The sequence below is a fragment of the Gymnodraco acuticeps genome, unplaced genomic scaffold, assembly GCF_902827175.1.
Source record: "Gymnodraco acuticeps unplaced genomic scaffold, fGymAcu1.1, whole genome shotgun sequence".
Taxonomy (NCBI): domain Eukaryota; kingdom Metazoa; phylum Chordata; class Actinopteri; order Perciformes; family Bathydraconidae; genus Gymnodraco; species Gymnodraco acuticeps.
Window position 1 is genome coordinate 1,557,027 of NW_022990125.1, and position 215,995 is coordinate 1,773,021.

At 40.5% G+C, this 215,995-nt stretch overlaps 9 protein-coding genes across 13 annotated transcripts; 3 read left to right on the top strand and 6 right to left on the bottom strand.

The window, feature by feature from the left end:
* The first annotated feature begins 5,026 nt into the window (after window positions 1-5,026).
* Window positions 5,027-51,347, top strand: LOC117546419 (protein yippee-like 1). 3 transcript variants are annotated; one of them, XM_034216642.1, is made up of 6 exons: window positions 5,027-5,151; window positions 18,396-18,526; window positions 24,609-24,893; window positions 44,005-44,048; window positions 44,699-44,807; window positions 46,349-51,347. In XM_034216642.1, exons 3-6 carry the CDS (start codon window positions 24,777-24,779, stop codon window positions 46,436-46,438), a joined length of 360 nt encoding a protein of 119 aa, XP_034072533.1. In that variant the 5' UTR covers window positions 5,027-5,151; window positions 18,396-18,526; window positions 24,609-24,776; the 3' UTR covers window positions 46,439-51,347. The 3 variants fall into 3 exon arrangements, with proteins under 3 accessions (XP_034072533.1, XP_034072532.1, XP_034072531.1); XM_034216641.1 differs by lacking the exon at window positions 5,027-5,151 and adding an exon at window positions 7,545-8,101; XM_034216640.1 differs by lacking the exon at window positions 5,027-5,151 and adding an exon at window positions 10,762-11,104.
* Window positions 51,348-74,325: 22,978 nt separating this feature from the next.
* Window positions 74,326-114,700, bottom strand: ppil2 (peptidylprolyl isomerase (cyclophilin)-like 2). The gene is made up of 20 exons (XM_034216667.1): window positions 114,512-114,700; window positions 114,247-114,296; window positions 112,498-112,543; window positions 112,062-112,124; window positions 111,753-111,804; window positions 111,026-111,077; window positions 110,699-110,790; window positions 109,894-109,983; window positions 109,723-109,798; window positions 109,423-109,583; window positions 105,869-105,944; window positions 104,816-104,922; window positions 94,447-94,536; window positions 90,516-90,549; window positions 87,504-87,621; window positions 86,723-86,779; window positions 81,064-81,136; window positions 80,570-80,632; window positions 78,032-78,174; window positions 74,326-74,560 (listed from the first exon to the last, which is right to left on the bottom strand). Exons 1-20 carry the CDS (start codon window positions 114,541-114,543, stop codon window positions 74,458-74,460), a joined length of 1,578 nt encoding a protein of 525 aa, XP_034072558.1. The 5' UTR covers window positions 114,544-114,700; the 3' UTR covers window positions 74,326-74,457.
* A 722-nt stretch (window positions 114,701-115,422) lies between these two features.
* LOC117546455 (STAM-binding protein-like A) lies at window positions 115,423-129,320 on the bottom strand. The gene is given in 11 exon segments (XM_034216694.1): window positions 115,423-116,409; window positions 118,184-118,283; window positions 119,323-119,435; window positions 120,823-120,960; window positions 121,459-121,583; window positions 121,780-121,868; window positions 121,870-122,180; window positions 123,786-123,881; window positions 123,973-124,048; window positions 126,761-126,985; window positions 129,041-129,320. Coding segments are annotated over 10 exon segments (1,308 nt in total). The 5' UTR covers window positions 126,964-126,985; window positions 129,041-129,320; the 3' UTR covers window positions 115,423-116,352.
* Window positions 129,321-130,780: 1,460 nt separating this feature from the next.
* On the top strand, window positions 130,781-134,181 carry LOC117546451 (52 kDa repressor of the inhibitor of the protein kinase-like). The gene is made up of 2 exons (XM_034216688.1): window positions 130,781-131,078; window positions 132,579-134,181. The coding sequence occupies exons 1-2, from the start codon at window positions 130,966-130,968 to the stop codon at window positions 133,414-133,416; spliced, it is 951 nt and encodes a 316-aa protein (XP_034072579.1). The 5' UTR covers window positions 130,781-130,965; the 3' UTR covers window positions 133,417-134,181.
* Window positions 134,182-134,691: 510 nt separating this feature from the next.
* On the bottom strand, window positions 134,692-151,777 carry LOC117546450 (outer dense fiber protein 2-like). The gene is made up of 18 exons (XM_034216687.1): window positions 151,405-151,777; window positions 149,830-149,932; window positions 149,082-149,198; window positions 148,805-148,944; window positions 147,682-147,811; window positions 147,466-147,597; window positions 147,293-147,367; window positions 147,147-147,218; window positions 145,917-146,033; window positions 144,401-144,598; window positions 143,336-143,445; window positions 142,628-142,763; window positions 141,982-142,092; window positions 140,934-141,197; window positions 137,894-137,994; window positions 135,948-136,110; window positions 135,019-135,144; window positions 134,692-134,941 (listed from the first exon to the last, which is right to left on the bottom strand). Exons 1-18 carry the CDS (start codon window positions 151,767-151,769, stop codon window positions 134,795-134,797), a joined length of 2,607 nt encoding a protein of 868 aa, XP_034072578.1. The 5' UTR covers window positions 151,770-151,777; the 3' UTR covers window positions 134,692-134,794.
* Window positions 151,778-152,770: 993 nt separating this feature from the next.
* LOC117546452 (protein SET) lies at window positions 152,771-156,335 on the bottom strand. The gene is made up of 8 exons (XM_034216690.1): window positions 156,037-156,335; window positions 154,939-154,996; window positions 154,599-154,741; window positions 154,370-154,473; window positions 154,176-154,289; window positions 153,845-154,015; window positions 153,543-153,674; window positions 152,771-153,459 (listed from the first exon to the last, which is right to left on the bottom strand). Exons 1-8 carry the CDS (start codon window positions 156,107-156,109, stop codon window positions 153,436-153,438), a joined length of 819 nt encoding a protein of 272 aa, XP_034072581.1. The 5' UTR covers window positions 156,110-156,335; the 3' UTR covers window positions 152,771-153,435.
* A 1,383-nt stretch (window positions 156,336-157,718) lies between these two features.
* On the top strand, window positions 157,719-185,327 carry LOC117546453 (serine/threonine-protein kinase N2-like). Its single transcript, XM_034216691.1, is given in 21 exon segments — window positions 157,719-158,090; window positions 158,362-158,506; window positions 161,590-161,735; window positions 162,831-162,919; window positions 162,921-163,033; window positions 166,821-166,946; window positions 170,820-170,929; window positions 174,306-174,449; window positions 175,607-175,682; window positions 175,783-175,975; window positions 176,061-176,196; window positions 177,054-177,106; window positions 177,191-177,248; window positions 177,338-177,429; window positions 179,049-179,225; window positions 179,535-179,597; window positions 179,681-179,757; window positions 180,101-180,243; window positions 180,775-180,882; window positions 181,182-181,262; window positions 183,744-185,327. Coding segments are annotated over 20 exon segments (2,328 nt in total). The 5' UTR covers window positions 157,719-158,090; window positions 158,362-158,367; the 3' UTR covers window positions 183,948-185,327.
* Window positions 185,328-187,398: 2,071 nt separating this feature from the next.
* On the bottom strand, window positions 187,399-193,153 carry LOC117546454 (probable palmitoyltransferase ZDHHC12). 2 transcript variants are annotated; one of them, XM_034216692.1, is made up of 5 exons: window positions 192,831-193,153; window positions 191,452-191,585; window positions 190,975-191,055; window positions 190,046-190,215; window positions 187,399-189,334 (listed from the first exon to the last, which is right to left on the bottom strand). In XM_034216692.1, the coding sequence occupies exons 1-5, from the start codon at window positions 192,925-192,927 to the stop codon at window positions 189,019-189,021; spliced, it is 798 nt and encodes a 265-aa protein (XP_034072583.1). In that variant the 5' UTR covers window positions 192,928-193,153; the 3' UTR covers window positions 187,399-189,018. The 2 variants fall into 2 exon arrangements, with proteins under 2 accessions (XP_034072583.1, XP_034072584.1); XM_034216693.1 differs by having other exon boundaries at window positions 189,019-189,334; window positions 190,046-190,212.
* A 384-nt stretch (window positions 193,154-193,537) lies between these two features.
* Window positions 193,538-200,901, bottom strand: slc25a25a (solute carrier family 25 member 25a). 2 transcript variants are annotated; one of them, XM_034216707.1, is made up of 10 exons: window positions 200,362-200,901; window positions 198,677-198,803; window positions 198,462-198,549; window positions 198,267-198,378; window positions 196,866-197,024; window positions 195,989-196,141; window positions 195,786-195,893; window positions 195,506-195,673; window positions 195,192-195,342; window positions 193,538-194,897 (listed from the first exon to the last, which is right to left on the bottom strand). In XM_034216707.1, the coding sequence occupies exons 1-10, from the start codon at window positions 200,521-200,523 to the stop codon at window positions 194,716-194,718; spliced, it is 1,410 nt and encodes a 469-aa protein (XP_034072598.1). In that variant the 5' UTR covers window positions 200,524-200,901; the 3' UTR covers window positions 193,538-194,715. The 2 variants fall into 2 exon arrangements, with proteins under 2 accessions (XP_034072598.1, XP_034072597.1); XM_034216706.1 differs by having other exon boundaries at window positions 193,538-194,900; window positions 200,362-200,523.
* Between the last annotated feature and the right edge of the window lie 15,094 nt (window positions 200,902-215,995).

The window sequence follows — 215,995 nt, forward strand, 5'->3', positions numbered from 1 at the left end:
AGTTGGGATTGGGACTTTTAATCCGAGGTGCCTGCTGGGACTTGACTTGCCTGTAGATAGTCTTTTGTTTTTAGATTCTTTTTTGGGGGGGGGGGTTGAATTAGAACATAAAGGGCACTGGAAACCTTACTGGGACTAGTTGTAAAAAAGCTTCTGCTGAGTTCTTCGTGAGCCTGTCGTTTGTGCCTTTTTTGTAGTCTTGATATCCAAGATTTGATGTGCAGCTTTGTTCAGTCGGGAATCCGTTTGTAATCGCAGTATACGCTCTTAAAAATGAACACAATCAAGTCTGAGGGTGGGAGGAGTCGCGGGGGTTATCCTTCTCTTCAGTTTTGTAATTTTTTTTTAAAAGATTTGTGATTGTACTGAAAATGCTAAAAAGCAAACATTTCAATTATTATGTGTTACCCTTTTTTTTCCTTTTTTTGGGGGGGGGGGGGGGGGGGGGAGTTTTGTGCTGATATTTTTTTTAATGTAAAATGAATGTTATGTTTCTATCAGACACTAATCTTGTTTGAGTTATCTCCAGTAGAACCTCTTCACTGTATGTTTTGAAAATCAGTATAAACCTTTAATTGTGTAGTTAACATTTCTGAAAGAGAAAAAGTAAGATCCTTGGTTGTATTTGAAAGGTCCCTCTATGACCTGCCATAGACAATGTTTGAATTGATCGGTCAGTTTTATTTTGCTGTCGTGTGAAGGATCTGACTTGTACGAAGCATTTCTTTGCTATTATTAAAGACTGACTGCCACTTTGAAAACCCTGTCGTTTAATGTTTGTGATTTTAGCACATTGACATTTAGATAGAGGATCAGTATAAAACACTATATTCCAAAAACATAATTTCAAAATGGAAGCAGACAATCATGCATTACAACATAAACAAAGTTATGTTTCTTGAGGGCTATGTATAGAATTGGAAAAGTGTTTATTTGAGGTCACCTTTTATGCAAAATCCGCTTTTGTCTTTTATACATAAACCTCTGTGTTAAGAGATTCTGAAAGTTTCAGGAAAAAAGATTCTCTCTCTTTTTGTCCCGATCCATTTATATAAAAACCTGTCTGAAAATGAGCTGATCAGATGTTGTCCCTTTGTGATGTGACGAGGTTTTTTTGGTTGTGTAACCATTAGCCAATAACCAACCAAGGTAACCCCCCCCCCCACCACCACCTTATCACCTGAATCTCCTCCTCCTAGAGAGCACCAGTGTTTTTTTAACCAATCATCATTCAGAAGGGCGTGGCCAGCAGCAGCTCTTTAGCATCTAAAAAGACAATAGAGGTTTCTCAATACTCAAATTTCCCCTCCTCGACTCCTCGGTCCTCCGGTAGTGACCCGGGGCCCTTCTCACTTCAGTTAAATGGATTCCTTGCGTCCCTCACTTGCGTCGTTTCCCTGTGACTAGTAGTCCCTCCCACCAGGGAAGCATGGAGAGACGCACGGAAACCACGAGAAGCAGGGGGCCCTTCTCACCTCTCTTATTTTTCATTTCCTCGCTCCTCGGTCTCGGTCTCACCGGAAGTTGATTTGTCTGCGCAGAGGCGCGGGAAGGTATTTTGAGTGGAGGTGCTGAGGTGCTGGACTCCAGTGAACACTATTACGGGCACTGTATAGAGCACGCACAAAAGCACTCCCCACACGCAAACACACAGTACACCCGCGACTGTTACAATGAAGGCTCGATAATCAGCTCACGGCATATAGGCAGGGGTAAAGTGCTATCTTTTACGAGTGGGGAGCGGACCTCACCTCCTCTAGGGGGGTCCTCACCTCCTCTAGGACCTCACCTCCTCTAGGGGGGTCCGGGGGCAAGCTCCCCCGGGAAGATTTTTTTTAAATATTGAAGTTGAAAGCATCAATCTGGTGCACATTGAGAGCAACATTAAGAGATCTATGGATACATCTCTCAACACCCAGATGAAACACAACTGTAAGCAGATGTTCTTTTTCTTTATGGATATTTTACAAATCACTCCCCTTTCAAACTGTATTCTTGTTTTACTGCCATATAGTATTTCATACCTGTTTTTGCTTTATTCTCTTATTTGTTTTATAACTATAATGATCATATGAAGGTGTGCCGCGGAAATAAATAATTTGTGACCAAACCGTTTGAGACCCACTGAGATAACTTAAACTAAAGTTAACTATCTAAACACTCAGAGAGTCCTTTAGCTCACCTGAGCTAAATGAATCGAACGTCGCTTCACGTGACGCTCCGGAGGAAAGGACGTCCCATTGCTCTTAAAACTAATTTCCCTGCTTCTCGTGATTTCCTTGCATCACTCCATGCTTCCCTTGTGGGAGGGACTAGTCGCAGGGAAACGACGCAAGTGAGGGACGCAAGGAATCAATGTAACCGAAGTGAGAAGGGCCCAGGGAAATGAGTTTCAAGAGCAATGGGACGTCCTTTCCTCCGGAGCGTCACGTGAAGCGATGTCCGTTTGTGATGACGCTGCACAGCTGTTCGTCTGACAGCAGCTCTGTCCCCGTTATTTCCACACACACCTCCGCCTCTGTTAGTACACATTTACTGACAAACATTTGTATCATCTGTTGTAGACCCAAATACATTAAATAAAATAAGAACTCATTCACAAAAAAGATAAACGCCATTCTTAAAATGTAACGAACAATAGTTTGATTAATATTGATTAGAGTGCACAATAGAAATACAAATAATTGAGAGAAGAAAAAGAGATATGTTATCTATCAAAACCCAGTTAGATTAACATTCATTGAAACAAAACACGGTATAAACTGAGGAGTGAGTCCCGTGAGGTTCATGTATTTTCTTCACTCCGCTGGGAAACTGCTCTCATGTCAAGAAGCATGAGATCAGTGCATGCACTGCATCGTCCAATCAGTGATACACAGTAAGGGGGCGGAGCGAGTGTCTGAGGATTTCATCGGAGGATGGATCGGTGGTTCCTCGGTTATCGCTCCTCCATTATCGCTCCTCGCTCCTCCGGCAGAAATAAGCACCATGGGACGGTATCAAGATGGCGCAGACAAATCAACTTCCGGTGAGACCGAGGACCGAGGAGCGAGGAAATGAAAATAGTCGACCTGAGACAGGGCCCTTGCGTCTCTCCATGCTTCCCTGGTGGGAGGGACTAGTCGCAGGGAAACGACGCAAGTGAGGGATGCAAGGATTTCATTTAACCGAAGTGAGATACAGAATCAGCACTTTAGAAACAGGGCTGAAACAGAGGGAATTATGGGACGCTACAATGCATGATCTGTTTGGTATTTCGAGCCAAACACTTCAGAGACATGTTTTGTATATAACTGAGGCCTATAATATTTGTTGAAAAAAAGTATAATAGAGGACCTTTAAAGTAACATTTTTCATGTGCACACAAAGCGTGCTGTTGGCAAAAGAGAGTACAACAAACAGATATGACCGCTCAACAATGTGATCCTTTATATAGTCAATTCCTTGAGAGGAAAAGCTTGGGAATACTTGTAAACAGTGACAACAAATATATTTGCACATAATCAATTTCATCATGGTTTTAAAATAATACTGTTCGTCTTGTGAGAAACAAAACAAACACCATTGCTTGCCAAAAGTAATATTTTTAACCATAAAGAGCAAGCCTACCAAACGCACACAACTTCAAAAACATAATTGATTTGGGTTCATGTTTATGAATGCGGCGAGGACAGCTTCTTACAGCTCATGATTACAAAGGAAACTGTTACACATCGAAGAACTGCCATGCTTTGAGATGTTTGCAAGTTTCTTTATGCACCACAGATGCAGGTAATATATTTAGGCTGGTGCTGGTGTTCTAACCACTTTTTTCCAGAAGTGTAAGCGATACTGCTCAGATCTATCCTTATTACTCTAAATATATGTTTTGTTGTTAAACTTATAGTCTCAAGATATCAATCAGAATCAGAAACAGGTTTATTGCCAGGTAGGTTCACACGTACGAGGAATTTGACTTGATGTCATGGTGCATACATACAAATTTAAAACAAACATTTTAAAAAGTACACAGATAGTGAACTATATTAAGCACTGTAATACAAATATAGTAAGATAGCAATAAAATAAAGCAGTAATTTACATCGAAATAGAATGCAATCAATTATAGAATATAAAATATGTGCAGTAAGCAATATTTAAACATTGTGTGCATTAATGTAATGCATATAGAGTCTGCGTAGCCAAATATACCATTCATCTCAGTATTAAAGTCTACTCCCCATAAAAATGTGGCTCCTCCCAGTTGAGTAGAGTTTTTAGAAGCCATGAATCATCGCTGTCATGTAATGATGCAATTTCAATCATTTAAGGATTTTAATTGTGTATCTATTTACAGTTTTTCTCGATTGCTAACACACTAAAATTCTACATAAAGCACAATTATTTTAACTGACACTCAAAGAGCAAAACATCGGCTCAAATCTCCAAAACTCTAAACACGTTTTCAGCTTTTCACACAATTTGCAAATCAACATGGCACTTTTTTCTACCCACTGCACACGTTTCTCCACGTGAGACACAGGCATCCAACATAAAGTCACGTGTTAGCAGGTTTAAAATACTGATATTTCAAATGCCTCACACATGGACCAATGATCAAGAAACACGTTCCATCTGACCAAACACCTGATAGCATAATTGTTGGCTCATCAATCAGGATGTTAGCACTATAAAAAGACCACAGGTGAATACTTTCTTACAGCAACAATATGGAAGCAAGAGCAAGAGCAAGAGCAAGAGCAAGAGCAAGAGCAAGAGCAAGAGCAAGAGCAAGAGCAAGAGCAAGAGCAAGAGCAAGAGCAAGAGCAAGAGCAAGAGCAAGAGCAAGAGCAAGAGCAAGAGCAAGAGCAAGAGCAAGAGCAAGAGGAAGAGGAAGAGGAAGAGGAAGAGGAAGAGGAAGAGGAAGAGGAAGAGGAAGAGGAAGAGGTGGGGTGAGAGTTAGAGGAAGAAGAGCTGGGCTGAGAGTGAGAGGAGGAGGAAGAATGAGAGGTAGAGCTGGAGGGAGAGGACGTGGACAAAGAAGAATACTCTCTAATGAAATGAAATGTTATCAACCATGGTGTGACGATGAGAGGCTGGACAGAGGGTTCAGCCTAATCTAAGCCGATTTACTGTCGCCTCTGTAATCCGGACACTTAGACTTGAAAACAGGTTAGTTACCAGTTTGTAGCTCTGCATAATTCATGATATATCACTCTCAGCCCAGCTCTTCCTCTTCCTCTTCCTCTTGCTCTTCCTCTTCCTCTTGCTTCCATGTTGGCTTCCATTGTTGCTGTAAGAAAGTATTCACCTGTGGTCTTTTTATAGTGCTAACATCCTGATTGATGAGCCAACAATTATGCTATCAGGTGTTTGGTCAGATGGAACGTGTTTCTTGATCATTGGTCCATGTGTGAGGCATTTGGAATATCAGTGTTTTAAACCTGCTAACACGTGACTTTATGTTGGATGCCTGTGTCTCACGTGGAGAAACGTGTGCAGTGGTTTGCAAAAAGTGCCATGTTGATTTGCAAATTGTGTGAAAAGCTGAAAACGTGTTTAGAGTTTTGGAGATTTGAGCCGATGTTTTGCTCTTTGAGTGTCAGTTAAAATAATTGTGCTTTATGTATCATTTTAGTGTGTTAGCAATCGAGAAAAACTGTAAATTCAATTTCAAGTAACCCTAGCCCTAAGAATTATGAATTATTGGAACTTCTACTTTTATCTTTCATATTTGATGCATGCTTCTTAATTAATAATCTATCTTTTGGCAACAAAATATGAAAATAGTAGTATAGATAATAGTGTCTCTATGGCACAACAAGCCTTAATGTTAATTAAGATGTTACTATCTCACTCACGTGTGATGTAGTGGAATGCCACAGTGTCCTCTAGGGGGCGCTGTTGTACCAGCTATAACATCTACTGCAGTCTGTCCTTTGTCCATTCAGCAGTGTGATTCATAAAATAATGTCATTCAATTTATGTTGCCTGCAAAACATTAAAAGGTTCAGTTTTCAATAAATTGTTGACACAGTTGGGTAATCCTCTGTCTTTAAAAAAGAATAGCAAATAATTAACCTGCTAAATCTACAAACATGAATACCAATGTGTGCCATTTGCTTTACAAACGCTGTATAAAAAACAAAAAATAAATACAGTTAAATAAGAAAGTTAAGGAAATGCAATCAAGATTAAATAATAATATATTTGTGAGCAGTAGGCTATTCTGAAAATAAGATTGTAACCCTGACAATTATGTATCATACATCTACAGTACAAATGTATATTTAAAAAGAATCAACTGTATTGATTTAAGGGGTTTGTTTACTTGCCCTTCTTGACCACGTGCTTTTAATGCGGCCACGCATGCGCGCTGTGGGAAACTGGCTTTTGTCACGCGTATCAGTGGCGTGCACAACCAAAACAAAACTAGCCACGCCAGCGCGCTGTCGAGCGTCTGGCCTTGCGTTGATTGGCTGTGGGTGTGTAGCCCCGCCCTCAATCTCAACGGATTAGTCCGATTGCAAAAACCAAGGATCTCATATTTGAAAACTAGAAGAGGTTCTACAAAAAAGAAACGCCACTAAATATGACTGGAGTTGTGTTCTGCTCACTTCGCTGAGAGGTTTGGAATCGGGCCGGACTCGAGATTCTCCCTCTCGCTGATTGGTGGCTATTTGTAGAAGCGGCTGTGTAGCTAGGCTGCTGATGCCTTCAAGTACCTCTACAAAGATAAGATATGTTAGAGATGAAGACGTGCTTTCAGTTGTTTGGTCGGAAGTAACAGCTGAAAGTCACCCAGCAGCCGGAGTGTTTAACCTTTAAGAGGCTATAAAATACACGATGAGTAAAAGTTGAATACTGAAGCACACGATAATAAGGGGGGAAGATTGACTTTTTAACAGGTTATCAGCTGTTGACATGGCATAGGCCTACATGATTTCTCCTATATCGTTATAACAAAAAAACATGAAATATCCACGTAGGCCTATTGGTGACAAAGTATATTCGAAAGTTTACAAACCCCCCTTTAAGCCTGAAATATACGTGTACAGTTAACACTATTAATATCTAATTAAATCATACTCCAAACTGTAATCTACTTTGGCTGATTAGTTGATTCGTATTTAGGCCTATAACCCAGACTTGACTACAACTAAAATATCCCAATGAAAAAGGATCTACTCCATCCACTATGAGAGAAACCCAGATGTGTTAAAGCCCTCATCAACAGGTAGGCCTAGAATGTTCCCTTGTTGTTGGTAGGCCTACCAACAGGAATTCTGACGTTTTTTAAAACCATATTTTTAAGTGCGTTGCTGATTTTTATTTTCGTTGAATTCCTGTGATGTGGTGATGAATGGCTACAACCCAAATGTGCTTTGGGGTGATTCTTATGTTGGATATGTTCAGACCTATGGTTCAGACAGACATGTTCCATTTGTTGTTTTGTGCGCTCCATTCCAAACTCTCCTATGTCCCGCAGCACGTAAACGCAGCACCGGTAGAAGAAATGAAACAGCCCTTATTCTGCACTTTAGATATTTGTTTTAGACAGAAACCAGCACACCCAATGAATCCCCATCCTAGTATAAACACTTTAAACCCGAGCAGACAGTCTTCTTTGAAATATCCGGTGTCGTGAATGTGTGTCTGCATTATTCAGAGCGCGCTGCGCATCACGGAGCTGATTAGGATTTCAGTATAAATAAGGCCGCAGACGGGACAGCTCGGCCTGTCCTGCCGCTGATGTCGGAGAAGCTATAGAGGTTAAACCCCTTCAAAGAGCTGCAAGCTGCTCCAACATGCACACACTCTGACCCGCCTCACGGATGGGACTATACTCGAACCGGACCTACAGAGAAATCCCGAGTTGTTCACGGTTCTACGCAAAACTATTTGGCACAAGAGCGCAGTGAAGATCCATCGATGTTTTTGCAGACTTTTTACTGGCACGTTGCGCAAACTACACAGACTCCCAATAGCTATATGTGACCGTGAAGGTGTCATTATCATTTTTACATGTTTTGTAATAATATCCTGCAGCTCCAGCGGAGGAAGCGACTCCTTCACCGGGTTGTTTTGGTTTCCAAGAGGGGGAAGGAGAAGTGTTTTGGGGGTGAGTGCCGCGCCAGTGACCTGCTCGAGGAGACGCGTGCGTTTGTCACAATAATGACTGTAATACCTGCTGTTATATCACATCAGACACTTTAAACTGTGTCTATTGGAAGTGACTTTCTATCTGTTTTGTATGTTTGTTTCCTGTTGCACAAGGGGATTTATAGCCTGCTGTTTATGTATTTGTGTTGTACAGCTTACATTAATCGCAGGATTAGGTTTCTTGTGTGTTGTTGTGATGCATGTACATGTAGGGCTAATCAACTATTCACTGCAGGAAAACCATTTTAACATTCTGGTAACAATCACATTTGCACAATACTCTCTGTAAACTCTAAGAGTGGTATTTTTGTCGTTTTTTCTTATGTATTCCTGCTCCTCTAGGATGACAGTTCAGCATGATTTAAAACGGTGGGTCTAAAATAACCCACTTTATTATACTGCCAATGTCTCTTTTATTTAATGAGACACGTTTTGCAATTTGATCCTCGAGTTGCGCTACATTCAAGAGCAATGAAAACACCGATGTGCTTCTCCTTGCAGCGGATGATGATTTCGGGCTATTATCCCCATCATCATATCCCTGGATGCAGATCTCGGTCAGTTTTGGGGGGGCTTATGATGCCACGTGAACAGGCGACAAAAACACAGTCAAAGGGATGGATTTCATAACGCTCATGCGCGCACCATGAGGGAAGCTGCAGTGTGCCATGTTGTTTACATGCGTCCATATGGTGAAGCAACTCTTTTGGGGAGTATTGCAACACAATAGTCAACATATTATTCATTAATGGCAGTAAGAAATGAATAAGAGTCAATGATGAGTTATGGCTGTAGTCTCGAAGCGGAAGCGCGTGCTCGCCGCCAGGACAGCAAGGACGAGGGCAGGCTTCTGTTAGGGAGAAAAGAACCGGATTGGTGTTTAATTTGAGTTATTTTATTCGTTTAATGTCATTCTTAAAGCATTTAGGCATTATTTCAGATATGGATCTGTTCAATGTCAGGATGATGCAGTACTGAGACAAACAGTGCAGCAGGAGGAGGAGGAGGAGGTGGTGTTGTTGTGTGTGCCAGGCTGCTGTTTTGTTCTTCAAATTGTAAACGAAAAATGAGAGCGTCAGCTATGTCTCAATGGTCTAAATATATAGCCTGGCAGAGGCATCTATTGATCTATTTCTAAACTTAACCTGTAGTGTGTGTGTGTGTGTGTGTGTGTGTGTGTGTGTGTGTGTGTGTGTGTGTGTGTGTGTGTGTGTGTGTGTGTGTGTGTGTGTGTGTGTGTGTGTGTGTGTGTGTGTGTGTGTGTGTGTGTGTGTGTGTGTGTGTGTGTGTGTGTGTGTGTGTGTGTGTGTGTGTGTGTGTGTGTGTGTGTGTGTGTGTGTGTGTGTGTGTGTGTGTGTTCAGTTTGCATGTTTTTCAATTTTTGACATCCTTATAAAACATGGCAGGATCCCATCTGTTGAAAGATGTGAGCCCACTCTGCTACTTGATCAATCCACAGTGGGATTAATACAGAAATAGCAATTGCTCATTTAAGTGAAAAACGTGCCAAAAACGTAAATAAACAAAAGGTGGCTTTCCCATACATAATACAAAGAGCTTTAGGTGGACCCTGACCATTACAAACCACCATGGTATGTTTTTCTATAGAGAAAGAAGTCGGATTTATATTCTAATCTTGTATTTATTTACACATCCGGGTAGCTTCGCACTCCCTCCTCCTCTCGGTTAGTCACGTTCATGCCGCATGGGAAATATGCACTTCAGCTATGTCAAATCATAATAATAAAAACGTGCAATGCTTTTGACCCAACATTTTAATGATTTAGTTGAGTGAATCCCTCTGACACATCAACACTTAGCATGTGATGCTTTTGACTAAATGTTTTAAAGCAGTAAACATTGGTGTCAACTACCTAATGCTTCTTAAACATCCAAAATATAGTATCTTGGGGCGGACTGGGACTAAAAATCAGCCCGGGAAACTCGACCGGCCCAACTCGGTACCGCTAGTCAATTGTCAAGGGGGGTGCTAGTGAATTGTCCGACCGGACCACATCGGTACCGGCCCACCGGGGAAACTCCCGGTATTCCCAATGGCCAGTCCGTCCCTCAACTAAAAACGTTTTCATGGAAAATAATAACCTTTATTAACCTTAATAACTAAATAACGATAGGCTACATATGTCATAACCAACACTTTATAGAATAGGCTAGAAATAGTCAAAAACAATAAAAGGTAGGCTACATCATGAAAACAACATAGCCTACACCAGCTACATACATAGTAACTAACTGTATTGACACGAAAATAATGTCACAGATAAACACACAAATAAAGTTCAAGGTGTATTTATTTGTAATTTTACAACCCAATGAAATATAAGCTCTAGCTCATTCACACTACACACACGATACACATATATAAATTACATTGTTATTGTAATAAAGCAATGTTTGTGTAGACCTACATATGTTAGGAAGTTGCAATACATTTTAATAGAAGATTTGCACTAAGTTGAAAATGCTTAAAAACACATTCAATATGATATTCATTCCTAATACAACATTAGATTAACTCCAGACAAAAAAACAAAAGACTAAAAACATGTATTACCACCTAAATGCTAATCTCTTCCTGGTTCCCATCTTTCCCACGGGAGCCTGAAGGCTGCGCAACCACCCATTGGTCAGCCCTGTCTGTCAGTCAAAGCTCCATCTCCCTCCCACGTGGTGACGTTTTCTTACCAAAGTAACGAGCCAGTCCATTACGCACACAAAAGACACAACAAAAGCCCGTTTTGTGAAAAATGAGATCCGTCAGCACCTAAAGGACACAACAATAAGTTCCCATCTGGCAGCATCACACATGGACCACAGCCCGGGAAGGCGACAATTATTTATTCAACTTAAAAAAAAAACAACAAACTGAAAAAAAACCTCTGTCTTTCTTCGGCAAGCAGTTTTCCACTCAGCTGCTTTCTGCTCCGAACCGACCCAGGTGGTGAGTACCGCATCAGGTTCATGTCTACCGCAAAGCCTGGTTCTGGTGTCGTGCTGGATTCACAGACACTGTTGCACTAGAGCTCGCGATGCTGCTCTTTGTTGGGGATAAACACATTTTAGAAAAGGGGGGGCTGCACGAGCCTGCCGTGAAATAATTAACTTATATGGAATATAATAATGTTGGTATAATTACATGTCGGGATAAATGTGCTGTTTTCTGAGGGGTAGATAGAGTGGTGTGTTGAGCGAGTCTTTGTCTGGACACTTCTTCCTGTTAATGGTTACCAGACACGCAGTGTGCTCTTTGTTTTCACCTCGCTCAGTTTGTAAATCAGCTGTTCCTGCTGTGTTACTGTCGACTCGACTTACATTACCCCTAAAATACTCTTTTGATTTACCCCAATAAAGAAAACATCGTTGAAATCCCAAATGTAGTGCTGGTGGTCTACCATGTGACGAGGAAGCCTGTAACAAAAGAATCACGAATTCTCGTGTCAGGAAAATGTTTTGTAGGATTCAAGGAATCTTTAAACGTTTTTTCAGCTATAATGTTCAAAGAAGCATACAGTAAATGATAAAGTAAGACCATACAAAGTTAACACAAATAAGACCATGGGCTGACAGATGAACTGAAGTGAGCAACTTGGCTTTACAGGGACCAAAACAAACGTGTGTGTGTGTGTGTGTGTGTGTGTGTGTGTGTGTGTGTGTGTGTGTGTGTGTGTGTGTGTGTGTGTGTGTGTGTGTGTGTGGTGTGTGTGTGTGTGTGTGTGTGTGTGTGTGTGTGTGTGTGTGTGTGTGTGTGTGTGTGTGTGTGTGTGTGTGTGTGTGTGTGTGTGTGTGTGTGTGTGTGTGTGGCTAATTCAGAAGGGGATTGTGTCCTGTTCATTCAGGGATTATGCCCTGGCACCTGTGCAGATTATACAGTACATGTATGTAAATATGTCTCGTCTGGGGGCCACAGGGTCAGTCTGACAGATTTCCTCCTGTCTTGGGCAGTCCAAGTTGTGTAAATATGTTTGTGTTTACAGGGCAGCCATGCTTCAGGTCAGGGCTGCTTCCTGTTGCGTTGCGGAAGCTCTTTGTTTTCTGTCTGGCTGCTGTTCTGTGTCTCTCAGTGCTGTTGCAGTTTATTGAGCTCCACTGGAAACTTCTGCATTGAAGCCTGTTGTGTTTTCACTGTCAGGATGCTGCAGGGTGATTGTTGTCGTCTACTCAAAGACAATAGGTAGTTTTCCCATATTGTATACACTTGCCATTTTTTGGACAATGTTTAGTTTTTTAAAAATAAATAAAAATACTCTTTTACAGAAGTATCAGGTAACAATTGTGTACATTGTAACCAATTGGATGCAATCTGTAATTCTGTACTGAATTGCAATTTTGAAAAACTTGTACTTTCCCTTGAGCATTTTCATAATATGATACTTTATATTTCTACTTCACTACCTTTTTTAACGTTGTCCTTTTTACTTGTTTACTTTATAGTTTTGCGACTCATATTAGCAATACACAGTATACTTGACTTCTAAACTGCCTTTACATTAAAGTGATTAACATCTCACTCTATGTATGTATGTATGTGTGTGTATATATATATATATATATATTAATATACACTCACGTTATTAGGTACACCTTGCTAGTACCAGGTTGGACCCCCTTTTGCCTTCAGAACTGCCTTAATTCTTCATGTCATAGACTCACCAAGATGCTGGAAACATTCCTCAGAGATGTTGGTCCATATTGACATGATGGCATCACGCAGTTGCTGCAGATTTGTCCGCTGCACATCCATGATGCAAATCCCTCGTTCCACCACATCCCCAGGGTGCTCTATTGGATTTAGTTCTGGTGACTGTGGAGGCCATTAGAGTAAAGTGAGCTCATTGGCATGTTCTAGGAACCAGTTTGAGATGATGTCACAGCAGAAATTGAGACTCATCAGACCAGGCAACATTTTTCCAATCTTCTATGGTCCGTGCAAATGGTAGCCTCAGTTTCCTGTTCTTAGCTGACAGGAGGGGCACCGGTGTGGTCTTCTGCTGCTGTAGCCCATCTGCTTCAATGTTCAGCGTGTTGTGCGCTCAGAGATGCTCTTCTGCATACCTTGGTTGTACAAGTGGTTATTTGAGTTACTGTTGCCTTTCTATCAACTTGAACCAGTCTGGCCTTTCTCCTCTGACCTCTGGCATCAACAAGTTAGTATACAAATGAATGCATGACTTAACAGAGTTGTTGGCAGTGGGATGATGTTAAGGAATCACATGTAGTCACTTGTGCAACTCGATTTTGACAGGATAACAACTGGTGACTTCTAGAATTGTGTGAGTAACATTCTGTCTTTAGACTTCTCTGTTTCAGTGTGTGTACTCTGTATAAATGCTCTGTAGTTGATCTGACTGAAATTGTGATTTTAAATCTCAAAACCGCTACAGTATCTGTCAGGCAGAAACTTGGGACAAGTAATTTGACTGAAACCTTAAAACTGAACTAACTGACTGCTAGGGTTAACTTTGATTTAAACATTTGTAGAATACAAAGAGCTTTATTGAGTAGGTGTAACTGTATTAAGGGTTAAACTCATAACTTTATAACTTAGGGTTTAATGTAATTGTAAAACCATTGGGCCACTGAAAAGACACAATAGCAACTCAGGAGGGAGCCAGTCTAGATTTCCTTTTGAGGGCCACCAGCTGCAGAGAGTTAACTAATTAAAGGGGCGTGGCCCCACAGCTGTGAGAACTCAGCAATCAGGTGTCCATTTTTAGGTAGCACTTTCCTGGAGCGTCAGACGAAGACTGACAAAGACAATAGAGTCCTGCTGGAGTAAGACTGACAACGACAATAGAGTCCTGCTCGAGTCACGAGGGTGGCAAAGAGGAGGCAAATCCTACTTTGATTGAACTAAGTATCGCTGGTGTTTTATTTTATTTGGTTGTTTAGCCCCTCATGCTATAATCATGTGTATTTTCTCCATTCCTGTTCATGTGTCTTCTCGCAATTATCACTGGCCCCGTGTATCTCGTAATCGATATAACCGGCCTGCTCTCGTCTATCCCACATGCTCCACTGACATCCAACATCTAGTTACAGGCGGCCTGTGGAACTGCCAGTCAGCTGTTCCTAAGTCCGACTTCATCTCTGGCTACGCTTCCCTGCAGTCTCTGGATTTCCTTGCTCTCACTGAGACGTGGATTACTCCATCCAACACATCCACCCTAGCAGCTCTCTCCACAGCATATTCCTTCTCCCATACACCCAGACCCACTGGCAGAGGAGGTGGCACTGGTCTCCTGCTCTCTCCCAAATTGAGCTTTTCCCTCTTCAAGCTACCTAACTTCACTCCTTCCACCTTTGAATTCCATGCCGTCACAGTAACCCATCCTATACAATTAACCATTGTTGTTCTCTACCGTCCACCAGGCGCCTTGGGGGACTTCTTGGAGGAATTAGATCATCTCCTCTCACACATCCCTGAAACTGGTCCTCCCGCTGTACTTCTCGGAGACTTCAACCTCCAGACAGGGAAGATAGATGAACTAACATCTCTGTTAACCGCCTTTGCTTTCTCACTGTCTCCATCCCCACCAACTCATAAAGCTGGCAATGTCCTTGATCTCATATTCTCAAGGAACTGCACTACTTCTAACCTCTCTGTAAACCCGCTCCACACATCCGATCACTTCTTTATTTCATTCTCTCTACCCCTTTCCAAACATAACAAACTAATCTCTTCTCATCCTGCACCTGTCCGCCGTAACCTTCGTTCCCTCTCCCCCTCTACCTTTGCCTCATCGGTGCTCTCAGCCCTATCTTCCTCTGACTCGTTCCAACTTCTGCCTCCAAACTCTGCTACAGAAACTCTCCTCTCTACTCTCTCATCCTCTCTGGACTCTCTCTGTCCTCTCACATCTCGGCAGGCTCGTCAGTCCCCTCCTGCTCCCTGGCTAAATGACGCACTGCGTGCTAATAGAACCGTCCTTCGGGCAGCAGAGCAGAAACGGTGGAAATCCAAACACCAAGACGACCTCCTAACCTATCAGGCTCTCCTCTCCTCTTTCTCTGCTTCGATCTCTCAGGCAAAAAGCACTTTCTTTCAAGATAAGATCCAATCTTCCTATTCCAATCCCAAGAAACTATTTTCCATCTTATCCTCCCTCCTGGACCCCCCCAAAGCCCCTTCCCCCTCCTCCCTTCCGTCAAGCGACTTTGTTAACCACTTTGAAAAAAAGGTTGATGATATTCGCTCTTCTTTTTCTGACTTACCTCTACTCACCGCCTGGTCACCAGACCCTCCTTTCACCCACACACTGACCTCCTTTCCCCCTCTCTCTCCAAGTGAGGTTCTTACCCTCATTACCTCTGTCCGCCCTACCACCTGTCCTCTGGACCCTATCCCTTCAAACCTCCTTCAGACTATCGCTCCTGATATTCTACCATTTCTCACCCATTTCATCAACACTTCTCTAACTTCTGGTCACTTTCCAAACAGTCTCAAGGAGGCAAGAGTAAACCCTCTCCTAAAGAAACCCACTCTCAACCCGTCTGATGTTATAAACTACAGGCCTGTCTCTCTACTCCCGTTCCTGTCTAAAACACTTGAACGCGCTGTCTTTAAACAACTCTCCTGTTATCTCCATCAGAACAACCTTCTGGATCCGCACCAGTCTGGTTTCAAGGCAGGTCACTCCACAGAAACTGCCCTCCTTGCTGTCACTGAGGAACTGCACACTGCTAAAACATTCTCCCTCTCCTCTGTCATCATCCTTTTGGACCTGTCTGCTGCATTCGACACGGTGAATCATCAGATCCTCCTTCGCACTCTCCAAGAACTTGGAGTTTCAGGCTCTGCACTTTCCCTCATCACCTCATACCTCAAAGACCGCACCTACAGGGTTAATTGGAGAGGGTCGGAGTCCGACCCTTGTCAATTAACTACAGGGGTCCCTCAGGGCTCTGTTCTTGGTCCCCTCCTCTTCTCCTTGTACACAAACTCGCTCGGATCTGTCATTAGCCCGCATGGTTTTTCATACCACTGCTACGCTGACGACACCCAATTAATTCTGTCCTTTCCCCGCTCAGAGACCCAGGTCGTCGCACGCATCTCTGCTTGTTTAGCTGACATCTCTCAGTGGATGTCACCTCAAGCTCAACCTTGACAAGACTGAACTGCTTTTCCTTCCGGGAAAAGATTGTCCCACTCTTGACCTAACAATCAACATCGGCACCTCTATTGTTTCCCCGACTCAGACTGCAAGGAATCTGGGTGTGATCCTAGATAACAACCTGTCCTTCACTGCAAACATAGCTGCTACAACCCGTTGCTGCAGATACACGCTTTACAACATCAGGAAGATACGTCCCCAGCTGACCCAGAAAGCGACGCAGGTTCTGGTCCAGGCTCTCGTCATCTCACGCCTAGACTACTGCAACTCCCTCCTGGCTGGTCTACCTGCATGTGCCATCCGACCTCTGCAGCTCATCCAGAATGCAGCGGCTCGTCTGGTCTTCAACCTTCCTAAATTCTCCCACACCACGCCGCTCCTCCGCTCTCTCCACTGGCTTCCGGTAACTGCTAGAATCCACTTCAAGACTATGGTACTTGCGTACCATGCTGCGAATGGATCTGGCCCTTCCTACATCCAGAACATGGTTAAACCGTACACCCCAGCACGTGCACTCCGCTCTGCATCAACCAAACGGCTCGCTGCACCCTCGCTGCGAAGGGGACCCAAGTTCCCATCAGCAAAAACACGTGGGTTTGCTATCCTGGCTCCAAAATGGTGGAATGAGCTCCCCATTGACATCAGGACAGCTTACACACCTTCCGGCGCAGACTGAAAACTCATCTCTTTCGACTCCACTTCGAGCGATAGAACTATTAACAAAGCACTTATATACTAATAAAGGACTGGCTTACCTAAAGCCAGTTGAGTAGCACTTGAAATGTTTTAGCTCTATGAAACCTGATGTACTTATATGATTCTGTTTTCTTCAAGTTTGTATTTTGTTGGTCGAACGCACTTATTGTAAGTCGCTTTAGATAAAAGCGTCAGCTAAATGCAATGTAGTAATGTAATAATAATGTAATAATTGTTAGCCAGGCCTATTCCAAGACCCATAAAAGCTTCCAAATTAAAAGTGGGTAAATTAACTAACGTATTTTATGTCGTAAAAGAATATGTTAAAATGTTGTGTTAGCCACTGAGCTTGTATGAGGTTTTAGGAATAATTCCTGCAGCACTTTTTATGTTATCTTTTTTTTATAGCTTCTTCTGCTGCCCCCAAGTGGCCAACTATTTAATAATGCAGCGTTATCAATCAGTTCATCAAATTGTATTTTTATGACTCGCATGCTACAGGTCGGCACTAAAGCAGGGGCACATTTTTTCAATTGAAATATGATCCAGTTTCACCAAAATCAAAGTCGTGCCATAAAGATCAGAGCAGCATCAACACGATTTTAAAGCTATGATTTGATGATAACATGGATACAAGACACTAACAGCTTACATCTCCAAACACATATTTACAGGGACAACACTTTCTTTGACAGCTGAGGTTTCATAACCCTCTAAACAACGGACGCAAACACACAAACAAATCTGATAAGTCAATAAACAAGATAAATGATAAGGGTCTTAAAGGGTAGAATACATATTAAAGGAGGGAGCGAAAATATATTATATGAATAGGTTGGATAAAACCTAATGTGTCTGACGATGTTAATGTTGGTTTAAAAGTGTTTTGCTTTTCGACAGTAAATCATGTTGTGTGTTGAAACACAGTATTTTTTTGTACGCCTGAATAGATGTTATTGTAAACCTGACTCCCCTGCAGGCATATTAAACTCATCTCAGCCTGACAACATGAGGAAGCTTCTATAACAGTATTTTCTGTTATGCTGTATTTTTCTGTGTGCTTTTTGTCTCCCCTGTTTTGTTGTGTATGCGTTTGATCAAATCATGTTCCATTTGTATACAACTTGGATCACATGTTTTATAATTTGGGTTTCTGTAAGTGATGACAATTGTATCGAGTAAAAAAATTGCTGGAATATATTGGGGTACTTTAAATGTTTTTATTAATAACAAAATATATATCATCCAAAAATATTATTATTGATATATTATATTAAGCAATATACAAATTCATTAAATCATCATATAAGTGAGGCCATTAAATCATCAATAATTATAATCCAGTGATATGTATATGATTCTGAAATGTGTACTTCTCATAGTACATTATGTATGTTTATATATGTTCTTGTTTCTTCACTGCAGAGTTGGAACTTTCACTGGAGTAGAGGACCTGAACACTTCTGCAGAGATCGGGGAACGAGGACACTAAAGAGGAGTCCGGCGGGGCCAGAAACACGAGCAGATGATCCGACAGTCCGTAAACAAACCCAGAGGTTAGCCAATCTCATTTGTAAAGGACTACAAAGGCAAACAGCAAAGTTATAACTCCAATTATTTGGGTTGGACATCAGTTACACTTTCCAGACTGTCCTCCTGGTTCAACTTGACGAACTGCACTCGCTGCTGTAGTCTGCACGTAGTTCTCCAAACACGGGGGTTATTAACAAACCAAAAGATTTCTGACAGTTGAACAGTACAATCTGTTCATGATAATTGCAACACACTCTCACTCCCTAAGCTTCCAGGAGCGACGTTTGGTCAGTGTCCGTGGCGTCCAGTTGTGACGCTCCTAGGCTCCTTCAGCGTCATAAAGGGACGCAAATAGCTTTCAACTGATTGCAATGTATTCCCATCTGCGGCGGGATTTGACGCTCATGGAAGCACGGCATTCGTTTGTGTCGGCTGCCCTTAAAGGCAATGTGAGCGTCCATTCCCATTGGATAACGGAGAATTGTACACCCGGAAGTAAGTATTCCTCTTACTGTCGATTGATTTTACAGTGATATCTGCACTACTCATCGACTAAAAACACCAGATTATCCTTGTTAATTACACAACATTGATTGGTTTAAATTGTGTGCAATGCTTTTGTATTTTTCCCCTTCGATTCGGAGAAACAAATATTTTTTCGGAGTAAAGGATGGCAGAAGACACTACACTACCCTGAATCCCCAGCTATCGTTTGGACTACACCATGTGCTCTGTTTGACAAACCCCGTTTTTTTCACTATTCATTCCAATGGCTGGCGTCTATGTCACGTGATCTTCAAATTTCTCCCTGCAGAAAAAGAAAACATGGCCGAACTTCGTTTTATTCTCGGTGGAAAATGCCAATTTTAAAGTTAGTTTGGCCATTAAAATGCGTTTTGATGTCATTTGATGCGAGAAATATGAGTTGTTATTTCAGATTATGTGTGCAGTGGATGTCCATGATCTTTAGTTTGCTAGTTATTACGAAGATTACTTCAGGAAATCACGACGTTTTCATTGTTACCAAGGTGGTTGCTAGGGACGCTGCTATCGATATTATTTCTGTTATGTTGTGTAACTGTTTAATGGTGTTATCTTTATTGCTACCCCCTTCCCCGTCAATGTATAGTGTTGGTCCACAGCGCAAACATATTAGTTTAACAAAATCCGCATCTAAAGATAGCCTACGTTATTTCCCCCTGTGCAATTCCAGTCTCACATCTCACAGCACATCGTCATTAACAAATACCGGAAACAGACCGAAAACTTTTTTTTAAATAATACTTTATTCCGAGTGTGCTTGCTTTTCTCTTTGAAAGTCATCACATAACGGCATTGTAATACACAGTTCGGCTGCATTAAATATTACATATCTGCCGTAGTTCTGTATTTATAGAGCCCTGATGAGAAGACTTCTAGACAAACATGAGGAACTGAAAACGTGACGTGGATCATAAATATATCAGCCATTAAACAACATCTTACATTTCTTTTCACACAATACGTCTCCTTGCAGTATCAACACTAATTCAGCTGACTTTTATATTTGATCCAATTGGTAGATAGGCTGTATTTACACCATAAAGGTGCACAGCTGATATAAAGGGACACCTAGTGGTTAAAGCATGTTATTTAATTTCATTATTTTTATTATTAGATATTAATAGGATCCCTATAAAGTATATTCATTACTCGTTATTCTCTACTAATAGTTAATTAAAGACTGTATATAATGACTATTTTGCACATCCCTTTCAAGATTTTCTAAGGTTTATTGACATATCATATAGGCCTACACAACTATGGTGTAGTTCTGCATTGAATGAAAAACTTGGGTCGCAGGTTTCTCAATAGTGCATTACAAGACATCTATCAATATTTGTGCATACCTCCAGCAATGTTAACTATGTTGAAGCACTTATTTTAACTGATATTATGCATAATGTATTATACTCTTATAAGATGTATGTAGATATTTCATCTCCGGCCTTGTCAGGTATTGAACAATCAATAAATAAAGAACACAGAATTGTTAAATATAAAACACAGAATTTGTGTGATTATACTAAATGATTTACAAATAAACACCACGGCATATTTACAACTGTTACACATGCTGATGTAACGCAAATGTTCCAACTTGGGATCAATAAAGTATATCTTATTTTAAGCTGATCTATGGCTACTGCCATATTTGCAAAAGTTGCCTCTGAACCTTGACAAGTGCATGTTTCAGGCTTATCAATTAATGTAATGTAATGTTATCAATTAACAATAGGGGTCACAAACATAAGACCAGCTGTTAAATAAAGCTCTTCTGACCTTAGCTGGCATGTGTGTATATATATTAATGCTGCCCATTATGGGCACAAGCAATTTTCACCCATTTATTAATTATATGTTTTAAATTTGAGGGTTTCCTATCCCCTAAACCTCCAGGGATGTACACAGTTTAATACTGGCAACTTCTTATTATGGGAAATACGAAAACGTCTTTTAAAACTACAACTCCCAGTAGAGACGTGCCATAGATAGAGAACATGTTGCGAAACAGAATAGCCAGCATGTGTAGTTCTGGGGACAGGGTGGGGGAGTGGGGACAGGGTGGGGGAGGGGGGACGTGGTGGACCCGTTCAAATCCAGTTTTGGACAGTCTGCCGTGCATGGTTCCATCCCATTTCAAGTGCTGTTCGAGCATCGGCGTAACCCTCGGAGCACACTCTCCAATCACAGAGCTTGAGGACTATCACGGGGTTTGTCAAACAGAGCACATGGTGTAGTCCAAACGATAGCTGGGGATTCTGTAGTGTCTTCTGCCATCCTTTACTCAGAAAAAACATTTGTTTCTCCGAATCGAAGGGGAAAAATACAAAAGCATTGCACACAATTTAAACCAATCAATGTTGTGTAATTAACAAGGATAATCTGGTGTTTTTTAGTCGATGAGTAGTGCAGATATCACTGTAAAATCAATCGACAGTAAGAGGAATACTTACTTCCGGGTTTACAATTCTCCGTTATCCAATGGGAATGGACGCTCACATTGCCTTTAAGGGCAGCCGACACAAACGAATGCCGTGCTTCCATGAGCGTCAAATCCCGCCGCAGATGGGAATACATTGCAATCAGTTGAAAGTTATTTGCGTCCCTTTATGACGCTGAAGGAGCGGCACAACTGGACGCCACGGACACTGACCAAACGTCGCTCCTGGACGCTTAGGGAGTGAGAGTGTGTTGGATAATTGATAGAAATGATAGCCCAAACTACAAATATAAAATAAATAAATACATGTATTCTGGTTGATTAGAAAACCTAGCACATATCAATTGATAGCTTGATGCTACCAAAACAAGTACCATAAGTAACATCTTGTTAAACTGATGTCTCGATGTACTGTAGTGTTTCCTGTGTAATTATTAGGGCTGTCAAGTTAACGCGTTAATAACGCGTTAACGCAAAAAAAAATTAACGCCACTAATTATTTTAACGCGATTAACGCATGTGTATTTTTTTTTCCTCGTCCGCCCCGTAGTTTCAGAGCGCATCGAGTTTAAAATACCATCTACAAGCTGATGCTGACAGCCCCGCTCCTGCTGCCCGCTTGCGGCAGACCACACTTCCACGCTCACCGGCAGGCACCGACTGGCCATCGGGAGGACCGGGAGGGTGTGTGTATGTGTGGCCGGAGCGAGCGAGAGAGAGACCTTACGTGCATTGTTGTTGTTAGCATCTGGTGCTAGCTAGCTGCGCTAACGGATATGGAGCTGTTTAAATGAAAACAGAGCGACATTTCGCCACAACTGCGCCGAGCACTTGACTTAATGCAGGAAGCCAGACAGTGGGACATTGTACGAAAAGTCAGCACACTCAGCTCGGATAGTGCGCAACATGATTGCAGCGTCCATGCAGCTCCCGTTAGACTAGCATATGCCTTGAGTTTAACATAGCTCCAACGATCCATCATGATCACACACACACACACACACACACACACACACACACACACACACACACACACACACACACACACACACCATTTGTATTGTATTATTGTATGAGAGAGGTTCCAGGGGGGTATACTACGAAGCAGGATTTTCGCTTAGCCGGCTAAATTCAGGGAAAACTCCGGCTTTCCGGTCCTACGAAGCTGGTTCTCTTTTTAGCAGGCTAGATCTCCATGATAACTTATGCTTAGCGGCTAACCTGGTCGGGAGCAGGTTAGGTTGCAGGCTAAGAGATCAACTCAGTGAAAGCACCGCCTGCTGACCAATCAGAGCTCAGTGTGCGGAGTTTAAAGCGATCAAGTCATATTGCAGGAGAAAGGAAATACAGAAAAACTGCCATTGCAGGAAAGACGGCCGGCAAAAATCACCGACTGTGTCAACGTGAACATTAATAGAATATCACCTCCATCTTCAGAGCAATCTGACTATTATAACATTAGCGTTAAGAAAGCTTATTTAAATATCTGCCACAACATAAGTACACTGAGTGCAGACGTCGATGTGTCCCATTATCATTCATATCACATCATAATGTATCATATATCTCCTTATCTGAGTCAGCTTCTTGAGCCGTATCTGGCCGTGCAACACTTACAGTGTCACATACTGTATGCAGAAGTATTATTTTAAGCAACACATTAAGTTGACGAAACACTCGAGACAAATGTAATTAAAGTCAGATCGTGTTTTAGACGGGGCATTGATATCATAAACCTGTTAAAGTATGCATTCAAACACTTTTTCTTTTGCCAGCTGTATTCACCTTGCAGGCCTATGTGGCTTTTATCCTGGATAAAGTGTTTAAGTCATGGATGTTTAAAGTTTAACTTCTTCATTTTTGACTAGTAGTAAAGTTCACTTTTCATTCAGGAAGTATGACGCTGCGCTGTCAGTAGGCTTCTCCATGTTTGTGATTGGTCGAATGCTCCAAATACCACCCCTTTCATGTGAACGCGCACCTAACTAGATAGGAAACGGCTGGCTTGAGCGATCCACTTGATAACCAGCGTCGTAGGACCGTTTAGCGAGAGCGCGTATGTTTTGGATTAGGCCAACCGGCTAACTCAAACATATCCAGGTTAGGTTGAACCAGCTTCGTAGTACGGGCCCCAGGTTGAATTGAGGCGAATATTTGTAATGTTCAGAGGTTGTTGTTTAATATTCATGAGGATATTTGTCATTGTTCAAATGATAATAAACATTAGCATAAAGCATATTTGTCCACTCATATGTTGATAAGAGTTTTAAAAACTTGAAAAATATTCCTCTAAGGTACATTTAGAACAGATCAAAAATGTGCGATTAATTTGCGATTAATCGCGATTAACTATGGACAATCATGCGATTAATCGCGATTAAATATTTTAATCGACTGACAGCCCTAGTAATTATCAACAGTTCAAGGACATATTTGTTATTATATTGCATGCCATAATAATTGTGAATAAACATGATAATATAAATTCTAAAATTGTACTTTAAATACAGTGATTCACAGATCCCAATAATAATATAATAATTACATTACTTGTTAGACGCTTTTATCCAAAGCGACTTACATATTCAATACTGTGGACAATCCTCTCGAGAGCAATTTGGGGTGAAGTGTCTCAGGGACACAACGACATGCAGTGGGGTTTGAACCTGCTATCCCCTGATTCAAATTTCAGCGCCCTATCCCACTGAGCTACAGCCTCCCCAGCCTACTATAATAAAACACAACGTTGAAGTGAATGAAGTTGTCTTGCTTTAAAGAGATTTTGTGAAAAACATGCTTTTCCTGTCATGCAAACAAACAGAAAAACCTGATGCTCCTGATGTAGACTTTAAATAAAAAGTAGTTTGTGATCAAGTGAAACGCGTTCTGTGGCTTTACACGAACAATGGTTGGTTTGGCGTGTCATAATATTAGGTTGCATCATCGCACAGCCCCGTTGGTAGACAACAACATGCGGGTGTGATCACATAATAGATCAAATGCTTGCTTCTGAGGAACAAGCAGAGTTTAATATTGGGAAGGCAATACAAGTAATGAGCTCTAAAAATAGAAAGTATGGGACTCGTCTCTCACCACATTTTCTTTTCCGTTTGGCCCTGCAGGTTTGATTTTCTCCTGTGGTGTTTGTGTGGAGCGTGCCACACACCCACTCCACAACAACGGCGGCTTTGGCTTGCATCTTCCAGTGCTTCTTCTGTCAGCAAGTCCAGCAGAGCTGCAACTCTTCCAGTGCCAGCCCGGACACCAGCGAGGAGCCCTGCCCCACTGACATGGTGAAGATGACCAAGTCAAAGACCTTCCAGGCTTACCTGCCTAGCTGCCACCGCACCTACAGCTGCATCCACTGCCGGGCGCACCTGGCCAACCACGACGAGCTCATCTCCAAGGTACAGCTGCTTCACTCTGCTGCTTCACCCTGAGACATTTCATATGACTCCCTCTGTATCTGTATATAGAAATAACAAAGGCTAAAAAACAGCAGAACAAATTATAATATTAACAAAAAGAAATGCACTATATTAATCAAAAAAAGAATGAACAGTTAATCAAAAGTGATATTTTGTATAATATTTTGGAAACAACAATATTTTAAGACTAAAACACTTGTATTATAGGTACTTCAATATAACTTGAATTTAAGATTGGAACTGGGCAACAAAATAAAAAAAAATGTAAATAAATAATCCCCCTTTGTAATCACCAGCTTTTTAGTAACTTGGTTCAATTACGTATTTTTCTTTCAGTAATATTTAGTGGTTAAAAAATGACAGATTTTCAATTTGATAACATCATTTGATAACGTATAATAAATTTTATAACGAGTTACTCCCCAACCCTGGTAGCACGTACTCTACACCTCTTACATTTATTACATATGGATTGAACTAGCTCAGCACTATCAAGGGTATGTAGCTAGCTAAATGACAGTTAACGTTGACAGACAAGCAAGTTAGCAGTTAGCTCCCCGGCTACATTACAGTGGTGCGCCTATAGCCCACGATTCATCACCTAATCCAACTTCCATCACAAAATACACACCCAGTTTCCTGTTTACACACGCAACAGTAATGGAGCTACTTTCATTATATTTTTATTTTAGCTCAGATTTGGTCTCCACCAACTCCTGAAAAGGATATTTGTCTCTGCTAAACAGTTCGTTGTCTTTAGGATTAAGTTATATTTAGGTGTTTGGTGATTAGTGGGAAGTGTGCAGTGGGTTTGTCTAAGGTTGTTCATTAAGAACTTGAGTTCCGGGAAACAAGTTGAATAAGAAAGAAACCTTGTTGTAAAATAGCTGTAAAACCAAAACAATGAGCTTAAAGAGGCTACAAGGGCAATTAGAGATGAGAGACTTTCTATGGGTTTGTTTGTTATGGCCAACATTGTTGGGTGATCAAATGTTAATATCAAACATTTGATCAATGCTTTAAAAAAGTGGTAGTAGGAGAATGCGAACGTAAGCAACATTTAGCACTTAAATGTCTCTTTAGTCGGCTTTTGGATGACATAATGAGCCTTGAAGATGAAGTCCTTGTGAAAGTTTGGAAATAAATAAGTCTGTCCTAGGCTTTATATATACAGTCTATGGTCCTAGGCTTAACTGTGACATCTCAGCAGTGATTGAGTTGTTGTCCTCTGGTATTAGTTGGGGAAAATGTCACTTTGGGTTTGACAGCATTGTAATTTTATGCTCACCGACCTTATTGCATCTTCAAAGCCTGGTCTTGCATCTGGGATTTATTTCAGTCGATACATTCTCAGAGGCTTTGATGACAGCCGCTCCTGGTTTTATTTTTGGAGTCAATTTCTGTGGTGAGATTTTGTACTTACTGCTTTGGCTATTTGTGTTTCTGTTGCTGTATTTGATTACAATAATTAAAGGGAAAATGTGAAAGTGTTGCTGCTGTGGCTCGCTTAGACCTCGGAGGTTTTACTTTCCGAAATAGGTGATTTGCTTCACTGCCAAAGTGTTTCATATGGACTGCACTGTTTTGTTTTGTTTTGTTATAATTGCGTCCGCGTTGATCTCAAGATACTCAACATTACTAAAGTTAAAGCCATGATTCATGATTTATTTTCATGTTTTCATGCACATTGCAAGTTCTCACCGTCCATTGTGCTGTTTTTTAATTGCTTACAAATTAGAAAACCCAAAGGGATTTATGCTTCATAGAAATAAGATGTGACAGTTGTTTAATTCAAGCGTTTTTAAAGTTGTGACAGAAAAACATCTGCAAGTGATAGTTTGAATTTAAAAGAGATCTTCTTAAACTCATATTGAAGTAATATGTAGCAGAACATATTTTAGATTTATTGTGAACAAAACATAATGCTTCATGTCCCATTTAGAAAGTCTCAAGTGCAATATGATTGTGCGTAGACTTGGTTCAGACTTTAAGAACATTTTGTTTTTATGCAGGGCTGAGATGGAGGAAGTAAGCTGACTCTTTTAAATTGACCTTAACGTCTATGTACTGTGCTTCCTTTTCTTCTGCAGTAGACAAAACATTTACTATGGCCCACAAATATAAGCATTCACTTCATGAAACCCCCCTAAAAAGTGATAAGAAGCGTGAATGTGTCAGGGCTTTGCTTTTGCTGGAATGCCTGTTCAACCTTGTATAGACCTCTGAAATGTCTTCCTATGAAGTCAAACTATGGTGTAAAAGTAATTCAGTTTTAGGGTCTTTGATCCAGTTTGGAGTTATTTTTCTAAGTGGCCACATTCTCATTAATAGCGAAAAAAGTTCAATTAATTTCTATTATCAGACTCTCTCAATACAATTTTTCGGAATGAAATAGGCTTGAAGGTGAAGTCCAACTTTAAAAAACATGTTTCGCTGTGATCACCAAGCCGGCCCCTTCATAACGTTAATACATCTTCATAAAACCCTGCAAGTATGAAGTGCATAAGATAAACTCAGAAGGGAAGCTTTGGTGTTTTTTTTAACAAATGCCTGCACAATTCTTTCTACTTTGTGGAATTGCTCAACCTGAATAACAATAGTAAAAACTAGATTCAAACCACATTATTTGTAATTGCTTTTTATTATTTGTAATGTATTAGCTTAAAACTAAATGTGGTATTATGAGACTGAAACTGTATTGATGCTCACCGAAAATTCATCTCTATTTACAATTTTTCTTCAATTATACAACCACGTTTTATGCATTTATTAAAGTTTAAATTGAAATAAAAATGATACAAATGAATTTTCTGGTGAAACACCTAACCTCCAGGCAAATTACTGCATGATAAACTATTGATAGGTTTTGCACTCACCTCCAAATAAATCCTCCCACATCCTGTCCTCAATAAATATCAATCCTTGCAGAGACACAAACAGACAAAGAAATCACATGTTACAGTCACACATGCTTTAGACTCAGACAATTTGACCAAAATGAGATTGTCCTGCCTGGTATGCTCGTTTACCCGCCCACAGAAAGTGACAAATCTGGGCCTTACTGAAAACGAAACAATATCCTCTGGTTCTTTCGCTGTGATGCCAACAGTATCAATTTGTTACAGGATTTCTGGGTATTGAAGTCCACGTTGTCCAAACCGTTTTTACATTTGGAGCCACAGAGTGCTGCTTTAATGCAGTGTGTGAATGGACAGCCGGGGAGCAAAGAGTGAGTGAAGTTTATCAGATGAAGCCGAGTGTCAGGGACTGAAGCGATGACCTTTGTGCGTAATAACAAGATGCTGACAGTGTGCTCTCCCTGCGTCGCACTCTCACCTCGCACTAAGCTGATTATTCAAATGGCAAAGATGGTCAATCTGCACGACGCCATCTCCATGTCACAATCCATTCGCCTCCTGCAGCTCAGAGACTTGGAAGCTCACAGCCTGTTGGTGCAAGCAGGAAGAAGAACTTGGGAAACAGCCCTGCCCCCAGACTGCTGTTGGTCCTTACAGCGCGATCACAGAGGCTCATCTTGGAGGTCTGAATGTCGTAAATAATGCCAATGAGTCTTTGGCCCAAGAAAGTGACTATCCTCGCTGATAGGCCCTTCATATAACCTCCCGGAGGCACAACAGAGAAATAGAATAATTGTCACGCAGCAGTTTTATGATGAAGTGAGGTGTAATTGTGCGGGAAGTTATATTGTTACTGCAGCAACTTTGAACTGGATGCAGAAAATAACAAAGGAGGGTTTTTTGGCATTAAACCAAGAATAATGCAGAATAATCATGAAAGATATAAAAGGAGGCTGTTATTATATCTTTTTTTATTCACAGCCTCTTGTTTGCAATCCGTAAGTTCATTTGGTTTTGAAAAGATACATATAACCAGAAAGTAAACGTCACCATTAATATTTGGATTTACTCACAATGAGGAGGAAACAACAAAAGGGGACACATGATGAATTCATGTATAATAATTATAAAATACTTTATGGCTATAAAGAACGTAACCCTAAAAAAAAAAGCTAACTATAGGAACTATTTTCCTAGCAATAAATCCTGTGTAATGTATTTCATGAATTGATTTGATTCATGAAATATCAGAAGATAGTGAAAGGCAAGATACAGTTTATAAAACTTTGAATATTCATATATTTCAGATATTTTTGCTGAAAAATAACAAAACAAGGATCGATCATCAAAACATTTCTGTCGATCAAAGCCATTAAACCACTTCTGCCACATTGAAAGACAGAAAACGCCACAACCTAAAACACTTTCTTATTGTCCGAACTGACGGCAGCTTTCTAAGTGACAGCGAGATATTTCCGCACTCAGGCGTCAGTGCTGCTGAGGTCACCGTGGGAGAGGTTGAAGGTGATAAAGGGTGATGAGTTTGTGTGTCTGCTTTTATTAGAGTCTCGCCACATTGTCCCCAGAGTTGAGAGCGGAGCGGGAATGCAGGAAAACTAGAAGCACCACTGAGCCTCCAACTGCAATTAACTGCACAGTAGTCAGGGAGTTCCCCATTGTAGTTGCTTTTTACATCATCATAAATGAAACTCCTTTTGTGTTGTAGTTCATTTTGAGACTTTTTTTGGTCCCCTGCTATTTGTAGGGATAAAAGAGACACTCTTGTATCAGGCTAGACAGGCTAGCGTTTGTTCTAAAGGGACTTAAATTGTTATGACGCACGGCTGCAGTTAAACAGTTCAGCTGTCTTCAAAACCCTGTAAGAAAAAAAAGAATAATTATTATTTCTAGAGCAGCAACGATAAGTCGACTAATCTATATCTCGTTCGCCCCAAAAATTAATCATTGGCAACTTTTTGTAACTATATATAGTTAAAGTAATTTCAATAATGGATAAATTAGTTCGGAAGGCTACCTCTGCCAACGTCAGAACAAAATATATATAATAATGATTATAAATTGTATTTATCAAGCACTTTTCAGGTGCTCTGAAGACGCTTTACAGAGGAATAAGATAAGAAGTCAAATTTAAAAGTCGAGCAATAAAACCAGATTTATCACAAAGACACAGCATTAATCACACATTAAAAACCTGTCCAAAAAGGTGATTTTTGGTCAGTGTTTTGAAGGTGGGGAGGTCGGTGCAGTCTCTGATGTGATGTGGGAGGGAGTTCCATGCCAATGCTCTGTCACCCCAGGTTTAATAATTAAAAAAGTTATATATAAAACAACAGAAACCATGTATTTAATTAGGCCTTTGTTTCAACATGTACTGTTGTCATAGAAGAGACTTCTCATGCTTTGCTACATGTAGCAGTGAAGCGTCTGAATCCGGGCTTCACTTAGCTTTGCTATTGTAACTGTTTGTTATCTGCTTTGTTGGCAAATGTCTCGCCCCAGTGCACTGTTGGATTTTGTCTCACTGTGCTACGACTGTGCAAACCCTTGTTTAACTGCAGTTCAGCGCACCAGTTTGAATACTTTTTATCTCAGATATTATAGGGACGCATACTGAACACGTTTTGGAAACACGTGTTCAATCCACTTTGTTGTTCGGACCTTTTCATTTGTGGGTTACGAGGCCAGTAATAGTGAAAAAACCAGTTTCCCAGAAGTCATGGGATTATTAACAAGAATGCCAATCCTATATTTATTGATTTGATTGCACTCTCTCAGTAGAGTTGGCATCAGTTTGAAAGTGGATAAATATCTGTCTTTTTTACATTACATTACATTACTTGTTAGACGCTTTTATCCAAAGCGACTTACATACTCAATACTGTGGGCAATCCCCACAGGAGCAATTTGGGGTGAAGTGTCTCAGGGACACAACGACATGCTGACTGCAGTGGGGTTTGAACTTGCTATCCCTTGATTCGAAGTCCAGCAGACCCTCCACTGAGCCACAGCCTCCTTTTCATATACATTTTATATTCTGTAAAAAAAAAAGCAAAATCGGGAATTCAATTAGTTGAAGCTTAAAAAAACGTTTTATTCTTTTACAATATACTACATCAAATGACATGCAGCTATTGGAACTAAAGCTGAATTGATAAACCAGTTAATCTGGTTGATGACGCACAGAAAATAATTTGGGCTATTTTTAATTTAAGCAACAGTTTTGATATCTTATTAATTAATATATATGTAAAGCTGCATTTGGGTATTTTTTCTGACTTGTTATGGACCAAATTGTTTTTTATTAATTAAGGAAATAATAAGCATATTGATTGATAAATTGGAAATTACACATAAAACATGTACAATCAAAGCTGTCAAGAAGCATTTCCATACTAAACAAAGTAAAACAAGTTCTAGATCAGAAATCACTGTTCACTAGTCTTACCATATCTGAATTACTGTGCTGAAATCTGGGGCAATAACTACAAAAGTTCTATACATGCAGTATCTATTCTACAAAAAAAAGCCCTACGAATCATTCACAATGCCAAATACCTTGATCACACTAACAAATGATTCCTGCAGTCAAAATTGTTAAAATTCTCAGACCTGGTAGAATTCCAAACGGCACAAATCATGTTTAAGGCTAATCATAACGTTTTACCAGGAAACATCCAAAAAGTATTCACTCAACGAGTGGGGGGATATAGTTCAAGGAGACAATTTCAATTCAAAATTCATAGGGTCCATACAACCAGAAGAACTTTGTGTATCTCAGCCTGTGGAGTGAGACTATGGAACAGTGTGAATGTGGAGCTAAAGCCATGTCCAGTAGGGATGTGCATCTCCATCACTGAGGCCGATGCGATGCGCATCTCGATACGTTGCCACGATACGATACATTAACGATACATTTGAAACACCAGGCGATGCGATACGATACGATTCACCCCTGTTGCGATACAGTTCGATACGATTTGATTCAACATTATGCGATTCGGTGCGATACGATGCGATTCAACACGATGCAAAAATAATGATACTTCAATTTGGTACGACAGAGGATTTTTGTTTTATTCCTTATATGCAGCAAATCATACATTAACAAAAAAGTGCTTTACATATTTGGTACTGCACATCCCATCATGCCGTTTATTTTTTTACCTTTAAAAGCTCTCCAGAGTACAATTGTATAACACCTCACAGTTACACAATGTAAGGATGCATTGCTCATGATTAACAATGTGCAAATAACAGCTACCATAGAGCAATGCCCATACAGCTGCCAGCCTGATGTGCTTAACACTCATTCATAGGCTAACTCACCAGTGAGCAGAAAGCGGTGGGTTCTATATGAACAATAAATAATACAAATAACCTTTCACAAACAGGTATTTCATAACTGCTTACAGTGAGGAAGACATTTAAATTATTATTGGCCGTCACAGGCTGCTGTAAACTAAACACCACTCTCTCTGACAGAACACCTCACTGAGTGATTTAACTCATATGTCTAACTTTGAGGTTTCTCTTTTCAGCCGCAGACCCCATGTCGCCTCTTTATGTGCGTCGCTAAGTTCCTCGTACTACTTGTGTACTTTAAATCGGCTCGGCATCGTTAACAATTTGCGAGCGATTTTTCAAGTTGACCGTCTGTGCCGTGCACATATACCATCAGGACGTTACTGATGGGGTGCGGCTGCGGAGTGATACTGTGTGTATGCAAGCCCGCATCTAGGACGGATCTATGTATCATGGCTGTAGACCTGTTAAGTAATAAAGATACCTCATACAAAAGTCTACGGATACCTTATTACTCTCCATGACCTGCGGTCAACTATATAGCATAAAGGACTATTACACCGTCTTTCTTGAACAATCCGAAGTGTTACCAAACGTTTGATTTGTAGGTATTTTTCGGTGCGCTGTGTTTCTCTTTCTCCTCGACTTCCGTGTGTGTTGATAACTGAGACTCTCGGCCTCCGTAGTGGCGAAGCAAATATCAAAGATCGTCTCTGCTGAGCGTTGACAAGATGAGGGGATTTTATATGAATGAATCGGTTTTTTACCGATGCAAAGACGCTACGCCATCGATGCATCGCGAGTTCAACCCGGTTCAACCCAAACTGTAGCCGATGTGCACTCTTTCAACCGGTGCACTCGCATCTTGAACGTTTATGCCGGTGCACCGATGCGAATCGGTGAATCTTAACATCTCTAATGTCCAGACATTAACCAGTTCAAGAGGAAATACAGAGAAATTATTTTCTCGAGGTACAGGGATGGGGAAGGTGTTTGTGTATGTGTATATGTGTGAGTATGTAGGTGTGTGTGTATGTATATGTATATATGTCAATCAACAGGTAAAGCAGATTAATAACACTAATAATATCAATAATAATGCAAAAAAATGATCATTATTGCAGATTATAGATTATAAATAAATCATTTAGGGACAAGGGGTGAGATTAAATAAGTTATACTTCTTCTCACTCCTTTTCGAACACTAGATGTGGCACTGTTTATGTTGCTAATGCTGTTGTTGTTGTTGTAAATGTCATTTTTTTGTTTTGATTTCTCTTACATGACTATGCACTGCAACATTTGTTTTGTAATTATTTATTTTACTTGTTCGAAATAAATGAATCAATCAATAAATAAAATGGTTGTTCAGTGACATAAAAGCTTCTCTGAATCCATAACCCAGAGGCAACTGCTGTGAGGAGTAAACTGGGCCAAAACCATTGGATGACTCTTGGCAGGTGATACAATTAGTCTGAACAATCCACTTTCACAATAAGTGGATTGAATTAAGGGATCTGACTTGGATTTGACTTGTTTTCTTCTCCTGTTGGATTCCCAATGTAAACATGTGTATCACTGGTGTAGAGTAGTAGTCTGATCAGGTAATGCGTAATAGTGGAACATAATCCGCTGCATACAACATAACTTTGGTAAGGGCTGCAACAAATGATTATTTCATTAGTTCATTTAATTAAATGTTCTTTTTTTTTTAAATATAGAAAAAAATGTAATATGTTACAGGTTTCCAAATCATGAATATGCAGTTGCACATTTTTTATTTTCTCAGACAGACGGTACACAACCAAATATATGCAATTTAAAAGGATATAACACAAAGAAAGCAGAAAATACTCCTATTTGAGAAGCTGTAAATGGAGAACATTTGCTTCATGTTTGCTTGATAAATAACCAGAATGCTAAATGACAATTTCCAAGTTGATAACAATTTTATTTTATTTCTGATTTTGCATGTATTCTCCATATAATAATAGGTTATTAAATAAAAATAGTTCTTAATAATATCTGGATATAGATTGTGACCACACTGTCCACAGATCTCTTAATAGGCTCTGCCACACCTCTTGTGTGTTTAGCGAGGCAACATCCCCGGTCCTCAGCATCATCCCTTCCAAGCCGATTATGTTCCTTAGGAGAAGATGACTCCGGGGTTTTCCACGACACGCTGCCAAGCACCATGTTTGATTTTTATCTCATTTGAAATTTGTGAATATCTAGTTCCATGTGTCCTGGTAACTTTTTTTCACTTTGCATGCCAGGAAGTGGAGAAATAAGAACTTAGTTACCATCCTAACAACAGTGGGATGTGTTGGAGGAGCTCTGCAGGTTTCGGCACATTTGTCTCCACAGTTGCAGTTTTAGTTCTGTAAATCTCCTGAGCTAGGTATACAAATCTGTTTCTCCTCCCCTAGCTTATGTCTTGGAGGCATGCCAGCCGGCGAGCAAAGATGCAGACGGAGCAGCCTGAATAGAGGATTAACCTGAGCATACAGGCTAGAAGGAAGAATGGCAAGCAGCGCCCCCTTCTCTCTTCCACTAAACTCAATATGGGAAGCTTCTGAAAATGAATGGATGCAAACCAGCAGCCAACATACTTGGCTTATTGATCAAGCTAATTTCATTAACAATAAATATGTCATTATTTTCTTCATTACGTTGTTTTTTAGGGAGCTGGGAGTTGCCTTAGCGAGGAATATAAATGAATGAATACATTCATGGATAAACAAATAAATAAAGGCCATGATTTATGTTTGTGTGCCCACAAGATTTAATTTGTGGCCTTAATTTAATGAAACCCTTGCCACATATTGGTTAATTCATGTGCTCAATATAAGTGTGTACAGTGAGCCAGCCTCAGACCAGCCTTGGCTTTGCATCCTGCTGGCAATACAGTCAACAACTCACGTAAAGTATCATATTTAATTGCCATTTTCTCGCAATAATCCATAAAAGCATGTGTTGTCACATGTCTTGATAACTTATGCACAAGCTTAATTAAGGAGTTATTATCCACGGCTATACAACAAAGGACAAGTGCAATAAGCACGTAGCTGCAACCAATTATATGGCCTAATTATACTATTAACTCTAAGGTAGTAGCATCTTGGCCTAAACTAATCAAATATCCCCATTCTGCAGGGTTTTTTTCCCAAGAAAACGTTATTTCTCAAATTTCAGTTATGAAAAACAAGGTTAGCTAATGTAATGCACTGTAGGCTAAATCACTACTGTAAGCTAGTTAGCCAGGCATGCTAACTTAAGAGCTTACAAACACGCAGAAAATAATGAGTTCTTTGCAATTTTGGTTGTGAAAAGACTTAGAAAAATACACCACCTTTCTTTCACTATTTTTAACAGAGTATCACTCACTTCAACCCCCTCCGCTATGACTACAATAATGAGCTAACAGTCAACTGGACGAAGCTTGTTTTAGCATAAAGACCAACATATTCGACATAATCACACTCTTGGCTTTATTTTATTTGTTGACGCCTGACGTTGTCAACCTCAGAAACCTTTTCGAAATCAGTCTTAGCTTGGTTTTTTATCAGATGTTGGTTACATCCAACAGCAGATAGGAGCACTATCCTGAAATCAGATCGCAGTGTGAGCGACAGTTGGAGAGCCGAGGCCTGCGGTGTGAGCGTGGCCCAGGAGAGTGACGGCGCAGCCTGAATACTGAAGAGGAGGCAGAGAGTTTTATTCAGCACCATGGCTTCGTCGTCCCCATCAGGCTGATTGAAGCCCCTCTAATAAATTGATCACACTTTTTGTTTCTTGACATTAACAGACACTATTCATTTAATTTATTTATTTATTTTCACATTTTCCAGCTGCCAAATATCTGATGCGTTTATGTGCTGTCACAGAACAGTCAAATTGTTACTATTCCCCTTCTCTTGTTTTAATGTTAATCTGGAACCTTACTTCTGGATAGGGGTTGGACTCTATTCTTCTCCGGAGTTGCTCAAGGTGTGAGGCGCCGGGCGGGTGTGGGGATACTCACAAGTCCCCGGTTAGGTGCTTCGCTGTTGGAGTTTACCCCAGTGGACGAGAGGGTCGCCTCCCTACGCCTGCGGGTTATGGGGGGGAAAACCCTGACTGTTGTGTGTGCTTATGCACCCAACAGCAGTTCAGAGTATACGGCCTTCTTGGAGACCCTGGAAAGAGTCCTGTATGGGGCTCCTGAAGGGGACTCTTTAATCTTGCTGGGAGACTTCAACGCACATGTGGGCAATGATAGAGACACTTGGAGGGGCGTGATTGGGAGGAACGGCCCCCCTGATCTGAACCGGAGTGGTGGTTTGTTACTGGACTTCTGTGCTAGTCATGGATTGGCCATAACAAACACCATGTTCGAACATAAGGATGCTCATAAGTGTATGTGGTACCAGAGCACCGTAGGCAGAAGGTCCATGATCGATTTCGTTATCGTATCATCGGACCTGAGGCCGTATGTTTTGGACACTCGAGTAAAGAGAGGGGCGGAGTTGTCAACTGATCACCATCTGGTGGTGAGTTGGGTCGAGTGGCGGGGGAAGCCTCTGGATAGACCTGGTAAGCCCAAACGTGTAGTTCGGGTGAACTGGGAACGTCTGGAGGAGGCCCAAGTTCAGGAGGCCTTCAACTCACACCTCCGGTGGAGCTTTTCGGGCATTCCTGTGGAGGTTGGGGACATTGAACCAGAGTGGTCGGTGTTCAAAGCCTCTATTGCCGAAGCCGCGGTGGGGAGCTGTAGTCTCAAGGTCCTAGGTGCCTCAAGGGGCGGTAACCGTCGAACCTCCTGGTGGACACCGGTGGTCAGGGAAGCCGTCCGACTGAAGAAGGAAGCCTTCAGGGATTTGCTATCCCGGGGGACTCCCGAGGCAGTTGCAAGGTACCGACAGGCCCGAAGGGCAGCAGCCTCATCCGTGGCCGAGGCAAAGCAGCGGGTGTTGGAGAAGTTCGGAGAAGACATGGAAAAGGACTTTCGGGCGGCACCAAAGTTGTTCTGGAAAACTGTCTGACACCTCAGGAGGGGGAAGCAGGGAACCATCCAAGCTGTGTACAGTAAGGATGGGACGTTGTTGACCTCAACTGATGGAGTGTTAGGGCGTTGGAAGGAACACTTTGAGGAACTCCTGAACCCGACAACTCCGCCCTCTATGTTAGAGGCAGAGCTGGAGTATGACGGGGGATCAACACCAATCTCCCGGGGGGAGGTCACTGAGGTCGTCAAACAACTCCACAGTGGCAAAGCCCCGGGGGTGGATGAGATCCGCCCAGAAATGCTGAAGGCTCTGGGTGTTGCGGGACTGTCATGGTTGACACGTCTCATCAACGTTGCGTGGAAGTCGGAAACGGTACCGAAGGAGTGGCAGACCGGGGTGGTGGTTCCCCTTTTTAAAAAGGGGGATCAGAGGGTGTGTGCCAATTACTCAGCCTCCCCGGGAAAGTTTACTCTAAGGTACTCGAAAGGTACTCGTGCGTGCGTGCGTGCGTGCGTGCGTGCGTGCGTGCGTGCGTGCGTGCGTGCGTGCGTGCGTGCGTGCGTGCGTGCGTGCGTGCGTCTCTTTAATCAACTCATCAGAGCTCCTCATATCTGTTCAGAAACTGGACAAAAGTTAAAGATGTACAAACCACAGACTGTCTGTGTCATGACGAATACAGTCGCTGCTTTAATTCTGTCTTTAGGACGTTGTTGTGAGTTTGGACGGAGCAGCTACAACGTTAGTTTAGCCTGATCGATCCAATCTCCATTCACAAAACACGCATTTTAAAAGGTTTTTCGAATGCCGTCTTGTCTGCACACGTGTCAAAGCATTAAAGCATGGTTTTTACTAACCGTTATCAGTATTTTGTTACTTCGGCATCATTTTGAAACGTGTATTACAATGAAATCACGATAAAATAGGTTAATTTGGTCGTAGTTGATTTCCACCACAGTATTTACATGGAGATACGCCCCGCCCCCTCTCCAGCGCGTCCCGTTTGAATGACAGGAGTAAACACAGCTGACAGCCGCGGTGAAACTCCAGCGGTTAGAGCAATGTGAGTATTCGCATCGCGTCCGTTGTGAACGCAGCATAATGCAGTTCAGAAACCACTGTTCTGACGCTTTTAAAGCAACTTTTAACAGTGCGAGGGGCCCAAAGGCCATGGTGGCCGTAGGACGTACAATTATTTGTGGGGCATAACGGCCAGACCGAGGGGCTATGGCCGTCATGGCCGCCGTGAAAATCCCACCCTGATGGGGTGAGGGGGTCTCTACTCAGGGCCATCCAATCTCTGTACTCCCAAAGCGAGAGCTGTGTCCGGGTCCTCGGCAGTAAGTCGGACCCATTTCCGGTGAGGGTTGGCCTCCGCCAGGGCTGCGCTTTGTCACCAATCCTGTTTGTAATATACATGGATCGGATTTCGAGGCGTAGTCGTGGGGGAGGGGGTCTGCAGTTCGGTGGACTAAGGATTTCACCACTGCTTTTTGCAGATGATGTGGTTCTAATGGCTTCATCGGTCTGCGACCTTCAGCACTCACTGGATCGGTTCGCAACCGAGTGTGAAGCGGCTGGGATGAAGATCAGCACCTCCAAATCTGAGGCCATGGTTCTCAGCAGGAAACCGATGGACTGTCCACTCCAAGTAGGGAATGAGTCCTTACCCAAAGTGAAGAAGTTCAAGTATCTCGGGGTCTTGTTCTCGAGTGAGGGAACAATGGAGCGTGAGATAGGCCGGAGAATCGGAGCAGCGGGAGCGGTACTGCAGTCGCTTTACCGCACCGTTGTGACGAAAAGGGAGCTGAGCCAGAAGGCAAAGCTCTCTGTCTACCGGGCCATTTTCGTTCCTACCCTCACCTATGGTCATGAAGGATGGTTCATGACCGAAAGAACGAGATCGCGGATACAACCAGGCCGAGATGGGTTTTCTCCGCAGGGTGGCTGGTGTCTCCCTTAGGGATAAGGTGAGAAGTTCGGTCATCCGGGAGGGACTCGGAGTTGAACCGTTCCTCCTTCGCGTCGAAAGGAGCCAGTTGAGGTGGTTCGGGCACCTAGCTAGGATGCCACCTGGGCGCCTCCCTAGGGAGGTGTTCCAGGCACGTCCAGCTGGGAAGAGACCAAGGGGTAGACCTAGGACCAGGTGGAGGGATTATATCTCTTCGCTGGCCTGGGAGCGCCTTGGGATCCCCCAGTCAGAGCTGGTTGATGTGGCCAGGGAAAATAAAGTTTGGGGCTCTTTGCTGGAACTGCTACCCCCGCGACCCGACCACGGACAAGCGGGAGAAGATGGATGGATGGATGGTATTTTGCTGGTGAGAGATTTTTGTTGCTTTAGCGTGAAGCTAGTAAGCCTACCATTTGATTTGTTTTAGATCGGCACAACATGTTTCATATGCAGACCTTATTTTCCTGTTCCATGTTCAAATCAACCATTTTCAGTGGTACGCTGAGAAAGAGTAATGTTTTTGGTCATGGAAAATTAGGTAAAGGTCATGGAAAAGTCATTGAAAATCATTGGTGAAAAAGTGTATGAACCCTGCATTAAGCTAATGTCAAATGGGACATATATATTTTTCTTTTTTAAATACTTGTGCAATTTAGTATCTACAGTGCCTACCAACCATAAACGTTGTTGTGTAGCTAACAACAATTATTGACCATTCAAATATAAATAGAATATTTTTTAGTGATATCATTAAAATGTTGGGGTAATGTATGACTTGTGAGCAAGTTGGCAGTTATTCATTTCAATTATAATAACTGATAATCAATGAAAATGTTAGCATGAAGCCACTGGCTTCCTTCAGTTTTTCTCTAGTAAATAATATCTATATACTCTTTCTCAGTATATCTGTTAATTAGTTATGGCCAAGGAGCCATTCAAAAAGCTCAAATATAACAAAATAAATAAAAGCATTGCATAACAAAGTTTAAGATTGTTTAATCCGTAAAAAAAAAAACCTTAAATTGAATCTCAAATAGAGCTTTGGGGTTTAACAGGATGCATTTAAGTTTAGGCTGAACCCTCACCTAGCACAGCCGGGCATCTGTTGGGACAGATGGTTCAAGTCAACTCAGCAGGCTTGTTAATAGCTTTAAGTTAATCTTCATTTCACTTGGACCGTAATAAAAATCATGTTTTTCTTTATTTTGGTGAAATCTGATGTTGTGTTTCTATTAGAGAACTCACTGCAGTCGAAGCATGTTAGCCTCTGCTGGCTTGGATTTGTATTTTGTGTGTTGGGCTGAAGGGTTGGATTTCTCTGTGCGAGGTATTGTTTCCCTCAGTCCCGCGTGGTCAAGAGGATTCAGGGATTTTGAGATTTGCTTTGTAGAATTCATTTCTTGGGAACAAGCGGTTTTAAAACAAATGCAATTGAAGCAGCTTAAGGAAAACGAGCTCTGTAACTGCACTCCTGTTTGCTCATGGTTTATTAAGCAAGACTCTTACATTTTGGAAACAGTCCTTGCCTGATCCTGTTGGGCCCGCTAATAGGATTGTTGGGAGTCTTAGTGCAGCACCAAAAGCTGTCTGGCTTCCATCTCCATTAAAAAAACATGATCCAAATATTTCCTTTTTTTTACTGTTCTTGTAAGAATTTGCTTTTTAGATTCTAAATGGGCTATGTAAGAAGCATACTCCTGCCTCCTGGTTTTTTTTGTAGCCCAGTAAAGCTTGCTCTGGTAGAGAGACAAAAACACTGGCAAAGTAAAAATAGACTGTGGGAAACAGATAAGGGCAGCGAGAGATGGAGCCGTCCCTTTTGGCCAGTGGTTAAGTTGATGTCGGAGCCACAGTGAGACGCAGATATGACACACAGCTCTTGTCACATGTAGTAACCCCTCCTTCCCCTCTGTGGATATAAACACTGCGGAGAGGACTTGTTGTTGGCTCCACGGGGCCGACCTAGTTCCCTCTGGCAGCTAAGGTCACATGTCTTGTGGCTGTGGACTGTGAACAATGAACTTGGAGGATGTAACAGTAAGAGCTCAACACCTACAGTGAGCAAAGACGGGGGGCAAACGGAGTAAAACAAATAAATAATTTGTATCATTCAGTTCCAAGACAAACTATCTGAAATCAAGTTATCCAACACTCGAGCAGCTGAGAATCGTCCCCTGAGCGTCAGTGGTGGTGGTGTCTGTGGTCAGAGGAGGCAGCTGGCGCTCCTATTAGAGGTATTAGCTCAGTGCCCTCAACCACAGCCGCAGACCTATCTGCCGCACTCATTTGCAATGGAAAGAAGCAAAGCCGATTGGGGCCTGTCTGCCGGCCAAGGATGTCGGTTATAGGAAGAGAAGTCTCTGTCGTCACCCACTGTGCAGGCTTTACAGCTCCCTGTTTACATGAATATACAGTAACGTCATGTGTGTGTGCTCAACCGCGTGCAGGCTGCAGGATATTTATAAAGATAGACTTTGTTTAACCTCCTATATTCATCAGGGGTGTGTGATTGATTTGTGTTGAGTACAGTTTTTTTTGTTATCATATGCATGTGAGAGAGGTAATTCCTCAGTGTTAGTCCAGTCACAATTATTACATTGTGAACTTATCATACAATAGCTGCCTTGATGATTTTTACTGACCTTGATATTGCCTGTTCGGCACATGCGTGTTTGTAAACTTTACATGTTTAGCTTAAAGTGGACCTATCATGCTATAGTTGAATAATATATTGTAGGGCCATACCTATATAAAACATGTCTGTGAAGTTTTTTTTTCAAAATACAAAACAGATCATGCATTTTAGCCATGCCTCATTTCACTCTATTTGCTTTTTTCCAGCCCTGTTTTTGCAAGGGCTGATTCTGTGAGAAGTCTTCTTCGCTGCTTTTGTGGCAGACTACAGCGCCACTTACAGGCCTGGCATATGTACTACAGCGTCTCCAGCGCTTTCCAGCAGCAATGGCCGTGGCCCAACCCCACATTCCCCTGATAGGTGGAGAGTTGCCCATATAGGCGGAGCACCCCTTTTCTGACGTCAGAAAAATTCAAATCTGTACCAGTCTGTATCAGCTCCGTTGCAGCCCCGTTTTTAGAGATTTGGGTATGGAGGAAAAGAGAGAGGGTTGTGTTTTCTGACACATGGTGAGTTCCCTGACACACCGGGGACACATATTCATGTATAAAAGACGTACAAAAGTGCATTTTGCATGATAGGTCCCCTTTAAATACAGCCAGAATAAACAACGGTTTCCCCCACGTTTAAGGCATTGCTCAGAATTGAGAATTTTTGCCCAAGATTACATGGGCTTAAGAATCAAAGTCTTCTGATCTTTGAAAGGCAGTATTTGCAGAATTACGCTAGTTTATTATCATATCAGTGGCAAAAAGTGTTCCTAATATGACAATAATATTGTTTATTAAGTATTTCTGAGACACTTGCTGTCTGTCGCACGCACGGATAATTAAGTTTAGATTTAATAAATAAAAATGTTTGGATCGATTTTTATCTTTTACAGGTGCTCAAAGACAAAGTACACCCTGTACAGCGAGTAAAACTCTAACACAGAAAAGACCTGTCTATGCCTCGTTGGAGATTTCTCATTTTCCATTGTTTGCTTCCTGGGTTCTGTGACGTGTGAATACCCAAATTAACAACAAATCAACAACAAATGACCGGATTGGCCCAAATGGACCAATCCGCGGAGCACCTCACACACCAGGATCCCTTGGCTAACTAACAGGGAGTCCCCATTGACTTGCATAGAGCTCCCTGAATGCAGGTAATAGACGAGTTGGGATGGCGGAGAAATGCTCTCCTCAGACCCATTCTCACAGCGTTATAAACCTTTTTCTTACTCAATATCAAGCCACACTTATTGTTTTTACTTCGGCTGTGAGTGTTTGTCGGTGCTCAGGATGAGTTTTGCTTGTTTTCGCTGCATCGCCGACACGGAAACCTGTCCGCTCCTCGCAGCAGCTCGCAGCGTCCCGACCAATCAGAGCACAGTGGGCTCACAGGGGGGGGGGGGGCAGGAGCTCCGACAAGCCGTTTAGGACAGAGAGTGAATACACATACTATACAGAGATGCTGTATGAGAAACCAATGTGAGTTTGGAACATTGAACAATTTTAATCTATTCTAGTAGACCTCAACAATGGAAACATGATCAGTAGAAATGGCCATGACATGGGACCTTTAAAGGTTTTACTGCTTTAAGGCTGAAGTACTTGGCAGCATAAAGGAAAAGTTTGTCTGAAGGCATTTGAGTGGCTTTATCTTTGCTACCTGTAGGAACTTGGACGTGTTTTTCGAACCCTCCTCGCTGGAAAAGTTGTTGAGATGTGCACAGTGACTTTTTCACACCGTGCTCTCTTTCTCTGCTAAGACATTGACATGTATCTTTGTTCCAAAGAACAGAGAGTGCAAACAAAACAGTGTTTGTTTAGAAAAAGTCTCCAGGGGACCTTTAACATAATGCAATTCCTCCGAAATATAGGCAAACATATTTCAGCATGTACTCATTTGGAGTTGACGAGGATTTAAAAAATGATTCAATCAGGACTCGTAATGGGCTGTTTGTGTGCAGTAATATCCTATTAACTGTATCTCGCTAAACATTATTGTCAAAGCTTCCCCTCTGAGAATACACTGAACATCTGTAACGCTGCATTCCCACAATGAAGCCTGGCGCCCTGAGTTTGCAGCAGGGACAACTCGAGGGGAAAATAAGGAGTCCAACAACAAACAACATCTCTCTCGTCATTAAAGTTAATAGATAATAGACTAGTTTCGATGCCTCATTTTATTCCTCACCTCCAGCCAAATGTGTGTGTGGGACTGTGACAAGGTGGATAACAAGTATGCACAGCAGATACTGGGAGAAAAGCACCCCAGGGCGGCAGTTGCTCACATTCTTGTACCGTGTATCGTCTGCTCACATTATGTTTCTCTCTCTTTCTCATTGCAGTCATTTCAAGGCAGTCAAGGAAGAGCCTATCTGTTTAATTCAGTGTAAGTATGAGACCCACACACACACACACACACACAATTTCCACATTCCAGACGATTATTTATCAAAAATGTCATTGTGTAAATATCTTATTGAAGCCACAGTAGTCAACCTTATATCATTACAATAGCAATATTAAGGTTATTTTCCCCATATGGTCAAACTCACCATATCTTACAACAGTAACTGTGCCGTAGTTCACCAGTGTGCTCTGAGAGATCGTCAGGTGTGCCTTGGGATATTGTCCAATTTGACTTAATCGGTTTCTGCAAATGCAATCCAACAGTCTGTGGTCTCAAGCCAGCTAGAAAACTAATCTCCAAACAAAACACCCTTCACTTCAAAAACAGAACTCGGACTATTATCTATCTGAGAAACAGGTAACTATAATGATGAAAACCACAAAGGTGTCTGAGAGAGCTCTCAAAGCTAGTTCCATTGTAGCAGAACCAAATTGAGAGACTCATCATTAAACTGTAATTGTATATGCTGAATGGCTGGGCTACAATGGGGCACCGTTTTGCTTGTTTTTTAATGTAAAAAGTGTACCGCTGTTCAAAAAAAGATGAACAACGCTGTCTGAGAGGAAGATTCTTGCTGCTCTTCTCCCGCTCTCCCTGACCTCCACGTCCCTCTCTCCCCCCCCCTGCAGGGTGAATGTCGGCTGCGGGCCAGCTGAGGAGCGGGTTCTCCTCACAGGTTTACATGCTGTGGCTGACATCTACTGTGAAAACTGTAAAACCACCCTTGGCTGGAAATATGTAAGTCCTTCAACTTTCATCCCAGCTCTTTTCCTGTCCCATCTAAATGTCTATTGATGCACCGTTTACGCCTGCCGCTGCGTTGTTGGGCAACTCAGTGGCTTCCTGGCCTGCTAGGGGACAAATTATGCTATAAAGGGTCGAAGGAACACGGTTTCTCTCGTTAAAGCATTGCTTGTTAAAACCACGGTGACAGTTTTTCTTATTTGCTCAGGGTTATATTTAGGCATAGAGATTAAGCACTCTGTGGTCTCCTAGTGTCGAGGTAATTACAGTGCTTAAAGGTTGGCTCCAGACTGGTACCTCTGAGAGTCTACAGTGATTAAATACCAAGCCATTTCGAAGAGGCTCGTCCCGGTAACTGTCTGACGAGACTATCGAAGGGAGGAAAATAACTCAACAAATGATAAGACAGAGACTCACTTAAAGCTGCTCCATCAGTGACAAAAACAATTAGACTCTTAAAAAAAGCCTCGCAAGCAAAAGCAGAGCAAAGCTGGTTTACAAGGCTGAGCAAATAATCCAGGAGACAGACTCACATGGACAGGAGTCTCTTGGAGCTGAGCGGAACTCATCCAGCACTTCAGGATGTGCTCTCAGACATGGAGTCAGGACATTTGAAAGAGGTGGTTTGGTAGCTAGGAAACGTGTCCTGTTTATCTACAATAATGCATAATGTGGCCAGATAAATGACTGTGCATATTTGTCTTTCTGCCTGTTTGACCCCAAATTAAATGTACTGCCTAGTTACTGCAAACTTTGTTATGTTATGTTAAAGTCAATTAATTTGTTTTTTAAATTCCCTTTGTGGGTAGGCTTACCTATTTGTTTTCCTCTGAGCTTTCAATCATTATCATTAAATCATTTTTACTTTTGCATTAATGTGAAAGCTTGATTTTACTGTCTGTTAAGGTTGAGTGATTCTTTTAGTTTTTTTCTACAGATTAGTGAGTATTATTTTCTCAATATATGTTTTGGAATATAAGGAATGGTGAATCACAGGTCATCCCATGTATTACCTTGCATCCTTCTTTATTTATTTTTAACAAGATCCCCCTTCACCCACCCTCAGGGAACACACCTTGGCAGGTGATGTGTTCACAATACAGCATTTCACAAGTGCACGTTTTCACTTTACCACCATTCTCTTTATCATTATACATGCTTCTGCTGCTTTTGATTAATTGGTTTGTTAATATTTTAAATTGGTGAGAAATGCCTTAGTCACACCTTCACAGTGTGCAAAATGTACAAGCCCTTTTTGATATTGGGCTATAATAAACTTTAAGAATTAAAAAGCAGAAAGTCTTTGCACTTTAGAAGATGGTATGACATATTTTTCTGTCCAATAACAAATGAATGAATCTACTAATGTTTCAGCTTTACTTGTACGTATACTGACGGGTACTCTATTAACAATATATAGGAAATGTATTGGAGCAGAAGTAAACAGGGTATGAAAAGAAGACTCAAGTACCTGAGTATATGTACTCACCACTGCTTGTAACTTTGTCCCTTTCCTGTGTGTTTTTATTTGACAGGAACACGCGTTTGAGAGCAGTCAGAAGTACAAAGAGGGAAAGTTCATCATTGAGCTGGCACACATGATCAAAGACAACGGATGGGAGTGATGCTCCTCTTCTCACTCTCTGACCTTGGAATGCTTTTTAGTGAACTGCATAGAGCGATGACCATCGACCACCTTGCCCCCTCCCGAGCCCCCTTAAAAAGAAAAACTCCACGAACCTCCACCCCATCGCCTCTTTCACACGCACACACACACACCCAGCTGCTCATCGTGAGAGTGACAAAATGGCGACAGAGGAGCAACTGGTGTGCTGTGATTACTTTGAAGAGTGTGTGTTCTCCTTCACAGAGCGGGATTTTTGGGGTCTGCTTTCCTCACTCTCACCCTCCCCTCACCGAACCACGCTAACAAGTGACTGTGGTGTCATGGCGACCACTATGCGAATGGAGATAGACTTCACTGAGAGGACATGTGTTTGTTTTCTTTATGTTGCTCACCCAGCGAGACGGGTGACGATTTATTTTTAATGTTATTTACTATATCTTTATCTTCTGGGTTTAAGGACTTGGTTTGATAGCAGATGGGTGTTACTGGTTAGCATTTTATTTCCTGTCAAGTCTGTCCTGTTGTGTTTTTTTGTTGTTGTTGGTTTTTATTTGTCTCTTTGCCTTTAGCTGAGCATGCTTTTCTTTGCTGATGTCCAAATGAGCAATCAGGGACGGGTGGGGAGCGGAGGGGAAAGGGAGTTTTTTTGTAGTTACAAATATGTAGCAGCATCTTGCTTTAAAAAAAAAAAGATGAAAAAATTGGCGAAGGATGGGATGCAGTAGTGTGGGATGTTATTCCTGATATATCTTTATTGTTTTATCTTTTTTTCTTTCTTGTTAATTTTCTTAACTTCTCTCCCCTTCGGGTACTTCTCAGCACCCAAAAAGCATAAGGAGCAGCACCTCCGATGTGTTGGACATAAATGGATATGTATAACTATAAATATATATATTTAAATATTTGTAGTGTTTGGCTAAGTGCGATTGTGGCTGGTCCCATTTTGCAGCAGTACAACAAGTTAAAAGAAGCGAAAATAGTTTCTAGACTGGGGAACCTGACATCAGTGGCCACATGTCATAAAGCATTAAGGCTAGTAATGAAACAATCAGAGAGACAACTACATATGAATATATATATATATATATATATATATATATATATACACACGCATACTATGGTTACATATCCATAAATGCTATGAAACTGTTCATAGTACGTAAATATTGGAACATGGATTCTGAATATGTTTGCTGTCGTGCACATATGACGTTGTGTATATGCATTGTGTGTGTGTGGTCATGCATTACACAGTGACGTACTTGAACGTTGCTATTTCGTTTGCACTTTGCAGAGGCCTTTGGTTCATCTCAGTTTAGAGGCAAAACTTTAGTTCGCTCTTGTCTGTATTTTTATACTTTAGTTTTTTTAAATGGCCTTTCTCACAGATGAACGACAGATTGTTGTAGACGGAAAGAAAGTTTGACCTGGACAGTTTGAGGTGTTTTCGTAGTTTTTCGTTACGACTGAAGCTAGATGCTTCTACAAGTTTTGGTTTTATTTCAATAAGATCAACAACTGATGCTTTTCCTCTTAGTTTTTCTCGAGAAAAGTTTAGTTTCCGATTCTTTGCCGCTATCGTAGAAATGCGGCCATTTCCTTCTCGCTCTTGTAGGTCTTTTTGCACTTTAAATGCTTATCCGTCTCTCTCTCTTTCTCTTAGAGCATATGAATTGTCTCTTTGTGATTTGCCTCTAAGCCGTATGAATCTTGTGCCTCTTCAAATCTCCCCTCTTATTTTTCTGTTGTGCAGTGCATAACTTGAAAAATCCTTTGTGTGAACGATGTGTCTTCCCCCTTCTGTGGCCCTCAAAAGAATTGTTTTTCACATAGATCCTCATAAAATGTATCTTTTTTCTTTTCTTTTCACAACAGAAACGTATACATAAACACTTTTATTTTCTACATTAAGATTTAGAGGTGCAAAAACAGATGGATATTTCTCAGAGTAAAGCATAGAGGAGGAGGTTTGGAGCATGCGGGATGCCTTAGGCTTGTTGTTTGACTTTTTATTGTAAGGATAACAAAAAAAGTTGGCAGCAGGTGGAGGTTGGGCGGGATGGGAGAAATTTAAAAATCAGCAGTGATTGATTACTTTGCCGGCAAGGTCAGTCAGATCACATGACCTTTTATCCTAAAAAACGATGACAATGCAAACCCATACCTACTTGAACATTTAAAGACATAAACAGCTGAGATATTGGCCCGTGTTAAAGTTTTTGTACATAAACTAACATATTTAAGGTTTTATACGTATTTCTACTGGGTTGGTTCTTTTACTTCCCCAACTTGAAGCACTTTTGTTCACTGTACCCTGTACCTCTGACTGTGTGTGTCTGTGTGAGTGTGTATGCAGGCCTGCACACGAAGGTGAATGTTTAGTTTATTTTCCGCAGACACTTTATTTGTTTCTCTTTTTTTGGTTTGGAAGCGTTTTTATTTGTCCTGATGTTTTCCTTCTTTCGCAGCTGTTTGGTTTCTCTCCCGGTGATCCGTGAGGTCGAGAGCCAGGTTAGTTTGTTTGGAAGTGATGTATCATTGTTTTATGTTGCTTTTCTGTTAGCTTGTTTATTTAGCCTGTTTGGTGAGAGCCCGTTAGAGGGCCGATGTTAAGGTCCCTGCTGAGCCGTGTGGACATAGGGGGGCGAGCTGGAATCTCCCACCGTGTCACAGGGAGACCCTTTCACCACTAGTCAGCAGGGCTTTCAGGGGATGAGACGCACCCTCTGGCGGCCTTTTTGGAGGTTCTTAGCTGTTGTCACCGCTGGCTGTATGTATCTGATTGTATTTCTTAATTTTGCTGGTTGTGACCGAAAATGAATGGTTACTTCCCTGATATATTTGATTTCTTGTTTTGATAAAGTTAGCTTCTTACCTATCGGAGCTCAGTCTCCACATCCAGTTGTGGGACTATTTTTAACTACTCTTCAAATAAAGCACTCAGTATTCCACAATCCACTGCGCACATGTCTTTTTAAAGGGGAACTGTTTTGGCTAACAGTCAGTGTTTCAAATGTTCACCTGGCTGCCATGATTCAGAAGTTTACTTCAGGGGGCGTCGATTGTTTTTACAACTCACTTTAGATCAGTGTTTCTCAAACTTTTTAATTCCAAGGACCACTTAACCAATAAAAAAACACTCGCGGACCACCTAACTCCACAAATATCAAAAGACACATCGTTGTTCTAGAACAGATTACAAATCGCCTGAAAATGGTACAAACAAGTGGCAACATGTGTGATGAAGGTGTTGCGCTGGGCTATATCATGCAATCGAAAGTGAAACTTAACCTCGCTCAATTGCGGAGATATTCCCGCGAGAGTGCGGGAAACTGACATTTATTTATTTATTTATTTCAAATGTGAAATGTTACCAATATACTCACGGACCACTAGTGGTCCGCGGACCACACTTTGAGAAGCACTGCACGCACGCTAACTGCGTTCCTAGAGACACTGCACTCGGAAAATAGCGATGTGAATATTGAAAAATAAATGAGCTAGCCAGCTCCCAACGGAGTCCGTTTAACTAACGCTGGCCAGCCGCCTGCGGTGCTGCTTATTTCTGTAACCAGTGTAGCATGTTAGCATAGTGGAATTGGCTAGCTAGCTTAGTAATATGTTGCAAAAACAATGGATGCCACCGAGGGTGTGTCGCTACCCCTTGACGTCAGTGTCTGGTTGAGTAAAAGGTGCAACAGAGTACATTTCGGACTACACTAATCAGTGATGCAGGGTGTAGAACCTTCAAACAGAAGCATTCAATCAAAACTCCTCAGCCTGGTGTTGTGTTTCTCTTTAATGGTGCATTTAAGCGATTACGAAGGGATCTCATTGATATTTGTGTTCTTGTTTTCATCAGTGCTAGTTAAATGGCTACATTTCATGAACTCTGGTATTCACCACTTTGTGGACCATTTCATGGTGATACACTTGAAAACTACTGAGACTGAAAGTTCAGGTTTGGCTGTCTGTTTTTCAAGAGTCTGATCATATATCATGATCTACCCAAGCAAACAGGAGTTAAAACTGTTCAACCTACATCAGACTCATATCATAAAATGTCTAAATCCAGCCCTTGGTTTAGATTGATAACTTTATGAACCTTTTCCAATGACACTGGTAGATACATTTTTCTACAAACAAACAAAAACTACCTTACCAGACCATTCATGTCTGCCTATGGTAATTGAATGGACTTGTTAGTTGTTCCATGCACAGAGCCAGTTCCTCCAACGGACCAAGGCGCCAGCAGTGGTTGCTCGCAGAGCCTCTTTACTCGCCCTGCGCTCAGTCAGTTTAAGTTGAATCAACAAAAAGCAGTTGCCAGTGTCACCGCCGGTGTGTACCAAAAAGACCCAGGTTCTACCGAATGCATTAGTGTCATGTGTTAATGGCGGGAAGGAAGTCAGGGGTCGAGCGTCTCCTGGAGATTCAAATTCTATACCAAAATGAAAGAGGAGAAATCCTGTCTCGTATGACATTGTCTTTCGGTAGAATGTTTTGATTCTCTGAACACAACAGTGTCAAAGCAGCCTGGATGAAAATGCTAATATTTGCTGCTGAAAAACTGTTTACTTTTTATTGTTATTTTTGTTTTATTGTGACACTGGCTACCAACTTCATAAGCTCTGTTACTTTCTATATCTGTACCCAAAGCGTAATCAAAGGCAAGATTGGTATACAGGGGAAAAGACTGTACAAGTTATTTTCTTAGGGCTTTTAAACCACAGTTAAAAAGCATGTTGTATTTATAATGGCTATATGTTGTGCCTGTTTTATTTTATTTGTTTCCTAAATTTAAAACAAAACTATGATATGCTTTTCATTTGACTACATTGCTTTGCATTCTGTCTGTTTTCACTCTAATGTCAACTATCAGATATCACAATAAATTGTCAATGGCATTGAGTTGTGGATGTGTGAAGTTGTGAATTGTAGGGACTGTTTTGTAAAGGTATTGGAAAGTAAAGTGTGAATATTTATTTAAAAGCATATACTACCTTGTATTTAATCATCAGAAGAGTTTGAATATGTCACCTTTTTTTGCATCTTTTTTATAATAACTAAAGTGTTGAGCAAATTGTCTAACATTTAAAAAATATCTAATATATTTGAGGTCATTTTGATACATTTAAAATAGAGCAAATGTGAAAGCCATTTCACAGTCGGTAAATGTGTGAAAAAGCCACAACACATGACACATTATGAAAACAAACATAATTATGTTGCAGAAGTACAGAGCTAAAAAAAAAGAGGTACTTGTCTGGGGCGGTTGTGCGATTCCTGTGAAAGAGGATCAAATGAACCTTGTCAGTTTCAATATTACAGGCCTGGCAGGAAATATGTCAGAAATTGCCCTTAAAGTATAGAACAATCAGTGGAGCGTGAAATTCACTTGTTGCCCTGCTGATGTGTGGGACTCCGGGAGAGAGGCTGGCAGACTGTCAAGTAATTAGTTTAAAAGAGAGAGACCTGCACAGTTTCCCTAATGCTGCTTCTTTTGTGTTCTTGCTGACCCAGAGGTCAGCTGTAGTTTGCAGCCATACTTCCTCTTCACAGGTTTACACTTCTCAGAACTTCACTCTGGTTAAACGTTGCATATGACCCAGACAAAGCTGTTGAAAAAGGGGAACTAGTTATCTTTCATGGGTTTCAAAGTGTATTCCTCAGATATATGTCCACATGATTTTCTTGAAAACAATTAAGGGCTTACATCAACAAAACTCTATTTAAATACTTTTCTTAAAACTGCTGGAATGTAACTAAGTACAATTACTCAAACTACCCAGCATTATATAATGTAGTTGCAAATATCCTTACCAGCTGTAAAGTTACTACGAAGTTCCTATGATTACACATTAATGATTCAATAATTACATTTCTACATTGTGAAATGAAGCATAATACATATTTTAACTTGTACTTTAAGTTTATTTATTTATTTAATACTTCTACTTAAGTAAGATGTAAGAGTATTTTTACACTGTACAGCTACTTGTAATAAAGTAACATTTGCAAGTATTTGAATACCACTGTATTCCAGAATAATATAACCTTTTAAAATGTCAGGCCAAGATATGAATAAATCAAATAAAAGATCAAATACAATTTGGTGGAAAACAGGTTGTGGTTGTATCCTATATTTGGTTTTTACATACACAGTTTTAATTTTGGTTTCAGGTACTCCACATGATTGAAATGGGAAGGGGAAATGGTCAATGGACTTTCTGAGTCTCTCCAACCCCTCAAAGTGCTTTTTGATACGGTAGTCAGATATACCCATTGACACACATTTATACAGAGGCCACCTGCTTAGAAAAACGTACATTGACAAACATTTACAGCAGTCAATTGATAAACCAATTTGAGTTTAAGTTGTGACTTGTTGACTGCTGGGGTTTGGAATCGAACCACTGACCTTACAATTGGAGTGACCATCTACCTCATGAGCCACAGCTGCGCTACAGGTAAAAATGTTGTATACTGTTTGTGCAAGCTTAATTCATGCAAGTTAGAAACTTGGGTTCTCATCTGTTATCTGTTATCATCGTTTTCTTATTCTGGTTAATGATTCTGTATTCAGATGGGTTATAGCAGACAGCTCAAACAAATATACTTCCTGTTTGGTAAACAGTTTTCCAACGTCTTTGATGATTCATTCATCTGTGAGGCTGCAGCTTGTTTTACTGTGAGTCATCTTGTTTTATACTGAGGGGTGTTTATTTTGACATCGCACTTTTTTTTAAATGAGGACGAGGTCAAATGTATTATAATTAATAAAAAGATCTTTGAAAAATAATTATGATATGTTAAATAATTAGACAATAATAACTAATACATTAATGTGTGCATCACTTTTATCTAAATGTAAACTCAGGAGCGACCGTGCCTTTTCTATTGCAGCCCCAAGACTGTGGTACAGCATCCCCCTCCCTATCAGATCGGCCCCCTCCATTGACTACTTTAAATCCAGGCTAAAAACGTACTTGTATTCTTTGGCGTTTGACTCCTTATCTGGCTGATAGTGCCTATGCCTTTTGTATTTGTTTATTTGTGCATATGAGCTGTGTGTATTAAAGGTCACCTATTGTGCAAAATCCACTTTTCCCTGTCTTTTAAACATAAACATGTCTCCTCTGTGTAAAGAGATTCGGAACGTTTCTGGAAAAAACATTTGCTCTTTTTATCCTGATCCATTTCTATAAAAACCTGTCTGAAAATGAGCTGATCAGATTTTTGCCACTTTATGATGTCATAATGTTTTTTTGGGTTGTGTAACCACTAGCGGCTAGCCAATAACCAGCCGGTAACCCCCCCCCCACCTTATCACCTGAATCTCCTCCTCGAGCTCCATTGTGTTCTTTTTAACCAAATATCTCTCAGTGGGGAGGAGCTCCTTATTTTCATCTAAAGTAACAGACAGAGAATCAGCACTTTTGAAACAGGGCTGAAACAGAGGGGATTATGGGATGCTGCAATGATCTGTTTGGTGTTTGGAGCCAAACACTTCAGAGACAGGTTTTATATCTGAGACCTATAATGTATTGATGAAAAATAGTTTGATAGGGGACCTTTAATGTTTACGTCAGTGTTTTTTTTACTTTTATTTTTTATAAAATGCTCTGTTCTGTACAGCACCTTGGTTAGCGTCGGTTGTTTTTAAATGTGCTCTATATATATATATATATGTGATTGATTGATTTTGGGTGCACTGACCTTTAAACTGTTTGATGGTAAGCTCTGCAGCTGCTCTCATGACTTATGTATGTCCTCATGGCTGCAAATGTTTAACATCTCTGATCCTAAAGTATGATGGGATATCAATAACTGTGGATCCACTTGGATCAGTTTTGTTAGTTCATGTTTCTAAAGGACTGAGATGAGTCCTGCTGCAGCACAGTTATGAATCATCTAATCAGACTTGAGACTTGTTGTGGAGTTGCTATGGCAGTACATACTTAATTCTCGCCTGCATAGTGCTTCCTGTCCGTCTCCGCACTTGTGTTTCTGAGGCTCACACAGCCTTGTTTTTTGATGTCCTTGAGGTGTCTGGCAAGTCTTCAAGCAAAGAAAAAAGCAGCCTGTCAGCCTTTTATTTATCGCACACTCCCTGTCTTGCTCTTAAAGCTACAACACGCAGCATTTTTACATTAGTTTAATAAATCCAAAAGCAGATTGTGTTTCTTATCGATGTATGCTATGAGTGTAATAAGTTCATAGAGTTTTGATTGTTTCAGAATTTTACCTTATTTTGTATGAAATTGTTCAAACTATGTGAATTCTTGAGTTATAGTCAGAAACGTGTTTTTTTAAGGTCACAGTGACAATGACCTTTGATTCCGAAAAACGAATCAGTTCATATTTGAATGCAAATGGGTGTTGGTGATATAACATTTCTGAAGTGGGGTGTTGGGGCGCATAATTACTTTCTATCTTTCGTACTCCCAAGCTGAAAAAGTGTGGGCACCACTGCTGTCCTGGATGGATATCCTCGTGGATTCATCTTCCTATTATACACACACATGCATTTCCAAACATTTGGACTACCTATGCTGTAAAATGTATTATCTTTTCAATTTACACACGGCATCTATTGCACGTCTGTCCGTCCTGGGAGAGGGATCCCTCCTCTGTTGCTCTCCCTGAGGTTTCTCCCATTTTTCCCTTTAAACTGTGGGTTTTCTCCGGAAGTTTATCCTTGTACGATGTGAGGGTCTAAGGATAGAGGGTGTCGTATTGTCATACTGATATTCTGTACACACTGTGAAGACCACTGAGACAAATGTAACATTTGTGATATTGGGCTATATAAATAAACATTGATTGATTGATTGATTGTTATATAGGTTTTTGTGCATTTAAATGGTCTGCAAAGGCTATAATTTCAAAGTTCCCTCCAGAGGGAGTTTCTCTACCACACTCCACCCCCCCCTCCATTGGACTACTTTGTTTACTTTAGTCGAGTAATGACATCTAAACACAACAATCACGCTTCTATTGGCTAGCTTTCCAACAAATTGTACATGATAGGCTAATTATCTCTAAGAGGTTGACCAATTACATTTCATTTAGCTGACGCTTTTATCCAAAGCGACTCACAATTACCAATTATAGGGACATTCTCCCTGGAGTAACTAAGGGCTAAGTGCCTTACTCAAGGGCACACTAGTGGTGGTGTTCCTGGCGGGATTTGAACTCACAACCTTCCGATCTTCACCCCACCTCACTATCCATTAGACCGCCACTATCCAATCTCAGGAGAGCCGGCCAGCTTACCAATCAGAGCAGACTGGGCTCTGGTTTCAGACAGAGGGTGAAAAGAGGTGCTGCAGCACAGGCAGTGTGAGAATAATAAATGCCTTTTTGAACATGAAAGCATGGAAACAAGTCACAGTAGAGGCACTAAATACAAGTATGAACCTGAAAATGAGCATCATGGGGCCCCTTTGAATAAAACACCTGAGTACTTTGTCCATCTCTGCATTAATCTTGTATATTTCCTAAATAAGATTATATTCAGTGTTCAGGCCTGGTTCTCTAGAAATAATATTGCATCTTTTACAAAATACTCAGGCTGGAGGCGACTGAGCGGTGGATGCTTTTATTCCAGGTACCCCGTGGTACTTTGAGTGCATATATATTTCAGAGCTGCAGGCCCCCAGTGTGAATCAAATGTAACCTCTACTTTGTGATGAGCAGACACTGTTTACACAGAGAGGGGGTCGGGGAGTGGGTTTGTTGTGATGGCTGCAGAGAGACAGGATGCAGTGGTGTTGGCTGTCTGTCGGCGGGTGTTATTCTCATGCTCACAGTCCTCATGTCTCCTGACCTACTTCTTCGCCATGCTCGGTCACACAGCCCAAGCTCCTCCACAGGAGGGTCTCTCTGTGGGGGGTGGGGGGGTTCCACGCTGGGAGAGGGTGGTGTCATGGCTCCAGGTGGCGTCCAGTGTGGCTTTTTTGTCCTGTGTACGAGACAGGAAGGAGACAGATAAGGATAAACAGTAAGTGTTTGGGTGTGAGAGAAACCAGAGGAGTGAGAGGGAGGGAGGGAGGGAGGGAGGGCAAAACTTTACTCACCAGCTGGCCTTCTTTAAAGTATCCATACACACATGTTTGGCTCTACTCTACTGCCATATGGTAGCAGTGTAGTACCACTACCACAATGTAAAAACACAACAAATAAGACACTTCATACTTAAACACAAGTAATAGCAAAATGTACTATAAATAGAATAAAACTATTTGACTCAAATACCATTTGACTCAATTTAGCAGGGGTGGTTACTAATGGCCCACTGCAGGGCCTCGCTCGACTTAGTACGGTATAGTTAGGCCTGGCTCACTTTATGCTGCGTTTCCATTACAGTTTAGTAGCTGGGGTAGTAACTATAGTAACGCAGTGTAGGCGTAGCCGTGACGTCATCTTCAATGCTTAACACAAAACCAACATCAGCAGTTAGCTGTTAGCCCTCAGAGCCACAGCTCCTCATATCTGTTCAGAAACTAGACAAAAGTTAAACAAGTACAATCCACAGACTGTGTCATGGCGAACACAGTCGCTGGTTTAGTCCGGTTCCCAACCTAGGGGTCAGGCCCCTCCAAAGGGTCACCAGATAAATCTGAGTGGTTGTGGGATGATTTAAGGGAGGGAAAATATTTTAAATACACAGATTTCTCCTATTTCATTTGACTTTTTTGTAAAGTTTTTGCGAAATGTGAAATCTTTAAGCCTCAATAAAACTAATTACACATCTTGTTAAAGTTCAAAAGCCAAAAAGGTTTTGGTTTCATTTGTAATTAGCTTTCCACTTTTGTGGTTACATTTAAAATAATGTTTTGTAAAAAGTTGTATCTATGTTTATGTAAAAATTATCTTTCCAGCATTCCTTAACCCTTTAGACTGCTTTACCATCCTACCAAGTTTACTGGACCTCGGTAGAAATGGTAGTTTGTTTGTAGCCTTTATTTAACCAGGTGAAATCCCATTTGAGATCAACAATCTCTTTTTCAAGGTTCAAGGTTCAAGGTTTCAAGGTTGGTTACACATGAAAAACAGAAAAACAACAGAAAACAAAAAGGACGTCATACAACATAATTACAGGGGTACAATTTACAAACCTATTTACAATGATAGGTACCAAGAGTATCAAATAGCATTTCATCGAGCCAAGCTTTAAAAGGATGCAGGGGAACCAAAATGCTCAGTTTCAAAAGAAAATGCAGAGTGTTCCATGCTAGAGGAGCTGCGCACATAAAAGCTTTAGTACCTAAAACAGTCCTAGAACTTGGCACATGTAATAAAAACACATCCTGGGATCTTAGGCAATAGCTACTTGCGACTCTCTGTGATATCAGTGAGCAGATATAAGTTGGTAGTTTACCCAACATGGCTTTATAGATAAACATGTACCAATGACTGAGTAACAGTTAGTGAAGGCAGACCTGCCCTGGCATACAGGGTGATGAGTAAGTGCTTTACAGTTAGTAACAAATCTCAGCGCACTGTGATAGGCGGCATCTAACTTTTCCAGGCAATGGGCGGGTGCATTCATATAGATCAGATCACCATAGTCCAGCACAGGTAAAAAGGTCACAGTGACTAGCCTTTTCCTGGCCTCAAAAGAGAAACAGGACTTGTTTCTGAAAAAGAAACCTAGTCTAACCCTCAGCTTTCTAAGCAGATTATTGACCTCAAGTTTAAAAGAGAGACAATCATCAAGCCAGATACCAAGGTATTTATAACAGGCAACCACTTTGAGTACTTTTCCTTGCGCAGTAACAATATCTAAAACAAGCTCTGGTGTCTTTTTGACTTTTGAAAATAGCATTACCTTGGTTTTATCAACATTTAAAAGAAGCTTAAGCTCAGAAAGCTGAGTTCGAATAATATTAAAAACAGCCTGTAATTTAACACCAGCCTCCTTAATGGAGGGACCTGCACAGAACATCACGGTATCATCCGCATAAAAATGTAGTGTTGCTTCATCCACATTTTGACCTAAGCTGTTGATATAGATGGAGAATAATAGCGGACCTAAAACAGAACCTTGTGGTACACCATTAGTAATGTTTAACCACTCAGAAGACAGCCCATCAAAGTGAACACATTGGGACCTTTCAGAGAGGTAGTTCACAAACCAACCCACTGCATTATATGCCAATACTGACCAGCCTCTGCATCAGGATATGATTATCGACGGTATTGAAAGCTTTGGAAAGGTCAATAAACAGAGCTGCACAACTCTGCTTTTTGTCTAAGATACCCGTAATATCCTTCACCACTTTCATTGTGGCAGTGATGGTGCTGTGTTGCTTTCTGAAACCTGACTGATGTTTACATAGTAGGTCATTGTTACTTAAAAACACCTTTACCTGCTCACTCACTAGGCGTTCAAGAACCTTGGCCAGAACTGACAATTTAGAGATGGGCCTATAATTATTTAATAAAGTGGCCTCCCCACCTTTTAGTAGAGGCAGAACATACGCTGACTTCCATATTTTTGGAATTGTGTTCGTGCTGAGGGAGAGGTTAAAAAGAGAAGTAAGAGGTGGAGCAATAAAATCTGCAGCTATCTTTAAAAAGAAGTTGCTTTTAAAAGAAGAACCTTTGATAGTACACAGGACTTTTTCTTGTAACAAATCGTTTTATAACATTGTATTGGTACTTCTTTAATCTGCACACCTCTTCCACCACTTACTCTATAGAAGAATTATGTTTATTTTATGCTTTATTTATACAAGGAAACTTGAGAGATGGAGAAAATCCACCAATAAAAACATAATTGCTACTCTTGCATTTTGCCTCTCCTTGTGTTATTAGCTCTCTATGACTTGTTGCTCCCACCACTTTATTATCTCCTCTGTGTTTTTTCACCTTTGTCTGTCCCCCCCCGCCGCCTGCTCACCCCTCCATGGCTGTAAGTGGTTGCTCAGGGTTGCAGGCCTCTCAGCAGGCTCCCATGACTGGAAGCTTTAATGCTGCTGCTATTTCAATCTCACTGATGTCATCTGAGGGAGGGGCCGGGTCCTCATCCCCGGAGCGGTGAGTCAGAGCCAGGGAGAGGAAGGGGGGGGGAGATTCAGTGAAGAAGAGGTTTGCAGCATCAATCAACAATGTTTGTTACAATGTTGCCCCCTGGGAAATGACATAAGTGAACATGCTGAGGAAAACAGCAAAACAAGTGACAACCAGCAAGTAAACTCATATTATCATTTGTATTGTCATTAACTTTGACAAGATAGCTCACTGAACACAGCTGCAGTCAGCAAAACTTGAATGTTTTTGTTGTGTTTTTTTACTTTTTGTTATTAATCTAAATGTTAGCAATAGTTTAGTTTGTAATTCATTTTAATCATTTCATAATCATTTTTTTATATTTCTAATTTGCTGTTGACAATTCCTTTGTTTTTTTTAATGACATTTAAACAAATATATATATATATTTCATTTTTATTTGTAACATTTGAAATGACTGTTTGAACTATTTATTGTCTTGTTTACAATTTTGTTTTTTTCTGGCATTTTTGTATTTCAGTGAAAACAAATAAAAAATTCTCACCATATTTTGTGATGTATGCTCTTGGCGACAGAACACAACAAATAAAATGTGCTTTTAACACAATACATCACAAGCAGTTTCTGTCCACTTTGCAGGACAGACATTTAATTTCCTGGTATTTCGGCCTGACGTAAAACAAATGTCTTTGTCTCATAATAACAGTGGGTGTTATCGTCGGGCAGAAAAACAGACACAGGAACAGAAGGGATGTTTTTCTCCTGTCTCCCAGAGTGATGTCATCCCCATTCAGACTCGGCCTACACCAAGTCGTGGCAGCACTCAGCATCCACTGTCGCCATGGCTACAGCACTGCATCTGCCACACTACCCACAGCTGAACCACCAGCATACAGGCAGCCATTGGTCATACTTTCAGAATGACAGGTAATTGGTCCAATGAGAGAGCAGGCGAATTATGTCATTGAAAAGGACGAGACTGAAGAAGAGATATGTGTCCAAACAAACAGTATCAAAGATCCTCTGCTGACGCACCAACTTAACAGGGGAGGCTATCAAATGATGGCGTTTTTTTCTGAGGTGAGGGCGGACGTCAGATGTTTTACAGCCGTCTGGAGCCAGTCCTTTTTTAGTATAAATATGTCCAATTAATCCTGGGCTTATCATGATGGGGGGCACTCTGGGTGAGGTTTGGCACGAGGCAAGACACTAGATCAACATAATGAAGGACTGGCCTTGCCAAAGCTTTTCTTTGACAAGGCCCCAGCTTCACAGCACTACACTTAATGAAACAATCCCTTAAAGGATCTCTCAAAAAAGATGGCTGGTAAATACTGGGGTCTGTGAGAAACTAGCTGTAAAGGGGGGAGTCTCCATCCGTCCTTTCACCATAAACGTTCATCTGATCGGCCTAACACTTGGTAAGGGTTTTGCTTTGGAAGTACAGTGTTTAGTACGATTCTGAAGATACTGGACATAATTATATCTATATTTATTATGTAATAATAATAATAATAATAAAAAGTTTATTTATTATAGCACCTTTCACAGAAATAGATTTCACAAAGTGCTTCTCTCGGTTGAGAGATGATTTGCTGAGACACGTGAAAATGGAGTTACAATAATCCAGCCGGGATGATATAAAACAATGAATGATCATTTCAAGCTGCGCTAATGACACAACAGACCTGAGCTTTGCAATATTTCTGAGATGGAAAAAGCATGTACGGGTCAGTGATTTAACATGCTGATCAAAATGCATTACCTGATCAAATGTCACACCTCTCCATCTCCGACCTGCGTTACGGGATTGTTCACCCGGCTCAACTCCTAATAACACACAATAGAAAACGCCACGTTTTCGACACGGCAGCGGCGGCGGAGAGGTTTGTGCAAGAACTACGCGGTAACACTCGGGAAAATAGGAACAAATAAATCTGCAGTTCTAAAACCACTTTTTTGGATATCAACTGGCCTCAGCAGGTATACACAGTATAATGCACGTGACATGAACGTGCAGTGGGGATTAACGGTAACTGTACTTTACCAACACAATGTGTACATTACTGAACTTGCTTCGGACTGTGGTATGTTTTTCTGTTGGTTAAACTAGTTTTGAAAAAGGTCATGTTGTTTCGGTTGTGATAGTTTATAATGCTGATTAAGGAGGGGGGGCTTCGTTCTGGTCGTCATAGGCTGTTCCTCACCAGGACGATGGCGCGGGAGGACCAGCAAAGCTCCATGGTTGGGCTCTTTTTTGGGCTCCTTGGGATGTGTGCGTACTGTGGTGTATTTCAGTTGGGGAATTACACTCGGGTATGTGTTTAGTCTTCCATGTGTTCTTAACGGACGTGTTTGCCCTTTATTTTGTTCCCTTATTGCTATGTTGTGTTCTTTTAGCAGCGGACTGACATGACTGTTGTGATCTATTTGTATGTTATCTGAAATCAAGTGTTCCTCCTGGAATGTAAGGGGACTTAACAAACTTGTCAAACTAAAGCAAGTCCTGAGTAGGATATGGCAATCAAAAGCCCAAATAGTTGTTCTCCAGGAGACGCATCTGACTGCTGTAGATGTGGTCAGGGTAAAGAGGAGATGGTCCGGTCAGGTGTTTTCAGCATCTCTTAGTTCACACTCTCTGGGAATAATCACCCTAATTCATAAATCTGTGCCTTTTCATCTTATTAATGTCATTGAAGACACATTTGGTAGATATGTAATTGGTAATCCAATTATTGTATTTGGTAATCCAATGTGAAATCCTTTCAATAAGACTAAATCTGGTGATTGGTGAATGTTTATGGACCGAACAATGATAACCCAGGTTTTTTCAGACACCTTTTCCTAACGCTGGCTGCTCTGCCTGGCTATCTCATCATAAGTGTAGATTTTAATTGTGTGCTTCAACCAGGTCGAGACAGATCTACCGGGACAGATACCTTACACCCTCAGACACGATTAGAGTTACTTCAATGCATGAAGGACTTTAATTTGGTGGATGTGTGGAGAAGTAAACACCCTGATCAGCTAACGTTTTCTTGCTACTCCAGTACCTATCAGACTTTCTCTAGAATCGATTATTATTTAATGTCATCTGATTTAATCTCCAAAATTCAAAGTTGTTGGTATGATAGCATAATAATCTCAGACCATGCTTCCATTTCATTTCTCTTTTTAGATTCGCAAATATTGTACCCCATTTTCCAAGGTGGCATCTACAAACAACTTGGCTTAGAGATCCCAAATGTATACGTTTTATTGGAGCACAAATTAATACTGATCAGACTTCTGCAAGTGTGAGATGGGAAGCATTTAAAGCATTTCTAAGAGGTCAAATGATAAGTTATACTAATTTTAAAAATAAATCTCACAGACAGGAAATGGAAGAACTCAAAAAATGCATTAAAGAACTTGAGACCCATATTTTCCAAAATCCCTGCCGTCAGCTTAATACAGAGCTTCACAAAAAAAGAGCCAAATATAATGTTTTGTCTGCAAACAAAGCAACTTATAGTTTGATGAAATTAAGGCAGTCTTACTTTGAACAAGGTGAGAAGGCTGGTAAACTTTTAGCCTTGCGTATTAAATAATTGCAATCAGAGAAAGCGATAAACTCAATTGAGACAAATAAAGGGGCAGTTACATCTGACCCAAAATAAATCAATGATACTTTTCAGGACTTCTACCAAGACTTACATAGTTCTGAACGATCAGATTCAGCCCCAAATAATCAAAGGAAATGTCTTGATTCACTAGACTTAATGCTGCTAAATAGCGAATCCATGGGCTTGTTGGAACTTAATCTTGGGGTTGAAGAACTATCTGAAGCTATAGCCAGCTTAAAAGGAGGGAAAACACCTGGACCCGGTGGGATTCCAATTGAAATATATAAGATTTTTAAGGCTAAACTGATCCCACCACTGCTCAAAATGTATGAACAATCATTTGATGGGGGATCCCTTCCTCCTTCACTAAATAATGCATTGATTACACTATTATTAAAACCTGGAAAACCTTCAACACAGTGTGGATCTTATAGACCAATATCCCTTCTTAATAATGACCTTAAAATCTTATGTAAAGTACTAGCTAAAAGATTGGAGCCAATTTTACCTAAATGGTTCATTCTGACCAGAATGGATTTGTACAGGGAAGGCAGGGCTTTCACAATGTAAGGAGGGTGCTCAATGTTCTCTTTGAGAAATCTGTTTGTCCTGACAATGCTATTTTGTCGTTGGACGCAGAGAAGGCCTTCGACAGGGTAGAATGGCAGTACTTATTTCAGGTTCTGGAGAGGTTCGGCATTGGGGGTAGATTTTTAAGTTGGGTACGACTCCTATTTACCTATCTGGGTGTAAAAATCACCCCAATTATTAACGAAATTATCCCAGTTTATTACAACCAGCTCACAGATGCAATTATACAGCTGATAAATAGATGGACTAAATTACCCATCTCATTGATTGGACGCATCAGCGTTCTCAAAATGACAATTTTACCCAAATTCTTATACCTTTTCCAATCAATTCCACTTTCCCCACCATCTTCCTTTTTTAAACTGTTAAAGAAAACTTTTTCAAACTTCATTTGGAACAATAAACGCCCAAGACTTAGGCTCTCTTTGTTATATTTGCCAATACGATAGAGGTGGACTACAATTACCGAATCTCACCTGGTATTATTGGGCGGCTCAAATTAGGGCGGGACCGTTTTATTTTGTGAAGGAGCACCCTCCTGCATGGGTCACAATGGAATCCCTGTCACTTGCTGTCCCCATAAACCTTTATTTTTACTCAGCAAATAAAACAAAGTTAATTAAACAGACAAGGAACCCCTTTCTCAAAAACACAATTGTGGTTTGGCACAGTGTTCTGAAATACTTAGATACAGACTCTATCCCAATTTTTGGTAATGATGGATTTCGTCCAGGCAGGGCAGATCCAGGCTTTAAAATCTGGTCTACCAAAGGTATTGCTAAGGTGTCTGACATTTATAAAGAAGCTACATTTATGTCATTTGAAGAGCTTAGAACCACATGTGGAATTCCTGCAAAGCACTTTTTCAAATATCTCCAACTCCGGAGTTTTATAAGGTCCAGGGCAGCTTAGAACTTCCCCCTCTGTCCACTTTAGAAAACATCATTTTGAAACATGAAGAAGCCAGGGGTAAAGTATCCTTATTATACAATCTGTTTACAAATGAATGTAAATAATCCTCAAACAATATCTTTCAGGCCTGGAAGTTGGACTTAAAATAAATGATAACACAGGAGGAATGGTCAAAGGCTTGCTTCTTGGCTCAAACTCAAACAACGAACACACACTCCAAATGACTACAGTATAAATGGCTAACCAGACAGTAAATTACTAGGTGGCACCACTTTAATCCTAATATTCCTGATACATGCTTTAAATGTAACAACGTGAAGGGGTCGCTGATCACGGTGGTTATTGGTAAAGAGGTACCTTTTGATCCTAAATTGTGTATCCTGAATATATACCCTCATGACTTTGTAACTTCCAAGAATGTAAGGTTTCTGCTCAATGCTTGCTTTTTGGAGGCTAAACGGTGCATAGCTCGCACATGGAAGGAACCATCAACCTGTGGACTTTCTCAATGGCTGAAAGGGATGACTTTCTACCTCACTCTTGAAAGGATACGTTTTTTCCTTAAAAACGAACTGGATAGGTTTTGGGAAATCTGGAAAACCTTTTACGACTTCCTGGAGCATAATGGTCTACAACATGAATGAAGACACTTGAATATTATTTGGGCTGTGTTTTTATTTTTATTTTCTTCTTTTTTTATTTTTCTGTCTTGTTTGTTTTGCTGATAGTATGTAAAGTCTTGTTTATTAAGTGTCCTTTATAAACTAATAAAGAGATATTGAACACATTTCAGATAACTGTATTAAGTTAGTTGAAAGCAATAATATTAATATTTTTGTATTTAAACTCAAAATACTGCTTTCAACTAATCTAATACAGTTATGTGAAATCTGTTGACGTTATATATTTAATTAAAGTCAATGTTTCAGTTTTTCAGTGTACTAACTCTGAAATGCACACACACACTTACACGCACACACACACAAAGTATTGAAATTAGAATTTGTAGTTATTTACAGCTTGTGGCGCTATATTTGTGTCCTTTATCAGAAATACACTATTATCACTGCAGACACGCAGAATTAAATCAGTTTTCATGTTTCATTAAATGATATTCAAAAGCTGTTAAGATTTGACACAAGCACCTAATCCACTAAAGAGTCTGTATAGGTTTCTTGGTAGTGGAGTTCCTGTGGCTCACTTTAACATCTCTCTGGACTGTGTAACATCATAAATGTTTCAGATTAAAATGCTTCAGCCGGTATGTAGCTCAAATCAACCCTTTGCCCTCTGCCGTGGTGCAGAGAGGAAGGGAGTGTTAGACTCACGCTTTAGCTCTTTTTCCAGGATGGGTGATTCATATCCTTGTCTTAAAAAGTACCAAGTGATTTATTTTGCTCTGAAAACACTTTCACTTCCAATAAAATGGTGTTGCATGTAAAATGGAGAATTCAACTTTTTTGAAATGGAAACAGAGGGACAGCTCAAAGGTTATATTGTTTATAAAAAGGAGAGGTATAAAAAGACCCGAACACTGGTGTTGACAGATGGTTCCTCAGGTGCTGCTAAAGGTTGGATGTTTATTTGGGAGCTGAAGGGAACATATCTCTATAAAAGCCAGGTGGTGCTTTGGACCAAACAAACAAGTGGAATTATGTTTTTCATTGTGAAAAATCAATGTTTAAAGCTGGCAGTAAAAGCTAAATGAAAATGGTGAAAAATGTAGTGTTTACTCAAAGGCTGCTATAGAAAATATCATTATTGACTTCCTGATCAGAGGCTTGTTTACTTATTACTCAATCAGATATTTTCTAATGTAAACTGGGACTTTGTTAATCAAACTTTGTTTTAGACAAGAATCTATTTATTCAAATATTTGACAACTTTTGTTAGGTGAAAATAAGGCTTTGTTGAAAAGCACATTTATATTTCGACAAGGAATAAAACCAAACTAAAGACTGTCTCACCCAGAGCACTGATTTTCTGGAAAAAAATTGCTGGCAAATGTATTGGAGGGGAAATCTATTCGTACAGACCTTGATTTAGCAGATTTCTTTCTGTGGACGAATGAAACAATGGAATGATACCAATTTAATATTTTATTAAAAGTTCAGATTATAGCCACCTTGTTGCCAAAATGTTCAATAGTCTTATTCATTTGTAAAGGATAAATAAAGGACAATATATGTAGCCCAGAAGCTAACATAGATAACACATACCATGAAGAGTGAGCTGATACTTTGTTATTTGTCACATTTGTAGTTCAAACCGGAGAGACGTGATGTAAGAATTACATATTTATTGCTTACACCAGTGCTTGAATTGGAATGAAAAAGGTGCCAGTACTCTAAAATCAGCAACTTTTTCAAGTCAATTTTATATATACAGCCCACAAACAAGAATTTGGCTACTATAATGCTGGTGGGTTTGTCTCTTTACTACTGTATATTTTAGAAAGGTTCACTGTACTTAACATTTTTTATGATAGGCAGCGGATATGGCTAAAGCTCAGTAAGGTCAATATTAACTGAAAATATAGCAATCAAAGTCTAGATCTTCTGCTGAAGACACATGAAGCAGAGACCTTTCAGGTGAGAGCCCCTCTGGTGGTGTTCAACATTAATGACAAGGAAACAAAGCTCTGGTCAGAAGCATTTTTTATAAAAAGCTTTAACAAAATTAAGTATTTCTGTACATTTTGAATGCAATCTAACTTTCCAACTCAGAAAACGAAAAAGTGCCAAAAGTCTTCTCACATGGCTGAGCTGCTTTGCAATATACTTCACCACTGAAGAATACAAATATGTATAAAGTAAACTATGATGCAATCTAACTTTCCAACTCAGAAAAATGATAAAGAGCATGAACAAAGAACATGTAAAAACAAATGCAAAATGTGCACAATCGAAAATGAGAAACTGTAACTGCAAGTAACAAAGTCTGAGCCATGGTAAAGAGTTACATTGAACACCAAGCTGATCAGATAACTCCCTGGTTGGTCTGAAGTCCTTCTATCTCCAGGATCTGTACAAATCGGCACATTATGCCAAAAGTCTTCTCACTGGGTGAGCTGCTTTGCAATATACTTCACATTGTTAGAAAAGGCTCCAGAAGGCCTTGGGGACATCAGTATCAGGGGCTGGAGCAGGACAGGCTCTTTCATCAGCACTTCTCCTTCCCTTTGCCAGCCAGGACCTCACATACTGTTCCGGATTGAACTGTCCTAGTGATGGTCCATTACATTTAATGAAAACCAGGCTGGACAGTCGGCTGACAGAGAGAGCATTCCTTTTTGCAGTAAGGATATCGTTCATGCAGCTGAATGCCCGCTCACACTCACTAGTGGAGACAGCGATGGTTCGGACTGCTTTCAGTAGAGGCTCCATGGCAGCAGGTGTACGAGATGCCCTGGTTTCCTTGTATTCGCGAAAGCCCTGAACAGTCTCTCTTCTGTCCACTTTCAGCACTTCGCACAAACGTAGCACCTCTACGTCCCCATACTGTACGTCTAACTCCTCTTCAGGCCAACTTCCAGGATGGATAACTTTCATGTCCTGGATTAGCTGATTGTCCCGGGCCTCCCGGCCATGTAATGGGATTTCTCTTGTGCTGACATGAGAGGAGGTTGTGGAAGTCATTCTGTGTCTCAGATTCTCTACCATACTGCGGAAAAACTGACCTGCATGAATCTGTACAAGCCTGCCATTCTCACGCAGGGCAACACCCTTGAAGGACTTCTCAGCTAAAGCTGTATGAACTGTAGTCATGAGTGGGCCAGGCATGGTGACCATGGATTCAAAAACTCGTATTTCTCGAGTTAAGAGCCTATCTGCTGTAGGCAGTGTCATCTCTCTTTTTTGGAGTTGCCGAGAGAGGTCGCTGAGCTCTGTGAGCGCATCGTACATCAGTCCCAGATTGCTGACAAACGTTGCAGATGTGAGCACATCATCCAGGCCCTTGTACTTTGCTCTGTCTCTGGAATCCCTGCTCGTGTCGTTTGCAGCATTTGTGAAGTGATCATGAAGCACTCGGTAGTTTTCCCAGACTGCTCTGACGCTCCTTTCACTTGAAGCCACCCAGCGGATGGACAAAACACGCCCTATCACCAGGAGACGCTGTCCGACTGCTTGCGCACACTGCGCTAACTGCCTCTGATTTTTGGGGGAGGCATGGAACAAGGAATAGAGTTTGTCAAAAAAGATCTGGAAATGATTGAGCCCTGAGACCTCCTTGACCACATCCCCAACTGCCAGCTCTAGACGATGATTGGAGCAGTGCCACACAAACAGGCTTGGGAATTTACTACACAACTGGGTAGCAACGCCTGTTCTCTTCCCTAGCATGACTGAAGCCCCATCACATGCAAAAGAAACGAAACACTGACCTAAAAAGTCCTCGTTAAAATCTCTTCCAAGACACTCCATTAACGCCTTTGTGATGTCATCAGCCGTTGTTCCATCCAACTCGATCAGCTCCCAAAAAAAACGTTTCGGGCTCAGCATCAGCTAATGCTGAGCGTAGACACACAACAAGCACCGTTTTACCACTAATAGTGGTAGATTCATCGACCAAAACACAGAGTTTTCTTTGGTTTTCTGTAATGTCTTTTGCCATTTTTTTCTTCAGCTCATGAGCTATGTGGTCGATGATTTCGCCACAGGTTTTATTGGAGTGCAAAACCCTGCCCACGTTCAGCCCATTCAGTTTCTGTACATTCAAATCAATTGGCATGTCTGTGAATGGCCGGCTATGTTTGCCAATTTGATATGCCGTTCGAAAAACTCTGATAGTGGTGTCTAATTCAGATGTATGCATAGACTGCACTTGATGTTGAATAGTTTCACGTGAAGCAGATGTAAGGATGTCAGCAGCTTTTACATGGGCTTGTGATTCTTTATGTTCTTTGATTTTTTTTCTCAGACTAGCTTGTTGTTTGCCCTTGTCAACACCGAAATGAGACACTGCACACTCACCCCATTCAGTTGACAGTTTCAGTCCTTGTCCAGTGTGTATTCCCAAAGATTTGACATCTCTGCATATCCGACATCCTAGCTTCTTATCTTTAAGAAGGAGCCATGCATTGGTCTTGCAAAAATATTGCACCTGGTCCGTTGTCCAGCAGTCAGGTGCATCGCTTTGCCCGGTGTTGGTGGTGGCAGTTGCGCCAGCAGCAGCTAACTTTAGAGGCTCTGGAGGAGGCGGCGGAGCTAGTGCTAATGCTAATGCACTAGAACTTGGAGCAGGAGGATCAACCAAAGAAAGCTCCCCATCAGACACAATTTCCAACACAGGCACAGCATTCTCTGTATTTGAAGTTTCTTCCGGCGACAACCGCTGTCTTTTTGCACTTTTATTAATCCACGCTAACATTTTAGAAATGCTAATTTGTGACATGACTTGCTTTCCTTCTCTCGGGGGCGTGCCTGCTCTGTTCTATCACTCTACATAGCCACCCACTGGGTGGGAGTTGCACTGCATAAACACAACACACGTGCATCTAGGTTTGTAAATTGTAAAGCATTAAAACATGGTTTTACTAACAGTTTTCAGTATGTTGTTACTTCGGCATTATTATTAATATTATTTTGAAACGTGTATTACTATTAAATCACGGTCAAATAGGTTAATTTTGACATAGTCGTTTCCACCACAGTATTTACATGGAGAAGATAAGCCCCGCCCCCTCTCCAGCACGTTCTGTTTGAATGACAGGAGTAAACAGCTGACAGCCGCTGTGAAACTCCGGTTAGAGCGATGAGAATGTCCGTTCGGCACCTCATGACGCATCTACTGAGTACCGGGCGGCTGTATATATATATATGGATGTATAATAAGAACGGCGGGAGAGTGTTGAGTACTGGCACGGTGCATGAGTACCGGAGTACCGCCAGCATGCCGGTACTGAGCAAGAAGTGCCGGTACTCCATGGGTCAGAACCAGAAGTGCCGGTACTGCGTACCGGTGAGTACCGGCCCAATTCCAGCACTGGCTTACACGTCATATGAATGAAATGATTGCCACGATAATACAACAGGAGAATGTAATGGTGTTTGGCGATTAGGCCCCGGTTTGCAGGATAATCATTCAGGAGGGAAAGAACCGCTCCGATGAAATCCCCGGGGTCTAGACACTGGTGGTGGTGATGAGTAGGTGAGACCGGTCTGAAGGAGGAAGGTTTAGCTTTGTCCTGAAGGAGACGGGAGGCGAGAGGGGTGGAGGCGGGTTGCGTGTGATCATCTGCAATGACAACTGACAGGGAGGAAGAGCAGGCATTTAAGGAATTTAGCATGTGCAGCGATTGGCTGCTGAGGGGTGACGCCCTCGTATTTAATGAGGGGGGAAGGGAGCCATAGAGTGACGTGTAAGTGACTCATGTTAGGTCTTCCTTATTGAACTTGCGCTAAAGCTTTAATTTGTTAGATGGAACATTCAATGGCAGAATTTTACAATTGATTTCATGTTATTTTCAGTCACATCGTTTTTCTAATGCAATTGTATAATATATCTGAGCAAAATGTTGATATTAAGACTTTTATCACCTCTATCATTATGTATTTTCATTACTTCACCCACTCGCTATAGCTTACTAATATATTAGCATCGCTGGCTTCTAGACGCCAACAAAGTGATGTTAATGCTTCAGATTCCTTTGAAACAACATTCATTTACTGAGTCCTAACTACCACAGCAAGTTAGTTTATTAGTTAGTGTCTGAATGTGGTGTTTCAAAGTTAAACAAAAACAGAAACAAACAAATTGATCCAAACTACTGTCGGCCAGCAACTCTGAGAGGAAGTGTTACTCTTTTGTCAGTCGTCGATTCTGGTGGCTTTTGCAAGAGGCTGCTTGAGTTCCCTTTCAGTGAGAGCTGTCTCACAGCAATGTAGAGCGGGGACAATATTCTAATTATGGTGTACATTAAACTGACATGTATTTTTTAAGGATGGGCTTTCTTTTAGGTGCCTAAAATAAGTTCCGCTACTGCCCCCGGAGTCCACAGATAACATTTCTTCGCTTTAGAGTTGGCTATCCTGCCTGCTTCTGCGATGTGGCAATGATCTACTTTACAAAATACACTGACTATGGATAAACGTCTCAAACAATCACACTTTAAAAACAGAACAAAAAAAGTCCAGTGTAGCTTCTTCTTGGTGTACAACAGGGCATACGTTATAAACTCACCTCTGATTGGAGGAAAACAAACACATGTTTCAAAGGCCAAGACTTTACTTTAACATTTAAAACATGTTCTGAGTTGTTGACCCAGGGCCATAATAGAGGCAGGTTAAATAAAGACGGATCCCCAGAGCTCAATTATTTAATAATTTTGGGACTATCCTGCTGGATATGATGTTATGCCTCTGTGTTGACTTGGCAGTTGTGAAAGCCACTCAACATTACCATCACACCACAAATCACTTTTAGCACTCCATGTGGGATAATGATGTAGGTCTGGAACCTTAGCTTTAGAGGGCACCGACTTCATTTTTCCATCGCCTGTTCTCACAAAGCTTTCCCTTGCTCAGGCAGGGGAGAGACACCGAGGACCCTCGAGGGTGACTTCATTCAGGTAGAAGCCCACAGCTTGGCAACTGTAGCCAAGAGCACAGCTAAATAATTAGGCTTGAGTGGAGCAGCATTAAGGCAATAACCATGCATGTGAAGTTAAACTTCTGTTGTTGCAATGTTGAGGTAGAATGAAGGAGTCTGGAACGTCGTTAGCCAAAGCACTGAGAGTTTATTGAACACAGTACAACAAATACGGCCGGGAGGTCACTTGGTTTCACACTCTCCTGTGCTTCCACCAAATCATCTCTGCCCCCGAAAAGACCCAACACGCATCAACATGAGGAGAGGCGGGCTCACAGAAGCCCACGTTTACCTAATCAATAGCAGATGGGAGACAATAAACTGCTTGTCTCAAGGAAATGCAGGCAGGCCTGGACCCTTCCCCCACGGATATAGGAGAAGCATTTGACCTGTGACCTCAACCTACAGAGGAGTTTTTGACTGATACTTACAAACAGATGTTTGCAGTATCACAGATTCTAAGAAACAATAAGAAACTCTATAATCAAGATCAGATTAAAATATTCTCTTACAATGCATCCAATAAATTATGTGAGACAAGGGTGCTATCACCGTGTCACAGTGATCCTAAAAGTAATGATCCCACAGATTCATGCAATTACCCGTCTCAGAGCATGAAGGCTTTTATATTTGCTTCTCAAAACAGGTGTTGCTGGGAAACATTTATAGGGAATAGAAAGCAACAAGGGGATGTCTGAAAATGTACCTCATGTCCATTGTGGCAGTTTTAGAAGTGTATGATACTGAGGGCTTGTAAGACTTCCCATGGGACCACAGTTTGCTCTTCCAATAGACAAACAGTACATAAACAGACCCAATGAAATAGATATCTACTGATGTAGCTGATATTTTTTGAGGGAGGCTGTGGCTCAGTGTACTGGGTAGTGTGCTAGCCTTCGAATCAGGGGATAGCAAGTTCGAGTCCCACTGCAGTCAGCATGTCGGTGTGTCCCTGGGCAAGACACTTCACCCCAAATGGCTCCTGTGGGGATTGTCCACAGTACTGAATGTATGTAAGTCGCTTTGGATAAAAGCGTCTAACAAATTACATGTAATGTAGCTGCTGGTAAAACATAAACACCTCAATTTAAGCAAACATTTGGAAGCTCCCCACTCTGTGTCCATTGACAACAGAGACCAATAGTGAAGGGGAACTTCTGTTCCATGTAGCAATTGGGGAAAAATAGGTGTTTACCTTCATTCAGTGTCTAGATCATCAGATATGAAATGTATGTAGGTGACACAATTATCGTGTTTGACTGTTTGACAACAGTGAAGGTGATCACAAAGAGCAAGCGGGGAATAAAGAGAGATTGAATAAGCAGATAACAAAAATGATTTAGCCATTTTATAGTTGTTTAGGCATTTAAGTCTATATATATATATACACATTATTAGAAACCTGAAAACAATCAGTCAGAAAATGTCTCTGGTTTACCTAGTGAATTGTATTGCCTGTACATTTTACAGATCAAAAACAATTCTTGCATATGATGCAAAAACAATTGCTGTGTAACATTGTGAAATTACCTTCCTTCAAATCCCATGATGCAAATGTCTGTACTGACGTGACTATACATCTAACAATGAAAACCGGAGCCTTGACTGCATGCCATCGTTTCAATTAATAGCATTCTCAGCTCACACTTAAACTAAGCGATGTTGTGTGTGTCCTAAATAACCAAACCAAAAGTGTGGATATAACAAAGGGACCAGGCTCGTTATTTTTATGTGTGGGACACCTTGGCTTTGACTCAAGAAGTACAAATCTTTTGCTGAATGATTATAGAAACGTGACAGAGCAAATCCACTAAAACACATGGGCTCAAGTTGAGCCAAAGCGTCTCTGAAAACGCCTGCATGTCGTCATTCTTCACCAGAAAACGAACTGAGGTGTCAGGAGTTAATCATGTTCACAAGTTCTCGTTGCAGTGATTAAACTGTGCAGGACAAACGGATATCAGTCAGGTTTTAGCCCAATTATTGATTAGACTATCATGAATGTTAAAGATGAGATTTGTTGCTTACGATATTGATTTTCCTTTTGATAAGTGCAGATAAATCTTTATACTGCTCTTTTTTTTTATCGCAGATGTCAATACATTGTCTTAAAAACAACAGCCACAGTGTCTTCAAAGGGAGAGGTGAACAATTAGATAACGTCACCATCTTTGTAAAAAGTAACTTTAATCGTTTCACATGACAAATGTAGAGAGACAAATGTATAAATGACAATAATTGTGTTGCGCTCAACCCGACCAGTCAGAATCCAGACTGGTGAATGCTAAATGTTTCGGTGCTACCAGGAGCTAAAGTCTCCGAGGTTGGTCTTGCCCTTGGACTTTTTAGGCGCCGCTCCGCTGGTGGACGGCCCGCTTTCATCTACAGCAGCCGGTCGTTTTCTGAGGGAGAAGAATATCACAATCAGCTGTTTTTATCTAGCATTTGCGTGTCTCTTCTTTACATTGGCCAACGGGCAAACACACTACAACAACCTAACACACTTACATTAGAAAAAAAGTCAACATTTCTATTTCAAAAACATGCAAATGAAGAAACTTCACACAGCTGGAACAAGCGCAGATCAGAGCATTTCTTGACATTTGGGGACACACAGCGGTGTGCGTTGAAGCTTCCAACGCTTCTGCCCATTCACTTTGAATGGGGTGACGTCACTTTTAGCCGAACTGCATTTTGGGAAGCGACGTGGAGCGTTGCTCGCGTTGCTGGCTTCAAAAGTTGAGCAATGTTCAACTTTTGACGCCTCGACGGAGGCGTCAGCCAATGAAATCCCGTTTATGCAAATCTGCCAGTACAATCGCTAGCCAATCAGACCGCGTGTATGCTGGGAGAGACTACGCAGGTCATTTCCTCATATTCAAAAAATGGAGGGAAAATTCATTATAGCGGTAGTGAATCACCCGGTGCTGTATGATCAGTCTCTGTTCATCTACCGGGATACAAACCAGAGGAGCCAGGCATGGAGGGAGGAGGCAGAGACAGTGGGTGAAACTGGTAGGTTTTCTCCTGTTTGGGGATTTTATATCCAGTTTACTTCGTTTTAACATTGCTATTGCTTTGTATGTCGGGGGCGGGAGATTCATGTGATTGGTTGTTGGTCGCGTTGCTCGCAAAAAATCCCCAAGCTTCAGACACGCCCACCTCCAAGCGTCAACGCACGCTGCTGTGTGGACGCTCCGTTAGTCTGTTTAATAATTGTTAGTAGGGTTTTTTCTGTATTTTTGAAATGACTAGATTAGCTGCGTTAGCTAGCTAGCTTATATTAATACTTTAATTATTAATAATAATTACTGCAAAAATATCAGAAGGTATCATGCGATCACATTGTTAAAATAAGCCAATTAAATGCACATATTAGTTCATTTACCAGTGACAGGGATTGTTTGCTAACTTTCTAATCCCCGAACGTCAACAAGCGCTCCGGTCCAGCTGTGTGCGTCACTTTTTAGTGTCCCCAGTTCTGTTGTGTTTATAGTTTCTTACAGCGTTTTATATTTGCAACTTTTTTTTTTCTACTGCACTTTTAGTAAACGCTGCACATGTGGTGTCAAGTTGGTGAAGATGTTTCTTCACATGCGTGCGTTTTGGCACATTTGTGTTTTCTATATGTGCATCGTTTTTGAAAGTGCAATGCATTTCTCCTGATGTAATTATTTTGGGCCATTAGAGCACGTTTGCCCCTGTCGGCCACCGTACTATTCCTTTTCACTTTTCTTTCTTACCTTTCAGAATTATTCTGGAAATACATTCATACATATGCTCTTACATACATACAATATATACAACTCCATACAAAACATAACTCTGTACATACATACATATCTTTTACATTTGCATTTTCCTGGGGATGAATGAGGCTCTATTATCTTAAATGAATAAATGAAAAACATCTCACTGCTGACAAAGCCCTGAAAAGCCCCAAAATGAGTGCTGAAACACCCCATATGCCATGTTTAACTGTCTGGGGAGAATAGACAGGCTGTCATTTGGGAGCATTATACTGACATACTCTGTGTTCATGTGAATACGATGTGATGACAGGGGAAGGATAAGAAGAAGAAGATCTGAAGATAAAACACCATAAAAGAGTGAAAGCTATGAGCATAATTATCTCTAATGCCTTCTTTGGCATTTCAGGTTCAGTTAATGTACCCTCGCTCTGCATAACGACAGTCATTTCAATATTACCACTCACGCTACACGGTTAGACATTATGTAAAGATACTTATATGAAACATGTGCATATATTATTTTTAAAATATTCTTCCTTCCTTGAAATGCAGCTATAGGGATTTAAAAGTGAGAACATAATGATTCTATCTCTTCATCATATTTGATCAAGATGATTTTGAACAAAGAAATTCCAAGTGCACTGCCCAAAACAGCTGTTACAGACTTATATTTTTAAAGGGGCCCTATTATTACTTTTTCAGCTTCATATTTGTATATAGTGTCTCTACTGTGACATGTCTCCAGGCTTTAATGTTCAAAAAGCTCTTTATGTTTCTCACACTGCCTGTGCTGCAGCACCTCTTTTCACTCTCTGTCTGAAACCAGAGCCCAGTCTGCTCTGATTGGTTAGCTGGCCGGCTCTGTTGTGATTGGTCAACCGCTTAGATTTCCAACCTACAATATGATGGAGCCCTAGCTAAAAGAAGAAGCGTTACATTAATGCCACTATGTTACGGAAGTATGATGCTTATGTTGTTAAATCACAAAAACACAGACAATAAACATCCCCATTGGGGGAAATGTATACTATTCTACTTAATTGGAAATTGTTCACATTCTGTTTCTAATGGCTCTGTGTCACTTTGTAATCATAATGTTTTATCATCCAAATATTCTTCTGTTTTTTGCTTATATTTTCCACACATCGCGGCGATGCTTACTAAAGCAGGAGCAGAGTACAGTTTGGTGAATAGTAAATCAGTATGCATGTCAGAGTTCCCGTTAGCCGGTAATTACCGGACTATGACCGGTAAAATATGCTGAAGACCGGCAAATCTAAATCTCTCCGGTCAAAGTGTCCAGTCAAAATAATTTCCCCTTAGCGCAATACCGCATCTGTTGCGCAACTTGCGCCACTTATGTGACAGACAAAAGAGTATGTGACAGACAAGAATAGTCCATTCTAATGTCTAACACTTAATAAAGAAAGAGATGTCCTGTATGGGTTGATTGTGTTGGTAATTGTGTTGGTAATGCCTCGGGGTTCCGGTGGGCACTGCGCTATACTTTGCGGCCTCACCCGGTTGCATAGTGACGCTAATTGTTTAGGTGTCTTTTAATAAGCAGGTAGTCATATCATTAGCTAGAACTAGCTGGATCTGATCGATAGGGACATAAACGCGAGTGAAGTCTAATCTGACGGGAGAGAGAGATCTGCTGCTGCTGACGAGTCGACACGCAGCTCTGCATGATCACATGCAGCGGGTGAGCGGAACAAAACACACACTTCAGGTTAGAATATCACACATAGCTATTTTAATTACCTCTCAAACTACCTAAACTAGTTATAGATGTGTTTAGTTTTACTGTCGGGTCACTCATTACTGATCCGCGAGCTGCATGATACTGACGGGCTGTCAGGAGGGAGAGAGCGCTCCGTTTATTATTCCTGTGTTATTGTAAATTACTGTACACTTTTGAATAATGTAGTTAATCTAAATCTACTATAATTAGTTTGTTTAATATCGAATCATATCAATTTGTTTTAAAGCTCAATAAATAACAAAGAAGACCTTTGACCGGCACTTTTCAAATTTTGTCCGGAAGATTTAAACTTTAACGGACATGTTGACCGGCGAAAACCTATTCTAACGGGAACTCTGATGCATGTGTGTCCTTACGTGGTGGCAGGGTTGATGTATTTCCCCACACCCGCTTTGAAGGTCTTCGGCGCCTCTTCCCCCTTGGCTTTCTTCCGGGCGATGCTGGTCTGCTCCATCTCGTCCTCCTGCTTCTGCAGCTCCTGCGCTCGCTCTGCTGCGATCTGAAATCATATTTTAAATCAAATAAATCTGCTCACAGGACTTTATGCTCATCAACGGTTACTTCCACTTTGGCACTTGCACTGTGCATCATTGTTACGAATACAGGTGGGACAACGAGCCTCAGGTGGATTCAGATGGTCTTACTAAAAACATTTGACAGTGACAGAAGATCTAACGAGGTCAAGAGTTGGATGTAAAGCGGTTACATGTGGTTAACGGTTACCACCGCTTGGATCTAAACTCTGACAATGTCTTGCAAGATGCGGCAGAGGCAAACAGTTCAATATGACCAATTATTTAGTTTTATGTTGTTCCACTCATGGTTAACAATTCACAGAAACCATTCTTCCCATGTCTTAGCATGCTCAAGTTTTTTTTAAATGTTTGATTTATTTAAGACAACTTAATAACAATGAAGCACTTATTTTTAGATGAATTCAATGCCTTTAAAAGGTCCCATGTCATGCTTTTCTGGTTAGTACCCGTCCCCTTGTGTGTTATGAAGGTTTTTCTGCATGTAAACGGTGTGCAGAGTCACACACCCTCAAAGTACACCCTGTAGCGAGTAAAACTCTAACACAGAAAATACCTCCCCAAAACGCCTCGTTGGAGATACGTCATTGTCCATTTGATTCTTCCGGGTACGCATGATGTCATCCGTACCCGGAACGAAATGGACCAATCCGTGGAGCCGTTACGTTACGTCCGCGGAGCCGTTACGTTAAGCCCCCGCTGATTGGTCCAAATTGACCAATCCACGGACTTCCTCACACACTCAGTGCAGGCAGCTCTGCTGATCTCTCCTCCCTGGCTGCAGGCTGATAACAGACAGTTGGGAAATTCTCTCTGCAGACCCGTTCTCTCTGCAGACCCGTTCTCTCTGCAGACCCGTTCTCTCTGCAGACCCGTTCTCACTGCAGACCCGTTCTCTCTGCAGACCCGTTCTCTCTGCAGACCCGTTCTCTCTGCAGACCCGTTCTCTCTGCAGACCCGTTCTCTCTGCAGACCCGTTCTCTCTGCAGACCCGTTCTCACTGCAGACCCGTTCTCTCCGCAGACCCGTTCTCTCTGCAGACCCATTCTCTCTGCAGACCCATTCTCTCTGCAGACCCGTTCTCTCTGCAGACCCGTTCTCTCTGCAGACCCGTTCTCTCTGCAGACCCGTTCTCTCTGCAGACCCATTCTCTCCGCAGACCCATTCTCTCCGCAGACCCATTCTCTCCGCAGACCCATTCTCTCTGCAGACCCATTCTCTCCGCAGACCCATTCTCTCTGCAGACCCATTCTCTCTGCAGACCCATTCTCTCTGCAGACCCATTCTCACTGCAGACCCATTCTCTCTACAGACCCATTCTCTCTGCAGACCCATTCTCACAGCGTTTATCAACCTTTTTCTTACTCCATATCAAGCCACACTTATTGTTTTTACTTCGGCTGTGACTTTGTGTGTGCTCAGGGTGAGTTTGGCTGTGTTTCGCTGTGTATCGCTAAACAAGGAAATCACACCTCCACGGAGCTCAGCGCGATTCACAACGTCCCGACTGGTCCCGACCAATCGGAGCACACTGGGCTCACAGGGAGGGGGGGGGGGGCAAGAGCTGCAACGAGCCGTTTAGTGGAGAGAGTGAATACACGTAGTTTACAGAGATGCTGTATGCGAAACCAATGTGAGTTTGGAAAATTGCACAGTATAAATCTATTTTAGTAGACATCAACAATGGAATTATGATCAGTGGAAATGGCCATGACATGGGACCTTTAAGTCAATTTAATGTAGGGCAATGTTTGAAAAAATAATCAATCAAGGTTTGAGGTTCTATTGGACATAACTTATTGGCTGCAGATAATTTCCTGGATGAAATTATGAAAGAATGGATTAAATGTAAGGTGTATAAAATGTTTGGAAAAAGGATCCATCCCAGTCCAAGGTGATGTCTGCAAATGTCTTGTTTTGTAAGTGAAAAACCCAAAGCTATTCAGTTAATGACAGGAAGAAAAGAAAAACCCAAATCTCCTTACTTTTTAACCCGGTGAATTACTTTACCGATGAATCAATTAAAGTAGTCAGTGACTTTCTTTGTCGGCTTATGGATGAGTCAAATCATCTTTTCAGCTCCAACTATTATTAGAGGATTTATGTGTAAATTGATCGAGTTGCTTTATTTAATTTCATATACAGCTAAATGTGTTTCTCTTGGTTGTTGGACCTTCTCTGTGCAGATAGAAGTACTTGCAGAGTTCGACACGATTGCACACCATTTCAATTCAAATCTGCTACCATCAAAATGTTTCACTATCCAAATCCTTAACGCTCTGCACTGCAAGTACTCACAACGGATGTTAAGCATTCAGGAAAGTCAGCATTGTTTATATATGCAGACAGAGAGATAATCACCTGAGCGTCAGCCTCTTCGTACGGATCCACAAACACAGTGGCAGTTATGATCTTGATCTCCGACTGTAAAACAAACAAACAAAAATGTGTAACCAAAAAGGACACGGCTCTACGTGACATCCGGACTTATGCTGGGCATCATTAAATTATTCAAATATCTAAAATGTTAGTCAATTTGACCTAATAATACCAATATCTAAATGATGAAGACATAAAGTCCTGACTGACGATATTATACATTTGTTGCTGTATTTGTTTTGTTTTTAAAGCATATTTTTAAATGAACAATAGAATAGTATAATAAATCCTCATTGGCATTTCTAACTAGCACCTTGTTTTTGAAACAATCCATATAAGGGTCAAAATACTGTCATGGTACTGTGCTGAAAAACATTTGGAGATTTCATTTACATTTGAATATACTATCATTTTAATTGTATTCTTGATTTTAATTTTCTAAGGCAATCTGGACCTTAAAGGTCACCGATTCCTACCTTTGGTTTGTCTGATTTGGGGTCACTCTCCACATTCTCCATGGCTGTAAGCGCCTCAAATCCACCAACAATCCTGCGAGGAAAGTGAAAAACAAACACACTTCATGAGCTAATTACTGTACAACAATATAAGAGCGAGAGAGACCGGAGATAGTCACAAAGGTCCCAGATCATTTGGATATTTTACAAGAAAATATCAAATTAAGGCAGCCTATCCCTCAAGAAAATCTAAAAATGTAACCACTAGAGACCTGATTGAATCTTCCCTGCAAATATCTCATATCCTCTGTAAAGACTGATGTCCCTCATGACATGGGCTGTGCATGGTTGGTTTCAAAGAGTATAACGAAACTAAGTTCAGATTCCTGTGACACCTTCCATACGGTTGAAATGCCCTTGCGCTTGACACAAAATCACTCTTATTTACATGGCGGCTGAACTTCAGTCGACCTTGTAGTGGAAGAGGCTGCAGGAATTCACTTTTATTTCATGTTCAGACTTGCAACAGTACTGTGTCCAACTCCATGCAAGACACTGCATCAAAGAAGAAACCTCACTGTAGATTTGAGTGTTCTGAGAAACACTATGACTCAATGAGTTATTTATGTCCACCAGATTAATGCAAGTCAAATATTGTCTCTCTTTTAGCTCCGTTTCTGGTCTCCACCAACAACTGAGAGATGTATTCATCTTTTAAGCTGCTAAAAAGAGCTCTGTATCGATAAAGTACCTGGCAGGCATAATCCAGGAGTAACCATTGCGCCTGCATTTTTGCAGAAAATAAGATCTATGGCAAACAAAAGTTTGTGATCATTCTATGTTTCGTTCAGCAGGATCATCTTTACAAACTGACTACACTTTTACGATTTTTGAAGCTTAAATACATTTACCAGAAGTAAATAGCTATTGTCATTTGTAAACAAACTACACCAAGGTCGCATGACTTTAACATCACCACCAATATCAGGATACATGTATTTATTATCCTTGCAAGAATGGAAGTAGTCATCACATACAGAGCTGCGTGGGACAAATAGTTCCCAGAACAGTGTCCTTGACATGCTTTCAATACAAGAGAGGGTGTTACAGTCACAATAGGCAGAATACCGGTTCAAAGCAGTATACAATGTTTAGTTCAGATTAGCTAAGGCCTGCGTAAGCAATAAACATGACAGTCATATGTCTATCTCCATAGAGGCTGAATCATCATGTTAATCGTTGTCACATAGCTATCATGCCTAAAACAGTCCTGATGCTCTTTTAGGTATTCATACATCCGGTTACGTACACAGCTACATAGGGCCTTTGTTATCATGTGCTACTCTGATACTAGAAGAGTACATTCAGTATTTTCCCAACAAATGTCACAAGTGGGGTATTTATGATGTAGAACAAAAAGTGGACCTGCTTAAACAAAGACCATTAGAGCTATAGTGCAGGTTCATTCGGGCATTAAACCAAAAACCCATTAAAAACCAATTGTCTGTGAGAAGAGGAAACCATTAGTGTTAACTCACATCAGGTTTTAGGACCGATTCTTGCAGCTCTCTATAATCGGCTATGTTCCCCCGATGGTCTCTAACTTAGTCTGTCTGCAGGTTGGTGTTTGGCAGGTAATGCATAGTAAGATAGTTCACTCTGAAAACAGCTGCCTGCTGTGGGGTGAGTAAACCAAAGCAATACAATTACAGCCAGACAGCTAAACAATTAGCTCAAACGATAAAGCTCTGTAAAGCCAAGAGGCGCTGCAGATTCAGGTGATAATGCTCTGTAGGGTCCTCACTGCGAGAAATTCCTTTATTTGGTCTTTTGGCTCTGTGCTGCAACATTGAAGTGATGAGAAATCAACAAAGCACCTACAACTTAAAAAGTTAAACACAATATTTCCATTGGTCAATCAAAAAAACAGGTGTACTTCCCTCTCACCCTTTTTTTAATAATAGGAATTTCCTACAGCCGCTGAGATTTTTGTGCAGACCTGAATATAATCCTCAGACAGTGAACACAAGTCTTTGTTATCAGCACCACTGGCCTCTTAAACACAGCAGAGAAAATCACCTCTGAAGATAGAGAGTGTGTCAAATGCTGAGGGCCAGGAGGTGTATCAGTGAGCAACTCCCATGCCACAGAGCACTTTAAAGCACTTGCTCTGCCTTGCTCCTTTAAATACAAAATATTTGTCCAGCTGCTCCTTCGGGGCCCCTGATACAATGTGTCGAGTGAGAAGACACACAAACCTCAGGATGTGTAAGGATAATTGGATAGATAGTGTTGGAGGCAGGGCCGTTCATTCCTTTGAAAGTCGCTCAGTGGCGCATGAAGTCAAAATGACCTGCCGCTACCTTTTAGGGGTCTTCCAGCAATTAGGACCATGGAGCATGCACTTTTGCGTTTCCTTAAGCCCCGCCTCAAATTTGCTGCCCCACCGCAGCGTCACGGCCGATCTCTGCTCAGTCAAGTTAATAGAGCAGGAAAATAACTATAGATTAATCTTTTATCAAATTTGATACTTGATTTGACACTTTTAGGAACAAATTATTATATAAGCAATTTTCCAATGTTAGCCCTGAGCATTTGATTTCGCTCAAAAAGAAGAATATCTGCTGATTTATAGAGTTTTCTTTAATCTTTAGTTTTCTTACTTTCATTAGCACTGTCATTTGGCCAGTCAAAGTAATGGATTGACAACTTTTAGGATTTAAATAAGCGATTTGTGTTATCACTGGGTATTTGATTTCGTTCAAAAAGGGGAAAATCTGCTGATTTACAGAGTTTTCTTCCCAATGTTAATTCATGGAAAAAAGTTTTGGGCCCGTTGACGACATGGTCTTACACGGTAGTTGTAGTAATGCCTTTTGGCCACTACCAGAATGTACTTTAACAGCCGGCTTACTACCTAGAACAGTACAGCCAATAGTTAGCAGGGTGTGCTTCATAGGCCACATCGCATCCAAGCGTTAGCACAAATGAAGGAGCTATGAACACTGGATGAGGTGCTGACCTTGCAATATAACACAAAACTATTAGGGTCCCAGTAACGGGTGTTCAACACCTCACATCTCAAACATCTTTTCCCCTATACTTTAACACCTACATGATGGAATATTTTCTAATATCATCCAAGACATTTAACCCATTTCCAGATTGGAATATGGTCTTTGACTATATATCTAGTGAGGAAAAAAGCAGCAACATTCATTCAGTAAGAAATCCATCCCTGTGCTTGAGCAGTGCCGTCACTTTAGATAAGGAGAAGAAAGAGAATTTAGGGTCAAGGAAAGGTTAAATCGTGTAGGAGGAGGATTGACTGGCATATTACTAGGAGATGTCCGTCTCAACAGTGAAATCTATCCATCTACCTATCTAAACCTAGGCCACGAGTATTTTCGGCTGTCTCTCACACACACACCATATTTCCTGTCATCTCTCTACTGTCAATTCTCTAATAAAATAATTATTAAAAAGACAGGCAGAATACAATAGGGGCCATATAGTAATCATTGACAGTCAAAGGATAGAACATATCAAGAGATTGTAAGGTAAGGCAATTTACTGTTCCCTTTATTTTCTAGTGTTCTAAATGAATAACTGGACTTCATCAGGGAAGATGTAGCAGTAGTGAGGTCTTTAAACAATAGGGAGTTTTATCTTGCAATTATTTCACACGCCAATATATTTTCAAAAGTCTGACAACATGGTGGCTCTCTAGTCTGATCCAAGACGGCCAACCGATATACTTCTTTTAACAAAGCATCGCATACCAGCTCCACTCCATCAGTTCCTTCCTTCCACCAAAACAATAGCCCTCGACATACACATCACGTCACTGTTTGACAAAATTAAGTTTAGAGCATTTCACGAAAAGGAAACTGAAAAAATAGGGAATGATGTTGAGTCCATCATTTCCTGCAGACAAGTTTTTCAAATGGTTGCGTTGTTTCTTTGTCACACCCCCAGTTGTAAAGGCCTTTAATGCCTAAAAAAAGCCCCCTGGTCCTGAGAGAGCTTTCAAGCTTAAAGAACCTCAATTAGACTACCTGGCTGTGTTCAAACCTGAACAACTACACAAAAAAAGGCGGAAAGAGTCTGCTCGATTTAAATTTCAAAATAAACGTTCCTTTGTGAAAGAGTCCACATTATGTCTAGATCGGGTAAAGTGGACTATCTCTGTCGTTCCCATTAAATCTGCAAAGAATACCGTCTGGAAAGGAGAGGAAGCTGGACGCGGGGGCGAGAGCAGAAGCTTTTTAAAGTGTGTTGGCCATGTGAAGAATGAGGCAGCAGAAAGTCGCTAAAAAGGAATGTCATGATAAAAGCCCAGCACAGCAGCTAGAGAGAGCCTTCAGATAAAAATGAGCATCTTCTAAATTGGCCGGGAGTCACACAATCTAACCAATTTATGGACTTCCAAAGCAAAAAAGAGGGATAATGAAGAACAGATAAAAAGCTAAAGTGAACATGGGGTGTTTACCCAATCAATGTTTCTCACAGGATATTAAAGGGGCCCTATTCTGCTCATTTTCAGGTTTCATATTTGTATTTTGTGCATCTTTCTTTTTCCAAGATCGCCTGTGCTGCAGCACCTCTTTTCACCCTCTGTCTGAAACCAGAGCCCAGTCTGCTCTGATTGGTTGGCTGGCTGGCTCTGTTGTGATTAGCCTCTTAAGGCCCGGACACACCGGGCCGATTTTTGGCGTCGATAGATGTCGACAGATGTCGATAGATGTCAGGCTGTCGATGAGCGTCCTGTCGCCCTACTCAGATTGGTGTGTCCTGCAACGTCGTGTCTTTTCGGCCGTGCCAACACCTTCCGCCGGCTAAAGGTCGTCGGCAAAATAAATCACTCTGATTGGCTGTTCAGCTTAGCGAATCAGTGCATGAGAAGCGAAACGGAAGTGAGGGACCCAAACAAATGATTAAGAAGGCAAATCTGAGATTTCATTTAACTCCAGCTCTCGACACAGGTTCGGGAAAGCCCCGTGAGCTTCTCGCTGTAGAGTGAAAATGGAACGCACACGCTATTTGTTGTTTGTTTATATCACGCAGTCTGTTCTTCTTCTCTCGGTTATCACGCAGTCTGTCTTCCGGTTGTTGCCTCTTTTGAATGACGAATACACACTACCGCCACCTGCTGGTAAGGAGAGTTATTGCCACTCACGCATGGGCAGTTCGTACGTGCTACTTGGCCGTCGGCTGAAGTCTTTGCGGTGTGTTCCAGTGCGACACATGGCCAAGACGCAGAGACGCGAGGCGACACAACAGTCGGGTCCATCGGGACGTGTTCTTTGGTGTCAGTTTGGTGTGTCTGGGCCTTTAGCCTATCATGTCCAACGTGTTTGAGCGCTAGCCAATAAAAGTGTGAGTGTTACATAGTGATGTCACTATGAGCAGGAAGTAAACAAAGGATTACAATAGAGGCATTTCAGGCAGGGGGGGGTAATGTGTGGAAGAGAAACCCCTCTGGAGGGAACTTTGAGATGCAAGCATCGACAGACCATTGCACTAAAACATATATAAAGCAGTATAAGAAAGGGAAAACCCCCAAAGTGTAATAGGGCCTCTTTAAGGGACTATGGTGGGCGTACCTAAAACAAACATATGTATATTTTGAAGTTAAATGCATCAATCTTGCACAGTAAAAAAAACGACATAGGTTTACCTTCCAAAGATTGTGTGCTTCCTGTCAAGGTAGGCGCACGACCGGAACGTAATGAAGCTGATAGAAAAACAAGATACAGAAAATAAATAGGTTAACCGTGTAGCAAACTAACAAGAAATATAAAAAGAGAGCTTTGCCTTACAAATAATAATAAGCAGTATATAATCTTAGAGTAAATTGTAAATTCAACGTTCTAATGTTGTTATTATCCGATATGAGGACTTTCATTTACAAGTGTTTATAATTGTGCTGTATTAAACATTGTTTACCTTATCCTATTAAGACATTAAAATGATTATTTAGTCATTATGGTTTATTCCAGAATCACTAGAGGCCTTTAACTTGTTGACTACACCATCAATAAAGTGTACCAAAGACACAATTACAAGCTAAAATGAAAACTTCAGATTGAAATAGTGCATCGTTTTTTAAGTTCATAATCAGAACTAAATTACGTTTTACAGTGTTTAGAATACTTTTCCTATATGTAAGAAAGGTCATTGTTTAAATTGACTTTTTTGAATGAGAATGTTAAAAACAGGACTCTGTTAAGTACTAATTAAGAAAATACCAAAATACATAAGATAAGACATAAGTCTGTCAACAGAAAAAAATGTATTCTGTATGTATTGATTTATTTCTTCTTTCATTCGCCTGTGGGGCCAAAGAAATCAACAAGTAAGTAACAGACAGCAAAGAACACAACATAACTCCCTGCTGACTGCCTTTCCATAAAACAGAGAGTTCAAAGTTTAAGCTTTTAAAAAAGAGCAGTTCTTACAACTGAGATTTGTTGGTGTTTGGACCAGAGTTTGCCATGCTGAGAACCCCTCGGCCAGTGTGAGACAGGTTGGGCCGAAACTCATCCTTGAAAGGTTTCCCGAAGAAGGATTCCCCTCCTGGGAAGGAAGAAGGTGGGTGAGGGAGGAAGAGGAGAAGAAAAAGAGAGAGATTGACAACACAAGTTCTTATTGCTCTTAGGTCTGAGAAACTAAAAGCGCCTTGTTCAAGGAGTCTTTTTATGCTCCTTTTCAGGTTCATAATTGTATTGTGTGCCTCTACTGTGACATGTTTACATGCTTTAATGTTCAAAAAGCTCCAGTCGGCTGTGATTGGTCAGCTGTTATTGTTGGTCAACCGCTTAGAAAGGTCCCTTGCCTTAGTATCACGTACCATGTTTTGGAGCACTAGCCAATTGAGTGTTACATAGTGTTAGAGTGGTACATAGTGATGTCACTATGTTACAAAGGGGTCCAATGGATTTGTGGGAGAGAAACTCCCTCTGGAGGGAATTTTGGGATGTTAGCCTTTGCAGATCATTTACAGCCCAACAACCTGCTGTATATAACACACTAGAGGAAAGGGAAAAACCCCAAAAAGCTAAATAAGGGCCCCTTTATGCATTTACACATTGGCTTTCAGGCAAGAGGGTTACCACTTCATTGTGACATGATTAAACCCATTTCACATAGTTTGCATAAAAAGGAAACAAATTGCATTACATATTCAAAATAGAGAAACAGACATAAGGCACCATGTATTTTCAGGAGACCTCTTTGCCCTTGAACATGGAGCCATGTTGTTCGCCTTCAGCTGTGAGTCATTAATTGAGATTGACTTCATCATTACGAGTCATCACGATGAGAATACAGGAATATACACTGCATGAGCTTATTGGCTCCCGACAGGGTGAGAGGATTTGTCGCCTTGAGGTGTGTTTCACTGTGCTGCCAGCTGGTGTACAGGCATGGAACAGTGTGTGCATACAGTATATATAACTACAGTATGTGCTGTATGTACACACTGAGTATTGGTGCATACTACCAACAATCAACCCGGCTTGTGCAGCCGTCAACTTCCACTGGTGACACCTTTGCATCATTTATCAACTGGCTGATATCTTAGAGCAACACTGGATCATAAATGAAGGGAGAGCCAGAGAGGAAAATGAATTCTCACCAAAGAGTTGAGCACTAAATCAAACTGCATTTCTTTTAATGCTCTTTAAAAGACTCATTGAATGCCATCAGTACAATATCCTCCACCGACTGAGATGCATCTGCGATAATGAACGCATTATTCGGCATTTCAAAAAGTGCCAGCGTATGCTTCTTGTTTCATATTTTAAATGCTCTTGTGGAATTTCATTCACAAGTCATTGTTTAAAACATTTTTCTCTGAAGAATCTTTTTCTGAAGGGTTTTAGATAAATGAGGCTCTACGGAAGTTTAAAGGAAGTGTTAACGCTACAGCGAGCAGTCAGCCGCATGTGTGAGGGATCCGCTCTAAACGTAGGGGGCAATTTTCTTAGGATTTACTTGACACATAAATCAAAAGAAATTCAAGTCTCGGACGTTCAATATCTTATTTTTCTATCTCTATCCCTGCATCAAAACACTTATTGTACCTGCATTTTCCCAATAATGCAAATTCTAAAAACGCCCAGAATGCACAGCCTTTTTAGTTTTGTTTCATCAGCATAAAATAACTACAACTGCATTATGTTGTGCAACCCCGTTAAGCAGAATGACAATAAATGATTTTTCTGTATCACCAAAAAGCAGAATACCAAAGAAAATATGAAATTGCAGACAGTTTTATCCCACAGGCAATAAGACTGCTAAAGGCCTGAGCTCTGTTAAGTGCCTCCATAACATAAAGCAATAATCTGTCAGCATCTTACAATTTACAATAAACAGTATTTTATTTTACAATATTTTATTTTACATTCTGTTCTCGTATATCTTATTCTATTTACATATATAGTCTCCTGCATTTACTTAGTCACTTTCAACATTAACTGCATTATTTATCTTATTGTATTCATACATTCTTCTGACATGTATATAGTTTACTTTATCTGCATTACTTGTACATTGTACTTCTATTTGCTAGCGCTCCAAAAAGGACGGGACATCTCTAAGAGGTTGGCCAATCACAACCAAGCTGGCCAGCTAACCAATCACAACAGACTGGGCTCTGGTTTCAGACAGAGGGTGAAAAGAGGTGCTGCAGAATGAGACAAATAAAGACCTTTTGAACATGAAATCATGTAAACACATCACAGTAGAGGCACAACATATAAATATGAACCTGGAAATGAGAATGATAGGGCCCCTTTAACACCTGTTCTTATAAAAGATACAGAATGAAAACAACAAATGATTGACAACAGTCCAAAGTTTTAAAGCAGTTGCCTGTGTACTATTATCTTTGATGATACACACACATTTAATGCAAGTCACTACTGAATGTTAAATGACTGTTAAAAACTACCGGGGAAATCCATCTTTTAAGTCCAGCCAAATGTCTATTTATGGGTTGTGTTCACATGTTGTTCCATCTAGGTGCTGTCGAGAGCTTTTACCCACAGGCCAGGGACTTAGCACCTTCATAAATCTGTCATTGTAGACTAGTTTTGCCTAGCGTTAGGAGAGACGCCCACAGACACAAGGCACACCCTTGTGCTTCAAACTCTGTAACTTAACTGCATTAGGCCTCCAGTCGATTACACTGAAGAGCCTTTTAAACTGGGTTTTAAAGACAGGAAAACAACACTGAATGCTATAAAACACCATAAACTCAGCCTTCTTCCATCTGCACCATCTGTGTGTGCTAAAGTGTGGTCTTCACTCCCCTGTGCCTTAACAGAGTATATTTAGTAACACTTTTGATTTGCATCAGGAATTGCAAGCTGTATTTACACAAAGCTTCCAAAAAAAGAGCTATAAATAATTCAACAGAGACGTGTTACGCAATTCAAAATGTGGTTTGAGTGCAGTCCTCATCTTACCTGTACCGGTGCCAGTGGGGTCCCCTCCTTGAATCTGGAAACATTTAAAAATAAAAACTGTTAGGTTTGAATGACGTTAGCTGCTGCACATTAAAGTTGTTCCCATTACTTAAAATAGTAAAATGTCTCATTTCTGTAAAGTGGTCTTTAAATAAACCATAAAGTATTTCCTTTGACACAAATCCAACATGGTGGCCTGTTTCTTGTAAGTGTTAGCAGTCACTGACGCAGGATACAGGTCTCTATTGTTCATTGTTCAGGCTCAACTTTCCTATTACAGTTTGTATTGGAGAGTAACTGCTCTGTGCGTTTCTTTAGTAAAGACACACTTGGGGGGCGGGGGGGGGGGGGGGGGGGGGTTATGACCGATAACACTACTGTGGAGCCAAGGTTTGATGAGGGGCTGTGCTGTTACAGTGCAAAAACGAACATGGACGTGGACACGTTGTGCTTGTGGACAGAAGTGGTAAAAAGTCCCTTATGAAAACGTCTCATTATACTGATGTTCCTCCACTGCCAGAGCTCCTTCTGGAGTGTGATCTGAAGGAGTTCCTGGTGAACATGCATCATTTCGTCTGGTTTAGCTGCTGGCACCTATGACTGACATTTTGAAAACCTATATACAAATAGCCAATCTTCACGCGAATGGTCTCATTTGCTTACGTAGGTCATTTAGAGGCATTACTGTTATAACCAGTTAGAAGTTCCTGTAAGTAATTAAAGGGGCCCTATTATGCTTTTTGGGGTTTTCACTTTCCTGTGGTGTGTTATATAGGTGTTTCCGCAAAGACAGAAATCCCAAAGTTCCCTCCAGAGGGAGTTTCACTCCCACAAACTCTAACTGCATAAAGACTTTAAGACTGTGAAATTGAATTGAACCAGAAATGTAGCAATGAACGTTTTAAAAACATGCAAACAAAGGTAGTAAAGAAATGCATTCAACATGGTTTTCACTCTAAGGGTCAAACACACATGGCCTCGAAACAAGTTAAATAGCCATTCAAGGTCTCTGAACATTTGTGTATTTAGGTAAGTTTATCATACTTTAAAAAGGTTACAAAAAATAAAAAGCAGTTCTTTCACTACCGACTCAAACTACATCATCGGCAAAACATTTACTTTTGATTATATGTTTTGTTTGTATCAGCCTAATCAAAGCGAATGGAGACAGACAGTAGGTTGCAAAATGCAAGATTCACTCCAACGTGGTACCCAAGAAGAGTCACGTGTGAAACAGGCTCAAAGAAAGGGTCTAGAGACTATGATGCAACTGAAGGGTGGCAGCCTTGAAGAGCCTCTCACATTTCATAGTAAACACTTGAGAAGAATCACCTGAGGATGTTCTGTACTCTCACAAGGTTCTGATAAACTACTTTAAAAAGGGAAAGTGAGGGACACAATTATTTTTGCCATTATTAATCTGCTTGTTGTTATGAAAGGATTCTCCCCCAGGCCACCCTTTGGTCCTTTTCAGCTGCGTAGAATGAGTCCAAGGCATAAGTGGCACAGTAATTATAGATAAACAATTCACAGCTTGTCTTTGAAAACCAAAGGACAGAATAACACAAAAAAGTTACCAGGGGCCTCATTTATAAAGCCTTGCGTAGGATTCACGTGGGAAGGTTGCTTACGTAGTACAAAGCAAATAAATACGCACAGACATTTTCCGATTCATAAAACACTGCGTACCGGCGTAGGACTTGCGTGCGGCACGTCCTACGCCGGTTTCCCTTTATAAATCACAATCAACTTGAAATGCGGCGCAGCTTTTGCTGGTTTCACGTAACGCCCATATTTGCCTATAAATAGTCAAAGAAACGCCCCGTATTAACATTCATTTAGAATGACTTTATGAAGAAGATCACAGGAAATGACGACAGAACAGCTAAAAAAGACATTTCACACCGTGTCAGATTTGGTTATTTTGGGGAGGTGGAGATAAATCATATTGTTTGGTGGATGCAGTTTGAACCAGAGTAGCAGCATGGAGGTCGGATCGTCACCAAAATAAATAAATAAGTGGTCTGAAAAAAGTTAATGACAAAATAAATACACATAGCCTTCCTCAGGCAGTGTGTTTGTGCCGGGGACAGGAGACACCCCCTTGATGAGAGACTGTAAGAAAGTATCGGGGAATCCCTGCGGAGTGGAGTCAATGTTTATTTTTTTATTTGGTGGTTTGTCTTCCAGTTATCAGCTGTGCGCAGCGTCTCAACTGCAGCCCCCCCCCCCCTCAGCAACTCTATATCCACCAGTTAAAGGAAATAAAACTAATGTATTGAGTTATATCAGCTGCCAAATATATGGTGTTCTTAGTTTCCATACCTCCTGTGTTTTACGAGCGACTTATCAAGTCTTGGCAAACGGCATAAAACATGATTAAACATGATCGTATATAAAACCATGCTCGTATCTAACCTATAGAAATGCAAACCGGCGTCAGTTTAGACGTAATTCTGTCCTCCTGCTTACCGCATCATTTATGAGAAAACATTTCATAACATTAACACAACATATTCAAGGTGGTTTTAAATAACATATCCGTATTTATTTATTTCTCCAAGTTATGTTTTTGTGTGCACTGAGGAGTCTCAAACAGGCGTTTGTTAAATCATTTTAAGATTGGCTTTAAATCAATGTTTGCAAATGAATTCTTCATATATGATAAATGAGAGGTAACATTTTGTTTATGGTATTATTTCCACATATTTCTCTCCATTCTTCCTTCTGCCAACGGTGTCGCAGTTTCTCGTCTCTCCCGTTTTTGTCCGTACCGCGTACGCATGGGTTAGAGTTTGCGTGGAGGACCGCATATTTTCCCGTCAAGTTTGTTTTTTATAAATCGCAAACATTGCTTAGAAACTGCGATACGCCATCTTTTGAGCGTACGCACCATTTATAAATGAGGCCCCTGATCTACACTTGGAGCCACTTTAATCATGGGAGAGGCTGCTCTGGAATACACAGACGAGCGGCTGGTCAGAGACCTCCGTTTCATATTCTCTGGAAAAAAATGTTTACTCATCTCTTAAGCAGAAAAAACTAAAGAAAATTATTATTCAAACTAAATAAATTGTTATAAAACAGTGGACATCACCATGACAAATACTTTTTTTTCATTGACTAGCATTACATTTAAACAGGGATGTTCTGGAGGATAAACCTTATCTAAATCAAGCTTATTACTTATCACTTTTTGGGGGTTTTCCTTTTCCTGTAGTGTGTTAAATAGGTTTGTGTGCATGTAAATGGTCTGCAAAGGCTAAAATCCCAAAGTTCTCTCCGGAGGGAGTTTCTCTCCTGTAACATAATGACATCACTATGTAACAATCTTGCTTCTATTGGCTAGCATTCCAACACATTATACGTGATATGCTAAGGGGGAACATATGTAAGCGGTTGACCAATCAGAGCAGACTGAGCTCTGATTTCAGACAGAGGGTGAAAAGAGGTGCTGCAGCACAGGCAGTATGAGAAGAATAAAGAGCTTTTTGAACATTAAAGCATGGAAACGTGTCAAAGTAGAGGCACAACATACAAATATGAAAACTGAAAATGTGCATTATATGTCCATTTAAAAAAAGGTATATGAGCTATATTATATAAAAGGGGAAATAATATTGATGATAACTTCAAGATAATCACAAGTCAGTGTCAAGTAAAGTAATCAAGAGTAATCCATGTAGTCTATGAAGTAATTTTCACAGGACTTGTGAACAACCAGTAATAAGATATAAAACATGTACAATTCTCTCTATTGCCATTAGGCTCAATATAATCTATCCATACCAACAATACAAACAACAGGTGTCACTTTGTATTTGGGTATTGTGAAAATTAGAATGTATATTTTAAGTTTTTAAGATGACTGTGGTGGTAGTGGTGGTATGCAAAACACAGAAAATCATTTTGATCTGGTCAAAGTCCTTACCATGAAGTTCCTGATGGACCTGTGGAAGACTGTCCCATCATAGTAGCCTTTCTTACACAGACCGATGAAGTTCTCTCCAGCTTTAGGAACCTAGACGACAAAGCAAGCAGAGATTGTTTAGACACCCACAGTAATTAGTTTAGTTTATTTATTTATAGTGTCGTGGACAGTCCCCATCGATGAACTGTCACAAAAACAGTAAATGGTGCAGCTTTAGCCGACATGGCTAATTTCCAGCTGTTGTCCCCGGCCAGATGGTAATAGACACCCTTAAAATTACAATATATCAACAGCATTAGTTATAAGAAAATATATAAAATAAAATAAAAAGGAGGAAAGACAAGTAGATACCGGTGTGAGGATAAAAGAGAACAATAAACAACACACGTTACTATATACAGTACATGTCACAGAGCACATCACAATCACATAACAGAAACCAGGGGCAACATCCATGATCACAACATGTAACACAACATGTAACACTCACGCCATACTCAACACAGACTAGTGTGTGCAAGTGTAGTTCTCAGTGAACCATGTTTTTAAGTGAGCTGTGAAGGTGGTATGTGTCTGTATGTCTTTGATTTGAGTGGGTAGAGAATTCCAGTTTTGTATTGCTATGACCGAGAATGAGGACTGACCAAAAGTACTCTTCCTGAATGGGACTGATAGGTCGCCACGTGTGGATCTTCTAGTGGTCCGTCTGGTGTTGTTACGTTGAGTAACCAATGAGTTAAGAGGTGGAGGGGCTGTATTGTGCAGGATTTTGTACACCAGAACGATGTTCCTAAACTTTATTAAATCTTCCCAACTCAGGATGTTATGCTTGTTGAGGATGGTACAGTGATGGGAGCGGTTAGGTTTCTGGTCCAGTACTTTGAGGGTTTGTTTGTACAAGGTTGCTAGTGGCTTCAGTGTGGAGCTGTTAGTTTGCCCCCAGCTTGTGAGACAGTATGTAAGATGTGACATGATCATGGCATTCATGTATCATTTGGCAGAATTCAATGTCATTGTGTTTCTTATGTATTTAAAATTTGCTAGGCTAAACTTAACTCTTTGGGTCACTTTTTTGACTTGTGTTTTGAATGTTAAATTAGAGTCAATAATGATTCCAAGGTACTTAACCTGAGGCACAATGTTAACCTGTTCACCTGAGATGCTTATATTTGACACAATGTTGCATTTTCTTTTTGTGAAAAACATTCCAACTGTTTTGTTGACATTAAGCTGAAGACAGGAGCGGTGTAGCCAGCTAGTGATCAGCACTAAAGCTGAGGTCAGTTTATCAGCAGCCTTTTGCTTTGTGTTGGCATGCATATATATCACAGTGTCATCGGCATATAGCTGTGTTTCCACATCAGGACAGACAGATGGCAGGTCATTAATATATAGGGAAAAAAGAAGTGGACCAAGTATTGAACCTTGTGGTACTCCGGTGTTTAAGTCTAGAGCTGGAGAGAGTCGATTATTGACGATAAAATGCTGACGCCTACCAGTAAGGTATGATTCAATCCAACTGAGTGTTAATGGAGAGCAGTTAAAAGCCGACAGTTTGGACAGAAGGACCTTATGGTTGACTGTATCAAAGGCTTTGCGTAAATCCAGAAATACTGCACCAACAACACCTCCTTTGTCAACCATTGCTTTGACCTTTTCTATAAAAAAGCAGTTGGCTGTTTCGGTTGAATAATTTGCCCTGAAGCCAAACTGCATGTGATGAAGTTGAAATGGACTAAATAGTAAAAAAAAAACTAAATAGATTAAATAGAATGTTTCCAACGACTCTCAGCTTTGCATCAGCACAGTTCTAGTTTCCGACACACTGAGTGGGCTCCCCACAGCCAATCATATCAGTTACTTTACAAAGTCATTGTTACTGAAATCAGTATTGAGGTAAGGCATTGAGCCTAAACAAAAGTACAGAAACATAAAGGCTGACAGAAATGAACAAACCCACATTTACATAAAGTTGCTGAATGTCTATAACTGTCTGATGATACCTTACTTTAATAACAATATTTAAAATACTACCTAGGATAAGTATGCAAGTCAAGACATTGTATTGAAAGTATTAAAACTCAAAGCACTCAATGCAAAAAAATCCCTTGTTATTGTTAACACTAAATTAGATTTCATTTAGCTGACACTTTTGTCCAAAGTCAATTACAAAAAGTGTATTAAACCATGAAGAGATACAATTGAGAATTGTGTAAATCAGTTATTAACACGAAAAAACACATTGAAAGTGCTAGTGCATTGGATTCAAATGAGCATGTTTAAAATGATCGGTACAGAGGAAAGATTTTATTTTTAAATTGGCCCACGTGCAGTCGTAGCAGGTGGGTTTTCAGTCAGGGTTAGAAGATAGTCTTTCTACTGTCCAGATAAAAAGAAAATGTACAGAATTATGTTAAGAAGGGCATAGATTAAAATGAATATAGTGCTGATTTGCAGTGATTCTTTAAGGGAAGGGATGGGCAAGCTCTTCCGAATTGTACCCAAATGGATGATTTTTACTTTGACTACAATTACCTTTTGTGACGGTTCTCAAGACATGTGACCGGTAGAGAGCAGTGTTTCCCCTATATACAAATACCGGTGGCGCTGTGCCGCTGCTGAAATATGTGCGCCGCTGCTAGGGGGCGCCAGCCAGGTACCAACAAAAATATATATTATTTTCTTTATAAATAATGATAAGTGCCGGCCCTTTTTGATTTTTGATTTGTTTGTTATGTGTATTTGTAGTATTTGTGTTACAGTATGTTCAAAAGGTGTATTTTGCTAAATCTTGAGACATGGCCACTGTATGTAATAGGCAGGCCATCGGGAGGACCGGGAGGTTTCCCGATGGCCTGGCCTGTTAAGTGGCCTGCTGGTCTGGCGATTTTTTTAAAATTATGTATTGTGAACGCAACGCTGCGCAAATGTGGGTTTGCCTCATACAGGGTGACTGGCTGTCTACATGATGTGGCCTGCCGACATGGCCACTTCCACACCGATTATAAATCAAAGCCCTCGATTGGTCTCTGTGTGTCATTCAAGCTCGGGAGGGTGTGTGTATGTATGGCACGAGAGAGAGAGAGAGAGAGAGAGAGAGAGAGAGAGAGAGAGAGAGAGAGAGAGAGAGAGAGAGAGAGAGAGAGAGAGAGAGAGAGAGAGAGAGAGAGAGAGAGCACCGGTTACTTGTATTTTGTTGTTAGCATCTAGTTAGCAAGCAGCTCTAAACATAAGGACCTGTTTCAACAACAAAGTGGAGGGAGAGTCCTCTGCTGTCAGACTGAGATAGATAAACAGCTCAGGTGAGGTTAGGGACTCTGAGTGTTTAGATCAGGGGTGGGGAACCTTTTTCCTCTCAAGGGCCATTTCAATTTTTTCAACATCCTCCGAGGGCCGTACAAATTATTGACTTCTGCTTAAAAATACTAAAATCACAGCCCATTCATTTCGCCTTTCTTTCATGCTGTGCAAAGAAAAAGCAACCTCTTAATCCAGATATCTTACCATGACTCGCGCATGCATTCACGTGCACGGTTGTGGCATGTCCACCAAAAAACAAAAAGATATGGACACAAGATGTGTGCAATTTAGTTTCCTATCCATGTGAATATGATTTAAGTGGGGGGGGGGGGACCTATCCTCCTCTAGGGGGGTCCGGGGGGCATGTTTTAAATGTTGAAGTTAAAAGCATCAATCTGGTGCACTTTAAGAGTTAAGAGATCTATGGATACATCTCTCAACACCCATATTACATTACATTACATTGCATTTAGCTGACGCTTTTATCCAAAGCGACTTACAATAAGTACATTCGACCAGGAAGACACAACCTTGAAGAAAACAGAATCATATAAGTACATCAGGTTTCATAGAGCCAAACATTTCAAGTACTACTCAACTGGCTTTAGGTAAGCCAGTCCTTTATTAGTATAAAAGTGCTTCGTTAAGAGTTCTAACGCTCGAAGTGGAGTCGAAAGAGATGAGTTTTCAGTTTGCGCCGGAAGATGTGCAAGCTATCTGCCGTCCTGATGTCAATGGGGAGCTCATTCCACCATCTTGGAGCCATATGAAACAGAACAGGAGGGGGAAGCAGGGAACCATCCAAGCTGTGTACAGTAAGGATGGGACGTTGTTGACCTCAACTGATGGAGTGTTAGTGCGTTGGAAGGAACACTTTGAGGAACTCCTGAACCCGACAACTCCGCCCTCTATGTTAGAGGCAGAGCTGAAGTATGACGGGGGGTCAACACCAATCTCCCGGGGGGAGGTCACTGAGGTCGTCAAACAACTCCACAGTGGCAAAGCCCTGGGGGTGGATGAGATCCGCCCAGAAATGCTGAAGGCTCTGGGTGTTGAGGGACTGTCATGGTTGACACGTCTCATCAACGTTGCGTGGAAGTCGGAAACAGTACCGAAGGAGTGGCAGACCGGGGTGGTGGTTCCCCTTTTCAAAAAGGGGGATCAAAGGGTGTGTGCCAATTACAGAGGCATCACACTACTCAGCCTCCCCGGGAAAGTTTACTCTAAGGTACTCGAAAGGAGGGTCAAGCCGATTGTCGAACCTCAGATTGAGGAGGAACAATGCGCATTCCGTCCTGGTCGTGGAACGACGGATCAGCTTTTTACTCTCGCAAGGATCCTGGAGGGGGCCTGGGAGTACGCTTATCCGGTCTACATGTGTTTTGTAGACTTGGAGAAGGCGTATGACCGAGTTCCCAGGGAGTTACTGTGGGAGGTGCTGCAGGAGTATGGTAAGGGGGTCTCTACTCAGGGCAATCCAATCTCTGTACTCCCAAAGCGAGAGCTGTGTCCGGGTCCTCGGCAGTAAGTCGGACCCATTTCCGGTGAGGGTTGGCCTCCATCAGGGCTGCGCTTTGTCACCAATCCTGTTTGTAATATACATGGATCGGATTTCGAGGCGTAGTCGTGGGGGAGGGGGTCGGCAGTTCGGTGGACTAAGGATTGCACCACTGCTTTTTGCAGATGATGTGGTTCTAATGGCTTCATTGGTCTGCGACCTTCAGCACTCACTGGATCGGTTCGCAACCGAGTGTGAAGCGGCTGGGATGAGGATCAGCACCTCCAAATCTGAGGCCATGGTTCTCAGCAGGAAACTGATGGACTGTCCACTTCAAGTAGGGAATGAGTCCTTACCCCAAGTGAAGGAGTTCGAGTATCTCGGGGTCTTGTTCTCGAGTGAGGGAACAATGGAGCGTGAGATGGGCCGGAGAATCGGAGCAGCGGGAGCGGTACTGCAGTCGCTTTACCGCACCGTTGTGACGAAAATGGAGCTGAGCCAGAAGGCAAAGCTCTCTGTCTACCGGGCCATTTTCGTTCCTACCCTCACCTATGGTCATGAAGGATGGGTCATGACCGAAAGAACGAGATACAGCGGCCGAGATGGGTTTTCTCCGCAGGGTGGCTGGTGTCTCCCTTAGGGATAAGGTGAGAAGTTCAGTCATCCGGGAGGGACTCGGAGTTGAGCCGCTCCTCCTTCGCGTCGAAAGGAGCCAGTTGAGGTGGTTCGGGCACCTCCAGCTGGGAAGAGACCAAGGGGTAGACCTAGGACCAGGTGGAGGGATTATATCTCTTCACTGGCCTGGGAGCGCCTTGGGATCCCCCAGTCAGAGCTGGTTGATGTGGCCAGGGAAAATAAAGTTTGGGGCTCTCTGCTGAAACTGCTACCCCCGCGACCCAACCACGGATAAGCGGGAGAAGATGGATGGATGGAATAAGTTTCTGTTTTTGTAGTGTATTTGTCTTTTGTAGAGATTTTTCATTTATTCTTTATATATGAAATCTCGCCTAAAATCTTGCCTAGGGCAGCAAATTGGCTAGAACCAGCCCTGGTACTAGGCCTCAAGAGCCTTTCTTGTGCTGGCAGACACATAGAAACAAATTGGCAGGGCGCACTTTGCACGTACTAAAACATTCCACACGCTCCGCGCTCACATTATGCTGGGCCCACGTGCCTTAGCACCGCTGCTATGACTCCATCCTAGGGGAAACACTGGAGAGGTTATATTTGAGCGTCTGGGTAAGACTGACAGCTCTGAACTCACATGAACAAGCAGAGTCACACACAGGTGTTACTGTGTCTGACCTGTGTGTTTTTAAAAAAATGAAGGAGAGTTCATCTGTTGCCTGAGGCGGCCTCACATATCTATATTGCCGGAAGCCAAGCTTTGCAGTCTTCTAAAAAACAGTTTCGTGGGTGTGAAAACAACACAGACATCTGGATCTTTTCCCCTCTTGCTAAAAAGGTCAATCCTGGGTCATAAAAACGTTCAAGCATCTTGTAAATCATAACAAAAACACCCATTTACAGAAGCTCATTTTGACTGAGTGGCACTGTGTGAAAGAAGCCGATTTGTGTCCCCAGAGCTGGAGGCGTGGCTTCGACTCTGACGGCAGTCCGGTCTGATGTTATTAACGTCAACAGCACAGCGTGTGATTGCGTGAGAGACTCACTTTTTCCCCTTTGGCAAAAATGGTTGGTGGTCTCCAAGAGAGACCAGATGCTTTTGTAAAAAACTATTTTAATGAATTGGCCTTCAGCCGTGTGACAGGTTTGTCCAAGCTCTACTGGGTCTTGTCTGCCATGTCTTACGTTTGCTGTTCAATGCCTCTTCCCCTCTTTTCTACAAAGCAGCTTATTGTTTTAAACCTCGACAAAAAAGAAGAAGAAGATGTTTTGTAATGAAAACAGTTTACACATCAGATACTAACACCTGACTGAAAAAAATGCACACGACTCTTTTTGGAGTTTACTTTCTACTTCTTCATCTGAATCCCATTATATGTTTAACCTGAATGTCCCACGTCAGAGATCTTTATCTAACTGAGATGAATGAAGCGTGTCTACATGCACAATTTGGCACAATTCCGTTGTACAGACCGACGTTAACAGCAGCCCTGTCTGTGCACACGGAGACCGACTCTGTCGTCCGGTGATCTAACCGCCTTCTGGAAAAGCTTCACAAGTACGTCGGTACGCAAATGCGCTTTGTGACACAAGTGACGGTACGCATTTCAGATTACGCACATAACCTGCGTACCAGTTATGTGCACCCCGTACTACAGCAAAAGTATTCTCCGTCGGGACTTCCTGCAACAACACCACGCCGTTATCTTGATTCTGATTGGCCAGAAGACATTATCAAAGATGTTCTATTGAGAATCACTACGTGACAAAAGTTTTCAAAACCGTTTCTGGTCTTCGGTATTTCCAGACAAGTGGCTGCTGAAATCAATCTTACTACGTCTGTGCAATTTACTCCGCGCGAGTTGGCGGACTTTATTTTGCTTACTTTTACATCATTTTTCATGGTGGGGCTAAGGTGGTGCTAAGCCATTTCTTGGTATGGGTGTAGCCTACCCTAGCCATACCCTGGCGCTGCCACTGGTGGGATGTATGGGGCAGCCATTCTGCACATGCGTTAAATATTTTAACGCAATTAATTCAAAAAATGTATTACTGCCGTTAACGCGATAATTTTGACAGCATTAATATGCGTGTACACACACACATCTATACACATTTGTTTTAAGTTGTCCTTTTTTTGTGTGTGTCTGTGCCCATGTATGTAGTCTTTGTATAACTAAAATACTTATCTTATTATTTTAAATGTAGTTAAACTAATTGTTAAGTAAAATAATTGTGTGCCTTAATGACATTTCGAATAGTCTATATAGTTTTATGAATTGGAGTATTTTGAGTTTAGTCCGTGTTAGATTTAAAAATGGTTTTGGCAGACTAAAATGTAAATTTAGATACAGTCATCCAATTGTATCCCAAAGTACATGCCGCGTCATCCCAACTCCAACATCTGGAAAATGAGGGCAGAGGGGGGGTGACCCAGACATCCAAAGCTGTGTGAGCCAATGGGCTCTTTAACAGAGAGGTGGGCTCTGGATCCTTTTGACCGAGAGTGTATGTGACAGTGAAGCGGCACTCATTAATTCATAAACAGCAGTCCATGAATAGAGCTGCAGACTGGGGAGGAGGAGGAGTGCTAAGGGCAGGTTGTCTAACCGCTGCAACTTTCCCCTCATTACCCTGATTCGACAGCTCAGAAGCCAATGAAAACCGAGCGCACGGAGCGCCCCGGTTACCAGGGCAGAAATGCATTCCTGGAACTCATGCTGTCTCTCTGGAGCCCCACACCTGACTAAAAAAAAAGGAGAACACAGGAAACGCATCTTTGCCAAGATGTCAACTTGGCAGCCCGGGGAAGAGACTCTTCAGGAGGCTGACTTTAGTGTTTTAGATGAGTCATCTGAACTACCATTTAACCGCCGCATAGTGCCAAAGCTACCTTGCAACAGCATTATTTGAGAACCTTTTTAGAAGCAAATTAAACCTATTAAGTCTGAATCACAGCTTGAATGTCACAAAGTTCTTAATTAGAAAAGTTACATAAACCTTTATATTTGATCAGCTAGTCTCAAACATTTACTACTATAACAATCAGTTATTTATGTTTTTTATCTTTTCTAACATCCTTCCAACTCTACCTGGCAAACATACACCTGGCGTATGATTTTAAAAGAACTTTAAAGTCCCCTTTTCACTTTTAGTTCTATCCTGCAGCAATCATGTGAAAAAATACTTGAGCCTCAGTCAACTCAGTTACTACTTCTCAAGTTGGGGAGAAGTAGAAACTGAAACCCTGGAGGAATTTCCCCCAAAAATCCCAAAAAAGCTTTTCTTCCTATGGCATGTTGAGGCATTTTTTTATATACAGTGGGGCAAAAAAGTATTTAGTCAGCCACCAATTGTGCAAGTTCTCCCACTTAAAAAGATGAGAGAGGCCTGTAATTTTCATCCTAGGTACACTTCAACTATGAGAGACAGAATGGGGGAAAGAATCCAGGAAATCACATTGTAGGATTTTTAATGAATGAATTGGTAAATTCCTCGGTAAAATAAGTATTTGGTCACCTACAAACAAACAAGATTTCTGGCTCTCACAGACCTGTAACTTCTTCTTTAAGAGCCTCCTCTGTCCTCCACTCGTTAACTGTATTAATGGCACCTGTTTGAACTCGTTATCAATATAAAAGACACCTGTCCACAACCTCAAACAGTCACACTCCAAACTCCACTATGGCCAAGACCAAAGAGCTGTCAAAGGACACCAGAAACACAATTGTAGACCTGCACCAGGCTGGGAAGACTGAATCTGCAATAGGTAAGCAGCTTGGTGTGAAGAAATCAACTGTGGGAGCAATTATTAGAAAATGGAAGACATACAAGACCACTGATAATCTCCCTCGATCTGGGGCTCCATGCAAGATCTCACCCCGTGGGGTCAAAATGATCACAAGAACGGTGAGCAAAAATCCCAGAACCACACGGGGGGACCGTCAATGACCTGCAGAGAGCTGGGACCAAAGTAACAAAGGCTACCATCAGTAACACACTACGCCGCCAGGGACTCAAATCCTGCAGTGCCAGACGTGTCCCCCTGCTTAAGCCAGTACATGTCCAGGCCCGTCTGAAGTTTGCTAGAGAGCATTTAGATGATCCAGAAGAGGATTGGGAGAATGTCATATGGTCAGATGAAACCAAAATAGAACTTTTTGGTAAAAACTCAACTAGACGTGTTTGGAGGAGAAAGAATGCTGAGTTGCATCCAAAGAACACCATACCTACTGTGAAACATGGGGGTGGAAACATCATGCTTTGGGGCTGTTTTTCTGCAAAGGGACCAGGACGACTGATCCGTGTAAAGGAAAGAATCAATGGGGCCATGTATCGTGAGATTTTGAGTGACAACCTCCTTCCATCAGCAAGGGCATTGAAGATGAAACGTGGCTGGGTCTTTCAGCATGACAATGATCCCAAACACACCGCCCGGGCAACGAAGGAATGGCTTCGTAAGAAGCATTTCAAAGTCCTGGAGTGGCCTATCCAGTCTCCAGATCTCAACCCCATAGAAAATCTTTGGAGGGAGTTGAAAGTCCGTATTGCACAGCGACAGCCCCAAAACACCACTGCTCTAGAGGAGATCTGCATGGAGGAATGGGCCAAAATACCAGTGTGTGAAAACCTTGTGAAGACCTGTCATTGCCAACAAAGGGTATATAACAAAGTATTGAGATGAACTTTTGTTATTGACCAAATACTTATTTTCCACCATAATTTGCAAATTAATTATTTAAAAATCAGACAATGTGATTTTCTGGATATTTTTTTCTCATTTTGTCTCTCATAGTTGAGGTGTACCTAAGATGAAAATTATCTCATCTTTTTAAGTGGGAGAACTTGCACAATTGGTGGCTGACTAAATACTTTTTTGCCCCACTGTGTGTGTGTGTGTGTGTGTGTGTGTGTGTGTGTGTGTGTGTGTGTTTTTTTTTTTACCTTATCACAATTCAACTCCAGGTTCAGGTCTCCCTTGTTGGTGTGCAGACGGACGTAGCCTTTCTTCTTCACATACTGGTAACGCACTGTGTCATCTGCGATGGCATCTATAAGATAAAAGTGATATGAAGCTAATTTCTATATAGATTACAACTACTATTCTGAAAGACAGCGGCTGTAATTTTTGAAAAAGTATTTTTAGATTTTATTGATTGTTTGCGAGCCTCTCCAGATGTTTCTTTAGATCACATTTATTCTCCTATAAACAATGTTTATATTCAACGTTTTCCTAGATACAAAGCAGTCAGGGATAAAAAAATCACTCAATTTAGAAAGTAATACAAATATCTGCAAAACATTTTTAAAATAAAACTAAGTAAAATAAAGTAGCATAAAATGGAAAAATGTAAGTAAAGTAGTACCCCAAATTCGAACTCAAGTAAAAGTAATTAACTTTTCTTTTTTTTACAAAAATGTATAGGGTTATTTTATGTACAATTTATTGTATAATTAATTAATTGTCAAGTTTAAGGGGAAAAAAGGCAGATAGTAATTTTTTGGTAACTTGAGCTTCTTAACCTTGAAGTCACTGAGAAATACTTCAAGCTTTTTGGTTAAGTGTTAATTAGTGTTTAATAGAAGATCAGCATTACCCTTTGTCTTAGGTTGTCTTTCTTGTGTATACATTTTTGTGAGGAGCACATCCATAGAAATAAATGGCACGCCAACCTTTTCCAGAAACATAAAAAGGGGACAATAAATCCAAAAGGTTCCTCTTCCAAAGTTAACCGAACCTACTGTACATTAAGTTGCATAACAGCTCATCTCTCCCATGTAGCAGCTCAGGGGATGACAGGAAGCGACATCACAGGCGAACTGAGTGGCTCCCAGAAGCAGCTACACTCGGCTGGGAGCACGGAGCTGCACTTTGTTGAAAAAGAGTGGGCGTGACTAGCCACTGTCTCCTGGATTGATAAGTATTAAAGAGACTAAAGAAGAAGAGGCTAATGTCTCCGTCTGCTGGGGATGATGATGATGATGATGATCACTTGCCTGCTACGTGTGTTGTTGCAGGAGTCATGGCTGTTGATGTGAAGGAGGCAGAAACTCTGCCCGTAGAGTAGTGAGCCTGAGGAAAAAGAAACAAAAATATCATCTTTTATGATGTGTTTTAAAACCCTTCTTACTACTTCCCCTGTTAAGGTATCCCTTTACCATGTTATGACTGTCTTCAAAAGCCAGTCAATTGAATGGTAGTTTTTCTTCTTCAATTAAAGGGGACCTATCGTGCAAAATGCACTTTTGTACGTCTTTTATATGAATATGTGTCCCCGGTGTGCCAGGGAACTCACCAAGTGTCAGAAAACACAACCCTCTCTCTTTTCCTCCATACCCAAATCTCTAAAAACGGGGCTGCAACGGATCGGATTATTATTCTGACGTCAGAAAAGGGGTGCTCCGCCTATATGGGCAACTCTCCACCTATCAGGGGAATGAGAGACCGCTCGAAAGCGCTGGAGACGCTGTAGTACATATGCCAGGCCTGTAAGTGGTGCTGTAGTCTGCCACAAAAGCAGAATCTGCCCTTGCAAAGACAGGGCTGGAAAAGAGCAAATAGAGCGAAATGAGGCATGGCTAAAATGCATGATCTGTTTGGTATTTTGAAAAAAAACTTCACAGAAATGTTTTATATAGGTATGGCCCTACAATATATGTTTCAAATATAGCATGATAGGTCCACTTTAAGTACAAATAAAAAACAAATTGTCAGAAATCAATTAACAAACCCACTTCAAATACAACCAAACTATGCAGACATCTCAGAATTGCTTTTGAGGCTAAAATCCCAAAGTTCCCTCCAGAGGGAGTTTTTCTCCCCAGAACTCCTTTGTTTACTTGCGTAAAATAGTGACATTACTGCGTAACAAACACGCGTATACTGGCTAACCAATCAAAGCTACCTTAATTTACTAGCGTTCCAACAAATTGTACGTGATAAGCTAAGGGGCAGGAAATGTTTTCCACAACAGAGCCGGCCAGCTAACCAATCAGATTAGACTGGGCTCTGGCACAAAACACAAATATGAACCTTAAAAACCTGAACATTTAAGTATAGTTTGTCTAAAAATATAAATCATAAATAACCAGTACTTTCAGCCCCAATTTGTACATTTACCCCTGTTTTGAAATATTCCTATAGAGATTATGATCAGCTTAAATATGCATAGCCGGTTTTGACGCTAAGTGGTGCCTAATGACAGCCTCTGCAGCTTGTACATTTATACCACTTCATGATCAAGAAGCTTCGGAGATGTTTTTTAGCTTCTTTGATCTCAAAATGATAGTAGAATAACTGAATAGCAATATGCAGCATCCAGTAATACCATAAAACGATGAGAATGGAGTTATTTGAGTCAATAGAATAACAACTGGGGAGATGAAAGCAGAGATGAAAATGCATTTCAAAAGCTCAAGTCTACTCTGCAGTCCTGGTTTGGCATTCTTCTGCTCTAGTTATTGTGAAGGCGCATGAAAGCCCAGACTTTACCTTGTGTGCTCCGTCTGACCTATATTCCCTGCTCTCTCAGATGCTGTCGGAGCGTCACCTCGACAGTGAACTCGAGATGGAAAGCAACTGAGGAATAGCTCAGGTGTAAAAAAACAAAACAACGTAGCGAAAAGAGAGCAGGCGCAGAAAAGTTCAAAATAGTTCAAATTGAACCATCCTCATCAGGGGCCTCATTTATAATGCGTTGCGTAGGATTCACGTGGGAAGGTTGCTTACGTAGTACAAAGCAAAAAAATAGGTACAGAAATGTTCCGACATTTTCCAATTCACAAAACATTGCGTACCGGCGAGGGTATGCATGGAGGTCGGATCGTCACCAAAATAAATGAATAAGTGGTCCGAAAAAGGTTAATGACAAAAATAATACACAGCCTTCCTCAGGCAGTGTGTTTGTACCGGGGACAGGAGACCCCCCCTTGATGAGAGACTGTAAGAAATGATCGGGGAATCCCTCCGGAGTGGAGTCATGACGACTGGATCTGAATTATGTTTTTGTATTTGGTGGTTTGTGTTCCAGCTGTCGATCAGCAACTATATATCCATAATCCACCAGTTAAAGGAAATACAACTAATGTGTTGTGTTATATCTGTACAATTTACCACATATGGTTTTCTTAGTTTCCATACCTCCTGTGTTTTACGAGCGACTTATCAAGTCTTGGCAAATGGCATAAAACATGATTAAACATGATAGTATATCAAACCATGCTCGTATCTACAACCTATAGAAATGCAACACGGCGTCAGTTTAGATGTAATTCTGTCCTCCTGCTTACCGCATCATTTATGAGAAAACATTTCATAACATTAACACAACATATTCGAGGTGGTTTTAAATAACATATCCGTATTTATTTATTTCTCCAAGTTATGTTCTTGTGTGCACTGAGGAGTCTCAAACAGGCGTTTGTTTAATCATTTTAAGATTGGCTTTAATCAATGTTTGAAAATGAATTCTTCATATATGATAAATAAGAGGTAACATTTTGTTTATGGTATTATTTCCACACATTTCTCTCCATTCTTCCTTCTGCCAACGCGGTGTCGCAGTTTCTCGTCTCTCCCGTTGTTGTGCTTAGTGCGTACGCATGGGTTAGAGTTTGCGTGGAGGACGGCACATTTTCCCGTCAAGTTATTATTTTATAAATCGCAAACATTGTGTAGAAACTGGCGTACGCCATTTTTTTTAGCATATATCCCTTTATAAATGAGGCCCCTGGTCATTCAAGGACACGGTCACGGTGGTACACGTGGCCGCGTTCGACATTTTTAGTTACACATCTGTGAGTCCTCCTACAGTTAGACCTTATTGGGGAAGGTAACAGTAAATATCTAAAATAGATTTTGAATTGAAGACAATGAACTCAAAGCATTTGTAAGAAAGGGCTTTGTTTTTTCGATTTCTCTCTAAGGCTGATGTTTCAGACCAACACATAAGTATTTTCTTATTTAAATATAATTCCTGTAATGTAGGCATGAAATATCAGAAATCTTCCTCACAGCACTGTGAATAGTCTTTGTTCCGTTTCTGGATGCAGTTGTTTTCTTGTTTGCCGACATTACTGTGTCCATGCATTACTGTGTGTTTAGCTCCCTCCTGTGGGCAAAGTTAAAATGACACATCCACACAAAATGAAAGCCCTCTTGAAACGCTACAGCAGCACAACTGAAGAATGAAACGATTGATTACAAAATAATTAATAGGGTAAGGAATGTCAATAATGTAAATAATGATGTTTGACATCCCATTTGTATACTGTCTATAAATTGTAAAATGTAGATGGCTGTGTAAATTGCTGTGTATCCCCTCGCTAAGCTAAAGGCGGCTAATTTACAATGTGATGTATAAGCTTGAGACATTCACCAGAGGGTGTTCACTGACGTAGCTAATGTCTCAGAACAGAACATTAATATATCATAAAAGCTGAACCACAGACATTATTTCAGGCCTCTGACCAAAAACCCTTGAAAAAAAGGTTGATTTTGAGATGAGACTTGCCAACTCATTCCTGCACCACTCTTTAGTGTTTTAGCTTACAGCGTTCAGTTTGTCTGTCTTCTTGTCCACTGGCTCCTTCATAGTGGAAGCCAGGAGCGCGTCCCCCTTGTAGTCTTTGTACAGCTCCGCTAAGGTCTCTCTGGTCTCCATGTTGGTGGTTTTCAGGTGGTAGGACGGGTGCAGCTTGGCCTTTTCTTCATCTGACCCGTGCCAGGGAAAACACAGCAAAGGGAAAGAAATGTGAAGTTCAGCAGCAAGTTCATACTCCAAAACCAAGTACATTTGAACCTGATTAGAAAATCATTTAACTCCCCATCCCAAATAGTTTCGAAAACTCACCGGGATCCAACAACTTCAGGTTGTTTTTCACGTGGAAGAAGTCGGACACGTTAAACTTATCCAGGTTTGTTGGGTCCTGCAAAGACATTTATTTATTTGTATCAATAAAATGAGAAACTTTTCCCTAAATAATGAGCCTTTTTTGCAAACCGAAGTAAAGCAACAACCCACCTGAAGTACTATGATGTCCTTTCTGGTGAAAGGTTCGTCGGTCAGCAGGTCTTTAAAACTTTTGGTCTTGATGTTGAGTTGCTCAACAGCCTGAGTGGAAACAGAAATGTAAAGAAATACATAAAAGCTTCTCTTTGTACGGACTTAAGGGAATACTCTCCACCCTTTATATTGATCTGGGATCCGTGTTGAAGAGGGAACTCGCTCAACATAGCACACACTAAGGAATTTGATTGCTTCGATAGACAACACTGATTGGACATTTACATCATTTAGGTTAAAGAGATCATTAATTCATTTTGTTTTTATTGATTAGCTTAGATATATATTATTGATACCAAATTGGGAAATGGTTTTACTACAGCAGAATATTAACAAGACATTGCACATGAGTTAGGCAAATATTTAAACAATATACAGTAGGTATAAACAGTGGAACGATATATCTATAGAGTATCTACAGATACACCAATAGATGAAGAAGAAAATATAACATAGCGAGTTTTTGTTTTTTTTATTGTCATTTAACAATATGACCGGTTTCTGTTTGTTTTCTTTTGATCAGAAAATAATAAAAACAAAGTTGAATTCTACTTTTTGTAATGTTTCTGTAAGATCATGTGGGCTGTGCCTCTGTACTCTATTACACAGTCGATCAATAGTGTGTGTGTGTGTGTGTGTGTGTGTGTGTGTGTGTGTGTGTGTGTGTATGTGTGTGTGTGTGTGTGTGTGTGTGTGTGTGTGTGTGTGTGTGTGTGTGTGTGTGTGTGTGTGACTTTAGATATTGATGTGTGATTTCACCCACCTCATTGGAGAACACATTGCCGGTGACCTTGTTGGTCACGATGTGAGAGTTATTAGTGAAGACGTTGTACAGAACGGGGCAGTGATACTTTCCTGGAACAAGAGAGGAAGAATCAGAAGCAGAGTCTCAACCTGTTGCCACAGGCGGAAAAGAAAGTCAACCCTTTAAGATAAAGACAAGAGCTAAGGGCTTTGACCTTTATTTTCCAAATGACTGTCTGAGTTGAGTGATTATAGTCAGGAAAATAAAGCGGAAATCTAAATATCAACCGATTATCCCCCTTTGCACCCTTTAAGGTTAAAGTATACTGGAAACATGCAGATTTACCATCGGTGTTCTTAGCAATCGTAAGTTTGATGAGGGACTTCACTTCCAGTTTCTGTGGGGAAGAAGAAAAACTGAGTGTGTAATCATACAAATAATGTGATCAAAAAGGAATTTTCACAATTCTTTCCTGCTGCGTGGACTTCTCTTGAGTGTTAAGAGCTCATGTTTATAAAGGGCTGTCATACATTGAACTTAATTGAACTGTCAAGACTCGAGACTACGAGAGTCACAGCAGTCACATTTTGACAGCTTGAAAAATACATATTTGGGAAATACAAATAAGTGTGAGTCTTTCAAATAATCTGTTTACTTTCTATAAAATGTCAGAAAATCTTAAATATCTGTCGGACCGACGAAAACCAAATCATATAACATTTACGATCGAGGTATTTGAAAAGGAGTAAAACATTTGAGAAGCGTGAATCATGATGATCTTTACATAGATCACTACATAAATACAAAATATTGTTCTTGTATTCTTTAAAAAAAAGCACTACTCTAAATTAAAGAAATGTGTCAAGTATTGTATTTTCTAATTATATTGGTATTCAATTTAAAAGTTGTGGGTTACCCAAGAACAGTAGCTAGTAGCTGCATTTGGAACAATGCTTTTCTTTCCTTAGTAGCAGATTCATGTTTATTTGTCACTGTACCTGACTATTAACTAGGGTATGCAAGTGAACCTTTTGATCACCAAGAAGCTGCTTAATGTGTATTGATTTCTTACCTCTCCAGAGATTGGATTAGTGCCATACCTCTTGATCCACGGGATGATGCTCCTGAAACACAAGGTAGCAGGAAGGGATATTCATTTCAGGTCAAACAAGACACAACCACAAAATATTTGCATTTAATGGTCTACCAACAAACGTCCTTTGTTCTCATCTTGTTTTTAGATCTTTGCCATTTCCTTTCCACTTGTGTTTAGTTTGACACCAACAATAACAAATCTTAAAGGAGGTTTACTAAGAGCTCCTTGCTACAGTGGCTGACATACACGTAAAACAAAAGTTATTCAGAACCATATCCTACTTACAGCAGGTCAAAGACGACCCCCTCGTCAGTACAGACAGGATACTCAAACGGCTGCAGGGACAAGCTGAAAGGTTTCAGAGAAAACAGTCAAAATGCATACATTGATAAACGTTGTTCAACTTACAGTTAGTGAGCCAAAATGCACATACAACCAGGTGTTAATAGATTTTATTGTTAAAGCTAAATATAGAGCCGCTGGAATCCAGCCTGTGAACCCTTTACGCATCATCCCCTCCATCCCCTCCTTTCAATGTCATGAATAAAAGGCTCAACTGGCCCAGAAATCATCTTTAGAAATTAAAATGTCCCCGTCTGAGCATTATATTGCTGTCATTTATACTCGATGCTGGTGAAGAGTGTGGACAGAATGTGTTACTGGTCTAATCGCAGCCTTACTGGGCAGCATACAACTAAGACAGTTCTGAGGAATCTCTTACCTGCAGTGGTCAAATGGAAGCCTTCTGAAGTTTGCTTGTGGGATTTCTGAAAAGTAAAAGCATTAAATGACATTAATATCAGTGTGGCAGTATACATGGAATTGTTGGATAAGTCCAACTACTGTAGCTAAAATCAAGTTATAAGATTGTAAAGCTTAAAACAGACAGGAGACAGAGGGGATGACATGAAGCAAAGGGCCACGAGTAGGGTTGGGAACCGAAACTCGGTTCCAGATGAGAACCGATAAGAAAATGTCGGGTACCGGGTACCCATACAAAATACACAATTTCGGTTCTGCTTAACGGTTCCTAAACACGGTAGACCCTGTATTCCAGCGGGTCCGTCTGCACCGCGGTGCTGCGGTGACCCGGTGGAATACAGGGCGGACCTGGAGAATCACAGAACGGCCGGTCGTCAGCGGGCCGTTGACGGCCGGCTCGGTACGCTGACGGCCGGCACCGCCCTTCATTTTTTTAAACGGCATCATATAAATTGCGCTGACAGGCGACAGAGGTCCACAGTTGCCCCGCAGCGATGCTCCCCCGCCCTCCCGTAGACATTTCACGAGCTCAGTCACTTCATAACACCAAAGATAGGTCGCGGTAAACACTCTGAAGTGAGGCTCCACTACACTAAAAAAGAAAAAGAAAAGGCAAAGTGTAATGCCTGTTAATAGCTTGCCACAGGCATAGCTCAGTTAAAATAAAGCACAGCTATTGTGCAATACATTTGTATTGCATGTATATTTTTTAGTAACAATTTCAGTTAAAGCTTTTAAGAATAAATATATTTTTGTTATCTAAACGTTTGACCTCTTTATTTTACAATTTTGGAATCGAAACGGGGAATCGATAAGAACCGGAATCGATAAGCAGAACCGGAATCGAAATCGGAATCGATACATTTCAAACGATACCCATCCCTAGCCACGAGTCGGATTCAAACCCGGGTCCTTTTGAAGGACTTGTCATTAGTATATAGGCATGCACTTATCAGGTGAGCTACTCATTCAGTCAAATAGTGACTCCCAACGTGTTAATCTAATAACATAAGTTGTGGTTTTTTCCCCTCTACTCTGAAGTTACAAGGGGAAGTCTTTGTATAGCATGTTTTTAAAAAATATGATTGCATATGATATTATGAACGCCTACATTACATTACATGTTATTAAGCTGATGCTTACATACATTTAAATACCGTAGACATATGGCAGAAATTGTGAAATGATGTCAGTATTGTCTGTCTCAAAAGAGAGTTTCCTGTGTATGTGGACTTTTGGTCAACAAAACAAGACATTTGAAGACTTTGTGTGTTTATTTGAGAAGTTAATTGGACAATTTCTTTGACGAATTATAGACTACATTTTTTAAAGGGGCAAAGAAACCAATATTTAAAAAAATTAAATTAAATGGTTGCAGCCATTCTAAATACAAATTAGCTAATATTTCGATGTATTATTATAACCAGCAGCCACATTAAGTGATAAACAAATTAAATCATAATACATAACTATAAATTCATTTTCACGCACACTACATCATTATTGTTTTTTTCTTGTTTAAGTAATGTTTTGAAAGCTTGACTTTTTCAGTGACGTTATTTTAGTAGTTTTCCAACACGGGGAAACAATATAGTAAAATATAAAAGGCAACAATCATGCAGGTACTTATAACCGTTACTGTTAGCGTCTACTGTTTGTTTTAACAAAGGTATATTGAAAGGTAATTTAGCAAATAAATACAACTCACCTGATTTCTTCCCTCCATAGAAGTGTGTGTACTCAGAACATGTGATGTACCTTTGTTATGCAGATAAAACACATATGAATAGCAGGAAAGACTATGAATCTTGTATGTTTGAAGGAATCTTGAATACAGTTGAGCCTAACATACTGCCAGAAAAAGGGCTATAAGTTAGCTAACTCATTAGCAAAGCATATAAGCTAGCTAAGCTAGCAACAACAACACACGCTAAGTCGTGCGATGTATGTTCAGGAAAACCTCAGATACTCACATTTTATCTTTTTGGTGCTGTCGCTTCCCCATTTTGAGTTTTTTTGTGGAGCCCAAAAATTATTAAGAATAAAAACGATAGACTTTATCGTCAACAAAACCCACCATTCGCTTTTTGTGACTTCCTGTTTACGTTCTTCTTCGTGGACGTCTCTACTCTAACTGCGTGACACTTATGGCAATGGCACTACACTACGCCCCCACAGGAAGAATGGATAATACAACAATTAACATGAAATAAACTGTTCTATTTTTTCTTAGATACTTATTTTTACTGTTAGGTTAATTAGAGCAAAGGGACACTGTACATTAATAAGCACACACAGAAGTAGTAGTCCCCGACCAAGATGTTCCAAAGCCTTTCTATACTATCACAGAAAAAACAACACAGGAAATACACTTTACAAATAAGGAAAAGATGAACTGCTGTTAAAAGACCTAGAGGAACATTCTCTGCATGTTAAACTCTTTCTATGAAGAACAAATCCATACATCATCTGTATATGATTTTAATAATTATATGAATTTTATGCTCCCTACTGACAATATATCTATAAATATCCTGATTGATTTTCTTCCACTTTTCTGTAAAAGCAAACCCCAAAACTGAAACACATTTTAAGCAATGCTCCAATCAATGTTGTCATGACAATTATCCTATATCTGAGGATAGCCAATTCCCAAAAATACAGTACATTACCGCTTTCCATTAAATCTACCTATGCAGGATCTTTCCTTGAGTATAGGAAAGGTTAAAAACGTGTTCTACTCTTTCACTTGTTAATGCATTCACCATCTCTCTCCCTTTTACCACTGTTTATTTTCTCTCACAGGAAATCTACATTTCCAGTCTTTATTTCAGCTTTAAATGTGAACCATGTTACTAACTTGACAAAAATGACAAAGCAATGCAGAATAAATTCATGTTCAATGACTTTATTTTGGCATTTAATGTATTCAAGGTAATCTCATAATTATTGTTAATCATTTAGTTTTTTTTCAAAGAAGCAAAGGCGGTAAACACAAGTGGGTAGAGTCATGATCCATGGCCAAGAGGTTAGCAATGTGTAGTAAAGTGTAGCAGAAGGTACATTCACACATGTCTGAAGCACGGACACACTGTACGTGTGCTAAAAACCATTTCCCCAATAACATGAACAAAGAATAAGAATAAAGGGTGCTCCATCATAAGAAGGAAATAAACAAATCCTTTTTTTGATAAAGAAATAAAAGGATACTGTGGAGTGATGTTGGGTGTATATAAAAATATAATAATACATAACAGCAACACAGCCTGCTTACCTGAGATACAACCGTTTTTTGTTTTCTTTCCCATTACTCTAAGCACTTCAACAGAAACACACATCGAGTCAGATAAACAAACTTAAGACTTCACGCAGAACTTCATGTTGCAGAGTAAACAACTCAACAGCCGTTTAATGTTGTCGTCCTTGGCACTTTATCTGTCGGGCAGAATCAAACTTTGATGACAATCATGAAACAAAGGTTTGGTTACCGGACACTGACAGACAGACATACATTTTTATTAATGACAAAAACTAAAGTTGAACAGTTAGGAAGTAGTGCACAGAGTGAAAAACAACAGGGGGGTTGAAGAGTCGGTCAGTTAAGTGGATGGTAGTTGTTTGACTGGAAAGTGCAATTATTTGTGGAATTCATTAGGTCGTTTCCTCTTTTTTTGAAGTCCATATGAATGGTCAAATCGTGGCCAGTATTTGCTCAGTACTGCCCTGTAAATAAATGGTGTTTTCTCCAGTAAAATGTCTGCGGTTTGATAAAACAGTCTATGAGAGTTCTGGGATTTTTCTTTTTAAAAGGAAATCACCGCAAATCCATCATGGACACAGTGTCGTCGGTGATGTTGACATGTCCCGCGTGCTGAAAAGGAGAAACAGATTTGAGTTGGATTCGGTTAACATGGAAAACAGATAAACTACAATTACATTTTGCAAAAGGTACATTTGATGAATTAAAAAGGGCCCTATTATAGCCATTTTCAGGTTCATATTTGTATTTTGTGCCTCTACTGCAGGAGTGGGGAACCTCCGGCCCCCGGGCCGAATACGCGAGACCATTTGGTACGGCCCTCGAGGTCATTTATAAACACATGCAAAAAAGAAAAAAATTAAAGAAATCTAGACCGCAAAATAATTAAACAAGCTGGCCAATGTCAGGGTCCTTGAACACAACACGAGCCTAACGTGTCATCACGTGGTATATGTCTCGTCTGACAGGGGTGCAGTTCTGACGGAGAGCACCAGAACGTCACTCCGGCACTTCAGAAATGTCAGTACCCATAAGGAGCCGTACACATGCCTCAGTTTCTGTGTGACTGTGTCTTTAGTTGAAAGCCCAGTGGCGATCTGTTCATCTGTCATACTGATCATACAGACAATAACTTTGTTGTTATTAGCATCTGGTTAGCTAGCTATGCTAACGAATATAAGAAGCTTTTTCTCCAACCAGTGAGGTAAAGGCACATCTTTATATGATCATTATAGTTATAAAAAAATAAGAGAATAAAGTAAACGGGTATAAAATACTATATGACAGTAACACAAAGTTGTTATTAATAAACAAGAATACAGTTTGAAAGGGAAGTGATTTGTAAAATATCCTTAAAGAAAAAGAAAATCTGCTTACAGTTCTGTTTCATCTGGGCGTTGAGAGATGTATCCATAGATCTCCTAATGTTGCTCTCAAAGTGCACCAGATTGATGCTTTTAACTTCAACATGAAAAGGGTAGGTCTACCCTAATTACTTTTTTTGTATTAAAAAGGAGACATACTGTATCATGCTCCTTTTTAACAGTTACTACCACCACCATTTGGTGTGCTTCAATGTTGAAAAACTTAAATATTAATACAATTTCAACAATATGGGACATTCTAGTCCAAAGGACCATCTAGCCAAATTCATGACCATATACAGAAATAGCTATGTATTATTATTAGTTGTAGTAGTTATAGCTTTTTGTGATTGTATGTATTAAAGTGGACCTATCATGCTATATTTGAATAATATATTGTAGGGCCATACCTATATAAAACATGTCTGTGAAGTTTTTTTTTCAAAATACCAAACAGATCATGCATTTTAGCCATGCCTCATTTCACTCTATTTGCTCTATTCCAGCCCTGTCTTTACAAGGGCTGATTCTGTGGCAAATGAGCTGCAGCTGACCTCACCCCCCTGCAAAGGAGGGGGGCGAGGCACGAGCGTCATGTTACCATGCTGTTACCATGCCATGCAACCTCTCATTCCCCTGATAGGTGGAGAGTTGCCCATATAGGCGGAGCTCCTCGTTTCTGACGTCAGAACAATTTCAAATCTGTATCAGATCCGTTGCAGCCCTGTTTTTAGAGATTTGGGTATGGAGGAAAAGAGAGAGGGTTGTGTTTTCTGACACTTGGTGAGTTCCCTGACACACCGGGGACACATATTCATGTATAAAAGACGTACTAAAGTGCATTTTGCATGATAGGTCCCCTTTAACTCAAGATGAGATGTAAATTAGATTTCCTGTATCAAGGAATAACCCATTTGTATTGAAACAGAAAACACAAACGTCATATTGACACATTTTTCCCTAAATGTTCGAGGAGAACAATATTCAGTACAGGGAAAAACTGAAAGCAGAGGTGTACTCACTGTAAATAGAGGGGGGTCTTTGCTGTGAGGGTGAAAGCCTTTCTGTTTACATGTGGAGATCTCATTTGTTCCTCGATCCGTCAAGTTGAAGTAACCGATCCTGGGACAAACACAATCAAATGAAGTCACACACAGCATAAACAGACAGAGAGAGACTGAAATCATTTAGATTAACAAATCGCAGAGTCCTCTTCAGGGTTTGATAAACACTAGCAAAATAACTGATGACAGAACACATTAAGAACGGCATTGATTGCTTTGCAGACAGGGGACATTCTCACTAGTCAGGCTGATTCTGAAACAGAGGTGCAAGCAACTTGTAAAGTAGGCTTTAACAACTCCCTCTACAGACATTATTATTAAAATCTTTATTTAGAAGCTTTTAACAGCAGGGCGATCTCCTAGACACGCTACAATTACACATAAAGGACAAGGTAGTTGAAGTAAGGATTGAATATTAAGACAGACTGTGTGGGCTAAAACGCATAAGAAGACCGATCAGACAGCACTTTTTTGTAATTGAATATGTATGTCTGAAGTACCCTGAATTGAAAGAAATTAGTGTTTTACCACCGTTAAATTGGATTAATTGAAAGGTGGGCCCTCTGTGGTAACTATTGCCACATGGAGCTTTATGACTTACCAACTGTATCCCCCATTAACTAACCCGAAATCAGCCTGGAGGTAAATTAGTGCAGTATTTCAGATAGTGTTATGCTGTTTTCATTTTTTTTAACTTTACTAGGAGCATACAGTTCCTGGTTTGTGTTAACATTAGCACAAATGTGGTTGTTGCCTAGCTACAATGAAAACTAGACACAGCAAATAAACTCTTTATCTGATCAGGGCATCTGTAACAGCTAAAGGCAGTGTGATGGGCCTCGTGTTTTACAAGGAGCAAAAAAACAGATCAGAGCGTAATTCTCCTTTACAATAATTCACAGCATGTTCACAATCTGGTAGGCACCTGGTTGAAATATGCAATAATTAACATCAGTGTATAAATATTACAATATGCCGTGCCCCTAGATTGCTACTCCCCCCTCTGGCTGTCTACTCCATATCCCTGTGACACATCATGAAAACATTATAACTTATGTTGAGGAATGACGGGACATCAGTGGTTTTTTCTAACTCACTCATTAAACTTAGGCGAGCAGACGATGGCGATGGCCTCAGGCATCATCATCTGGTAGGAGCAGTGTGTGTGGAGGTCCACGCTGGACAGGAAGGCCGTCTGTGTGGGGTGAGTCTGAGAAACACACAGCGACACAGCTCAGTATATTTACTAGTTGTTGGTGTCGTGTCAAATGATCATATAATCATTTAAAACATATAGTCTTATACTCTGACTGCCGTTTACACTGTTAAATTGTATTTTTAGTCTTGTATGTGTTTAACAGAGACATATGTTAAGGATTTACATTTCAGGAGGGCAAAAGGAAGAGTAAAAGGGGGATTTGCAAATGGTTAAGGACCAGGTGGTTTTATGGTTTGATGATGGGATGTAGGAACAGTTGGCGGTTTCCTTTCATGAATATATAGTGGGACTGTAAGCTGTGTTCAGGGTGCAGAACTTCTTTATCCTCTGAGGATGAAGTGGCTCTGTTCCTGCATTTGAGATCGATTGTGTATTGACTTTATTAAATATAACAAAAGACAAACTTTGTCCATGATAAGTTTCTCTTAAGAATGTCCTCCACAGATGGCAGAGCTTAAGAGGAAAAGTGATTTTATATATTTAAGTAAGGGATAATGCAAGTTAAAATATACCCCGGGAAGGTTAGCATGACCCTGATACAAACTCAGCGCACATCATCAGGCTTATAACATGGATGGCTACTTAAAAATAACTAATAACTGAACACAAGTGTAGGGCCATAAATATAACTCGATTGCATCTGCTAAAATAAATAGTCTGCCTGCTGTATTCGGATATCAAACGGAATCCATAGCAACGGTCTGTTATAAAGACATAACTGTAGAATGCTGTAACCAATCAGAATCGAGTAAGAGATAGAAATAAGCACTTGCGCAGATTAAAGTTAAACAAGGGAATATTGTGAATTCAATTTCACAATAACTCAAGCCAAGTGCTTACTGAACCTGGGTGATTAGGGTTAACTGTTCATATTTTTGTATACTATATTCACTTTTGTGGAAGTGTATTTGAATAATAGTAATAGTTATACTACTTCGAGCGATAGAACTATTAACAAAGCACTTAACAAAGCACTTATATACTAATAAAGGACTGGCTTATCTAAAGCCAGTTGAGTAGCACTTAACCTGATGTACTTATATGATTCTGTTTTCTTCAAGGTTGTATCTTCTTGGTCGAATGCACTTATTGTAAGTCGCATTGAATAAAAGCGTCAGCTAAATGCAATGTAATGTTATACTATGCCATGTTATAATGTGCCACATTTATTTCAGTCACAAAATTCTCAGAGCTCTAAGTCTACTTTATTTAGAATTCACTGCAACCTGTGTTTGATATTAGTTACTTTGCAAAACACAAAGCTCAGTTCTAATGAGAATGATTTCATTCATTATGTTCCTTATATGATGTGGGGGTTGATCAAGTGTAAGAATGGGTTTATTTGTCCCTCTAGAAATGTCCTTCGTTCTTTACTCACATGAATCCAGCCCAGGGTGATGAGATCGTACTGGTCCTGTATGAGGAAGAGTTCCTCCTCATTTTCTGTGTCACAATAATCCGGTCCACCTGTCTGCTTTGGTACGATGACGTGGGTCACGGTAAATGCGTTTCTCGTCTGCAGCAAACACACATTAAAAAAAAAGCGTCACAGTCACACTATTACAACCCTTTGAATTAAGCAGTGCAACTGCCTGCCAAAGAGTTAACCAAGGACACAGTTAACAGAGCGCTGAAAGGTTTGCCATTTGAAAAAAGAAGGCATGATCGTAACAAAATATAAGGAGCTTTAAGTTTACCCGATCAGCAAATTATTCATTCAAACTAAAGCCTGAGCAGATGGGGACAGTAAGAGGAGTGTCACATTGTGTTTCCCTCTGGGGTGGGAGGTCAGCTGATGTCTCCGTTTCTAAATCCACATTCTTTACACATTAAAAGCATGATAAATATCCATTACAGAAAACCTCCCTTGTATTTAACATGGGAAAAGGGAATTGCTTGTAGTTCCTTATTTAAAGACACGATGAGAAAAACATTTCATGAACATCTACCATATACAAGTTGTTGTGCTTCTGTGACAGATTGCAGTCAGTGCTGCTGGTCCCAGCAGTCTTACCAGTTTGCCACACAGGATGCCACAGGTTTCTACAGTTCGGCTCGTGTTGGCCTCGGCCAGCCTCAGAAAGCTCCGGCACAGCTCCGCGGGAACAGCCAACTCCCGAAGGGCATCCACCATTGTATCTGCGAAAACCATGTAGAAGAAAAGACAGTTAGATTCATGTGATGTGCTGGGACAAGGCATGGTGTAAGCAGGAAATGAAGTAGGCCAGGGGGAAACAAATCAGCTCAGATGTTTAAGTACTTAAGCAGGAGTAGGGCGGTATTTAAATCCTCTGCAGGTCAGACCCCCTATTTTCAGAAAATAATATTAACTCACTGTTGTTACCCGGGCTGACCAGAGTCCCGGGCTTGAGCGCCCGGTCAAAGGTGGGCGGGGCGGGGGCAGGTGGGCCGATGTAGGCGGGGGGGGCCGTTGTATTGGTGGTTGGTGCTGCCAGACAGGTCCCCTTGGCTCTGAGGGACGCTGGGGGAGACCGCCGCGGGACCCTTGATGCCCGGGAGGAGGGGCGTGTTGGGGGAAGGAGCGGCGGGCTGGGCGAACTCCAGGAGCACGCGCTGACGCTCCTTCTCCAGCTCCTGGCGGCGGATCATCTCCTCGAAGGCACTGAACTGCTCCTGCTCCCGCTGCCGCCGCTGCATCTCCACCACGCGCTCCCGCTCGGCGTCCAGCGCTCGCTGCTTGGACTGTTCCCGCGCCAACGCCTCCTGCTCCGCTTTCTGAGCATATAGGAAACATGTTCAAGCATGTTAAAAAGCAGGTGGTCTTTTGCTCTTCTACAGCAGAGGTTTGGTTGAACTGTAATTCATGTGAGGTCTTCGCTAATTCGGACAATATGTAATTCTTTGCCAAAAGGGGTCTCTAAATCAGAACAATAACAAAGGAAAGAGTTTTGTGCCGTTATGAAATAGCAAGACTCATTGGAGTTGCGCTATGAAGAATTCTTCATGATAACTTTTTTCTGATAACTTAAAGGTCCCATGTCATGCTTTTCCGGTTAGTACCCGTCCCCTTGTGTGTTATGAAGGTTTTTCTGCATGTAAACGGTCTGCAGAGTCACAAACCCTCAAAGTACACCCTGTAGCGAGTAAAACTCTAACACAGAAAAGACCTGTCTATGCTGCCCCAGAACGCCTCGTTGGACATTTCTCTTTTTCTATTGTGTTCTTCCTGGGTACCGTGACGTGCCCATACCCAAATGGACCAAGCCGTGGAGCAGTTACGTTCCTCACACACACACACACACACACACTCAATCTTTTCTCAGCTGCAGCTCCGCCAATTTCTCCTCCCTGAGACGGCGGTACGCGGCGAGGCTGTGAGTCTGTGTGTGAGCACACACACAGACTCACAGCCAGGCTGCGGGTGTGTGTGTTCGGGCTGGGTTTCGCTGTGTCGCAGACGGCCACTGGGCTCACAGGGAGGGGGGGGGGGGGGGGCAGGAGCTCCAACAAGCCGTTTAGGACAGAGAGTGAATACACATACTTTACAGAGATGCTGTATGAGAAACCAATGTGAGTTTGGAACATTGCACAATATAAATCTATTCTGGTAGACCTCAACAATGGAATTATGATCAGTAGAAATGGCCATGGGACCTTTAAGATCCAGAGCTTCAGGATGTTTTTACTAGGAGCCTAATTATCCAGAGAGGTCTCATATTCTTAAAAACAATCATACAGATAAGTTAAACCGGTTAAAAAAACACCAAACAGTGTTTGCTTAGCTTATGTTGCTGTTAACTTAATATAGTAACGCCTGGTTGAAATATATACCATATAACCACGAAGAACTGGAAAGTGTATTGGTTAAATTGGATCAAAGGTATAATTGCGAAGGATCTGTTGCCATTATAGGCAAATAAAATGGGCAAGTACTTTGCTTAAAATTACATTTCTCCAGGTTTGAAATGTTTGGAAACTTTTTTTACACAGCTAAACAACCACATATATAACATATATCTAGTCATTTTTAGACATCTTAATACAGACATGTTACGCATTATACATGAAATATCTCTTTGGATCAGTGAATCATTAAATGTGACTATTCAAGGTCGATGTCATTGATTCTCTCCATTTATTCTGTGAACGAACGCTTCCTTTGATAACAAGGTGAAATGGCGCTGCTGATTAGTCTTTCCCCCGAATAAACACATTGTAAAATCAGTTTACAATGCTTGTCGTATTGTAAATGAGCTTTAGATATTTGTGTTTATTACATGTTTAAGATGGTAATTCATCTTTATTTCTGAGTCATTCATTAAAACAGCAATGACTACCACAGACAGATCCATTTCAGTGTGTCAGTATTTTAAAGTTTACCTTTTTGACAAGATACTGTTCATGCTCTTGTTCAAATCTCCGCAAAAGAGCTTTTTTCAGGATTTCTGCTTGAGGAAAGGCAACGTCCTTTAGTTTCTGTGGAAGAAAGAAAAACAAGGTTTTACTTCAACATTTCCTGAGAACAGTTCAAATGTCTTATAAAGGAAAGTATGAACAATATAAGTACCTTTAGTGTGTCTTTCTTCTCAGGAATGTTAGCGGTTTTGTAATCCCGATGTTTGGGAAGTTTTTCTATAAAGAGACTGGGTAAAAACAAATTGTTGTTATTACCTAGTGATTTTTCCAGCACTGATAATACTTGTTTAAATATTCGATACAAAAGTATTTAAAAATAGGAACAGTGAGACTGCAGTTCCTAAAAATTACAGATTTATAGAATTAATTGATTTGTGCCATATCATGGTCCAAGATCAATACTCCCACTGACCCTCTTTTTCACAGCATAAGTCTCTAATATCTTTCTCAATACTTTTTTTGATTTTTTTGGTGTGAACGCAACATTTCGGAACTATATCGGAACTAAAGTGGGAAAAGTACTGCGCTGTGAACGCGCCTAATGAAAGACTATGTGACCTTATCCCAGTGTGGTTTGCGGAAGTCCACATGTAAGGAATAAGATTGATAACACTATAAAAATGTCCCTAAAAGTGTCCGTTTAAAAAAAAGCTTGACTTTACTAAATGGCTGTTTACTTAAGTTTACTTTATTTGGAAATGCATTTAATTTGTACGATTTGTATCCCTTATATATTAGTTTGTTTTGGGGTATTTGGTTAGTGATAGGTATGTTATAGCTTGTAAATGTTTCTTTATAATATATGAGCTCTTTTGTATTCTAAATGCTTTGGTGATATTTTATAAATACTTCCTGTTAAAGGTGGGGTATGTAATTCACTTCAGAAACACTTTTTGTTATATTCCATGGAATGCTCTTAACATCCCGATAGCAATGAATATATTAAGTGCTTTGACAATAAATACATAACGAAAATTCATCTGTGGAGCCGTAGCGCTGTAAAAAGCACGACCAATCATTTCAGCGGCCCGGCTAAAGTAACTGGATGGCCTACCTGTCTGTCAGCCTTCCATCTGTGCACAAACTTATCTCATGCCCTCATTGGTCATGTGCGCGTTCGTGTGTGTTGGAGGAGGGGCTCTGTAAGGAAGTGGCAGATTTTTTCCGGCTGTGTATTTTCAAATTCTAGCGCACTCGAGCCGGTTTCTCCGAAATTACCTACCCCACCTTTAAGTGTCTGGGCCTCTATTCTAAGGCTTTAGATGGCTTATTGGGTTGGCCCATTTTTACATATCTCCATTATGTCTTATGGTTTTACTTTTGGACTGATTGTGAATGAAATGAATTGAGATAGATCTTGGTTTAAACTGTCCTGTGCTCCCGGCTTGTTTTTTCTCAACTTTAACCCACATCATCTAATGCAGGCATCCTCAAAGTCCGGGCTCCGGTCCGGATCCGGACCGAACCACAACTGTCTCTGGACTCTGAGCAAATTATACTTTTCATATGTATTATCTGTATTATCTGTGTTATCTGCGAGACATCGCCACAACGCAACGAGTCAAAATGATCCGCTATGTCCATCGACTGCAAACAGCGCTCTGCATGTCCTGTTCCACTGTCTGTGTGTGTCTGTCAACGCATTGGTCCAATCACATTCAGCATCCCGTCAGCGTTTTTTCCCCCCAAACAATCTGCGAATCAGAGGCACAGTAGGGCGGGTCTTCGCGGAATGCGGGTGGGAAAAATGTGTGTGTCTCTTTCAACCTGTCTGATTCAGAGCGAGAGTTTAAAAAAATAATTATTCAGAGCGAGAGTTAACAGCTCATCTAGTTCCATCTGTACTGTAGCTAGTAGCCTAGTTTCACCTACCGGGGTGGCAACTGACACCCTAAAAATAGGCCTTGCCACCCCAGCTGCCACCCCAGTTGGCAGCTTTGTTTTGAAAGAAAAGTTGTGGCTCATCGGACATTTATGAGAGAAAGTCTCTAATGTCCGAGTGCAAGTGAATGCAGCACAAGATGCACGTCATGTAACCCCTCCCCCGGTCCTGGTGCGAGCGTGGACATATGATTGGCGGCGATTTCATTTGGGGAGTGGGGACGGCGCAAAACGAGAAGCATTCTCAAAATGGTAATCACCGCATTCAGCTGTAATAGACATGTCAACTTGATGCTCTGCTCACGGATGAGCATACAAAACTATTAAGATGATGACCTTACGTGTGTAAATATATTTTTTTCTTTAAGGGGGTCTGCCCCCAAAAAACAGTTTTAAGTCCTGAGAAAGTCAAATAAGACGGTGTGTAAAACTACACTGCCCAGCCAAAAAAAAGTAACCACTTTGATTGAACTAGGCCAGTAGGTAAGGACTTTCCACTGGATAATAACTGCAGTATAAAATAATGCATGACTGAAGTGATGGAGACCATGTTGAAGGCAAACAAAAAGAGGAAATAACAGGCAAATCAAGCAAATCCGCCTCTCAGATTCCACAGCAACCAGAAGAACAGAAATACTGGCTGGTGATTTGATTCATCAGCTTTGTGATGGAATAAAAAATGCACAGTGCATTTCCTTAGCTGTGGGTGAGTCCACTGACACCACTGCGACTCTGAGGGGTCAAGCACAGACACAATAACAATGAAAACTGCTGCATACAGATTATTTTTGTTTTTGCAACCTCGTGTTAAGAATCTTGTTGCAATTGTTTAAAGGTTTGAATGACCGTAATAAACGGACCTTTGTCTTATTGAAACATTTATTTTGGACCTTTAAGATTTGTATTTGAGTACCCCTGATCTAATGTATTCATTTCTGTAAACCAACAAATCCATTACAATGACGATCAAAGTATAAAGAACTTAGTGTATGAAACCCAATCAAACAAATAAAAGCTGATACACACAATGATCCAGCCTTATCGCTGTAAACACTCACGTGATATATTTATTGAAAAGGACGAAGGCGTGCTCGATGTTGCCTTCCTCTGCGTAGATGTTAGCCATGCGGATCATCTCCATGCCGGAGCGGAAGTAGCGGCGCGGGGGCACGTCGTCATTCACCTCCACCGAGCTTCCCTTCTTGGTGAGAGCGCGGACTCGCTCCTCCGGCTGCAAACTGACGTCGTTATGGTCCGCCATCCCGACAGCTCAACCTGCAACACTGGGAAGAATAACAGAACATGTAAAACAGCAAGTGGAACCAGCGACTTACCCTGAGGTGATAACTTTCTACACTGACATTCAAGAAGTTTGGCACACCTGTTCTTATTATTGTGATTATTGGTTAAATCATTACTTTAAAAGATTTCTAGATTTGAATAATTTCATAACTAAATGTATTTTCATCGGAATCACAAGAAAATGTGTTTTATACTTTCAGACTTACTGCATACTTAGCTCCATGCAGATACTGTAATTTCAGTTTTCAGCTAAAATGACATTTCATACCACAATAACATTATATATATATATATATATATATATATATATATATATAACCAGTGCCTTTATTTCACTGACAGTGTTGAAAGGTGAAAACAGGGGGAACGACACCCTGCAGATGGTCTCCATGCATGGGGACCAAGCCCCTGTACATGGGCCAACTCTACCAACTGAGCTATATGGAAACCCATAATATAATAAACAGACCCTTTTAGCAGCTGCAGCAAACAACATTATATTTGTCTTGCAGTTTATGTCAAACACTGTGTAATTTGGAAACATTTTCTTCCAGCAGAGCATTTGGACAGTTTTCTGGAAAAAGGCTCCTTTATAAAGGCTTTGACCTTAATTCTGCTAACCAGGTTCCTATCTGACTTGCTGTATTCCATTTCCTTCTATAGCTGTTTAATCAATTACATTTTAAAAGCCTTTAACTAATGTTCAATTGGAAGTTAATGCACAATATTTAGAGTGGATTTGACGTCAACATGAAATATGTATTATAATTCACAATTGTATATCTGTACATCTGATTAAACATACTGTCATTTTGGTTATAATTTGAAGTCTTAAGCTTCCTTGTACGTTATTGAAAGATGAATCAATATGCTGTATAAACGAGAACAAATAGGCCTCTCTTCACACCCTGTATTCTGGCCACAACTGGCTGAATACATCTCGAAAATAAAGCAATGACTTTGCGTGGAGGGTCCATGACTTGGGCTTTTCTACTCTGTATTGATCAAATGTGAGGTGCTCCATCAGCATGCTTAATAATAGTGAGGTAGCTTGTATTGATTGTGACATCTTGGCTAGCTGGTACAGAAACACAGGAAGTCAAGAGAGACAAATTGTTATCAAGAGGTGGGGCTCTAATAAAAAGGGAAAGGTGGAGGTACTTGAAATCGTTTGAGTGTATATACTTTCCTTGAAGTCTACAGAAAATAATACTGTTTTTCCAGCATATTCTACCCCTCTGTTCCATAACAAGCACAATGGTCAGAGGCTGTCAATGTATCACTGTTAATTTGATCGTTTAAACAATGAGTGAACATTTTAATAAAATACACAAACATATGATGATGATGAGTACCATTCATTGCTGTATATTTAAACTACCCAACAGTATAAAGTAGTTCATATGTGCTCAGCTTTTATAACAAAATATGCAACATAAACATTAACGAAGCAGTCATATTAATGCAAAAACATGATGAATTATAGAAGAAGAAATGACAGGGACCCTTTTACTAGTATAAATAAGTGTGTAAACTTTAAGTATTACATGTTAAGTGTACTTTAATGTGGTATTTACTCTTACAATACGTTTTTGAATGTACTATTGATACTTTGACTTAAGTAAATGACATACATACTTTCAGAATGTAACCACAGCTTATCACCATACTTCCTGTTTTCATTATCATCTATAGTTTCTTTATATTTGTATTATGTTAAGTTCATTTAGTGTCAGAATCAGTTTTAAAGGGTCAGTTTGAGATGAGACACAATGAGAAACGGTAGGCCCTTTTTTTGTAGGACACAACCACGACACAACATGACTTCCACATTACTTAGAAACCTCGTCTACTCACATGCTGTAGGAGTCATACAGATATGTTTCACCCTCCACTGCTGTTGATATCTAGTCACTAGTCATAACCTGTCACTGAGGTGTTTCTCAGCGACGTCGCGTTAGCCAAGCTAACTTAGCAAAGCACAGTTCCAGTTTAAAACCGTTAACTTAACCACCGCTGCGCAGCTTCATTCTTACCTGATCGAGCTGTGAATGGAAGCTCAAAGAGACCTACATACACCTTAATCAAAATTCAATTGATGTATTCCTCTCAAGAGAAAATAACTTCAGTGGGCTGCGGCAGCGCCTACTTCTATTACTGTACTTCCGCAATCAAAACAACTTCCTTCTACTTCTTCTGTGGTTTTACTGGCGGACAACACTTCATCGTTACAAGTGCACGCCGCCACCTGCTGTACGGTTGTGTCTCCATGACACTATGAAGAAGTTATATAGCCTGAAGATTTCTGCAATGTATGCCTTTCCTGGTTCACAATAGGACTCTACGGGCTTGCAATTAGCCAAAAAAGCCAAAAGAAAGTAGATCCTCCGTTTTTTAAGAGCACGGATCGAGTATAATTCCTGCTCTTTGCTGGGACGTCTGACATGTGTTTTCTTTGGTTTGGCTTCTTTAGTCTCATTTGATGTCAGAATTCTTTATATGTAATCAAGAGGAAATGAGCAAAAATATCCTTTGTTGCACAGTATGTCGTATCAGTGTGTACGACTGTGGCTCCGGCAGTGTAATGCGTAATCACTGCGCACATTTCGTTTCCAAATTCAAATGTACTTTTTTAAATCCCATTACGTTCATCAACATGCAGTAACTACGACGGAGTATTAGGGCCACACTTAGGGGAAAAAACAGAGATATTTCGAGAATAAAGTCGTAATAATACGAGAATAAAGTCCTAGTTACGATAATAAAGTCGTAATATTACGAGAATAAAGTCATAGTTACGAGAATAAAGTCGTAATATTACGAGAATAAAGTCATAATTACGAGATTAAAGTCGTAGTTTCATAAGTGACTTAATTGAGAAGGAGACAACAGCAGCGTCCTGCAATAAAATGAGGAATGTGGAGCATCTTGTAAAGCAGTACTTTAGTTTAGGTTTCTCAAATAACGAAATAGGAGGAAATGGCTGGTTCTGGCCGACTATAAGGCTATCGTTGGTTACATCTACGAGCTGTTCAAAGGGGATTTGTTGTTTCACAAGAAACGATGAGACTTGTAATCAAGGCTTTGAATCCAGAAGGAGTCGAACGATAGCCTTGTAGTGGAATCGGAATGAGCTCCCCATTGAAATCAGGACAGCAGAAAGCTTACACATCTTCCGGTGCAGACTGAAAACTCATCTCTTTCGACTCCACTTCGAGCGATAGAATTACTAATACATAATTGCTAACAAAGCACATATACTAATAAAGGACTGGCTTATCTAAATCCAGTTGAGTAGCACTTGAAATGTTTTAGCTCGAAAGTTGGTCGAATGCACTTCGCTTTGGATAAAAGCGTCAGCTAAATGCAATGTAATGTAGTCGGCCAGAACCAGCCATTTCCTCCTGCAGAAAGGAGACAATCTCCTCCAAGTCCGCTTCTCAAGTCACTTATGAAACTACGACTTTAATCTCGTAATTATTACTTTATTCTCGTAACATTACGACTTTATTCTCGTAATATTACGACTTTATTCTCGTAATGTTATGACTTTATTCTCGTAACTATGACTTTATTCTCGTAACTATGACTTTATTCTCGTATCATTACGACTTTATTCTTGAAATCTCTCTGTTTTTTTTCTGACCTTTCACTCTCTCAAAAGTTGGGCCATTTTGTCTTCATGCGCCAATGAGCAACTCTCATAGGAATGAACGAGGCCCCGCCTCCCACGCTGTATCCAGTTCATCAGTGACGACGAGTCCTAAAACCCGGAAGTGAGTTAGTATTTTACCACTTCCGGTTCCCTCGTCTCAGAGTCAACAGTTTTTTGGAAAATACAAATAGCTCGAAATAAAGTCTGTGGTTAACACACATGTAAGAGGCGGACCACGTGTTGTTCGACGACATTAAATACATCAGCAGTGATTGTTAGCTATCGATTAGCTAATATTGCTACGCAATGGTTTGTTGCTTTGCTCCGGGTTGCAGCCACAAGTCTTCGCATGGAACTTGCTCGTTCTATCGTTTCCCGACAGATGTTGTCAAAAGGAGAGTCTGGACTCGTGTTATACGGTAAGATAAGAGATAAGATAGTACTTTATTGATCCCAATTTGGGAAATGTTTGTGTTGCAGCGGCATAAAAAGTACGGAGCCCCTAAAGGTTCATGGAGAAGAAAAAAAAGTATCTCGTTCGCACGATATACTTTCTCGTTTGCCAAGTAGGAAGTGGAGCGTGGGGAAATGGCAGTGGATACATTATTTTAGATATATTTCAAACTCCTACTTCATTTTACGGACATTTTGGCCAGAGGTGTAGAGCTATTTGTTTAAGCACCGGAGAGTCTGTGTGAACCAGTCTGCCTTGATCTATGAATTAATGTCGTGACTCTCAGTATCGGCTATCTGCGTGCAGAGAGCTGTGCCTTTTACGCGCCGCCTTCACTGTGTTTACCTTCATTAGAACCTCTGAATAGAGATCGAGGCTGCTACGTTTTAACCACACACACCGAACTGCCCGATTATTCAGCGCGTGTGTGAGAATTACCATGAACAGTAATTTACACACATCTGATCAAATCGGGCAGTTTGATATACATGGTGTGTGTATTCCCAAGTGAAAGAAGTTCGTTTAATCTTAATTGAATGCTGGTTTCGTCCTGTCGGAGTGCACGATCATAATATATTCTGAAAACAAATGCCCACACACACAAACAAACACAGACGCCCTGGCGACCGGACATCTTCTTCATAAAACTAATAAAATGGCGTAATAATCGGGCAGTTTGATGTGTCTAACCATAAGAAAGTATCTTGTGCGAACGAGAAAGTATATCGTGGGCATACTTTTTTTCTTCTTCCATGAACCTTTAGGCTTAGGGGCTCCGTAAAAAAGACATGGCATTGTACAATACAAATTCAAGACAAGAAAGTAGAAAATATACATTTACCAAGGTCAGATGTTATATATACATACATATATGACAGATGGAATATTACATATTGAACAGATTATATAAATGTACAATGTGGCTTTATTCCAAGAGAAACTATGGAGCAGTGAGTTCTCTGCCAGCCAGAGATGATTTGTTGTTATTGCAGTGGGCAGGAATGTTGTCCTGTATCGGTAACATAAGTAAAGATAATTAATAAATCCTATTAAAACCTGTGTGGCTTATAAATTGAATTAGTTCAAGCAGCATTACGTTTCGCCATGTAACTAAAGATTGTAGTCAGGGAAATTAGTTTGACATTGAACTAATTAAGAAATATAACTATTATAATTAGTGTAGCAGCTGACCCCTATTTTCATTATGGATTAATCTACCATTTATTTCTTCATTTCAATTTTGATCTATAAAAATGTTAAAATAGTGAAAATGTTCACGAGACTTATCAAAGTGCAAGGTTATATCTTTAGATGTTTTTGTTTTTAGCCTAAACTGTTAATTGTAGGAGCATTTAAATGATGATTTATTTTTGTTTGCAACTGTCAGATATGTGTGCTCTTATATGTGACGGTGTAACTGCCATTAAACTAATATTTGATATCTCGAACATTTTTCTCCCAACAGACGAGCTGACAGGAAGCCCGGTGCCCATTCCCGCATCTGCAGCTGTCATTTTCCTAAAGGAAAGGGAAAAATGCCTGTTTTATTTGTAGCCCAGAATATTGTCAAACTAAATAGAGAAGATCATTCCTACTGTCTGAGAGGGAATGACACTCAAATTCATGGAACAAAGGAAGAAGCCAAGTGTCTAATGACTGAGGAGGAAGCAGATCCATTTGCTAATGAGTATCTTCGACCACTATCTGAGGATGATGAGGAGCAAACCACCAGTGAAACGGTAGAAGAAAAACTTCAATCTGAGCAAAGACACAGAATGCAGCTAGAGATCCAGCTAGCGGAGTCCAAGGCAGAGTTGAAGTCCCTCAAAGATAAGGAGAGTTACTGCCGTGACATGTATTCTGCCTCTCAGCTGAGTGAAAAGGTTCTTCGGATGGAGACAGGATTGCCAGATAGAGACACGTTCAGATCTGTGTGTGAGTATGTTGCTCGTTTTGAGGGTTCCATTACATACCCAGAAGGTTGGAGCCCCAAAACACTGAGTCTTGAAGACCAAGTTTTCATTACCCTCATGAAACTGCGTCATAGTTACACACACCTTCATCTGGCTGCACTCTTTCACTGCAGTATAACCACTGTCAGAAATGTGATCGGTACATTTATAGACATTCTCCACAAATTACTTTTTAAGGACACAATGATAACTGTTCCCGGCCGGGAGAAAAATAAAACCAGCTTGCCTTCTTCATTTCGGCTCATCCGCAGAATGATATTGGATTGTACGGACATCACAATTGCTATGCCCAAGCAAATGGACATCCAGAATGAGTTTTCTGGTGTGTAATATTTGTAATAAAGATTTCATGTGACACATCAAATTGATTTGTTGATGGGAATTAATGTCACTAATATGAATAAATGAACTCTAGGTTAACGGTACTCTTCCCTTTCTTGCTATCACTACTCACTGACACTCTATAGACCTTGTCCCTCATGCTGGCCCTGACAAAACGGTAAGTACACCTTCATCTAGGCTGCACTGCTGTACGTGTCCTGACTTGTAGTGGTTCTCTCCTATCTACTCTCTGTTTGTCATCTTTGTAAAACGATATCAGACTGGTAATTGAAACAGTCATGACTTCTAGTTAAATTCAGTGTGGCTAAAAGGAAAAGCTTTGTTAAAATATGCAAACACGCAAAATTCAAATACAAGGTGAAAACGTGACGTTGAAGTCGTGCGACTCTGCTGTACTCAGCTGTTGTTCAGTTATAGCATAACGTTTGCAATTTGCTTCTGGCGATTAGATTTATAATTCGAAAATGATAAATGTAGGGTAGACATGTGGAGATTAAAATATTCCGAAATCCCGTTGCTTTTTGTCGAGGGAACACTTGCGCAGCTTACTTCCGGGTCGGCCTACAAAAATACGTCATCACTGCACCACTATTCATGATGTTGCCATAGCGGTCCCCGGTAAAAGTCAGTTCATATCTTCTTATGGATGTCTATTTCCCCCAAAAAAATGTACTGTACCAAAAACAAATGATCTTTTCATTAGGCTACATCACCTTTGAAATATATTAAAATACCCATTTTTCCTTTTATAAATATGTGTCTTTATTTTGCATTTTAAGTCTTTCCAGTGTCTTTTTTGCAGTATATTCTATGTACGTTTAAAATACTCTTCTTTTATAATTAAGACAACATGTTTCCAACATGCCAAATCCAATGTGCCCTCACTTGGCCTAACTCAAATCTAAAGTAGTTATTTATGTACATAATGTGAGACTTTAACTGTATGTACCCTTACTTTACAGGAGTACTGGAGAGGCTATAAAACAGTAGAAATATTGATCTGTAAATGTATATTTTAGTGATATATTGGAATGTTTCGTTAGAGGTGATGGACAACGTTTTTACCACAAAGATGGTCGCCTCAGCTAGTGTCCCTGAGCACCTGCTGGTAGATGCAACACAAACGCATACCGAGTGTCGCTATAACTGAAACAGTTTCTAAATACATAAAAAAACAGACTTTTTTTCCTAAAATTGTCCTCAGAATCAACAATTGTGAAGGCATTTTTTTATGGAAGAATATAAATTCATTTCAGGCAACAATGATGTTTAAAAACCTTTAATTCATTTAATTGATACTATAAAACTCTTAAGTAAAAATGTCACTTATATATACTGCAATGCTTTGGGAATGGATGAATGCTGGTCAGCTTGCAAGTGAAGAGTCACCGAACACGTTCCCATATGAGGTTTTGAGAAAATGTACATAGTTCTGCAGACTGCGGTTAGTAGAGTCGGACTGCTCCAGTCTGTCCTTCATGTTCTGCAGCTGACTCTGGAAACGCCGCTCCATCTGAAAGAAAACGGAAACAACACGAGAACTAACGGTTTGTATGTCCAATATGAAATTCCAAAGACATTGAGACATACCTCCTCCTTGCTCCGCTGCAGCTGACTCTGCTCTGTTTTGGCTCGGCTCAGCAGGCTCTGCAGGTCCAAAGCTTTAGACTGAGACGCTCTCTCTTTGACCAGAACCTTCTGCATGCTGGCGTCCACCTTCAGGGAGGAGAACATGTACCCCTTGTTATTTATGAAGGACATTCAGTATATTCTAAATAATAAAATGTTTGTGTCTACCAAATGCAGTCTTTTTTTTATACGTGTCAAGTGTTTAGAAACTTGAGGAAGGGCCCTCTTGATTGAACATTGCATGTCATTTATTGTAATACAACATCAGCTCAGATAGAATTAGATCAAAAATATTGCAGTCAATCAAACCACACAAGCATGGAGGGTCTTTTGTGGTGTAACTTAAACCTTGGTCCCTGCACATTTCACAGCCTCCCCAATTGGTCTTTGTCAAAGTTTTACTTAGGCCACACTCACTAAATAGTCTCAAACTAGTAATTCCAGGCTTGAAATGCACATATTAACATAGTTATATTATTTTATCCCTCATTGTACAATAACTTCTTATCTTTATATAAATATATTTATTTTATCTATTTTGGACATTCTTTTGTTTATATAAATATTTGCATTCTATTTCAATTCATTTTTGAATTTTATTTTAATGTTCATTAAATGTTTCCCTTTTTAACCAATTATTTTTGAATTTCTTTTGCTTTAATATATATAGGTCTATAATATCTTTGTTATGAACATTCTTACTTTAACTTCTTGCATTTTTAAATACATATTTTTGTATTTGTTTTTATTATCTTTTATTCTATAATGGAGCAAAACCCAATTTCCCCTGTGATAAATAACATTTTCTGATTCTGAAAAAGCGGGATAGGCAACAGTCAGGACTGTAACAAGTGTAGGGAAGGTGTAAAAAGGGTCTGTCTGTCTCAGACCTGTCTCTGTGCGTCGTCCAGAGTTGTCTGCAGCTGTCGGGACAGGAAGCTGACCTCGTGGCTCTTCTCCTCCAGCTGCTGCTGAATGCTGCGAAGACTGGCCTCCTTTGATGGCAGAGCCTCAGACATCTCTTGGTTTTCTACCGTCAAGTCCTCCAGCCTCCTGCAACAAATAACACAAAGATCTACAGCTGCAGTTTGGAAAATGTTCCCCTATAAAGACCCTCTGTATAATGTGCCCTACAGTGGTGACCCTGTTCGCTAACTGTGCAATTTCTTACCTAAGTTAAAGGTCACATATTATGCTAAATCCACTTTTCCATGTCTTGTATACATACATATGTGTCCCCTCAGAGATTCTGAAAGATTCAGGAAAAAAGATTTGCTCTCTTTTTGTCCTGATCCATTTATATAAAAACCTGTCTGAAAATGAGCTGATCAGATTTTGGCCACTTTATGATGTCATAACGATGTTTTGGCTTGTGTAACCATTAGCCCATCACCAACCAAGGTAACATCCGACAACCTTATCCCCTGAATCTCCTCCTAGAGCACCATTGTGCTCCTTATTTTCATCTAAAGTAAAAGACAGAGAATCAGCACTTTTGAAACAGGGCTGAAACAGAGGGGATTATGGGACGCTACAATGCACGATCTGTTTGGTATTTCGAGTCAAACACTTCAGAGACATGTTTTGTATAGAACTGAAAACTATAATATATTGAGGCAAAAGAGTAGTAGTAGTATTAGTAGTAGTAGTAGTAGTAGTAGTAGTAGTATTAGTAGTAGTAGTAGTATAACCTTTATTTAGCCAGGAAAATCAATTAAGAACAAATTATTATTTTCAATGATGACCTGACACGAGGCAAAAGGCTTCCTGAGGGGATGGGGGTTGGGAGGAAGAAAAGAAGAAGACAGACTCCGGTCACTACAGAACCCAGGAGACAACACGATGACACAAAGCAGAGATGGCAGGCATAGCAGTTAAACATATAACATATCTAAAATAATACTGCTGGAGTTCAATCAGTCATTAAAATAATATAGAACATCCATCCATTCATTCCTTCATGGTAATGCATACTATAGGAGAGGTCAAGACATTAGGCGCTTTCACACCGGAGTACTTTTCCCAGGAATAGTTCCGATAGTTCCTGGGATTTTGCGTTCACACCAAAAACATCTGGAACTAGAACCTAGTTCTCGGGAACCTTTTCACCCCTTTTCAGTCCCTGCTAGAGAGGTGGTACTTTCCTGGGGAGGAAAAGGTTCCAATTTCTGAATTGCAAACCACGCCCCGTTAAAATTCCGAAAACTTTTGTGAAGCCGCCATTTTATTTGCTGGCATTAGCATTATTAGCATTAGCATTAGCCCAGCGCACCAACACAAAGAGACTAACTTATGGCAACACAAAATAAAACGTGGGAGCGGTGGAGTGATGAGGAGGTGTCGGCGCTTCTGGCGATTTACCCGGGACTTCGGGTGGCAGTATACGCCGTGAAGTTGTTTGCGGCCTGCCAGTAAACCCAAAGCAGAAGAAGAAGTGACGTCAGCGGCTTAATTTGCCTAATCCTCCCTCAGGGACTTATTCCAGTGTGAACACGATCTACTAGATAGTTCCGGAAATTCTGGGAAAAGTACTTGGTGTGAAAGCGCCTATTGGTAGTGAGCATCAGGCGAAGCAGCTGCATGTATTTGTAATAGTGTCCCTGAAGGACCGGGGGGAGATAAAGGTCTCCATCTTCAAGGTTTTTTGTATGATATTCCAGCTATCAGCTGCTGCAAACTGAAAGGCGGAGAATAGAGGACCTTTAAAGCAAATTAATCCATTGTCACGGATTAGGTGTGATGCTACACTGAGGTAGTGATGTTTACATACTGATGTCCAGATGGTTTTTATCTGTATATATTAATTTGGTAAAGGTCATTCTATAAATGTCCATACCTCTCAAAGTTGTGAGTTTTTTCTTTGAGGACGTTGTTCTCCTCCTGCAGCAGCAGGTTCTTCTGCTGCAACATCTCCAGTTGAGTGCCTTGCTGTTCCACCTGTGAAGAAACACAATTAATGATCAGTTCTGATGATTCTAATCCCCTCCATGAAGCGCCAATCTCTGAAAATATAACAGCACTGCTACAGTTCGATTCCAGCCACGAACCTGCACCTCTGTTGCAGGCCTCTCGTTTCATTTCCTGTTCCCAGAGTCTATACTGTCAGCTTTAAAATAAAGGTGAAATACCCCAAATCATGGAAAAAAATATAAATACACATCCATGCATACATCCTACATTATTACAGGAAATAAACGTTTTTTTGCAAAGAATGACTGTGGAGAAGTAAGTAAATCTTTTTAATTACAGTTTGTACTAAGAATAATTGAAATGAGTGATTCTCTTAAATGTATATACCTGTAGCCAGAATTGTACAACTGTTTTAATATTTACAAGGATGTCAATTGGGAACTGAAGACTTGTTTGCAAAAAACTCAGGAAAGTTAGGGGTTAAATAATTGTGTCAGCCGACATCACTTGCAGTTAAAGGGGCCCTATTGTGCAAAGGCAGTTTCTCTCCCACACTCTCCCCCCTGCCTGAAACACCTCCATTGAACTCCTTTGTTTACTTCCGTTACATAGTGACATCACTATGTAACACTTGCCTTTCTATTTGCTCCAAAATGTTTTTCTCTGCTGAAGAAATGCTTTAGGGCACATTTACACGAATAAATTATCATCTGCATTCTATTCATTTCGCTCTATGCAATTGGATGGCAAAACAAAAACAAAATTCATATCAGGCAAATATCGCCTCGGCTGTGACACTAAAACAAAAAAACTCGTATTAAGTAGCTCTATAACTTGGGCCCCTGTTTAGATCACTTGGTATTGCTATCGGCCATTTACCGGGGTTCGGTTTCTCAGAACATATTATCACAAATAAAAAGATTAATAACATGACTCTAATATAGCAATACTTGGAAAAGGTCTCTGATTTTTAATGAATGGGTAATTATTTAAGAATACATTTTCAAAGTGACCCTCCCATCCCATGCTATCAGAATCAGAATACTTTATTTATCCCGGGAATATTGGGTTTCTTGACAGTGTCTTGATTTTATAATGAAATGAAATCAAATAAAGAATGTAAAAAATATATATATATACAGTGGGGCAAAAAAGTATTTAGTCAGCCACCAATTGTGCAAGTTCTCCCACTTAAAAAGATGAGAGGCCTGTAATTGTCATCCTAGGTATACCTCAACTATGAGAGACAGAATGGGGGAAAGAATCCAGGAAATCACATTGTCTGATTTTTAAAGAATTCATTTGCAAATTATGGTGGAAAATAAGTATTTGGTCAATAACAAAAGTTCATCTCAATACTTTGTTATATACCCTTTGTTGGCAATGACAGAGGTCAAACGTTTTCTGTAAGTCTTCACAAGGTTTTCACACACTGACTGTTGCTGGTATTTTGGCCCATTCCTCCATGCAGATCTCCTCAGCAGTGATGTTTTGGGGCTGTCGCTGGGCAACACGGACTTTCAACTCCCTCCAAAGATTTTCTATGGGGTTGAGATCTGGAGACTGGCTAGGCCCCTCCAGGACCTTGAAATGCTTCTTACGAAGCCACTCCTTCGTTGCCCGGATGGTGTGTTTGGGATCATTGTCATGCTGAAAGACCCAGCCACGTTTCATCTTCAATGCCCTTGCTGATGGAAGGAGGTTGTCACTCAAAATCTCACGATACATGGCCCCATTCATTCTTTCCTTTACACGGATCAGTCGTCCTGGTCCCTTTGCAGAACAACAGCCCCAAAGCATGATGTTACCACCCCTATGTTTCACAGTAGGTGTTCTTTGGATGCAACTCAGCATTCTTTCTCCTCCAAACACGTCTAGTTGAGTTTTTACCAAAAAGTTCTATTTTGGTTTCATCTGACCATATGACATTCTTCCAATCCTCTTCTGGATCATCTAAATGCTCTCTAGCAAACTTCAGATGGGCCTGGACATGTACTGGCTTAAGCAGGGGGACACGTCTGGCACTGCAGGATTTGAGTCCCTGGCGGCGTAGTGTGTTACTGATGGTAGCCTTTGTTACTTTGGTCCCAGCTCTCTGCAGGTCATTGACTAGGTCCCCCCGTGTGGTTCTGGGATTTTTGCTCACCGTTCTTGTGATCATTTTGACCCCACGGGGTGAGATCTTGCGTGGAGCCCCAGATCGAGGGAGATTATCAGTGGTCTTGTATATCTTCCATTTTCTAATAATTGCTCCCACAGTTGATTTCTTCACACCAAGCTGCTTACCTATTGCAGATTCAGTCTTCCCAGCCTGGTGCAGGTCTACAATTTTGTTTCTGGTGTCCTTTGACAGCTCTTTGGTCTTGGCCATAGTGGAGTTTGGAGTGTGACTGTTTGAGGTTGTGGACAGGTGTCTTTTATACTGATAACGAGTTCAAACAGGTGCCATTAATACAGTTAACGAGTGGAGGACAGAGGAGGCTCTTAAAGAAGAAGTTACAGGTCTGTGAGAGCCAGAAATCTTGTTTGTTTGTAGGTGACCAAATACTTATTTTACCGAGGAATTTACCAATTAATTCATTAAAAATCCTACAATGTGATTTCCTGGATTCTTTCCCCCCATTTTGTCTCTCATAGTTGAAGTGTACCTAGGATGAAAATTACAGGCCTCTCTCATCTTTTTAAGTGGGAGAACTTGCACAATTGGTGGCTGACTAAATACTTTTTTGCCCCACTGTATATAAAAAAATAAATGTATGTAAACCTAAAAAGTCAAAATGTGCAATTTATCATATTATACTACAATATATTACATGTACAATATATACAGTGTTGTATAAGTATGAATAAGATATTAGTGCTGAATTGAACAGTTTAAAAGGGTTCGGCTACTGGTGGTGAAGGATATATAAGTATATACCGGTTAGAGCCAGTTAGTATAATGATGTATATAAACTTTGGAGTACCTTGTGTCTGACTTCAGAGAGGGCGGAGTTGTGCTCCACATTCCTCCGCTGGTGGTCCTCTGCCTCCTGCTGGGTGTCTCTGAGCTGCTGCTCCGCCCTGCTCAGTCTGTCGGGCAGCGCCTCCATCTCTCGGAGCCGGCCCAGCAGCCCCCTCCTCACCTGCTCCGTCCCCCTCTCCAGGCTCAGCTTCACCTCCCGCGCCTCCCTCTGGGTCGTCTCCAGCTTCAGGAGGCTCTCCTCCGACTCCAGACGCACCTGCTGGACCTGCACGGAGGAGAAGGACGTCACTTCATCACAGTACAGTTTAAAAGCACTCCGCTTTCAACCCTTAGCAACCTTTTCAAGTTAACACTACTGAGTCTCGTTCTCTGCCATGATATTTTAATAGACACGACAGGGGAAGATCAATCAACCTAGCACATTTATTATGATTTGTGTATTGTGTGTGAACTGTATGTTGTCTAATCTTCAATACTTTTATTGTCTATATAGTTTATTTTATAATCCCTAAACTATGTTGTTAACTTTTCTTTCACTTTATTGGGACATTTTTGTTTTGAAAAAAAACACCTTTTTCATCTTTTTTTGATTGTATATAATTTAACAGTTTCTTGTAATATAATATAACCCAAATGAAAAGGCCTATTCAACAGATTGAATGTTTTGGTATCTTTTTATGCATTTAAAGTATTTTATTTTTTAAAATGTCTTTAGTTTTGATTATCATACATATTTCTACTTATTTCGAATATTTTAGGGTTTCTCACTCGATGTCTTGTATATCTTATTTTAATTAGATATATTGCTCTCCTGTATTGTGTATTTTGAATTGTTTGGCGGATTACATTTGTGTGAGAAACAAAACAGAAAAACTTATTCAGAGGTATTTTGTTGTTCCCCGGGCATGTTTGCAGATATCTGTTTGTTTCTACATCAACTTTGCATCCAAGGACTTATAAAAACCTTAAAGTGAATCTGTGCATGGTGCAGATATTTGATTAGCTGATTTAAATCTCTGTGGAGCTCGTCACTCAGAACTTGACTTTACCTTCTTCTTGTATTTCTCCACCAGTTGTTCCTGCTTTTTAATTGACGACTTCATCCGACGGGCTTCAGACTGCAGCGCTCCGAGCTTCTCCTCAGCGGATGTCAAGTGACCCTAAATACGGCACAGAAATAAGGAAACCGTAAAAAGCTTTCCAAAACTTTAAAACCCATAAAAGCTTTAAAGGTCCCCTATTATGCAAAATGCACTTTTTGACATAATATGGCGTTTAATCACGGCAGCGTTTAGCTGAGTATATGGGTAGAATTCTCCTGCATGAGCTCTCCTCTCTTTTTTTTCTCTAAAGCTACGGACCCAGAATCAGCCCTTCTCAAACAGGGCTGAAATAGAGGTGTATGAGGCATGGCTAGAATGGGTGATCTGTTTGGTATTTTGAGCAAAACACTTCATAGACATGTTTTTTATATCTGAGACCTATAATATATGCCTAAAAATAGTATAATAGGAAACCTTTAAATAAAACAGTAAAAGGCAGTCCTCCATTGATAGGACATTGACCTAGAAACATGTTATTCTTCCGAATAGAATAATGCGCTGAATACTGCGCTTTTAATTGATGAATGCTTGAACACCGCCTTATGTGATTTGAAGTTGTGAGAAACTCAAATCCTCTGGTACCTAAAGGTACCTTGAGTCTTTGGTTGTCCACATTGATGGAGGTGTTTTCAGCACTGAGATGATGAAGCTGCTCCCTGAACCCCTCCTCCTCCGCCCGACTCCCCACCTCCACCGCGAGACGCTGAGAGCTCAGCTCCGTCACCTGACTGGGAGGGAAACAGGCCTGTAAAACGTGTTCTAAAGTTATGTGTATCCTTCAAAGAAGCCTGATTTGGTACAGCCAGGCTTATAAGAGGACTACTTTATATTTCTAAATGGTCTTTCACGCTTTCAGGTTGCAGAAAGTCCTCTATGAAAGTCAGCTTTAAAGAAAAAAAAAAGTTTATTTTATATTTAATTATATACTTGTTGTCACAATCATATTTGTATATATTTATAATAATATAATTTTTATAATTTATAATATATATATTGTATATTTTTTTCACATCGCATAATTTAGATTTTTTATCATGGGGATTATTTTCTTCTTCTTCTTTGTGTGTTCCAGCAAGAATGAATTAATCCATTAAACCAGTTCTATTTTGTGAATAGACTGTAACTGTGTCTTGAAGTGCTGACCTAAATTCTGTCTTCACTTTAAAGTCACAAATCTAAGTTCTATCATGAGAAATCCTCAAAAAAAAAGAAGAAATATGAAGTGGTTTTAAGGAGCTTTCTGCTGTGCATACTGATATTCACAGAAACAAGAAAACATTTGTGTCTGACATGTTCTCACAATCTGAGAGCAGAGACGTGCTCCTCCAGCTGGGCTTTAGCAGCGGCCTCTCTGGAGCAGCGGAGGCTCCAGTCCCTGGATGTGGACAGAGCCTGGGCCAACTGGGATTCCTGAAACAAAACACAGGGTAGAGGTGGTAAGTAACTAAGTACATTAACTCAAGTACTGTACTGAAGTACAATTTAGAGGGACTTGTACTTTACTTGAGTATTTCCATTTTATGCAACTTTGTACTTCTACTCCACTACAATTCAGAGGTAAATCATGTATAATTACTCCACTATGTATTTAATACCTTTGGTTACTTTACAGATGTGGATGAATGATGTGAAATATAATCAAGTGTTGAATCAGACTTTAGTTCCACCTGGAGTAAATCCACCAGCTACCCTGCAGTATACAAAGTCATTCAAACTAGCTGCTCCTTTACCAGCTTTGAGAACACTTTCATGCATTCATAATTATAATCAAAACATATCATATATATTATTCTGAAATAGACCAATCTGCATAATGAGTACTTTTACTTTTGGTACTTTAAGTATATTTTGATGCTAATACTGTTGTACTTTCACTTGACTAACATTTTCAAAGGTCCCATGTCATGGCCATTTCTACTGATCATAATTCCATTGTTGAGGTTTACTAGAATAGATTTACATTGTTCAATGTTCCAAACGCACATTGGTTTCTCATACAGCATCTCAGTATAGTATGTGTATTCACTCTCTGTCCTTATGATGGGACCTTTAATGCAGGACTTTTACTTGTCACAGAGTATTCCTACACTCTGGTACTTCTACTTTTACTCAAGTCAAATATCTGAGTACTTCTCGCACCTCTGCTTTGAAGTTATTTCACAGATATGATGTACTGTACTGACCTTTGTTGTATATTAAAATTCTTATAAACAGTTCTTTTCATATTTTAACTTGGTTATAGGTTTTTTTAAATAGCTCTTACGGTAGTTTTATGTTTAAAACTGAATTCCTCCTATTGTGTAAAACCATGGTACCTAAGCAAACAGACCTCGTGATGTACACTGTGATACTTCTCAATGCTGACCTTCTCCTGCACTTTCTCTGCGAGCTGCCTGGTGTTCTCCTCCGCTCGCTCGGCCTTCTGGGTCAGCAGGGTCAGCTCCTCCTGGTCCTGCCGCTCCTGCTCCTCCTGCTCCTCGTCTCTCCGCTGCCTCAGGGTCTGCAGCTCCCCCTGCTGAGTGTGCAGCTCCTCCTGCTGCAGCTCCTGGCTCTGCTGCATCCTCTGCTCCACACAGAGTGGGAAACAAACTTTCACATCCAGCCATTCTTCACTGGAGTTTTCTTTTCATGACACTTTTTTACTTCTACTTCTCTACATTTTAGAGAAAAATATTGTACTTTTTAATTCACTACATTTCTCCGACAGATTTGAACTATCTTTGTTAATGGATTTTTAAAACAAATTGACAGCAATGGCAAAGCAGTCATTATTGACAGTGTCATGTTAAAGTAGTACGATACAAAGCAAAACAATATAATACATTGCAACGACAAGGACAACAACACTAACAGTGTTTGGTCATACTTTCCATCTTCAGATAACGTACAAATCTCACCTTTAAAGGTCAGAATTAAAATAAAATAAAGTAAAATGGGGAGTTATTTCATCTTATTGAATGATTTTCTAAATATCTAAGGCCGTATATGCTGCTCTAACAGTCTGAAAGCGATGAAAAGGCAAAGTAAGAGCAGCCACATTTTTATATTCTGAAGGACTGGGTAACATTTCATAAAAGCAATCAATAGCAAAAGTTAGCAAACATCAATCCCCGGTCTGTAGGGTCACTTTGCCAATATCTTGCTTAATATGCTACTTCCAAGATCAATCGAAGAAGCTTTTTCATATCAATGTGTATAATGAAACAGGAATTGCTTGCAAAGTTTATATGAAATGTTTGGCTCTATGAAACCTGATGTACTTATATGATTCTGTTTTCTTCAAGGTTGTGTCTTCCTGGTCGAATGTACTTATTGTAAGTCGCTTTGGATAAAAGCGTCAGCTAAATGCAATGTAATGTAATGTAATATGAATGTTTTACACTTTGTTTCTTATCTTTTGACATAGACTGTATATAAGAATAGGATGTAGTCACTAAACGAAACAGTAAGCTGGAGCGAAGTACAACTGAACAAGAGAATAGGAAAATACATTTTTAGGCAACTAAATTGTTATAAATAACTTTTATGAACTGAAAAAAATTGCAATATATTCCAATTACTATATAGATATTTTTTGCAACATTATTCACATAATCGTAAAATATATTACAATTATCAGGATTAATTTAAAGAGGATTTATAGCAAACCTTTGGGTTGTGTTAGGGTTGTAGACAATGATTTGTAGGCGATAATGAACCTTTAAACAAATGTTTTAATTTCCTGCATTTTGAAAATTGCACTAGCCCATACTTCAATTTTGATATCATGTAAATAAATGGTGCCTACTTGTAATATCAACAGCAGCACCCAATTAAAGTCCTTATGTTGGACCAACAGGTCCACCTCCAACAGTTCAAGTGTGTTGTTAATGTTCACAGACCTGAATCTGAGCATCCAGATGGATCTTTTCCGCTTCTGCTCTGCTCAGCTCTGATTCCAGATGGCCGTGGGTTGACCGCAGGATTCTTGAAAGCTCCTCCGTCTGCTTCATGTTTTCCTGCCAGGACAGAGAAAGGTGATGCAGAATGTATATTTGTAAACACCGTAAACCTTAAAAGGTGTCATATTTGTATTTAGTTCCTCCACTGTGACATGTCTCCATGATTTAATGTTCCAAAAGCCCTTTATTATTCTCATACTGCCTGTGCTGCAGCACCTCTTTTCACCCTCTGTCTGAAACCAGAGCCCAGTCTGCTCTGATTGGTTAGCTGGACGGCTCTGTTGTGATTGGTCAACCGATAAGAGATGTCCTGCACCTTAGCAGGGTATATGCAGGAATCCTGAAGTCAAATGTAAGACCCTTTAAGACCTTTTTTAAGACCCTTTCCATAGATTTTAAGACCTCATCGACACTTTGAGTTTTAACCGGTTACCTTGGCGACACACTTCACCTCACATTGACTATATACAGATTGATTGTCCTTCCTCCTGATCTTCCAACCATTTGGACGCAGACTTGCATTTCCCCATAACGATGTTGTTTAACAACCGGCGTAAACGGACCTTCGCGCTATCAAGCAGTGAGCGTGCGATGTCCTGTTCAGATGACGTCAAATCCAACGGGATGCCATAAATAAACTACACAGAATCACACTACACACCTACGCAATGATTACATTCAGGCACACTGTAGAATACAACCTCTTTGGACCATTCATATACTTATTGAAAACAAGCTACAAAATGTAATACCTTGGAAAATGCAGTTTAATACTTTTTAATTTTCGCTAAATTGATTTATCAACTTTTAATACTTATTAAGACCCCGAGGACACCCTGCTTAGCTTTTCATGTACAATGTGTTGGGGCGCTAGCTAATATAAGTGCGAGTGATACATTGTGATGTCACTATGTTACAGAAGTAAACAAAGTAGTCAAATTGTGAGAGAAAGTCTCTCTGGAGGGAACTTTTGGATTGTAGCCTTTGAAGACCATTTACATGCACAAAAACCTATATATTTACCACTACAGGAAAGGGAAAACCCAGAAAGCATAATAGGGCTTCTGTAAAAATGTGTGTGGGAGAAATTAACATATTTCTACCAAGTCATAACAAAATAAAAGATTTGAAAACCTTTTGTCTTTGAGTAGCACATGCTAAGTTTCAAACCTTTTCGAAGTTCAAATGCTCAGCGAGCTTCGAAGCCTCATTCTCTTTGTTGGTGAGTTTTGTCAAAAGTCGCTGTAGGAGAAAAAGAAAAACATGAAACAACTGCTCGGATGCAGCGCTGCACATGCTGGGTGGTTAACACTCACAGTGTTCTCTGCTTCACTGGCAGTCAATCTCTTCTTTATGGCATCTTTCTGTTGTATCCACTCCAAGGATTCTCTCTATGGATAAAACATAGTATGCTTATCACAGGCAGTAGACATGTATTGCATGTTGGCATTTATTTTTATCTCCTTGAGTTGTTTTCTACTTCCTGTACCTCATATTCACTCCAGTCTCTGAGGAGCTCTCGCAGGCTGTGATTCGTGTGGTCAAACATCTCAATCTTTTCTAGCAACAAGTCCTGCTGCCGTGCCAGTGAAGATGCGTGCAACTTTGACAGCCTCTTGTCCTGAGAACATAAATAAAGTCACAATCATGTACAGCAAAAAGCCCCCACCAATCACTCATCTTTCATCTGTCCCTCCAGGTTTACCTTAGCGAGGCTATCGATAGTGTCCTTCAGGGCTGTCAGCTGATTGGCTACTGCTACACCGTCGATTTCTGCCTCTACAAGCGCCCTCAGGAGCTCGTCGGTCTCTCTGTGTTGACTTCTGGAATCAGACCTGTGAGTAAGAGGGAAACAATCAAAGTGAGATTAGGTTAGTGATCCCCAGAAGAGATATTCAGGTGTTGCAACAGCCCAAAGACAGATATACAAAGAGAATCGAGTAAATAGAATATAAACAAATTGATAATGATGATTAATAAGTAAATAAGTAAATATATAATTTTAATTTTTCCATGCCAAATGAAAGACAATGTTAAGTGATAAAGTGACAATGGTGTGGTTTAAAGAATCAAGTCAGAAAGTCGGCTATATCTTATTAAAAATGTACATAAGATGATGATAAAGTAATGATACTAAGTGTTTTTTGTTATATATGTTCTGTATATAAGATAATGTAATTAAATAATATATAAGTCAGTAAACAATTGTTAACTGTGTTACTTCCTGTGTTACTTCCTAGCCTGCTTAAAGCTTAGTGGTGTTGTAGTGGAAGTCAAATGTAAGCTTTAAAGGGGCCCTATTATTCTAATTTGCCTCTGCTGCGACATCTTTACTCTAACAAGAAACTCCCTCTGGCGTGAACTATGGGATTTTAGCCCTTGCAGACTATGAACATGTACAAAAACCTACAGGAAGGAAAACCCCTTTAACGCTTCCATAATCCTAACAGTGGTATGAATTTGAGAGGATTATCAAGCTGTAAAATGTGTACAAGTATTATAAGCAAAATGTTATTGGCTTCAAATGTTTCAGACTGTCACGACAAAAGTCTGGATTTAGGCCTTATCGCCAGCAAACCTCTCCTGTGGGATGTTATATTGATTTTGAGGGGAATGACAACAGCAACAAAACGAATGCCAACTAAAAGTATCTGAATGGAATGTGTCCTTGTCTTTATGTTGAACAGTTGATGTATCCACCAAAAAAAGGCAATTCCTAACTAAATAAAATATGAAAAGAACATAATTTAAAGTTGTTTTGAACACTATTAAAGTAATTTGGAGACAGCTTCCTCTGACAGGTGGCATGCGGCTGATGCGGTGCTTACTTCTTTAACTGACGGATGCTGTCTTGCTCTCTGAGGAGGACAGTGAGATTTGTGGATACTCCGGCGAGTTCTTCTTCCTGCTCCTCTTCAACCCACTGATGTCCGATTCCACTTCCTGACCGATGCTCTACTCTGCTTCTCTGCCAGTGAGACAAAAATTAACACAACTTACAAAATATCCTGCACTCTCGTTCACTGCATTCATTTGCAAGCACATTTATTTGTATTTGGCTCTGGTTGAAAGCATTGCAATGATAGATACACACTATGAAAATACCTGGCACTTAAGGGAGCCCACATCTCTTCTGCAGGACAGGATTCCTGGAGGAATCCACGGCGTACGGACCTTTGGCCGCCCGCCATCTCCCCTCAACTGTGTGTCTTTTGCTTTAATCTGCAGGGGGAATCCACAGGTAAAACACATTGAACTTATTGTAACATCTTCACTCTCACCATAATTTAGTTTATTTATTGTTAACACTTTAAAAAGCATGTTAAAAGGTAAAAACGACATACAAATCAGGATCAGTGATACATTTGTATCCCTCTTTCTAATTCTACTTCTCTACATTTCTGAGGTAAATATTGTACTCTTTACGCCACAACTTTGCAGATTCCGAATATAAATGACAGAAACATTATAAACAAGTTAATGTTATAGTACATTTTAAGATCAAGCTTTATTGACTTCTGGGTGGAAATTCACAATATACCCAGCAGCAGTATATGAAGTAATACAAATTAGCTCCACTCTCACCTCAGCTGAAACTTTAAAGTGAGGATGCACGAATAATATAATGTGTAATTGTTTCCTGAAATAGGTCGCTCTGCATAATGAGTAGCCTACTTTTTACTTTTGGTACTTGAAGTATCTTTTAACAACAAAACTGTCCTCTTCTTTTGCTTCAGTAACATTTGAAAGCAGTACTATTTATTACCACTGTGAATTGTACACATCAGCGAGTTAAACCCTAAACAATATAAAAACCTGTATTTCCAGTATAATGAACAAACAGCATAATAACCTGAGGGGTCCTGCAGGGACTCCTCCTCATATGAACATGTACAGGTGTGGTCTCCGGTACATGGAAGTGGACCGGCGGCGGTGGTGAATCCCGTGTTTTCATTCTTTTAGGATGTTAAAACATAACACAACAACAGAAACACAAACAAACTGTCATTAGAAAGCCTAATGGGTAGTTTAATGTTACCGTGCTAAGTTAGCAGCTACATGCTTTCAGGATAAATCTCGTCGTTTGTCTATCTTCTACCGTCTGCTGTGGAGCAGTTTGGATTTACAAACGACCTCTCTGATTGGCTCATTTGCAGTATCTTCGTCTGTGATTGGTGGAGGCGAGTTTATGATAAACGTTGTCCGTGGTAACCACAGAAGTGGTTACTCATTATTTTAATTTAAAGATTCAGATTAGATGATGTTTTGTTTAAGATTAAGCTCCTAAACTATATTAAATATTAAAATTAGATTCCAGCTTGACTAGGAGCAACATTAAAGTAAATAGAACAGTAATTAAAAACCATGAACACATAATGTATTCCTACATGTAAACCTCATGCGGTGAAATGCAACACAACTTGTGCTTCAGTCATATTAATCAATAAACAGTAAAACACATTTATCTGCTGACTAAATATGACTATTCATACACTATAGGCCTACCGATAAAACTACTACTTTTAATACTAAACCGCAGAACAGCTTTTTGGTAAATGTATAAACATGTTCACATAATCCACGTGTTCTAGTTTGAAAGTAAATAAACGATAACACACTGGATGTATGAATGTGGGAACTTAATGTACTCTAGCTGATAATTCGATAAATAAAGATACCTAAATCTCACACAATCAAAAAGTTTTTAATAACCTTGACATCATAAAACAAGTGACTATTTGCAGGACTTTTAGTTGTGTTGTTAATAGACTGTATAGAAGAGTTGATGTTGTACTGCGATGTAGCCACTGTCCATTGACATCAGGACAGCAGATAGTTTACACAACTTCCGGCGCAGACTGAAAACTCATCTCTTTCGACTCCACTTCGAGCAATAGAACTATTAACAAAGCACTTATATACTAATAAAGGACTGGCTTACCTAAAGCCAGTTGAGTAGCACTTGAAATGTTTTTGCTCTATGAAACCTGATGTACTTATATGATTCTGTTTTCTTCAAGTTTGTATTTTGTTGGTCGAACGCACTTATTGTAAGTCGCTTTGGATAAAAGCGTCAGCTAAATGTAATGTTAAAGGAAATTGTTGAGATGACGGCACTTCCGCCCATAAGTTAGCCTGTAGAGCTAGCAAACTATTCTCTTCTTAAATTAATGAATGATGATGTAGAAGTATATGTACACTAAAAGTGTTTTTTTAGTCGGATTTAAAATACTCCTACTCCTATCTGCTGCACCTTGGACTGGTATACGATAAGGAAGCGACATCGATGTAAGATCACTTCAGCTAAAAACACATCCAAATGTTAAGGAGTTTAAGCTAAGCTAGTTTGTGATTAGCCTTCCATGTGCGCGGGGAGCAGGAATGATGCAGGACATATTCATAATAATGCAGTATATTTCCTTATTACTTCTGGTTTATCCTGCTGCATACCAGCCCAGTGAGGCGTGTGCTGCTGCCGGAGAGGAGGAAGGGGGCACCAGCAGCAGCCCCGCCGCAGCCCTGATACTGTGCAGGGCGTGCGGACACGAGCTCGCGGACGGGACGGACATCCACAATGTTCAGAGCCGGATGGCGCTCTTCATCCGCAACGATACGTCGATCAGGAGCCGAAGGGTTAACGTCCAGCTTTTTGAAAACCCCCACGGACACCAGTTTGAGGTGATTACTTTCAGGAAATCGGACGTTACCCTGCACTGGCCGGCAGATAAACACTTCTCCTGGTTCCCGGGCTTCTCGTGGACGCTGGCTACCTGTCCACGGTGTGGAACTCATTTAGGTGCGTACCCATCACGGGGCAAATATGCAGTTTTCGTGTTTCAAAAATATACATATATAAAGACTTCAATACTGGGAGTGGGAACTGTAACAGACGGTGTACTGTGAGATCACTTTACAACATTAAACTGTTATTTAGCTTCTTTTTTGTATGGGCATAATTGTGTAGGACTTACACTAACGTCACATAAGTCTATATTACAATATAGATGGTCTGTTAGGTAGTACTGTAACTTGAATAATTAAAGTAGCACCACCCAAAAAGAAAGTTTACGCCAATTAACTACTTTAAATGATTATATTGCTATATTCATGATATTATTTATCAGTGTTTTGATAATGTAACAAGTAATAATTATATTAAATCAAGTCAAACACACAGTAGTTTTGAAAGACTTATAAACATGTTCTCATCAGGATTTTGTAAAGCAAGTCTTTATAGGAAAATGCATAATTTATGTTGAAGAATTAGATATGACACAGACCATCTCAAACACTTTTCACTTGCCTTGAGCTAGATTTTATTATTAGAATGCCCGTTTATTCAGTCTTGTCTGTTTTAAATCATCTTTCTTTTTCCCCTCACTCAAGGTTGGGCCTTCCAGCCCAGTGACTGGCCGGCTACAGTCACGAAAAACAGATTTGAGGAGTCGGAGCATACCTTCCTGGCTTTAATCACCCATCGTCTTTTAAGAGAAGACTTTGCTTCAAGCCTGCTTATGATTCCAAAATCCTTCAAGAATTGATGGGACTTTCAACTGTTCAATGAACCCAGGTGCCTCTGCCACTACCTAAATATATTTTTTCAATAAATGTCTATGCACCCACATGTTAAATATTGTTTTATTATTGTAACAAAGAAAGTTTTACACCTCCAATTTAAAATGGTTCATTTACCCCCCTCCCCCAGCAGAAAAGGAAAGGTGACTTCATGTAAATTCTGTTATAAGTCGTTTTTTTTTTTACCCATAAAGCAGTGGGGTCCAAAATGTACAAGCTTGTTTTTTTTTCCATTTTGTTCTTTATTAAAAATGTCATTTCAAATCTCATGGATATCTGTAAAACAATACAATGAAAAAAAAGTCCCATAGAAATGGTGTCAAAATAACCACTCTCCCCAATAACCAACATACTCCTGGCCCACCCCCCCTCCCACTAAACATTACAAGTCAAAAGGAATGAGCTGGTACTCGTTAACCACATAAGGGAAACAACAGTTTTTCTTCTAGGGATCAAACCCCAACCGAAAAGAAAAAAATAGATGGAAAAGAAATTGAAGGGTCAACTAGCACTGGGTCACTACACCATGGCTTTAAGTCAATTCAAAACACAACCTTAAACAATAGGAATTCATTGTGAATGGTCGTTTAAAAATTCTACTCAGGATGCCGTGCTGATTCTATTTTTATACATTTTATTTTTTTTAGATGACGGGATGGTACTCACAATTCAGGGCAAAGTGCCATTGTCCTAAGATGATTCAAAGGAGAGCATAACATGGCACCACCAAGGTGAAGAGGCTTCAGAATGGAAAATGAAGCACAGATTTATTTATAAAAAAAAGTAACCAAAAAAATAAAATTAAAGCCTTTGCTCCCGAATGTGAGTGGAAAAACCAAACAGGGAATAGAAGATTTAGGGTTTGGGTAGATCAAGTTATTACTTAGTCGTCTTCTCCCTCATCATCCTGAAAGGACAAGATATCATAAAGTTAGCGACTTGTTGAAAACAAACCATTTAAAGAAACATTTTGGACTTTATCCATTATACCTCTCCATCTTCTCCATCTTCCTCTTCGTCCTCCTCTCCATCTTCATCTCCCTCCTCGTCGATGTCCTCCAGACCCTCCTCGTCCTCTTCATCGTCCTCACCTTCTCCTTCTTCATCATCCATGTCAGGAACCTAGTAATGAAAATCACTTTGAGAATGTGTGTCTTTTAAGTCATACCAAAAAAGATAGCATGCCTCGAACCCCCAAAAAGGAATACAATAAATTAATATAAAGTCAAAAACAGGTCTGCTTATTGTGGAAAGTGGTAGCTAAAGATAGATAACCCTGTTTGTAGACATACCAGGTAGTACTGCAGGGGGTTAGGCCAGATGTCATCCTTGATGACCTCTCCGAGCTCATCAGCACCGGCGTCAGCGTGATCAGTGAACCAAGTGAAGAAGCTCTCTGGCTCTTCATGTTGCCTCTTCCTTCCGGCTTTGTTCTGTGTCTGGCTGGAGCGCTTGGTCAGGTCCTACAAACAGAGGGAGCATAAACAAAACAAATTCAGATTAAAAATGTTCACTATGCAAGTCCTTTTGTCAGGTCATACTGCTTTGATATTTGCTTTTGGTCAAGTACTCAAACTAGCATATCAACTCTATTTTGCAAAAAGATTTAGAAAATACACATACCTTTCCTGATTTCCATTTGATTTCTGTCGACTTTGAAGATGGGTCCCCGCTCTCATTCAAATGGAACTCTTTGGAAAGTACTTTGTTTTCGAAGTATGGATTTTCGTCAAAATACTAGAAAACATAAACATTACAAAATGAGTAAGAATATATGAAACAACATGTACCTCCATACCGTGTGTGTCAATACTTACAAAATCTATTCTGTAGCCCGACTTGATGTCTTCAAACTCTGTCACCTCCACTCGGCTGAGGTAATGAAGTGCTTCTTCATCTTCCTCTCCCAGTAGGGCAGATACTGTGGGGGAGGGGAACAGACCAGACTTTAACTTGAGCCACTGTCCAAAACATTTTAACCTGGTAATGAAATGACTTCCGAATGACTAGGCTATGAAAATAAACACTTCATGTTGAGTAGCTCACCTTGTGGATGGTTGACAAACGTAGTGACCCAGAAGTTGGGGATTTTGGCGATCAGTTCTGACCTCTTCTGAAAGAATGGCTGACGGAGTTTGTTGTATTTCTGTTCTACTTTGAGGATCTCCTCACTGGCTTGCTCGTTCAACCTGGAGAACAAAGTTGAAGAAGTGTTTTTTTATTTTAAAAACGTGATGCTTTCAAATTGAAAAGTAACAGGAAGTCAAACAGTTCAGAATCTGCAATTTGTTTATGCCACAAAACAGGCTGCCCCATCTGACTTCATTAGTTACTTTTACAAAACAGCAACCCTGACCTTAAAAATAAAAAAGTGTTTTAAAATTACCTGTCAATTTCGTTTTGAACTTCGTCGATGTGTTCAATAGCTTCTTGCTGCTCTTTCTCTGTGAAAATAAAAATTATGTTATAAAAGATGCATAACAGAGCTCGGGAAAAAAAGATTTGCTCAGAAAAAGATACATGCATACTTTTTTTTTACGTGCATGCACAACTTATCGTATTTCAAGTCATGTGTGTGAGTTTGACACAATGAAACCCTAGTGTACTTTCAAGATTTTCGAAGTTTTACTGATTCAAATAGACTTTGAGATTACAATATTTAATCGCCCGGTAAAATGCGGGCTCCCCCGGAGGTTAACGTAATATGAGCGGCCAATAGCTGCAGCTCTAGCGGCTCAGACACTCTGCGTTTCCTGCCGGCTGCAACCGACAAGGCCGCGTGGTTTAAATGTGAGTCTGCACATACATTGCCGCGATAACGTGAGACCAAGCTAGGACAGATGCCAGAACAACCCCCCCTAATAGTCGTACCGGTGGTCTTACGGCAGAGCCCTGCGTACAGTTGTATAAATATAATATTCACCACGTTAAACTGATAGAAAGGCTGGTAAATATGGATGCGTTTTGACCAGTAACAAAACATAACGTCGTTAGGGAACATTATAACAACAACAGTAGCTGGCTAACGGCTATCGCCTGAATGAAATTGTCACTTTCCTCGTTCCAAAATCACAATAAAAGCGATGTAATGGTGGCTTGCTCAATTAAAGCTCATTTTAGAACAGCACCCAATGCAAGGGATCACCCAGCATCGCACACATCCACTTAGTGGGCAGCGAACGACACAACTGGCCACGCTGATGATGCTAAGGGCTAGCTAACATGGCCTCTCAGCGCCGGTCTGAACTGAACAACAGCGGGCATGCTAATAAATGCGCTAGCTGACGAGCTAGCTGCTGTTATCGAAATACGAACACACGCAGCAAACAGCCGCGGTCCACCACAAATACGGTCCTGGAGCTAAATTAAAGCAATACACACAGTATATATCAACAATATTGAACCCTGTAGCAATACAAATTGTGTTAGAAGAAGAAAGTGAAAATGGCGGTGAACGGGAGGCCGCCATGATTCCCCATCTTACCGGAGGTTTCGTCCGCTCCGTCATGGTTCGAGTTCAGCTCCTTTTTACTCACTTTTGCCGCCGAGGTAGACATGATTTCTCAAGCTGGGATAACTAACTGTCGTATGAGAAACTAGCTGGTAGCTTTGAAATCTGGTTTCTCCTTGAACAGGAGAATTTTCGGTGTAAAGTTCACAGCGTGCAGAAGCCAACAACGTGCTGCTTCCACACAATGTAGCTGCCGACGAGCGAGGAAGTCACAGCAACCGCCGCTCACGCGCTCCTTTCATTACGACGCGCCTCGCCGAATGGAGAAGAGGGCGAGCTCCGCCTCTCAAAATAGGTCTCACTGCCTTGCTCACATTTGCTGATTTACACCTCTTTCTCCTCTTAAAATATCACTCAAATTGAACTACATTTCTAATTAGTACTAATGTTGATCTCAGAAACAATTTTGAAGTTAATGGCCGCCCAAAATATTTTATTAGGACCAGGCCAAACCTTCATTTGGACCGACTCGCACTTGCGCACTTTAAAAAAGATGCTGTATATCATTGGAGGCAGGAGGGACCTCGTTCTGGTGGTCAATGCAAATTAGCTTTTCAGTTTTAGGATTTAATTGTTCGTGTTTGATACGAAAAGGACAAGTAAACAGGACGTTTAGAAATATCTGTATTTAAAATGTAATTAAAAGGTAATATAGCCTAAAATACAAATAGGACTGCAATGCTATAGGTAGGCCTGCAGTCAGTTCAATTAAATTACTCTTGTAAAAAGCATACTGGCAATAACTCAAACTAGCCCAATGTGTGCCACAATATGGAAGATTTGGTGCCGTGTGTACGTTTCTGTTTCCCCTGTTTAAAAACGTTGAGGTATACTGGTATACCCTGGCATTTCCTTTACATGTTACTTTATATTTCTACAGTTCTACTCCACAACAACTCAAAAGGAAACAGCATACTGTACTTTTTTCTATTTACTTTTATTACTCTATTTGACTACTTAATTGTTTCTATTTGACAGCAGTTACTTTGCAGATTTACATTATAATACAAATCATTAAAAGTAATTCGCTACATTTGCTCATCAACCATTATAGTCTATTTATATGACAAAATATAGTATTCTCACTACTTAGTAAATACTAAACACTTAGTAAATGTTGATGCTAATATTTAGAATGCAATACCATTGTATTTCTATTTTAATGAACCACTGGTCACTGGTGTCCTTTCATGTGTACATGTTACTCATATTAATGGATTTCAATGAACAGAGCCATTCACCTCGGTTCCAATTTCTCAGGGCATCATAGAGCTGTCATGCTTGCTGCAGACAAGAAGTGCACATGCTTGTAATCATCCACAGTGCTGTCAGTAAGCTTTATGTTCAGCATCATGTTCAGCACACCAGCAGCTTCTCCACCATTCTCCACCCCCTAGATGTATATTGACTACAATACTTAAGGTTATTAACTTCTCTCACAACCCCTTCTTGTCAGAGCAGGATAAACAAATCTCGTAACCACCGCACTGCCTTGTCCCGAAGAGAGCAGCAGCAGCTCTGTTTGCCTTTTGGTTGGTGACAACACAGGAACATGTGGTCATGCAGCGGCCAATACGAAGCCCAGAGCAGGCGATCAACACTGTCAGACTAAAGCAGCAGCAGCAGCAGCAGCAGCAGTGCTGGCACCAGAGAGGAACTCCGCCGCCCGTCCCCCTGCAGAAAGCAACCCCCTCTAAAAGAGACAGAGAGAGAGGGGGAGAGACACAGAGGATTTGTTAATAGAGCAGAGGAGGATGAGGAAGCAGTGGGAAGGGGACGTTTTAGAAGAGGCTTCACAGAGGCAAAAACAAGTCTGTGTGATCCAGGTCTCAAGATGTAGGAGCGGCATCAGAGGAGTCCAAAGTCAGTGTGTGTGTGTGTGTGTGTGTGTGTGAACGCACCATAACATCATAGGACTTGTGTTTCAAGGATAGTGAAGGTGGCAACCTGAGAAGTCCTCCCCTCTACCTCCACAGAGGATGTCAAATTAGTCCTTATTCAGCAAGGAGCGAGAGCATCAACCTGAGGTGAGTGAAGTGCAAAGTCATGCTGTTTCCACCTGATGTGAACACGTTGTTCTCACTTATCTTCTTTGCCACTTGTTTTTGTCCAATATGGAGATGAGTGGTGTGTGCAGAGCTGCATGTCTATGGTGATTCCCTTTATGCTGTGCCATTTGTTTTGATAAATAATGGCTGTTTTCTATCTTACTCCCCTGTCCCGACTGATATGCCAGGGGGAATCAAGTGTGGTGATGAAGTGGGGCTTGTTGTCTCTTGATGTGATTTCATTATCCAGGATCAGATGTTGTCCACGGCTCAGCAGATGCTGCAGGATAGCCGCTCCAAGATCGAGCTGATCCGACTGCAGATTATCAAAGTCACCCAGGCTGGCAGCAGCAGTGGAATTGGCGAGGATGGTGGCGGAGATCCCACTCATGGAGGTCAGAGTCCTGGGCCATGACCCCTATTGTAGAGGGTCGCTGCATGTCAAAAAGATGATTAGTTGTTTACATGATTGGTTGGAATTTTGTTTATTTCTAGAGGCATTTGTAGTGGAAATGTACAGCTTCTTCTAGCATGTAAACTATCTCCAACAAGGCATGAAATCATATTTACTGTCATACAATACATCTCTCACCACGAGCAACATAAACACATCTGTAACACACATTTTCGCTGGTTTTTAATCACAGTCATTTTTGTAGAGCAAGCTGGCTCGTTACACCAGCAATCTATAAGAAAGAAGGAATCTAAACATAATAGATAACAACATACTGGGACAATCAAACTGTAATGCCATTTTGTAATAGAGAACCATACTTTCTAAACTCAGAATCTCAAACTCAGCCTCAGGGTCGCTGGTATTGATAAACATTTCCATACTTTTCAGCAGAAACTGTATGGTTATTATAAATGTTTCTGTGTGTCAGGAAAAATACTTTTTAAAAAGAGACATTATGATGTCAGATGTGGATGTCCTTCTTCTGTGGAAGGAGGTCACGACTCTGTTTTCAAGGAAGGGGATTAAGGGTAAAACAAAGTTTTAGGATTTTTCTTTTTCTTTTGTAAACCGTGCCAATTTATTTACCCTGCTGATGTCAAGCCAGATACACACCTAAAAGTAAAGCCAGTAAATTACGCAAGACCTTCCTTTTATTAAACAGGTTTTGGTTGACATGCTGTATCAAGCTGTGACAATAGTTTTTCATTTTCAATAATGTTTTTGTGTTTCAAAAACCCTTCCATGGAAAGAAATACAGCTGAATGACACTTGGTAACAGCTAACAATGCCTGTCAGAAACTTCTGTCCTGAAATATAATACTACCCATATTAGTTGAACCGTGCTTCCTGCCACCCTTCCTTTTTGCAAGCGTTATTTGTTTAATCCGGAAAGTGAAACCACTCTTGAACCTCTAATAAGAGACGGTACATTTAGCGTACTTCGGAACTGTAGATATGTGCTACAGAGTGAAAACTCTGAAACTAACACAAAATTATTCATGGCTCAAAAGTAATACGAGACATGTAACTGTACCTTGTTGTTACCTCGTCTCATGTTTCATTTCCTTCACCCCTGACTTTTTTTCTCATTGATTCTTTTGTTATGTTTTGTTCTGTCGGGAATTTAAGTTCTTGTTACTACTAGCAGCTTGATTCACTGTGTATCCAAGTGTCAGCTACATTTGATAAGACAGTAGGGCACTTTACACCTTACACACTGTGCTGCTGCTTTGGAAGAGATCAGATAAAAGTGGATTGATCCCAAAGGACATTGTTTTTCAGCAGTTGCAGTATAGAGTGGGAAAAAGTGGGAAAATATAGACAATAAGGGTAATCCATGGGGTGCAAAAAACAAAACACCACACTTGCAGGGGTGTTAACAAGTTAAGTTTTACAAATATAAAACAGTAAGGTGCAAGTAAACACTTAACATTAAGAGTCATTAAGAGAATAATAATAGATTTATTCACAATTTTCCACAATAAATAACTATTATTTTTCACGCCCTCAAAGAACACTCAGGACTTGAATACAACATTTTGAGAAATAAGGTACATAATTGATGCATTTCAATGTATACCATACAGATGATACAGATAATACACAGAAACCATTTTACCATGTTCACGCTTCAGGAAATGTTAATTGAAGGGGGCTTATTATGCTTTTTGGGGGTTTTCCTTTTCCTGTAAGATAAGGCAAGGCAAGGCAAGTTTATTTATATAGCACTTTTCAACACAAGGCAATTCAAAGTGCTTTACAAAAATGAAAGAGATTAAGAAAATGGCATTTAAAATCAGTCATTAAAAAGAAAAGCTAATAAAATAAACATTAAAAGAAAAAATACATGGATCAAAGTTACAGTGCAGTCTAAGATATGAATAGTTTAATTAAAAGCAGCGACAAAAAGAAAAGTCTTCAGTCTGGATTTAAAAGTAGTCAGAGTTGTAGCGGACCTGCAGGTTTCTGGGAGTTTGTTCCAGATATTTGGAGCATAATAACTGAACGCTGCTTTACCATGTTTAGTTCTGACTCTGGGGACAGAAAGCTGACCAGTCCCTGAAGACCTGAGAGATCTGGATGGTTCATCATTTAGCAGGAAGTCAGAAATTTATTTTGGGCCTAAACCATTCAAAGCTTTATAAACCAGCAGCAGTATTTTTGAAATCTATTCTTTGACACACAGGAAGCCAGTGTAAAGACTTCAGAACAGGTAGTAACTGTAGTGTGATACATAGGTTTTTGTGCATGTAAATGGTCTGCAAATGCTAAAATCCTAAAGTTCCCTCCAGAGTTTCACTCCCACACACTCCCATCCCTATGTAGCATAGTACAAAAATGAACCTAAAATGAGCTAAGACCCATTTAAGGCCGATTCCCCACGGAAAACAAAGAATTTGTAGAGAATCTTTTAGAAAAACAATGATGAAATGGATGAAATGTTTAACACTATACATTACAGGACTATACAGGGCCGCTGACTGTTGATATCTTTAAAAAAGCACTCAAAACACATCTGTTTGTCAAGGCTTTCAGCCTCAATGATCTCTCTCCTTTACATGTTTTGTGACCAGCCTTTTGTTTATTTCTGTTTTTTTGTTTTCCTTTTTGTCCCCACAACGGCCCCTCGTCCTATTGTAAAGCGCCCTTGGGTCTCTTGAAAGGCGCTTTATAAATCCAAGTTATTACTATTATTATTATTATTATTCATTTTTACCTAACTCATTGTTCCTTGTCTCCTTGTATTAACTTTGCAAAGGATAAACGGTTTTCTCCCAATGTGTCGTTTTTATATTTCCTTTTAGAGCTTTCATACATTTCAGATAATTGTCAGCTAAATGTCAGGAACATAAAAATGTAACGTACAGACCTTTGCGAGGAGCACAGAGACATTTCAGAGAAAAGGGCTCTGCTAAGCATTATAAATATTGAATGCAAGAGTGAGAAGAGGCTATATGAGGATGTATCACTCATCTGAAGTGAATTCCTGTAGACTGAAATACTCTCCCTCTCGTCTTATAGGGATCTCTCCTGTCAGTGCTGTGGAGGCTCGTTTGGCAGAGTTGCAGCACTACATGCAGAGAGAGACTGATGCCTTGGTGCTGGCCAAAGATGTGGTGAAGCAGCTGGAGGGAATCTCAGCGCTGGACCAGAAGGCACTGACTGAGGTAGAACTCTCTATAAAAAATGGTATCAAACAAAAATATGAAAGGATATCGTCATGACAGCAGATTTCCTACTCCTTTTTTGTTGTAGAATAACATCGAGCTATAGAGAAAGATGTGTAAAACATTTGGGTTTTCTTGATAATCATTTCTGAAGGACAGCTTAGAGATCTTATTTAATATTTTGAGTTTCTTTTCTGATAACAGAATTATTGCTGTTGCGTAAAAGCTTCTGACATCACAGCCTTGCAATCAGCTTTAATCTAACTCTAAAAATGGTAGTGTGCTCATTTTTTATTATTACCCCACTTAATAAGATTTATTCTAATGAACTATTTTAGATTTTCAATATATGAGTTCCATTTTTATTATTATTATATATTTGTTTTTATTATAATTGTGATAATAATGAATTTATTATGTTCAAAAAAGTACATGTATGGGAACATTAAATCAAAATGTCTCTGATCATAAAAGGATATCAACTGTATGGCTAGCAACACTTTAAAATACTGTAGTACAGAAACATGAAGAATATATTTATAAATAATGTTTCATTTTACTGGTGTATAGTCGAGCCCATTGCAAATCATCTATCTTGCAATCTTAACATAAAATGACTGATGACCATTTTCAAGTGCATCGTGCAGTAGGTTTGTCTAACAGGCGTACTCCTAGAGGGGATCAAGCGTCCCGTCGTGTGAGTGTGTATCTGTCTGTCCACAGCTAATTTGGTACTGTGGTCACATCAGCCCAATACTTCTTGTGCATGTTTATGAACTCTAATGGCTTAAAAATGTTAAACTTTTGTATTACTATTGTATACCGTCATTGGCTGCTGACTGCTCACCACCCTGAACTGTCTGGTAGAGGCTGAAAGGGTCAACAACTTATTAAGTAGCAAAAGCCTGTTTTGGTCTTCATCCTAGCTGAAAATCATCATCCATAAACAAGTTTGGTCTGATTTTGGACGAGGACATCTGCAGGTTAATTTCATACCCTGATATATTATCATCAACTAAGGTTAGGCTGAATTGTCTTTAACTCTTCTCTGTCAAGCAGACCGATCATAACAACACATTGTCTATCTTCCTTCAGGCTCAGACCCGGGTGCAGGAGTCCTCCCAGAAGCTGGATCTTCTGCGGCTGTCTCTGGATAAGTGCAAGAAGGAAAACAACCAGGAGCCTGCAGGGGGGGGGCGTTCCTTCTGAGGGAACTCTGTCTCCTAAAAACTCCAGACCTGGATGTCCCCTGTCCACGTCCCCATCCATCTTCTCTTTCAGACCTGCCTTTTTGACTGGTACACATTGCAATACTGACACGGATCTGAACTGCTTAAAACGTTAATATCCGTACATTTCATTTATTTTACCAGTCCATCTCACAAGGTTTTACTTTACTTATCACACCACAGCATTATACATGTTTATATACAGCTATTCTCAAACTTGTATTAAGTTATAAGGCATTATCTATTTTTGAAAAGGATGGTTTTGGTCTTTGATTTTGCTCTAAGCTGCTATAACGGTAACATTTCCCATTGGAATTAATAAAGGTATATCTTAAAATGACCCAATTCAAACTGTTTATGAATAAAAAAAATGTTTATGAAAGATTCATCTTCATGCCGTTCGTATAAGTGCGGAATTAAAAAGTAGTAGTTGTATTTTCTCTTACTATAAAATGTACTTCTAAATGTAATAATTTTTTTACTCAAATATTCAGTAGTATTATGGATGCCTAGTTTTTGAACATGGTGAGCATACGCTGACCTCTGGCAGAGGATAATCAGGATGTGTAATCTGTTTTTTTTTGGACAGTTCACTTGTAAGCTGCACAAAAAGCCTTTTGATTATGTAACAAGGAGACACATTCTGTGGCAAAAAATTGGTCTCAGAGCAGTGAATACACTCAAGTTGATTTTTGGCTCCCCAGCTACAGTTAGATTAAGTACATTTAGATGTACGTGCGCCAGAGAGCAGCACTTATTACAGGCTTCGGTCTGAGAGATTTCTTCACGCTGATAAATGAAAGGTTTAATTTGAAGTGCACTAGCTCACATGCCTTAACTGAGATTCATTACCAGGCATTTGAAATACACCGGGTTAATTTTTTGTGCTCAAAACCACTTCCAACATCTGGTTAGTTATTGTTACTGTCACGATCTGTCTGTGTTGTGTTTTGTCTTTTTCTGTTTTTGGTTTTATTTTTGAAGAGTGTTCACCGCCTGTCTTGCCTGTTGTTGTTTGTCTTTCCTGTCTCCCTCCATGTTGGTCACGGTCAGTTTTGTTTGTTAATGCTACCTGGTGCTACTTGTGTTTTTTCGTGCCATGTTTATGTTCATCAGCTTTTAAATAAAGCTCGTTTTTGTTTCTAGACCTTTTACCTTTTTTATAGTCTGCATTTGGGTCCTACCTTTTCCGCAAACCGTAGCAGAATGAACCAACCAGAAGTGGACCCAGCAGATGATCCATTTGAGGTGGAATTAAGTAATTTTACCTTTTTTTTGGCTTGCTGCTTTGATTGGTGGAAGGGAGCGTCCAGTGTTCGGCAGAAGAGGGCCGCTCTGGTAGAGGCGCACCGGTTGGTAACAGAGAAACCATGTTTAGTGAAGTTTTTACCTGGCTGGATTATGGACTTCCTCCAGACATGTGATTCCCGGCCTGCTAGCCCCAGGCATGTTAGCTCCCTGCCTCTCAATTCCCAACCTCCTGCTCCAGTACCGGCCCACACAGCCATGGTTCCGGCTCCAGAACCGGCCCACACAGCCATGGTTCCAGCCCAGTTCTGGCCCCAGCAGCCATGGTTCCAGCCCCAGTTCTGGCCCCAGCAGCCATGGCCCCAGCCTTAGTCCTGGCCCCAGCAGCCATGGTTCCGGCCCCATTTCCGGCCCCAGCAGCCATGGTTCCGGCTCCAGAACCGGCCCACAAAGCCATGGATCCGTGCACCAGTACCGGCCCACACAGCCATGCTTCCGTGCTTCATTACCTGGTTTACACAGCCAGGGTCCAGGCTTCTGTTCCGTGCCCAACAGCCATGGTTCCGGCTCCAGAACCGGCCCCAGCAGCCATGATTTCGGCTCCAGTACTGGCTCTCCGGCTGACGCCAGCTCCCCGTGTCCTGTCGGCGTACCGGCCGACGCCAGCCCCCCGTGTCCTGTCGGCGTTCTGGCCGACTCCAGCCCCCCGTGTTCTGTCGGCGAACCGACCGTCTCAAGTCTCCTCTCAAGTTCCTTCTCGGGTCCCCTCTCGAGTCCCCTCTCGTGTTCCCTCTCAGGTCCCCTCTCGAGTCTCTTCTCGAGTCCCCTCTCAAGCCACCTCTCAAGTTCCCTCTCGAGTCCCCGCTCAAGTTCCCTCTCGAGTCCCCTCTCGAGTCCCCTCTCGAGTTCCCTCTCGAGTCTCCTTTCGAGTCACCTCTCGAGTCCCCTCTCGAGTCTCCTTTCGAATTCCCTCTCGAGTCCCCTTTCGAGTCCCCTCTCAAGCCCTCTCTCGAGTCCCCTCTCAAGCCCTCTCTCGAGCCCTCTCTCGAGTCCCCTCTCGAGTCCCCTCTCGAGTCCCCTCTCGAGTCTCCTCTCGAGTTCCCTCTCGAGTTCCATCTCAAGTCCCCTCTCCAGTCCCTACTCAAGTCCCTTCTCTAGTCCCTACTCAAGTGCCGTTGGAGGTTCCGCTGGGGGTCCTGCCAACTACTCTTCTGCCGGGGGTCCTGCCAACCCTATATCCTGTCCTGTTAGGGGTCCCGCCGACTACTCTTCTGCCGGGGGTCCTGCCAACCCTATGTCCTGTCCCGTTGGCGGTCCCGCCGACTACTCTTCTGCCGGGGGTCCTGCCAACCCTATGTCCTGTGCCGTTGGAGGTTCCGCTGGGGGTCCTGCCAACTCTATGTCCTGTCCCGTTGGGGGTCCCGCCGACTACTCTTCTGCCAGGGGTCCTGCCAACCCTATGTCCTGTGCCGTTGGAGGTCCCGCCGACTAGTCTCCTGCCGGGGGTCCTGCCAACCCTATGTCCTGTCCCGTTGGGGGTCCCGCCGACTGCTCTTCTGCCGGGGGTCCTGCCAAACCTATGTCCTGTGCCGTTGGAGATTCCGCTGGGGGTCCTGCCAGCTCCGTGTCCTGTCCCGTTGGGGGTCCCGCCGACTGCTCTTCTGCCGGGGGTCCTGCCAACACCATATCCTGTCCTGTTGGGGGTCCCGCCGACACCTGCTCCGCCGGGTTTCCTGCCAACACCGTGTCCTGTCCTGTTTCGGGTCCCATCGACACAACACCAGCCCTTGCTCCGTCGTGGGTCCCACTGACACCAGCCCAGGTTCCGTCCAGGGTCTCGTCTATGTCCGACCCACCAGGGGTTCTACCAGCTCCTGCCCGTCCTTGTGCCCGGCCCCCTGACTTTCCCGGCCGCGGTCTTCGCCCTCGAGCCTGGCCCCCTGACTTTCCCGGCCGCGGTCTTCGCCCTCGAGCCCGGCCCCCTGAGTGCTGCGGTCTTCACCCTCGAGGCCGGCCCCCTGACTTTCCCGGCCGCGGTCCTCGCACTCGGGCCCTGCCCCCTGACTCTTCCAGCCGCTGCCTTTGCCCTCATGCCCGGCCCCCTGAGTTCACCCGCTGTGGCCTTCGCCCCTTTGTGAACGTTTTTGGACGTTTGTGGGACTTTTTGTGTTTAGGGACGTCTGGGATCCGTCCCTTGAGGGGGGGGGGGGGGGGGGTAATGTCACGATCTGTCTGTGTTGTGTTTTGTCTTGTCTTTTTCTGTCTTTGGTTTTATTTTGAAGAGTTCACCGCCTGTCTTGCCTGTTGTTGTTTGTCTTTCCTGTCTCCCTCCATGTTGGTCACGGTCAGTTTTGTTTGTTAATGCTACCTGGTGCTACTTGTGTTTTTTCGTGTCATGTTTATGTTCATCAGCTTTTAAATAAAGCTCGTTTTTGTTTCTAGACCTTTTACCTTTTTTATAGTCTGCATTTGGGTCCTACCTTTTCCGCAAACCGTAACAGTTACACTTGATACTATTTGAATTTAATGGAGGCTGATCGTGTAAATTGAATCTCAAATGTTTCTTTTTTTTAAAAGTCAAAATATTTTTGATCTTCTTTCTTTTCAGGGAAACTTGAAGTCAGACTTCTTGGATGTGAGGATGTACTGACATCCCGGACAAACCCAGAGCAGGAGAACCATCTTTGTCCCTCTGAAGACAGTCCAGATGCTCACAGGACACAGGAACACCCTGGTAAGTGGGCATACTGTATACAAATATGAAACTGAAAATGAGCTTAACATGTCCTCTTTAACTTGAGCTTGTCAAGGGGAGAAAACAAGTTCTTTCCAAAGACTATTCTTAGAAATTATTATTACCCCATAGACTAAAATACAATTATGAAAGCAATGTAATTGATGAAATAAAAAAACATGAAAATGCAAACCTTTGTTCATGATGAGTGGGAGTAAATTACAAGTGTGTGTGTGTGTGACAATTTTTGACATTTAATATAATTTTATATCAATCTTAACTTAAAGTACATATTCAAACTGTCTTCCCGCGGCTTCCAGTGGTCTTTGTCAATGAATAGAATTGTTCAATGTTGTAATTCTCCTAACATGAATTTAAAGCAAACAGATTTTTAAAAGCATTTTTCATGAAAACTGAAACATGCTTGTTAAAGTTAATCTAATCAGTGAGTTTATGGCATTATATTTGTTTCAAACAATGTTGGAAGTCATCTATAAAAGGCCATTTGCCAAGTGGCATGACTCTCTAAGATAAATGGTAAACAAGTAAAAAGTGGTTATACATTGGCATCTTTGGAAGTAGGAGAATCCCTGTAGATGGTGTTATTCTTTGAGTCTCTACAGTGAACCCTGATAAAGCCAAAGTATACATTCTACCTGCAGCAAAGGTGAAGACATGTGTTGAGGAAAGTGGAGCTTCTAGTAGCTAAAGAGGCAGATTAGTTTATCTGGAGAAAATTGTGACCAAAACAGAAACCAAAGAGAGTGAAATGTTGACTTACATTCATCAGGCGGACAGAAACATGACTTCTGCCTGGATAACTGCTCTGTCTCTGGTATGGTGACATTATGACAATTTGCAGTAGGCCTATGTCACAGTTATCTCTGTAATGTTGTTGGGCAGTTATTGGGCTTAAATGTGGCCAACAAAACAATAAATGCAGCTTTAAGCTAATTTAGTGGGAATGCTGTTAACAGCATTCCCACTAACTGTTATTCTACGGACGAAAAGTTTATTATTATTATTCCGCCGACTTATTTTGGCCCTCTTCTCCTCCTGCATTGAACATCGCAGAAACTCCGTTCAAACATCAAAACGTTCGGCTCGGTCAGGAATCGATGGCTATTACTTTTCTCATTCATAACTTTCATAATTCCAGAGATACATCCCATAATACATCATATTTTTAACATTGAAGTCAATGGAGGAAATCTTCAGACTTCAACAAATCTTCATGCGATTCAACTGCTAACTGTTCATTCATACTTTCACTCAGAAACCTCATTCCAACTTTAAAATGTTACACATCTTTCTGACATTATTCGTGTAAAACAACTTTTAAATCTTTTAGAGATATTAACATTTGTTCAGACCTTGTTTTAGAGGTTTTCTTCAGATTTTAACATTAACTAGAGTGCGTGATGTCACAGCTAGAGGGTAAGAAATCTTGAAATGTGCCTTCATATATTTTTTAAAAACTGCCATAATTCCCAAACCCTACATTCCTGGGACATAATTGTTCATGATAAACGTAGGAAAACATCTAGTAGCTTGAAAAATGACAAATAATTAAGCAAAAATAATTCAACAAAGTGCCTCTTGAGGGCATGAAGTGACAAAAACGTTCAACATTCCTCCATTGAAGCCCATTGTAATTTCAGGCAGATATTTCCTCACGGTAGCAGCCGCACACCTTTAGTTAAACTGCCAAAAAGGCCACATTATTAACCCGAAACGACACACAAATTACACTTCAGATACTCAACTTCCTTGACATGCTTCACGTTTTGAAATTTCACAGATATCTGTTACGGTTCTTCCACAAAACGTTCACATGTAAGAGGTTTATCTCTCATTCAGAACAATGGAAACCTGTGATCTCTACAGAACTATAAACACCTGTGTAATGGAACACGATGATGTCATCACTCCAACTGACATGCAGCAGACTTCAACAGTCCAGCTGTGAAGACATCTTCTGGACAGTTTTGAGATTTCTTCAAATGCCGTTGTCATGGCAACACAATGCTCGCCTTGAAACACGGTTTTCTCATAACTTCAGTGAAAATACTCCAAACAGCCCAGAACTTCACAGGTTTGATAACGATGCAGCCATCAATGCATCTAAGCGTAGTATGGGGTGTCATGAAATGCCATTGCCATGGCGACAGACCACTCGCCATGAAACACGATGAGGCTGTAAGTCCAATGGACACGGTCCAATCGTCCCCTAATCTTCACTTGTATATCACCGGTCCATGCCTCAACAGCCCTACGCCAAATCTGAGATCTCATCATATGCCGTTTCCATGGAAACGCATCCCTCGCCATAAAACATGATGTCGCTATAAGTCCAATGGACACGGTCCAATCGTCCCCCAATCTTCACTTGTATATCACCGGTCCATGCCTCAACAGCTCTACGCCAAATCTGAGATCTCACCATATGCCGTTTCCATGGAAACGCATCCCTCGCCATAAAACATGATGTCGCTATAAGTCCAATGGACACGGTCCAATCGTCCCCCAATCTTCACTTGTATATCACCGGTCCATGCCTCAACAGCTCTACGCCAAATCTGAGATCTCACCATATGCCGTTTCCATGGAAACGCATCCCTCGCCATAAAACATGATGTCGCTATAAGTCCAATGGACACTGTCCAATCGTCCCCTAATCTTCACTTGTATATCACCGGTCCATGCCTCAACAGCTCTACGCCAAATCTGAGATCTCACCATATGCCGTTTCCATGGAAACGCATCCCTCGCCATAAAACATGATGTCGCTATAAGTCCAATGGACACGGTCCAATCGTCCCCCAATCTTCACTTGTATATCACCGGTCCATGCCTCAACAGCTCTACGCCAACTCTGAGATCTCACCATATGCCGTTTCCATGGATCCCTCGCCATAAAACATGATGTCGCTATAACTCCTATGAAAATGTTCAAAAAGTGCTCAAACTTCACATGTGTGCTAACAGTCCAGCCGTGAAGACATCTCCGGGACAGTTTTGAGATTTCTTCAAATGCCGTTGCCATGGCAACACAATGCTTGCCAAGAAACACGGCTTTCTCATAACTTCAGTGAAAATACTCCAAACGTCCCAAAACTTCACAGGTTTGTTAACGATGCAGCCATCAACGCATCTTAGCGTATTATGGGGTGTCATCAAATGCCGTTGCCATGGTGACAGATCATTCGCCATCAAGTTAGTTCAGAAATTTGCAGTTCAAATATTCTGCTGCTTTTCCAAGCCTTTTTACTTTCTTTTCTTCTCTCATCACACATTCAAGCCCCCAGTGTTCATGTATCATTTCAATCTAAATTCTTCACTTTCTTCTTACACATTACATTTTAATCTAAATTCTTCACTTTCTTCTTACACATTACATTTCAGCATAGCAGTTTAGCATCAGCTTTTCAGCATAAAGCATTCCCACTAGCAATTTCTTTAGGAATTGCATTCTCTAGTTCCAATGTGTTGTTCCCACTTTGAACATGCTCAGTTTTGTGAGTACTCGGTATTTGTTTTTATAAATATATACATGTATATTCATATAGTTGATAGCTTATGGTAAATGCAGTATTTACAATCTATTTTATCTTGTTTTCACAGTTGAAATAAAAAAAGAACTTTGACTTCTTACTATGACAAACAATAGGAACAAGGCCTAGGTTTTAATTGTAAATATTGTAGTCACTAAACAAGTTAAGGATGATTTTAGATCGTATTTAACTCCACAGAAAGAGCTGTTCAATTGATGGTTACAACAGTCAGATTATTGCCTTAATCTGATTAGAAACACTTTTGTAGAATGTGGTGATTTTGTGGTTTCAGTTACTTTTATGTGTTTCTGTCCCACAGTGGAGATCAGTGCGGTGCTCCGATTGGACAGCAGAGTGGTGGGACGGACGCGCTTGGCTGCTGTCGGCAGGCTGACCTGGGATCAGACGTTCTGCATCCAGCTGGAGCGGGTGAGTCACTGAAGTGCAGTCAACCCAGCATGTTTACACCAGTAGCATCTCAGTTCTGATGATCATATTGAGTTTATTACCCCTACTACACCTATATTAAACATGGAGAAATCTAAGTTAGGCCATTTTTCCTGAAAGCCAGTTAATACAAAAATCGACTAACTCCGGGAAATTGTTACATTCTTTTTACCTTGTACGCTAATTAGCCCCTATGAAATGATTGAATCCAACTCAATTCAACCAAGTCAATTACAGTGGCACGTTTGGCCAAAACTGGAGGGAAAACTTAAACAATAGCTCCAGATATCCCATAATATAAACCTTCTTTACTGTAGTCCAGCTACCGTTTATGTGATTAATTGTATTATTCTGATCACCAGCACCCAGGTCCAAGCAGTACTTCCTTTGCATGTGCATCCTGTTTCAACCTGAAATAAGTTGAACAACAGAAACAGGACACCACTGAGATACTCCAGGATCAAAGACAGCATGTTCTCCTTGTATGATGGATGGACTGGACTTTGTCTCTGTGACATTGGTGCAGATAGAAAGAGGATCAGCAGCTTACAGGCTGTAGTAACGCTGCATGTGCTGACACGTTGTATAATATGTCCACCACAGGACCTTACAGAGTGTACAAGGGCACCATGCAGGGAGGGAATACACAGGAAGTATACACTTGAGTAATAAAATGTGTGTAAAAACTGTAAGTTGAACCAAGCAATTCCTTTTTGTCCTCAACATGACACCGGGAGATGAATGAGAAAAACTGTTCATTCTGGTTTTCTAGAGCACTTTCTTAATTTTTTTAGTGTCCCGTGGGTTTTGTCTTTTTAAAATAAATATATTTGATAGCATTAAGGGAGATAACAAGTGATGCAATTATAGGAACATAGATTATATTATTTGTGTTTAATTTATTAATAGTTTGTATAGTGTATATTAACTTTTAGCCTTTCAAAATACACATTTTAATTCATGGTATTTTTGGAGTCAGTTTGACTTCATCTCATTTTCAACCATTCCCCCCGTACTTGAGGAAAAATGTTTATGTTTTAACTTATTGAGGTAGAGTCAGTGTTTGCCTTGTAAAACTATGCATAAGTTAACAGCAAGCACAAAACATTTGATATTAACTTTAATATAATTATTGGAAGTGAATTTGATTATCAAATGTTCATGTAATAAAGCTTTTGTGGAAAAGATTGACCCAATGTCCTCTACAGGGGACATTTACAAAATAATACATATATATTTGAGAAGGAAATCTTTTTAATGTTTCTTGCATCTAGATAACTTAAATACTTAAATGTGTAAACTCTTAATAACACTTATTTTCTTTATATTATATTATAGGCAGGCAATTAAAACAAAAATGAAGTTATAAATCTGTGGGCTCTCGTGCTTGCTGGAAGTGGGGATCTGGATCTGGTCCGACCTCTTTGTATATTTTGTGCCTTTCCGTTGGGTTGAGAAGGAGATTGTTCTCTGGGCTGCTCTCCTTCTGAAGAAAAGGGGGAGCTGACACGTTGTCCTGCAGCAGAGGTGCTCGTGCCCTTTTTCTTGTTATCTCATTATGCAGTATGTCATGGTAATGGCTGAATTTTTTTGACATGCCCCAACCCAGACACTGAAACCTGTAGTGTACTCTACACTCCCTGAGACTTGAACCGATGGGATCCTGGGAATAATCATGAAAGATACCCCACAATAACCTACATACTGGCAATATATACTGTTGTCATTTGTAGTCTTTTTGTAGTTGTTTTGTGTAATTTAGATATAGTTTTGGTCTTTATATCGTTTTGTTTTTTGTTTTACTTTACCCCTTTTTGTAGTCAGTTTGTGTCTTTTTCTGGGTTACCCCCTAATCCCACCAGGAGCGTCTGCGCTGCGTTGCGCTGCGGCTGCGGCGTTTTTAGCGATCGCGGCCACTCTAGTCAATGGGTGCTATTCCACCAGACACGCTGCGCCGCGGCTCGAAGCGTCCCAGAAGCTCCTCGCCGCAAGGAATTTCTAAAATATAGGATGAATCCTATTTTTGACGCGGCGCAGCGCGGCGCAGGCAGGAAGTGGAACGTTCATCCAACAACTGCGAGGCTGCACACAAGACGCTCCGCTTCCGCAACGTTTTGAAACGCGCCTGGTGGGTTAGGACGCAGGAGGAGGTCGCAGCGCGGCGCAGCCGCAGCGCAGACGCTCCTGGTGCGATTAGGGGGTTAGTGTGTCTTTAAATGGCACTTGTTAGGTAAATGCCACGGGGGTCCTGACTAGGGATTGGGACTTTTTTATAGAGGACCGCAATACAAAAAGAAATGTTTTGATACCTTCATACAGGCAAAACACATTATACTGTATGTTAATTAAATATAGGCTGTCGTGATAAAGTAAAACACCACCGACTTGATATAGAGTGGTGTAGTGACGCGTCCTAAAACCCAGAAGTAAACTGCGGATGGGTTCCTTCCATGGATGTATAATAAGAACAGAAAGGGAAAGGGAGGAAAAATAACAGCCCCCTCTGCTCCCAGGGGCTCCCGCCAAGCTGACGTCATGTCCGTCCCATTACCGGTCGTGCAGCCTGAAGGAATGTGTACAACAACTAATAGCCACTTTCTGTCCATCGGACGAGTGTCTTACAATACTGTTCACGTACGCAACTTACTAATTACTCTCACGATAGTCTACACATTTCGCATGTGAGAGCAGGATATTGCAGAACCAGCACAGAGCCACTGTCTTCTTCTTCCTATTTGGCAAACTAGATGGTGCAGTGTCACAGTGCTGCCCTCTACTGGTGGTTATTCGTTTAATAATATCACTCGTGGTAATTTCACCATGATGGAATAGTCCAAGGGCATTTGGTGGAGGAATGGAGGAGGGCTTCGAGGAAGACAGAGGGGGCTGATTGGATGGGCTGGGAGGAAGAATGAGACACCATCAGAATATTAAATAGCTGCAATCATAAAACAAAATGAAAAGCTATTCTGGGAAATCTGCACTCCTACTTGCCACCTTTTGAAACTTGTGTTATTTTCCTGATGATACTGTTGATATATTTTTTAATTCTTACTTGCAAGAGAGTGTATCATCATTTTCTTAAGCTTTAATGTATTATTGTTGTAGTTTTGTCTGGAACCTGCAGGTGTCCATCTACTACCTGCAGATATTCTTTCATCAGCTCAATCATTCATTACATGCAATGACACTATTATTTTTAGAATAAGATGGCTTTTGCTTTGGGAGTTATTTTTTAATTGTTTTCATATTGTGGGGTTGTGTTTTTGGATCACATTTGTAAATCAATTATAATCAGTAATTGTTTGTGTTCATTAACTGTTGTGCTTGTTCTGTCTGCTCTCCTTTTGTTGAAAAGTCTCGAGAGCTGGAGGTGGCTGTGTTCTGGCGGGACCGGAGGGCGATGTGTGCTGTCAAGTTGCTGCGACTGGAGGACATGATGGACAACCAGGACCACAACCAGGAGTTCCCTCTGGAGCCACAGGGCCTCCTCTATGCCAAGGTACTTGCAACGGCTTCCTGGTGTTTGCAGTGCTGGAATGTAACTGAAATAAAAAATTACTTAAATACATGTAAATGGACTCAAAATATATATTCTAAATATCTAAATCAGTATAATGAGGCATACACTTGAATGCAGCAGCTCATATTTCCTCATAACTTCCAACATCGTTTTACTTAAGTCAGGTTTTGAATGCAGAATTTGTACTTATTTTCAAATGGTGGTATAAGTACCTTTACATCAAATATTTAAATACTTGTGTCACCACTTGGTGTTTGGTAGTAAAAGTCTTATAATGTCTAAACAGGCTTTTGTACGGATCATATTTCTGAGGAGGGTATATTTTTGATGATTAAATCAATCCTTTAAGGCCTACAGTTTCAAAATGAAATGTTCAGGTACTTGTTGCAGACAGACACACAGGTTCTGAACGTACTGGAGTTTTATGAAGAATGGTTATTACATCGTTCAGGTGAGAATGTTCCTGAGTGTGGACATGTGAAGTATTTTAGGGGGAAGCAGGGGTTCCCTTTATGTATAAGTGGAGAGCTTTAGAGGCTAGTGTCATTTCAGTGGAATGTGTAGTATGGAGAAATTGTTTAGGCAAACAATGACAACTGGACTATAGAGCCTTTTACTGGTGTACACATCAAAACAAAAGGATCCTAAAGCAATTGTACTTTTCGGAAACATTTGAAAACCTGTTTCTCTCTGCATCGGAGGCCTCAACATCCTAATATGTGGTGAAAGAACGTTGCTTTACATCATTAATATGTGCTTTCCTTTAAATACATTCTCAAAAAGTACAGCAAAAGATACATTCTGGGTTACTCGAAGTATAGCAAATAAATGATTCCAAAAAACTAATATTGTTACGTTCCCTATTAGTCTAGGGATGAAAGGGCAAAAGATTAAATAACTGGGAGAAAAGAAGGAGAAACTGATCAGAAAAATTAAAAAGATAATGTTTTAATGACTCCAAACAAAGAGGGGTCACTAGCCAATTGACCAAACAAACCAAAGTATAACAAGAACAACTCTCCCAGCATTAGCTGCATTCATTTACATGCATATATTTTGAATATAAGATGTTGAGAAATTGAGCAATAACACAAGTGAATGTCCAAAATAATTCTTCTCCTGTTATCTTTTTTCAGCTTCAATTCATCGACACTGTTGTTGAGCGGCAGCCGAAGCTGAGGCGTCAGAGATGTATCTTCACCAAAGAGAGAGGTACAGAGGAAATACCGAAAGCATCAAACAATTTCCTTTCAAAGGACTTCGTCTGTGTTTCTGCTCCTCTGGTGTAACATGGTAACCTTTTCTTCCTCAGGGAAGAACTTCCTCAGAGCGGCCCAGATGAACATGAATTTCGCCACATGGGGTCACCTGATGATGAACATCCTCCCTCACTACAGCTCCTTCACCACCTTCAGCTCGTCCATCTATACGCCCCCCGACCTGGTGGCCAACAACCCCCCCTCTCCAACTGAGAAGGAGCCTCTAGCTACCACTCCACTGCCAAGGTCAGAATCACCTGACACTTAGTAGGGTGTAAATCTCTGCCCAAACTGTGTGAGCCAACATCTTTTATGTCTTTGTGTCTCGCAGCGAGTCTCCAGAAGTCAGACTCAGCCTCTCTGAGGATCAGCCGCCTCCCACCAGCCTCCAGCCGGGAGACGACCCCCTCGCCATCATCACCACAGCACACAAAACATCCTCTGTGCCTGCCTCGCAAGAAAATCTGGTACATGACTGTTTTTTAAATTGATTTTGAAACAATGAAGACAGTAGCTAAATACTAAAGTTTTTGACCTCCAATATTATACACATCAATCAATCAATCAATCAATCAATCAGATGTATTTATAAAGCACATTTAAAAACAAACCACGTTCACCAAACTGCTGTACGGAACAGAGCAGGTGGCCAAGACAACCTTTCATCAAATAAATAAATACCAGTTGGAGTTGAATACCAGTTAAATACCTGGGCCAGTTGCAGGGATGACTGACAGATCCCAGTATATAGGGAGTTGCAGTCGCCTAGACGGGACGATATAAAGGCGTGGATAACTTTCTCAAGATTATTGGAAGAGAGAAACAGATAGATTTTGGCCATGGTACGAAGCTGGAAAAAAACTGGCTTTAACTACTTCAAATACAGTTGGTCTCAATCCCAGAGCGTCTTCATACTGACGCACCAGGCACCTTTTAGAGTCTAAATGAGTGTGGATTTTCAAGAAACTCCCCCAACAGCAGGTCAACAAACACAGGACCAGCGTTCATGTCCCCGAGGACACAGGCAGGTACTCGGGGAACCGGACAGGAACAAAGACGACGAACCTACAAACACAAGGGGAGACAGGCCTATATACACACAAGATTAACACAATCATACAATCACACAGGTTTAAAAACAAAAAGACAGGAAGTAAAACCAGACAAGACACAAAGAGAATATACATTTCAAAATAACATAGTTATAATACCAAATGCAGTGGATCATTAAGAAAGCTCTTGCAGACATGGTGATGTTAGGATGTCATGTGTTGAGGTGACTGAATGATAAAATGTTCCAAACGTTGTCTCTGTTTGTTTGCAGTCTTCCATAAACAACACAGAAGAAAGTGGAGACCAGCCTGTATCTGCTCTAAAGTAAACACACACAAACGAATGCACGCATATGTATACACAAATCCTAATGACTTTTAAGTTAATTGTTGGCTCTTCTTTCACAAGGATGCAGATGGATGATTTCAAATATTTTTCAGTACTGGGCAGAGGACATTTTGGGAAGGTAAAAGTTTGAACGCTTTTCACTTAAACTGTTAAATGATCTTCTTCTGGTGTTCATCTTTAGTTGTTTGTTGTGAATCTTCTGTTCAGGTTCTGCTGGCAGAGTTCAAGAAGACAGGAAAACTGTACGCCATCAAAGCCTTGAAGAAAAGAGACATTGTGACACGAGATGAAGTGGACAGGTGTGTGAAGGGAAAGCTTTAAAGGGGCCCTTTATGCTTTTTGGAGGTTTCCCTTTCCTGTGGTCGTGTGTTATATAGTTTTTGTGCATGTAAATGTTCTGCAAAGGCTAAAATCCCAAAGTTCACGCTAGAGGGAGTTTCTCAAGAAATTAGCAGAGCCATTAAAGACACATTAAAAGTCTGCTGTAATTTAAAAATAGTTTAAAGCTAAAACAAGACAGAGTTTAAACAAATAGCTACAATTTGCTGATTGTATTTCTCAGGCTTTAAGTTTGAAGGGCATTTTTTGTGTCTTCTTACTAATTTGTTTGTGAATTTCCGACTCGAGATACACTTTGTGTTATATTCCATGCTCTTAACATCCCGATAGCAATGAATATCTTAAGTGCTTTGACAAAAAATCTATAAAAAAATGTCATCTGTGGAAGCCAGTACTGTAAAAAGTACGACTAATCATTTGAGAATAACTGGATGGCCTACCTGCCTGTCAGCCTTCCATCTGTGCACAAACTTATCTCGTGCCCTCATTGGTCATGTGCGCGTTCGTGTGTGTTGGAGGAAGGGCTCTGTGAGGAAGTGGCAGATTTTTTCCGGCTGTGTATTTTCAAATTCGAAAATTACCTACCCCACCTTTAGAGTAATAATCTGTAGGATTATTGAGAAAAGTACGGAGCCCCCTAGGGGACATGGAGAAGAAAAAAAAAATTATTTGAAAAAAAAAAAAAAAATAATGTTTTGCGAGATATCGCAAAACCTTTGCGAGATCTCGCAATACTTTTCATTTAGCTCAATGTACTTCCTGGTCAGTTCGGCTGCTACGGCAACACAGAAACCACAACAATGGAGCGGTTCATCGATTTTACTTTGAGCTTGGCCTTAAATATAAAGATATAACATCAGTGCTTGGCAATAGGCACGGGTTTCACACATAGACTGTATATATAAAGGGTTTCACATAAGTGAAGACACCTCAAGAGAATACCCAGAGCGAGGGGACATGCACGTCCCTCTGAGCTGAGTTATTGACAGATTCGAATTTCGCGGATCAATAACTCATGAACATAACGTTGTAAAAATACAAACAATCATAGCAAGGTAGACAACGAGCAACAGAGTCGTTTCTATCAGAACAGTTCGATACGCGCCGTCATCCGAGCTAAACATCAATAATTGGTCACAATTTGCAGCTTGAGGAGGGAGAGGAGTGCTTAGGGACCGTCTACAAACTGCAACGGGGTTTTGCGAGATCTCGCAAAAAGTATGGCGAGATCTCGCAAAACATTTTATTTATTTATTTTTTCAAATAATTGTTTTCTTCTTCTCCATGTCCCCTAGGGGGCTCCGTAGAAAAGGCCCTTGTATTGGCAACATCAACAAATAATAAAAAGGACTAGTTCCAATACTGTTTGGATCCCTTGCAAGTTATAGTTCCAAAAAACACACCTGCAAATATCAAAATAAGTCAAAGATCATAAAACAGATATTTCGGAGATTGTAACTAAGAACTCAGTAAAACTAAATCGAAGACACTCAGCTAATGTATAGAGATGGTCATTTGTTATACAGGTCTCGTAAATATATGACGTTTAGAGTATTGAATCTGAGTTGTTATTCTGCAGCCTTATGAGCGAGAAGAGGATCTTTGAGATGATCAACGCGTCCAGACATCCGTTCCTGGTGAACCTCCACGGCTGCTTCCAGACCAGCGACCACGTCTGCTTCGTCATGGAGTATTTACCTGGAGGAGACCTCATGATCCACATCCACAACGACGTGTTCAGCGAGGCCCAGACCAGGTTCCTGTTTGTCCTCCTATATGTTTGTGTAATGCATATAACTAAGTATGTTTACAAGGCATTATTCTGAGACAATTGTATAAAGTATTTTATGCAAATCAACTCAAACATTATGATATCTTATAGAAAATGAAGCCGCCCGGCAGTATAAAAAGGGATTAAATGAGCTCCGCTTTGATCAGCTGCAACATGACAACACTTGAAATTTTATAAATGCATTAAAAAAAAACTCCAGAAATAGAAAGAAAGTCCAGCAAGTGTGCTCGTATTCAGTATTATAACTGTTAATGTATTTGTTGTTGTCTACAGGTTTTATTCCGCATGTGTCCTGCTGGGTTTAGAGTTTCTCCACCTGAATAAAATCATCTATCGGTAAGTCTACAGAATAAAGTGATTTCACCTGATTGTACTGTAGCTTCAGACGTGGTTATACCTGCGCTGGGTGTTTTCCACAGAGATCTGAAGCTGGATAACCTGTTGATGGATGCAGATGGGTTTGTGAAAATCACAGACTTCGGACTTTGTAAAGAAGGTGAGTTGATCGCTAAATGCATCAATAGTTGGAATACAGCAGTAATGGGCCGTCAGCATAATGAGGGATTTTACTTTTGGTACGGTTTTTTGTATCTAACTTTTAATAGAATATTTTTAGAACTATGTTATAAAACATTTTGTTGTTTTGCAATGAGTATTTCTTTTTCTTCTTTTTGCTTATTTCTTCAGTACAATTTAAAGGTTTACAGAAAGCCTTATGTCGTGTGTTTGTATGAGATTATGGTCATTAACATTTTTCCTGGATGATTTTGATTGTTAAAAAGAATTGGAATAATTGGGGTAAAATAGTTGTAATAATTGTGTTTTACTTATTTCGACAGGGATGGGTCACGGAGATCGGACCTCCACTTTCTGTGGGACTCCTGAGTTTCTGGCTCCCGAGGTCCTGACAGACGACAACTACACCCGGGCGGTGGACTGGTGGGGGATGGGGGTCCTGATCTTTGAGATGCTCGTTGGAGAGGTAGCTAATACATGTTTTTGTGTTTCTTCGATTAGTTTCTGTTAGTTTTCAAAACATTGATGACAATTATAACATCCATTGCAACATTACATACCCATTTATCTTTAAATTATCAAATTCCTAAATGGACTATAGGTAAAGGGGATTTTTACTCTTTCAGTGCTTGTGCTCATACATTTTGGTATAAGAAGTGCCACACAAGGATTCAACAAGTCATTTGGATTTGATTCCCCTTCCTTTGTCACATGCAGGCGTATTAGAATAAACTGCCCCGCATCTCTACCAACAGTTTGAAAACTACCCTTGTAAAGGTATACCATATTTTTCATCAGAACAGACTGGCCTTTTTATGGAGAGCCTTAAAGACAAAGATGCTAAAACAGAGCGTTCCAGACAGTGGGTGAACACAGGTGTATTCAGAAAGACTTTATGAGAAAAAACACGTTCTAGTAGAAACACAAAATACAAGTATAAGCTTGAAAATCTGTATTATATGTCCCCTTTAAATGTGTTACTCTGCCCTGCTGCTAGTCTCCGTTTCCTGGTGAGGATGAGGAGGAGGTGTTCGACAGCATCGTCAATGATGATGTGCAGTATCCAGGGTCTCTTCCTCCTGATGCGGTCTGCATCATCAAGAAGGTAAAAGCCTCTTATCTAAGGCTCACATAAACCCTGATTCTATTTCAATTACTTGAGGAGTTTAAGCTTAATTTCATACTAAATGTTTTTGTTAGTTCAGCTTAACATCTTTTGGTATAATTGTAGACATAAGACAGACATAAAAGAAGATAATAACAGTAGCACCAGCGGAAAACAAAACGAGTTATCTTGTCATGGTCCTTAGGTTTAATGTTGATAGCAGAAATGTTAAGCGTTTGAGATCCTTGGTTAAGATGGCTGTAACGATCATGTCATATTACTCAATCATCCTTCTGTAGCTGTTGAAGAGGAATCCTCTGAAAAGACTCGGCGCTGGAGAGAGAGATGCAAATGAGGTCAAAGGGGAGAAATTCTTTGAGGTAAAATCCCTTTATTTAACTTTAGGTACTCGTTAAATAAATCATTTTGTGTATTTAATCAAATCCAATGGGGTGTTAGAAGGATTCTTAATTCAAGGCTTTTAAAACAGTTTCTTTAGCTAAACATAGTAATGTGTATATATATATAGGTTTCTGTGCATGTTAATGGTCTGCAAAGGCTGAAACCCCAAAGTTCCCTCCAGAGAGAGTTTCACTCCCAGACACTCCCGCCCCCCCACCTGAAACGCCTACATTGGACTCCTTTGTTTACTTCCGTCACATAGTGACATCACTACGTAACATGTGTGCTTCTATTGGCTAGCGCTTGAAACACATTGTACATGATAGGTTAAGGGGCGGGACATTTCTAAACGGTTGACCAATCATTAGAGTGCCGGCCAGCTAACCAATCATAGCAGACTGGGCTCTGGTTTCAGACAGAGGGTGAAAAGAGGTGTTGCAGCACAGGCAGTATGAGAACAATAAAGAGCTTTTGAACATTTAAACATGGAAACAGTTTGCAGTAGAGGCACAACATATACATATGAAACCTGAAAAGGAGAATAACAGGGCCCCTTTAAGAAAAAAAGGCTAATCAACCCATCTGGAGATATATGGTTTTCACTGTTGGATAAATGTAGTGGAGTCATGAGTAAAACATTATGCCTCTGAGATGTGTAGAAGTCTATGTTTATGTTTATGTTTATTAAGGATCCCCATTAGCTTTTGCTCTCGATAAAAGCTACTCTTCCTGGGGTCCGACACTTAAAACAATACAACAATAATACAACAATAATACAGCAACATTTAGGACATAAGTCCTGACATCATTAACAACATTAAAAACATCACCAATATCATCAAGAACATGCGATCAAATTAAATTAGGGTTCACAGCTCACAAGGGTACATGGTCATTAGTAGATGGCCCTTCAATCTCTTCTTGAAAGAGGCTCTGGACTCTATTTCAGTAAGGTAGTTTGGCAATGAGTTCATTCCTTTATAGCTCTATAAGACACAGAAGATGTGTCCTGGGTTTAGGTGCCAGTAGATGGCCTGATGTAGCTTGTCTAGTCTTATGGTCATGCTCGTCTCTTGTGTAAACTATTTGATCATAAAAATACAGTGGTTTTTTGCTAAATTGGACATTTTTTAGAAAAGTGATAACACGAGATTGCAGACGTTTCTCAACTGGAAGCCATGATAGGCTTCTATGCATAACTCCAATATGAGTGCGCTTCGAACAGTGGAGAGCTAGTCTGGCAGCCTTGTTTTGAGCTATTTGTAATTTCTGTAAATGTGTTTTTGCTGATGACCATATGACCGGACAGTACTCAAGATGTGACAAAACCAGAGACTGAATGACTTGTTTCAAAGTGGTTGGTGTTACATACTTTGTACATTTTCTCGCCACAGCTATGCTCCTTCCCATTTTAGTTACGATACTGTCAATTTGCTTTGTCCACCGTAAACCAGAATCAAGAACAATGCCAAGCAACTTAGTCTCATTTACCTGTTCCACTGGCTGACCAGCCAGTGTCAGGCTTAATGAGGATTGCTGCTTAACATATGTCTGGATCCGAACACCATTGCTTTTGTTTTTGCAATGTTGAGTACCAGTTTGTTATTGTTGACCCAGTCTGCTATGGCTTTAATCTCTATTTTAAGTAGATAGTTTAACTCACTGCATGTTGATGCTGTACTGTACATCGTGGAATCATCAGCATACATTATTACACTGGACTTATTTAATACGTAAGGAAGGTCATTTGTGAATATAGAGTACAACAAAGGCCCAAGCGAACTCCCCTGTGGGACCCCACACTGCAACACCTTACTTTCAGAAAAGCTCCCATTGAAAAACACTCGCTGCCTTCTCCTAGTCAGGTAGCTCTCCATCCAACACATAGCAACAGAACCAAAGCCATAGCATTTGAGTTTGTTCAGCAGCAGACTATGATCGATTACATCGAAAGCTGCGCTAAAGTCTAACATCACAGCTCCTACAAGCCTCCTACCATCCATGCTCTTTAACCAGTCGTCGGTCATTTGTGCAAGTGCTGTACTTGTAGAGTGACCATCTCTATAGGCATGTTGGTAGTTCGTTGTCAGATTGTTACTTGAAAAGTAGTATTGAATTTGGGTGTATACTATTTTTTCTATTAATTGACTTAACACTGGGAGGAGACTTATAGGTCGACTATTGGAACCAGCAAAGGTTTTTCTTTTATCCTTGGGTAATGGGATGACCTTGGCTTCCTTCCAGATCTCGGGGCACACGCCTTGCTCTAAACTTTTATTAAAAATGTGACGTAGAAGTCTAAATCTGCATTAAATGGAAATACTCCAGTACATACCTGGAATTTAAGCACAGTGTTTGAGTACATGTTTCCACTACTGCTATATTTTGTTCTAAATTACAAAAAAGAGTGTACAGCATTTAATATTGATTCAACAAGAAAATATAACTTTGTCTTTCAGACCATCGACTGGGAAGCCCTCCTGGCTAAGACAGCCAAGCCACCATTCCTGCCATCAATCAAAGAGTCAATGGATGTCGGAAACTTTGACAGCGAGTTCACTCAACTCCAGCCAATCCTGTCGCCTCCCGCCAAACCCTTTATCCTCTCCGCCGAGCAGCAGGAAGCCTTCGCAGACTTTGACTTCTGCGCTTTGCACGGATAAAAGAGGAGCTGAAAGGACCAGGGTGGGAAATGTATAACATTTAGTCTGCGGATGGAACTTTGTCCACTTTAGGAGTCACCAACCACCATCATTTACATATTTGTATATCCAACCTATACTTGCAAGTAAAATAAATAAATTACCTAGCCATTTACAATTTTTTGTAAAACGGTTTGGTTTAGCCAAATGACTGAAAACAACACTTAAAATGTGCTGTATCAGCTCATTTATTATCTGTCAATTGGCATAAATGAGCATAATCAGTGACAATTATTATAAGTGATTATCATCTAAATATAAAATAAAGTACCAAGAGTAAAAGTACTCTAACAGTATAGCCCATTTTAGAATAATGCATTTTATATAATTGGATTATATTTTATTGGTGCAATAATATGTTTTAGAGATGCAATTATTCAATAGACAGAAAATGATATGGCAACTATTTGTGAACTCAATTGATCACTAAGGATATATTTAAAGCAAAAAAAATGCTGTTTTCACGCTCTCAAATATAGAGATGTCTTCTCTCTCTATTTCATATCCTAGGTTTTTGATTGATGTAACAGACATTTAAAGACATCAACATGGCCTTTGAGGAAATAAAAAAGGAAATGTTTCACAAATATTTTGACATTTTATAGACCAAACTATAACCGAAAAAAATTAAATGTATTGAGGGGAAATAACCAGAAAATAGTCGGCAGATAGATCTGAAAGTCTGCAAAGTTGCCTAAAAGGACAAATTAAAAGGCAGTGGAGTAAAATGTACAACGTAGCATAAAATGGAAATTAAATACAAGTACCTCTTTAGTACCTTTATACGTTTCCCAGCCTGGTCTCGATAGCACCAACTGAACTAACACCCTGTATAATTCTGCAGCTCAATCATTACAACAGGAACTCTACATACAATCCCATGGCTGATTTTGCTGACTGTTGTGACCGCCATCCAATCGACGGCCAATAGTCGATCAAATAAGCGAGGCAGAATTTTGTTTTGTAACAGAGCAAAAGAAAGTGATACCCTTTATATTTTCTGTGGAGAATCAGGCTTTGCTCTGTTTGCTCAAGCAGTAATAATAATAACTCACATGCTGTTGCTATAAAGAGTATATTTATGAGATCTGGTCAGGTGAAATGTCTACAAACAGGGTGCTTGAAGAGTTTATAACGTTATCACGCCATCTTTAGGGTTTCATTTCATGAATTCAATGCTCGAAAATGTGTTCCGTATCAGAACAAATGCAGGGGGTTTACAAAATAGTGCAAACTAAATCTCAAATTACTGTAGCCATGCAGGTAAGACTGTCAAGAAAGGTCTTGGATCAATTTATTTCCATTTTTGAGGTTGAAAATCATGTCTTCCAATGACTATTTTTTTTTTGTAATCCATAGCATGTTAACACCCTTGATTATGTAAAAAAAAAAACACTAAATTAATTTATTAGGTTCACCAGGTGTTTATAGACTGTATATCGGTCTAAACAAATCCAAGCCTGTTCGGTTAATAATCCCTCCTCCAAAACAATTTAGCTTAGTTAAACGACCGTAAGAGCTAGCTAAACTAGCTTTCGCTAAGTCACTCATGATAATATTTGTATGCTAGCTGTTAACACTCGTTTTTATTTTACAAGACTTTACTGCCTAGTCCCTCCTGAAACCAATTAAAATGTGTAATGTCATGTTTTTTTTTACTTGACTAAAGCTAACTACAAGGCTTTTAACTAAAACCATAGCTGTTAGCAATACAAGTGTTAGATAACATTGACTTGACCTATGCTAACAAGCACTTGTTTCATGCTAATCAAGCATGTCCTTGGTCAGAAACATTACACAATAGGCTACATATGAATAACCAGTCTTAGCCTCTTTAAGCATCCCGTGTGTTCGAGACAGATTCTGCTAGCTTTGTGGCCTTTGCTTATTATACAATATTTGTCTTTCCGAAATACAGTACATTCTGCCAATTATATGCATCACTGTGACAGGCTTTGCTCACTGCCTTGACCAAACAAATGAAACACGCTTACCCAATTTCTGGTAACAAGCGTTTTCTTAAAACATGGACATATTTCAAGTAGTTCCCTCGTAAAGCAAAGATGCATCCATCTCACCTGACCAACTGTTTTTTCATTAGAAGTGCATGGCACCGTGATGAACTTGTGCACTAGAAATCCTATAAATACTAGTGATATATATATATATATAAATAAATAAAAGGGAAGCCATAGAGAATATCATATAGCCATAAAAGTAAGAAAAATAACTGTATTTTGAATTTAGCAAATGTCAGTAGCCTACAATAAATCAAGAGGAAGAAGAGGAGCCGCAGGGACGAAGGTTTTAGAAGCATGTCTTGATATAGTTGAAATTCATAAAAAAACGAATCCCTTTAAGATCTGTTTTTGATATTATCACACTCACATTTGAATAGAAAAACCCTAACTCTGACGGGAGAGGTGGATGAACTATTGAGAACTATAACAGAGTTATACTTTAAAGAGTAACTTAACACTAAAACCAGTTAAATTAGCATAATTGTATCATACTATTAATTGATTGTCTTTAGTGTTAAGCTGTTTTGAATCCTTTTTTCCAGAGCAATATTGAGTAAATATGTAATCTAGAACACAAAGAATACAAATATGTGTTGCTGTCTTGTGCTCTGTGCACCCAAAAAGTACAAGGCAGAATCGGACAGAATGAGAAATCAACGGTTTGAAAAGGTCTGTTTTTTTTATTCCTGACTGCCAAAGACGCTGGAAACCAAGACATTAATGTAAATACAGTTTTGGGTGTCATACATTGCTAGAACCTCAGTTGTAACCACTTCAAACGAGGTGGAGAATGTAGGAAAGATAGTAGTGAAACTCAAGAAATGAAACAACCCCTTTGATTACAATTGAGAGGGAAAATGTGGACCTTTATACGAGAAAAGGACTGAGCGAGTGACAAATGTGGGCGCCGTTCAGTCTGCAAGTCAACATGCAAGAGCAAAATCAATTTAAGCACCTAACCTCTCCTTTCTGTCTGCCTTCTAAAAATGTTTGTTGTTTGTGTGTTGTTTACCTACCTAGACAGACAGATATACATTTATTTGAGTCCAAATGTAATGTCAAATCAATGGGGCGAACTGAAACACGCTCTCTCTTGCAGGTATTTTCGTACTCGCTCAGTTCTTTTCGTCATTTATTTACTTAACTTATTTATTTAAAGGGAGTTATTATCTGTTAGAGCTTTAACAGTGTTAAGTTGCTCTTTAAACAAATAGAATGTTCTTGAATTAAGCTAACTGAATGAATTCTATCAAGACAACGTTGATGTAGCCGCTGTAGCACTTTAAGTTCATGCTGCTGAATATTATATGTTACTTTTGTGTCAGTACTGTATTTATGTATGAATGTGAACAAGGGAATGTCAGTCTGTACAGATGTACTCTATAACAACATGCATATCATCAGTGCTTTAATGTACTCTTGTCAATAAATACAAACAAAACAAATACAGTAAAAAAAACATGTTTGGTTCACTTTGTGTAGATTATCAATTTGTAAAGAAACAAAGGCACAAGACCTGAATCGCCCTAGACATAAAGGCAAAAGGTGTTCAATATGAAAATCACCACTCTCACAAGGCAACAACTCAACGATTTACAGTAGAGCAAGTAATGACCAGACCTGAGAGGAAAACACAGGTTTTCAACAATTGAGATCTTTTCAAATGCATTTCTGTTAAGTCAAATGTTACTTAAGAAAAAGTAAAAAAAGTAGTAGTATCAAAATACATAAGTAACAAAACCAAAAGTACTTATTATGCAGAATAAATTGAACATATTTTTGCTTGAATAATTGGAATTTGCAAAGTAACTAGATTTTTTTGTGTGAAAAGTATTTGACTCCAGAATGTATTGGATTATAATTATAATGTGGCATTAAATGGTAACAATCAAGTAAAGTACATTGATTATAGTACCTCAATTAGGCACTTAAGTACATTACTTGAGTATGTGTACCTTCCACCACTGAAAATAACCATCCACTGAACTAATCATGGTTGTGAAATTGTATCTGTCTGTAGGATCATAGATCATAGAAGGACCAGAAATGAGCACAGAATGTCAGATCTTTAGCCTTGTTCTCTATTTTTAAGTCAGATTAAGCTTTTACCTATAATTGTGCTAGGCATTCAGTTTTTATTTGGACTGCGTTTTAAATCTGATGTTTGAAAGTCTTAGAGGAAGCATTTAAAAGAGAGACATGTTTGCTATAGGCGCTGTATAGTTTGGGCTTCAACTGACACTATCAGGAAAGCAGTATGAAAATAATATTTTAGATTTCTGTAGGTAAAGTGGATTGGAACAAAAGTGTTAATAATCTATAAGGATCAATCAGAGAGGACCCCCTAAGGCCTTTTCTGTAAGTGCAAAAATTGTGTGCATTTTCCACTGATTCTGATCCATTCCAAAATATTATGGGTTACAAGGACTCAAAAGTTGCATACAAAATCAGGGCAGTAGTTTCACGTAATCCTGCTGACAAACAGACAAATAAATAAACAACTGTGGTTGGATCTATTAAAAAGACTGAAATGCTGATATGGAAAGCCCTGCCCCCTTGAACTGCATAGGATCCATCCTCTGAGGGACATGAACATTTTAAGGCAATCCATTTAAACGTTTTTGAGGAATTTCAGTCAGGTCTAAAGTTCTGGGCCGACATAAAAACTGACGTTCAGACGGACCCTGCCATCTTTGGGGCATCACTGCTAGCATGGTTTAAAGGGCGTATTTTTGTAGAAAACCTTGTTTTTACTCCAGCAAAGAGTTATGTTCTGTTATGCTTAAAAAATATTGTACAATTTGAGTAAATAAGCAAAACCAGCAGTTAGTTTGCTAAATACCTGATAAACACTGTATCTCAACTTTTGCAGGTAGTAAGGACATATTTCATGGTCCACTCAAGTTGTTAAGGCCTACCCAAAAGGGCAAATTAAATAATGATTAAAGGTTATTTCCCTGAAAGTAGTGTCCAACCCAGGGTTAGATTCTCATGTTCCGTCTGGTTGGAGGTCAGACAGAGTTGGGGGTGTTTCTGGTGTACATTTTCTCCCACACCACCGTGCTGCACACGCAGAAGAAGTCCCACAGGTTACAGATAACTCCGCGGTCAAACGGGTTCTCCTCGTCACTGAAGTTCTTCAGGTAGGAGATCCTGTGGCGTGACATGAACTCCCAGGTGGTGCAGCTGATGGAGACCAGGTACAGGTGGCAGCCCAACAGCAGCATCACCACCATGGAGAAGACCCCCACCACACCCAGCGCCGCCAGCAGGAACCCGTTCACTCTGAACCACTGCTCCCAGGTGAGGGTGGGGGTGATGCCAGACCTGGAGGACAAAAACAAATGTTCAGGTGAGTCACTATTGTCTTTGGGGTTGTTCTCTGCCCTGATCAAGGTCTGGCAGGCTGAGTATCTTGCCAAGCTGTGTTCAACACCGATCCTGTACCTGCCATTCACCTCAACCAATTAACTGGTTATGTCCCTCCTTTTCTTCAATTAAACGTAACAGGCAGGCCCTACTCACTGAGGTTACTGAGAATACATGTGTTCCTCCATGCACATGCACATCACGTCCTTTCATTGTTAAATTCTGCTGGTTTCTTTTCTAAAGAGGCCATATAATGCTAATTTTCAGATTCATATTTGTAATGTGTTCCTCTGCTTTGACATGTTTCCATGCTTTAATGTTCAAAAAGCTCTTTATTTTTCTCAAACTGCCTGTGCGGCAGCTCCTCTTTTCACCCTCTGTCTGAAACCAGAGCCCAGTCTGCTCTGATTGGTCAGATGGCCGGCTCTGTTGTGATTGGTCAACCACTTAGAGATTTGCCACCCCTTAGCCTTTCACGTACATTTAGTTGTAGTTAGCTAATAGAAGTGCCAGTGTTACATAGTGTGGAAGAGAAAACACCCTCTGGAGGGAACTTTAGCCGTTGCAGACCATTTACAAATAACTATTTACCACACTAGAGCAAAGGGAAACCCCAAAAAGCGTAATCTTTAAAGAGCACAAGGTAGGTTCAGTGTTCAGCAGACATACAGAGCGATGTGTAGCGCCCACAGCAGAGCGAGCAGCTGCACCAGCAGGTAGACGATGAACCAGCGGTGGTTCCTCTCTCCCACACAGTTCTCGATCCATGGGCAGTGGTGGTCGAAGCGACGGACGCAGCGCTTACACGTCTGACAGTGCTTCGCTCTCATTGGCTGCTGCTTAAAAAATGTGTAAGGGGGAGAGAGAGAGAGACAAGTTGTATTGTAACTGGGAGAAGTCAATCCACTATTCAAGATGTAGGTATGGAAGGATATAAGCAGCATGTCAAAAATATTGCAGTGTCTTCTCTCCTTTAAAGCCCGATTGAGCGCACTGATCTCGAGCTTGTAAGACTTCTTTTTTTGTAAAACTTAAACATAAATAGAATAATTAAATAATTAATCACTTATCTTAAAATATTGACTTAGTATCTAAAAAATATTGACTTAGTATATTAAAATATCACTTAGTAGGTTAAATAATGACATAGTTTCTCAAAATAATGATAAACCGTTTCGTTATATTGACTTACTATCTCAAATGATAACTTAGCTTCTTTACATTATGACAAACAGGATTGTTCTCCAATCACATTGGTAGAAATGGTCTTCCACATCATGCCAAAGGTTGACTAGTTGTCCTATCACAGTCAACATGTTGTCGGATTGAATTTTTCCCCAAGTTACACTATCAATAAAAATCTTTGAAAAAAAACCATTTAAATACAAACAGACAACGATAATATAACATGTAAGTCTTGAGCATTTCAACACAGCAAGGTGATATACATAATCTGTGTTTGAGTTAGACAGGTTTAAAAATGAGATATTAAATGAACAAAGAGTATAAAAACATGGGACTTTTCAGACATGTAGAAAACAGGCTGATGGTGAACTCCAGGTGCTGATGAACGGTGTGAGTTGGTGTCAGCTGGTTACCTGCAGCAGGCAGTATCCACAGCGCCTCAGCCGAGGGGTCAAAGACTGAGGAATCATCGATTCCATTTCCTCATTTGAACCCTGAACGCAACACAGAATGACGTGGGTCACACATGAACACACACAAATATGCACACTCTGACCTGGACAGGACTTTCTGTCATTTAACTGCACGTAGCCTGTTTACCTAAAATCACCTTACAGCATTGCTGTCCAATTTCTGAGGTACAGTAAGGATTTCTAGATGAACTCCTTTAATCTACGCAGCTCAGAAAATCAATTTCCACAGACTTTAAAACATGTGAAAGGTAACAAGATGTTCCATTATAGAGCACAGCTTGACTTGTTTTTCTGTTAAAGTTGCATTATAATTATTGCATCATCATGTGAGATCTTTTAAGCTCCATTTAAGACCTGAGAGTCTGATGATGACAGTAAGCATTATTGCTTTTTAAGGTGTGGGTTAGTTAAACTCACCTTGACAGAGTCAGTGAGAATGAAGCCAGGGTCCATTAAAGAAACAGCAAAGTATAAGAGCACTGAGAGTGCGACCAGGAGGAAGAAGAGGAGCGGCAGCAGCAGCTCTCCTTGCTCCTCACATCTCCGCAGATCTGCAAACACACACCATAGAGATAAACTAGCATAACCTAAATATAGTGCTGCAATAAGACTATTAGTGATTTCATGCAATAGTTAATCTAACCAACAGTTGGATTATATGACCTAGAACAGTCTGATCATTTCAGAAACTTGTAAATAGAAATTAAGACCAGGAAATTACAACATTAAATCATAAAAATGTAACAATAACCAAACACCACAATGATATATTTTTTAGAAACTAATACGGTTAAATAGCTTAACTGTTTTTTAATTAAACAAATGGCTAAAGGAAAACAGTAGGGCCGATAGAACAGTCCAGAGCCCTAGAGATACTAATCTCTAGTATCTCTAGGGCTCTGGAACAGTCTAGTAAGCCAAGAGAAATGACACCACTTTAGTATTATGGAGCCTTGAACATCAGAAAAAGACTGTGTGGCATATTACGATGCAACATGTAAGAAGAGATATATCTAGTTTGATATCAACCTATTTTAAATAATGTGGAGTTTCTTTCTAACATCGAATTTTTAAACTTTTAATACTTAAAGGTGGGGTATGTAATTTTCGAGTGCGCTAGAATTTGAAAATACACAGCCGGAAAAAATCTGCCACTTCCTCACAGAGCCCCTCCTCCAACACACACGAACGCGCACATGACCAATGAGGGCACGAGATAAATTTGTGCACAGATAGAAGGCTGACAGGCAGGTAGGCCATCCAGTTACTTTAGCCGGGCCGCTAAAATGACTGGTCGTAATTTTTATATCGCTACGGCTTCCACAAATTACTTTTTTTTATGTATTTATTGTCAAAGCATTTAATATATTCATAGCTATCGGGATGTTAAGAGCATTCCATGGAATATAACAAAAAGTGTTTCTGAAATAAAGTACATTTTCCTGACTATACACGTATTTTAACTGTATTATACTTTTACCTAAGTAACATTGACAATGCAGGAATGCTGCTTTACTCCTAAAACAATTATATAAAATAAGAAGGAGCATAAATAATACCCAATGCATTGAGAGGGTATTTAAAGGTTTTACGACTATCCAAATACTATTCTATTTGGGCCATTAGTGAACCTGGAACCGGACAGGGCGACCTGGGACAAGCCATTCTTTAACTACTTAACTATTGCTAATACTAGTTACTATCATCCTTTTGAAGCCAGGTGTGCTTAAAAGCCCTGGTGGTCCGTCGCGATGCTAGTAGTTTCAGATAAGTTGTATTAGTCTAAATGAACTTACCGGTGTTGTGCAGGAACAGTATGAGGGTAATGACCCAGGTGAGCAGGGTGTGTGTGGCCCGGACCAGAAACCCGGTCCGGAACATGTTCTGCCCCATTTTAAATATCTTTCATTAGCACCGCTGCTGCTGCTAACTAGCTAGCAACAACATAGTTATTTTATAAGACCAATACATATATCATAAATCCCATGTTAACCATATTAGACAAATAACTATGCAGTCCATAGAGTTATAATGTATCTAGTGGACGTAATATACGAGCATTTTATATGTTTTATTTGATCCCTGGTTCTATGTTATCCATCCTGTTGTTGCCCCTGGCTTGTTTAGGTACGGTAGCCTGCGTGGGACATAATAGGCGAACCGTGCGCAAAGGAGGAAGTCAAATGTTTTTTTTAACGGATATAACAAACAAATAAATCTGCAAAACAATTATACTGTTATACGTCTAGCTCTGGATATTAGTACAATTAAGGAACCTCTCCGAGTTGATATCTTAGACGAGTTACTACAGTATATGGTTTATTAAATTATATATTTTTGTATTATATCCCTAAAAGAACGTTTTAAATTGTGTTCAAATTAATATATTAAACTTGTACGAGTGGCTGCTGAATGCAGGAATAATGTAGCTTGTTGTTGAGGTGAAACTGTAATAGTAATGTGATACAAATCATTCTGCACAAAAAAAATGAAGACATCAGACTCAGTATTACAAGAATTTGCATTTATTTGCATCAAAATGGTCCATTAAAACAAGACTAAAACTAATTCTTTACAAAAGAATAATTCAATCTTAATACCTGGATTGATATGACATTCATTCAGAGGCCCTTCCAGCATCAATTAAAGTGCATTATGTCACCCATCTTTTTTTAAAGCCCTGGTTTTTCTTAGTGAACATGTAGTGAAACAAAAAAACATTGGCTTTGTGCGCTTTTCTGTGAATTAAACAATAATCTGCCCGTAACCTGAGGTGAACATTAAGACCTTTATACCTTGAAAACGGGTAAGAACATCTACACAAGTGAACAGACATAATCTGAAACAGTTTACACACACACAACACAAAAGTTATTTTCCAGGTCTAACATCAGCTACAGTGACTCATGAGACAAAACACATTTCACCGGACGACTATATTTAGCGTTTCAAAGGCGCATGTTAAGGCCGTCTCTGGTGTTAGTTTTCACCCTGAATACAATCACTGCATTTATAAAGGTTGCACATTTGGCTCTCCAGGACCACGCAGCATTGTACCTCCTTCCTCTCCTAGACATTCAAAACAATAAATACTGCAGACTGTCATTCAGGAAATCCGCTCATCCATTCATTGATTCATTCGGGAGAGGGATGAGAGATCAAACTCACGTGTGCAAAGTTCTCTCAGTTAAGAACACATTTCTTCCTATAGGCAGAATGGTTGAATAATGAAACTGCTTATTAATGCTATCTGCCATCTAAAGTTACTCGTAATTGGAGTTTCCCCCCCAGAGTTGCATAACACAAATGCTGGTGAATGGAACAGAGCTTGCAATCACACTACTATGAAAAAAAACTCACAGGCACCAAACAGCAGGGACAATATAAGCATTTGGTCCTCCAATAGCTGATCACCCACATCCATCATTTCAACTTCTTTTAAAATAAAATAGCAGCAGTTTAGAATACCGACAACGTGAGCTCACAGAGTCCGTATCCTCCACCTTTTCAACTTAAGTGTCCTTTCTCGTCTTTCATATTCAGACGGACATTCACAGAATGAGACCGCTACAGGAACCAAAAGGCCCCTGGGTTTCCCTAGCAGGAGCAGTATGGGAGGGAGAGTGGGTGAGGTATGTCACATGAATCCTCAGAAGTGTCCTGACAATGAGAGGGTGAGCTTCAGCGCGATTTCACCCCAAGCTGTGTCTTCAAATGCTCGTACACCACGTAGCTAATGCTAACGGCAGGGATGACTTTGAGGAAGTTGGGGGCGAGGCCCCTGTACAGCCCCTTCGGGCCCTCGGTCTGCAAGATCTGCCTGAAGAGACCGGACATAGTCATCTGCTGGCTGCCCTCCACTGCTGCTGTAAAGATGCAAAAGAAAAGAAAAGGGTTACACACAATGCAAGAAACAAAATGGTGAGGAATAAATAAATGGGAGATAGTGATCATTTTAGATCTTGAAATGAGGACATTATCTGAACCATCTTCATTGCCTGAGAAACATAAAGTAAGTGTAGTCCTTTAAGAAGCTGATACTTCCTTAAGATAATTGTTTACACATTTAAAAGGAACCTGTTCCACATTCTTATCTGCGCAATACTTTTTGGTGTGAGCAAAGCTATGACTAAGGTGCATTCTTTCAGGAGCGTTACCTTGTGCTTGCATGCGGGTGCGGACCAGAGCCAGAGGGTAACTGGCGAGCTGACCGCAGGTGCTTGACACGGTGCCGCAGGCCAGCAGGACCAGCACGCCGGGGTCGCTGCTGTTGGTGCCGTACTGCTGCAGGTATCTGTTCTTCAGCGTCTGAGGATGGAGTAGAAAGAGATGAGGAAAAGACACTAGCATGTTCTTAGTACAATGTCCTTTGGTATGTGTTAAGGAGGTTAGCGATAAGATATGAACATTCTTAGGGATGGAAGCAGACCCACAGGTTTAACACTGCTGGAGTGCCTATAGTACTGCTCACCTCGTACACTGCCAGGTCGATGCCTGCGTAGGGGATGATGCCCAACATGTTGGGGATATAGCCTTTATAAAAAGCACAGAGTCCTTCTCTCCTGAAAATCTGCTTGGCACAGTCTGAGATACTCGAGTACTGCCCGGTCTTCCTCAGAGCAAGGCGGGTTTTCAGAACCTGGGGGACAGAGGAAGTCAGTTCTGTTTCATTATAAAGTCTTGAGAACTCCTATATACAGTTTCCAGTTGGCTTTTTATTTGAGAGTAGATGTAATTAAGCTGGTAATCACCTCCATTGGGTAGATGGTGCTCTGTGCGAGCACTCCGGCCAGAGATCCTGCAACAAATCGATCCAAGATCCCCAGAGTCTGCTTCTCGTTACAGATCAATTTCTTTATCTGCACAAGCCGATAGAGAAAGAAAACACATTAATACAGGAACATCAGCGTCATCATTTATTCCTTTTAGGCAAAGCAAAAGCCACTCATCATACCTGCTCATACGCCATGAACTTTAGGGCCGTCTCCGGGGCGATTTTGATGATGTTCACACCATTTCCTCGCCACAATGACTTCATACCACCCTCTCTGATCATCTGCATCATCCCGGTCATGATGCACATGTTGTTGGTTCGGGATCCATAAACCTGAAGGGGAAGAAATTATAATTGTTATAGTCTTAAAAGATCTGATGTGATTTAACTGGAACTTATAAAATAACAATTGATATTTGGGATGTATCGGTCCAAAACTAGGCATGTTCTATTAATCGATGGGAGAAGGCCAAAGCAAATCAATCCTAATCAACAGGGGCTCAAAGTCAATCTTCCATTAGTGACACACATCGGGGCCATTGACACAGATCCTGAATCAGAAGTAGACCTTTATCCCATTGCTGACGGCAAGGTGTACGCGGCGGCCGAGTGTGTGATGACCGAATGTGCGTAGCCATTGGTCGCTGGTGTGTTCTGTCTCTGACGGTTAATCAGTGGACTGTGGAACCTTACTCTCACAAACTGTGTGTCAACCATTAACTGCTTTATTGCGCTTGGGTAACTCAGTCTTTCGCAATTGGGTTTCTTATCAATTGGGACACTTGTGAAATAAGCTTAATAATGCGCTCAAGGCCTTGATTTCATTTATCAAGTGATTTTCAAGTCTTTACATTTGGCCTGAGGGTTGTAGCGTGATGCCAGCTAAATTACCAACAAGCTACTGATAATTCTCACGGTAAGATTTTCATAAGCTTCCCCACAAACTGTCTAGTTCTCAAGGCCTGGACAATTGAAGAACACCATCCCAAACTTCAGTTTCCTGATTAAGTCAACATTCCTAGAATGAGATTTAACCTGGGATTAAGTTTAGTCTTACCTGCATCATGACTTTGAGTCGATCCAGTGGAGCGGTGAAGGTCCTTGAAACAGCTCCAGCTCCTCCGCCGGCAACCAGGTGCCTCCACCAAATCCCGGTCTGCTTCTCCTCCACAGTGAACTCATCGGGCACCATCAGGTTATCCCCCACGTCGAATATCTGTCAACAGAACATACATGAAGTATTAGGTACAGAGAATATGAATGGCGCCATGAATCCCCCACTGACTGCAGGCCACATTTGTAGCTGCTTCATCTTTACAGATCGCACTGAAAGCTGCACATTTACTGTGCAAAACAAAACAGTGAAACCACAGTTTCAATGTTTGTTGGCACCACACCATTCAACAGATCCTCATTCCACAGTAATGTTCAACCTGTTTGCCTGTCACTGAGACACTGCAGGTGGAGATCTAAATGGTATTGCTTGCAGTGGGTAATAAGGAACCCGCTGTGCTGCTTTTGCTGCACTGTATGTACTGAGCTATAATGTTAATGAGGCTCCATAGGCAAAGGAGTAAAGTCCAGAAGGCACAATTGGTTCGGATTAAACCTGCAGCTTTAGATATCTGGTCCTCTTCAACAAATACATTTGGTAAATTGTATCTTTGATTTATCAATCTGACTTAAATTAGATTTGTAACGATATATTGCACATCTCAAATTAGAGGGCCTCAACAGCCTCCCCATACTCAGCTGATGGGGAGTCTCACGGTCACACTGTGGGGATTATACGGGTGTCTCGTAAACCAATTTAATATCAGATTTCTTTCGAGGGAAATGACCATAGCAGCTCATGTTTCATCTGTAAATCACGAGTTACTGCTTGGCCCCCAGGAGGGGTGACTCCCGCTCTATTCCTGGCCCTCCAGCCTGTCAGTGTCTCCTCTGTGCAGAGTTGAGGCAGCTGGACTCATTAGACAGACCTGCCTTGAAATAACACTCATGATCACGCTGCCCTTTAGCAGGAGCGCTGCTATAGCACTTTCATCTCAACCTGCTCTAACTGACCGCTGCGGCTCTGCGTTACATAACTGCAGACAAATCCTTTGGACATAATCCATTAGGAATGTAACCAATGCCTCTCAAAGCTTAATATGGCTTTATTGCTGACGCACGGTTTGTGGTGATAGAGCTTTAAGAGAATTAGCTCTTCAGTTGACTTCTTTCCAGGTGGAAGGTGGAACACACTGCCCTTTGATTAGTTCCAGACAACATGACCGGACGCCCCGATAGCCTTACCGGAGAAGGATTTGTGAAAATAAGTCATCAGAAGATGCATACATCACCCACGACAGATACAGAGAGCAGAAACGTCTGGTTCCTTCAGATATTCCCTGTCACAGCACAACTGTCTCTACCTGGTATTTTGGAGGCTAAACGGGTAACTGGTTGAACTTACCGTAGAGTGCTTCCAGTAGAGGATGATTTCAGGGATGTTCTCGGTCTTCTCCTCCACGGGGTAGTTGCTCCAGTCTTTACTGCCAATAGTTATCATTCCGTTCTTATCCATGCTTTAAAAACATAAAAATAATAAGTTAGTCCCTTTATCCAACAATGAACAATTGCAGTGGATGAAACGGATGAATGAAATTACCTTTTAAGGGCTTTCTCCGCGTGCTGCGGGGAAATATACACACCAAGGTCCTGGAGGGACTGCATGAACTCCTGATGATCAACGTGGCCTAACAAAGGGAACACAGACAAGTTGTAAGAAAAAGGTCTCGCACAATGTAGGTGAACTACTATCAAGGTGAAAGGTGACACCAAGCTAGCACTGACACATCTGCAATGTCAGGCAGCGCCTCATACCTGTATTCTTGCTGGTGAGGCTTTTCACCAGCAGCTTTAGGTCTTTCTCGTAGTCCTGTAGATAGTGAACAAACTCTTCAAAGTCCAGCTGTCCACCTGAGTTACTTTCTTCCCTTTTTAAGGTTTTCTGTAAGGACAAATATGAGCACAACAGTGAGACATGGTACTTAACTTCAGATAAAAGTGTGCAGTTTGAATAATGAGGCTTGTTGGGGGGGGGGGAATAAGAATTACAATTTTTAAAAGGCAAAGGCGCAAACTAAGTGTGGTAGTACAATATTTTCACATAGGTCACATGTTCTGGAATGTACTGTCTGCCTGCCAGTCCTTACGCCAAGGTGTCTGGCTTGTGGCTTATGACCATGTTGGACAGCGCTATGGCCTTTGACTAAGCTGCAAAGTGTTCTGGAATGACGTCCGTTTCCCAGGACCAGGTGGGGGGGTAATTAGATAGTAAGATCTGGTCTATGTTTGACCTCAACGGCAGGCAGACAACTGTTGTAATCCAGCGCTAACCTGCTGAGCCTAAAACAAGATGAGGACACCAGCAGTCAAGTGCTGATATCTGACACTGCTTCTAACACACAGTGCAGGCATAAGACTGTCACACTGTAACCACACTCTGCAGGACATCTTGCTCTTTCCTGCAGATCACATTTGACTACCTGTACACATGCATACAGTTCAAATGTGTTGCCATTCCTCTGCTACATGTGGGGCCTTTTTCTCTAAAGTCTAATTCAGTCAAACACAAAGATTGCAGTTGAGTTTGCTGAAGGCAAATGGTGCTAAATGGTGTTGCCAGACCAAATAATGTGTTTACTGATTATTTCTGTATTGCAAGCTGCACAAAAATGTGAACTTCAGCTGAGCCCAAGAACTAAAACCACCAAATGATTGCTGATGGTGCATTTGTCAAAGCTCAGTGGAACCTTTCATCACAAAATCAAAGAGTGCCAGATTTGTATTTCATGTGCAAGTAACAAGAGTTTCTTAACCCTAAAAAGGAGCAATGTACAGCAGAACACAGTATCTAGGGAAAAGTTGTAACCACCTATTTAATATATAGTAATATATACTACCAATGTCCTTTTTGGTCTCAGGGTGGATGTTTGGATAACATATATATATATATTTATATTTTCAATACAATATTAGAAATACACCTTTGTTTTGCACTTTACAAATATTGAGTTCAGAAGCGCATAACCTCAATAGTTTGACTTACATTGCACACATGGCAATGGCAGCAAATACTGACTTTCCTTACCCTACTGCCATAGCATAGCATTAGCATACATTCCTTTTTTAGGGTGGAATTTCACTGAAAAATGTTTAGCCCGCGCAGGTTCAGTTCAGTATTAAAACATATGAATGAGAATTACATTGGATAGGCGAAAATCAAATTACCATAACACATATCTACGTTTAGCATTATATAAATAGTTGTTGCATTGTTTTTCCGACAAGTTTTACATTTGAAATGCTCTGTCGCAGCTCTTTTTGAAGCCGGCTATTGCGGCCTAGTCGTAAGGCTTTTCACAAACCCACGCTAATTCTTCCAGCGACCGGAAATAAAGGTCTAGTCACGGTCGTAGTAATAATATCTTAATAACTTGTCGATTGTAGAGCTACACAGACTGTGTGTTGAGATATGAAACGATAACAGGGACATTTTTCCTCACCTTTCGCCATCTTTTGTAGGATGAAAATTCCTGTGAAGGCAGGAACACGCTCAGTTTGTTGAACAGAGACTTCAGCTCCGACGGCAGTCCATTTGACTCAAAATATTCCACCTCAACTGTGTCTGAGTTGGAGACAGGGACGTAAAGGCACAGGCCGAGCATCTTTGGTTCCGTAAATCTTAAAATACACTACAATAAATAAATAAATAGCGCTGCTCTGTCAGTTTCACTCCTCCACGGGGTAATACTGAAATGCCGGTAAGGAGGAAGCACCCGACTTCTGAAGAATATCATCAATGCCAGTGCACGCCTCTTCACCGAATAGCTCTTCATCATTGGCTGTCCTGCGTCATAACGTAATTTTACTACTGACCAATCGCTGAGCCCGCCCATTGATGGGGATCGGCTCGGTCCCGCCTTATTCTTGTGCAGAGAAGCCAATGAACAATGAACAACCAATCCTGTCTCTTCTTTCATCCATCGTGAACAATTGTCCAATCCAGTCCTTAGTGACATTCAAACAGCTGCAAAAGCGGTGGGCATATTGGCGGTATATTTGCCATGATCTCCCAACTACTGTTGAAATAATAAATATTCAGAATGTAAGAATACGTTTGATTACACCCTACATTTACAAGACAGGGCCACAACATAAGTTAGTAATGGATGGCCAACCTTTGTTTAGTATGTGTTTTAGTATTGCAAAAAATGTACAATTAAGTAAAGTCCTATCCACCAATTAAGACATATACCAGTCCTGCTTTTAGGACAACATATTACTTTCACATAAGTAAAGGATTTTCGAAAAAAATATCAAACTTTATTCGTGGGTTTTGCATGGAAAAAACACTTTTTTCCAAAGATTTAAAAGGAAATATTCAATATGGCAGTATTACTAAGCAGGTTAATTCTCTTAGATATTTGTATTTATTTGCAGCCAAATATAGATTCATCATAATTGTTTCCTGCTAGTTTCAGTTGACTCTTAATAGGAACATTTGAGACTGCAAACGTATGACATGTTCCATAGGTATAAATTAACAGGGGATGAAGGCTGGGGAAATGAACTGGGAAAAGGATGAGCACCAAAAGCCAGAAATGGATCTGGAGGAACGCCGGCAGAATACACAACACATGCAATTCTTGCTGCAGCATACATATTATCCATCCATCCATCCAAAATAAAGTTACTTTCTTTTCCCTGGCGACATCAACCAGCTCTGACTGGGGGATCCCAAGGCGCTCCCAGGCCAGCGAAGAGATATAATCCCTCCACCTGGTCCTAGGTCTACCCCTTGGTCTCTTCCCAGCTGGACGTGCCTGGAACACCTCCCTAGGGAGGCGCCCAGGTGGCATCCTAGCTAGGTGCCCGAACCACCTCAACTGGCTCCTTTCGACGCGAAGGAGGAACGGTTCAACTCCGAGTCCCTCCCGGATGACCGAACTTCTCACCTTACCTGCAAACATCGCTGCTACAACCCGTTGCTGCAGATACACGCTTTACAACATCAGGAAGATACGTCCCCAGCTGACTCAGAAAGCGACTCAGGTTCTGGTCCAGGCTCTCGTCATCTCACGCCTAGACTACTGCAACTCCCTCCTGGCTGGTCTACCTGCATGTGCCATCCGACCTCTGCAGCTCATCCAGAATGCAGCGGCTCGTCTGGTCTTCAACCTTCCTAAATTCTCCCACACCACTCCGCTCCTCCGCTCCCTTCACTGGCTTCCGGTAACTGCTAGAATCCACTTCAAGACACTGGTACTTGCTTACCATGTTGCGAATGGATCTGGCCCTTCCTACATCCAGGACATGGTTAAACCGTACACCCCAGCGCGTGCACTACGCTCTGCATCAGCCAAACGACTCGTTGCGCCCTCGCTGCGAGGGGGACCCAAGTTCCCATCGGCGAAAACACGTAGGTTTGCTGTCCTGGCTCCAAGATGGTGGAATGAACTCCCCATTGACATCAGGACGGCAGATAGCTTGCACATCTTCCGGCGCAAACTGAAAACTCATCTCTTTTGACTCCACTTCGAGCGTTAGAACTATTAACGAAGCACTTTTATACTAATAAAGGACTGGCTTACCTAAAGCCAGTTGAGTAGCACTTGAAATGTTTGGCTCTATGAAACCTGATGTACTTATATGATTCTGTTTTCTTCAAGGTTGTGTCTTCCTGGTCGAATGTACTTATTGTAAGTCGCTTTGGATAAAAGCGTCAGCTAAATGCAATGTAATGTAATGTAATGTAATTATCCCTAAGGGAGACACCAGCCACCCTGCGGAGAAAACCCATCTCGGCCGCTTGTATCCGCGATCTCGTTCTTTCGGTCATGACCCATCCTTCATGACCATAGGTGAGGGTAGGAACGAAAATGGCCCGGTAGACAGAGAGCTTTGCCTTCTGGCTCAGCTCCCTTTTCGTCACAACGGTGCGGTAAAGCGACTGCAGTACCGCTCCCGCTGCTCCGATTCTCCGGCCCATCTCACGCTCCATTGTTCCCTCACTCGAGAACAAGACCCCGAGATACTTGAACTCCTTCACTTGGGGTAAGGACTCATTCCCTACTTGGAGTGGACAGTCCATCGGTTTCCTGCTGAGAACCATGGCCTCAGATTTGGAGGTGCTGATCCGACATATATATTATATTTTAGACAATTAAGCCCCTTTCTGTCTCTACATGACACCCATGACAATGTTGTTTTCACAGTTTTGTGTTGACACACTCGACTCAGAAACCCTGCACAGAGCCCTGCTGACCACAACTCGATCCAAAACGACTTGGCAACATTTTGAATGCCGGACTTATATTAAGTCTGTGCTATTTCTATAAATACTTTTGTAAATGATCTGAGTTGGTCTTCCACTCATTATTTACCTCCAAGGTGTTCAGAATAAGTCAAAATCAGAATACTTTATTTAACCTGAGGGAAATAAGGTTTTGGGACAGTTGCTACATTTTACAATTTGTATATGAATAAGAAGTTAAAGTAAAAATGTCCAAAAAAATATTTTTAAAAAAACAAACAAAAACACTATAATAATATATTGATATGAACATAATGGAAGAAAAAAAAAGGATCTCATAATAATAATAATAATAATAATAATAATAATAATAATAGGAAGTTAAAGTCAAAAATGTCCAATAGAAAATTAAATTATTATATATAAATTATTATAATTAAATTATTTATATACTGTATTTTATAACGCAAGAAGTTAGATGTCAAATAAAAGATAAAATAAATGTTTTTACACATCACTACAACATGAATATTACAATATACACAATGGTGTTTTAGAATATTAATGCTGAAATGGAGTGAAGTTAAAAAATAGAACACTTAATACCCTGCTCCTGAAAACTGAACTTTACTAATACCATACTTATACTAATTGTATTTATGGTATTTTTCCAGCAATGGCTTTAAAGAAATGTTTACAATGTTTTCAGCCGCTTGCAAGCGCAGTTGAGTGAGAGTGAAAACATGTTGGTGCGGCTGCTGTTGTTGAATAACCTGCGTCACTCAGCTGGAGGTAACCGATAATGTGCAGGGACAGAGACACTTTCACCGGCAGGATCAGACAAACAGTCCATATCTGCAGGAATAACACAGGGGAGAGGTGAGGGGGCACAGTGTTATCAACAGCAGCGCTACAACACAATGATCTGTTGTCTAGCTCCTGAGTCACCGATTGATCATTCTCTTTTTATGATTGTTATGGAGGTTGTTGTTGTTGGGACTGGAACAGGATGTTCATTATCACCAAAGGTTCACTTGGTCTTTGAGTCACAACAACCTTAGTATAAATAAAAAGGAAGCATGTTGTACTTAAAGGTGCCCTATTCTGCTTTTTTGGATTAACCCTTTCCTGTAGTGTGTTATATAGGTTTTTGTGCATGTAAATGGTCTGCAAAGGTTAAAATCCCAAAGTTACCTCCACAGGGATGTCACATGATGACATCACCATGTAACACCCATGTTTTTATTGGCCAGTGCTGCCCCTGGCAAACTTGTGGCCCCATGCAAAGTTATGAGATGAGGCCCTCTGCCCTGAGTGTCGACTGGGGAGGATGGGGGTTAGGGGGGCTGGAGCATGCACGACGAAACTGTGGCACGCTTAATTGCGCCGCATTTGCGCATCAGATGAGGCTCCCTTCACGAGGTGAGGCCCTACGCAGTCTGTGTGATCTGATCTGCGTAGGGAGAGGCGGGCCTGCCAGTGCTCCAACACATTGTAGTCAAGTCAAAGTCAACTTTAATGTCGATCTTCCAGTTTGTGTGTACAGACAGAGAGATTGCCGTTTCACAATCCCGAATACATAAATACAAATATATAAAAATATGTATACAATATGTATATCCTATATATACACAATCAAAAGACACATTTATACATAGCACACATAAAACATAAATAAAAGCACAACAATCAATAAATAACAGTCACTTCAATAAGCTGTTGCAAAATGTGCATTAGTGCAAGATTGTCCATAGCAGCGTACAAAGTGTCTGGTGGTGGATTTGAGTGTCTGAGTGTGTGTGGTGTTAAAGTCCAGTGGGGGCAGGGGGGAGAGAGTTCAGCCTCCTGACAGCCTGGTGGAAAACACTGTTTTTTAGTCTGGTGATGCATTGTCCATGATAGAGTAATGGTCGGGACATCTCTAAGCGGTTGACCAATGACAAAACAGCCGGCCAGCTAACCAATCAGAGCAGACTGGGCTCTGGTTTCAAACAGAGGGTGAAAAGAGGTGCTGCAGCAGGCAGTAGAGAAATAAAGTGCTTTTTGAACATTAAATCATGGAAACAGCTGTGCAGAGGCCTATCAACCAATCGGTGCACTTAAAACAGGGACATATAAACAATATATAATTATAATAATAATGATCTAAATGGGAAATTGGACCACAATACTATTTTGGTACCAACCTAAATATCAGGATTTGAGTTTTGTGTGTTAAGTTTTGGTTTTATTTTGCTGTTCTGTGTTCCCTGTCACATGTTTTCCTCCTTGTGTCTTGTCTGATCCTTCTTGCCTCCCTGTCTTTAGTTCCCCTGGTGTGTCTGATTGTCTCATTGTGTTCACCTGTTGCCCTTGTGTTTCTCCCTCCCTTACCCAGCTGTTTCTTGTCCCGTGATTATCCCTCTCTGTATTTAGTCTTGTCTTTCCCTGTGTTCTCCTGTCGGTTCATTGTTTGTCTTTCCCTTCACGCTCCATGTTTGTCCCTGAAGTTTTGATCCTGGATTCTTTACTCGTGCTCCCCTGAGTTGGTAATGTTAAGTTTGTTTCTTGTTTTCTTTTGTCATCGGCTTTTGTTAAATAAAGCTCACTTTTTGTTATCCCTTAAAACCCGCTCATCCTTTAATACTGCATTTGGGTCCTACCTTTTCCACGCATCGTAACACTAAATGTGTCCAGAGCATTCATTTATATCTCATATCTCAAACTGAGTCATACTCTTCTTCTTTGATCAGATATCCTTATAGTTATACTTTGATATTTTGGACCCATTTTGGGTCTGTGCATACATGACAACAAATAATGAAATATATTTATTTTATATTACAAGACATCACATTATCCATGCCTGAGCGGAAACTCAGTTCTTCACTCTGGTGTTATTTACATCACACACAAATACACACATGAGCACATGCACTAACAGGACATGCATGCATTAGCGGAGAGGTGTCAGAGCGAAAGGGGCTGCCAGTGTTCTGGTGCCCTGCAGTGGTTGGCGGTGCCTTGCTCAAGGACACCTCGGCATTGCCCAGGAGGTAACTGGCATCTATCCAGCTACCACTTTGTATTTTGTCAGATAGGGACTTGAGCCGGCAACCCTCCAGTTCCCAAGATCCCTGGTCCCTCCGGACTGAGCAGAACAGTACTGAATTATAGTGGGTTTAAATTATAAACAGTACAGTAACCTAATTGAATTTGTCCAGTTATTTGAAAAGAGTTTGAAACAGTCGCTACCATTCTGTAAATAGCAAGACTTTCATATATACTCTGTTATAATTATACATTATACCTGCATGAGAAACAATTAAAAAAACATTTGTTTATAACGATATAGTGATGCACAGAGAAAAGAGCATCATTATAGAGGGTTTCTTGTTTTGTTTTTTTTCATGACACAATCGACATGAGGACACTCAGTTACAATGGAGGATGCCCTTCTTTAGTTTTTTCATTTTTGATTTACATTCAAGTTTTACAATTGCAGTTAGTATAGTAACCCACTCTTGGTTGGTCAGGTATATCCCATCGGCCCGGTACCCTTTTTCCTTTTCTTTAAAAATCCATCTAGAAATGCTGCACCGGTCTGAAGTGTGATCATCTAAATGCCCACATTTTCTCTAAAGTTCGTTTTGAGTTAAATGTAATTGACAGCTTATGTTTCTGGTTATGAAAGAAACCGTTTTTTCATCTGGGTTTTGCAGCAGTAATGTGGTATCGCATCGGTGATGAGAGCCTGTTCCTGAAAAAAAAAAATAGAAATGTCTGAAGAATCAGAATCATATGTGAGCGCTAGTATCTGAAATCGTTAAGGGATTCAAGCCATAGTTGTGCCAAATAAAAATACCATACCAATCCACCAATAACTAACTGGTAGAATAGTTTAAACTGAGCTACTAAATAATGAGTTGACCACACTTTCCTTATTTTTTGTATTTATTTTAGGTTATAGTGATATACAAACAATTTATCTTTAGATTTATTTTTACTAGCATTACACACACACCATAGAAAGAAAAAGAAAACATCATTTGTAAAATGTGCTGCTCCGTGGACTTAATAGTTAATAGAAGTGTTGGATATATTCACTCTACTTTTCTTCTGTACTCTGCTGCCCTCTGTTGACAACACAAAAGTATGACATTTACTACTAATCTAATGTTTGAATACTTTATTACCCCTTGTGAAAAACAAACATTTATTCAGACATGTAATACTATACAAATTACAGAGATGATACCACAAAGCTAGTATAGGCCTACTGTTATATGGATGAAACACCTTAATGTACTGTAGTCTTTATAAATAATATACTATTAATTTACTGAATTTAAGACGGACTGTAGAATTGAGTAATAATGAATGAGAAATTGGGAATAGATGTGTAGCCTATGTGAGTGAATATTAATAGAAACTAGAGAATGCAATTCCTGAAGAAGTTGCTAGTGGGAATGCTTTATGCTGAAAATCTGACGCTAAACTGCTATGCTGAAATGTAATGTGTAAGAAGGAAGTGAAGAATTTAGATTGAAATGATACATGAAGAAAAGAAAGTAAAAAGGCTTGGAAAAGCAGCAGAATATTTAACTGCAAACTTCTGAACTAACTTGATGGCGAATGATCTGTCGCCATGGCAACGGCATTTGTCGACACCCCATACTACGCTTAGATGCGTTGATGGCTGCATCGGTACCAAACCTGTGAAGTGTTGGGGCGTTTGAAGCAGTTTCACTGAAGTTATGAGAAAACCGTGTTTCATAGATAGATCTTTAATTTTGTCATTGTACAGGTACAACGAAATTACAATAAACTCAAGGTGCCAACACTGTCTTCAAGGCTGGACTGACGGGACGAGAGAGAGAGAGAGAGAGAGAGAGAGAGAGAGAGAGAGAGAGAGAGAGAGAGAGAGAGAGAGAGAGAGAGAGAGAGAGAGATAGAGAGAGAGATAGAGAGATAGCAGAGCAGAGAGAGAGAGAGATCTAGAGAGGATAGCTATGATGATAGAGCAGGAGACGCAGAGAGAGAGAGAGAGAGAGAGAATATGAGAATGAGAATGAATCCTACTTGAAGATGGGCCCCAGACAGTGGAGACAAATTCACCATGGCCTTGAACTCACCTGATCTGATGAATGACATGTCACTATTTGACCAAAATCAATATGTTCCTACCAAAGATGGTGTAAACATGGCCATTGATTATATCAATATGATATTTCACAAGGCAGCTATTAAAGCTGACCTTATAAAACAAAAGCAGAAGCCTGTTAGAAGGCAAAACGCTGACAAATGGTTTGACCAAGAATGCAAGACCATCAGAAAAGACCTGAGAAAAATAGCAAATGAAAAACATCGGCAACCAAACAACCCAGCCTTACGCATTAGATACAATGACGTTTTAAACAAATATAAATGTACAATAAGGAACAAAAAACTAAATTATACCCACATGAAACTTGAAGATATTGAGAAAGCCATTGATCAAAATCAATTCTGGGATCTGTGGAACAACTTCAACACAAAACAACCACAAGCATTACCCATCCAAAACGGTGACATCTGGAGAGAACATTTTGAAAGTTTGTACAAAGACATACCAATAAATCTAATGAATTCAGATCAATGTATTACAAAAGAGAAACTCCAAACATTAGAAGAAACTATTAAAGACACCAAAACCCCCTTGATTTCCCAATTACTTGGGAAGAGTTGACCACACAGACACAATCTCTCCGGCCAAGGAAAGCTTGTGGCCCAGACAACATTAAAAACGAAATGCTCAGATGCAGCACCCCAGAGATGCAGGGGACAGTGTTAAAGCTGTTCAGTATCGTATTGCAGTCAGGATGTTTTCATCTGGTGCAAAGGGCTCATTTCCCCCATTCATAAGAGTGGAGACAAATCAGACCCTAATAACTACCGTGGCATCTGTGTCAGCAGCTGTCTGGGGAAATTATTCTGTAGCATTCTAAATAAAATAATACAAGATTTCCTTAACCAACAATCCATATTGAGTAAAAATCAAATTGGCTTCCTTCCAAAACACCGCACCACCGACCATGTATATACCCTTCACACTTTAGTTAACAAACATGTACACCAAACACAAAATGGTAAGATATTCACTTGTTTCATTGATTTCAAAAAAGCTTTCGACTCTATTTGGCACGAAGGGCTCTATTATAGACTTCTACATTGTGGTATAGGGGGCAAAATGTACGATCTGGTTAAATCAATGTATTTAGGGAATAAGTGTGCTGTTAAAATTGGAGACAAACAAACGGAATTCTTCACCCAGAGAAGAGGCGTTCGTCAGGGTTGCAATTTAAGTCCCACTCTATTTAATATATATATATAAATGAACTTGCTGTTCAGTTGGATCACTGTGCTGCTCCTGGCCTCTCCCTCCTAGATAGAGAGGTGAAGTGTCTGCTTTATGCTGATGACCTTGTTCTGCTGTCTCCTACTGAACAAGGACTACAACAACAGCTGGACATAGTAGACCAGTACTGTAAGAACTGGGCCCTGGCAGTCAATATGAAGAAAACTAATGTCATGGTTTTCCAAAAACGCCCCAGATGTCAGGAGAACAAATACCATTTTACCATAAACAATCATATCATCGAATATAGTATGAGTTATACCTACCTCGGTTTAACTGTAACAGCATCGGGAAGTTTCAACATGGCAGTGAATGCACTCTGAAAAAGCCAGAAGAGCTCTAAATGCAATTAAGAGAACATTTTATAATGTCCAAATTCCAATTAAAATCTGGCTCAAAATATTTGATAGTGTGATCCAGCCCATTGCGCTGTACGGTAGTGAAGTATGGGGTCCACTCAGTCACCAGAGCTATACCCGCTGGGACAAACATTCAACAGAGTCTTTACATGCAGAATTCTGCAGATACATTTGACGTGTTCAGAGAAAAACACCAACAAATGCATGTAGATCAGAATTAGGCAGATACCCACTGATCATTAACACTCAAAAGAGAGCACTGGCATTCTTTAACCACCTTAGATCCAGCCCCCGAGACACCCTCCACTCCAAAGCCCTCCAAAACCAAGAACTAACCCCAGAGAAGAGTCCCCTATGTCAGCTGGTGCTGAGGCTAGCTGCCCCCTCTCAGAGCCACTCTGACCAGTCTCTCAACAACACTGCTCTCCAAACACCAATCACAGTCAAACGCATTATAACACAATGTAAAGACAACTATTTACAACATTGGGAAGAAGAAACTAAAAGCCAAAGTAGATTAGAATGTTACCTGGCTCTAAACAGAGATTATGAGCTGGCAGAATATCTCTCTACTGTCAGAGATAGAAAGCAGAGACAGATCCTAACCAAGTACAGGCTCAGTGACCACAAACTGGCAATCGAAACAGGAAGACTCAAAAGATCCTGGCAACCAAAAGAAAACAGAATATGTGGTCACTGTACGAGAGGTGAGACTGAGACAGAGATGCACTTCCTCCTGAAGTGCCAAACATTCAACGAAGTAAGGAGCGTTTACTGGAACAAGTTGAACTCTGTAATCCCAGGTTTCAATGAGGTTGATGACCTCTCAAGACTGAGAGTACTTTTAGGAGAAGGAGACAAGGCACATCTTGCTGCCCAATATGTATACACATGCCACAACCTGAGGGACAGTGAATGAGACACACACACACACGTGTTGAAATGTAATTGTATCACTGTATATATATATCATCAATAATATGTAAACATTTGAAATGTATGTTAATGGTGTTAATTATTTTGTATTGTGATGCTTTGGCAACATTGTTTAATTTAACTTTCATGCCAATAAAGCCCCTTTGAATTGAATTGAATTGAGAGAGAGAGAGAGAGGTCATCATGTTCCATTGCACAGGTGTTTATAGTTGAGCTAACGAGGTGCCTAGACTTCAAAGGCTTCATTGTTCTGAATGAGAGATGAACCTCTTACATGTGAACGTTTTGTGGAAGAACGATAACAGATATCTGTGAAATCTCAAAACGTGAAGCATGTCAAGGAAGTTGAGTATCTGAAGTGTAATTTTTGTGTACTTTCGGGTTAATAATGTGGCCTTTTTGGCAGTTTAACTAAAGGTGTGCGGCTGCTACCATGAGGAAATATCTGCCTGAAATTACAATGGGCTTTAATGGAGGAATGTTGAACGTTTTTGTCACTTCATGCCCTCAAGAGGCATTTTGTTTAATTATTTTTTGCTTAATTATGTGTCATATTTCAAGCTACGAGATGTTTTCCTACGTTTATCATGAAAAATTATGTCTCAGGAATTTAGGGTTTGGGAATTATGGCAGTTTAAAAAAAATATATCAAGGCACATTTCAAGATTTCCTACCCTCTGTGACATCACGCACTCTAGTTAATGTTAAAATCTGAAGAAAACCTCTAAAACAAGGTCTGAACAATGTTAATATCTCTAAAAGTAAGAATCAGATTTAAAAGTTGTTTTACACGAATAATGTCAGAAAGATGTGTAACATTTTAAAGTTGGAATGAGGTTTCTGAGTGAAAGTATGAATGAACAGTTAGCAGTTGAATCGCATGAAGATTTGTTGAAGTCTGAAGATTTCCTCCATTGACTTCAATGTTAAAAATGTGATGTATTATGGGATGTATCTCTGGAATTATGAAAGTTATGAATGAAAAAAGTAATAGCCATCGATTCCCGACCGAGCTGAACGTTTTGATGTTTGAACGGAGTTTCTGCGATGTTCAATGCAGGAGAAGAAGAGGGCCAAAATACCGGCGGAATAATAATAATACACTTTTCGTCCGTAGAATAACAGTTAGTTGGAATGCTGTTAACAGCATTCCAACTAACTGAATGAATGAATACATAGACTGATTCATTGATGAGCTAAACAGCAGCTCAATTGTTTAGTCCTAAAGTTTACATTTTACAATGTAAAATGGAAGAAATAAAATAATATGTACATAATATACAGCCAAAAGTCTCAAACATAATGTCCAGGGAAGGTCATTAATTAACAAAAAGTTCTTGAAGTAAACATTAAACTGACAGACCTTTGCCACACGGGGGCGCTGTTTCTCCGCTGAGGGTGCAGAATGACTGGCAGTGAACGAGGCTCCCAGGAGCTGAGTCAAGCTAACGAGGGTGAGCTGATTGGAGAGCGACTTGCATTCAACAATAAAATATAAAAGGGATCTGCACACATCTGCACTCGTTAACTCTTTAAAAACATTTAATGGATTAATTTGTTTGAATTAATTATACATAATACATTAGGATGTAGCCTACTAAATAATAACTTTTTAAACAAAATGGTTTGAATTTGGACATTACAAGCTTAAGGAAAAACATTTATTAAAAAAAGAAATGTCTATGCAATTAAATTATATAATTTACAACTTGATGTATTCTTATTTTATTTTATATTTGTTGTTATATATATATATATATATATATATATATATATATATATATACTTATATAGTTATGTATAATTTATGTAAAGAAAGTAAAAAAAATAAAACGTATACCCAGGACCAATTTTCCATTATTTTTGGATCATGTCAAGCAGGGCTGCCAACCTTTGAGTTCAGCTTGGAGTGAGATTTTTTTTTGGTGAACCGAACGTTCATGTGTACAGTGTTACAAATGTATTGAACATGTACAAACTAGGCAGGGATGAAAACTCATCAGGTATGAAAAAGGTGACAAGGATCCGAGCCCCCCAACCCCACGGAATATCGGCTTTAAAATTAAGAATAACAGAGGATTTTAGCAGTCAGAACAACTAAAGCAGCAGTGTTAATAATAACAGAAACGCTATAGAGTCACATCTAATAGAAATATATAAAAGCATTTATTTTAATTGTGTAGCAGTCAGTTTTTCATTTTGGCAGCACTGTTGAGCATTTTGAAAATGTATTTTCATGCCTCTGTGCAAGGCTTAGTCTTTCTATCTTTATAGCCAGTTGTGTAAAGTAACTAAGTTCATAAACTCAAGTACTATACTTGGGTACAATTTTGAGATACTTGTACTTTATTTAAGTATTTCAATGTTTTGCTACTTTGTTCTTTTTCTCCTCTACAGTTCAGAGGTAAATGGTGTAGCTTTACGCCGTCGCCACTACATGTATTTAATACCTTTAGTTACTTTACAGATGTGGATGAATGATGTGAAATATAATCAAGTTTTAAATCAGACTTTAGTTCCACCTGGAGTAAATTCACAAGCTACCCTGCAGTATACAAAGTAATTCAGACTAACTGCACCTTTACCAGCTTTGAGAACACTTTCATGATCAATCATTATAAAACATATCATATATATTATTCTGAAATGGACGAATCTGCACAATGACTACTTTTACTGTCGCTACTTTCACTATATGTTGATGATAATACTTTTATACTTTTACTTGAGGAACATTTTGAATGCAGGACTTTTACTGTAACAGAGTATTCCTACACTCTGGTACTTCTACTTTTACTCAAGTACAAGACCTGAGTACTTCTTCTTTTACTCAAGTACAAGATCTGAGTACTTCTACTTTTACTGTCGCTACTTTAACTATATTTTGATGATAATACTTTTGTACTTTTATTTGAGGAACATTTTGATTGCAGGATTGTTCCTACACTCTGGTACTTCTACTTTGACTCAAACCTGAGTACTTGTACTTTTACTCAAGTACAAGATTTGAGTATTTATACTTTTACTAAAGTACAAGATCTGAGTACTTCTACTTTTACTCAAGAACAAGATCTGAGTACTTCTATTTGTACTCAAGTACAAGATCTGAGTACTTCTACTTGTACTCAAGTACAAGATCTGAGTACTTCTACTTGTACTCTAGTACAAGATCTGAGTAGGCCTACTTCTACTTTTACTCTAGTACAATATCTGAGTACTTCTACTTTTACTCTAGTACAATATCTGAGTACTTCTACTTTTAATCAAGTACAAGATCTGAGTACTTCTACTTGTAATCAAGTACAAGATCTGAGTGCTTCTACTTTTACTCAAGTAGCCTACAAGATCTGAGTACTTCTACTTTTACTCTAGTACAATATCTGAATACTTCTACTTTTACTCAAGCACAATATCTGAGTGCTTCTACTTTTACTCAAGTACAAGATCTATACTTATACCACCTCTGTTTATAGCCTATGAAAAAAACTATTAGAAAACGAAGGCTAAAGCTAACGTTAGCAGATAGTGACAATGTATGCTAGTTAGCCAGCTCAACGATAATATTGCGACAGAAACACTTTCAGTGCACATCATGCTCTGCCACTCCGACAGGGAGCTCTGCTCTAAACACCTGAACGGCCCGTTCTAACAGCTGTTCACCAGCGATCCAGTCTGTGCCACAGTGACTCCGGACCACACACTTAATATTAACGAACGCACCCGTAGGTAATGTAGCTGCTGAAGCTAGACCATCATCGCGGCCGCAGATTACTCCGGGTCCCAGACCCCCCCCTCCCATACCCCAAAAATATTTTTATGGCAGATCTACATGAATCACACACACGACCTATTTTGGATTCAAAACGGCGAATTTTGCCGAAAGGTGACAAGTTTGCATCCCTGCTAGGGTTTCCCATGAATGTACCGGGCACTACAGTGGAATACGCACATACACAGTGTACCCACGACTCTTACAATGAAGGCTCGATAATCAGCTCACAGCAGAGGTAAAATGATATTTTATGGGGGGGGGGGGGGGGCCTCACCTCCTAGGGGGGTCCGGGGGCATGCTCCCCCGGGAAGATTTGTATTCAAATTCATCAATCTGGTGCACTTTGAGAGCAACATGAGAGATCTATGGATACATCTCTCAACACCATATGAAACAGAACTGTAAACAGATTTTCTTTTTCTTTATGGATATTTTACAAATCACTCCCCTTTTAAACTGTATTCTTGTTTTACTGTCATATAGTATTTCATAACTATTTTTCATTTATTCTCATAATTTGTGACCAAACCGTTTGAGACCCACTGAGATAACTAGACTAAAGTTAACTATCTAAACAGAGAGTCCCGGACCCTTACATCACTGAGCTGTAGTTATCTCTCTCAGTCTGACAGGAGAGAGCTCTCCCTTTCCTTGTTTTAGAAACAGCTTCTAATATCCGTTAGCGCAGCTAGCTAACCAGATGCTAACAACAACATTGCAAATAGTGAGTTTGGTAGAAATATACTATTCAAAAGCATATTCTTCAAAACTCCTTGTTGTAGTATGACCAACAGAAGACTATTGATGTGTGTGGTGAGTTTGGTAGAAATATATATATATGATAGTAAAGTTATTCAAGATAATGCCATATTTATTGAAGATTTTACATTATAAATATTCCCCAAAATTATTTAAAAGCATATTCTTCCAAACTCCTTGCTGTAGTATGACACACAGGAGGCTATTGATGAGGCTATTGATGTGTGTAGTGAGTGTGGTAGAAATATACTGTATAATAGTGATTGCATATTGTATTCTCTTTTTTCGGAGTTGCACTTTGCAGACGGTCCCTGAGCACTCGTTTCTTCTCCGGCTGCGGATAGAGACTAATCTAGTGGCGCGTTTCCACTGCAGGCCATTGGCTTTTCTTTTTTTTTTAAATCAAAATGTGATTGTAGTTCGTTGTCAACCTTACCACGGTACTTAGGAGACGTCATTTGTGTCTGAATAACGTTTTGTTCATGAGTTATTGATCCGTGAAATCCGTATCTCCCAATATCGTTCCAACTTTACTGAACTAAGCCAGAACTAAGCCAGAAGTCTCATTTCGTAGACCGCTCGGTTTGCTGTTCCTTCACTTTATTTTTATATACATTTATTTTGGACGAAAACTTAGCGTGAGGAAAGGCATGTGTGGCGTGACGTGAGTGTGTGAGATATG

Coding starts and splice junctions, on each gene's coding strand:
- slc25a25a (XM_034216706.1), bottom strand. CDS start 200,523: ATGCTCGGCCTGTGCCTTTACGTCCCTGTCTCCAACTCAGACACAGTT. Junction 198,550..198,676: donor CCTCACCAGCAAGAATACAG/GTATGAGGCGCT, acceptor TCCCTTTGTTAG/GCCACGTTGATCATCAGGAG. Junction 195,674..195,785: donor GCACCATCTACCCAATGGAG/GTGATTACCAGC, acceptor TCTGTCCCCCAG/GTTCTGAAAACCCGCCTTGC.
- LOC117546450 (XM_034216687.1), bottom strand. CDS start 151,769: ATGAGTTCCACACCGTGGACAGGTAGCCAGCGTCCACGAGAAGCCCGG. Junction 147,812..148,804: donor AGCATCCGTCAGTTAAAGAA/GTAAGCACCGCA, acceptor TCTTACTCACAG/GTCTGATTCCAGAAGTCAAC. Junction 135,145..135,947: donor TGGACGACGCACAGAGACAG/GTCTGAGACAGA, acceptor TCCTCCCTGAAG/GTGGACGCCAGCATGCAGAA.
- LOC117546419 (XM_034216642.1), top strand. CDS start 24,777: ATGGTGAAGATGACCAAGTCAAAGACCTTCCAGGCTTACCTGCCTAGC. Junction 24,894..44,004: donor ACGACGAGCTCATCTCCAAG/GTACAGCTGCTT, acceptor TTCTCATTGCAG/TCATTTCAAGGCAGTCAAGG. Junction 44,808..46,348: donor CCACCCTTGGCTGGAAATAT/GTAAGTCCTTCA, acceptor TTTATTTGACAG/GAACACGCGTTTGAGAGCAG.
- LOC117546452 (XM_034216690.1), bottom strand. CDS start 156,109: ATGTCTACCTCGGCGGCAAAAGTGAGTAAAAAGGAGCTGAACTCGAAC. Junction 154,997..156,036: donor CGGAGCGGACGAAACCTCCG/GTAAGATGGGGA, acceptor TTATTTTCACAG/AGAAAGAGCAGCAAGAAGCT. Junction 153,460..153,542: donor AAGATGGAGAAGATGGAGAG/GTATAATGGATA, acceptor TTGTCCTTTCAG/GATGATGAGGGAGAAGACGA.
- LOC117546451 (XM_034216688.1), top strand. CDS start 130,966: ATGGTTTGTTGCTTTGCTCCGGGTTGCAGCCACAAGTCTTCGCATGGA. Junction 131,079..132,578: donor GTCTGGACTCGTGTTATACG/GTAAGATAAGAG, acceptor TTCTCCCAACAG/ACGAGCTGACAGGAAGCCCG.
- LOC117546454 (XM_034216692.1), bottom strand. CDS start 192,927: ATGGGGCAGAACATGTTCCGGACCGGGTTTCTGGTCCGGGCCACACAC. Junction 191,056..191,451: donor TTCTCACTGACTCTGTCAAG/GTGAGTTTAACT, acceptor TGTTGCGTTCAG/GGTTCAAATGAGGAAATGGA. Junction 190,216..190,974: donor GTGGATACTGCCTGCTGCAG/GTAACCAGCTGA, acceptor ACATTTTTTAAG/CAGCAGCCAATGAGAGCGAA.
- ppil2 (XM_034216667.1), bottom strand. CDS start 114,543: ATGGGGAAGCGACAGCACCAAAAAGATAAAAT. Junction 110,791..111,025: donor GATTGCTAAGAACACCGATG/GTAAATCTGCAT, acceptor CTCTTGTTCCAG/GAAAGTATCACTGCCCCGTT. Junction 86,780..87,503: donor AACACCAACAAATCTCAGTT/GTAAGAACTGCT, acceptor TTTTTCTATCAG/CTTCATTACGTTCCGGTCGT.